The sequence below is a fragment of the Saccopteryx bilineata genome, chromosome 3, assembly GCF_036850765.1.
Source record: "Saccopteryx bilineata isolate mSacBil1 chromosome 3, mSacBil1_pri_phased_curated, whole genome shotgun sequence".
Lineage (NCBI taxonomy): Eukaryota > Metazoa > Chordata > Mammalia > Chiroptera > Emballonuridae > Saccopteryx > Saccopteryx bilineata.
Window position 1 is genome coordinate 297,299,962 of NC_089492.1, and position 243,793 is coordinate 297,543,754.

The following is a 243,793-nucleotide window of genomic DNA, read 5'->3' on the forward strand; positions in this document are numbered from 1 at the left end:
ACCTATATAATGTTATTAACCAATGTCATTCAAATACATTTGATTTTTAAAAACCCAAATGTTTGAAATGTTAAAAATGGGGCAAAATAATCTTTGGACTGGTTTCAGCATTGTGCCTCAAATAACTACAAATATGACAAGGAAACAGAAGTTATGATGACTGGACTTATTGGCTATTTCTCTGAAACTTAGAGATGTATTTTAGAATGAACATCACTATTTAGCTCAGCTGCACCAATAGCAGTGCCCTCATTTATGGGTGTAATTGCTACATTTTCTTTTCTCATAAATGCCCCTTGCCTCTGTCTTCAGTTGGAACAAGGTTTAGGCTCTGAGTCCAAGAAATCTAAATAGCTATACTTACTGATCCCAAATAAATGCTTGTTGCCTTCCCTTTAAAAGACTCTTTTATTTTTAAATTAGCACTATCATTTTATAGATTTGTACATGACTCCTAAATGTTCTCAGTACCAGTCCATTGTCTTTTTTATTTTTTGTTTATTTAAGTGAGAGGATGGGGAGGCAGAGACAGATTCCTGCATGTGCCCCAATGGGGTTTCACCTAGCAAGCCCAATAGGGGGCAATGCTTTGCCCATCTGGGCCCCTTGCTCCATTGTATATGGAGAGATTTTTTAGCACTTGAGATGGAAGCCATGGAGCCATCCTCAGTGCCTGGGGACAACTCTCTCCCATAAAGCCAAAGCTGAAGGAGGAGAAGAGAGAGAGAGAGAGAGACAGAGAGACAGAGAGAGACAGAGAGAGACAGAGAGAGAAGTGAGAGGAGGAGGAGGAGGGTGGAGAAGCAGATGAGCATTTCTCCTGTGTGCCCTGACAGGGAATCGAACCCAAGATATTCACATATAGTGCAGATGCTCAACCACTGATCGAACTAGCTAGGGCCCTGTTGGCTTACTTAGACATTGTAAATATTTTCTCCCAATGTATGGTTTTTAAAAAATCTTTTGCAAGTGTTCATGAGAAACAGGACTTATTAATTTTTTAAAAATTTTATTTAGACAATTAAATTTAACAGGGTGACATTGGTCAACCAGAGTACACAGATTTAGAGAAGACATCTCCACATCTTTTGGACAGTCAATTATGCTGTATACCCATCACCCAAAGTCAAATCATCCTTCATCACCTGATATATTGATTTTCTTTATGAACGTCCCCCAACCCCCTTCCTCTCCTCCCCTTTTAGTGTGATTCCATGTACCATATTTTCACTCAATTTATGATTGTATTTTCATTTGAAGAAACACTTGCCTAATGAGATAGTCTCCTCTGGTTTTTTTGTTTGTTTGTTTGTTTGTTTTGCAAGAGAACAAGAAATTTATTTACTTCTCACATTTTGATCTGTAGCCCCTCTGTCACCAATTACTATAAATGGTGTGACAAAGAACTCATGTCCACCTTGTTCCAAGGACTCATCCAACTGGTACAGCATGATGAGCTCAAAAATCCATGCTCTCCCCACTGCACTGAGAGCACCTATTGTTCTGTTTCCGGTGGCTCTGCATGTATGTTCTGGTCTGGACCCTTCTCTCATTCGATCAGGCATTCCTGCTTTTCAATTTTTCAAATCTCCAAAATTTCCATCTAACCCTGTAATACATAGTCTCATTTCCTCTATATCTCAGGCAAGAAGGATTCACACCACGTTTTTAAGTGGGTTATTCTCACTGTGGTAAAAATAACAAAAGTTGGAACAAGAGAGGAAGTAAAGTATTTTGTTTGAGTGTCCTTTAACCATTCCAGGGGTAGTGCCACAATTTCTATCTAATGTGGGTGTGTCTGTGTGTGCATGTGTGTGTGTTATCAGATCCCCACCTTACTAAATTATGAGATCTGCACTCTCACTGTTTTCCTTAATTCACCCTTCACATATGAGTCTAACTTTCATTTCAAATCTGTCTATATATAGTTGCCAGAATCCTTCCTTGGTTCTCATGGTCTTCAGGGTAAATTTAAACATTTCTTTCTGAACTCAAGGATGTTCATGATCATCCAGGTGGGACCCTACAACCTCAGTTCTCACTACTGCTTCTTATTTTTTTACTTCTGCTTCTTGGAAGCGGACTATAAACACATACACACACACACATGCACACACACAAACTGAGCTATTGATTACATTCATGCTTCCCCATATCTGCTTTTTACAGCCATATAAACTTAGCAAGTCTCCTCCAAATTCCAAAGATAAAAACAAGAAATAGACATAACACAGATTCCTTCTTCTTATTGCTCTTCTCAAATGTGTCTGGGACTGCTAAGGGGTATGTAAAGATTACGTGTGTGACACACAATATTGGGGTCCAACTACTGTTTATATTTAATTTTTATTTTTATGCTCCAATATTGAATTTCTGGAGTCTATTTTTAATGCATGCATCAGATGATCTTTTTTTTCCCCTGAAGTTAGAAGCAGGGAGGCAGAAAGATAAACTACCACATGCGCCAACCAGAATCCACCCTGCATGCCCACCAGGGTGTGATACTCTGCCTATCTGGGGCATTGCTTCATTGCAACTGGAGCCATTGTAGCACCTGACATGGAGGACATGGAGCCATCTTCAGTGCCCATGCCAACTTTGCTCCAATGGAACTTTGGCTGAGGGAGAGGAAGAGAGAGAGATTTGGAAAATTAAATTTAATTGAGTGACATTGATAAATCAGTGTACAGAGGTCTATCCTTGGCTGGATAGCTTAATTGGTTTGAGTATTGTCCTGAAGCTCAGAGGTTGCCAGTTCAATCCCTGGTCAGGGCACATAGAGGAATAGATGGATGTTTCTGTCTCTCTTTCTTCTTCATCTCTTTCTCTATAAAATCAGTAAAACACATATTTTAAAAAAAGGAAAAGAAATAAAAAGAGAGAGAGTACATAGATTTCAGGCAATCTTTATCCATTTAGTCATCCATGAACACCCAGGGTGCTTCCATATGCTGGTTATTGTAAATAACACTATAATAAACATAGAGATGCATAAATACACCTTTTCAAATTAGTGTTTTCATTTTCTTTGGATAAATACTCCAATTAAATAAATTTAAAAACTCATTTCCCCAGCTACATGAGCCAAAACTCAAGTGCTCAGAAGGTACAAGTCACTGCTGATTGCCATGTATCACAGAACAAATGCACAACATTGTCATGCTGGAAGAACAGGAGAGCTGTTCTACATGGATGATCCCCATAAAGATCTCATGGATCTCGGTCTCTAACAGACAATAATCATATTTAACATCAATTATGAGATAGATGGCCATGTCTAGTGCAATGGAGTAACAAACTGAATCTCCCCATGGAATGACTTATCACCTCTTAAATTCATGAAAATTTCTGCCATTCATAGTTTCACCCAAACCCTGAGATCACCACCTCTTGCATGTATATATTTTATTGGGAGGGGTATACACTGTCTTTTTGCGAAAAACCAAACCTCCATTTTCAGCACACAACACACCTGGAAATGTTGGCTTCTGTTAACCTATCTTGACCTTTATATTTTTATTTTTTAATTGAATCACTATCTACACAAACAACCCATAAACTGCTACATAAAATAAACTGTCACTCAGCTCTGACAATTAAAACAGGGTAATTCTACACAGGAAAAATCCCTAGATTTATTGACTATTTCAGTGTAGACAACATTCTATCATTGGCATCTTCATCTCATGGTCTTAGTTACTTCTGTTCCAACAAGGTGAGTGATTTATCTCCACAGCTTGACATGCTGACTTAGAATTGCTGGCTCTGTACTGGTCCATCCTACCTAAACCATGAACTTTATAAAGCAGGAGTATGTATAGTCTCTGATCTTCTATGATTCACCAACACCTCTGCCTGTGACCCCTTCTGGTGTGTCCACTCTGGGGTGTGTGGGAACCAGATGAGAACAATTTTCATCAGGTCATGGTACACCCAGCATATTCCAGCCACAAAGACATGCTGAGTATTTTTCGCTCTCAGGACCATTGCACTCAACTTTACCAATTCAAATATGGAAGTCTCTTAAGAGACCAAACTCCTGTCAAGTCAATGGCCTGTCCATTGTGTAGAAGTTATTAACACATTTAGGATGAGAGTCTTGTGCAAGGGTAGTAAATAATGGCATCTTTCTGTCCATGTTCTATAACCAGAGAGGGGACCCTAGCTAACTCTCACTTCATCAGTAAACTGGAGTGATTGACCTTCCTGGGGAATTACTGTGCTCTGAGCTTTCCTGAATCCTTGCAGTGATTACTTTGGCTCCCCTCTCAGGCTGTTGCAAAGGCACAAAATTAATATCCCTGAGGATCCTAAACCTTGAGGGGAAAGATTAGTGAGCAATGCAAACTCTCCTATTTTCCTGGGGAGTTAAGGAAGGGCTCATGCTCCACTGTGCTGAAATACAAAACAAGCATAATCACTAAGACAATCAATAGAAAGAGGAAGCCACAAATGTCAAGCACAGTCTGGAAGCACATATTTAGGCAAAGCAGTGTTTTCATATCACTTGAAATCAGGCTCCATGGTCCAGTAAACATCATACTCTACTTTAACTGTAGAATTTACTTGAGGCAGAAAGAAACTTCTGAATGGCTCTGATACTGGCACTAATGCCACTTCTGATGTGGTTCTGGTGCGGCATTGCAGGAAGAGCATTTTACTGGAGTCACACTCAGAGAACCTTTGGTTTTTGCAGTAAGATATATTTAGGATTGACATAGAAGATTGCTCACAGGTATTCAACATCTCATTTCCATTTGTCTTGTCAAGGAAAAAAGTCCAGGGTAGTCTTCATTAAGCCCAGTATAAAGGCCAAAGTCAAGATATTGTGTGTCATGGTGTAGCTCATATCAAAGCTCAGTCTAATCCAGATGCTACTCAAAGCCTGTCCTTGGGAGACAGTCCTGGGAACATGGCAGGTGCTTGGAGATCCCATAAGTGAATGAACAAGGTCAGCTTGTTTCCAAACAGGAAAAAGAGACTGGGAAGAACTAGCTTCCCTTAAACTAACCAATCTGTTTCTTTAAAGTGTTGCAGGCTTCTGCTGGTTCCTCCCACTAACCAATCAGATCTTTCTTCTAGTCTAGACTGATAAGCCTCCATGACTGCCCTTCTGGCTTCCACTGTGCAAGCCTTCAAGTAGAAGTGCAGAAGCACCTTCTTCTCAGGCACTGGGACCAGAAGTACCTTGGGAAGATATTCCCCAAATGGCTAGGGATTGAGTCCAAAGGACTGAGGACACAATAGACTCCGAAATGTGTGGTTGAGTCTATGAAGACTTTAGCCTTTTAGTAAATTAAGCTAAATGAGATGCTGAAGCTTCTTACTGAAGCACACTCTCCAAGTGTTATAAAATATAATGTCCAACTCACTTTGTTCTCTTTCCCCATCAACCTTTAGCTGCCTGCTGATGTGACCAAGTCCACACTGAGCACATTTACCAGATGCCTCAAAAGACCGTAGAACAAAAACCATTACAAGAGACCAGGTAGATAAAAGTGAAGTGGTTACCAGGGGGAGAAGGTTTTGGGGGAAGAGGTTGTAGGGGAAGGGAGTAAAGAGAGACAAATACATGGTGATGGAAAATGATTCAAATTGGGCTGATGGGCACACAACACAACCAACAGTTCAAATATTATAAAAATATTTACCTGAAACTTAGGTACTCTTATTGATCAATATCACTCCATTAAGTTTAATTTTTTAAATAAAATGGATGGGGGAGTCCAGGTAGATATGATCATGCCAACAGAAGCATTTTTACTATCAGCTCCCCAGAGACAGAGCCTTGCTTGACCCTCCATCAGCAGTGCTGAGACATGATGGCTACTTTTCTTTGATTTTATTTCACTGTTTTGTTGGTTTATGAGCCTATTTTCTAGAAAAAGTATTTCAGATCAGTAACTTTTAGATGTTGGTGATCTTACCATTCTTTCTTTTTCATATTTTTTGTATTAATACAGTATTTGAACAAACTCAGTGAATGCATCATTTCAGGGAATAACACAGTTTGTATTTGGTGTCTGAACAGAGAGCCCTTAGGTTAGTACCAAACACACCATGACTTGAAAACTCATGAGTTTGGTTGATATACCCTTCATAGCTGTGTGTTATATATTAAACTAGAAAAAGTGTACTTAATTCTGGGACTTGAGTAATTCTATGATCAATGGCAATCTTGAGAAATTACTGTAAGTGACCCTGTGTACTCAAATACCTTGTTTTTTAACAAATGACCTTTTCAGAAGTTACATTTCCCCTTGTAAAGACACAACAGTTTATTCTCTGTGTTCACACAGGAAAACACAGAAAGAGATCTCCACAAACACCTCCAATTTTGTTCTAAAGATAAAACCACAGAAAAATGTAAGTTTGTTTTTTTCCTGCATGTGTATGCAGTACTGGGTGTGAGTGTGGGTGTGGGAGTGTGTGTCTCTGTTTGTGTCTGTGTGTGTGCATCAGTGTATAAGGAAAGCAGAGGGTGGTCTGGGGACAGCATAGAGGATGGTCATGAGAGACCATGGTTCTCTGTCCCTGTGAGCATGCTGCTGGGGAGACCCTGAGTCACTATTTTAGGAACAGAAGCCTGCAAACCTGCCGTTGCTCTGACACAGTGTCACCTCCTTCTCCGGCCCAGGTCCCACCATCCTGGGCTGCAGGGGTGCCAGGGTCCTCAAATGCACCCCTCCAGTGCTTTGCAAACATGGTGGTGGCTGTAGTTGAGATGAGGGAGTCCTGGTTCCTTCTTAGCCTGGTCCCCACAGGAACCGCATGCATCTCAGTTTGTTAAGGGACTGGCTGGTCCTGGAATTTGTGAGATGTCCTACAGAGAGCTATTTTCTCTTCTCTTTCCTGCCTCTTTTCTGCTCAAAGATATATGTGACAACCTCAGTCTATGAGTTAGGACCTTGGAGGCTGGGCAGGTGTCTGGGAGACTGCAGATTGGAAGACATGAGCTTACATCAGTTTTTAAAAATACTTAATGAGCAACACATACATTTAGGCCTATGTAAAGCTTAAGATGCCAAGATTTGGAAAATTATATTTAACAGGGTGACATTGATCAACAAGTGAATAGTTGATTATCTTATTATATATCCATCATCCAAGGTCAAATCATTTTTCGTCACCTTACATTTGTCCTTCTTTACACCCTTCCTCAATGATCCTTTCCCTCCCTAACATCTCCCTCCTCTGGATGAGAGAAAAAAATAAAAGGCATTCAAGTCAGAAAAAAAGAAGGTTTCACTTTTGGCAGATAATATGACTCTGTATATAGAAACCTCAAAGACTCCATAGGAATACTAGTAGAAACAATAAACCAATACAGCAAGGTCACAGGATACAAAATCAATATACAGAAGTCTATTGTTTTTTATATATTCCAACAGTGAAACTTAAAAAAATTAACTCAGAAAAATAATACCTTTTACAGTTGTAATGCAAAAGATAAAATACTTGGAAATAAATTTAACAATGAACATAAAGGATCTATATACTGAAAACTACAAAGCATTATTAAAGAAAATTAAAAAGACACAATGAAATGAAAAATATTCCATGTTCATGGATTTGAAGAATCAACATAGTTAAAATAACCATATTACCCAAAGCTGTACCAGTCTGCATTTTCACCAGCAGTGCACAAAGATTCCATTTTGACATCGTTGCAAACAAACACTTGTTTGTTGATATCCATATGACAGGTATTCCGTGATGTCTCAGGTTCAATTTACATTTCTCTGATAGCTAGTGACATTAAGCATCTTTTCATATGTCTATTGGCCATCTGTATGCTCCACAAGTCCTTTGACAATTTTTAATTGGATTTTTTGTTGTTGAGTTTTATACATTTTTTATCATTTTTGGGTATTAATCCCTTATCAGATATATTGATGAATATGCCCTCCCATTCAGTAGGTTGTCTTCATTTTGTTGATGGTTTTCTTTTCTGTGCAAATTTTTTTTAGTTTGATTGTTATAAAGTATATTACCTTAATTCTGTGGGTTATGTAGAAATACCCAGGCAGGACACAGAAGAAATTTTAGGAGGAGACTTATTAATAAGCTGGCTACATATGACTTACAAGGGGTATAGCTAACCCAAATCGTGCAGCCTTGAATATAGCTCTTGTAAGGTAGGTAGATAATGGGGGAAAGTCACGTGGGGAGCCCAGGCCCTCAAACTTTGGCTAGGACTGCCCACAACCAGGTGCACCAAAAGAAACTTCCTAGGAGTCCTTGGGAAAAAAAGCAACTGACTGTCAGCCAGTTTTGCTACGTCATATTAGCCCAACTTCCCTAAAGGACCACTTTAAATTTACCCATGCGGTCTCTCCATGTGCAATTTTTCTGACCTCCATCTCCCAGGCCAGTGAATCTCATCCAAGAAATGCTCTGCACTGAATAAAGCCTTTGCTATTTCACACCTTGTGGGTCCGGCCCCCTTCCTTCCTTCTCGGCAGGGAAAAATACCTTACATTTTGGTGCCAAAAACCCAGGAGGAGTTAGAAGTCTGCAAGGACTGCTCCTCTCCCCTTTCCTCCGAGAAAGAACCAGGATCTCTGACCTTCCACCCATTTTGGCTCATGGTGTGGTAAGTTCCCCACCTCCAGCCTCCCTCTGCCTCAGTTCTTTCCTCCAAAAATCCATGTCTGAAACCACAGCTGTGTCAGGGACTTCTTTTCCGACCAAGTGTGTGTGCTTGCAGAGACGTCTGGAGCACATCCACTTTACCTTTTCCATCTGTGGCCAGACCTTGAGATTTAGGATGCTAATACTCAAATCTGACCACTCCGAGAACTGAGGGTGACCATGGGGGCAAAGGGATCCAAACCTGACTCTAAAACACCACCAGGGCCTTAAACCAATAATTACCCACCTCTTAAACCAAGGCTTACTCATCCCCACGGACTCTCCCTGCAATACCCCAATCCTTCCTGTTCGAAAACCTTCAGGAGCTTATTGCCTCATAAAAGACTTACACCTAATCAACGAGGCAGTAGTTCCCCTCCATCCAGTAGTCCCTAATCCTTACACATTACTGTCACACATTCTGTCAGACACCACTCAATTCATGGTCCTAGATCTCAAGGATGCCTTCTTTACCATTCCTCTACACCCTGACTCTTACTATCTGTTTGCCTTTACTTGGACTGATCTGGACACTAATGCAGCTCAGCAGCTTATGTGGACTGTCCTGCCCCAGGGGTTCAGAGACAGCCCACACCTGTTTGGACAGGCACTGGCTTGGGATTTAGCTGCATGCGATCTTGAGACTAGTACTCTCTTACAATATGTAGATGACCTACTTCTCTGCAGTCCCTCCCTGTCTGCCTCAAGAAGACACACAGCCACCCTTCTTAACTTTCTTGCCATGAAGGGATATCGTGTCTCCCTTACTAAGGCTCAACTTCACTCTCAGTCTGTAGTCTATCTGGGCATCGCCTTGACTCCCACCACCCGAGATCTCACCCTAGATAGAACTCAGACCATCCGCAGTCTCCAACCACCTACCACCGCTGATCAGACTCTTTTTTTCCTCAGTCTAATAGAAGTTTGCTCTCTTAGCCAAACCCCTCTACGAGGCTGCAAAAGAGACTCCCACAGGACCTCTCACATCCTCCAATGCTGTTAAAAGGGCTTTCTCTACCCTTTGAGGTACCCTCATCTCCTCTCCCCCTCTTGCTTTACCTGACTCCAGATGCCCTTTCCATCTTTTCACTGATGAAAAGCATGGTAATGCTGTTGGCATGTTAACTCAACCTGTGGGGCCCACATACCGCCCCGTGGTATACCTCTCTAAACAACTGGACACCATCATCAAAGGCTGGCAGCCCTGCCTCTGGGCACTGGGCACAGCAGCTGGACTCACCAAGGAGGCTACTGAGCTCACCCTTTCCCAACCCATCACTGTCTTCTCCTTCCACAGGCTCACTGACCTCCTTTCACACAAATCTCTTTCTCTGTTAAGTCCTTCCTGCCTACAAGAATTTCACCTCCTGTTCATTGAAAACCCTTCAGTCACTCTTTTACCCCCTCCCCAACTCAACCCAGCCACTCTACTGCCAGCTACAATGACACTTCTGGAACCCACCCACTCTTGTACGGAGCTAATAGATTTCCTCAACAGACCTTGAGATGGATTATCAGATTCTCCTTTAAAAGATCCAGATCTAATACTCTTTGTAGATAGGAGCTCTGTACAGGGATCTGATGGATAATGATGGGCAGCCTACATGGTGGTCACCACCTCCTCCACCATAGAAGCTCAACAGCTGCCAGAGGGCACCACCTCCCAGAAAGCAGAGCTGATTGCCCTCATGCAGGCACTCTCTCTGGCCCAGGGAAAATGTGTAACTATATATACTGACTCTAAATATGCTTTTCTTATGACCCACAGCCACCCTGCCCTCTGGAAGGAAAGGGGCTTTCTCACTACCAGGGGCTCCCCCATAATCAATGCTACCCTCATTTCTAAACTTTTGCAGATATTACAGCTTCCCGCTGAGGTGGCTGTGGTACATTGTAGGGGCCATCAAACCTCTCAAGACTCAGTGGCCTTGGGAAATGCTCAGGCCAATGCAACAGCTCAAAACCTCACCCTGGGAGCCTCCCACTCTCCTCTCATGTTTCTCTCCACCTCCTTGAAACCTTCCTACACTCCTGAGGAAGAACAGGCCCTCCTCAAAAAGTGTGGAGATGTGTGCAACCAGAAATGGATATTTCTCGGAGATAGAATTGCCTTACCAAAAGGACAGGCTGAAACTCTCCTTTCTGATATCCACCGTTCCTTACACATAGGGCCAAAAGCTCTCTATCAATTCTTACAACCACTCTTTTTCTTCCCAGGCCTCCAGCCTACTATTGAAAAGGTACATGCAGCATGTGCTTGTCTGTTCCAAAGCCTCTACACAAGGGGGACTCCACCCCCGCTTCCCTACTCATCAGCTGAGGGGGCACATGCCAGGCCAGGATTAGCAGATTGATTTCACTCATATGCCCCCTCACAAAAAACTCCGCTATCTCTTAACTTTTGTTGACGCCTTTTCAGGATGGATAGAAGCCCTTCCCACTTCTCGAGAGACAGCAGACACCATTGCCTCCATCCTCATTGAAAACATCATCCTGCAGTTTGGACTGCTGACTACCATCCAGTCAGACAACGGCCTGGCCTTCACTGCCCAAATAGTCCAGCAGGTCACCACCTCTCTCAACATCACCTGGTAACTCCACATTCCCTGTCACCCTCAATTGTTGGGTAAGGTGGAAAGGACCCATGGCATCCTGAAGAGTCAGCTAACTAAACTTTCCATCGAGACCAGGTTCTCCTGGCCAAACCTCCTCCCCCTAGCACTCACCAGAATCAGGGCAACCCCGCGAAACCCCACTGGACTCAGCCCCTTTGATCTGGTTTATGGTAGACCATTCTTAATCAATCACAGCTTACCTGTCAACCCCCCTCCTCTTGCCATGTACCTGCCCTTTCTGTCTTTACTTCGCCATCTTCTCAGGGAACACGTGGACCGGACCCTTCCTCCCATAGGGGGTCCAGATGAAACACAGCCAGCAGTCCCCCTCCAACCAGGAGACAGCGTTCTTCTAAGGGAGCTCCAGCCTGGCTCACTACAGCCCAGATGGATGCAACCCCATACGGTAATACTGACTACTCCTACTGCAGCTAAGCTCCTAGGGCAAACACCTTGGTATCATGTCTCTCGCCTCAAACTTGCTCCCATACAGGATTGTTGGGAGTCAGAACCACTGGGTCTTATTCATCTGCGGCTCATCAAAAAATTGGGCCATGCAGACACTCTTTTTGCTCCTGTCCCTCCCACCAGGAACCTGCCACCAGAGTGAGCTGAAGCAGGGAGCAATGCTGTTCAGTAAGACTGGCCTGATAAAAGAAGCTTCAATCTCAACTGCAAAAAAAAAAAAAAAAAAGATTAAGCAAAAATCTCTCCTTTTATAACCTGCTTAACCCTTAATAGCAGCCACCTGTTCTTACCTGGGCTGCCCCTATCCTACCTAAATCTTCTTCTAATTATCAGCATATAACTCATATTTGCCCCTCTTTTTTAAAAAAAATTCTTACAGAACCGCACCAGTGAAGTTTCTCAACTCATGGCCAAATGGATGTTCCTCCTGACACCCCTCAAAACCACCACCTTCTGATCTCTCCCTCCCCATGATGCCCCTATTCAGCAGGAAGTAGCCAGATGAATAAGCGGTGCCCTTATTAACACAAAAAGATCAGAATGTAAGGTCGGTGGATAATGGGGGATGGTCACGTGGGGAATCCAGGCCCGCAAACTTTGGCTAGGACCGCCCACAACCAGGCGCCCCAAAAGAAACTTCCTAGGAGTTCTTGGGGAAAAAAAGTGACTGACTGTCAGCCAGTTTCACTACCTCATATTAGCCCAACTTCCCTGGAGGACCCCTTTAAATTTACCCACACGGTCTCTCCATGTGCGATTTTCCTGACCTCCACCTCCCAGGCCAATGAATCTCATCCGAGAAATGCTCTGTACTGAATAAAGCCTTTGCTATTTCACACCTTGTGGCTCTGGCCCCCTTCCTTCCTTCTTGGCAGGGAAAAATACCTTACAGCTCTGAGGCTAGTTATATAGACATGATCACATACAGGTTGGGGGACCATGATACAATAGTTAATTACTAACAAGTTTGCAACATTGATCTATAGCAGTGGTCCCCAACCTTTTTTGGGCCATGGACCTGTTTAATGTCAGAAAATATTTTCATAGACCAGCCTTTAGGATGGGATGGATAAATGTATCACATGACCGAGATAAGTGTCAAGAGTGAGTCTTAGACAGATATAACAGGGAATCCATTCATTTTTTTAAAATAAAATATCATTCACTCTTAAATATAAATAAAATGGAAATAATGTAAGTTATTTATTCTTTCTCTGCGGACCGGTACCAAATGGCCCACGGACCAGTACCGGTCCATGGCCCGGGGTTTGGGGACCACTGATCTATAGGATCTATTGTAAGGAAAAAACATTCTACATATTAAAACTTTCAAGGTAACACAATAGCAAAAAATGTCATTTTACATATCAACAGAGTAGCAATAAATGTTATTTTACATATCAAAAGACATTCCCAAATCTTCTAATGACTAACCCCCATCCCTGTTGCCACAGCAAAATGGTTAGCTTAGGATAAGGAGAGAGGCCAAATGAAAATACCCTTGAAAACCTAACAAGCTAGTCCCCGCTTGTTTAGTTTACAAGTTTTTATACATATAAAGGATTTCAAGAGGGATGATTATTAGGAAGCATATAAAATGTTACAGAATGCAGGTTTTTCAAGCAAGGAAGAGTGGTCTTGTGATCCTTTTGTCTAGAGGTACATACATCAATCACAAGATTTCAGGATGAGAGGGGGCTTATATGATGTCAGAGGATAAGCGTTTGTAAATTGCCCATTAAGGAGAAAGAAAGAAGAAAGGAAAGGACCACTCAAATCCCTCTTCCCTCTCCCCCACTCCTGGCTGGCTGTTTACCTTCTTCCTCACAGGCGTGGGTAAGAGAGAGGGTCCATTTTTCCTTCCTCCTTCTATTCAAAACCTACTACAAAAACCTTTCCATTTACAATATAATAGCCCTTCCTAAGCAGGAATGTAATCAGTCATCTTGAGCTGATGTAAATCACACACAAGTATAAAAATCATATTACAAAATCTCTCTGAACACTTGGCCTAAATCATAAAATGCCTTTTAAGCCTTTTAGTTAAAGGAGGTTTCTTATCTCAGTACACAGTGTGTTCTTGTAAGCCAGGAAGCTCCCGCATTCTTCTCCCTCCAATCTCCACAGAAAGGAGGTGGCAAGAAGCTTGATTCTTCCTTCTAAAATACTAAAGTTAATTTTTGCAATTCTTTAGCACCCTATTACAGATGTAGTTTCATTTATTTATCTTTTTTCTGGTTTCCATTCTCCAAGGAGATATATCTGAAAAAATATTGCTATAAAAATGTCTGATATTTTATTATGATTTTTAAAGCAATTGTGAATGGTATTGCTTTCTGGTTTCTCTTTCTGATATATCAGTATGCAACTGATTTTGTTCCATTGGTCTGTCTCTTTTTCTGCTAATAGCATCCTGCTTCTTTATCATCACTCTAGTATAATTTGAAGTCAGGTATTGTAATACCTCCAGCTTTGTTCTTTTTTCTCAGGAGTTCTTTTGCTATTCGAGGTTTTTTTATGATTACATACAAACCTGGTGATTTTTTGTTCCACTTTACAAAGCCCAGCAACAAGCAAACAAGCAATCTAGTTTAAAAATAGGGAGATGATCTGAACAGACACCTCTCCCAAGAAGAAATACAAATGGCCAACAGATATATAAAAAGATGCTCATCTTCACTACCTATTCTAGAAGTGTAAATCAAAACTACAATGAGATACTACCCCACACCTGTTAGATTGATTATTGTCAACAATACAGGTAATAACAAGTGTTGGAGAGGTTGCTGAGAAAAAGGAGCCCATTCATTCACTGCTGGTGGGAATGCAAATTAGTACAACCATTATGGAAGAATGTATAGTGGTTTCTAAAAAATTAAGAATAGAATTACTATATGACCTCTCAATTCCTCTGCTGGATATTTACTCCCAAACCTCAAAAGTATTGATACATAAAGATACATGCATTGTCCATGTTCATTGCAGCATTATTCACAGTAGTCAATACATGGAAACTACCAAAGTGTCCCATGATAGAGGATCGAGTAAAGAATATGCAATATATATATGTAATATATTACAGATGTAATACACACGCACACACACACACACACACACACAATGGAATGCTACTCATCCTTAAGAAATAAGAACATAGTGTCATTTATAACTGCATGGATGGACCTTAAGAACATTATACTGAGTGAAATAAGTAAATCAGAAAAAGCTAAAAACTATATGATTTCACACACAGTTGGGATAGAAAACTGAGACTCATGGACATAGATAAGAGTGCAGTAGTTACCTGAGGTAGGGATATGTAAGGGAGGGAAAGAACATTGGGGAAGGGTGTAAGGAAGGACAAATGTAAGGTGACGAAAAATGATTTGACTTAGGTGATGGATATATAACATAATCAACTGTTCAGATGATAGAGTGATGTTTACCTGAAATCTATGTACATTTGTTGATTAATGTTATCCTGCTAAATTTAATTTTCTAAATTAAAAAATGCCACTGATTTCTGAGCATTTATTTTGTATACTGCTATTTTCCTGAATTTATTTATTAGTTCTAGTAATTTTCTAGTGTAAAATCTTTAAGTTTCACTATATAGAATATCATGTAAATAATGACAATTTTACTTCTTCCTTTCCAACCTCACTGCCTTTTATTTTTTTTCTTGTCTGATTGATGTGGCTAAGATTTCCAGTACTATATTGAATAACAGTGGTGATAATATACATTCTTGTCTTGTTTCTGTTCTTAAGGGAAACATTTGTATTTTTTGCCCATTAACTATGATGTTGTCTGCTGGTTTTTTATATATGGCCTTTATTATTTTAAGGTATGTTCCCTGTATTCCCACTTTGCTGAGAGTTTTTATATAAATGGATGTTGGATTTTATTAAATACATTTTGTGCATCTATTGATATGGTCATGTAATTTTTATCCTTCATTTTGTTTATGTGCTGTATCACACTTATTGATTTGCAGATATTGTACCAATCTTGCATTCCCAAAAAAAACCCACTTGATAATATGATCTTATGACCTTCGGAATGTATTAATGTATTTGGTTTGATAATCTTTTGTTGAGGATTTTTTTTTTACTTTATTTATTCATTTTGGAGAGGAGAGAGAGAGGGACAGAGAGAGAGAGAGGAGAGAGAGACAGGGGGAAGGAGCTGGAAGCATCAACTCCACAAGCCCAGGGTTTTGAACCGGCAACCTCAGCATTTCCAGGTCGACGCTTTATCCACTGCGCCACCACAGGTCAGGCCTGTTGGGGATTTTAACATCTATGTTCATCAGGAATATTGGCTTATAAACTTTTTTGTTTGTTTGTAGTGTTTTTGACTGGTTTTGGAATTAGGTAATGCTGGCCTTATAAAATAAGCTTGGGAGTATTTCCTTCTTTTGAATTAAAATAATAATAAATTGAGAAGGGTAAGTGTTAGCTCTTCTTTGAATAAACTGGGGGACAAAATTTTTGTTGCATCCACAAAAACACTTGCTCTTACCTAATGTGAGTGTGCTGATCTCAAAACTGACAATTGTTTTTCTCTGTAAGCTAGTGTTTTTGGAATTCAAGATTTTATGTTTTCATCTTATTGTAAAATGTTCAACATTTAGTTTAACATAATGAAGTAGAATGTCTTCTTGGGCATCATCTTTATGAAAATATGATAATTTATGGAATGCAGTAAATATACTAATACACTAAAAGATATGATTGCATCAGAATTTGTCTACAATTTCAAAATAAAACATATTAAAACACTTACTTTAATCATAAAATTTGTGCAAAACTTATTTAAATTCTATTCAGGCAAAAATTTGCATTTGTACCTCTTGCATTTGTGTACTTGTTGAGGACAATCTTGTTTGGTGCTTCAGCAGTAGTCTGCTCATCACTAACAGCTCAAAGATTTTCAGGAAACTTATCAAGGTGACTGTTCAGGCAGTGAATCTTTTTTTTTTTTTTTTGTATTTTTCTGAAGCTGGAAACAGGGAAAGACAGTCAGACAGACTCCCACATGCGCCAGACCGGGATCCACCCAGCACGCCCACCAGGGGGCGACGCTCTGCCCACCAGGGGGCGATGCTCTGACCCTCCGGGGCATCGCTCTGTTGCGACCAGAGCCACTCTAGCACCTGGGGCAGAGGCCAAGGAGCCATCCCCAGTGCCCGGGCCATTTTTGCTCCAATGGAGCCTTGCTGCAGGAGGGGAAGAGAGAGACAGAGAGGAAGGAGAGGGGGAGGGGTGGAGAAGCAGATGGGCGCCTCTCCAGTGTGCCCTGGCCTGGAATCAAACCCAGGAGTTCTACATGCCAGGCCGACGCTCTACCTCTGAGCCAACCAGCCAGGGCCCAGGCAGTGAATCTTAATGCTCATGTTACATCCAATGTCATAGAAAGCCAACAGCAAGCATCCTTTGAACCAGAAGTTCATAGTTTTCTGCCTTTTTGTTGCCAAGGAAGTTTCTTGTAACTGCCACAAAAGACTGCCATGCTGCTTTCTCCTCCTTATTCATCTTCCTGGCAAATTCTTCATCATGTATGAGGGTTTGAATTTGAGGTCTATCGAATACACCTGCTTTTATCTTCTCAAAAGACAAGGCAGGAAAAGCAGAGATAATATGTTAAAAGCATTCACTTTCTCTATTCAAAGCCTGAACAAACTGCTTCATTAAGCCAAGTTTGATGTAAAGTGGGGGGAAAATGATCCTGTCTCAATTAACTACAGTTTCATTCACAATATTTTGCATCCCTACTTCCAAAGCTTCCAGTTTCAGCTACTCCTTGTCCAGTGTTTCTCCTGAGCTCTGCTGTCCCACAAACACAAAAAGCAAGGATACTTCATGAAACTTCTCTGTTGTCCTAGCAGGAAATTTACCATTTTAAGATCCATGCAAATGATCCAGTTATGCTCCTCATACTTCAGAAAGTTGAGGACAACTTTTATGTCATTATAATCTTCTCACAGATGAGTTGAATAACCAATTGGAACCACTGCATAAACATTACTGTTGTGTAAGAGAACACATTTCAGAGTCTGTTTAGAGCTGTCAAGAAATAGCCACCATTCTGTTGAACTGTAAGTGGTAACACCTAGCTGGCTGAGAAGACTACTGATATCATGACATTAAACAAAGTGTTTGTCTTCGGAAAAAAAGTCCACAAAAATTTGTTCACGCTTCTTGAAATGGGATACTTTAGCTCACTGGTGAAGTACATTCATTTCTTGAAGTTTGGAGGCTAATAACTCAGTTGCTTCTTTGATAGGCCAAAATCTCTTACTAAGTCATTCAATTTGGGTTGGCTAAACTGCTGAGGGGTTAATGACTGCTTGGCATCAGAAGACCCTTCAGATTCTACAACCATTTCCTCATACATCTTATCAAAATACACTCGATCATCATGTTCACTTTCTTTGTCCTTAGAAGAAATAAAACCATTGAAAACTGGAACCAGGAGTGTCTCAGAGTGTGGGATAGGTCATATTGCTGAAGGTATATTAGGATATGCGATTGTATGCTGTTTTTTCTTGCTGATGCCCTTTGTATCGATCAGATAGAAATAACAGTTACTACTGTGATCCTTAGGTTCATGCCAAACCATGGAACTACCAAATGGCATTCCTTTGCATTTTCCTTTTGTCCAGTCACAAAGCATTTTTTCACAATTATGACACACAATATGAGGAGCCCAATTCTTGTCTTGATTGCAAGGGGAAATTGAAAATAGGCAATATGTGCACATGTCACAAAATATATATGCACATGAAATATTGCGCCTTTGCCATTAAAGTGTGTAACAGCCACATATATAACAGAAGATGTCAGGACTATTCTTACATTTATGCCTAGTCGAAAAAGCCATGATTCAATCTTTCTTTTTTTTTTTTACAGAGACAGAGAGAGAGAGAGTCAGATAGAGGGATAGACAGGGACAGACAGACAGGAATGAAGAGATGAGAAGCATCAATCATTAGTTTTTCATTGTGCATTGCGACACCTTAGCTGTTCGTTGATTGCTTTCTCATATGTGCCTTGACTGCGGGCCTTCAGCAGACTGAGTAACCCCTTGCTCAAGCCAGTGACCTTGGGACCAAGCTGGTGAGCTTTGCTCAAACCCGATGAGCCTGTGCTCAAGCTGGCAACTTCAGGGTCTCAAACCTGGGTCCTCCGCATCCCAGTTCAATGCTCTATCCACTGCACCACCTCTTGGTCAGGCGCCATGATTCAATCTTAAATAAAATAAGAGAATGTTTTTATCAGATAATAATTTTTTATATTTAAAACAACTACAATTATGTAAAAGTGATTTTGTAAAACATTAATTGCCTTGTGGTTATGTTCAATCGTTGCCCTTTAACTCTAATTTAAAAACAAATGCATGCCATTAACTTTAACAAGAAGAAATTAAAATTGCATAAAAGCTAGAGCATGCAACAAAAAATGGATTTCAGATTTGAAATCAGAGATGCAGAAATATATAGAAAAAGCTCTAAAACCACATTCAACAGAAAACGAAAAAAAATTGTTCTCCAGTGATTTGGTAAAGTATACCTGGAAAGCCATCTGACTCAGTACTTCTGTTCTTTGAAATTTTTGTTGTTATTGTTACTGTTTCAATTTCACTGGTTGTAAGTCTGTGTATTCAGATTCTCTGATTCTTCCTGATGGGGTGTTGGAAGATTGTATGTTTCTAGAAACTTATCCATTTCATCTAGATTGTCCACTTTGTTGGCTTAATTGTGCATATATTTTCTTACTCTGCTTTGTATTTGTCTGATGTCAGTTGTTATATCTCCTCTTTCATCTCTGATTTTATTTAATTAGGTCCTCTCTCTTTTTTTCTTGATGAGTCTGATTAAACATTTGTCAGTGTCTTTTATTTTTTCAAAGAACTAACTCTTGACTTCATTGATCTTTTGTATTATTTTATTTTTTAAATCTCTATTTCATCTATTTCTGCTCTAATCTTTGTTATTTCCTTCTGTCTATTCACTTTAGACTTTGTTCTAATTTCCTTTAAGTATAAGGTTGGAGTGTTCATTTGAAATTCTTCTTGTCAGTAGAATTAGCCTGTAATGCTATAAATTTCTTTCTTAGAACTGTTTTGGCTGTGCCCATCAACTTTGGATTCTTGTGTTCTCAATTTATTCAAGGTATTTTTTTATCTGTTTCTTGATCTTATTGTTAGCCCATATTTTGTTTAATAGCATGTTGTTTAGCCTCCATATATTTGTGCACTTTTTCCTTTTTGTTTTTATGATTAATTAGTATTTTCACACCATTCTTTTTTTTTTTTTTACTTTTCCGAAGCTGGAAATGGGGAGAGACAGTCAGACAGACTCCCGCATGCGCCCGACCAGGATCCACTCAGCACGCCCACCAGGGGGCAACACTCTGCCCACCAGGGGGCGATGCTCTGCCCCTCTGGGGCATCGCTCTGTTGCGACCAGACCCACTCCAACGCCTGGGGCAGAGGCCAAGGAGCCATCCCCAGCGCCCGGGCCATCTTTGCTCCAATGGAGCCTTGCTGCAGGAGGGGAAGAGAGAGACAGAGAGGAAGGAGAGGGGGAGGGGTGGAGAAGCAGATGGGCGCTTCTCCTGTGTGCCCTGGCCGGGAATCGAACCCAGGACCCCTTGCACGCCAGGCCGATGCTCTACCACTGAGCCAACCGGCCAGGGCCTATTTTCACACCATTCTGTCCAGAGAAGACTATTTATGTAATTTTAATCTTCTTGACTTTATTAAGATTTGTTTTGTGTCCTAATATGGTCGATCTCAGAAAATGTTTCATGTACACTTGAAAAGATTGTATATTCTATTGTTTTTGGTTAAAATATTTTTTAAAGATTTCAATTAAATCCATCTGCTCTAATGTGTCATTTAAGGATGCCATTTTCTTGTTGATTTTCTGTCTGGATGACCTATCCATTGAAGTTGATGGGGTGTTAAAATACTCTACTATGACTGTATTGCTGTAAATCTCTATCTTTGAGTCCATTAAGATTTGCTGTAGATGTATAGGTGCTTAAAATTTTACAAGAGTTATGCCCTGTTTTTGGTTTGACCCATGTATCATTATGTAGTGTCCTTCCATGTCTCTTACTATAGCCTTTGTTTTAAAGTCTATTTTGTCAGATATAAATATTTCTTTCCAAGTTTTTATTCCTTACCATTTTCATCCCTTTACTTTTAGTCTGTGTGTGCTTTTCATTCTGAACTGGGTCTCCTGTAAAAAGCATATATAATAATTATGTATATTTCAATTACACTTTAAATACAATATTATAGTAGTTTCTGGTGTAAAAGGAGATGGAATTAGAGCACAGGGAATATAGTCAATAATATTCTAGTTTTTTTGAAATGTGCACATTAATATGATTATATATTATCAATACATATATTTTATAGATTTATATTTTAAAGTATTTACATTCACTACAAGTATATTTTAATTTTATATGGAAATTTTATCCACTTGCTGTGTTGAGTACCAAGAACACATTCAACAAAACAAACTAGAGCTTGTTTTACAAGAAATAACAGAACCATATAGTTTATTTTAGGTTCAAGGACACCATCCTATAAAAGTAATGTAGTAATTGAGCTGAAGAAAATAACAAGATAAATTAACTTTGTTGAGGAGTTGAGATTTTTTTCTCTCACACACTTATTACTTTAGTCACAGAAAAGCATGCGTAAGTGGCTGAGGGTGATTCTTTTTTGAATTATCTGAAACAGCATAAAAAGTTGAAATATTTCTGTGTCACAATCTGTGTCCTGTTAAGAAGGATGTAAAACTCTGCTGAGTAGGATAAAGTATAAACCTCAGAAACAAGAATGCTCAAATATACCTGATATTCCCAGGACAGAAAAAGCCAGCCACTCAACTCCCACTTGCTAGAGTAATTACCATTTCAGAGACATTTTCAAAAACTTCACACAGTTGAAGCATTTCATGTTTACATATTAAATATTGAGAAACTGATTCTATAATTTATATATTCTAAAATTTCTGAGGAAAACATAGTGGGCAAGAAGGACTCATGTGATCACATTTCAAATCTTACCATAAGGATCCTATAGTAAAGGGGATTTGGGGATTAACTAAAGGATAGACACATAGATTAATGGAATAAGATACAGATCTGAATTTATCCTGCACAAATACATTCAACTGAGTTTTTTCAATGGTGCAGACAAACCAAGAAAGAAGGGATACTCTTTTTAGCAAATGATGCTGGGGAAATTGGGTATCAATGCTGTTTAAGGATTGCTCATGTTTACGAGATGCCAGTAAGCCCTTTCTAAGAGTGGCCACATCATTTTTACTCCCACCACCCGTGTCTGAGGGTCACTGTAGAATCCACACCTGTGTTAACCCTTGGTGCTTCAACCTTTATTTTTTTAGCCATTCTGAGAATGTGTTGGTACCATGCTGTGGGAGTAATGTCCACTTTCAGGTCAATTATAGAGCAAGTTGCATGTTAAAGTAATTGCTCGTTTTTTTATTACTTTATCTTTATTTAGACAATTAAATTTAACATGGCGACATTGGTCAACTAGAGTACATAGATTTAGATAAAACATCTCTACATCATATGGACAGTCGATTATGTTGTATACCCATCACTTATTGTCTAGTGTCATCTTACAAATTTGAATATATTTTTAAAATGTTTTCAACCCAAGCCTCTTGACCTATTTTGGATTTGCAGATGTCATCTCCCACTGTGTCCCATTGTGTGATATTTTTTTCACCCTTTTGTGCTGTCCATGGGAACAGTTACTGGAATCTGTAGTCCATCTGACACTGATTATTGTTAATGGTGTGAAACAGGCATGAAATATCTTTTGATTCCAGCAACTCACTCAATTGGTCCAGCACCATGTGGTGGAAAGACTATGATCTTTCCACTGTACTGCAGTAGTCTCTGTCATGATTTGGGTGACTCTACAAGAATGGTCTGTGTCTGGATTAATTCTTCCTTCTGCTCCAGTGGATGAGGTATCTCTGCTTTTCAATGATTTAAAGCTCCAACATCTCCATCTAATTCTGAATGGCTGGTATCCTTTCCCCCATGTCTCATGTAGGGTTGAATTCTCAGCACATTGGAAGGGGAGGGTTGTCATCACTATGCTACAAATGAGGGAAGTGTGACCAAGAGAGGAAGTAGGTGCTCAAGTGTCCTTCTACCATTCAGGATGTGGTAGAGCCACCATGATATTTAAAGTGTGTGTGTGTTACAGATTTCTGACAGAAAAACACTCACAAATGTCAATCTTTCTGAATCATGAAGTCACCACAGTTTAAAGAGGGTGATACCCAGATCATGACTGCTCCGAAGGGGCAGAAATGATTCAAATGAGTGACCCCAAGGAAATAGAGAAAGCTCCAGAAGCTCCAGTTTCTCAAAGAAAGAATCAGGTGGAAACTGTGTGAAGTTGAACCTGTGTTCCAGGGCCAGGAGGGAGAGCTGAGTTTTCCTACAGGAGCAGAGTGAATTGCACAGACCTGCCAGACTCGTTTGTCACTCAACCACTTGGATCACTGCCTCTCAGGGCAACTTGTTGTCTGCGGTCAATGTAGACAGTGAAGGGAAGTTGCCCTTCACACACACCATGGCAGCATTCATGTCCATCATTTTTCTGAGTTTTACAGTTCATCCTTCTCATCTGTCTTTCCAATTTCATTGTAGAATCTCTCCATTTCAGCTCAAAATTCTTTCATGGTCCTCACAGTATTCTGGATGAACTACACTCTTCTTTCTGAACTGAAGGCTGTTCATGCTCAAATGGGTGTGACCCTCTAACCTCACTCTCACTTGATTATTTCATTCAATCATACCGGTGCAGTTACACCATGAACACATTTTAACTCACACATTCACACACTCACACCAACTGTTATTGACCATTTTCTTGCCCTTCATATCTGTTTTCCAGAGCTGTATAGAACTAGCAAATTCTTTCCCAAGCCCCCCACTAACAGCAGAGGACTAGAAATATTACTGAGATTCCTTCTCATTTCTCTTCTCCACATGTGTCTCTGACTATTGCTTTGTAGGATGGCGTGATAAGTCTATGTAAGTCATTCATGTACCATTGATGGAAACACAAGAATTGAAGTTTAATTACTGTTGATATAGTATTTTATTGACATAGGTTGTATTTCTCTAGCTCATTTGTAACACATGGCACACATAATTTTCATAACTCAGTCTGACGATAGCAGTTCATTCCTATTCATTCATTTTGCCTTATAAACACAATCCAGCATTCTTACATGATAGAAAGCACTCCATGACAAGGCACCTCTTCACCCTCTCTGCTTCTGTCCAAAGAGCCTCTTAGTGTTTAGGGTTCTCTAGAACATTCTTTCCTCACAAGAATATTTTCACTCTCGTATCTAAGGATTACACCTCCTCAGCCATTCCTTAAACCAGAGTCTACTCATGGCTAAAGATGATTGCATGTTTTCTCTTTCTCCCTTGTAAGTAATGTAATGTAAACATTAAACCTAGAATGTTCATATTCTGCTAAAAACAATTTCCAAAATACAGGAATGGGTTTCCTGGATCACAGGTGCATTTCTGATGTCTGTCACAAATGGGGGGCAAGTAGTAGGTGATCAGGAAATATTTGTCAGAGGACGAGTCAAATACAAAAAGAAAATTTTGTTTGTGTAAGGTTAAGAAAATAAGTATTGAGTCTGATTAAAAGCAGGCCTATGGCGGGTCCAATCAGAATGAGACACTGCGCCCTGTCCTTCCTGATCAGGAGGTCAGACCAGCCAGAATGGCCTGCGGAACATTTCAAAGATAACATGGGAGTCAGAGGAGACCTATATCTGGGCTGAGTGTCTCCAGAGAACCTGAACTCCTTCTGAGCCCTCATCATGAAAAAACCCAGAGAAAGACCAAGAAAGGAGTTGTACCCTTGGTGTGTGTCCACAGCTGTGGGAACCCGGAAGGGTGGCAGCTCCTGACTCACCACATCCTGTGCGACTCTGTCCTTTAGGCCCAGGGGCTTCTCCATCTGCAGAGCGGGAGCACTCCGAGCAGACACCATGCTGTCCCTCCTCTCCGCTTTTCTCAGCCTCGGTCAGTTGTGGACATGGGGAGGGAACAGAAGAATGAGGGGAAAGGGCGGCTCACATTCCTTTTTTCTGAGAAACTTCAGGCTCAAGAAGTTTAAGTTTTTCATTTACTGTTGAAAGAGAATCAACTTCGACTTTTTGGTGCGAATATCTGACAGGGACTCTCTTCCAGGGCTGAGTCTGGGCCAGAGGACCCGCTTGCAGACAGGTGAGTCCTCCCGAGGCTCCGTGTCCCACCTCTTACTTCACCCCCTGGGGCTCAGGAGCACAGGGGTCCTGGGATGAGGTGGTAGAACAGGAGGGTGTTGGGCTGAGCTGGGGAGTGAGGGAGGGAGGGTCTTTGTAATGGAGCCTCTGGTTTCCCTCCAGGGACCCTCCTCAAACCCACCATCTGGGCTGAGCCTGACTCTGTGGTCCCCTGGGGGAGAAATGTGACCATCTGGTGTCAGGGGACCCTGGAGGCCCAGGAGTTTCAATTGTATGCAGAAGACATGAATACGTCCTTGGATAGACAGAAACCAATGGATCCCGGGGACAAGGCCAGATTCTTCATGGAAAACATCTATTCAGAGAGATATTACTGCACCTATTTCAGCCCCACTGGGTGGTCAAAGCGCAGTGACCCCCTGAAAATGGTGGTGACAGGTAAGGAAACACTCAAGAGTCCCAGCCTCAGGTTCTGTCCTCGGGAAGGGGGTCTGCTCTCATGGGGTCTCCCCTCTCACAGCCCAGCCCTGGGAGACATGAGGGAGAGGTGAGCCCCATCTAACATGCTGCCTCCTCCTCTCCTAGGAATCCACAGCAAACCCAGCCTCTCAGCCCTGCCCAGCCCTGTCGTGACCTCAGGTGGGAACGTGACCCTCCAGTGTGGCTCCATACAGGCATTTGATAGTTTTGTTCTGACTAAGGAAGGAGAACACAAACTGTCCTGGACCCTGGACTCACATCGTCATGGCAGTAAGATGTTTCGGGCGCTGTTTCCTGTGGACCTTATGAACCTCAGCCACAACCGGACTTTCAGATGCTACGGATATTTTAACAAAACCCCCCATGAGTGGTCTCACCCCAGTGACCCCCTGGATCTTCTGGTCTCAGGTAAGATGCCCTCAACTCCATCCTTTCTGAGCACTGTCAGCTCAGACTCCTGTCCCCAAGGCACATCAGAAGTTAGGTGAACCTTACCAGGTGGTTGCACAGTGGATAGAGCATTGGACTGGGATGTGCAGGATCCAGGTTCGAGACCCCGAGGTTGCCAGCTTGAGCACAGGTTCATCTGGCTTGAGGAAATAGGTCACCAGCTTGGACCCAAGGTCGCTGGCTCGAGCAAGGGATTACTTGGTCTGCTGAAGGCCCGTGGTCAAGGCACATATGAGAAAGCAATCGATGAACAACTAAGGTGTTGCAACGAAAAACTGATGATTGATGCTTCTTATTTCTTTTTTTTTTTATATATATATATAATTTTATTTTTTTAATGGGGTGACATCAATAAATCAGGATACATATATTCAAAGATAACAAGTCCAGGTTATCTTGTCGTTCAATTATGTTGCATACCCACCACCCAAAGTCAGATTGTCCTCTGTCACCTTCTATCTTGTTTTCTTTGTGCCCCTCCCCACCCCCTATCCCTCTCCCATTCCCCCCTCCCCCCCGTAACCACCACACTCTTATCAATGTCTCTTAGTTTCACTATTATGTCCCAACTACATATGGAATAATACAGTTCCTGGTTTTTTCTGATTTACTTATTTCGCTTCGTATCATGTTATCAAGATCCCACCATTTTGCTGTAAATGTTCCGATGTCATCATTTCTTATGGCTGAGTAGTATTCCATAGTGTATATGTGCCACATCTTCTTTATCCAGTCATCTATTGATGGGCTTTTTGGTTGTTTCTATGTCCTGGCCACTGTGAACAATGCTGCAATAAACATGGGGCTGCATGTGTCTTTACGTATCAATGTTTCTGAGTTTTGGGGATATATACCCAGTAGAGGGATTGCTGGGTCATAAGGTAGTTCTATTTTCAGTTTTTTGAGGAACCACCATACTTTCTTCCATAATGGTTGTACTACTTTACATTCCCACCAACAGTGTATGAGGGTTCCTTTTTCTCCACAGCCTCTCCAACATTTGCTATTACCTGACTTGCTAATAACAGCTAATCGAACAGGTGTGAGGTGGTATCTCATTGCCATTTTGATTTGCATTTCTCTAATAGCTAAAGAAGATGAGATGCTTCTTATTTCTTTCCATTCCTGTCTGTCTGTCCCTGTCTATCCCTCTCTCTGACTCTCTCTATCCCTGAAAAAAAAAAAGGAAGTTAGATGAGAGTCAGGGGGCCCAGAGTCATGGCCTCACAGCAGAGATCTACTCCTCAGATCCATCTATCATTTCTCACCCCTCCCCCTCCCTGGGGTTTTGACAGTGGCAGGTGGAGAGGTAGGTGTCTTCAGGGTGACACAGGGTCAATGTAGTAAAACACTGTAGTGATCTAGGGACTCCAGGGTTACCCCCAGTCTTTCACCATTATTTTACCTTTATTCCCAGGACTGTCTGGAGGCTGCAGCCCCCCACCCACAGGGCCCATCTCTACAGCTGGTGAGTCACTGAGAACTCTGCTCAGAGGGAACACAAACCAGCCCAGGGCAGTTCAGAAGGTCTATCAGGGGATCCAGTGTACCCCAGACACTCAAGGATGGGCTGAGTCCCAGGGGCAGAGAGTCAGGGAGAGATACTGAGATCCACAGGACTCTCAGGGCTCTACAACTGGTAAGATAATTTAGGAAGTGCCCCAAAGAGTTACTCTCACCTTAGTGACCCTTAGAGGTATGGGGTTCAGGTGAGAGGACCTTGACTCTGTTTATTTTGAGCTCAGTCAGCTCACGGTATTGCACACTGGAAGGTCTGGGTTAAGCTAGGGGCGAGGAGTCTCAGAGGGGGGTCAGCCGGAGCAGATCTGCTTCTTAGAGCTCTTCCTACCTGCCTACTCACAGAAACTCACCTGTGTCTGAAAGCTGTCAGGTGCATAGTAGGAAGGTTTGGGGGGCTAAGGAAAGATGCAGAAGAAGAGTTTAAATAAAGTCGGGATTCCAGGGTCAGCTCCACACTTCAACTCCTTTCCTGTCCTCATTTTTAGAACCCACTAAGGCACCACCCTCTAAAGGGCCCATCTACACTCTTGTTAGTCACTGGTGGCTAGGGGTTCAGGGGGAGCACAGACCCTTCCAGGGTAATTCTCTGTCTCTCAGATGACCTCCTGCTCCCAGAGACTCAGCACAGCAATATCTCTCTGAATAGACCATGGGTAGAAGGTGGGACCACAGGGCTCCAGGGCTCTGAGGCTCTCAGGTGGCAGGTAGGATGGTCATGGCAGAGGGAGATGTCGGGGCCCAGTCTTATGGAAGAGCAACAAGACTCATGTAGCAGAATGGCAGCCTCCACATTTCACCCCCATTCTGATCTCCAGGAGGCTCTGATGGTAAGTCACTCGTCCCCAGAGTCAGGCTTGCAAAGGGGTAACTGAGGGTCTCTATGGGAGGTGGTGGGTGTGTCCATGGGGGCCAGGGGCTGCGTCATGTGGACGGTCAGGAACCTGTTGGGATGCTGACATGGACACACCTTCTCCTGTGTGGCCTCTGTCCCCAAGTGTAAAAGGAGATAATTGTGGCCCAGAGCTCATACTTTCTTTCAGTTCTGGCTCTGAGCTCCTGGGAGAGGGGGCCCCAAAGGGAAGCCCCCAGGATGTGATGTTATGGAGAATGTCTCCTCTGTAGCAGTGACGGTGACACTGTATGGGGAGGGACAGATAGGACAGTCCCTTTCCCTCAGCTCAGACTCAGCTCAGAGGAGAGAGGGGACAGGTGTCAGACCTGAGTCAGTTCCCGGCTATTCTGCTCCTGTTTTGAGGCCAGATTATCCCTTCTCTTCTGTGAGTGCCGAGTTCTTGTCTGTTCACCCCTGGTCCCATCCTGCTCACAGGCTGCTGTGAAGTCAGGTGACATAAGGGGTCAGAGAGCTCAGGAGGGCAGCTCTCACACTGTCTTTCAACCGTTCAAAGTGGACATCAGGGCTCTGCAGGGTGGAGACAGATCCCAGGACAGATGCAGAGTTCATCCCAGATTCCTTGTCCCTCCCGTGTCCCTGCTGTGCTAGGGACAGGTCATAACAAACGATCTCAGCTCCTGATAGAACATGGAACGGCCCCTGCAGATGAGGAGCTCAGAGCACGCAGCTGGTGTCCACCTGGGGGCAGCATGAGGACAGCACAGGGAACCCACAGTCCTGGGTTCCAGGCCCAGTCCTGCCCCATCGAGGCTGCGTGACCTGGGGCAGGTGGTGAACCTCTCTGAACCTCAGTGCAATGGGGGGTCAGCAATCCCTGTGCCTGACTGTGGGGATATAGGGAGGGGGAGAGGAGTTGGATGACAGAACCCAGCAAGTGCCTCACACACAGTAGGTGCTCATTAAATGTCACTACTGGCTCATTCATGGCATGACTTGTGTGCAAGGTCTCCCATTGTACCTGGTCGTCCTGATTGGGGTCTCGGTGACTCTCATCCTGCTGCTGTCCCTGCTCCTCTTTTTCCTCTTCCGACATCAGTGTCAGAGCAAAGGCAGGAAGTCAGGTGAGTAGGGGACAGGGTGACTGGGTCACACAGGCGGTCACATAAGGCACCAGGCACAAGGAAACCTAATAGTTGGAGAAGGTCAGCTTAGAAAAGAAATTCTTCAGAATCTCAATTCAGAAAATTTAGAATAAAACCCTCAATGTCAGCACAGATGTACAAGTGTCAGATGATCTGTCTTCATTTTCAACCTCATGAAATAAGAAACATACACACCATGTGTGTTAAGGTTTCTTTTTTTCTGTGAAATCACATTCGGTGGGGGGAATCCTATAATCCCTAGACTGAGATGGTCCCTCCTGACCATCCCAGAGAGAGGCTCATGTCTAACTTACAGGGGCACCAAACCAGGAGCCCCAAAACAGAGGTCTGCTTCTCAGGTAATTCCTGTCTCAATAATGCCCCTGCCTGTGGCCCCACTCTGTCCCCAACATTCCTGTCTCCTCCCCCAGCTCCAGCCCAGCTTCAGAAGTGAGAAAGAGCCCCTCTGACACAGGAGGAGGCAGCGGCCTGGGGGAGGGGAGCATGGGAACTTCAGTCCATGATGGGGGGGTTAGGTGGGAAGAGTGTGGGGATCAGGGGACTGAAGTTCACACTGAGTGATAGGACAACTCCCTCACCCCTGGGTTACTGGCCTATCTGAGAGCTGGTGGAGTCTTCAACCCTGAGATCTTGGGGACCCTGTCAGGAGACACCCCCATTCTGCCCCAGCAGATGCTGCCATGAAGGACCCACAGCCTGAGGAGGGTGTGGAGCTGGACCCTCAGGTGAGACCACTGCTCCTGTCCAGGCCACCAAGGGCCTTCTTGTTGCCCAGTTTAATCCAATGGACACTTCCCTGTCCTCACCTCACCTGGTTCACAGGAGCGTCCCACACTGACCTCTCCTTTTGGGCACCCAGGTCATCCTGTGTGACTCACTTCTTGTAGTTTCTTTGTAACATCATAGCCCCTCCTATAAGGTCCCCTTTGCTGGGTCCTGATCCTCAGTCTGACCCTTTGCAGCCTTAGGTCTCAGGAAGAGGCATGAATCAGTGAATCACCCACAGATTCCAAGGGTCCCCTTCATTCATTCACCAGCAGATGTGAGGGGAGCTCACTATCGGCTCCATTTAGGGGCCACAGTGCAGCCCTGAGCAACACGGTCTCCACACTCCTCCAGCTCACCTGTGGGGGAGGGAGACACTGTGCAAACAAGGGGACAGTGTCCTAGAGAGCAAAGTGCAGTGAGAAATATAAAGCAGGAGCAGGGGCCCTGGCCAGTTGGCTCAGTGGTAGAGTGTCGGCCTGGCATGCAGAAGTCCCGGGTTCAATTCCCGGCCAGGGCACACAGGAGAGGCGCCCATCTGCCTCTCCACCCCTCCCCCTCTCTCCTTCCTCTCTGTCTCTCTCTTCCCCTCCCGTAGCCGAGGCTTCATTGGAGCAAGGATGGCCCGGGCGCTGGGGATGGCTCCTTGGCCTCTGCCCCAGGTGCTAGAGTGGCTCTGGTTGCAACAGAGCGATGCCTCGGAGGGGCAGAGCATCGCCCCCTGGTGGGCATACCAGGTGGATCCCGGTTGGGCACATGCGGGAGTCTGTCTGACTGTCTCTCCCCGTTTCCAGCTTCAGAAAAATACAAAAGAAAAAAAAAAGCAGGAGCAGGGGATACGGTGTGTGGTGTGCGGGGGAAGAGAGAGATGGAGAAAATAGCAGGTGTGAAGGTTCTGAGTTAGGAACTGCTTCTTCAGCAGAATGGGCCCTGTGGGTGGAAACAAACGACCAAGAGACAGCATGTTAGGATAAGAGTCAGGACTGTAGAAGCATCCAGATGCCCTAAGGCCTAGGAAGTCCCTGCAGACTCATTCAGGAGAGTGACCTAATCTGATTTAAAGTTTAACATCATCACTATGACAACAGGTGGATGATTGACTGGAGGGTTTCACCAGTGGAACTAGGGGACACTGTCTCTGTCTCACTGTCTCTGCAGCAGAACAGGCACAATGAAGACCCCCAGGGAGTGACATATGCCCAGGTGACACTCTCAAGATCAAGACTCAGGCAGGGAATGGCCACCTCTGCTGCCCTGTCAGGAGGGTTGGTGGACAGGAAGGACAGACAAGCAGAAGGGGACAGGCAGATGGACAGTCAGGTGAGTCTCATGCTTTCTAAATGCCCAGACTTCTCCAATTCCAACCACATTCCATCCCCCTCATTCTCCCCCTGCTCCAGACTAATGCACCTGATGCCCCCCAGGTTGTGACCTACGTCCAGATGAACCCCAGGCCCCTCAGACAGGAGACAACATCCCCTTCCTTCCCGTCAGAGGAGCCTCCAGATGAGCCCAGTGTGTACGCTGCTCTGGCCGTCCACTAGCCCAGGGAGGACCCAGACCCCACACTCCAGGAAACAGAGCCCAGACAGCATGACCCTCGCTGCCTGGAGACCTGACATTGACCCCTAGCATCTCCTAGGACACTCTGGGGATCACCGGATGCTGTACTCAAAGAAAACAAATATCCCTACACTTTGGAAATAAAGCAACAGACTTCTCAATAATTAACGTGGGACCCAAAACAGACATGAATGTTTTATATTAAATGATAATGTGGGTTGGGGGGTGAGTAAAAAAGGTGAAGGGATTGAGTACAAACTGATAGTTATAGAATAGCCACAGAGATGTAGAGTATAGCACAAGCACTGTGTTAATAATATATACATGGGGCCAGGTTGGTGCTCAAAGCAACAGGGGGACCACTCTGAGAAGTACATGATTTTGTAACCATTTTGCTAAACATCTAAAACTAATACAGAATAATATTGAATGTCAACTGTAATAGAAAAATAAAAGTATATATAAAAATAAAATGATATTGTAAATATTACATGTCAGATATATGAAATGAGTGGATTAAAAACCATGAATGAATGTATTAGAAAATAAAAAGCCATGGCCCTGGCCAGTTAGCTTAGAGATAGAGCATCAGCACAGCCTGTGGATATCCCAGGTTTGATTCCCAGTCAGGGCACACAGAAGTGACCATTGGTTTCTCCACTCCTCCCCCTCATCTTTTCTCTCTTTCTTTCCCCCTTCTGCAGCCACAGCTTGATGGATTAGAGGGATTTGGACCCAGGTGTTAAGGATGGCTCTGTGGCCTGGGCCTCTGGTGCTAAAAATAGCTAGGTTGAGAAGCAGTGGAGTAATGTTGGAGATGGGCAAAGCATTGTCTCATATGAGGCTTGCCAGGTGGATACCAGTTGGGACCCATGTGGGAGTCTGTCACTCTGCCTCCCTGCCTCTCAAATAAATAAATAAAATAAATAAATAAATAAATAAATAGAAAATTAAGAGCCATAAAAAATCAATGGCCTAAGCTGTTATGTCAAAAATTTAGAAAAAAATTGCATTGAATCTTTATATCCACAGATGACCAGACAAGAAAGACCTGGCATGTGTACACAATGGACTACAAATCAGCCATGAAAGGAATGAACGCTGTTAAGCTCATAACTGAGAGTTGATACTCTTTGACCAACCTCTCTCCTTTTCCCACACTCCCTGGGGTTAACCCCCATCCCACTCACTGTTTCTACATATTTCACATTTATAACTTCCACAGGGATGTGAGGTCATTTGGTATTTATCTTTCTCTCTGTGATGTGTCTCCCTTAACAAAATGGACTGAAGATCCATTCATCTTGTCCCAGATGGCAGGATAGTCTTCTTCCTCCTGCTTGAATAATATTTCATTTTATCCATATTCAGACTCTGGAAAATTTTATAAATTATATATTCAATAAAAATGATTATTTTTAGAGTCAGCCCTCCACCTGGCTGTCCCTACAAACACCAAGTGATGACATTTCTGGAGAAATGGCACTCGTGACACCTGATGAAGTCGGGAAGGATCATGAGGTCCAGAGAGAGTAGGGGACATCAGTGTGGATTCCTCCTTCCCAGGCTCATGTCTGATTTTGTCCATCTGTTCAGTTTTTGAGACCAGGTTAAATCTTGTAAACTAAAGAGATGAAGACTCAAATATCTGGTGCTGTAGGGATTAGAAATAAAGAACATTTTATTGCACATGAATGGAAGAGAGCATAAGGTTTTAGATGTAAGGACCCAAACCAGCCATGTGCAATGGACCCTCATGTCACAGGAGTGGGAAGAGAAAGGGGGTCATTACAGACAGTCAAAAAAGATAAAGAGAGAAGATACACAATTAATGGAGGAAGAGTCCCATACAGGGTGCTTTCAGTCACCTTCCTGCACCCAAACCCTGTTTACTCCACTGCACAGTCTCAGAAGACAGTTTCCCCAGAACATGGTCCAGACTTTCTCCCACCACCTCCTGGGTCATCACATGGACTCCAAGGCTCCACCTCCTGAACACTGCATTGTGCCCTCTGTGCTCACGTCCTGGCTGCAACGTGGGTCCTTTTCAGGCTGTGTCGAGCCTGAAATAGCAGCACCCCAAGGGCCACCAAGATCAGTCCAGCCACAGCCATGTGGATGAGGTTCCTAACCATGCAGTCTTGGGGGTGCGAGCCTAGAAAATGTGGGCAAAGGGGTCACCATGTCAGTGCAGGCAAGTGTCACCCCAGGACACTGGTCATCCACCCAGGACACCTTTGTCTTCTTGACAAGAATGTATTTTCTGTAGGAGATTGCAACCTGACAGGGTCCTTGCAGTTTATATTTTTAGGGGACAGAGGTGTGGGGGACTGGCAGTGAGCTGACAGGTGAGTTGGTGTGAGTAGGCAGGTTTAGGAAGAGCTCTAAGGAGCAGATCTGCTCTGGCTGACCCTCCCTCTGAGTATCCTCACCTTCATCTTATCCCAGATCTTTCAGTGTGCAACACCGAGAGCTGGTGGAGCTCAAAATGGAGTCAAGGTCCTCTCACCTGAACCCCATACCTCCAAGGGTCACTAAGGTGAGACTGCTCTTGAGGGGCACTTCCTAAATTATCCTGCCAGTCTCAGAGCCCTGGGGTCTCTGTGGATATTAGTATCTCTGACCAACTCCCAGCTCCCGGGGACACAGCCCATCTTGAGTGTCTGGGGGACACTGAATCCCCTGATAGACCCTCAGAACTTCCCTGGGTGGTCTGTGCTCCCTCTGAGCAGAGTTCTCAGTGACTCACCAGCTGTGGAGATGGGTCTTGTGGGTGGGGGCCTGAGACCTCCATAGGATCCTGAGAATGAGGATAAAAGTGTGGTGAGAGGCTGGGGGTAACCATGGAGTCCCCAAACCACTCAGAGTCTTCTCTTACATCTGACCTTTGTCCACCTGGAGGCACTCCCCCTGCCCACCTGTCACCTTCAAAACCCAGGGGAAGGGAAGGGGAGAAAAGGGATGGGTGGATCATCTGAGGGGTAGGTCTCTGCTGTGAGACCATTACTCAGAGCCCACTGACTTTCATTCAACTTCTTTTTTTTTAATTTTTTTTAAATTTTATTTTTTCATTTTAGAGAGGAGAGAGAAAGGGAGAGAGAGAGAGACAGACAGACAGAGAGGGAGAGAAAGGAGAGAGACAGAGACAGAAGGTAAGGAGGAGCTGGAAGCATCAACTCCCATATGTGCCTTGACCAGGCAAGCCCAGGATTTCGAACCAGCGACCTCAGCATTTCCAGGTCGACACTTTCTCCACTGCGCCACCACAGGTTAGGCTCATTCAACTTCTGACGTGCCCTGGGGACAGGAGCCTGAGCTGATAGTGCTCAGGAAGGATGGGGTCAGGGGCACCTCACTTGAGACCAGAAGATCCAGGGGGTCACTGGGGTGAGACCACTCATGGGGAGTTTTGTTGAAATATCTATAGCATCTGAAAGTCCAGTTTTGGCTGAGGTTCATAAGGTCCACAGGAAACAGCGCCCGAAACATCTTACTGCCATGACGATGTGAGTCCAGGGTCCAGGACAGTTTGTGTTCTCCTTCCTTAGTCAGAACAAAACTGTCAAATGCCTGTACGGAGCCACACTGGAAGGTCACGTTCCCATCTGAGGTCACAAAAGGGCTGGGCAGGGCTGAGAGGCTGGGTTTGCTGTGGATTCCTAGGAGAAGAGGAGGCAGCATGTTAGATGGGCTCACCCCTCCCTCTTGTCTCCCAGGGCTGGTCTGTGAGAGGGGAGATCCCATGAGAGCAGACCCCCTTTCCGAGGGCAGAGTCTGAGGCTGGAAATCCTGAGTATCCCCTCACCTGTCACCACCATCTTCAGGGGGTCACTGTGCTTTGACCACCCAGTGGGGCTGAAATAGGTGCAGTAATATCTCTCTGAATAGATGTTTTCCATGAAGAATCTGGCCTTGTCCCCGGGATCCATTGGTTTCTGTCTGTCCAAGGTTATATTCATGTCTTCTGCATACAATTGAAACTCCTGGGCTTCCAGGGTCCCCTGACACCAGATGTTCACATTACTCCCCCAGGGGACCACAGAGCCAGGCTCAGCCCAGATGGTGGGTTTGGGGAGGGTCCCTGGAAGGAAACCAGAGGCTGCATGACAAAGACCCTCCCTCCCTCACTCCCCAGCTCAGCCCAACACCCTCCTGTTCTATCACCTCATCTCAGGACCCCTGTGCTCCCTCCTGAGCCCCAGGGGGTGAAGTAACAGGTGGGACATGGAGCCTCGGGAGGACTCACCTGCCTGCACGCGGGTCCTCTGGCCCAGACTCAGCCCTGGAAGAGAGTCCCTGTCAGATATTCGCATCAAAAAGTCGAAGTTGATTCTCTTTCAACAGGAAATGAAAAACTTAAACTTCTTGAGCCTGAGTTTTCTCAGGAACAAGGGATGTGAGCCTCCCTTTCCCCTCATTCTTGTGCCCCCTCCCCATGTCCACAACTGACCGAGGCAGAGAAGAGTGGAGAGGAGGAACAGCATGGCGTCTGCTCTGAGTGTTCCCGCTCTGCAGATGGAGAAGCCCCTGGGCCTGAAGGACAGAGACGCACAGGATGTGGTGAGTCAGGGGTTGCCACCTTTCTGGGTTCCCACAGCTGTGGACACAGAGCAAGGGGATGGCCCTACCCTGGGCCTAGCTGTGGGATTCCCCAGGGTGAGGGCTCAGGAGGACTCCAGGATTTCAGGAGTATGGTCAGTAATATGTGAGGTCTCATCTGGTTTCCATGCTCTCGTCTTTCTGTCTGGTGAAATCCTGCTCAGAGAGGGAAGGACCCAGGTTCTCATCCTGACTTGGCCCCTGACAGTCTGACTCTAAGCATCAGAACGGGGTACTAATCATGGTTCCTGAGGGTGCTATTTGGTGAAAAATCTGTTGTGCAGTTTGCTATGGTGACCACTGTATTTCCAAACCTTTCCCTGAGTCTGAGGGTCCTGATGGGGGTCACATCCATGCCAACCCCTGGAGTTTTCTGCCATCTTAATTTTAACCATCCAGTGTGTGTATAGGCACCACCCTATGGTCTACTGTACATTTCTTCAATGATTTATAATGCAATGCACCTCTTAGAAATATTACCATACATTTGCATGTTAATGTACTTTGTTGGTTAAAAATTTTTTCTTGTTTTTCTAGTGTCTGCTCTTATTTTACAGATGTGTACATATTTCTTCAATGATCTCAGTAATAGCCCATTGCCTGGTTTTGGCATCATGAATGCCTTCTCCCATGGAGTCCCACTATATGGTATCCTCTACACTTCCTTGCTCTAGTCTACAAGGAACAGAAGTTCTTAACACTGCTGGATTCCAATATACTAAAGTCATGGTCTTGTGTCTATTTGAAGACAACCTTGTCACCCACAAGCTATTACAGTTCTCTATGGCAGTTTTTTTGCGAAAGAAAAATTAAAAGATTTCATTTTAACATTTAACCACCATCCACAGACAAAGATATTTTCACAGATGTTCTGGGGTGACTTGTGAGGTCCCAGTACCCAGTGGAGCATAAAGTTCAAGAACACTTCTCTTTACCGGCCTCAGCCTTCTCTCAAGCTGACAGAGCTCAGCACAGAGAAACAGCCTCCATTGTGACTTCTCCTGGGTGGGGGGAGGGTGTGAGCCTCTGACCCCCCAAAACCTCTCAGGGCACTGTAGCCCAACTAACTCTGATTATCGCATATGACCTGAGGCAGGTAGGATGTCTACAGTAACTGTAGCAAGCTGTCATGAAGGAGGGTGGTGGTGACTTCCCAAGCTGAACGAGACATTGAACTTCCGACACAGTGGTTGTTGATGTGTTTGTGACAAATGTGTCACACGCTGGCAATGTGGCTGCCTCCAAACATGATCCCCACCTGCCTGACTGGGCTCACTCTGTCCAAGCAAGAGTGACTCCCTGCCTGAGGCAGACACTGGACTCAGGAGAGGAAACACCTGCACAGCGTCATCCAACATGCAACTGAAATTTTTATGTGCGCACCGCAGTTTCCGGTCCCATCTTATTCCCACAGCCTGGGTTGGTGTGGAGGTCACCATGAGGGACCTGGGGGTCATTGCACAGAATGGGATTCAGCTCCATCAGGTAGTGGATTAGGGTCACATAGGTTTTGGGTGAAGACTTAACAGTACTCAGGATGCTGGGTCCCTGCTGGACCCCACTGAGGACTCCTAGATAGACAGTGGTGTGCAGCAGCGGCGGGTGGGCAGGGGGATGTTGAGGGCAGGCTTGTCTGACTCCATTCCCAGATGGAAACTCACTGGACATCTGACCTTAAAAAAAAACAGACACAGCGTCTATTAGACTTGCCATCTTTGACAAGTGGTGGTAAATAATAAATGTAAGAAATGAAAAAAGAATATTTTTTGACATGTAGCACACACCATGCACCAAGGTGAACTCAAGTCGATCAGTATAAACTAATGAGAAACGCAGGACAAAATAGGTCATCTTCATGAGCTTTGACTTCCTTACGTTTCTGGGGGGTGTTTTCTTTTTTCTCCAGCATTTATTTATTTATTTATTTTTAATTTTTTAAATTTTAAATTTTATTTAGAAAATTAACTTGAACACGGTGACCTTGATCAATAAGAGTACACAGGTTTCATGTAAATGTTTCTATTGCATGAGAACTGTTGATTAGAAATGGCACCAAAAGCAAAATAAATTAAAAAATAAATGTGTTTGACTTTATTAAAATAGTAATGAACAAGAGTCAAAGAAAACAATTTCAAGAAAGTGAAAAAATATATACAAAACTGGAGAAAACATTGGCAAATTATGTATCTGATATCTGCTCTCGAATATGTAAAGCACCTATGGAACTCAAACACACACACACACACACACACACAGTTTCTTTTTAAATAGTCAAAGGACTTGAGTAGACATTTCTACCAAACATATATTCTTCAAAGAAGACACGTTTCTACCAACAGACAATGAGCCCAGGGAAAGACACACACCGTCACCAGTCATTAGGCAAACACAAAGGAAGATGACAGTGATGAAGGCCAGCATGATGGTGGTGAGATCAGAAGCCCCAGCTATGCTCACCCACAGAGGCAACCATTTGCAACCATCCACAGACAAAGATACCTTCACAGATGCTCTGGGGTGACGTCATGAGGTCCCAGCATCCAGCGGAGCACAAAGTTCAAGAACACTTCTCTTTACTGGCCTCAGCCTTCCCACAAGCTGGCAGAGCTCAGCACAGAGAGACAGCCTCCACTGTGACTTCTCCTGGGGGGGGCGGGTGTGAGCCTCTGCCCCCCCAAAACCTCTCCAGGCACTGCCTGTGAGGCTGGCCTCCGTCCTGTGAAGGGCTCAGCAGGGCTGGACCCTCTGGGGCAGCTCAAACTAGAGACACAGGGAGGGTTCCCAGGAACGAGCATGTGGGTCTCCGCAACCTGCCTACCATGGACCCTGCAGCTGGCATGGACTTTCCTCACAAAACTGAAAACAGAACTTTCCTGTGACCCCACTCTGTCTTTCTCTGGGTGTCTGTTGAAAGGAAATGAAATCAGAATCTGAGAGAGATGTCTTCCCCCCCGCCCATGCTCACTGCAGGGTTTCTTCACAGCTGCCGAGACATGGACATCGCCAGTGTCCGTCCACAGGTGAACGGATAAAGAAGATGTGGTGCATATTGACACAATGGAATGTCACTCAGCCTTAAAAAGAAGGAAATGCTGCCATGTGGGACAACATGGATGAATGAGCCCGGAGGATATTAGGTGGCAGTGGAATTAGCCAGACACAGTGAGGTAAATACTGCATGACTCACTTACATGGACAAAGCTTTTTTTTTAAAGCTGTACTCGGCCCTGGCCAGTTGACCCAGTGGTAGAGCATCGGCCTGGCGTGCAGGAGTCCTGGGTTTGATTCCCAGCCAGGGCACACAGGAGAAGCGCCCATCTGCTTCTCCACCCCTCCCCCTCTCCTTCCTCTCTGTCTCTCTCTTCCCCTCCTGCAGCCAAGGCTCCATTGGAGCAAAGTTGGCCCAGGCGCTGAGGATGGCTCTGTGGCCTCTGCCTCAGGCACTAATTCTAGTGCAACTCTGGTTGCGACAGAGTGACACCCGAGGTGAGCAGAGCATCGCCCCCTGGTGGGTGTGCCTGGTGGGGGTGCTGGTTGGGCGCATGCGGGAGTCTGTGTGACTGCCTCCCCTTTTCCAACTTCAGAAAAATACAATAAATAAATAAATAAATAAATAAATAAATAAATAAAATAAAGCTGTAATCATACTTTAAAATGGGAAAATAGTGGTTACCAAAAGCTTTGGGGAGGGAAAAGGAGAAGATACGAATCAAAACATAGAAACTTTCAGTTATACCACCAATAAGTTCTGGAGACCTGAGGTACAGAGTGTTGATTCTAGTCACAAATAATGACTCGTTACCTTCAGATTTGCTAAGGGTAGATGTCAAGCGTTCTTACCCCCTGCAAAGAAAAACAGGAAACTATGGGAGTTGACAGAGATGTTAGTTATTTGAGTGGGGTGATCTTTGAAAGACGGACATATATATCAAAGCACCAAGATGTATCTATTAAATGTACACAATTCCTATTTATTATTATACCTCAAGCTGCAGAAGAAGAAACCAAATTTCTGGTTAACTGATTTTTTTTAATGAAAGTAAAGAATCCGCAGCAAATGCAAGAACTAAAATATAAGATTTGGGACACAATAGATCAAGGGTCTGGAACCTTTTTGGCTGAGAGAGCCATGAATGCCACATATTTTAAAACGTAATTCTGTGAGAGCCATACAATATGTTTAACACTAAATACAAGTAAATGTGTGCATTTTATGTAAGACCAACACTTTTACAGTACAATAAGTCTCTGAATTCTTTTTAATAACATTGTTATGCTGTTGCTAACCAATGATGAATAAAGTACTTCTTACCATTAATGAGACTTCTGGTGCTGCATGGTTTTGCTGATGGCTTTGTAGTCTGGTTGATATGTGGTGAAGTTAAGCTTCATGCAGGCATTGAGAATTCCATCCATTAAAATTGATTGTAGGTTGGTCTTAATGTTCTTTAGATGTGAGAAAAACTGCTCACATGCATACGTAGAGCCAAACATTGTCAGTACAGCAATACTCACATGATACAGTGTGTGGTTTGTGACGGGAAGTGCGTTCCAAGTTTTGACAATCAGCTGGTTCATGGATTGAAGTTTTTTAATTTCTTCCCACTTGTGTTTGCTCGCCATCTCTGCTTGCTGTCGTGCAAGTCTTTCCAAATCTTCATTCAGTGACTTGAACTTATTCACCCACATGTCTGAGGCCTTCAGGTCAGCAGCTTGTAGCTCAAAATCTCTGACAGAGACACTGAGGATGTAACTCAGGTCAGCGCTGTCCACTGCACACTCGTGTGGATGGGTGAAGAACTTAAAAAAATGAGTGTGCTCACAAAATTCTCCAAAGCGTGCTTTGATTGACTGCAGGAGATTAGATGTGAAGCCTGCTAGCTTCTGGAGATCAAGATGTTGAGCAGGGTAACTTGCTGTGCATGCATCTTTAAATTCTCCCAGTTTTTCAAAGTGTAGTAAACAACCTGTTTTAATGTCGGTGATGAAGAGTTCCAGCTTGTTTTCAAATGCAAACACTGCTTGTTGAAGGGATAAGACTGTATTTCCAACGCCTTGCATTTTCACATTGAGCTGGTTCAGATGTTCAGTTATGTCCACGAGATAGTAGAACTTCAGGAGCCACTCAGTGTTAGCTAACTCAGGATGCTCGACGTTTTTCATTTCAAGAAAAGTCCGGATTTCACTCAGACAAGCAGTGAAATGGCTGAGCACCTTCCCTCTTGACAACCAGTACACATTGCTGTGCAGAAGCAGACCAAGATAATTATTCCCAACTTCATCCAGCAGTGTTTTAGACTGGCGATCATTTAAAGCTCAGGCAACAATAAAATTGACCACCTGAATGACCAGTGAGATCACCTCACTAAGCTGCTTGCCACACAGGAGCACAAAGTGCCTCCTGATGTAGGATGCAGTGAAAACTTAGGATGGGTCTCTTTTCATGTTCACAAAGAAGTGCTACAAATCCTATGTTTTCCCCCACCATGCACGGAGCACCATCAGCACACATTGAAATAAGTTTATCCATAGATGTTTTTTCATAGGGAATTCAGTGAAAAACTTGAATAAATCCTCCCTTCTTGTTGTCTCTTTCATAGGCAAAACAGCAAGACTTTCCTCATGTAGTGTGTCACTGACAGTGTACCTTGCAATCACGCTAAACTGGGATAAATGGCTTATGTCTGTTGACTCATCCAAAGTGAGAGAAAAGAATGGTGCTGCATTTATGTCCTTCACTTGTGTTGCCTCAATTTGATTTGCCATCATGATGGTATAATCGTGAATAGTTCTTGCCGACAGAGGCATGTCTTTTATTCATTTGATTATCTTGTCTTTATTGGAAAAGTTGTCAAAATGTTCATTGGCAACATCAAGCATAAATGTTTTGGCATACTCCCCATCTGTGAATGGCTTTCTGTTTCTCACAACTGCTAAAACACCAGAAAGCTAGCTGAATTCCAGTCACCTTGTTGGGTCCAAACACAGAGTTGCTGCTGACTAGCTTGCAATCTGCACAGTAAATCTTGACATGCTTTCTTCCTGCTGTCCCCCGCTGGATATTTTGATGCAAATGTAGTATGGCGTGTGTCGAAGTGCTGCTTTATATTTGACTGTTTCATCGATGCAATTTTATCATTGCATATTAGACACACTGCAGAACCTGCTCTTTCCACAAAGGCTAATTCCTCTGTCCATTCCTGCTGAAAAGTACGATACTCCACATCTTTTTTTCATTTAGCCATTTTCTTTGTCAAAAGGGTTTCTGCAATTAGCTAGCTGACTACTTGATTAAAAGGAGGGAAGTTTACTTCCTAACCTCACAACAACCCGTGTATGTTACACAATATCCAATAAAAATTTGATGTTGTCCCGGAGGACAGCTGTGATTGACTCCAGCAACCGGCAAACATGAACATGAGTGGTAGGAAATGAATGGATTGTAATACATGAGAATGTTTTATATTTTTAATGTTATTATTTTTTTATTAAAGATTTGTCTGCAAACCAGATGCAGTCATCAAAAGAGCCACATCTGGCTCATGAGCCATAGGTTCCTGACCCCTGCAATAGATCTTCCTTCTGCCAACCATTTTATGACATTACAATTCCTATACTACCTTGTGAAAGAAATAGTGTATGCTATAAACTCAACAGCAGCTGTGACTTACAAAGGGCAGTGAATAACTTAATACCCTTGCCTGCTTTCAGACTCTAGGGAAACAAAAGTTGATACCTTCAATATCATGCATGTTCACTCACACAGCTCAAGTCAAACCCCCCCAGCACTTGCCGTCCTCATGATGAGAAGAAGCCAGTCATCTTCCTGTGTGACAGGCACCTTGTGAACACTACAGACTGTGCTGAGGCCCCAGCACACCACATCCTGTGAATCTGTCAGTTTTCCTCAGCTCCTGCCTCCTACCCAACAGTACAGTGTCATGTTCCCCAATTTCCTCAGCGTCCTTGGGCTTGGTAAGTCCTGAAAAGGAAGGGAGGGACAGGTCATGGTGGACATCTGGGCTTCCTTGTGGCAAATGACCAGATTCCGTGGATGGGGCGCATGGGAGCATGGATCAACTCTAGACAGATCAATTCTGCTGTGGTTTCCTTCCAGGATTATATCTGATCCCGAGTATCTGGACACATGTAGGTGAGTTCTCCCCATACACTAATTATCATGTAAACAGGATGTCTGGGGGTGAGAGGGGTTGGGGTTTCTGTGGTTGACACTGGAGGGCTCATGATGAGACTTCTGGAAATACAATGAGGGCAGCATGCCCTGGGCTATCCCATTTCTTCCTGGAGAATCTTTCTAGTCTCTTCCTGCAGGCTAAGCCCACGTCGGTATTCACATGAAGGAGGTTGTAAATTTCCAAAGCTATGGTCTTGTTACTGAATAGGGACTGGCTCTGGAGTGCATCAGCCTCTGGCCGGCCAATAGTATGTGGATTCTTGACTTTGTGCAGAAAAGATTTCAGAGCACAAGTCCAGGTGATTTTGAGAGTATGTTTATTACAGCTGGGGACAGTGCAATAACAAAAAGGTTTAAAATACAAAAAGTAGAAGGAAAGAGACTAAGCAGGGATCCTTTGTTTTCTAGAAGCATTATATGAAAGAAGTGAGCCACACTGGGCTGCATGAACTCACCGAGAAGTAGTGAATGAGATGAACTAACAACAAAAAAAAGAGAAAAATGTATATGTAGAGAGCTGGCTGACAACTTTCAGAGGAGGGCTAGGCAAGGGAGGTAAACTGATAGAGTAAAAAAGAACAAAAAAGTCATGAGCATGGACAACAGTGTAGTGATTGATGGACAAGGGGAAGGTGCAGAATGGTACAGGGGAATAAAGGCTTGATGGGAACAGGGGTGGTGAACACACAATTCAGTGTACAGTGATGTGTTATAGATTTTGGCACCTGAAATCTATACTAAAAATAAAATCACAGTGACAAAAATGAGCCATGGTGGGGCTAAATATAGCTCACCAAAAAGTCAGATGGTGACAGGTTCAGTAGATAGTTTGGGACAAGCTGATGCTGCCCACTGATCCCTTGGTTGCGAGTCTCCTGGGGACCTAATAATAAGAAAGAAAGAGTTGGGAATACTGTAAAGCAAATGCACAGCTGGGTTCTTTGTCTTGAGGTTTTTTTATCTTTCTTTATCTGGTGGGAATCCCAGGGGGGACCCCAAAAGAGGGTTTAACAGAACATTCATGAGCTTTCCAGGTGTGTTAATATGTTAATTCATAAAAATGTACACAAAGAGGTGTCAGGCTTATTTTCTGATTATTTTCAGTTTTAAAAAATGTCATTGGGACAAATATACAATAGTGAAAAAAAATTTATTTTCTTTTTTTGTTTGTTTGTTTTTTGGGGTTGTTTTTTGGTTTTTGTCATTCAGTTGAGATTATTTTTGAATTTTATTATTTTTTGAAGTTTTAATATTCTATTATTAATTTTAATGGGGTGAAATTGATAAATCAGGGTACATATGTTCAGAGAAAACATCTCCAGGTTATTTTGACATTTGATTATGTTGCATTCCCATCACCCAAAGTCAAATTGTCTTCCATCACCTTCTAACTGGTTTTTTTGTGCCCCTCCCTTTCCCCAATCGCCCCCGCCATAACCACAACACTCTTGTCCATGTCTCTGAGTCTCATTTATATGTCCCACCTATGTATGGAATCATATAGTTCTTAGTTTTTTTCTGATTTACTTATTTCATTCAGTATAATGTTATCAAGGTCCATCCATGTTATTGTAAATGATCCGATGTCATCATTTCTTAGGACTGAGTAGTATTCCACAGCTTTTAATCCACTGGTCCACTGTAGGACATTTGGGCTGTTTCCAGATCTTCGCTATTGTGAATAATGCTGCCATAAACATGAGGGTGCATTTCTTCTTTTCAAACAGTGCTATGGTGTTCTTGGGGTATATTCCTAAAAGTGGATAGCTAGGTCAAAAGGCAGTTCGATTTTTAATTTTTTGAGAAATCTCCATTTCACAGTGGCTGCACCAGTCTTCATTCTCACCAGCAATGCAGTAGGGTTTCTTTTTCTCCATATCTTCATCAGCACTTACTCTGTTGTTGTTTTGTTGATGAGTGCCATTCTGACTGGTGTGAGGTGATATCTCATTTTGGTTTTAATTTGTATTTCTCTAATGATTAGTGCTGTTGAGCATTTTTTCATATGCCTATTGGTCATCTGTATGTCCTCTTTGGAGAAGTGTCTATTCAGTTCTTTTGCCCATTTTTTTATTGGATTGTTTATCATCCTGGTGTTGTTTTACAAGTTTTTTATAAATTTTGGTTATTAACCCCTTTTCAGATGTATTGTCGAATATGTTCTCCCATTGTGTAGTTTGTCTTTTTATTCTGTTTTTATTGTCTTTAGCTGTGCAAAAGCTTTTTAGTTTGATATAGCCCCATTTGTTTATCCTGTATTTTATTTCACTTGCCCGTGGAGATAAATCGGCAAATATATTGCTGTGAGAGATGTCTGAGAGCTTACTGCCTATGTTTTCTTTTAAGATGCTTATGGTTTAACGGCTTACATTTAAGTCTTTTATCCATTTTGAGTTTATTTTTGTGAATGGTGTAAGTTGGTGGTCTAGTTTCATTTTTTTGCAGGTAGATGTTCAGTTTTCCCAACACCATTTGTTAAAGAGGCTGTCTTTACTTCATTGTATGCTCTTACCTCCTTTGTCAAATATCAGTTGTCTATAAAGGTGTGGGTTTATTTCTGGGTTCTCTGTTCTGTTCCATTGATCTATAAGCCTGTTCTTATGTCAGTACCAGGCTGTTTTAAGTACAATGCCCTTGTAGCATAACTTGATATCAGGAAGTGTGATACCTCCCACTTTATTCTTCCTTTTCAAGATTGTTGAGGCTATTCATGTTCTTTTTTGGTTTCATATAAATTTTTGGAATATGTGTTCTATATCTTTGAAGTATGTCATTGGTATTTTAATTGGTATTGCATTGAATTTGTAAATTCCTTTGGGTAATATAGACATTTTAATGATGTTTATTTTTCCTAACCATGAGCACGGTATACGCCTCCACTTGTTTGTATCTTCCTTGATTTCTTTTATCAATGTTTTATAATTTTCCAAGTACAAGTCTTTAACCTCTTTGGTTAAATTTACTCCTAGGTACTTTATTTTTTTGGTTGCAATAGTGAAAAGGATTGTTTTAATTTCTCTCTCTGACAGTTCATTGTTAGTGTATAAAAATGTCTCTGATTTCTGAGTACTAATTTTATATCCTGCCACCTTGCTGAATTCATTTATCAGGTCCAGTAGTTTTTTGACTGAGACTTTAGGGTTTTCTATATACAATATCATATCATCTGCAAATAATGATAGTTTTACTTTTCTTTTCCAATTTGGATGCCTTTCATTTCTTTTTCTTGTCTGAATGCTGTGGCTAGGACTTCCAGAACTATGTTGAATAAGAGTGGTGAAAGGGGACACCCCTGCCTTTTTCCTGATCTTAAGGAGATTGCTTTCAATTTTTGCCCATTGAGTATGATGTTTGCTGTGGGTTTGTCATAGATGGCCTTTATCATGTTGAGGTATGTTCCCTGTATTCCCACTTTACTGAGAGTTTTGATCATGAATTGTGCTGGATTTTATTAAATGCTTTTTCTGCATCTATTGAAATTATCATATGGTTTTTCTCCTTTTTTGTTGTTTATGTGATGAATCACATTGATTGATTGATTGATTTGCAAATATTGTACCAGCCTTGTGTCCCGAGAATAAATCCCACTTGATCATGAAGTATGATTTTTTTTTCATATATTGCTGGATCTGGTTTGCTAATATTTTGTTGAGGATTTTAGCATCTAAATTCATCAAGAATATTGGCCTATAATTTTCTTTCTTTGTGTTGTCTTTGGGTGGTTTTTGAATCAGAATTATGCATTCCTCATAAAAGGAGCTTGGAAGTGTTCCTTCCTCTTAAATTTTTTGAAATAGCTTGAGAAAGATAGGAGTTAGTTTTTTGAATATTTTGTAGAATTCACTTGTGAAGCCATCAGACCCAGGACTTTTCTTTGTTGCAAATATTTTGATAACTGTTTTTATCTCATTTGTTGCAATTGGTCATTTCAGGTTTTCTGATTCTTCCAGATTAACTTTTGGAAGATTATATGTTTCAAGGAATTTGTCCCTTTCATCTAGGTTGTCTAGTTTTTTTGGCATACAGTACTTCATAGTATTTTTCTTACAATATTTTGTATTTCTGTTGTGTCAGTTGTTATTTCTCCACTCTCATTTCTAATTTTATTCATTGAGTCCTCTCTCTTTTTTTCTGGGTGAGTCTGATTAAAGGTTCATCGATCTTGTTTACCTTTTCAAAATACCAGCTCCTGGTTTCATTGATCTTCTGTAATGTATCTTTAGCCTCTTTGTCATTTATTTCCATTCTGATAGTTACTATTTCCTTCCTTCTACTACCTCTGGGCTTTACTTGTTGTTCTTTTTCTAGTCCTTTTAGATGCAGGGTCAAGTTGTTTATTTGAGCTTTTTCTAGCTTCTTAAGGTATAGCTGTAATGCTATGAACTTCCCTCTCAGAACTTCTTTTGCTGTGTCCCATAAATTTTGAGTTGATGTATGCTCATTATCATTTGTTTCTAGGAATTTTTTATTTCTTCTTTGATCTCAATTGTTAACTCATTCGTTATTTAATAACATGCTATTTTGTTTCCAAGTGTTTGATTATTTTTCAGTTTTTCTGTTGTGGTTGATTTCTAGATTCATACCATTGTGATCAGAGAAAATACTTGATATGATTTCAGTCTTCTTAAATTTGTTGAGACCATTTTTGTGCCCTAACATGTGGTCTATCCTAGAGAATGTACCATGAACACTTGAAAAGAATGTATATTCTGCTGCTTTAGGGTGAAAGGTTCTGAAGATATCTATTAAATTGAGTTGATCTAGTATGTCCTTTAAGTCTGCTGTTTCTTTGTTAATTTTCTTTCTTGGGGATCTATCTAGTGATGTTAGTGGGGTATTGAATCCCCTACTATTATAGTAGTGCCATTGATCTCGCTCTTATGTCTCTCAAAGTCTGCTTTATATATTTAGGTTCTCCTATATTAGGTGCATATATAATATATTTGTAATCGTTATCTCTTCCTGTTGGATTGCTCCCTTTTTCATTAGTGACCTTCTTTATCTCTTACTATAGCCTTTGCTTTAAAGTTCATTCTGTCTGATATAAGTATTGCTACCCAAGCTTTTTTTTTTCATTTTCATTTGCGTGAAATATTTTTTTCCATCCTTTTACCTTCAGTCTATGTGCATCTTTTGTTTTAAGGTGTGTCTCTTGTAGACAGCATATGTATGGGTCCCGTTTTCTTACTCACGCAGTGACCCTATGTCTTTTGATTGGATCATTTAATCCATTTACATTTAAGGTTATTATTGTTATGTAGTTGTTTATTGCCATTTTATTCTTTAAAGCTGTGTTCCTCTTTAGCTATATTTTTTTCCCCTTTTGATCTGTTTACAACAGGCCCCTTAACATTTCTTGCAGCATTGATTTGATTGTAATGAATTCCTTGAGTTTTTTGTTTGTTTGTTTGTTTTTGTCTTGGAAGCTTTTTATTTTTCCTTCAATTTTAAACAATAGCCTTGCTGAATAAAGTAGTCTTGGTTGTAGGCTCTTGTTCTGCATTACTTTGAATATTTCTTGCCATTCCCTTCTGGCCTCAAATGTTTCTGTTGAGAGATCGAATGTCATCCTTATGGGGTTTCCTTTGTAGGTGATAGCCTTTCTTTTTCTAGTAGCTTTTAATATTTTCTCTTTATCACTTATCTTTGGTATTTTAATTATGATGTGTCTTGGTGTAGATTTCTTTGGGTTTCTCTTTAATGGAATTCTCTGTGCTTCTTGAACTTGTATGACTTTTTCCTGCATCAATTTAGGGAAATTTTTAGCTATGATTTGATTGAACAAAGTCTCTATCCCTTGTTCTTACTCTTCTTCTTCAGGAACCCCTATGATGAGGATGTTATTTCTCTTCATGTTGTCACAGAGCTCTCTAAGAGTTTCCTCAGACTTTTTGAGTCTCTTTTGTTTTTGCTGCTCTGCTTCCATGCCTTTGTTTATCTTGTGTTCTATCTTGCTGATTCAATCCTCATCCATCCTGCTTTTAATTTCTTCCATTGTTGTCTCAATACCTCATTCAAGGTGAATTCTCACTGCATTTGTGTGGGTAGGTGGTATCACTGTGCTACAAATGAGGGAAGTGAGATCAAAAGCAGTAGTCTGTCAAGTGACCTCCCACCATTCAGTATATGTTAGTGCCACAATTGATGTCTAATGAGTGTGTGTGTTCATGTGTGTGTGTGTGTATATGATTGCCTTTGAAAAAGACTGTCATAAATGCCACTCATGTATGAGTCCTGAAGAGTCTCCACAGTGTGAAGAGGATAGTGACACCCAACATCATGCTGCTATAAAATGGGAAAAATAACTGCAATAAGTTACCCCCCAAAAATGGAGATTGAGGTAGAAGTGGAGATAGAGGTGATGATGGAGGTGGAGGTGGAGATAAAGATGAAGATGAAGGTGGAAATTGAGATAAAGATGGAGGTGGAGATGGAGGTGAAGGAGAAGGTGGAGGTGAAGATGAAGGGAGAGGTGGAGGTGGAGGTGGAGATCAAGGAGGAGGTGCAGGTGGAGGTGGAGGTAGTGGTGATGATGAAGGTGGATGTAGATGGAGTTGAAGATGAAAATGGAGATAGAGATGGAGGTGTAAATGAAGATGGAGGTGGAGGACAAGGTAGAAGTGAAGATGGAGATGGAGGTAGAGGTAGAAGTGGAGGAGAAAGTGGAGGAAGTGTTGGAGGTGGAGATAAATGATGGAGGTGAACATGGAGGAGAAGGTAGAGGCATAGATGTACATGAAGGAAGAGATGGAGGTGGAGGTGGAGGGGAACCCTGCTGCACACAGAAGCAGAAACAGAAAGTCAGGTGGAAACTGTGTGACAAGTGAAACCTGTATTCCAGGGCCAGGAGGGAGACCTGGGCTCTGCTCTGGAAGCAGAGTGTATAGCACAGTCCTTTTTCCCAGGCTCATTTCTCCCCCCATTCTTGGCTCACTGTCTCTTATGGGACTTTAGTGACTCCAGTTAACTGAAGCAGGAAAGGAAGTCATAACCTTTCACACCCAGCAAGTCAGCATCTACTTCCTTCACCTTTTTAAGGTTTCCGTTCCACCCCTCATGGAACTTACCCTTCTACAGCTTACCCTTCATGTCAGTCTTTCCAACATACATTTCAGAATCTTTTTTCCCCCAAAATCCTACTGTAGTACTCACTGCCTTCAAAGAGAACCCCAGACCCTTCTTTCTGACCTAGGGGCTGGTCATGATCATCCAAGTGTAACCCTCCACCCTCAGCTCTCACTTCAGTTTTGCTCAGTCAGTCTGGGTCAGGTACCCCCTGAATGCACACATACTCACATACCCACACCATCTGTTATTGACCATTTCCTTGCTTTCCATATCTGCTTTCTCAGAGCTCTGTAGAACTAGAAAATTTCTGCCTAAGGCCTCAGCTGACAGCCCTGGCCTAGAAGCAACACTGAGATTTCTTCTTCTCATTTCTCTTCTCTACATGTGTCTCTGAATACAGGATAGCATGATAAATCTTTGGAAGCATTCATGTGACATTGCTTGAAACACAAGGTTAGATTTCAATCACTGTTGATATTATACTTTATTGACATAAGTTGTATTTCTCTAGTTCAATTGTAACACATGGCACATGTGATCTTTATCACTCAGTCTGACTCTAACAGTCTATTCCTATATGTTCCTTTTACCTTACAGACATAATCTAACATCCGTCCATGGTGGGGAGCACACCTCTGACCAGCCACCACCTCTCCTTCTCTTGCTCCTGTTCAGAAAGGCTGTATGTCTCCAGAGTTCTCTAGATGTTCTTTCTTTTCAAGAATAGTCTCATTCCCATCTTTTAGGACTCCACCTGTTCAATCAGTCCCTCCATCACCACAATCTAGTCATGGTCCCAGTTCTCATATTTTCTTTCATTTCTCCTTTGTCAGAAATTAATGGCAAAATTAGCTTAGAAGTCACATATTTTGCTAAGAAGAGTTCTCAAAATACATGAAATGAGTCTCCTGATTGTTGTTGTGAGTCAGGGGCACAAAGAGAGAGATCAGCCAATGAAATCATCAAGGACTAGCAAAGGACCACCACTCGCTCAGGCAAGTGGCCCCGAGTTCATGCTGTGTCTTATTTTTATTCACTAGGCTTCAAAAAGCTTGTTTACTGAGAAATTGGCATAACATCAAGCGTAACTTTTACTTAAAGATACATGGAATACACCTGCATAATAGCTTAATAACAATATAATATCAAAAGGCATTAATTGCTTCTATGGTTTCCACAACATTCCTCTCCTTATCTCAAGGGATAACCTTAGAAGGAACAGAAATCTTATGAGAATGTTTTACTGAGAAAAAAAGCCCAGCAACTGCCTTCAGTCACATAGACCTGTTTCAGTGACCCACCTTCAAGTCACAATTTTCTTGGCAAAACATTCTTTTCTTGTTGGCTGTGTTCCCATCCAAGGCCATGCAATGGGTTATTCCACTACACCTGATCCCAGATGTATTTCTGGTTCTGGCACAAATTTGAAGCAGTAAAGAGGTAATCAGTATATACATTTGGTGATGGATGAATGAAAGATCAAAAATAAATTTCATCTATGAAAGGTGACTATAAATAGTGAATTATATTGAAAGCCAACCACTTATACGGGGGTTGACTCAAGTCAAGAACCTGGGTCCTGTCTCCTCTGAGCAGGAGATCAGATCAGGCAGAGTACTGGGATCAGAGGAGAACACAGGTCTGAGCTAAGTATCTCCAGAGGCCCTAAACTCTGCCTGAACACTCATCATGGAAAACCCAGAGCCAGGCCCATGAGGCGGGAGTGTTCCTTCGGTGTTTGCCCACAGCTGTGGGAATCTGGACAGGCAGCAGCCCCTGAATCAACACATCTTGTGCATCTCTGTCCTTCTGGATCAGAAGCTTTTCCATCTGCAGAGCGGGAGCACTTCGAGTAGATGTCATCCTGTCCCTCATCTGTGCTCTTCTCTGCCTTGATCAATTGTGTACACGGGATGGGACAGAGGGAGAGGGTGGGGTGGCTATACCTTCTTGTTCATGAAGAACTTTAAGCTCAGGCAGATACAGAAGTTGGAGATCTGTTGTGAAGGGAATGATCTCAGACATGTGGATGAAAATCTCTGACAGAAACTCTCTTCCAGGGCTGAGTCTGGGCCAGAGGACTTGCGACAACACAGGTGAGTCCTCCCCAGGTTCTGTGTCCCACCTCTTACTTCACCCCCCAGGGTTCAGGAGGGAGTACAGAGGTCCTGGGATGAGGTGATAGAACAGGAGGGTGTTGGGCTGAGCTGGGGAATGAGAGAGGGGAGGGCATTTGTAATGCAGCCTCTAGTTTTCTTCCAGGGACCCTCCCCAAACCCACCATCTAGAAAGAGCCAGGCCCTGTCATCCCTTGGAAAGCTCTGTGACCATGTGGTGTCAGGGGCTCCTCCTGGGGGCCCAGGAGTTCCATTTGTATAAAGAAAAAAATAATGTGCCCTTTTGCAGAAACAGATCACATAGAAACCAAGGAACAAGAGCTCTTTGTCCATCACATGCATGACAGAGCATGAAGCAGAGAGATATTACTGTAAATATCAAAAGTCCACTAACTGGTCAGAGCACAATGACCCCCTGGAGCAGATGGTGACAGGTGAGGGGATACTCAGGGGTCCCTGCCTCAGGCTTTGCCCTCAGGAAGGGAATCTTCTCTCAGAGGTTCTCCGCTCTCACAGCCCAGCCCTGGGAGACGTGAGAGAGATGAGCCCCATCTAACACGCTGCCTCCTCCTCTCCTAGGATTCTACAGAAAACCCAGCCTCTCAGCTCTTCCCAGCCATGTGGTGACCTCAGGAGGGAAGGTAACCCTCCAGTGTGGCTCTGAGATGGCATTTGACTGATTTATTCTGATTCAGGAAGGAGATCACAATGTCTCCCAGACCCTGAACTCACACAGCCTTACCCCAGTGGAGGATTCCAGGCCCTGTTCCCTGTGGGCCCTGTGACCCCAGCCACAGGTGGACATTCAGATGCTATAGCTGTTACAGGGACAAACATTAGAAATATTCAGAACCCAGTGATGCCCTTGAGCTCCTGGTCTGAAGTGAGTCTATTGTCTTATCTGTGGATTAAGGCACCAGACACTAATCTGTAGTCGCAGACACATTATCAGGGTCTTTGCTGTAAGGGGAGCCCAGTGCAAGTGGGTGGGGTGAGGGAAGCAGAGACACAGAGAAAGACAGTGAGACCTGGACCAGGACAGGAGAAGACATTGTATGGGAGAAACAGCCCCTGTAACTCACATCTGGTCTCCCCAGATGTGTCTCAAAAGCCCTCCCTCCTGACCCAGCAGGGCCCCATCGTGACTCTGGACAGAGCCTAACCCTCCAGTGTCACTCTGATGTCAGCTATAACAACAGATTTCTTTTGTTTAAAGAAGGGAGACATGGCCCTGGCCGCTTGGCTCAGTGATAGAGCGTCGGCCTGGTGTGCGGGGGACCCGGGTTCGATTCCTGGCCAGGGCACACAGGAGAAGCGCCCATTTGCTTCTCCACCCCCACCCCCTCCTTCCTCTCTGTCTCTCTCTTCCCCTCCTGCAGCCAAGGCTCCATTGGAGCAAAGATGGCCTGGGCGCTGGGGATGGCTCCTTGGCCTCTGCCCCAGGCGCTGGAGTGGCTCTGGTCGCAGCAGAGCGACGCCCCCCAGAGGGGCAGAGCATCACCCCCTGGTGGGCAGAGCATTGCCCCTGGTGGGCGTGCCGAGTGAATCCCGGTCGGGCGCATGCGGGAGTCTATCTGACTGTCTCTCCCCGTTTCCAGCTTCAGAAAAATACAAAAAAAAAAAAAAAAAAAAAAAAAAAAAAGAAGGGAGACATGACCTCCCTCAGAACCTTGTCCTGCAGCCCCAGGCTGGGCTCTCTCAGGCCAACTTCTCCGTAAACACTGTGAGCAGCTCCCAAGGGGGCCGGTACAGATGCTGCAGTGGACACAACTTCTCCTCTGAGTGCTCTACCCCCAGTGACCCCGTGCACATCCTGGTAGCAGGTGAGAGGCCAGTGGGTTCAGTCAGGGACCCATACTCTGCACAGGCCCTGCTGGGGGATCGCAGGTGGTGATGGACAGAGTGAACATGCAGGGTCCCAAGGAGAGAGAGAGAGAAAAATGGGATGGGAGGGGAGGAGAGACTCAGGAGCTCCTGGTCTCAGGTGAGGGAACATTGACCCTGTCCTTCCTAAGCTCAGTCTAGGCTTTGTTCCCAGAAGCCATCAGGCTGGATGGGAGAGAGGCAACTGTAGGTTTGTTCACCCAGGAGAGATCAGCCCCTAAGAGATCCTGTCACCCCTCTCCACCTGTTTCCCCTCACCTGGGTCCAGAGTGTGTCAAGGCAGGCAGCAGGAGTGTCTTGAGGAGCTCACAGTGCAGACAGAGGACAGAGTCTGAGTGACTTGTGGAATCCAGGGTCACCGGCAGCTCCTCACCCCCTTCCTGTCCACATTCCCATGGCCCTTTGCAAGTCCCAGCCCCCCACTCCACAGGGCCCATCTCCACAGCTGGTGAGTCACTGAGGACTCTGCTCAGAGGGAGCACAGATCATCCCAGGGCTGTTCTGAGGGTCTATCAGGGGATCCAGTGTCCCCCAGACACTCAAGGATGGGCTGTGTCCCAGAGGCAGGGAGGCAGGCAGAGATGTTGAGATCCACAGGGCTCCCAGGGCCCTGAAGCCTGCATGTGACAGGTGAGGTTGTGGGACCCATCCTTATGGAGGGGCCACTGAGCTCAGCTGAGGAAATGGCAGCCCCCACCCTCCCTGCTTTCCCGGTTCCAGAAGGCTCTGAGAATCTGTCTCTCTTTTCCAGAGTCCAGTCCACAGAAGGGTAAGTGAAGGTCTCTGTGGGAGGTGGTGGCTGTGTCCATGGGAAACAGAGCCTGAGTCATGTGGGGCGTCAGGCACCTGTGGAGACGCTGACATGGACACACCTTTCCCTGTGTGGCCTCAGTGTCCCCAAGTATAAAAGTAGAGAATCGTGGCCCAGAGCTCAGATTTCCTTTCAGTTCAGGCTCTGAGCTCCTGGGAGAGGGGGCTCACAGGGAAGCCCTCAGGGTGTGATGTTATGGAGAGTGTCTCCTCTGCAGCAGTGCTGGTGACACTGTACAGGGAGAGAGAGGCAGGACCGAAGTTCAGGGCATCCAGGTTCTGTCCCTCAGCTCAGACTCAGCTCAGAGAAGAGAGGGGGCAGGAGTCAGTCCTGGGTCAGTTCCCAGCTCTGCTGCTCCTGCTCTGGGCCAGGTTGTCCCTTCTCTTCTCTGAGTGTCAGGTTCTTGTCTGTTCATCCCTGGTCCCGTCCTGCTCACAGGCTGCTGTGAGGTCAGGTAACATACGGGTCCTCACAGAGCTCAGGAGGGCAGGGCCCCCAGTCTAGCCTGACCTTTGCTAGGGGGAGTCAGGTTCTGCAGGGAACCAACAGATCCTGGAAGAGACTTAGTCCACCCTGCATCCCTGTCTCTCTGATGTCCCTGCTGTGCTAAGGACTGGTAATAAGAAAAAACCCTCAGTCTGACCAAGCAGTGGCACAGTGTATATAGAGCATTGGACTGGGACATGGAGGAACCATGTGCAAACCCCAAAGGTCGCTTCCTTGAGCATGGGATTATAAACATGACCCATGGTTGAAGGCTTGAGCCCAAAGTCACTGGCTTAAGTCCAAGGTCTCTGGCTTGAACAAGAGGTCACTCACTCTGCTGTAGCCACCCAGTCAATGCACATATGAGAAAACAATCAATGAACAACTAAGGAGCCTCAACAAAGAATTGATGCTTCTCTCTACCTTCTTGCCTATCTGTTCTTCTCACTGTCTCTCTCTCTGTCTCTGTCAAAAAAAAAAAAAAAGAAATAACTGTTTACTTCAGATGAAATATAGTCAGGCCACTTGAATATTTGAAGCCCAGGGCACGAAGCTGGTGTCTGCCTGGGGGGGCAGCATGAGAACAGCACAGGGACCCCACAGTCCTGGGTTCCAGGCCCAGCCCTGCCCCATCCAAACTGGGTGACCTGGGGCACGTGGTGAACTTCTCTGAGCCTCAGTGTAATGGGGGTGGGGTCAGCAATCCCTGTGAACAACTGTGGGGAGGGGAAGAGGAGGAGAGAGACGAGAGCCCCCAGCACGTGCCTTGCACACAGTAGGTACTCATTACATGACATCGTTGGTTCATTTATGACATCACTTGAGCCTAAGGTCTCAAGTGGTACCTGATCATCCTGATTGGGGTCTCGGTGCTGCTTTTCCTCCTCCTCTTCCTCTTCCTCCGACACCAGCATCAGAGCAAAGGCAGGACATTGGGTGAGTAGTAGACAGGGTAACCTGGGTCACAAAGGACCAAGATCAGAGCACCCAGCACAGAAAATCCAAATAGATGAACAAGGTCAGCTGAGAAAAAAATTTCTCCAGAATCTCAAATGAAAATATATAGAAAGAACACAATGTTAGCACAGATGAACAAATGTGAGATAATCACTTATCATTTTCAATCATGAAATATAAAACGTGCACATGTATATATTCAGGTTTCTTTTTTTCTTGTGGAATCGCTCAGGGATGGGGTCCTACCCTTCCGGGGCTGACACTGTCCCTCTAGACCAGAGAGAGACTCATGTGTACCTCTTCCAATGCTCACAGACACAGAGCCCCAAACAGAGGTCACTGCTGCCCAGGAGACACACAGGCTCCACTGCTCACGGCCCCTCTCTGCCCCTCACAATCTTGTCTCCTCTGCCAGGTGCAACCCAGCTGTGGACACCCAGGAAGAGCCCCTCTATGAGAGGAAGAGAGGGCTGCCCTGCGGGAGGGGGCACAGGGAGTCAGGAGATGACAGGGGAGGGACAGGCAGGGATGGTGAGGGGGTCAGGAATGGGAAGGACTGACATCCTCGCTGAGTGACCTGACACCTCACCTCACCTCACCCTTGGGTTAGTGGCCCATCTGGGAGCAGGTGGGATCTGCAGCCCTGAGATCTCAGGGACCCTGCAACAAGACACCCTCATTCTGCCCCAGAAGGTGCTGCTGTAAAAGACCCACAGCCTGAGGAGGGCATGGAGCTGAACTCTCGGGTGAGACCCCTGCACCTGTATAGGTCACCAAGGACCTTCTTGCTGCCCCGGTTAATTCAATGGACATCAGAGCAGTTAATTCCCTGTTCTCACTTCACCTGATTTACATGGGCATCACACACTGACCCCTCTTTCTGCATACCCAGGTCCTGCTGTGACTCACTCCTCCTGGTTTCTTGTGACATCATAAACCCTCCTCAGTGGTCCCCTTTCTTGGCTCCTGGTCCTCTGTGTGACCCTGTGCTTCCCCAGGTCTCAGGAGGATGTGTGAATCACCCACAGGTCCCCAGGGACCCCTCCATTCATTTACCTGAAGATGTGAGGGGAGCTCACTGTTTACTGGTTCCATTTAGGGGCCACAGTGCAGCCCTGAGCAACACGGTCTCCACACTCCTCCAGCTCACTTGTGGGGGAGGGAGACACTGTGCAAACAAGGAGACAGTGTCCTAGAAAGCAAAGTTCTGTGAAGGAAAATAAAGCAAGAGCAAGGGATAGTGTGGGGAGGGGCAGGTAGAACAGAGAAGATAGCAGGTGCAAAGGACCTGAGAAAAAACATGCATCTTCAGCAAGGTAGGCCTTGTGTCTAGAGCCAAATGAGCAAGAGACAGCATGTTAGGATAATAGTTAGAACCGTAGAAGCACCCAGGTGACTCAAGGCTCAGGGAGTCCCTGCAGGTTCCATCAGGAGAGTGACCTAATCTGATCTAAAGTTTCACATCTTCACTCTGACAACAGGTGGATAACTGACTGGAGGGTGTCACCAGTGGAATCAGGGGACACTGTCGCTGTCTCACTGTCTCTGCAGCAGAACAGGCACAATGAAGTCTCTCAGGGAGTGACTATGCCCAAGTGAATCACAAAAAATCAAGACTCAGGCAGTGACTGGCCACCTCTCCTTCCTCCCTGTCAGGGGGATTGCTGGACACCAAGGACAGAAAAGCAGAAGAGGACAGAAAGATAGACAATCAGGTGGGTCTTATGATCTCTAGGGCACTGGGCTCCCCCCACCACATCCGTGTTCCATCTCCCTCACTCTACCCCTGCTCCAGGCTGCTGCCTCTGATGACCCAAGGATGTGACCTATGCCCTGCTGAACCACATGCCTCTGAGACAGGAGACAACTTCACGCCCTTTCTCAGTGTCAGAGGACCCCCAGATGAGCACAGTGTGTATGCTGCTGTCTGTCCACTAGTCCAGGGAGGACCCAGACCCCACACTCCAGAGAGGAAACTGCAGGGACCATGAAAGGCACAGGAGCTGCCCCATGGGCACTCAGCTAGTGACCCCAGCCACCTTGGAGACCTGATGTGGATCCCCTTCAGCTCCTGTGACCTCTGGGGCTCTCCTGAGTCTACAGTCAATGATAACCCATATTCCTACAATTTGGAAATAAAGCAACAGACTTTTCAATAATAAATGTGTGAACTAAACTAGAAGTGAATGTTTTAAATTAAATGATAATGTAAGTATTATGTATTAAACCTATAAAATGAGAAAGTTAAAAACCATAAATATATTAGAAAACAAAAAGCCTTAAAACATCAATGACTGAAGGTATTATGTTATGAATATAGAATATGTTATGAATATGCTTTTATCTATGTTTATGAGTCGCAGTTTTATATCCAACCTATGTGTGAAATCATACAGTTCTTAGCTTTTTCTGATTTACTTATTGCACTCAGAATAATGTTCTCAAGCTCCATCCATGTTGTCATAAATGTCACTATGTCATCAATTCTTGTGGTTGAATAGTATTACATAGTATATATGTACCACTTCTTCTTTATCCAATCCTCTATCAAGGGACTCTATGGTTGTTTTCATGTCTTGGCCACTGTGAGTAGTGCTGCGATGAACATGAGGGTGCATGTGTCTTTACAAATCAATATTTTAGAGTCTTGGGGGTAGATTCACAGTAGAGGGGTTGCTAGGTCATAGGGTAATTCTATTCTTAGATTTCTGAGGAATCTCCATACTTTCTTCCATAATGATTGTACTAATTTGCATTTCTGCAACCAGTGAATGAGGCTCCTTTTTTTCTACAGCCTCTCTGGTATTTTTACGAACTTCTACACAAAACAGAAACAAACTCCTATAATGGAAGAACAAACTTACGGTTTCTAGAGGGGGTGGGGAGGGGGGATGGGTATAAAGTAGGAGGGAAGAGCATCAATAAGGTGGGGTAACTTTGCAGGGAGCCAGATGGCTACTGGAATTCATGTGGGGAGCACATTATAAGATCCGTAAATATCAAATCACTGCTGTGTATCTGAAAATAATATAATATTTTATGCCAACCACACTTTAATAAAATATTCAATTAAAAAATAATGTCTGCATATTTGACTGTTAAAATGATGTGGAGACCTTTACCTGAAATCTAGGTTCCCTTGTTAATCAGTCACTGTGCTGAACCTAATTCTCTAAAAAAAAGAAAGAAAAAAAAAGAAAATTAAAAACTAAAAGTTTTTAAAAATTTCTTATACCTATAGAATTTTGTTAACCAGTGTCACTCCAATAAATTCAATAAAATATAAAGAATAAGTAAAAGTTAAATAGTAGAAGAATAGCAAATTGTTCTAAATGATGGTAGAAGGTGGAAGATGATAATAACCAAAGAAGTTTCTACTCAGGAAAAACAAAAACAGAGGAATATCAACAAGGTCCAAAACTTGAAGACTGAAAATACTAAGCACACTTATAAGTCTTAGCTTGAAAGCTCCCTTCAAAAATGAGAGAATGCACACGTTTCTGATATAAAGATGAAAGCAGACAGCAGGACACATAGTAGAGGATTTAGAAAGATAGTAGCAGAAAATTGTGAACAATTTGATGAATATGTAGAAAACATTTAGAATGGACAACTTCAAATGTAAGACTTACTGAATGGACATGATAAAAAGAAAATTTGTATCTTTCTATATTTATATTCAATACTTTAAAACTGTCATCAAAAATTATCCCACAACTGAAGTCACATTCAGGAAGAGCTCCATTGGTCTGGAAGACCCTTTTGAAATGCCTTCACACACACAACAAAATTGCACAAACTCTTCCTAAGAAAAGAAAAAGAATAAATCCATCCTAATATATTTTTATCAGGCCAGAAAGTATTGATTCTGTCAGCCAAAGTTCATCACCTCGAATTCCAACAGGACTCCCCACTTTGGGTTGTAGTAAATGGGGACTTGATACCAGGATATTAGTGTCCCCCCAGGAACGTCACCCCCATCTGCACACAGATGAGTAACGCGGCCCTGTGGCCCACTCTCTGTACCCACCACCCAGGCCCACTCCCCACTGGCTTCTGCTTATCTCTGAGTTTCTTTTCTTCTCTATCATGGCAAGTTCTTCAGTTTCTTTGACTGTGAGCCCATGTTTTACACACAATACCCAGCATCTCTGTGTGTTTGGAGGAGAAGTGACTGTGGAGTGTGCCTTCATCAGCCCTTCCTGTGGTGTCTGAGGCCATGGTCATCACAGTGTCCCAACCTGGATGTGTCATCATTGCCCACGACACCTGCCAGACTGCACCCCTCTGTGTCTCAGGGACCATGGCCTCTTCACTGATAGAATCCATGGGAGTTCGAAAAGACCAGAGTAACAGGCTTTAATGAAAGGAAGAAAGGAACTCTGCCGGGCTCCCTGGCAGAATCTTCTCTTGCAACCAGGTACTTGGTGACCTCAGAAGAGAATATGACCCTGCTCTGTCACTCACATGTCTTAATTTCACTTTTATTCTTCACAAGAATAATAACTGAGAACTCTGCACAGTGGAGGGCCTACAGGTGCGACAGCTCCCACAGCACCAACCTCTCCATCCTGTCACAACCCAGTGACCCCGCTTGAAGCACCACCTGATCTCAGGTGAGATGATTGTGACGCTGTTTTTCCTGAGCTCACTCAGCTCGAAGCCCTGTGTCTGCAGAGTGTGAGGCAGTGATAAATGAGGGAGTTCGGGATTTCCCACAGAGGATGACAGTCACCCCTCCTGCATGGCCCCTAGTCAGTCAGCTGCTGAGTAAGTGGGGTCTCTGAACTGTGAAGGAGCGAGTTTACAGGGTCTGCTCTCAGACTGAGCGCTGAGCACAGCAGTCCAGCATCCCTGTGTCATGACCATGTTTGTCACTGTTTCTGAGCTCTGGGCACGGGTCCCTCTGGTCCACAGTGAGTCCGTGCAGGGTCAGCATCAAAGGAAGCTGAGAGGATCCAAAGAGGAGACCAGGGAACCTGGCAGAGGGGAGACAGGGTCACTAGGGGACTGGGCAGAAGTTATGACCTGAGAAGCAGGGCATCTGAGAACACAGAACCAGGGGGAGTTTGTGTGTTTGGAAGTCCTCACTCCCGCCCTCATTTCATGGCTCTCAGAGCACCTGACACCATCAGCCCATCACAAAGCAAGTCAGACCTCAAGAGTGGTGAGAAGGATAAGTCCTCAGTTATGGGGCTGGTCTCACAAGGTCGTGTCCTTTGATGGGAAAGTAGGAGTCCTGGGTGGACATCCAGGGTCCTCTGGTAACTTTGCCCTGCCCTGACCTCTGTGATCTCTTTGTCCACTTCCAATACTACACAGTGGAGAACCTCATTCGCATGGGTGTGGCTGGACTGATCCTGCTGGTCGTCAGAGTGCTGCTATTTCAGGCTTGAAACAGCCTGACAAGGACCCGTTATGCTCCCAGGACGTGAGCACAGAGGGCACAATGCAGTGTTCAGGAGGTGGAGCCTTGGATCTCATGTGATGACCCAGGAGGTGGTGGCAGAAAGTATGGACCATGTTATAGGGAAACTGTCTTCTGAAACTGTGGAGTAAACGGGGTTTGGGTGCAGGAAATGTCTGTGTGCTCCCTGCACAGGACTCTTCCTCCATTAAATGTGTATGTTCTCTCCCTATCTAAGGTTGACTGTCTGTAACAATCCTCCATCATTCCACATGCCTGTGACATGCGGGTCCATTGCACATGGCTGGTTTGGTTCCACACACCTAATACCTCATGGTCTCCTGCGCCTTTTGGTCTACAAATATTCTTTATTTCTAATCACCAAATTCCCAGATGGAGAGAACAGTGTCTTTGTCTTTTTACTTCATTAACTGCATAATTGGACAAAATCAGATCTCAGCCTGGAAGAAATGAACCCAAAATGATGCCTCCCACCCTCTCAAGGACCCACCATCCTTCTGTCTTCCTCAGGTGTCACCTGCACCATTTCCTCAGATGTCATCACTGGTGCTGTAGGGACAGCTTCAGGGAGTGATGCCTCTGGCAATAATATTTTTAAATGATTTGATTTATTAAATTTATCAGATTCTGGATAAACATATAATCAAATGTTATTTAACCATGAGAAAGAAGAAAGAAATATTGGCATTTAGGACAATGTAAATTTACATTGAAGGCAAGTTTTTTTCTATGTGAGATACATCACACAGACAAAAATAAATACTGAATGATCTCACATCTATGTGGAAACTATAAAAGCCAAACTTGTAGAAAAAGGGAGTGGAATTGGGGTAACTGTATGGAGTGCGGGGAAAGGAGAGATGTTGAGCAAAGAGGATAAATTTCCAGTTTTGAGGTTAGCAAGTCCTGAAGGTCTGATGAATAGCATGGTGATCACACTTGAGAATACTGTGTTATATATGTGAAAATTACAAGGAGACTGTAAGTTAAAAATACTCCAACACTTTTATTACCTGTCTTGTGGATAGTAGCCAAGCTAACTGGTGTGGAACTATATCTCATTGTAGTTTTGATTTGCATTTCTCTAGTAACTATTGAAGATGACCATCTTTTCATATATCTGTTGGCCATTTCTATGTCTTCCTGGAAGAAAAGAATGTTCAGGTTCTCTCATTTTTTTTTTTTTTTGGACCTCTCCAATTTTTAAATTGGATTGTTCTCTTGTACATTCTTGAGCTTTTGAGTTCTTTATATATATTGGATATTAGCCCTTTATCAGAGCTGATGTTTGAAGATATCATCTCCCATTTAGTTGGCTTTCTATTTGTTTTGTTATCAGTTTATTTTTCTGAGAAGAAGCTTTTTAGTTTGATATAGTCCCATTCATTTATTTTTAACCTTACTTCCCTTGCCTCTGCAGTCAAATTCATAAATTGTTCTCTACAGCCAAGGTGCATGAAGAAAGAATAGCGGTTCCTCAAAAAACTAATAATAGAACTACCATGTGACCCAGCAGTCCCTCTGCTGGGCATCTCCCTTAAAACTTAAAAGCATCGGTACATAAAGACACATGCACCCCCATATTCATCACAGCATTATTCATGGTGGCCAGGACATGGAAACAATTAAAGTGTCCCTAAGTAGAGGATTGAATAAAGAAGAAGTGGTACATATATACAATGGAGAACTACTCAGCCACAAGAAATGATGACATAGTGACATTTATGACAACATGGATGGAACTTGAGAACAGTATACTGAGTGAAATAAGTAAATCAGAAAAAGCTAAGAATTGTATGATTTCACACATAGGTAGGATATAAAACTGAGTCTCATGGGCATAGATAAGAGTGCAGTGGTAAGCAGGGGAGGGGGACGTAGGTGTGTGGGGGAGGTGGTGGGGAGAAGGATATAAAGAGGGACATATATAAGGTGACAGAAAATGATTTGACTTGGGGTGGTGTGTACACAACATAATCAACAGTTCAAATGCTATAGAAATGTTCACCTGAAACCTACGTACTCTTAGTGATCAATGTCACCCTAATAAAGTTAATTTCCTAAATAAAATTTTAAAAAGGGCGTGAGAATTCTTGTTTCCTCAGGAGCAGGCAGGGAGCAGAAATTCAGAAACACTCAGTGCAGGTTCCGCTCCAATGAGATGAGATGTGTCTGTACTTCCTGAGGCTGAGGGTTTGGGGAACACGGTGCTGCTGTCAGACAGGAGGCAGGAGGGGAACAAGGGAGAGAGATTCACAAGATGGGGTGGGCAGGGTCCTCACACATTAGTACCGTTCACAAAGTGCTGGGCTCAACTGGGGGCTCCTCTGACGGGGAGGAAGGGGGTACAGTTGTCTCCTGTCTCAGAGACACGTGGTTCAGCTGGGCGTAGGTCACATCCTGGGGGGCCTCAGAGGCAGCCACCTGGAGCAGGGGGAGAGTGAGGGAGATGGAACACAGATGGGGTGGGGGGAGCCCAGGGTCCTGGAGAGTGTGAGACCCACCTGAGTGTCCATCGGCCTATCTTGTTCTGCTTGTCTGTCCTTCATGCCCAGCAATACGCCCAACAGGGAGGAAGGAGAGGTGGCCATACCCTGTCTGAGTCTGGATCCTGAGTGGTTCACGTGGGAATACGTCACTTCCTGGGGGACTTCATTGTGCCTGTTCTGCTGCAGAGACAGTGAGACAGAGACAGTGTTCCCTGATTTCACTAGTGACACCCTCAAGTCAATCATCCACCTGTTGTCAGAGTGATGATGTGAAACTTTAGATCAGATCAGGTCACTCTCCTGATGGAACCTGCAAGGACTTCCTAAGCCTTGGGGCATCTGGATGCTTCTACGGTCTTGACTCTTATCCTAACAAACTATCTTTTGCTCATTTGGCTCCAGTCACATGGCTCATCCTGCTAAAGCAGTGTGTCCTGTCTCAGGACCTTTGCACCTCTTTATTTCTCTGTCCTCCCCACCCTGCACTCCTGCTCCATTTTTCCTCACAGCAGTTTGCTCTCTAGAACACTGTCCCCTTGTTTGCACAGCATCTCCCTCCCCCACAGGTGAGCTGGAGGAGTGTGGAGACCGTGTTGCTCAGGGCTGCACTGAGGCCCCTAAATGGAGTCAGTAAACAGTGAGCTCCCCTCACATCTGCTGGTGAATGAATGAAGGGGTCCCTGAGGACCTGTGTGTGATTCACTAATTCATGTGTCCTCCTGAGACCTGGGGCTGAACAAGGTCAGACAGAGGATCAGAGGCCAGCAAAGGGGACCACATAGGAGGGGCTATGATGTAACAAGGAAACCAGGAGAAGTGAGTTATAGCAGGATGACCTGGGTGCCCAGAAGGAGTGGTCAGTGTGGGACACTCCTGTGAACCAGGAGAGGTGAGAACAGGGAAGGCTCCATTGGATTAAACTGGACAACAGGAAGGTCCTTGGTGGCCTGGACAGGAGCAGGGGTCTCACCTGAGGGTTCAGATCCACACCCTCCTCAGGCTGTGGGTCCTTCACCACAGCATCTGCTGGGGTAGAATGGGGGTGTCTCTGGGCAGGGTCCCCAAGATCTCAGGGTTGCAGACCCCGCCTGCTCCCAGATGGGCCACTAACCCAGGGGTGAGGGGAGGTGCCAGGCCCTGCAGTGAGGATTTTCATCCTTCCCACCCCTGACCCCCACATCTCCCCACTTGTCCCTCCCCCGTCATCTCCTGAACCCCTGTGCCCCCTCCCACAGGGCAGCCCTCTCTTCCTCTCACAGAGGGCTCCATCTGGGTGTCCGCAGTGGGGCTGCAGATGGCTTAGGGGGCAGGGGTGTTATGGACAGAGCAGGAACATGGTCAGCAGAGGTCGGGGGTCTTCAGGGCAGGAATCAGCTGACCTGCAGGGCTCTGCGTTTGTGCTCTGTGCCTGTAACTCCTGCATCAGCTTAGACACCAGCCTCCTCCAGGCTGGTGAAGAGGGACAGTCTCTGCCCTGGGAGGGTAGGAGCCCCCTCCCTGTGTTATTACAAAGGAGAGAAGGAAACCTTAACACACTCGTGTGTGTTTCATATTTCATGAGATTGAAAACAATGAAAGATTACCTCACAAGCATGCTTCTGTGCTGACACTGACGGTTTTCTTTCTAGATTTTCTGATTTGAGATTTGGGGGAGATCTTTTTCTCAGCTCACCTTGTTTGTATATTTGGTTTTCCTGTGGCTGCTGCCCTGAATGACCCCTTTGTTGACCAAGGTCACCCTGTCCCTATTCACCTGACATCCAGCCTTTGCTCTGACACTGGTGTCGGAGTAGAAGGAAGAGGAGGAGAGAGAGCAGCAGGATGAGGGCCACCGAGACCCTAATCATGAAGATCAGGTACCACTTGTGATCTTGAATATGAGTGATGTCATGAATGAGCCACAGATCCTGTTTAATGAGCACCTATTGTGTGCAAGGCACATGCTGGGGGCTGTCATCCATCTCCTTTCCCCCTTCCCACAGTCAAGCACAGGGATTGTTGACCCTGCCTCTATTGCACTGAGGCTCAGAGAGGTTCACAATGTGCCCCAGGTCACCCAGCCTGGATGGGGCAGGTGAACTCGGGACTGTGGGCTCCCTGTGCTGCCCTCATGCTGCCCCCCAGGTGGACACCAACTTCATGCTCTGGGCTCCTCATCTGCAGGGGACTGTCCATGTCCCATCTGGAGCTCAGTGTCCTTTCTTATTACCTGCCCCCAGCACAGCAAGGACATCAGAGAAACAAGGGTGTGGGATGGACACTGTGTCTATCCCAGTATCCGACTCTATCCTGTGGGACCCTGAGGCCATTTTGAGAAGGTCAGGCTGAGCTGGGGACCCTGCTCTCCTGAGCTCTGTGAGGACCCATACGTCACCTGATGTCACCGCAGCCTGTGAGCAGGATGGGGCCAGGGATGGACAGACAAGAACCCGACACTCAGAGAAGAGAAGGGACCTTCCAGCCTGAAACAGGGGCCAATAGAACTGGAAACTGTACCAGGTCTGATTCCAGAACTTGTTCCCCCTCTGACTGAGCAGCCTGCAGCTCCAGTCCATGGTCCTGCATGTCCCTCCCTCTACAGTGTCAGCAGCACTGCTACAGAGGGGACACTCTCCATAACATCACACCCTGGGGTCTCCCCTGAGAGCCCCCTCTCCCAGGAGCTGAGAGCCAGAACTAACAGGAAATCTGAGCTCTGGCCACGATTCTCTCCTTTTACACTTGGGGACACTGAGGCCACACAGGGGAAGGTGTGTCCATGTCAGTTTCTCCACAGGTGCCTGAACCCCTATGGATGACCCCGTCACTACACTTCATGGACCCAACTACCACCTCCTGACAGAGACTCTCACTTATCGCTCCCTGTGCCTGACTCTGTGGGGACGGGCAGTGATCTTCAGAGCCTCCATGGGATCATGATGGCCTTTGGGGGGGGTTGATTCCATCTCACACATGAGCCTGGAAGAGGCTCCCCAAGCCGGGCCCCAACATCTCCCTCCGCCATGCCCACCCCACCTGTCACCTGCCAATCTCAGAGCCCTGAGAGCCCTGTCGTTCCCAGCATCTCTGCCTGACTCTGCATCCCTGTGACAAAAACTCATCCTTGAGAATCTGGGAGACATCAGATTTCCTCATAGATTCTCAGAACAGCCCTGGGGTGCACTGAACTTTCTCTGAGCACAGTTGAGGGGTTCACCAGCTGTGGAGATGGGCCCCATAGGGAGGAGGGCTGGGACCTCAGAGGGTTCTGAGAACAAGTGTACAAGGCTAGTGAGAGGCTGGGGGTCACCCGGGAGTCTGCAGATCACTTGGACTTTTCTCCTACATCTGCTCTGTGCCCACCCCAAAACCTTACTCCCCAGGTCACCTACCCCGTTCCGCTCCAAGGTGAGGGGAAGGAGCACATGGGTGGGAGGGACTGTGAGGGGCAGATCTCTGCTGGGAGACCATGACTCAGAGCCCCCTCCTTCTCACCCAACATCAGATGTGTCCTGGGGACAGGACCTGAACTGACTGATGAAAAAGGACGCAGTCAGGGCGCTCACCTGAGTCCAGCAGATCCAGGGGCTCACTGGGGTGTGACCACACATGGGGCTTTATCTTAAAAAAGGCATAGCATCTGAATGTATGCTTGTGGTTGGGGGTCAAAGCGCCTGCAGGAAACAGGGCCTAGAACTTTCCAATGAGATGTTGACGTGAGTCCTGGGTCCAGCAGAGCCCGTGTTCTCCTTCCTGAGTCAGAACAAACCGGTCAAATCCCTGGCCTGAGCCACACTGGAGGGTCACGTTCTCTCCTGAGGTCACGACAGGGCTGGGCAGGGCTGAGAGGCTGGGTTTGCTGTAGAGTCCTAGGAGAGGAGAAGGCAGCATGTTAGATGGGCTCACACCTCCCTCCTGTCCGCCAGGGCTGGGCTGTGAGAAGGGAGACCCCCTTCCTGAGGGCAGAGCCGGAGGCTGGGACCCCTGAGTGTCCACTCACCTGTCACCACCAGCTCCAGGGGGTCACTGTGCATTGACCAGTCAGTGGGGCCGTAAGAGTCACAGTGATATCTCCCTGCGTCATGCTCTGTCACGTTTGTGATGGAGAATTTGCACTTGTTGATGGGCTTCCCCGGCATGTGTGTGTTCCAAAGCATGTGTTTTTCTTCTTTATACAATTGAAACACCATGCTCTCTGCTGTCCCCTGACACCATATGGTCACAGAGCTCCCCAAGGGGATCAGAGACCCTGGCTCAGACAGGAGTGTGGGCATGGGGACTGTCCCTGGGGGGAAAAGCACAAAGGCTGCATTAGGAACACCTTCCCCACCTCTCATCTCCCGACTCAGCCCAATTCTTCCTGTTTCACCCTCTCATATCAGGGCCTCTGGGCCCCCATGAGCCCCGGGGCCTGAAACACAAGGTGAGGACAGGAAGCCTGGAGAGGACTCACCTGTCTGCACACAGGTCCTCTGGCCCAGACTCAGCCCTGCAAGAGAGTCCCTGTCAGAGGTTTGTATCTGGACATCAGAGCTGAATTCTTTCTCAACAGGACCCAACCTTGAAAGCTGCCTGAGTCTAAGGTTCCCCAAGAACAGGGATGTGTAGCCTCCCTAACCCATTGTGCTGCCCTCTCCCTGTGTCCACAACTGACTGAGGCAAAGAAGAGCGGAGAGGAGGGACAGCATGGCGTCTGCTTCGAGTGCTCCCACTCTGCAGATGGAGGAGCCCCTGGTTCTGAAGGACAGAGACACACAGGATGTGGTGAGTCAGGGGCTGCTGTCCCTCCGGGTTCCCACAGCTGTGGACACACTGCAAGGGTACAGCCCCGCCCTGGACCTGACTCTGGGTTTTTCTATGATGAAGAGAAAAGGGAGAGATCAGGAGGACTCCATGGTCTCAGGAGACACGTCAGGTCTCTCCTAATTTCCAGTTTCTCATCTTTCTGCCTGATCTGAAATCCTGCTCAGAGAGTGTGAGACACAGGGTCTTGTTCTGACTCGGCCCCTGACAGTCTGGCTCTATACAGCACAACGGGGCGCCGACCATGGTCCCTGAGGATGCTCACTTGTGGAAGATTCTGCTCAGCAACTCTCCTAGAGTGGACATCACATTTCCAATCCTTTCCCTGTGTCTGAGGGTCCTGGCAGGGTCACATCCATGCCAACCCTTAGCGTTTTCTGCCCTCTTTATTTTAACATTCATCGTGTCTATTGTCACCATCCTGTGGTTTAATGTACATTTCTTCAAGCATTTACAAAGCTCAGTGCCAATTAAAATATTAGTGTGCATTTGCATGTCAATGTAATTAACTTACTAAAGTTTTTTCTTCCTTCTCTGGTATCTGCTGTCACATTATAGATGTCTACATATTCCTTAAATGATCTCAGTACCAGCCTATTGTCTGATTTTGGCATCACATATACCTTCCCCCGCTGAGTCTCATTGTGCGGTTTCCTCTTCGCTCCCTGCTGGTGTCTGCGAGGAACAGAAGTTTGTAACATTACCAGATTCTTCTGTACCCATCTTTCCACTAAGTTCATGGTTTTGTGTCCAGTTGAAGAGAACTTTGTGTCGCACAAGCTAGCAAAGTATTTCCCTATGTTATTATTTGCAAAAGGAAAAGAAATTGATTTGCTTTTCACGTTTTCATCTGTAGCCCATCTGACCTCCATTACCGTACGAGGTGTGAGGTAGATGTGAACGTTCACCTTGTTCCACAGACTCACCCATCTGGTCAGCACTACATGATGGAAACATCATGACCTCCCACTACACTGCATGGTCTCTGTCACAATGCAGGTGACTACATGAGTGGTTTCAGTCTCAATTCTTTCCCTTGATCTACTAGATGTGGTTTCTGCTCATCAATTTTTCAGATCTCCAAAACACCCATCTGGCTTTGAATGGCTGGTCTGCTCTCCCCTGTATCTCAGGTGGGGTGAATTGTCACCCCATTTGTAGAGGCAGGGTTGGTATCAGGCTGCTGCTACAAGTGAGGGAAATGAGATCAAGAGATGAAATACCTGCAGAAGTGTTGTTCAACCATTCAGATGGTAGTGCCACATCAATATATAATTGTGTGTGTGTGTGTGTGTGTGTATTTCCGGCATTCTAACGGAACTCTCATGGATGTGCCTCTTAGCTAAATTTTCAAGACTGCACGGTGTGAAAAGGACCATGACATCCAGCATCAAGCTGTTCTGTAGAAGCAGAAAGAAGTCAAATAATTTACTCTAAGGAGAGAGACATGAAGATAGATATCCTGCTGCTCAGAGAAACAGGAACAGAAAGTCAGGTGGACACCATGAGAAGCGGAACCTGTGTCCCAGGGACAGGAGGGAGAGCTGGGCTCTCCTGTGGGAGCAGAGGGTATGACCAGACCCTCCCCTTCCTCAGGCCTCTCTCTCCCATCCCTTATCTCACTGCCTCTGAGGGCACCTTTCTGTCTCCAGTCAAGGCAGGGAGGGAAGGTCACCATACACACCCACCCAAGGCAGTGGTCATTTCCATAACCTTCTTGGGGTCTGAGCTCCAAGCCCCCACTCCCTTCTCCAGTTCACTCTTCACATCAGTCTCTCCAAATCTCTGTCAGAATCTGTCCATTTCTGTTTCAAATCCCTCATGGGCTTCCCTGTTCTTAGAGTAATCCAGACTCTTTGTTCTTAATTATCCAGATAGGACCCCCCTCCAACCTCAGCTCCCACTTCTGCATTTTCTCAAGCAGACAGGTGCAGTTACTTCGTGAACACACACACACACATGCACACGCGCGCACACACACACACACACACACACACTGAACAATTGATTACTTCCTTGCTTCCTCATATCTCTTTTTAAGAACAATTTATACCCAGCAAATCCATTCCCATGCCCTGAGCTAAAACCACAAGACTTGAAGTATCACCAAGTTGTTTTTCTTCTCATTTATCTTTTTTAATGTGTTTGGGACTGCCACAGAATATGTGAAGACAGCATGCTCAATCTAATCCGTGTAAGCCATTCACATACATTGTTTGAACACAATATTGAGGTTTAATTACTGTTGTTATTTTATTGGGTCTATATAAATATTGCGTCTATATAAATATTGCATTTGCCTGATCCATTTGTTATGCCTGTCACATATGATCTTCATAAACAGTCTGATTATAGCAGTCCATTTTTATGTATTTCTTTTGTCTTTAAGACATAATCCCGGACATCAGAGAAATGGCACTGTGAGGGGTGCTTCCGATACCTCTCCCTGAAGTTTCAACAAGTTCAACAACTAGAGACAGAAAAACAATCCCAGGAGCATCTGAAATACACATACATCAAACAAATATATGACTGGGCAAAAAGGTGGCTGAATATATAATCCACTCTGAAGGAAATAAGATGGAGAATGGAGTATTCCGCTTTCCTCACTGATCTGAGGAAGGGCTGCTTTCACTTGGAACTGAGAAGAAGGGTGGGCAAGGGAAGAGAGAAGAAGCTGGCTAGGGCAGAGATGTTCAAGCCAAGGAGAGAGTGTGCCCACGGCTCTGCTTGAGTTCGCCAATGTGGAGCTAATGCCAGCAGCAAACCCCAATAGAGGTGGGGGAGGGGGTTGCTTGCAGAGACTCATACCAGAGCGGCTTTGGGCTTTGTTTACTCCTGGTCTCCCAGTCAGCGAGCACAGGCAGTGTGCAAGTGGAACCACCTGGTGCTTCCGGCATGGGCGCCCGAGTTCCCGGAGGGATGGAGGGGCTGGGTCAAGGACTGTCAGCAGTGGTCCCCTGTGTGGGCTATGCCCAGAGTTTCTGTATAATCCCAGCTTCCCAAACAACAGTACAAGAAGTGTCCAGAGCTGGCTTCCCTACACCCGGACCTGTCCAGGTGGGGCATCTCCGCCAGCCTTACAGACTAACAAAGTAAACCCCCATGGAGGAGAACTTCGGAAGTGGTGGAGGGAAGAGAACGCAGACAGCCTGTAAGCAGCTGCTAGAAAACAGACCTGCAGATGGCTGAAAGGAGCCTAACCCACAGTCTGCTTACTGCCAAACTGGCTTATGCTGGTGGCTCTGGCTAACAAAGCCTAATTTCCAGGCCTGTGACTTAAGTGAAAAAGTACATTCCCATGGAACAGACCTCAGAGAGCACTGTGGAAGTAGGGTGGACGGGACTGTAGGCTTCCCATAAAGGAGAAACCTGTGGAGAGCACACCCATGGAGGTCTACAGAGCACTGAGGCAAACTTTAACTAGACATACCTGGGGAACCTTAGGAAGGAGCCTGACCAGAAGTCAGCTCAATCCCCTGCCTGCCTAAGCTGGTGGCTCTGGTTGGTAAAGCTGTCATACCCAAGGCTATGCTTTGAACAGATCTGGAGGAGGGACTTGTCAGCTTTTAGGGCTTCTTGCTCTGCAGGAAGTGACTGGGGCATCTTCCTGCCAGCTGATACAGGTTATAAAGTGCAAACACCCTGGGCAGACTAGACCCGCAGAATGCTGAGACATTCTAGACATGCCCGAAGGCTCATAGAAAGACACCAGAAAGTCAATTGGCTCCCAGCTTTGCCTGATTATACTGGTGGCCCTGGCTGGCAAATCCCTCCCCAGAACCCAGCTTTGAGCAGGGGTAGAGGGCAGATTTGGCAGCTCTTAGAACCTCTTGCTCTCCAGGCAGTGGCTGGGGCAACTTCACAGCTGTGTCCCCAGGCTGTGGTTCAGGAAGGAGAGATTTGAGGAGAGGCTCAGGAGAAACGAACTCTCCCATTGTCAGAGCCTGCAAACACTAACAAGCCTCGTCTACCAATGGGATGGAGGCCTAGTTTATGTAATCAGCATAGCGACACATCAACTGCAAATCTCTGCCTGAGTGCCTCAGGGGCAGAACCTGAGATACAGCACTACTGGCCAAAAAGAGAGAGAAGAAATAAAAAGAAAGAAGATAACCTCCCAAATTCAGAAAAAATCCACAGTCTTTATAACTTTTTTCATTTTTTTTTATTTTTTATGTTTTTCTTCCACCTTAGACATTTTATCCTTTTCCCGTTTTATTATTCTCTTTTCATTTTGAACTTCATTACCCACAGGTGTTACATTTTCTATTCCTTTTTTTTTTCTTTTATCTCTTTTTCCTCTCTCTTTTTTTTTTTGTTTCTTCTTTTCTCTTTCAATATTTCTCTCATTTGATCCTCACTCACAAATTATTTTATTATGAATTCAAATTTTTTCTTGTGGCATTTTGTGTGCTTTTTACTTCACTTTTTACCTCATTAGCATTTCCCCCAATGCTGGCCTTTCATTCTATGTGGTTTTTGTTCCACTTAATATAATAGAATTTTCATTTATCACTTATTTTTTCTCTTTTTCTTTTTTCTTCTTTTCTCTTTCACTATTTCTTTCAGTCAACTGTATTTACAAACAAATTATTTTATTCTTAATCCAAATTTTTTCCTTGTAGCATTTTGTGGGTTCTTACCGAATTTTTTTTGCCTCTTTGTCACTTCCCCCCAACTCAGGCCCTCTGTTTTATATATTTTTTGTTCCACTTAGAACCATAGAGTTTTCAGTTTTTCACTGTATTTTCTCAAAAAAAATTTGATATCAACTCTTATTAGTGCAACTAAGAATACCACTCTCAAATGCCATCAAGAAAAAAAGAGGCCCTGGCCGGTGGCTCAGTGGTAGAGCATCGGCCTGGTGTGCGGAAGCCCCAGGTTTGATTCCCGGCCAGGGCACACAGGAGAGGCGCCCATCTGCTTCTCCACCCCTCCCCCTCTCCTTCCTCTCTGTCTCTCTCTTCCTCTCCCGCAGCTGAGGCTCCATTGGAGCAAAAATGGCCCGGGCACTGAGGATGGCTCCATGGCCTCTGCCCCAGGCGCTAGAGTGGATCTGGTCACAACAGAGCGACCCCCCGATGGGCAGAGCATCGCCCCCTGGTGGGCATGCCGGGTGGATCCCAGTGGGGCACATGCAGGAGTCTGTCTGACTGCCTCCCCATTTCCAGCTTCAGAAAAATACAAAAAAAAAAAAAGAAATCAAATATCATGGATATAAAAGACAGAGATGTAGCTCAGATAGGAAAAGAAACTTCAATAGCTTGGAAATCTTGGAGTTCAATGACATAGAATTTAAAACTGTAGTACTAAAAATAATCAGGGATATACAAGAAAGTACAGAAAGGCAATTTAGGAAGCTCAAGAAACCATGAAACAATTCAACAAATAGAAAGAATACATCACCAAGGAAATTAAAACTATGAAAACAAATCAGAGATGAAAAACTCAATTCATAAACTGAAAACTGAGGTAACAAGCTTAGCTAATAAAACAGGGAAGATGGAGAATAAAATTGGTGACAGAATACAGGCAACTAGAGACACTACAGAGAGAAAAGGAGAGAGACTCATAAATTTAAAAAAATGAGAAAGCCCTACAGGAATTGTCGGACTCCATCAGAAAGACCAACATAAGAATAATGGATATATCAGAAGGAGAAGAGAGAAAAAATGGAATGGAGAACATATTCAAACAAATAATAGATGAGAGCTTTCCAAGGCTGTGGAAAGAACTAAAGCCAGGAATTCAAGAAACAACCAGAATACCGAGTTATCTTAACCTAACAAACATACTCCAAGGCACTTCATAATGAAATTGGCAGAAGCCAATGACAAAGAAAACATTCTCAAGGCAGCCAGGGAAAAGAAGAACATATAAAGAAAGGCCCATTAGATTATCATAAGATTTCTCAGAAGAAACTCTACAAGCTAGAAGACAGTGGACCCAAATATTTAAAGTTCTGAAAGAGGAACTTCAGCCAAGAATACTATACCCATCAAAGCTATCCTTCAAATACAAAGGAGAAATAAAAATATTTACAAATACAGAAAAGAAGAGGGAATTTATCACCAGAAAACCTCCATTCCAGGAAATACTAAAGGAAGTTTTCTGACCAGACACAAAGAACAAAACAAAACTACAAGTTAAAGCTCCATCAAGATCACAATAAAAATAAGATTAATCTGTGACAACAAAAACAAAAAAGATGAGAGGACAAAGATTAACAATAGTAAAGGAGGATGGAATTCAGAAGCACTCATGAGATAGTATACTATAATGAACATGATATGTAACCTTTCCATTACTTAATGGTAACCACCCCTGAAAAAACCACCACAGAAGCTCATGACTTGAAAAAAGAAGCAACAGAGGAAATAAGTATGGATTACAATCAAACAAATAAAAATGATAGAGAAACAAGAGAAGAACCAAACAAGATACAAAACTATCAGAAAGCAATATATAAAATGGCAATAGAAAAACCTCCTCAAGTGTCAATAATTACACTAAATGTAGATGAATTGAACTCACCAATAAAAAGACACAGAGTAGCAGAATGAATTAAAAAAGAAAATTCAACTCTATGCTGCCTACAAGAAACAAATCTAAGCTACAAGGATAAAAACAAATTCAAAGTGAAAGGTTGGAAAAAAATACTTCAAGTAAATAACATCCAAAAAAAGAAGGTATAGCAATACTCATATCTAACACTGCTGACTACAAGACAACAAAGGTAATCAGAGACAAAAATGGTCATTTCATGATAATAAAGGGACATTAAACCAAGAAGACATAACACTTCTTAATATATATGCAACAAACCAAGGAGCACAAAAATATATAAGGCAGCTACTGACTGACATAAAAACAAAAACCGACAAAAATACAATCATACTTGGAGACATCAATACACCACTGATGGCTCTAGATCAGGGGTCCCCAAACTTTATACACAGGGGGCCAGTTTACTGTCCCTCAGACCGTTGGAGGGCCAGACTATAAAAAATATATGAACAAATACCTATGCACACTGCACATATCTTATTTTAAAGTAAAAAAACAAAATGAGAACAAATACAATATTTAAAATAAAGAACAAGTAAATTTAAATCAACAAACTGACCAGTATTTCAATGGGAACTATGGGCCTGCTTTTGGCTAATAAAATGATCAATGTCCGGTTACATATTTGTCACTGCTAGCTGTAACAAGTGATGCAACTGTGCAGCACTGCCACATACAGTACTCCAGGAGCACAGGAGCACTAGCATCTTGTGCTCCTCTCACTGACCACCAGTGAAAGAGGTGCCCCTTCCAGAAGTGTGGTGGGGGCCAGATAAATGGCCTCAGGGGGACGCATGCAGCCCAAGGGCTGTAGTTTGGGGACCCCTGATCTAGATCATTCATCCAAACAGAAAATCGATAAATAAATATTGGCCTTAAACAAAACACTAGAACAATTGGATATGATAGACATCTACAGGACATTTCATCCCAATGTGAGAGTATACATTTTTCTCTAGTGTACATGGAACATTCTCAAGAATTGGCCATATGTTGGGCCACAAAAATAACATCAACAAATTCAGAATGACTAAAATTATACCCAGCATATTTTCTGATCCTAAAGCCTTCAAACTAGAATTCAACTGCAAAAAAGAGGTAAACAAACCCACAAAAATGTGGAAACTAAACAACATACTTTTAAAAAATGAGTGGGTCAAAAAACAAAAGCAAAGATCAAGAGATACATACAGATAAATGAAGATAACAATACGACATATCAGAATCGCTGGGATGCAGCAAAAGCAGTAATAAGTAGGAAGTTCATATCCTTATAGGCCTATATGAACAAACAAGAGAAATCCCAAGTAAACCACTTAACTTCACATCTTAAGGAACTAGAAGAAGAAGAAAAAAGGCAACCCAAAACACACAGAAGAAAGGAAATAATAAAAATCAGAGCAGAAATAAATGAAATAGAGAACAGAAAAACTATAAAAAAAATTTAATAAAACAAGGAGCTGGTTCTTCAAAAAGATCAACAAAATTGACTAACCCTTGGCAAGACTCACTAAGGAAAATAGAGAAAGGACTCATATAAACAAAATCCAAAACAAAAGAGGAGAAATCACCACAGATATCATAGATATACAAAGAATTATTGTAGAATACTATGAAAAACTATATGCCACCAAATTTAACAATCTAGAAGAAATGGATAAATTCCTAGAACACTACAATCTTCCTAGACTGAGTCATGAAGAAGTAGAAAGTATAAACAGACCCATAAGTAGAGAGAAAATAGAAACAACTATCAAAAACCTCCCCAAAAATAAAAGTCCAGAGTCAGATGGCTATACTAGTGAATTCTATCAAACATTCAAAGAAGACTTGGTTCCTATTCTTCCAAAAAATTGAAGAAGAAGCAATACTTCCAAATACATTTTATGAGGCCAACATAACCTTCATACTGAAACCTTGCAAGGACAACACAAAAAAAGAAAACTACAGACCAATATCTCTAATAAATACAGATGCTAAAATACTAAACAAAATGCTAGCAAATCAAATACAACAATACATTAAAAAATAATTCATCCTGATCAAGTGGGATTCATCCAAAATTCACAAGGATGTTTCAACATATGTAAAATGGTTAATGTAATACACCATATCAACAAAACAAAGAACAAAAAACATATGATCCTATCTATAGATGCAGAAAAGGCATTCGATAAACTACACCATTTTATGTTTAAAATACTCAACAAAATGGGTATAGAAGGAACATATCTCAACATAATAAATGACACATGATAAACCATCAGCTAACAACATGTTAAATGGCATAAAACTGAGGACTTTTCCCCTAAAATCAGGAACAAGACAAGGTGACCCCTCTCTCTACTCTTATTCAATGTAGTGCTGGAAGTTCTAGTCACAGTGATCAGACAAGAGAAAGATATAAAAGGCATTCAATTGGGAAAGAAGAAGCAAAGGTTTCACTTTTTGCAGATGATATGATCCTACACATCGAAAACCCCAAAGATCCACAAAAAGATTTCTAGAAACAATAAACCAATACAATAAGGTCGCAGGACACAAAATTAATATACAAAAGTCCATTGCCTTTCTATATGCCAACAATGAAACATCAGAAAACCAACTCAAAATAATAATCCCCTTATAGTTGCAACAACAAAAAAATAAAATAGCTAGAAATAAACAACAAAAAATGTAAAGGGCTTATATAATAAAAACTACAAAGCATTGTTAAGGGAAATCAAAAAAGATACAATGAAATTAAAAAATATTCCTTGTTCTTGGATAGAAAGAATAAATATAGTAAAAATGACTATATTACCAAAAGCAATATGCAAATTTAATGCAATTCCTTTCCAAACTCCAATGTCTTTTTTAAAGAAATGAAACAAAAAATCATCAGGTTTATTTGGAATTATAAAAACCCCAAATAGACAAAGCAATTTTAAGGAAAAAGAACGAAGCTGGGGGCATTACAATACCTGACTTAAAATTATATTATAGGGCCACGATAATCAAAACAACATGGTATCGGCAGAAAAATAAACACTCAGACCAATGGAACAGAATAGAAAGCCCAGAAATAAAACCTCATACATATGGTCAAATAATTTTTGATAAAGGGGCCAACAACACACAATGGAGAAAAGAAAGTCTCTTCAACAAATGATGCTGGAAAGCCACATGTAAAAGAATGTCCTCTTGTGCTAAAATTAATTCAAAATGGATCAAAGACCTAAATATAAGACCTGAAACAATAAATTACATAGAAGAAAACATAGGTACTAAACTCAGGAACCTTGGTTATAAAAAGCACTTTATGAATTTGACCCCAAAGGCAAGGGAAGTGAAGGCAAAGATAAATGAATGAGACCACATCAGACTAAGAAGCTTTTGCACAGCAAAAGAAACTGACAACAAAACAAACAGACAGTCAATTAAATGAGATGATATTTTCAAACAACAGAACAGATAAGGGCCTAATATCCAAAATATACAAAGAACTCATAAAACTCAACAACAAACAAACAAACAAATAATCCAATAAAAAAATGGGAAGAGGACATGAAAACAGACACTTTTTCCACGAAGAAATATAAATGGCAAACAGATATATGAAAAGATGCTCATCTTCATTAGCTATTAGAGAAATGCAAATCAAAACTACAATGAGATACCACCTCACACCTGTTAGATTAGCTATTATCAACAAGACAGATAATAGCAAATGTTGGAGAGGCTGTGAAGAAAAGGCACACTCATCTACTGTTGGTGGGAATGTAAAGTAGTGCAACCATTATGGAAGAAAGTATGGTGGTTCCTCAAAAAAACTAAATATAGAACTACCACATGACCCAGCAATCCCTCTACTGAGTATATACCCTCAAGACTCAGAAACATTGGTATGTAAAGACACATGCAGCCCCATGTTCATTGCAACATTGTTCACAGTGGCCAAGACATGGAAACAACCAAAAAGCTCTTTAATAGATGATTGAATAAAGAAGATGTGGTACATATATATTACAGAATACTACTCAGCCATAAGAAATGATGATATCGGATAATTTACAACATAGATGGACCTTGATAACATATGGAGTGAAATAAGTAAATCAGAAAAAACTAAGAACTATATTCCATACATAGGTGGGACATAAAAATGATTCTCAGGGACATGGACAAGAGTGTGTGGTTACGGGGTGGAGGGAGGAGAGGGAGGGAGTTTGGAGTAGGGAAGGGCACAAAGAAAACCAGATAGAAGGTGACAGAAGACAATTTGAGTTTGGGTAGTGAGTATGCAACATAATCAAATGTCAAAATAACCTAGAGATGTTTTCTCTGAACCTATGTATCCTGATTGATTTATGTCACCCCACTAAAATTAATAATAAAAAACTCAAACTGATAAAGTAATAGATAGAAAAAATTTCAGTAATAAAATATTATATTAATGCAATTCACCATATATTAATATGAGTTAATGAATGAAATCTGAATAAATGTTATGGGATATTTGTTCCATATTATATAAAATGTCATAAATATTTTAACTATTCTTTTAAAAGTGTTAGATTATCAGGTAATAAATTTTATGGTTTTAGATATTCACATTATTGTTAGCTTTTATTACTGAAAAGCTTTATGAAGATTTAAATCAAATAAAAGTATCAAGAAAAAAATAAAGACATAATCCCACATCCTTGAATGACAGACCAGCCAACACCTTGTCCACTTTTACTTACCTTTCATATAATCTTTACATCTGCAGGTTTCTTTAGAATGTTCTTTTTATCTGTAAGACATTCTCACTCTCATCTTTTGCATCTCCACTGCTTCATAAAACCAGTCCCTCAACAGCAGTCTACTGGTGGGTCCCACTTGGTCTCATATTTTCTCATTTTTCTCATTGGTAAGTAAATTAATTGCAACGTTAGACTTTGAATGGTTGTATTTTGCTAAACTGAAGTCTCTCTTTTTTTCTTTTTTTTACAGATACAGAGAGGGATAGATAGGAACAGACAGACAGGAACAGAGAGAGATGAGAAGCATCAATCATCAGTTTTTTGTTGTGACATGTTAGTTTTTCATTGATTGCTTTCTCATATGTGCCTTGCTGAGGGCCTTGAGCAGATGGAGTAACCCCTTGCTTGAGCCAGCGACCTTTGGTACATGCTGGTGAGCTTTGCTCAAAAGATATGAGCCCACGCTCAAGTTGGTGACTTCCGAGACTTGAACCTGGATCCTCCTCATCCCAGTCCGACACTCTATCCACCATGCCACCGCCTGGTCAGGCTAAACTGAAGTCTCAAAACACATGAAATGGGTTCTTCTCAATCATGATGAAGTTCTGGTCTGGCACAAGTACCCAACTGTTAGCATTTTATCAGTAAATATTTGCTTATGGACTGGCTGAAGGCAGAGGTGAAATCCCACATGTGGAGATCTGACCATTTAACCATTCAGGATGTGGTAGTGCCACACTTTATATTTACACTCTGTGTGCTTTTGAACAGGAACAATCCCTAACCCCTTCATACAACATATGTAAATTATATACTCATATTTATATTTTATTTTTATATAAAATTCAAGGAACATTGAATAAGGTAAATATCTGGGTTTGAATAAGATGGGGTGAAGGTGTCCATGCACAAGTGCTGAATTCACGCTCATCCTTTCAGGATTCACATACAAAGTGACAGGTGTTAGGGGAGATGGTGGATGATGTCTCATAGAGACACGTGCATGTTTTTGAGTAAAGAGCAGGCCAAGCCTGACCTGTGGTGGCGCAGTGGATAAAGTGTCAACCTGGAAATGCTGAGGTTGCTGGTTCAAAATCCTGGGCTTGCCTGGTCAAGGCACATATGGGAGTTGATGCTTCCTGCTCCTCCCTCTTCTCTCTCTCTCTCTCCCCTCTCTATAATGAATAAATAAAATCCTTTAAAAAAGAATGATTTAAAAAAAAAAAGAGCAGGCCAATTGAGTATCAGCACAACTTCCTGAAACTAGGGAGCTGTCATGATTTCCTTGTGGATTCTCTGGTGACAATTTTAAATTCACTTTGCTGGTTGGTGCTGTTCATATAGCAGAAAAAGTGCCCAACTCCCAGAGGAAGTTATTACAGCAGAACTCTTAATTATTTTTCTTCAGTTGTTAAAGAAAAGCTCAAGATGCAATATTATCTATATGGAGGAGAGTATGTAAGTGAACAACAAGAATGCTCATAGCAACATTGTGGAAGAAATCCCAAAATAGGACAATAAATGGGTTTAAAAATATATAAAACTCAAGGCTAATTAACAGTTTAAAAAAAATAAGCCAAGTCCAGGCAGACCATATGGTCAACATCAACAAATGCTTAAGAAAACCCGGGCTCGGGATTAACAACAAAAGCATGTTCATTTTTTTTAAAGGACTGAACCGTCTTTGTCTCTGCTTCACACACTTCAGTTCCTCTTCTAAGTGCCTTCAATGAGATAACCAAATAAATCAATGCATAAGACATGATATATTAAAGGGAAACAAATACAAACTTTTTTCTTTAAATAATTAATTAGTGAGATTCTTCTATTTTAATTTTTTATTTTTATTTAGAAAATTAAATTTAACAGGGTGACATTGATCAATAAGAGTATATAGATTTTAGATAAACACCTCTGTAGCATTTGAATGGTTGTTTGTGTTGTGTACCCATCACCCACACAGATTCTTCTTGATTGAAAAAAAAGAAACACACCAAGCAGAAGTCAACAGCACTTTGTGTTGCCTCAATATAAGACCGCTGGCCTCACCTATGGTGGCGCAGTGGATAAAGCGTCGACCTGGAAATGCTGAGGTCACCGGTTCGAAACCCTGGGCTTGCCTGGTCAAGGCACATATGGGAGTTGATGCTTCCAGCTCCTCCCCCTTCTCTCTCTCTCTCTCTCCCTCTCCTCTCTAAAAATGAATAAATAAATTAAAAAATTAAAAAAAAATATAAGACCGCTGATTATGAGTCACTTGAGAGACATCCCCAAACCATTGTAGGTGCTGAATCAGCCATCTCTGTAAAGTGTTCACAGCCTTTTTTGAGATATAAATATCTTCAATTACAATATTACTCTGCAAACTTTACTTAAAAGCATTTTAATATCATATTTATACATTATTTCTACCATAAAGCATTCAAAGTGTTTCACACCCCGTGTTCTCTTGGTGTCAGTATCCTTCATCCTTCCCCATCCACCTTCATCTCCACCACAGCTAGGTGGATGCACCTGCTACATCCTGGAGAGTGACACTTTTTTTCTCCTTGAAACAATGATTTCAGCCCAGGCCAGTTGGCTTATTGGTAGAGCATCAGCCAGGTGTGTAGATGTCCTGGGTTTGATTCCCGGTCAGGGCACACAGGAGAAGGGCCCATCTGCTTCTTCACTTCTCTCTTTTCTCCCTCTCTCCTCTCTTTCTCTCTCTCTCTCTCTCCCTCTCTCTTCTCTTCCCTCAGTCATGGCTTGGTTGGAGCAAGTTGGCCCAAGGCACTGAGGATGGCTCCATGGTCTTGCCTCAGGTGCTAAAATGGCTCGGTTGCAGAGCAACAGAGCAATGGGCCCAGGTGGGCAGAGCATCACCAGGTAGGGGGCTTGCTAAGTGGATCCTGGTCAGGGCACATGCAGGAGTCTGTCTCTCTATGTCCCAGCTTCTAGCCTAAGAGGTAAAAAACACAGTGATTTCATTTCCCTCAGATATATACACATATAAAGAAATGCAAGGTTAAATGGTAGTTTAATCATTAATTTTTACAGTAACCTCCACAATCTTTTTTCACAGTGGCTGAACCAATTTACATTCTCACCAATCAACAGAGCAAAGAGTCTCTTTTTTTCACATCTTTAACACTTATTATCTCTAGTCTCTTTGAGAACAGCCATTCTCAGGGGTGTGAGGGGATATCTCATGGTGGCTTTTGTTTTCATTTGCCTGAAGATTATGGGAGTGAAACTTCAGGACATTTCCTTCAAAGCAGGTAGAGTGCATAAATACTGCAACACCAACTCAGATCCAATGAGATGCCAACATTTACCTCTATTTACTGAGACTGAAAAATTGGGGGAACACGGTGATTCTCTCAAAGGAAGGCAGGCACAAAGCAGAGTTGAATATTTCATAGGATGTGGTCAGCAGAGGACTCATACCACATGTACTGGTCACAACATGCTCGTCTCACAGGAAGAGGCACAGTGTCTTTTCACCTTTAAAACAGCAGGTGCTCAGGGTCTGACTTAAACCACATAAAAGAACAGACCTCAGTCCTACATGCTCACATTTACTTGTCCTAAACTAAAATATAATATAAAAATTTTAACATAGATGGTTGCCATTGGAAATTCAAGACTGTCATTCAGATTATAATATTCACTATTCCCTGGTGAAGCTAATATATAAACATAATTAATAATATGAAACTTTTCAAAAGAAATACAAAACTTGTTGCACACCTAATATTTATTAGGTCTAGTACCACTTGAATAATTTTTACTCTCCTAACAAAGAGAAAGCAGTTAACTGGACTGTCAATTTTACATTTCTAGAGGTGAAGACACCTGCAAAATCTTGTTTCAGCTGAATTGTCTCTTGTGTATGAGTCAAAATTTAGTGTCTTCCTTCTCTAAAGAGAGAGAGAACTTGATATAGCTGTAATAACTAATTACAACTAAGCAGGTAGCTTAAGAAAACAAAATTTTATTTTAGTGTTTGAGGCCTGGAGACCAAAGAGATGATTGACAGATGAAGATAGATGATAGATAATAGAGAAAGGACAGAGAGAAAGAAAGAGAGCGAAAACTCACACACACATACATCAACACAGAGATGTAGATAAATGGATACATAGGTAGATTGATTCACACATTCTTCAACATTTGCTGTCATCAGACTACATCACATATCCTGCACGAGATAAGTTTTCTTACATCAGGACTAGAGCTTTATTGAGATATAATTGACATGTAACACTGTGTAAGTGTAAGGTATACAATGTGTTGACCTAATACATTTATATATTGCAATATAATATTGCCTTGGCTTTAGCTAACAAGTCCATCAAGAGGTCACAAAATTGTCACTTTTTTATTGATTTTAACTTATTGTGTTTACATAGATTCTAGTTTCTCCCCGAATGCATCCCCCTGTATTAATTGTCACTTATTTTTTATGGTGAGAATATTTAAGATACACTCTCTTAATAACTTTCAAGTATGCAATACATTACTGTTAAGTATAATCACCACGGTGTACATTAGACCTTCAAGAACTGTTGATCTTGTACCTGAAAGCTGACAGTCTTTGACCAACATCTCCCTTTACCCCCACACTCCCTGCAGTAACCACCATTCCGCTGTCTGTTCCTACAATTTGGCTTTTATAGATCCCACATAGAGGGGAGATCATTCGGTATTGATCTTTCTGAGTGTGATTTGTCTCACTTTAAAAAATTTTCTCAAGATAAATTTATGTTATTTCAAAAGACTGGCATTCCTTCTTTATAATGGTGGAATAATATTTCATTCACTTATATTCAGATTCTGGGAAATTCCACAAATCATATCATTCTTATAATTAATTTATTACACTGGGGAACAAAATTTTTGTTGCATCCACAAAAACACTTGTTCTTAACTAACTTGAGTGTGCTGATCTCAAATCTGACATTAGTTTTTCTCTGTAAGCTACAGTTTTTTGCAATTCAAGATTTTAGGTTTTCATCTTATTGTAAAATTTTCAACATTTAATTTAACATAATGAAGTAGAATGTCTTCTTGGGCATCACCTTTGTGAAAATATAATAATTTATATAATGAAATAAATACACTAATACACTAAAAGATATGACTGCATCAGAATTTGTCTACAATTTCAAAATAGAACATATTAAAACACTTATTTTAATCATAAAATTTGCACAAAACCTATTTAAATTCTATTCAGGTAAAAATTTGCGTTTGTATATCTGTTGAGGACAATCTCATTTGATACTCCAGCAGTAGTCTGCCATCACAAACAGCTCCAAGATTTTTGGGAAACTTATCAAGGTGACTGTTCAGGAAGTGAATCTTAATGCTCATGTTACATCCAATGTTGCGGAAAGCCAACAGCATCATTAGAACCAGAAGTTCATAGTTTTCTGCTTTTTAGTTGCCAAGGAAGTTCTTTGTAACTGCCATGCTGCTTTCTCCTCCTTATTCATCTTCCTGGCAAATTCTTCATCACATATGAGGGTTCGAATTTGATGTCCATGGAATATGCCTGCTTTTATCTTCTCGAAAGACAAGGCATGAAAAGCAGAAATAATATGTGGAAAGCATTCACTTTCTCTATTCAAAGCCTGAAAAAACTGTTTCATTAAGCCAAGCTTGATGTGAAGTGGGGGGAAAATGATTCTGTTTCAATTAACTACAGTTTCATTCACAATATTTTGCATCCCTACTTCCAGAGCTTCATGTTTTGGCCACTCCTTCTGTGTCCAATGTTTCGCCTAAGCTCAGCTGTCTAAAAAACACAGAAAGCAAGGTTACCTCATGAAACCTTTCTGTTGTCTTAGCAGGAAATTTACCATTTTAAGATCCACACAAATGATCCAGTTATGCTCCTAATACTTCAGTAAGTCGAGGATAATTTTTATGTCATTATACTCTTCTCGCAGATGAGTTGAATAACCAATTGGAACCACTGCATAAACATTACCATTGTGTAAGAGAACACATTTCAGACTCCATTTAGAGCTGTCAAGAAATAGCCGCCATTCTGTTGGGCTGTAAGTGGTAACACCTAGCTGACTGAGAAGACTACTGATATCATGATAGTAAACAAAGTGTTTCTCTTCAGAAAAAAGTCCACAAAAATTTGTTCATGCTTCCTGAAATGGGATACTTTAGCTGACCAGTGAAGTACATTCTTTTCTTGAAGCCTGGAGGCTAATAATTCAGCTGCTTTCTTTGATATGCCCAAATCTCTTACTATGTCATGCAATTTGGGTTGGCTAAACTGCTGAGGGGTTAATGACTGCTTGGCATCAGAAGACCCTTCAGATTCCACAACCATTTCCTCATGTATCTTAGCAAAATACGCTTGATCGCCATGTTCACTTTCTTCATACTTAGAAGAAATAAAACCCTGACCTGTGGTGGCGCAGTGGGATAAAGCGTCGACCTGGAACACCGAGGTCGCCGGTTCGAAACCTTGGGCTTGCCTGGTCAAAGCACATATGGGAGTTGATGCTTCCTGCTCCTCCCCCTTCTCTCTCTCTCTCTGTCTCTCTCTCTCACTCCTCTCTCTCTAAAAAAAATCAATAAATAAAATATAATAAAACCAATGAAAACTGGAACTGGGAGTGTCTCAGAGTGTGGGATAGGTCGTATTGCTTAAAAAATATTAAGATATGTGATCATATGCCATTATTCTTGCCGATGCCCTTTGTATGGATCAGACAGAAATAATTCACTGCTGTGGTCATTAGGTTCACGTCAAACCATGGGAATACCAAAGGGCATTCCTTTGCGTTTTTCTTTTGTCCCGTCACAAAGCATTTCTTCACAATTATGACATACAATATGAGAAGCCCAATTCTTGTCTTGATTGCCAAGGGGAACTTGGAAATAGGCAATATGTGCACGTGTCACAAATGATGAAATATTGCGGCTTTGACGTTGAAGTGTGTAATAGTCACTTATCTAACAGAAGATATCAGAACTATTCTTACATTTACACCTACTCAAAGCCATGATTCAATCTTGAAACAAAATAAGAGGGTGTCTTTATCAGATAATAATTTTTTACATTTAAAAACAACTATAATTATGTAAAAGTGATGTTTATAAATATTAATTGCCTCATGATTATGTTCAATCCAAGGGTCGTTGCCCTTTAACTCCAATTTAAAAACCAATGTATGCTATTAACTCTAACAAAAAAATTAAAATTGCATAAAAACTAGAGCATGCACCAAAAAAAGGATTTCATATTTGGAATCAGCGATACAGAAATATATAGAATCAGTTCAAAAACCTTATGGAACAGAAAATGAAAAAAATTGTTCCCCAGTGTATTGATAAAAAGAGATCATAACACAGAAATGGTTGCCTGCTGTGTTCTGGGCTCAGTCTGAGATGCAAACCCCATGAGCTTGTTTCCCTGAAGTTCAGAGATCCCACTCATTCAACAGGTTTAGGTCCCAGCATCCATTAATGAGTGGCAGGTCTCAGGGGCTCCTGAATGTCCTTCTCTGCGGCGCCCCCTAAACTCCATCATTTATTACCAGCTCAGATTCTGCAGAGACAGGGCCCTGGGCTGAGTGAGATCAGAAAGGTCAAGGTCAGTGTCCCCTCACTTGAAACCAGGGCTCCAGGGGGTCAGTGGAATGTGACCAGAAGTAGAGTTTGGTGCTCTCTGAGCTGCAGCACCTGTAGGTGCTCCAATGGGCTGAGGTCATGGGACTCATAGAAAATTGCTCCCAATTCAACCCAGCTCAATCACTTCAATTTAAGACTCAGGGAGACAGGGATGGCTGACTCCTTTTTGGACAGGAGGAAAGTGTCCCTAGGGCTCTGTGACTGACACAGCAGGGTCACATTCTCTCCTGAAGTCACCAAGTTCATGGCTGCACTGAGAGAGGAGCCATCCTAGAGAGGAGGAAGTTGTGTGGGACTAAGGGTTTTACCTTCCTGAGCTCTGTGAGGCCCCTAATGTCACCTGACCTCACAGCAGCCTGTGAGCAGGATGGGACCAGGAATGGACAGACAAGAACCCGACACTCAGAGGAGGGAAGGGTCAGCTTGGCCCCACAGCAGGAGCAGCAGAGCCAGGAACTGACCCAGGTCTGACTCCTGCACCCTCCAATCTCTGAGCTGAGCCTGAGCTGAGAGAATGGACCAGTCTGTTTCTCCCAGTACAGTGTCACCATCACCGCAACTGAGGGGACAGTCCTCATGATATCATGTCCTTCAGGGCTTCCCTGTGAGTCCCCCTCTTCCAAGAGGACAGAGACAGACTGAAAGAGATTCTAGGCTTTGAGCCACAATTCTCTCCTTTTACACATGGGGACACTGAGGTGCACACAAAGGAAAGGTGCCCAAATCAATGTCCCCAGAGCTGCCTGAACCCCGCACGACTCTGCCTTATAGGTGCACCCACCACCTCCCCACAGAGACCATCACTTGCCCCTCTGCAGCCCTGACTACACAGGCAGGAGGACCCGATCCTCAGAGGGTTGGGGGCTGCCTTCTCCCCACTTAATCCTGGCTTCTTTTTCTCCAGCCTGGACCCCAATGTCCTCCACTGCCAGGACCACCCCACGTGTTACCTGCCAGCCTCATAGGCTTAGAGCCCCGTGGTTCCACCTTCTACCATCATCTACTCAGAACTTCCAGCTCCTCTGGGAGACAGGGCTGTGCTGAGTCCCTGGGGGACAATAGATCGCCTGAGACACTGAGAACCACCCTGGGGTGCTCTGGGATCCCTCTGAGCACAGAGGCCCCTGTGACTAAGAAGAGCACAGATGGGCCCTGTGGGGAGGAGTGGGTGCCCCCAGAAGGTTCTGGAAATGAGGGTGAGAAGGAGGAGAAAATCTGGAGCTGACCTGGAGTCCTGACCTTATTCAAACTCTTCCCCCACGTCTGTCCTATGGCCCCTCAGAAACTTCCTGCTGCTCAGCTGGCATCGTGTGGACCCAGAGGAGTGTGTGTGGGAAGGAAGCGATGGGGGGACCCTCTACCTCGCAAATCTCCTCTGGCTGGCCCTCCCTTTCTGAGCCCCCTGGACGCCACCTTAGCCCCGCCCCCTCCGGGACAATGCTCTAAGCCAGTGGTTCTCAAACTTTTTGAAGTCAGGGTACATTTAAAATCCTTCAAATAACTGTAGGTGCACAATATACAAATTTCTGAGAAATATGTTATAATAAGTAAGTCAAATATTAAAGAAAAAATATAAAGTCCAAGTGTGCTTTTATGGTAATTAAATGAAATAAATATAAAAAAATTAAATTTATTCTGACATTAAAAACATTTTTATGTCACATTTTTTTAGTTATGCTTCTTAGAATTCGTAAAAAAGAGGGGTTAAATATAGAAAAATGACAAAAATGTTATCTTTTTATATATATACATTCTTAGTAAGATTTAGTAAATTCAGCAGGTTCCCGCATGAATGTGTTAAGTTTTTTCATTCCTGCATTTATGAGAAACATGAGCCAGATGTGTCCTAGTGATTTCTTCAATGTTTGGGCATATATTTGAAAAACAAACTCTCATTTCCTCATCAATACATTGAAGAATTCCTCTCTTTTTACTCTTAATTGTGTTGAGTGCAGGAAACCCCCACCATACATATCATCTTAAGTTTACACCAAACAGAGGATAGAAGAAACTTGCCTCCAGTCTTTATGGGGAACATGGGGAGGGGGGTATAAATAATCCAGAATCACAGCTTTTTTTTTTTTTTTTTTTTGCTTTTTTTACAGACATAGAGAAAGAGTCAGAAAGTGGGATACACAGGGGCAGAAGACAGGAACAGAGAGAGATGAGAAACATCAATCATCAGTTTTTTGTTGTGACACATTAGTTGTTCATTGATTGCTTTCTCATATGTGCCTTGACCATGGGCCTTCAGCAGACCGCGTAACCTCTTGCTCGAGCCAGCAACATTAGGTCCAAGCTGGTGAGCTTTGCTCAAGCCAAATGAGCCCACACTCAAGCTGGCAACCTTGGGGTCTCAAACCTGGGTTATCCATATCCCAGTCCGATGCTCTATCCACTGAGAAACCACCTGGTCAGGCCCAGCACCACAGCTTAAGAGCCTTTTGCAACCTAATCAGGCAAGTGAGGTGGGGGGTTGGGCAGACTTGTCAGCTTACAGCCAATTCCCCATACCTCTGTCCCCCAAAAATCTAAACTCCAAAACCCCTGTTGGTTTTTTGGTCCCCAACAGGCACATATTTTTCTGAAATACAATAGGGCACACCTGCAAATCTTCTAGGGTGTACCAGTGCACCCTGGTGCACACTTTGAGAACCACTGCCCTAAACTGACGGCGCTCAAAATAGACCGAGTCAAGGGCCACTCACCTGAAACCAGCAGAACTGCGGGGTCACTAGGGTGAGAGCACTCCCGTGGATACCTTGTAAAGTAGCCATGGCATGGGAAAGTCCACCTGAGGCTGGGGTCCATCCACCTGGAATGTCCACTGTGGTGCGGTGGTGAGTCTATGGCATGCGAGAGCCTGTGTTCTCCTGCCTTAGCCAGGTTGAACCTGTCAGCTGCCAGCTCTGGGACACCCTGGGGAGACACACACATATGGAGAGGCTATAACACTGTCCACAGACTCACAGAAAGCAGCAAAACCTTCCCCCTGGCCTGCTCACTCTCCCCCTAACACTTCCCTTTAGTAACATCCTTGTTCCATAAATAGCACCCTCTTTCTCTTTGTAGCTTCTCTCAAAACATCTGAGTCCTCTCTCCCTCCTCACTGCCCCTTCCTCTCTTGGGCAGGACCCTGCTTCTCTCACTGAATTCTGTCTGCAAAAGCTAGGCCAGAGGAAATTCAGAGTGTAATGGAAAGGAGAGCTGTAACATCTGTGGACTGTCAGCCCTGAGCAGGAATTGTGCTTTCTGGGTCTCCTTCACCTCCCTGCAGGGAAGTGACAATGACATCTCTGCTCAGCCTTGTTGTGAGGAGGCCTTTGTCTCTGAGACACACAGGGGTGTAGTTTGGCAGGTGTCCTGGGCAATGATGACACATGCAGGTGGGGACACTGTGATGACCATAACCTCAGACACCACAGGAAGGGCTGATGAAAGCATACTCAACTGTCACATCTCATCCAAACACACAGAGACTGGGTATTGTGTGTAAAACACGGGGTCACAGTCAAACAAATGGGAGAACTGACCATGACAGAGAAGCAGGGAAACTCAGATAATAAGAAACCAGTGGGGAGCGGGCCTGGGTGGTGTGTACAGAGAGTGGGCCACAGGGCCGCGTTACTAATCTGTGTGTAGATGGGGGTGACGTTCCCGGAGAGACACTGGTGTCCTGGTTTGAAGTCACCATTTTACTGCATCCCCAATTCACCAGTCCTGTTGGCATTGAATTGATGGTGACAACCTTTGGTTGGCATTGTCAATATTATCCTGGCCTGATAATATATATATATAAATGTATTTCTTCTCTTCCTTTTTCTAGGAAAAGCTTGTGTAATTTTGGTGTATGTGCACATGTGTTTCAGAGTGTTTGGAAGAAATCACCAATGGAGCTCCCTGAACAGGACCTTGATTGTAGGGTCATTTTTTTTTTCTTCATCCAGTCCTTTATTTTTTTTTACAGTGATTAAAGCCTTTAAGCAAACTCTTGGCCAATACAGCAAGAATCCCTAAAAGAGTACTGTCCTTAACGTGTTCACCAAGTCCAAGTTGGCCCCATCACCATGCCAAATCTCTGAAAAATGCAACCCAACCACAGTTCAGTCTGTTAGGAGCTGTCACAGGGAGCAGGAGTTCAGGAAAGTTCCCCACAGGAAAAGTCCACATGGCACTGGAATTGTTGTCACCATTCTATACTTTGCAGCTCATGTCCAAGTCTCAATGACCGCTGCTTCTAGCTGGTAATGATTCAGGTAGACTGGAAAAAGCCATTTGCAGAATGCATGGATATGGAGCTTCTGTTCTCCTCTGCCTGGAGAGTTGAGACCAGGTTGCTTTTCCCTGGATCTCTGTGACTATGGCCTGGTAAAGAGAACCTTGGGATACCCTAAGCTGGGTGGCAAAGGTAAATTCATAATATAAGATGGCAAAAGGAAGAAAGAGAGCTCTAAATTAGGAGTAGGTCCCTGCCTGAAGTATGAGTGGGGCATTGAGGTAGGAGGGATAAAGGAAACTCTATATATTAAGCAAAGCAGCAGAAAATAGGACTATCAACACCCACAACACAGATCTTTGAGGGAAGAATAAAAAACCTGACTATTCAGGCAAAACATAGTTAAGTGGCCCTTGTGGGAATGAAATCAGTTTACCTGCTTCTTGGAAGAAATACCCTAGGCTCGTCCACAGTGTCGTAGATGGGGCCGATGGCCCTGGGCACCTTCAGCCTTCAGTGGCAAACTCCAGCTTTCTGGGCTAGGTTACGTCATAGGTGACTGGAGCAGGGCTGGAAGAGACTGAACCCTCCCTTAGAGGAGCGAGGGGGAAGCCCACCTTCCAGTGTCCCCGTTTCCTCACAGCAGAGGTATGTAAGCCTGGCAGGCTTTAGCTCAATGACCTTCCTTTTTACTATTGAAGCAGGACCCAGATGGCATCCTATGAGATCCCTTTGGGGCGTTGGAGCCTTTAAGGGTGTATCCTAAAAGCTGGTAGTTCCCCTGATCTCTATTGGGCTTTTTCTGCCTTTAGGTATCTTAAAAGCCATTCTCAGAAGATCTCGCTGAGGGGTTTGAGGATCCCCATCCGCCTATATAAATCTTTACCATATATCTGGAGCTATTTGGAAAAAAGACAGAACAGTGTTATTAGCTAGATCTAATAAAGAAGGTAGTAGTTTGCAGCCGAAAAAGATTTCGTGTCTCCTGTTCATCAGCATTCAAAAGAAATGTAAATTTTTTTTTAAGTAAAAAGCATGATATGGTAGACCCGTCGGAGTCATTGGCCTGGTGTGCAGGATTCCCAGGTTCGATTCCCGGCCAGAGCACACAGGAGATACGCCCATCTACCTCTCCACCCCTCCCCCTCTCCTTCCTCTTTGTCTCTCTCCTCCCGCCCGCAGCCAAGGCTCCACCTAAGCAAAGCCACCCTGGGCACTAAGGATGGCCCCATGGCTTCCACCCCAGTCACTAGAATGGCTCCGGTTGTAACAGAGGAACACCCCAGATGGGCAGAGCATTCCCCCCTGGTAGGCATGCCAGGTGGATCTCAGGCAGGCGCATGCAGGAGTCCGTCTGACTGCCTCCCCATCCCTATCCCCAGAAAAATACAAAAAAATAACTAAATAATAAAAATACTAAAAAAAAAGGGGGGGGGCATTCCCTTGTGCTAAAGCTCCAGGGAGCGTGGAGTGAGCTTGAGTATGTCCTATGAAACATGGAGCTCTATGTTGACATATAAGTCTTTGAAGAAGGAGGAACTGCTGAAATAGTTTATTGGCATCTGTCTCTAAGACAGCAGTCTTTATAGTGGGAACACCATATGTAAATATTTGCTGTCTGTCTATAGATAAAGGGGGTAATATGGCAAATGCTGAAAAGCCATGATCTTTGTGCCCCTCCCCTCCCCCAACCCCCTCCCTCTCCTCCCCCCACCCTGTAACCCCAACACTGTTGTTCATGTCTCTGAGTCTCATCTTTATGTCCCACCTATGTATGAAAACATATAGTTCTTATTTTTTCTGATTTACTTCTTTCACTCAGTATAATGTTATCAAGGCCCATCCATGTTGTTGTAAAAGATCCTATGTCATCATTTCTTATGGCTGAGTAGTATTCCATAGTATATATATACCAAAGTTTTTTAATCCACTCATCCTCTGATGGACACTTGGGCTGTTTCCAAATCTTTGCTATTGTGAACAATGCTGCCATAAACATAGGGGTGCATTTCTTCTTTTCAAACAGTGCTATGGTGTTCTTGGGGTATATTCCTAACAGTGGGATAGCTGGGTCAAAAGGCAGTTTGATTTTTAATTTCTTGAGGAATCTCCATACTGTTTCCCACAGTGGCTGCACCAGTCTGCATTCCCACCAGCAGTGCAGGAGGGTTCCCTTTTCTCCACATCCTCGCCAGCACTTATTCTGTGTTGTTTTACTGATGAGTGCCATTCTGACTGGTGTGAGGTGATATCTCATTGTGGTTTTAATTTGCATTTCTCTAATCATTAGTGATGTTGAACATTTTTTCATATGGCTGTTGGCCATCTGTGTGTCCTCTTTGGAGAAGTGTCTATTCAATTCTTTTGCCCATTTTTGGATTGGATTGTTTGTCGTCCTGGTATTGAGTTTTACAAGTTCTTTACAAATTTTGGTTATTAACCCCTTATCAAATGCTATGTCAAATATATTCTCCCATTGTTTGTGTAGTTTGTCTTTTTATTTTGTTCTTGTTGTCTTTAGCTGTGCAGAAGCTTTTTAGTTTGATAAAGTCCCATTTGTTGATCCTGTCTTTTATTTCACTTGCCTGCGGAGACAAATCAGCAAATATATTGCTGCGAGAGATGTCAGAGAGCTTACTGCCTATGTTTCTTCTAAGATGCTTATGGTTTCACGGCTTACATTCAAGTCTTTTATCCATTTTGAGTTTATTTTTGTGAGTGGTGTAAGTTGGTGGTCTAGTTTCATTTTTTTGCAGGTAGCTGTCCAGTTTTCCCAACACCATTTGTTGAAGAGGCTGTCTTTGCTCCATTGTATTGTCTTACCTCCTTTGTCAAATATCAGTTGTCCATAGAGCTGTGGGTTTATTTCTGAGTTCTCTGTTCTGTTCCATTGATCTATGTGCCTGTTCTTATGCCAGTATCATGCTGTTTTGAGTACAATGGCCTTATAATATAACTTGATATCTGGAAGTGTGATACCTCCCGCTTTATTCTTCCTTTTCAGGATTGCTGAGGCTATTCGTGTTCTTTTTTGGTTCCATATAAATTTTTGGAATATGTGTTCTATGTCTTTGAAGTAAGTCATTGGTATTTTAATTGGTATTGCATTGAATTTATAAATTGCTTTGGGTAATATAGACATTTTAATGATGTTTATTCTTCCTAACCATGAGCACGGTATATGCCTCCATTTATTCGTATCTTCCCTGATTTATTTTATCAATGTTTTATAATTTTCTGAGTACAAGTCTTTAATCTCCTTGGTTATATTTATTCCTAGGTACTTTATTTTTTTGGTTGCAATGGTAACGGGGATTGATTCCCTGATTTCTCTTTCTGACAGTTTATTATTAGTGTATAAAAATGCCTCTGATTTCTGAGTATTGATTTTATATCCTGCCACCTTGCCAAATTCATTTATCAGGTCTAGTAGTTTTTTGACTGAGACTTTAGGGTTTTCTATATACAATATCATGTCATCTGCAAATAATGATAGTTTTACTTCTTCTTTTCCAATTTGGATGCCTTTTATTTCTTTTTCTTGTCTGATTGCTGTGGCTAGGACTTCCAGAACTATGTTGAATAAGAGTGGTGAAAGGGGGCACCCCTGCCTTGATCCTGATCTTAAGGGGATTGCTTGTAATTTTTGCCCATTGAGTATGATGTTGGCTGTGGGCTTGTCATAGATGGCCTTTATCATGTTAAGGTATGTTCCCTGTATTCCCACTTTGCTGAGAGTTTTGATCATGAATAGGTGCTGGACTTTATCAAATGCCTTTTCTGCATCTATTGAAATGATCATGTGGTTTTTCTCCTTTCTTTTGTTTATATGATGAATCACATTGATTGATTTGCGAATATTGTACCAGCCTTGCCGCCCAAGAATAAATCCTACTTGATCATGGTGTATGATTTTTTTCATATATTGCTGGATCCGGTTTGCTAATATTTGTTGAGATTTTTTGCATCTAAATTCATCAGGGATATTGGCCTATAATTTTTTTTTTTTGTGTTGTCTTTGCCTGGTATTGGAATCAGAATTATGCTCGCCTCATAAAAGGAGTTTGGAAGTCTTCCTTCCTCTTGAATATTTTGAAATAGCTTGAGAAGGATAGGAGTTAGTTCTTCTTTGAATATTTGGTAGAATTCACTTGTGAAGCCATCAGGCCCAGGACTTTTCTTTTTTGGGAGTTTTTTGATAGCTGTTTCAATCTCATTTGTTGTAATTGGTCTGTTTAGGTTTTCTGATTCTTCCACATTGATTTTTGGAAGATTATATGATTCAAGGAATTTGTCCATTTCATCTAGGTTGTCTAGTTTTTTGGCGTACAGTTCTTCATAGTATTTTCTTACAATATTTTTTATTTCTGTTGTGTCAGTTGTTATTTCTCCACTCTCATTTCTAATTTTATTTATTTGAGTCCTCTCTCTTTTTTTCTTGGTGAGTCTTGTTAAAGGTTCATCGATCTTGTTTACCTTTTCAAAGAACCAACTCCTGGTTTCATTGATCCTCTCTATTGTTTCTATAGCCTCTATGTCATTTATTTCTACTCTGATCTTTATTATTTCCTTCCTTCTACTAGCTCTGGGCTTTACTTGCTGTTCTTTTTCTAGTTCTTTTAGATGTAGGGTTAAGTTGTTTATTTGAGCTTTTTCTAGCTTCTTGAGGTATGCCTGTAATGCTATAAACTTCCCTCTCAGGACTGCTTTTGCTGTGTCCCATAAATTTTGAGTTGATGTATGCTCATTATCATTTGTTTCTAGGATTTTTTTAATTTCTTCTTTGATCTCAATGTTAACCCATTCATTGTTTAATAACGTGCTATTTAGTTTCCAAGTGTTTGAATGTTTTTCAATTTTTCTATTGTGGTTAATTTCTAGTTTAATGCCATTGTGATCAGAGAAAGTGCTCGATATGATTTCAATCTTCTTAAATTTGTTGAGACCACTTTTGTGCCCTAACATGTGGTCTATTCTAGAGAATGTACCATGAGTGCTTGAAAAGAATGTATATTCTGCTGTTTTAGGGTGAAAGGTTCTGAAGATATCTATTAAATCGAGTTGATCTAATATGTTCTTTAAGTCTGCTGTTTATTTGTTGATTTTCTTTCTTGAGGATCTATCTAATGATGTTAATGGGGTATTGAAATACCCTACTATTATAGTATTGCTGTTGATCTCGCCCTTTAAGTTCATCAAAGTCTGCTTTATATATTTAGGTGCTCCTATATTAGGTGTGTAGATATTTATAATGGTTATATCTTCCTTTTGGATTGCTCCCTTTATCATTATGTAGTGACCTTCTTTATCTCTAACTATGGTCTTTGTTTTAAAGTCCATTTTGTCTGATATAAGTATTGCTACCCCAACATTTTTTTTTCATTTCCATTTGCGTGAAATATTTTTTTCCATCCTTTTATCTTCAGTCTGTGTGCATCTTTTGATTTAAGGTGTGTCTCTTGTAGACAGCATATGTATGGGTCCTGTTTTCTTATCCACGCAGCTACCCTATGTCTCTTGATCGGATCATTTATTCCATTAACATTTAAGGTTATTACTGATATGTAATTGTTTATTGCCATTTTTTTTCTTTAAAACTGTTTTTCTCTTTTGCTATATTCTTTTTTTCCTTTGATCTGTTTACAACAGGTCCCTTAGCATTTCTTGCAGCCTTGGTTTGGTTGCAGTGAAATCCTTGAGTTGTTTTTTTTTTGTCTGTAAAGCTTTTTATTTCTCTTTCAATTTTAAATGATAGCCTTGCTGGATAAAGTAGTCTTGGTTGTAGGTTCTTGTTCTGCATTACTTTGAATATTTCTTGCCATTCCCTTCTGGCCTCAAGTGTTTCTGTTGAGAAGTCAGAAGTCATCCTTATGGGGGCTCCTTTGTAGATGATAGTCTTTTTTTCTCTAGCAGCTTTTAATATTTTCTCTTTATCATTTAGCTTTGGTAATTTAATTATGATGTGTCTTGGTGTTGGTTTCTTTGGGTTTCTCCTTAATGGAGTTCTCTGTGCTTCCTGAACATGTGAAATGTTTTCCTGCCTTAATTGGGGGAAGTTTTCCGCTATAATATGTTTGAACAAAGTCTCTATCCCTTGTTCTTTCTCTTCTTCTTCAGGAACCCCTATGATGTGGATGTTATTTCTCTTCATGTTGTCACAGAGCTCTCTTAGAGTTTCCTCAGACTTTTTGAGTCTCTTTTCTTTTTTCTGCTCTGCTTCTGTGCCTTTATTTATTGTGTCCTCTAACTCACTGATTCGATTCTCTGCTTCATCCATCCTGCTTTTAATTCCTTCCATTGTATTCTTTATTTCAGATATTGTGTTTGTCATTTCTGTCTGATTCTTTTTTATTATTTCAATGTCCTTTTTTATATTTGTTATCTCTTTATTTAGGTTTTCATAATGGCCATCTATGGTTGTTCTAATATCTTTGAGCATCCTAACAATCGTTATTTTAAACTCTGCATCTGGTAATTTGGTTATATCTGATTCACTTAGGTCCATTTCTGGGGATTTCTCTTGGTTTATTTGTGTTGTATTTCTCTGCCTCCGCATTTTCTCTTCACGGGAGTGGCTGTGATCACATGCTCGGGTGCACAAGGGTTGGTGGCCTTGGCCTTTGCCCCGCCCCTGTGTGTGACGTTATGCTCAGTCCTGAGGGCACTGGCGAGCACCTTTGCTCAGCTGTGGGTCTCTGCCTGTTTCTGAGCTTTTGCCCTGCCTTTGCAGGATGATCCCACTCAAGGAACAGCTGCTAGCCTTGGCAGTACCGCCCGGCAGGGCTGCGTTCCCAAGCTCAGCTCTGTAGCGGAACTCCGCCTCTTCTGGGCTTTTGGCTCCACCCTCACGGGAGGAGCCGGCTACCAAGTCAGACCGCAAGCCTGGGTTGCATGGGCGTGGCAGGGCTGTGCTCCTCTGCCCTTGTTCTGGGGCTGGTCTCCACCCTTTCCGGGGTTCCCGCCCTTCTCCCAAAGGCTGGATTACAGGCTGCCGGCAGCTGAGCTTGACCGCTTTTGCACGCCCCCGTCTCCCCAGCCGGGCAAGATTGAGCTCACACCTGAGCCCAGTGGTGGCCAGCCGGCTTCCGCCCCTCCCAGCAGAACAGCGCTTTTGTTTCCTGCTGCCGCCGCTCTCTGGTGCACCCTCAACCACGTGGGTGGGGGCGTTGCAGCTCGGACCCTAAGACTCACTACTGTAGACCCGAAAGCTCCCTCCTTCTATGCGACTCTGCTCTGAATGCTGTGGGGGAGCTTGTTTGGCTGCTCTCCTGCTTCCCTTTGCTGGTATTGCTGTTTCCGGGGGAAATATTCACTTCAGTTTTGGGGAGTGACTCGTCCCAGGGGTTAGGGTGGCTATCTCCCAAAATATTTCTCCCTATGCCTCCTAGATTACACTCTCTTCCTGTTACTGTGGTTTTCTCCTCTCTCCCCCCGTCCTCAGGATCCCCAGGTGATTGTTTTTGAGAGAGATGTTCTGCACGGACCCTTTAAGAAGGATCCTGGGTCTGAGTAATCAGACTCTCTCACAAACAGTATCCTGACTTGTTTCCAGCTAAATACTGTCCTTACACCTCTTCTGAGGTCTGGGGCTGCAGGCTGGGGCTTTGTTCCTGGGGCTCAGGACCCTTTCCCCTCTGCTAAACTCACTTCCCGCCACGCGAGTCTCTCCCTGCTGCCGTTCGCTCCGAGGAGCTAGGCAGCCCTCTCTGCATTTCCGCGTTTCCGCTTTTTCTACCAGTCTCTGTGTGGCTTCTTCAGCATTCCTTGGTTGAAGAGTCCTTTTAGTTTGTAGGGTCATTTTTGATGACATAATCAACGTATTTAATCTGTATATACTGTGGTGCAGTTTTGTTTATTTTTATCATGTCATACACTATCTCTTGCTCATGTGGCTCAACCCACATGGCTGATATTAGTGGGAAAAAAGCATGTCTTGCCTCAGGACCTTTGCACCTGCTGTTTTCTCTGCCCCCCTTCAAACTCCATGCACTCTATTTCAGTGTTTTTCAACTGCCAGTCTGCAGACTGCTGCCAGTTCACCAGATATTTTGTGCTGGTCCATGAGAGGTAACCACCCTGATGTTGTATGAACATTACAGACCCAACGATCTTAATCAAATTTGCTGATGTATGCTCAGGGTGATTGCCACATATTAGTCTGTATCATCGATGAAAATACTAATGAGGTTGTTTTAGTTCTATCTTTGGAAATTGTAGCCTCATTTGAACAACCTTTTGGTCCCTGGATGATTGGTTCAGTAGTGTAGTATTAGCCCGGAGTGTGAATGTCCCAGGTTCAATTCCCGGTCAGAGCACACAGGAGAAGCACCGATCTGCTTTTTCACCCCTCCCTCCTTTCTTCTCTCTTTTCTCCTCCCCTCCTGCAGCCATGGCTTGATTGGAGTGAGTTGGCCCCAGACCCTGAGTATGTATGGCTCCACAACCTCCACCTCAGATGCTAAGAAGAGCTCAGAATGGAGCAATGGCCCAGATGGGCAAACCATCACCCTTTCATGGGCATGCTGGGTGGATCTTGGTCAGGGCTCATGTGAGAGTCTGTCCCTGCCTCCCTCCCTCTCACTAAATAAAAAATAAATTAAATAAATAAGCTTTTGCACTGTGCAAACCATTTACAAATCATGTGCAGTAGACAAAATGTATTTGGACAAACTTATGTAATATTGACTGTATTGTACATATGGAGTTCGGGAATCAAACAGCACTTTGAACCATGTTATACCATTATGCACAGTAAGATGAAACTGTTTTTGTTGTGTGTTTCCTTTCTGGCCAGCTAGGTTGTGCACAGGCTCTCACTCCACCCCTCTCTCTATAGGTCATTTTGTCCATGCTTGCACATACGGCTTATGGACAAACTTATGTAATGACCAATGCATAGTACATGTGGCATTCAAAAACCAAGTACAAGTTTGCACCATGATGTACTACCACACACAGCACGATAAAACTTTATCTGTTGTCTGTTTCTGTTCCCGCCTCCTCCATCTCGGTAGCACAATTTTTTCATGTTTGGGCAAGTAGTCATGCATACACTCACAATATGGACACTCAGAGCGCATCCATACTGCTTGCAAATAAATGATGGTGCTTATTGTCATTGTGCTGTAAATTTTAAACCCTACAAAATAGAAAGAAAAAAACAACAAAACATCTTAACTTCCTTCAAAAGTAAAAACACTTGTCAAAAATAAAATAGTGATGATACCAAAAGTAAACAAAGTACTACTGCTTTAAGTTTAGAAGAACCAGTGGAAAAAAAATGTGTTGATAGTTTGGAAAGCACAACAGAAGCCAAAAATAAAAAAAAGAAACATTGTTAGGCAGTACAATAGGAGTATTTAAAACTTGGTTTCACTGACTGCCTGCCAGTGAATTACTGCCATGATCCTCAAGTGTAGTATGTTCTGAAATTCTGTCAAATAGTGCAATAAAATCTTCCAAACATACTCATCATTTGCATTTTTTTAAGTGAGAGGAGAAGAGATAATGAGACAGATTCCTGCATGTACCTTGACCAACTGGGATCCACCCATCAACCTCTGTCTGGGGCCGATGCTCAAATCAACTGAGCTATCTTTAGTGCCTGGGGCCAGCTGTTCCAACCAATTGAGCCACTTGCTGCGGGAGGAGAAAAGTGAAAGAAAAGGGAGAGGGAGGGGGAGAGAACAGATGGTTGCTTCTCTTATGTGCCCTGACAGGGAATCAAACTCAGGATGTCCATACACCAGGCTGACACTCTATTCACTGAGCAAACCAGCCAGGGCCATAATTAGCATTCAAAGCATAGCAGTCTTAATGAAAAACCAGTGAAAAAAATTATACAACCCAATAAAAAAGTCAGAAAGTTCAAATGAAGACAATAGTTATGATGCAGAAGAACTTCACAAAGGATCAAGGTTTTGTCTCAATTATTTTCACTAAGTAGAACAATCCCCACTCTCCCATGAATATTTTTATTTATGAAAATTGTATTTTAATTCAACTTCACTCATGAAAAAATTATGAAATAAGAAAACATTAAAATATTTATACCAGAAAGATGGCATTGGGGTACACAATATTTTCAAAGCAAGAAATTGCAGGTGCAAACAGAATTTATGCAGGGGAACATAATTAGATGCCATGAGTCTGATGGGAGGCCATGATGATTCTGGCCAAGAAAAGTCATGGCAGATTAGCCATAAAGGCGCTGGGGAGAAGTTCAGTAGATGGATTCTGGACGGACTCAGAGGTAGACTCAATAGTTAAGATCCTGCAGAATGTAGGTCTCGTATTTCTCAGCTGAGGGACCTTGGGCAGATTTGTCTCTGCAGTCCCTGCAGCACCAGGTGGAAACTCATACTTGGCTGTCAGAGAAAGTAAGAGCTGGGCAGGGAGCCCAGTGTGGGAGAATGGTAGAGTCCTTCAAAGACAAAAGACTGAGTCAGATTTGGGGGCTCTACCAACAGCTCTTCTACTTTCAGTGACTAAAATTTCTCAGCTGCAATGTTAGGCTTATAATTCTCTCTGTATGATTTCACTGAGGATAAGATGGGTTTAGTAATGTGAAAGTTTCATGATATCAGAAAGGCCCAGGCAAAGAGAAGGTGCTTGTTATTTGATATATCAATATGATTCCCTTCGTTCTCTCCATGGGAACCCTTGTTCATTTTGGGGAGGGGTATCAACATTCTTCAGAGCAAGTTCAACACTGAGAACCTTGGAATAGAGACATGACCTATTCCAGCCTCAGGCCCCTCCATCTCAGTTCTGAGCATGTGCAGCTGTGGTGAGGTGAGGAGGGAGCAGAGGAAAGGGTACTCAGGCGTGGCTGACACAGGAGGATTCTTGTATGAAATGCATAATGTCTCATCGAGGGGCTAGCGGGAAAAAAGTACACTGGAGCCTGGCAGACCTAGGATCAGACCTCTGCTTATCTATACTGCCTCTTTGACTGGGACCACTGTTATCATTTCTCATTCAATTTTTTCTTTTGACATATTGGAACGTGAAGAAAGTAGATGATCAGGTTTAAGGAGATTGAAACAGTTCAACAGAAGGTACGTCATGCATCCAGTGCCTATTGGCAAAAATAGAAAAGTGTTAAGTGTAAGTCCCTTAATTTGCTTATTGACAGGGACTCTTCATCCTCAAGAAAACTCCAGGAAGCTGTACATTCTCACTGGACTCTCCATAGCCTTCCTCTCCACTGTCATTTTCATCATTACTCTTGTTTGTTACTGGTGTTCTATCAAAAATTGTAAGTCTTAAGGAGGGAGACAGTGTCCCCTCAGTGGGGAGGGGATGTGTGATTGGAGCCTTTATGTCCCCATGTACCGTGTCAGGATGTGGAAGGGTCCTCCCAAGAGACGTGACTCGCTTTTCCTCTCACAGGTGCTGGTTTTATGGAACAAGAGCTCAAGGAAGGCCGCATGATGGAGGGCAAGGTGAGTTCTCCCAGCCCAAACCCTCTGCACATCTTCAGTTCCCTGGATCTCTTTCTGGGAAGAGATGCTCTGAGATCACTCATCCTCTTTCTCAAACTCAGTTGACATGTCTAGGTGACAATAATACGCTATAGTAGGACTATTTGAACTATCCCTTCATTCCTAGAGAAGTTGTGTCCTCACCTGTACACTCTGTACATCTGATCATTATTATCCATTCTCTCTTTTTAAAAAATGTATTTAGAGAATTAAATGTAATGGGGTGACATTGATCGGTAAGACATTATTATCCTTTCGTTATAAAATTCTACTAAAGCAAATGTTATAAAGCCTGATGTGTGTATTCTCCTAGTTACTTTTTCTAATTCTTCAATAACATTTATGAGAGAAAATATATTTTATATCTCTTGTTTCCAGTATGGCAGCACTATAAATTTATGGCTACTTAAACTAAAATCAGAATAGATCAAATAATAGTTAACATATTTTTATTTAGTTTTTGAATGTCACCCTATTAAATTAAATTTCAAAAAAATATTTTTAACTATTTAAATGTGATTTTTAATCTTTTAATTAAATTTATGGAAGTGACATTGGTTAAGATAATTATATAAGTTTCTGCTGTCAGATTCTACAACAGGCTGACAGCTGGGAGTGGTGGTGGGGCTGTTCGGTGAGAGAAGTAGAGAGATAGAGCAAGAAAGGACCAAGAAGAAAGAAAACCCATCATTCAGTGAGACAACTGTGTGGTAATTGAGGGGGTGAGGGGAAGGAGGGTGCAGAGGGATAAATGGTGATAGATAAAGACTGGGTGGGGTGAACATACCATATGGTGCACAGAAATTTGTTTATTTATATATTTGGGACAATCATTCATTGGTCGTATTAGTTTTATTAGCGTTGGCAGGAATCTTGATATTAATGGGGAGAGTACAAAGGGAATTGGACAGTCTATTTATTAAAACCTAGAAAGCCTGCTTCAATAAACAGTTTTAACATGCTAGTTAATTTGCTAAAAGGCTAAAGTATTTATAGGCCTGACAGCACGTTTTAGGAATCTATTGTGTCCTCCAAGTCCACTGTGCCTCAGCCCTCTGGGCTCAAGATTTGGGAGGAATCCCCCTCAAAGGTAGAGCCGACCACATGCTGTGGTGGGCAAGTGTTACTGTGGCTGCACTTTAAGCATGTGCAGTGGAAGCCAGAACAGTCAAAACTTGTTCTTCTCTTCAGACGAGTCATATTCCATTGTGTACATGTACCACACCTTGTTATCCATTTGTCCATTGATGAACACCTGGGTTGCTTCCATATATTTGTTACTATAAATAATGCTGCAGTGAACATAGGGATGAATATGTTATTTTGAGTTAGTGTTTTCATTTTTTTAATTAAATACTTAGATTAAATAAATGTATAAACTCAGTTCCCCAGCTACACTAGTCAAACTCACGTGCTCAGAAGTAACATGTCACTGTTGATTGCCATGAACCACAGAGCACTTGCATGACATTTTCATCTTGGCAGAACATAAGAGCTGTTTTATTTATTTATTTATTTATTTATTTATTTATTTATTTATTTTACCCTAACCCTAAGAGCTGTTCTAGATCGATGATGCCGAAAAAGAAAGAGTTCCCATTCCCATGGACCTTGGTCTCGTGCAGGAATTTTACAGGAAATTGTCATATTTAACATGAATTATGAGATGACCATATCTAGTGAAATGTGAGTAACAAGCTGAGTCTCCCCATGGAATATCTTATCACTTCCTAAATTTTTTTTAAAAATTCTGCCATATATAGTTTCACACGAACCCTGAGACCCTCACCTCCTGTGTGTATATTCTGTCGGTACCCACTGTCCTCTGGAGAGAAACCAGACATCCGTTCTTAGCACACAGTACAACCGAGGACGTTGGTTCAGTTGACCTCTCCTTCTTACCCTCTATTCTTTTACTTTCTAATTGAATCACTATCTGTGCCAACAACGCACAGACTGCCACATAAAATAAACTGTCACTTGGCTCTTGGAATTGGAATTTGTTATTCTTCCAACACACCCATTTCTAGCTTTCTTGAGCATTGCAGCATGAGTACCATTTTGATGCCAGTGTCACTGTCTCACAGCCTTAGTTACTCTGCTCCCCAAGGGTTGTGCACCCTGCCCACGTGCCCCACGTGCCGACTTACAGTTGCTGGCTCTGCACCGGCCCATCGTGCCTGGACCGTGAACTGTGTGAAGCAGGAGAATGATAACTCTCAGGTACCCTGTGTTTCAGGGGCTCCACTACCTGTGACCCCTTCTGGTGGGTCCACTCTGGGGTGTGTGGGATCCAGGTGAAAACAAATGCTCATGGTCATGGTGCGTCCCACATGCTCCAGCCACAGAGACACACCAAGCATTTCCCTCTCTGAAAAGCATTTCTCTCCCAACCAGCCAATCAAAATCTCAAGGTCTTTGAAGTGAACCAGGCTCCCATCAGGGCAGTGGCTTGTCCATTGAGAAGAACTTCTTAAAAACACCTGAAATAGAATTATGTGCGTGGGTTGACACTGATAAAATCTCTGGGTCCATGTTTTCTCACTAGGGACAGGACCCCAGCTAACTCTCCTCTCATTGGAACACCAAAGTGATCGCCCTCCCCAAGTTCTCTCCTTCCTGGGGAGTTACTGTGCTCTGAGCTTTGCTGAATCCCTGCACTGATCACCTTGGCTCCCCCACAGGCTGCTGCCAAGGCACAAAATTACTATCCGTGCAGAGCATAAACCCTGAGGGAGCAATTAGTGAGCAATGCACCCTTTCCCATTTCCCTGGAATGTGGGTAAGGGCTCACGGTCCACTGTGCTAAAATACAAAACAAACGTGTTCACTGAAGACATTTAATAGAAAGAACAAGCTGCAAATATGGAGCACAGTCTGGAAGCACATATTTAGGCAAAGCAGTGTTATTGTCTTTTATAATTTGAAGTTAGGCTCCCTGGTCCAGTAAAATTCTGACTCACCTTTCGGTTGTAGAACGGACTTGGAACAAAGAGGAAGTTCTGAGACACACCACCCAGACAAGGTTTATGAGATATCCCAAGATCTGGACTATGAAACCCTGATGAAATTGTCCATGTGGATCTGAACAAGCTGACAAGAGCATTTATTATCATGTATCCAGACAGTGTGGCTTGTCCCCCACTCAGCAATGCTAAGTCATGACGGCTGTTTGACATTCTTTCATTCAATTTCATCCTTTTGTTAGTTTATGTGCATATTTTCCAGAAAAAGTATTTGAGACGTATAACTGTATTTAGAAGCTAACAGTAATTTTAACCTCCTTCCTTTCCTCATTCTCTGTCTTAAGAGTATTTTAATGAACCAGCCATTGCATCTTATGCAGGAGTGACACAGCCCCTAGTTGGGGCCTGTCCAGAGCCCTGAGCTCACTCCGGAGCACGTCCTGCCCTGGAAACGCATTGCTGTTGGGCTGAGGTGACTCGCAGTGCCCTGTGTTATACTAAACATGAGAAAAGTGCACCCAGTTCTGGGGTTGAGTAATCTTATTATCAAAGGGCTGTGGAAAGTTACTGTAAATGAGAGCGTGCATGTAAATTTTTTGTCTCTGATGAGTGACCTTTTCAGAAACTGCATTGTCCCTTATAAGGACACAATTTATTCGTGTGTGTTCATACAGGAAAGGCCACAGAGAGAGTTCTCCACAAACACCTCTATTTTTATTCTAAAGTTGAAACCACAGAAAAAAAACAAACTTGTTTTGGGACTGGATATGTGACTGTGTGTCTGTCTCCGTGTGCATGAGTATATGAGTAACGCAGAGGGTGAGTCTGGGACAGCCTAGGGGACAGTCATGGAGACCTTGGGTCTCTGTCTCTGTGAGTACGCTGCTGGGGAGCCCCTGAGTCACTGCTTTAGGTACAGAAACCTGCAAACCTGCCGTTGCTGTGACACAGTGTCACCTTCTCTGCCCCAGGTCCCACAATCCTGGGCCACAGGGGTGTGTTGGACTTTGAATGCACCCTTCAGTGCCTTGCACACATGGTGGTGGCTGGAGTAGAGATGGGGGAGCCCAGGTTCCTCCTCAGCCTGGTCCCCACAGGAACCCCCTGAAGCTTTATTTATTCAAAGGACAGGCTGGTCCTGGAATGTGTGAGATGTCCTACAGAGAGACATTTCCCCTTCTCTTACCTGCCTCCTATCTGCTCCCAGATATCTGGTACTGGAACCCAGGCAGGTGTCTGGCAGGCTGCAAACATATTGGAAGGTGTGAGCTTAAATCAGTTTCAAAATACTAAGTGGGCAACACATACATTTAGGTCTAAGAGCACATGCCAGCATTTGGAGGCAAAAGAGACAGAAAAATATGAGGCAGGGATGCAGTTCACTGTGTCACATAAACTCTCCCAACTGGTCCAGCACCACTGATAAAAAAAAGTCCATGATCTCCCCACTGCACTGCAGGGGTCTCTGTCATGATTCAGGTGACTCTATATGAGGGTCTGAGCCTGAATGTTTTCTTCACTAGATAAGTAATTTCTGCTTTTTTGTTGCTCACATCTCCCAAATCTCCACCTGATTTGAATGACAGGTTTACTGCATCCATATCTCAGTCAAGGTAAATTCTCATCACATTTGTGGGGGTGAGTGGCATCACTGTGTTACAAATGACAGTAGTGAGATCAAAAGCAGAATAGTCTGTTGAGTGACCTCTCACCATTCAGTATATGTTCGTGCCACAATTTGATATCTGACCAGCGTGTGTGCATGTGTGTTTGTGTGTGTGATTGCCTTTGATCAAGACTTGTGAATGTCACTGTTGTCTGAATCCTGAAGAGTCCCCATGGTGTGAAGAACAGAGTGACACCAGCATCAAGACTGCTCTGAAGAGAAATAATGCAAATGATTTACCCAAGGAGAGGGAGGAGGAGGAGGTGGAGGAGAAGGAGAGAGACCCTGCTGCTCACAGAAACATAAAATCAGGTGGAAACTGAGTAGAACCTGCATTCCAGGGCCAGGAGGGACAGCTGGGCTCTCCTGTGGGGGCAGAGTGTATGACACAGTCCCTCCCACAACCTCATCCCCCTCTTCTTGGCTCACTGTCATTGGGGTGCCCTTGGTGACTCCAGTCAATGGAATCAGGGAGGGAAGGTCATCTCCATGTCAGCCTTTTCAACTAACATTAGGAATCTGTCCATGTGCTCAAAATCCTTCCGTGGTCCTCATGGTCTTAAAGGTAAATTCCAGACTCTTCTTTCTAAACTAAAGGCTGTTCACGATCACCCAGATGTGACCCTCCAACCTCAGCCCTCACACCTGTTTTCTCTATTACACTGGAGCATTCACCCAGTGAACACAGACACACGCACACACATACACACTCTTGCACACATCACACATACACACACACACACACACACCATTTTCTGTTGACCAATTCCTTGCTCTCCATATCTGCTCCCACAGAGCTCTGTACAACTAGCATATTCCTGCCTAAGCCCCCAGCTGACAGCACAGGACTAGAACCAACACTGAGATTCCTTCTTCTCATTTCTCTTTTCTACATGTGTCTGTGACTGCTGAGGGCTATGCAGGATGGCGTGATGTGTATATGTAAGCACTCATGTGACAATGCTGGAAACACAAGAACTAGAATTCAATTACACTTGATACTATATTTTATTGACATAGGTTGCATTTCTCTAGTTCAATTGTAACACAGGGCACATGTGATCATCATTAAGTCTGACCCCATCAGTCCTTTCCTACACATTCCTTTTGTCTTGTAGAGGTAACCCAACATCCTTGCATGGTGAAGAGCACACCTGTGACCCGCCACAACCTAACCCACTCCTGCTCCTGTCAAAAGTACCTCTATGTTCTAGGATTCTCTAGAATGTTCTTCCTTCTCAAGAAGTCTCACTCCCACTCTTCAGAAGTTTGCCTCTTCAAACAGCCATTCCCTCCACCATTCCAGTGATGGTCCCAGTTGTTCTCATATTTTCTCTCATTTCTCTTTTCTCAGTAAAGTAATTGCAACAATAGCTTTAGAAGCCCCATATTCAACTAAGAAAAGTTCTCAAAACACAGTAAATGGGTGTCTTGGGTCACAGCTGTATTTCTGGTTCTGGCACAAGTACTCAGTAGAAAGTAGGTGATCAGTAATTATTTGTTTGTGGATGAGTCAAAGACCAGAAATACATTTAGTTTGTGGAAGGCTGAGAAAATAATTAATAAGTTCAATATAGTGGCAGTCACAGTTGGGGGTCAGCTCAGCACAAGAATTTGGGCCCTCCTGGCCAGTTGGCTCAGCAGTAGAGCGTCGGCCTGGCGTGCGGGAGACCCGGGTTCGATTCCCAGCCAGGGCACATAGGAGAAGCGCCCATTTGCTTCTCCACCGCCCCCCTCCTTCCTCTCTGTCTCTCTCTTCCCCTCCCGAAGCCAAGGCTCCATTGGAGCAAAGATGGCCCTGGCGCTGGGGATGGCTCCTTGGCCTCTGCCCCGGGCGCTAGAGTGGATCTGTTCGTGGCAGAGCGATGCCCCGGAGGGGCAGAGCGTCGCCCCTGGTGGACGTGCGGGGTGGATCCCGGTCGGGCGCATGCGGGAGTTTATCTGACTGTCTCTCCCTGTTTCCAGCTTCAGAAAAAAAAAAAAAAAAAAAAAAAAAGAAGAAGAAGAATTTGGGCCCTGTCTCCTGTGAGCCGGAGATCAGACCAGGCAGAATGCTGAGATCAGAGGAGACCCCATGTCTGTGCTGAGTGTCTCCACAGATCCTGGACCCTGCCTAAACTCTCATCATGGAAAAACCAGAGCCAAGCACATGTGGGGAGGGGTGTCCCCTTGCTGTGTGTCCACAGCTGTGGGAACCCGGAAGGACAGCAGCCCCTGACTCACCACATCCTGTGCATCTCTGTCCTTCAGGCCCAGGGGCTCCTCCATCTGCAGAGTGGGAGCACTCTGAGCAGACGCCATGCTGTCCCTCCTCTCCACTCTTCTCTGCCTCGGTCAGTTGTGGACACGGGGAGGGGGTTAATAGTAAGGGATGAGGTGGTTACACCCTCTTGTTCATGGGGAACCTCAGGACTCAGTCAACCCCAAGGTGACAGGGCCCTGATGGGAAGGGAATCAGCTCAGACGTCCAGGTGCAAGTCTCTGACAGGGACTGTCTTCCAGGGTTGAGTCTGGGCCACCATACCCGCATACAGACAGGTGAGTCCTCCCCAGGCTCCATGTCTCACCTCTTACTTCACCCCCTGGGGCTCAGGAGGGAGCACAGATCCTGGGATGAGGTGATAGAACAGGAGGGTGTTGGGCTGAGCTGGGAATGAGGAAGGGGAGAGTCTTTGTAATGCAATCACTGGTTTCCTTCCAGGGACCCTACCCAAACCCAAACCCACCATCTGGGCTGAGCCACCCTCTGTCATCCCCTGGGGGACTTCTGTGACAATCAGGTGTCAGGGGACCCTGGAGTCCCAGGAGTTCCATCTGTACAGAAAAGAAAAACATGTCCTTTGGAACTCACAGTCCCCATGGAAGCTTATGAAAAAGGGTGCTTTTCCATCACACACATGACAGAGCATGACGCAGGGAGATATCACTGTAACTATCTCAGCCCCACTGGCTGGTCTGAGCTCAGTGACCCCCTGGAGCTGGTGGTGACAGGTGAGAGGACACTCAGGGTCCCAGCCTCAGGCTCTGTCCTTAGGAAGGAGGTCTGCTCTCAGGGGGTCTCCCTTCTCAGAGCCCAGCCCTGGGGGACAAGAGGGAGGGGTGAGTCCCATCTAACATGCTGCCTCCTCCTCTCCTAGGATCCTACAGAAAACCCAACCACTCAGCCCTGCCCAGCCCTGTTGTGACCTCAGGAGGGAACGTGACCCTCCAGTGTGGCTCAGTACAGGCATTTGACACGTTCATTCTGACTAAGGAAGGAGAACACAGGCTCTCCTGGACCCTGGACTCACAGTCACACTTCAGGGGGCAATACCGGGCCCTGTTCCCTGTGGGCCCCGTGACCCCCTGCCACAGGTGGGTGTTCAGATGTTACGGCTGTCACAGGGACAGACCCCAGGTGTGGTCACAGCCCAGTGATGTCCTGGAGCTCCTGGTCTCAGGTGAGTCTCACTCTTTATCCATGGATTCTTTGCCATAAAGGGAGCCCCATTAGAGAGGTTGGGAAGGGGAGCACAGGGGCTACTGGCCAGAGACACAGAGAGAGACAGTGAGACCTGGGACAGCACAGGAGAAGGCATTGTATGGGAGGAGCAGCCCCTGTAACTCACGTCTGGTCTCTCCAGGTGTGTCTCAGAAGCCCTCCCTCTTGACCCAGCAGGGCCTCATTATGGTCTCTGGACAGAGCCTGACCCTCCAGTGTCACTCTGATGTCAGATATGACAGATTCCTTCTGTTTAAAGAGGGAGGACTAGACCTCCCTCAGAGCCTTGTCCTGCAGCCCCAGGCTGGGCTCTCTCAGGCCAACTTCTCCCTGGACACTGTGAGCAGCTCCCACGGGGGCCAGTACTGGTGCTACGGTGGACATAACCTCTCCTCTGAGCTGTCAGCCCCCAGTGACCCCGTGGACATCCTGGTGGCAGGTGAGGGGCCTGTGGGTTCAGTCAGGGACCCAGACTCTGCACAGGCCCTGCTGGGGGATCTCAGGTGGTGATGGGCAGAGTGAACGTGCAGGGTCCCAGGGAGGGGGACAGAGAGAGACAGGGGAAGGGAGGGGAGAGGAGACTCAGAGAAACAAAGGCAGACAGAGAGGAGGGTCCTCAGAGAGAGGCTTGCTGACTCTCAGGTCAGAAAAAGGTGACAGGTAACCCCTCACCCACCCCCCTCTCTCTAGGACAGCTCCCTGACAGACCCTCCCTCTCGGTGCAGCCGGGCCCCATGGTGGCCTCAGGAGAGAACGTGACCCTGCTGTGTCAGTCACAGAGCCCGACGGACACGTTCCTTCTGTCCGAGGAGGGGACAGCCAATCCCCCTCTGCGTCTTAGATCAGAGCTCCAAGCTCAGCAGTACCAGGCAGAGTTCTCCATGAGTCTTGAGATCTCAGCCCACGGGGGTACCTACAGGTGCTACAGCTCAAACAGCACTAACATCTACCTGCTGTCACACCCCAGTGAGCCCCTGGTGCTCCTGGTCTCAGGTGAGGGGACAGTGACCTTGTTCTTTCTGAGTTCAGTCTAAGGGCCTTGTCCCCAGGAAAGGTCCGGCTGGGATGGCAGAGAGGAGGATTTAGTGGTGGTCACCCAGGGAGTCTCTACCCCTTAGAGGCCCTGTCACCCCTCTCCACTTGTTTTCCCCCACCTGGGTCCAGAATGTGTCAGGCAGGCAGCAGGAGGGTCTTGAGGAGCTCACAGTGCAGACAGAGGACAGAGTCTGAGTGCCTTGTGGAATCCAGGGTCACGAGCAGGTCCTCACCCCCTTCCTGTCCACATTCTCATGGCCTTTTGCAGGTCCCAGCCCCCCCACCAGGGCCCGTCTCCACAGCTGGTGAGTCACTGAGAACTCTGCTCAGAGGGAACACAGACCACCCAGGGCAGTTCTGAGGGTCTATCAGGGGATCCAGTGTCCCCCAGACACTCAAGGATGGTCTGTGTCCCAGGGAGCAGGGAGGCAGGCAGAGATGCTGAGATCCACAGGTCTCCCAGAGCCCTGAGGCCAGCAGGTGACAGGTGGGTGGTCATGGCAGAGGGAGATTCTGGAACCCAGCCTACCTAAGGGACATCAGAGCTCATGTAGGGAGACAGCAGACCTCACACCTTGGCCACCATCCTGATTTCCAGGAGGCTCTGAGGATTCCTCCCTCACCCCCACGGCATGAGGCCTGCGGAGGGGTAAGTGAGCGATCCACAGGGATCTCAGGGCTCTGAGGCGGGTGATGACATATGAGTGGTCATGGTAGTGAGATCTTTTGGAATTCAAGCTTTCCAGAAAACATCTGGGTTCAAGTGATAAGATGGCAGCCCTCACTAATCACCTTTATCCTGATCCCCAGGAGGACCAGTGGATGCCCCCACTGTCCCCAGAAAGTCCGGCCGGAAGAGCTGTAAGTGGGGGAGTCTCTGTGGAAAGTTGGTGGGTTCATCCATGGGCACAAGAATAGAGTCATATACAGGCTCAGGCACCTGTGGAGACACTGACATAGACACACACCCCTGTGTGGCCTCAGTGACCCTGACGGTAAAAGGAGAGAATCGTGGCCCAGAGCTCAGATTTCCTTTCAGTTCTGATCTGAGCTCCTGGTAGAGGGGGCCTCACAGGGAAGCTCTTGGGATGTGCTATTCTGAGGACTCTCTCATTTTTTAGCAGTAAAAGTGATGGTGTCAGGGAGGAACAGACAGGACAGAGATCCAGGGCATCCTTTTTCTGTCCCTCAGCTCTGACTCACCTCACAGAGAGGGGACAGGTGTCAGACCTGGCTCAGTTCCCAGCTCTGCTGCTCCTGCTGTGGGGCCAGACTGTCCCTTCTCTCCTCTGAGTGTCAGGTTCTCGTCTGTTCATCCCAGGTTCCATCCTACTCACAGGCTGCTGTGAGGTCAGGTGACATAAGGGCCCTCACAGAGCTCAGGAAGGCAGGGTACCAGCCCAGCCTGACATCCCTCTCTCTAAGATGGCTCCCTGGCAGAATCTTCTCTTGCAACCAGGTACTTGGTGACCTCAGAAGAGAATGTGACCCTGCCGTGTCACTCACATGTCTTAAGGTCACTTTTATTCTTCACAAGAATAATTCAATTCACCCGCACCCATGTTACTCTTTATTAGATCACACTATTTAGTTGGGTCCAACTAGACCCAGTTCTCCATGAGTCCTGAGAACTCTGCACAGTGGAGGCCTACAGGTGGGATAGCTCACTCAGCTCGAAGCCCTGTGTCTGCAGAGTCTGAGGCAATAATAAATGAGGGAGTTCAGGGGCCCCACAGAGGATGACAGTCACCCTCCTGCCTGGCCTCTGGTCCATCAGCTGCTGAGTAAGTGGGATCTCTGACCATTGAAGGAGCTAGTTGACAGGGTCTACTCTCAGACTGAACGCTGAGCACAGCAGTCAAGCATCCCTGTGTCATGACCATGTTATCACTGTTCCTGAGCTCTGGGCACAGGTCCCTCTGGTCCACAGTGAGTCCGTGCAGGGTCAGCGTCACAGGAGGCTGAGAGGATCCAAGGGAGCCTGGCAGAGGGGAGACAGGGTCACTAAGGGACTGGGCAGAAGTTATGACTTGAGAAGCGGGGTGTCTGAGAGCACAGAACCAGGGGGAGGTCGTGTGTTTGTAAGTCCTCACTCCTGCCCTCATTTCATGGCTCTCAGAGCACCTGACACTATCAGCCCGTCACAAAGCAAGTCAGACCTCAAGAGTGGTGAGAAGGAGAAGTCCTCAGTCATGGGTCTGGACTCACAAGGTCATTTCTCTGATGGGAAAGTAGGAGTCCTGGGTGGACATCCAGGGTCCTGGGGTGACTTTGGCCTGCCCTGACCTCTGTGATCTCTTTGTCCACTTCTAAGACTACACAGTGGAGAACCTCATTCGCATGAGTGTGGCTGGACTGATCCTGCTGGTCCTCGGAGTGCTGCTATTTCAGGCTTGAAACAGCCAGAGAAGGACCCGTTACGCTCCCAGGATGTGAGCAGAGAAGGCACAATGCAGTGTTCAGGAGGTGGAGCCTTGGAGCTCATGTGATGACCCAGGAGGTGGTGGGAGAAAGTGTGGACCATGTTTTAGGGAAACTGTCTTCTGAGACTGTGCAGTGGAGTAAACAGGGTTTGGGTGCAGGAAATGTCTGCGTGCTCCCTGCACGGACTCTTCCTCCATTAAATGTGTATGTTCTCTCCCTATCTAAGGTTGACTGTCTGTAACAATCCTCCATCATTCCACATGCCTGTGACATGCGGGTCCATTGCACATGGCCGGTTTGGGTCCACACACCTAATACCTCATGGTCTCCTGTGCCTGTTGGTCTACAAATATTCTTTATTTCTAATCACCGAATGCCCAGATGGAGAGAACTGTGTATTTGTCTTTTTATTTCATTAACTGCATTATTGGACAAAATCAGATCTCAGCCTGGAAGAAATGAACCCAAAATGATGCCTCCCACCCTCTCAAGTACCTGCCATCCTTCTGTCTTCCTCAGGTGTCACCTGCACCATTTCCCCAGATGTCATCACTGATGCTGTAGGGACAGCTTCATGGAGTGATGCCTCTGAAGGCAATAATATTTTCAAATGATTTGATTTGTTAAATTTTCCAGAGTCTGGACTGACCAGGTGGTGGCGCAGTGGATAGAGCGTCGGACTGGGATGCGGAAGGACCCAGGTTCGAGACCCTGAGGTCGCCAGCTTGAGCGCGGGCTCATCTGGCTTGAGCAAAGAGCTCACCAGCTTAGACCCAAGGTCGCTGGCTCCAGCAGGGGGTTACTTGGTCTGCTGAAGGCCCGCGGTCAAGGCACATGTGAGAAAGCAATCAATGAACAACTAAGAAGTCGCAACACGCAACGAGAAACTGATGATTGATGCTTCTCATCTCTCTCCGTTCCTGTCTGTCTGTCCCTGTCTATCTCTGCCTCTGTAAAAAAAAAAAAAATTTTCCAGAGCCTGGATAAAAATATACTCAAATGCTATTCAACCATGAGAAGGAAGGAAGAAATATTGGCATTTGGGACAATGTAAATTTACATTGAAGGCAAGTGTTTTTATATGTGAGATATATCACACAGACAAAAATAAATACTGAATGATCTCATGTCTATGTGGAAACTATAAAAGCCAAACTTGTAGAAAAAGGGAGTGGAATTGGAGTTACTGTGCAGAGTGTGGGGAAAGGAGAGATGTTGGTCAAAGAGGATAAACTTCCAGATATGAGGTTAGCAAGTCCTGAAGGTCTGATGAATAGCATGGTGATTACACTTGACAATACTGTGTTATAGATGTGAAAATTACAGGGAGACTGTAAGTTAAAAATGCTCCAACACTTTTATTACCTGTCTTGTTGATAGTAGCCAAGCTAACTGTTTGGAACTATATCTCATTGTAGTTTTTATTTGCATATCTCTAGTAACTAGTGAAGATGAGCATCTTTTCATATATCTGTTGGCCATTTGTATGTCATCCTGGAAGAAAAGAATGTTCAGGTTCTCTCTCTTTTTTCTTTTTTTTTTGGACCGCTCCAATTTTTTAATTGGATTGTTCTCTTGTTCATTCCTGAGCTTTTTGAGTTCTTTATATATTTTGGATATTAACTCCTTACAAGAGCTGATGTTTGCAGATATCATCCCCCATTTAGTGGGCTTTCTATTTGTTTTGTTATCAGTTTGTTTTTCTGAGCAGAAGCTTTTAAGTTTATATAGTCCTGCTCATTTATTTTTAACCTTATTTCCCTTGCCTCTGCAGTCAAATTCATAAATTGTTCTCTATGACCAAGGTGCATGAAGAAAGAATAGTGGTTCCTCAAAAAACTAATAATAGAACTACCATGTGACCCAGCAGTCCCTCTGCTTAGCATCTCCCTCAAAACTCAAAAGCATTGGTACATAAAGACACATGCACCCCCATATTCATCACAGCATTATTCATGGTGGCGAGGACATGGAAACAAAGTGACCCTAAATAGAGGATTGAATAAAGAAGAAGTGGTACATATATACAATGGAATACTACTAAGCCACTAGAAATGATGACATAGTGACATTTATGACAACATGGATGGACCTTGAGAACAGTATACTGAGTGAAATAAGTAAATCAGAAAAAGCTAAGAACTGCATGATTTCACACATAGGTGAGATATAAAACTGAGACTCATGGGCATAGAAAAGAGTGAAGTGGTAAGCAGAGGGGGGAATGTACGTATGTGAGGGAGGTGGTGGGGAGAAGGGTATAAAGAGGGACATATATAAGGTGACAGAAAATGATTTGACTTTGGGTGGTGTGTACACAACATAATCAACAGTTCAAATGCTCTAGAAATGTTGACCTGAAACCTACGTACTCTTAGTGATCAATGTCACCCTATTAAAGTTAATTTTCTAAATAAAATTGAATATGTTTTTAAATTCTTGAAGTCAGCGACACTGATCATCCATCTCCTTCCCCACCCCATGGGTGCACTTCCTACAACCCCGGGTGTGAGAATTCTCGTTTCCTCAGGAGCAGTCGGGGAGCAGAAATTCAGAAACAGTGCAGGTTCCACTCCAATGAGATGAGATGTGTCTGTACTTCCTGAGGCTGAGGGTTTGGGGAACACGGTGCTGCTGTCGGACAGGAGGCAGGAGGGGAACAAAGGAGAGAGATTCACAAGATGGGCTGGGCAGGGTCCTCACACATTAGTACTGTTCACATATGCTGGGCTCAACTGGGGGCTCCTCTGACGGGGAGGAAGGGGGTGCAGTTGTCTCCTGTCTCAGAGACACGTAGTTCAGCTGGGCGAAGATCACATCCTTGGGGGAGTCAGAGGCAGCCACCTGGAGCAGGGCAAGTATGAGGGAAATGGAACATGTATGGGGTTGGGGAGGCCAGGGTTCTGGAGAGTGTGAGACCCACCTGAGTGTCCATCGGCCTATCTTCTTCTGCTTGTCTGTCCTTCATGTCCAGCAATTCCCCCCAACATGGAGGAAGGAGAGGTGGCCATACCCTGTCTGAGTCTGGATCCTGAGTGGTTCACATGGGAATATGTCACTCCCTGGGGGACTTCATCATGCCTGATCTGCTGCAGAGACAGTGAGACAGAGACAGTGTTCCCTCATTCCACTGGTGACACCCTCCAGTCAATCATCCACTTGTTGTCAGAGTGATGATGTGAAACTCTATATCAGATTAGGTCACTCTCCTGATGGAACCTACAAGGACTTCCTAAGCGTTAGGGCATCAGGATGCTTCTATGGTCCCGACTCTAATCCTAACACACTGTCTCTTGCTCATTTGGCTCCAGTCACATGGCCCATCCTGCTAAAGAAGTGTGTCCTGTCTCAGGACCTTTGCCCCTCTTTATTTCTCTGTCCTCTCCATCCCCCCACTCCTGCTCCATTTTTTCTCACAGCACTTTGCTCTCTAGGACACTGTCCCCTTGTTTGAACAGCGTCTCCCTCCTCCACAGGTGAGCTGGAGGAGTGTGGAGACCGTGTTGCTCAGGGCTGCACTGCAGCCCCTACATGGAGCCGGTAAACAGTGAGCTCCCCTCACATCTGCTGGTGAATGAATGAAGGGGGCCATGGGAACCTGTGTGTGATTCACTGATTCATGCCTCCTCCTGAGACACTGGGCTGCACAGGGTCAAACAGAGGATCAGAGGCCAGCAAAGGGGAACACATAGGAGGGTCCATGATGTCACAAGGAAATGAGGAGAAGTGAGTCACAGCAGGAAAACCTGGGTGTCCAGAAGGAGAGGTCAGTGTAGGACGCTCCTGTGAACAGAAATAGGTGAGAACGAGGAAGTGTCCATTGGATTAACTGGGCTACAGGAAGGTCCTTGGTGGTCTGGACAGGAGCAAGGGTCTCACCTGAAAGTCCAGCTCTATGCCCTCCTCAGGCTGTGGGTCCTTCAGGGCAGCATCTGCTGGGGCAGAATAGGGGTGTGTCTCCTGGCAAAGTCCCTGAGATCTCAGGGCTGTAAACCCTGCCTACTTCCAGATGGGCCACTAACCCAAGGGTAAGAGGAGGTGCCAGGCCCTGCAGTGAGGATATTCATCCTTCTCACCCCTGACCCCCACATCTCCCCACTTGTCCCTCCCCCTTCATCTCCTGAACCCCTGTGCCCCCTCCCACAGGGAAGCCCTCTCTTCCTCTCACAGAGGGCTCCATCTGGGTGTCTGCAGCGGGGCTCCAGATAGCTTAGGGGGCAGGGGTGTTACGGACAGAGCAGAAACATGGTCAGCAGAGGTCGGGGGTCTTCAGGGCAGGAATCAGCTGACCTGCAGGGCTCTGCGTTTGTGCTCTGTGCCTGTAACTCCTGCATCAGCTTAGACACCAGCCTCCTCCAGGCTGGTGAAGAGGGACAGTCTCTGCCCTGGGAGGGTAGGAGCCCCCTCCCTGTGTTATTACAAAGCAAAGAAGGAAACCTTAACACACTCGTGTGTGTGTTTCATATTTCATGAGATTGAAAACAATGAAAGATTACCTCACAAGAGTGCTTCTATGCTGACACTGACGGTTTTCTTTCTAGATTTTCTGATTCAAGATTTTGGGGAGATCTTTTTCTCACTGACCTTGTCCATCTATTTGGTTTTCCTGTGGCTGCTGCCCCAAATGACCCCTTTGTTGACCAAGGTCACCCTGTCCCTATTCACCTGACATCCAGCCTTTGCTCTGACACTGGTGTCAGAGTAGAAGAAAGAGGAGGAGGGAGAGCAGCAGGATGAGGGCCACCGAGACCCCAATCACAACGTTAGGTACCACTTGTGACCTTGAACATGAGTAATGTCATGAATGAGCCAGAGATCCCGTTTAATGAGCACCTACTGTGTGCGAGGCACATGATGGGGGCTGTCATCCACCTCCTTTCCCCCTTCCCACAGTCAAGCACAGGGATTGCTGACCTCACCCCTATTGCAATGAGGCTCAGAGAGGTTCACCACATGCCCCAGGTCACCCAGCTTGGATGGGCCCGGGCTGGACCTGAACCCAGGACTGTGGGCTCCCTGTGCTGTCCTCATGCTGCCCCCCAGGTGGACACCAGCTTTGTGCTCTGGGTTCCTCATCTGTAGGGGTTTGTCCATGTCCCATCTGGAGCTGAGTGTCCTTTCTTATTACCTGACCCAGCACAGCAAGGACATTGGAGAAACAAGGGTGTGGCATGGACACTGTGTCTATCCCAGTATCCGACTCTATCCTGTGGGACCCTGAGACCATTTTAAGAAGGTCAGGCTGAGCTGGGGACTCTGCTCTCCTGAGCTCTGTGAGGACCCTTATGTCACCTGATGTCACCGCAGCCTGTGAGCAGGATGGGGCCAGGGATGGACAGACAAGAACCTGACACTCAGAGAAGAGAAGGGACTTTCCAGTCCGAAACATGGGCCAATAGAACTAGAAACTGTACCAGGTCTGATTCCAAAACTTGTTCCCCCTCTGACTAAGCAGCCTGCAGCTCCAGTCCATGGTCCTGCCTGTTCCTCCCTCTACAGTGTCATCAGCATTGCTACAGAGGGGACACTCTCCATAACATCACACTCTGGGGGCTCCCCTGAAAGCCCCCTCTCCCAGGAGCTCAGAGCCTGAACAGAAAAGAAATCTGAGCTCTGGGCCATGATTCTCTTTTTACACTTGGGGACACTGAAGCCACACAGGGGAAGGTGTGTCCATGTCAGTGTGTCCACAGGTGCCTCAACTCCTCTAAATGACTCCGACCCTACACCTCATGGACCCAACTACCACCTCCTGACAGAGACTCACGTACTGCCCCCTGTGCCTGACTCTGTGGGGAAGGGCAGTGATCTTCAGAGCCTCCATGGGATCATGATGGCATTTGGGGGGGGGGGGTTGATTCCATCTCACACATGAGCCTGGAAGAGGCTCCCCAAGCCTGGCCCCAACATCTCCCTCTGCCATGGCCACCCCACCTGTCACCTGCCAATCTCAGAGCCCTGAGAGCCCTGTCGTTCCCAGCATCTCTGCCTGACTCTGCATCCCTGTGACAAAAACTCATCCTTGAGAATCTGGGAGACATCAGATTTCCTCATAGATTCTCAGAACAGCCTTGGGGTGCACTGAGCTTTCTCTGAGCACAGTTGAGGGGTTCACCAGCTGTGGAGAGGGGCCCCATAAGGAGGGGCAATGGGACCTCAGAGGGTTCTGGGAACAAGGATACAAGGCTGGTGAGAGGCTGGGGGTCACCCGGGAGTCTGCAGATCACTTGGACTTTTCTCCTACATCTGCTCTGCGCCCAACCCAAAAACTTATTCCCCAGATCACCTACCCCGTTCCGCTCCACGGTGCAGGGAAGGAGCACATGGGTGGGAGGGACTGTGAGGGGCAGATCTCTGCTGGGAGACCATGACTCAGAGCCCCCTCCTTCCAACCAACATCAGATGTGTCCTGGGGACAGGACCTGAACTGACTGCTGGATAAGGACGCAGTCAGGTCACTCACCTGAGTCCAGTAGATCCAGGGGCTCACTGGGGTGTGACCACACATGGAGTTTTATCTTTAAAAAGCCATGGGATCTGAATGTATGCTTGTGGTTGGGGGTCACAGCGCCCACAGGAAACAGGGCTTGGAACTTTCCAATGAGATGTTGATGTGAATCCTGGGTCCAGCAGAGCCCATGTTCTCCTTCCTGAGTCAGAACAAACCGGTCAAATCCCTGCCCTGAGCCACACTGGAGGGTCACGTTCTCTCCTGAGATCACGACAGGACTGGGCAGGGCTGAGAGTGCCATGGACCAGCGCAGATCCTAATAACGGTGCGGAATTAAGGAAACACATTTATCAAAACAAAAATGATGGGACTTGGAGGACTCTTCAACATGCTTGGCAGTATCTGAGTGCCCCATAGCCCCAGTTTGCTTTATTATATAGCCATATGCAAACCAAGGACCTTGATACAAAGTTGCACATCCAAGGCTAAGACAGGAACTCTCCCAAGGCAAAAACAGGATACATTAGTGAAATCTACCAACATCTGAAACAAACAGAAAGTCAGAGGAAGGGCATGTATATTGCTTCCAGCAACCCAAGGAAGCAAGTAGAGTGGGTGCAAATACTCAGCATCATAGCCAAATATGGAGATGGAGGGGGGAGAACTTAGCCTTTTCCTAAGCCTCAAATCTAAAATGGCTTTTTGCCATTTATGGGCCACAACATATCCCCCTTTTCTTTTTTACTTTTAATTTGTGTGCTGAGATTTGCACTCATCTGATTTCCTAGTTTCCCAGATTATAATTTAGAAGCAGACTGAAAAAATACAGAACAAACACAGAATTAGTATAGCCAATACTAACAAGATACCCAAATATTCTAAAACATTACAGTGATTAAAGCCTTTAAGCAAACTCTTGGCCAATACAACAAGAATCCATAAAAAAGTAGTGTCTTTAATATGTTCACCAAGCCCAAGTTGGCACCAACATCTTTCCAAATTTCCGCAAATTCAACCCAACCCCAGTTCAGTCCATCAAAAGCTGCACAGAAGCAGGAGTCCAGGAAACACATCCAGGAGAAGTCCACATGGCACTGGAATTGCTGTCACACTTCCACACTCTGCAGCTAGCATCAAAGTTCCAAAGACCGCTGCTTCTAGCTGGTAATGACCCAGGTAGACTGGAAAATCCATCCACAGCACGCATGAAGATGGAGCTTCCTTTTTCTTTAAACTGGAAAGATGAACCCAGGGGGCCTTATACTGGAGCTTTACAGCCATGGGGTGGTGAGGAGAACCTTGGGATACACTAAGCTGGGTGGCAAAGGTAAATTTGTAAGTTGGCAAAAAAGAAAAAAAGGACCTCTAAATTAGGAGTAGGTCCTAGCCTAAAATATGAGTAGGGCATTGAGGCAGGAGGAATAAAGGAAACACTATATATTAAACAAAGCATCAGAAAATAGGACTATCAACAGCCACAACAGAGATCTTCGAGGGAAGAATAAAAAACCTGAATATTCAGGCAAGACATAGTTAAGTGGCCTTTGTGTAAATGAGATAAGTTTACCTGCTACTTGGAAGAAATACCCTAGGCTCGTCCACAGTATCGTAGATGGGGCTGATGGAACTAGGCACCTTCAGCCTTCAGTGGCAAACCCCAGCATTCTGGGCAAGGTTAGGTCACAGGTGGCTGGAACAGGGCTGGAAGAGACTGAACCCTCCCTTAGAAAAGCGAGGGGGAATCATACCTTCCAGTGTTTCTTCTTTCTCACAGCAAAGGCATGTAAGCCTGGCAGGCTTTGGTTCAATGACCTTCCTTTCCACTATTGAAGCAGGGCCCTGATGGAGTCCTATGAGGCCCTGTTGGGGCATTGGAGCCTTTGAGGTTGTATGCCATGTGCTAGTATTTTACCTAATCTCTTTTGGGCTTTTTCTGCCTCTTAGTACCTTAAAAGCCATGATCAGAAGATCTTGCTGAGGGGTTTGCGGATCCCCATCTGCCTATATCAACCTTTTCTGTATATCTGGAATTATTTGGAAAAAGACAGAACAGTGTTATTAGCTGGAACAAATAAAAGAGGGTAGAAGTTTGCAGGAGAAAAGGATTTGGCGTCTCCTGTTTATCAACATTCAAAAGAAAATTTTTAAAAGATAAGGAATCTTCCTTTAACAGATTTTCAGGAATTCCAGGATATGACTCCCCCTTTTATATTTTTAAAATTGACCTAAAATATTTGCTGGGTGCACTTTAATAATACCTTGACTTTAAAGATTGTAAGAAATACCCGTAATTTGAAAGGTTTGACAAAATACAGTAAATGCTTTTGCTACATATGCAGGAGCATTATCAGCTTTAATCACATCAAGAAGTCCAATAATAGAAAATGCATACAGACAATAAGCTATAACATGCTTAACAGCCTCTCCTGACCTAGCAGAGGTTGCCATAAATCCAGAATAAGTAACCACTGAAACGTGGACATAGGACTGTTTGCCAAATGAAGGTATATTAGTAACATCCATTTGCCAAGGTTGTCCTGATAGGGGTCTTTGAGGGTTAACTCCAAATGAAGGGACAGATTGTAGTATAGGACCCCTTGGACAGGATTTACCAATCTGTCATGCTGCTTCCCGAGAAAGTTGAAATTGTTTATGTAGGGCTGCAGCATTCTGGTGATGAATAGTATGAGACTGAATTGATCGATCTGTCAGGGTTGCCCCACATAATTTTCTATTGGGTAGCTTGATCAACAAGGGTATTCCCTTGTGCTAAAGCTCCAGGGAGCATGGAGTGAGCTCAAATATGTCCTATAAAATGTGGAGCTCTATGTTGACGTACAACTCTTTGAAAAAGGAGAAACTGCTGAAATAGATCATCAGCAGTTGTCCCTAAGACAGCAGTCTCTATAGTGGAAATATTTGCTGTCTGTATATAGATTAAAGGAGGAATATGGCAAATGCTGAAAAGCCATGATAACGGCATGTAATTCTAGTCTTTAAGTTGATTTCAAGGCAAATTATTTTAGTATAAATTTGTCCATTGATTGTTAAGCCTGCTATTCCTGAGCTGTATCCATCAGTAAAGATTGTAGGTGCTTCAGGAATGGGATCATTAACAATTGTCTGAGGAAAGACAAATGTAGTAATTAATTGAACTATTTTATCAGCTGGGTAGTGAGAATCAATTTGGCCTCTAAAATTTGTAAAAGCGATTTGCTATTTAGTGGAAGTTTCCCAGAGCCATTGTTGTTGATCCTTTGAAAAAGGGACAACAATAATTTGAGGCTTAAAACCTATAAGCTGTGAGAGTCACCTACACCCCTTGATAATCAAGGAGGCGACAAAATCAAAATACAAAGATAAAACTTTTTTAAAAGTAACAACCAAATTAATTCATTCAGTAGGACCTGAAGCTTGCCACAATAGTCCCATTGGAGTGTAACTCGAGGGACAAATTAGTAAGGCAATTGATTCTTCAGGATTTATGTGTTTTAATTGTGCTTGCTCCAAGGCCTTTTCTACAAGCTTTAAAGCTTGTTGTCCCACAGCTGTAAGTAACCGAGGAGAAGCTGGTTCAGCCAAGCCTCTAAGACTATCAAAAAGTGGTTTCAGTTCCCTGGTAGTTAATTTCAAGGAAGGTCTAAGCCAATTAATGTCTCCTAACAGTTCTGGAAATCATTTAAAGTTTGCAAATGATCTGTCCTGATTTCTATTTTCTGTGGACGAATTTGTTGTCCCTCAATAATTTGTCCTAAATAAGAAAAAGGTAAAGATTGCTGTACTTTTTCAGGAGCTATATAAAGTCCTGATTCTTTCAAAGAATATTCTAGTTGTTGCAAAATGGTCAACAGTGTTTTTATCTGGATGAGCAATAAGAATATCATCCATATAATGAATTATGTATGCCTTAGGGTGCTGCAAAATGTTTGCAATTATGTGGACTTAAAGGAATAGTAAAAAAGCAATCCTTCAAGTAATGACAAATACAGGCATATTCCATGGACTATTAGATGGTTCATTGTGCCCAAGCTGTAGCTGCTCTTGTACCAATTGAGCAGCTGCCCTAAATTTCTCCTGAGAAAGGGTCCATTGGTCTACCCATACAGGATTATCTGATTTCCAAGTAATTGGGTCTGCACAATGCATTATAGGGGTAGCAGGAACTACCAAGGCCCCTATGCTAAATTTTGATATTCTAATCCACACTTTCTGGTATTGGGTGCCACTTCTATGGGGGTGAGAATTCCCCACTGTTCTTTTAAAAATTCCTGATTAAGCACTTGAGTATTGACTAAATTATTAGGACTGACAAGTAATGCTCCCGTATTTTTCAAAACATCTCTACCCCACAAATTAGCTGGCAATCCAGAAAGCACATAAGGCTGAAAAAAATCCAGAATGGCCTTCTTTATCTTTCCATTGTCATGAGTGGCCCAGGAAGGAGGCCAATGTAGCTTATCAATAACAGATACATCAGCCCCAGTATCAGTCCTTTAAATTTATACCTTTTTATTGTTAGTTCCATTTCAGGGCATTCCTGACCTATTTATTTAATCCAATTGGCAAAATCAGAGGAGCCAAGTCACCAATTTCCTTGGGGCCCTTTTGCAGGACGTGGCCTGAGAAGCAGAATTAGCACCCTTATACTATTCTTCTAACTGCCTGAATTAGCCGTGAGACAAATTCCTGAAATGACTTATTAGGGCTCTGCTTAATTTTGCTCAATTCCTTTGTTTTGCCGGAGTATAACCTTACACATAACAAGACAATTTACACACAAAAAACACAACTTTGACTAATTCTAATATTTAAATTGCTATTTGGCTCCTAAATCTGAACACACCTCACAATGCACTAACCAAATCAGTAAGTCTTAAGGATCTACATTTTATTCCATTTAAATTTAAATGAGTGCTCCTTACAAGTTCTAAAATCATTTTATTTTTTCTAAATATTAGAGCCAGCATTTCCATTTTTTGCATGCAAAAAAACCTTAATTCAGGCCTTAAAAACAGACACATTTTGACAACATTAAACAAAGACTAAACAGAAACAAGAATTAGACGAACCAGACAAACCAGAGAGACACCTGGGACTTCAGAGCACATCCAGATTAGAAAGATGCCTACCTGATATTAGTCAGGGCATTTTCTGACAGAGGGACTGAAGGATGTGACTAAACAAAATCTCCCTGAGAAAATTTGCTCTCGGCAGCTGCTGGGATATTTTCTATAGTCAGATCCAACACAGGTCCCTGCCTCAATTTCCAGGCAAAAAATAAGAAAGAAACAAAATGATACTTCAGAAGATTGTAGTTAAAACATTAAAGAAAATCAGACCATGAAAAGAAAAGCTGTAATTTTCCTAATACCTGAGTCTTTTATCTATTCTCAAATTCTATAGTCACTGTAACTGGTGGCTCAGGTTGACTATGCTGAGATTTTTCTCCTACCTCAACAGTCCCTTCATGAAAGTCCAACTTCCACAGCAAATAATCACCCTCGGAGAAACAAGCACAAGCAATCACTTTCCAGTCATTTGGTGGAAGAGCCTTTGCCCTAATAGTATCTAATAAACCAAGTGGAAAAGGGGCAGTAGGCCCATACTGAACACAAACAAGTTTAAGCTCTTTCAGAGCTCTAAAAGGTACAGGTTCATGATCTTGCACTAGTCTGTATCATCCTGTCTTTCTACAACAGGAAAATGGGTAAAGCCATCATATATTGCTTCCCCCACATTTCAAGCCTGGTCTATAGATTGTTGGAGAGGGGATTTCCCAGATTTTGAGCTACAGACTCCGCAATCAGTCCGATAAGAAAACTGAGGAGCAGAGGGTTGAACATAGGAAGGAGCTGAGGGCAGCAGAGGCCCCGTGGCTAAGGCAGCCATAGCCACAGATTCTTCATCCTCCCTGTCATCCTCAGACTCCAAGTTATCCTCGTTTTCACATCCTTCTGTATCCAGCTCACCCTGATACTCTTGAGACAATGATTTGTCTTCATACGGAAACATTTCTACATAAAGGTCCCTTAATTTCGACCCTATCTGTCCCATAATCTTTTACTCCCAACTACACTTACCCAAAAACTTTCTTTACTCACTGTGTGCACTTCACTTTGGGGAGTTCCATCACCTTCCTTCGGTTTTAGTTTCATCGTACTCAAGTCGTCTGGGCGCTACTTGCCACGGACCAGCGCGGCTACTAATAACGGTGTGGAATTAAGGAAACACACTTATCAAAACAAAAACGATGGGACCTGGAGGACTCTTCAACATGCCAGACAGTATCCAAGTGCCTCATAGTTCCAGTTTGCTTTATTATATAGCCATATGCAAATCAAGGACCTTGATACAAAGTTGTACATCCAAGGCTAAGACAGGAACTCTTCCAAGGCAAAAACAGGATACATTAGTGAAATCTACCAAATTCTGAAACAAACAAAAAGTCAGACGAAGGGCATGTATGTTGCTTTCAGCAACCCAAGGAAGCAAGTAGAGTGGATGCAAATACTCAGCAGCACAGACAAATATGGAGGTGGAGGGGAGAGAACTTAGCCTTTGCTAAGCCTCAAATCTACAGTGGCTTTTTGCCATTTATGGTCCACAACATGAGAGGCTGGGTTTGCTGTCCATTCCTAGGAGAGGTGGAGGCAACATGTTAAATGGGCTCACATCTCCCTCCTGTCCCCCAGGGCTGGGCTGTGAGAGGGGAGATCACCTGAGAGTAGATCCCCTTCCTGAGGGCAAAGCCTGAGGTTCCGACCGCTGAGTGTCCCCTCACCTGTCACCATCAGGTCCAGGGGGTCACTGTACTCAGACCAGCCAGTGGGGCAGATGTAATAACAGTGATATCACCCTGCGTCATGCTCTGTCATGTTTGTGATGGAGAATTTGCACTTGTTGGTGGGCTTCCACGGCATGTGCATTCCAAATTGAATGTTTTTCTTCTTTATACAGCTCGAACTCCTTGCCTCCTGCTGTACCCTGACACCATATGGTCACAGAGCTTCCCAAGGGGATTAGAGACTCTGGCTCAGACAGGATTGTGGGTATGGGGACAGTCCCTGGGGGGAAAAATACAGAGGTTGCATTAGAAACACCTTTCCCACCTCTGATCTCCGAACTCAGCCCAATTCTTCCTGTTTCACCCCCTCATATCAGGGCATCTGGGCACCCCCATGAGTCCCGGGGCCTGAAACACAAGGAGGGGAAGGGAAGCTTGGAGAGGACTCACCTGTCTGCACACAGGTCCTTTGGCCCAGACTCAGCCCTGCAGAGAGTCCCTGTCACAGGTTTGTACCTGGATATTGGAGCTGAATCCTTTCTCTAGAGGAACCCAACCTCAAAAGCTGCCTGAGCCTAAGGTTCCCATGAACAAAGGGGTGTAGCCTCCCTAACTGACTGTGCTGCCCCCTCCCCATGTCCACAACTGACCAAGGTAGAGAAGAGTAGAGAGGAGGTACAGCATGGTGTCTGCTCGGAGTGCTCCCGCTCTGCAGATGGAGGAGCCCCTGGGCCTGAAGGACAGAGACGCAGAGGATGTGGTGAGTCAGGGTCTGCTGCCCTTCCGGGTTCCCACAGCTGTGGACACACAGCAAGGGTACAGCCCCGCCCTGGGCCTGGCTCTGGGTTTTTCTATGATGAAGAGAAAAGGGAGCGATCAGGAGGACTCCATGGTCTCAAAAGACATATCAGGTCTTTCCTAATTTCCAGGTTTTCCTCTTTCTGCCTGATCTGAACTCCTGCTCAGAGAGTGCGGGAACCAGGGTCTTGTTCTGACTCGGCCTCTGACAGTCTGACTCTATACAGCACAACGGAACGCCAACCATGGTCCTTGAGGGTGCTCACTTGTGAAAGATTCTGCTCAGCAACTCTCGCAGAGTGGATATCACATTTCCAATCCTTTCCCTGTGTCTGAGGGTCCTGACAGGGTCACATCCATGCCAACCCTTAGCATTTTCTGCCCTCTTTATTTTAGCCATTCATCGTGTGTATTGTCACCATCCTGTGGTTTATTGTACATTTCTTCAAACATTTACAAAGTTCAGTGCCAATTAAAATATTACTGTATATTTGCATGTCAATGTAATTCACTTATTAAAGTTCTTGCTTCCTTTTCTGGTATCTGCTGTCACATTATAGATGTCTACATATTCCTTAAATGACCTCAGTACAAGCCCACTGTCTGATTTTGGCATCACACATACCTTCTCCCACTGAGTCCCATTGTGTGGTTTCCTCTTCGCTCCCTGCTGGTGTCTGTGAGGAACAGAAGTTCATAACGTTATCAGATTCCGCTGTACCCATCTTTCCACTAAGTTCATAGATTTGTGTCCAGTTGAAGAGAACTTTGTATTGCACAAGCTAGCAATGTATTTTCCTGTTTTTATTTGCAAAAGGAAAAGAAATTTATTTGCTTTTCACATTTTCATCTGTAGCCCATCTGACCTCTATTACCGTACGAGGTGTGAAGCAGATGTGAACGTGCACCTTGTTCCACAGACTAACCCATCTGGTCAGCACCACGTGATGGAAACATCATGACCTCCAACTGCACTTCACGGTCTCTGTCACGATGCAGGTGACTACATGAGTGGTTTGAGTCTCAATTTTTTCTCTTGCTCTACTAGATGTGGTGTCTCTGCTTGTCAATTTCTCAGATCTCCAAAACACCCATCTGGCTTTGAATGGCTGGTCTCCTCTCCCCTGTATCTCAGGTGGGGTGAATTGTCACCCCATTTGTAGGGGAGGGGTTGGTATCAGGCTGCTGCTACAAGTGAGGGAAAGGAGATCAAGAGATGAAATACCTGCAGAAGTGTTGTTCAACCATTCAGGTGGTAGTGCCACATCAATATATAATTGTGTGTGTGTATGTGTTTGTATTTCCAGTCATCTAACAGAAATCTCATGGATGTGCCTCTTAGCTAAATCCTCAAGACTGCACAGTTTGAAAAGGACCATGACACGCAGCATCAATCTTCTCTGTAGAAGCAGAAATAAGTCAAATGATTTAACCCGAGGAGAGGGACACAAAGATGGATATCCTCCTGCTCAAAGAAACAGGAACAGGAAGTCAGGTGAACACCATGAGAGGCAGGACCTGTGTCCCAGGGTCAGGAGGGAGAGATGGGCTCTCCTGTGGGAACAGAAGGGATGACCAGACCCTACCCTTCCCCAGACCTCTTTCTCCCATCCCTTATCTCACTGCCTCTGAGGGCACCTTTCTGTCTCCAGTCAAGGCAGGGAGGGAAGGTCACCATACACACCCTCCCAGGACAGTGGTCATTTCTATAACCTCCTTGGGTTCTGAGCTCCAAACCCCTACTCCCTTCTCCAGTTCACTCTTCACATCAGTCTTTCCAAATCTCTGTCAGTATTTGTCCATTTCTGTTTCAAATCTCTCATGGACTTCACTGTTCTTAGAGTAAATCCAGACTCTTTGTTCTGAATCATCCAGATGGAATCCCCTCCATCCTCAGCTCCCCCTTCTGTGTTTTCTCAAGCAGACAGGTGCAGTTAGTTCATGAACGCACATGCACACACATGCACACACACACACTGAATGATTGATTACTTCCTTGCTTCCTCATATCTCCTTTTTAAGAACCATTTATACCCAGCCAATCCATTCCCATGCCCTGAGCTAAAACCACAAAACTTGAAGTATCACCAAGTTGTTTTTTTTTCTCATTTGTCTTTTTTTAATGTGTTTGGGACTGCCACAGAATATGTAAAGACAGCATGCTGAATCCAATCCATGTAAGCCATTCACATACATTGTTTGAACACAATACTGAGGTTTAATTACTGTTGTTATTTTATTGTGTCTATATAAATATTGCATTTCCCTAATCCATTTGTTATGCACATCACATATGATCTTCATAAACAGTCTGATTATAGCAGTCCATTTTTATGTATTTCTTTTGTCTTTAAGACATAATCCCGGACGTCAGAGAAATGGTACTGTGAGGGGTGCTCCCGATACCTCTCCCTGAAATTTCAACAATTTCAACAACTAGAGACAGAAAAACAATCCCAGGAGCATCTGAAATACACATACATCAAACAAAAGTACGACTGGGCAAAAAGGTGGCTGAATATATAATCCACTCTGAAGGAAATAAGATGAAGAACAGAGTATTCCACTTTTCTCACTGATCTGAGGAAGAGCTGCTTTCACTTGGAACTGAGAAGAAAGGTGGGTGAGGGAAGAGAATAAGCTGGCTAAGGCAGAGATGTTCAAGCCAAGGAGAGAGTGTGCCTGCGGCTCTGCTTGAATTCACCAATGTGGAGCTAATGCCAGGAGCAAACCCCAATAGAGGTGGGGGAGGGGGTTTCTTGCAGAGACTCATACCAGAGCGGCTTTGGGCTTTGTTTACTCCTGGTCTCCCAGTCAGCGAGCACGGGCAGTGTGCAAGTGGATCCCCCTGGTGCTTCCGGCATGGGCGTCTGTGTTCCCAGAGGCATGGAGGGGCTGGGTCAGAGACTGTCAGCAGTTGTCCCCTGTGTGGGCTGTGGCTAGAGTTTCTGTATAATCCTAGCTTCCCAAACAACAGTGCAGGAAGTGCCCAGAGCCGGCTTCCCTACGCCCAGACCTGTCCAGGTGGGGCATCTCCGCCAGCCATACAGACTAACAAAGCAAACTCCCATGGAGGAGAACTTCGGAAGTGGTGGAGGGAAGAGCACGCAGACAGCCTGTAAGCAGCTGCTGGAGAGCAGACCTGCAGATCGCTGACAGGAGCCTCACCCACAGTCTGCTCACTGTCCAGCTGGCTTACGCTGGTGGCTCTGGCTAACAAAACCTTCTTTCCAGGCCTGCAACATAAGCAAAAAAGTACAGACCCATGGAACAGACCTCAGAGAACACTCTGGAAGTAGGGTGGGCTGGGCTGCAGGCTTCCAAACAAAGGAGAAGCCTGTGGAGGGCAGACCCAAGAGTCCTACAGAGCACTGAGGCAAATTTTAACTAGACATACCTGGAGAACCTTAGAAAGGAGCCTGACCAGAAGTCAGCTCACTCCCCTGCCTGCCTAAGCTGGTGGCTCTGGTTGGTAAAGCTGTCATAACCAGGGATATGCTATGAATGGACCTGGAGGAGGGACTTGTCAGATTTTAGGGCTTCTTGCTCTGCAGGCAGTGACTGGGACATCTTTCTGCCAGCTGATACAGGTTATAAAGTGCAAACACCCTGGGGAGACTAGACCCATGGAGCGCTGAGGCATTCTAGACATGCCTGAAGGCTCATAGAAAGACACCAGAAAGTCCATCAGCTCCCAGCTCTGCCTGATTACGCTTGTGGCTCTGGCTGGCAAAGCCCTCCCCAGAACCCAGATTTGAGCAGGGATAGAGGAGAGATTTGGCAGCTCTTAGAGCCTCTTGCTCTCCAGGCAGTGGCTGGAGCAACTTCAAAGCTGTGTCCCCAGGCTGTGGTTCAGGAAGGAGATATTTGGGGAGAGGCTCAGGAAAAACGAACTCTCCCATTGTCTGAGCCTGCAAAAACTAACAAGCCTCGTCTACCAACGGTATGGAGGCCTAGTTTATGTAATCACCATAGCGATACATCAACTGCAAATATCTGCCTGAGTGCCACAAGGGCAGAAACTGAGATACAGCACTACTGGCCAAAAAGAGGGGGAAGAAATAAAAAGAAAGAAGATAACCTCCCAAATTCAGAAAAAAAATCCAGTCTTTATAACTTTTTTCATTTTTTTCTTTTATTTTTTATCTTTTTTTCTTCCACCTTAGACATTTTATCCTTTTCCCATTTTATTATTCTCTTTTCATTTTGACCTTCATTACCCAAAAGTGTTACATTTTCCATTCTTTTTCTTTTTTTCTTTTATCTCTTTTTCCTCTCTTTTTTTGTTTCTTCTTTTCTCTTTCAATTTTTCTCTCATTTGATCCTCATTCACAAACAAATTATTTTATTATGAAATCAAATTTTTTGTGGCATTTTGTGTGCTTTATACCTCACTTTTTACCTCATTAGCATTCACCCCAATGCTGGCCTTTTATTATATGTAGTTTTTGTTCCACTTAATATAATAGAATTTTCATTTTTCACTTACTTTTTCTCTTTTTCTTCTTTTCTTCTGTTCTCTTTCACTATTTCTCTCATTCAACTGTCATTTACAAACAAATTATTTTAATCTTAATCCAAATTTTTCCTTGTACCATTTTGTGGGTTCTTACATCATTTTTTTTTTGCCTCTTTGTCACTTCCCCCCAACTCAGGCCCTCTGTTTTATGTATTTTTTGTTCCACTTAGAACCATAGAATTTTCAGTTTTTCACTGTATTTTCTCAAAAAAAATTTTATATCAACTCTTATTAGTTCAATTAAGAATATCACTCTAAATGCCATTAAGAAAAAAAGAAATCAAATATCATAGATAAAAAAGATAGAGATGTAGCTCAGATAGGGAAAAAAAACCTTTAATAGCTTGGAAATCTTGGAGTTAAATGACAGAGAATTTAAAACTGGAGTACTAAAAATAATCAGGAATATACAAGAAAGCACACAAAAAGGCAATTTAGGAAGCTCAAAAAACAATTCAATGAATAAAAAGAACACATCACCAAGGAAATTAAAATTATGAAAACAAATCAGAGATGAAAAACTCAATTCATAAACTGAAAACTGAAGTAAGGAGCTTAGCTAATAAAACAGGCCAGATAGAGAAGAGAGTTAGTGACATAGAAGACAGGCAACTAGAAACATTACACAGAGAAGAGGAGAGAGACCCATAAATTTTTAAAAAAATGAGAAAGCCCTATAGGAATTGTCGGACTCCATCAGAAAGACCAACATAAGAATAATGGTTATGTCAGAAGGAGAAGAGAGAGAAAATGGAATGGAGAACATATTCAAACAAATAATAGATGAGAGCTTCCCAAGCCTGTGGAAAGAACTAAAACCAGGAATTCAAGAAACAAACAGAATACTGAGTTATCTTAACCTAACAAACCTACTCGAGGGTACTTCATAATGAAATTGGCAGAAGCCAATGACAAAGAAAACATTCTCAAGGCAGCCAGGGAAAAGAAAAACACATAAAGAAAGGCCCATTAGATTATCATAATATTTCTCAAAAGAAACTCTACAAGCTAGAAGACAGTGGACCCAAATATTTAAAGTTCTGAAAGAGGAACTTCCAGCCAAGAATACTATACCTATCAAAGTTATCCTTCAAATACAAAGGAGAAATAAAAACATTTACAGATACAGAAAAGATGAGGAAATTTATCACCAGAAAACCCCCACTTCAGGGAATACTAAAGGAGATTTTTCGACCAGATACAAAGAACAAAACAAAAGTACAAGTAAAAGCTCCAACAAGATCACAATAAAAATAAGATTAATCTGTGACAACAAAAACAAAAAAGGGGAGAGGACAAAGATTAACAATAGCAAAAAAGGATGGAGTTCAGAAGCACTGATGAGATAATATACTATAATGAACATGATATGTATCCTTTCCATTACTTAATGGTAACCACCCCCTGAAAAAACACCACAAAAGCTCATGACTTGAAAAAAGAAGCAACAGAAGAAATAAGTATGGATTACAATCAAACAAATACAAATGATAGAGAAAAAAAAGAGAAGAACCAAACAAGATACAAAACTATCAGAAAGCAATATATAAAATGGCAATAGAAAAACCTCAAGTGTCAATAATTATAATAAATGTAAATGAATTGAACTCAACAATAAAAAGACACAGAGTAGCAGGATGGATTAAAAAAGAAAATCCAACTCTATGCTGCCTACAACAAACACATCTAAGCTACAAGGATAAAAACAAATTCAAAGTGAAAGATGGAAAACAATATTCCAAGCAAATAACATCCAAAAAAAAGAAGGTGTAGCAATACTCACATCTAACAATGCTGACTACAAGACAACAAAGGTAATCAGAGACAAAAACGGTCATTTCATAATAATAAAGGGACATTAAACCAAGAAGATATAACACTTCTTAATATAAATGCACCAAACCAAGGAGCACAAAAATATGTAAGGCAGCTACTGACTGACATAAAAACAAAAACTGACAAAAATACAATTATACTTGGAGACCTCAATACACTGCTGATGGCTCTAGATCAGGGGTCCCCAAACTTTTTACACAGGTGACAGTTCACTATCCCTCAGACCATTGGAGGGCCAGACTATAAAAAAACTATGAACAAATCCCTATGCACACTGCACATATCTTATTTTAAAGTAAAAAAACAAAATGGGAACAAATATAATATTTAAAATAAAGGACAAGTAACTTTAAATCAACAAACTGACCAGTATTTCAATGGGAACTATGGGCCTGCTTTTGGCTAATGAGATGGTCAGTGTCCAGTTCCATATTTGTCACTGCTAGCCATAACAAGTGATGCAAGTGTGCGGTTTTGCCACATACAGTACTAGAAAAGCACAGGAGCACTCACATTTTGTGCTCCTCTCACTGACCACCAATGAAAGAGATGCCTCTTCCGGAAGTGTGGCTGGGGCCAGATAAATGGCCTCAGGGGGATTCATGCGGCCCATGGACGGTAGTTTGGGGACCCATGCTCTAGATCATTCATCCAAACAGAAAATCAATAAAGAAATATTGGCCTTAAATGAAACACTAGGACAATTAGATATGATAGACATCTACAGGACATTTCATCCCAATGTGAGAGTATACATTTTTCTCTAGTGTACATGGAACATTCTCAAGAATTGGCCATATGTTGGGCCACAAAAATAACATCAACAAATTCAGAATGACTAAAATTATACCGAGCATATTTTCTGATCCTAAAGACTTTAAACTAGAATTCAGCTGCAAAAAAGAGGTAAACAAACCCACAAAAATGTGGAAACTAAAAAACACATTTTTAAAAATGAGTGGGTCAAAAAACAAAAGCAAAGATCAAAAGATACATACAAACAAATGAAGATAATACGACATATCAGAATCACTGGGATGCAGCAAAAGCAGTAACAAGAGGGAAGTTTATATATCTACAGTCCTATATGAACAAACAAGAGAAATCCCAAGTAAAACACTTAACTTCACATCTTAAGGAATTAGAAAAAGAAGAACAAAGGCAACCCAAAACCAGCAAAAGAAAGGAAATAATAAAAATAAGAGCAGAAATAAATGAAATAGAGAACAGAAAAACTATAGAAAAAATTAATAAAACAAGGAGCTGGTTCTTCGAAAAGATCAACTAAATTGACTAACCCTTGGCAAGACTCACTAAGGAAAATAGAGAAAGGACTCATATAAACAAAATCCAAAACAAAAGAGGAGAAATCACCACAGATATCATAGATATACAAAGAATTATTGTAGAATACTATGAAAAACTATATGCCACCAAATTTAACAATCTAGAAGTAATGGATAAATTCCTAGAACAGTAAAATCTTCCTAGACTGAGTCATGAAGAAGTAGAAAGCCTAAACAGACACATAAGTAGAGAGGAAATAGAAACAACTATCAAAAACCTCCCCAAAAATAAAAGTCCAGAGTCAGATGGCTATACTAGTGAATTCTATCAAACATTCAAAGAAGACTGGGTTCCTATTCTTCCAAAAAATTGAAGAAGAAGCAATACTTCCAAATACATTTTATGAGGCCAACATAACCCTCATACCAAAACTAGGCAAGGACTGCACAAAAAAAGAAAACTACAGACCAATATCTCTAATGAATACAGATGCTAAAATACTAAACAAAATACTAGCAAATCAAATACAATAATATATTAAAAAAATAATTCATCCTGATCAACTGGAATTCATCCAAGAATCACAAGGATGTTTCAACATACGTAAAATGGTTAATGTAATACACCATATCAACAAACAAAAAACATATGATCCTATCTATAGATGCAGAAAAGGCATTTGATAAAATACACCATTTTATGTTTAAAACACTCAACAAAATGGGTATAGAAGAAAGATATCTCAACATAATAAAGGACATTTATGATAAACCATCAGCTAACAACATATTAAATGGCATAAAACTGAGGACTTTTCCCCTAAAATCAGGAACAAGACAAGGTGGTCCCTCTCTCCACTCTTATTCAACGTAGTACTGGAAGTTCTAGTCACAGTGATCAGACAAAAGAAAGAAATAAAAGGCATTCAATTGGGATAAAAGAAGTAAAGGTTTCACTTTTTTCAGATGATATGATCCTATACATCAAAAACCCCAAAGATCCACAAAAAGATTTCTAGAAACAATAAACAAATACAATAAGGTCGCAGGACACAAAATTAATATACAAAAGTCCATTGCCTTTCTATATGCCAACAATGAAACATCAGAAAACCAACTCAAAATAATAATCCCCTTCATGGTTGCAACAACAAAAAAATAAAATAGCTAGAAATAAACATAATAAAGAATGTAAAGGGTCTCTATATGATAAAAACTACAAAGCATTGTTAAGAGAAATCAAAAAAGATACAATGAAATAAAAAAATATTTCTTGTTCTTGGATAGAAAGAATAAATATAGTCAAAATGACTATATTACCAAAAGCAATATGCAAATTTAATGCAATTCCCTTCAAAATTCCAATGTCTTTTTATTATTTTTTTTTTATTTTTTATTTTTCCTATGTCTTTTTTAAAGAAATGGAACAAAAAATCATCAGGTTTATTTGGAATTATAAAACCCCAAATAGCCAAAGCAATTCTAAGGAAAAAGAACGAAGCTGGGGGCATTACAATACCTAACTTTAAATTATATTATTATAGAGCCACGATAATCAAAACAACATGGTATTGGCAGAAAAATAGACACTCAGACCAATGGAACAAAATAGAAAACCCAGAAATAAAACCACATACATATGGTCAAATAATTTTTGATAAAGGGGCCAACAATGCACAATGGAGAAAAGAAAGTCTCTTCAACAAATGGTGCTGGAAAGCCACATTTAAAAAAATGAAACTTGACTGTTTGTCGCTTGTGCTAAAATTAATTCAAAATGGATCAAAGACCTAAATATAAAACCTGAAACAAATTACATAGAAGAAAACATAGGTACTAAACTCAGGGACCTTGGTTATAAAGACCACTTTATGAATTTGACCCCAAAGGCAAGGGAAGTGAAGGCAAAGATAAATGAATGGGACCACATCAGACTAAGAAGCTTGTGCACAGCAAAAGAAACTGACAACAAAACAAACAGACAACCAATTAAATGAGAGATTATATTTTCAAACAACAGCACAGATAAGGGCCTAATATCCAAAATATACAAAGAACTCATAAAACTCAAAAACAAACAAACAAATAATCCAATAAAAAAATGGGAAGAGGACATGAACAGACACTTTTCCCACGAAGAAATATAAATGGCCAACAGATATATGAAAAGATGCTCATCTTCACTAGCTATTAGAGAAATGCAAATCAAAACTATAATGAGATACCACCTCACACCTGTTACATTAGCTATTATCAACAAGACAGGTAATAGCAAATGTTGAAGAGGCTATGAAAAAAAGGAACATTCATCCACTGTTGGTGGGAATGTAAAGTAGTACAACCATTATGGAAGAAAGTATGATGGTTCCTCAAAAAAACTGAAAATATAACTACCATATGACCCAGCAATCCCTCTACTGTGTATATACCCCCAAGATTCAGAAACATTGGTACGTAAAGACACATGCAGCCCCATGTTCATTGCAGCATTGTTTACAGTGGCCAAGACATGGAAACAACCAAAAAGCTCTTCAATAGATGATTGGATAAGGAAGATGTGGTACATATACACTATGGAATACTACTCAGCCATAAGAAATGATGATATTGGATAATTTACAACATAGATGGACCTTGATAACATTATATGGAGTGAAATAAGTAAATCAGAAAAAACTAAGAACTATATTCCATACATAGATGAAACACAAAAATGATTCTGAGGGACATGGACAAAAGTGTGTGGTTACGGGGTGGAAGGAGGAGAGGGAGAGGGTTTGGAATGGGTAAGGGCACAAAGAAAACCAGATAGAAGGTGACAGAATACAATTTGACTTTGGGTGATGAGTATGCAACATAATCAAATGTCAAAATAACCTGGAAATGTTTTCTCTTAACCTATGTACCCTGATTGATCAATGTCACCCCATTAAAATTAATCATAAAAAAACTCAAACTGATAAAGTAATAGATAGAAAATTTTTCAGTAATAAAATATTATATTAATGCAATTCACCATATATTAATATGAGTTAATGAATGAAATCTGAATAAATGTTATGGGATATTTGTTCCATATTATATAAAATGTCATAAATATTTTAACTATTCTTTTAAAAGTGTTAGATTATCACCAGGTAATAAATTTTATGGTTTTAGATATTCACATTATTGTTAGCTTTTATTATGGAAAAGCTTTATGGAGATTTAAATCAAATAAAATATCAAGAAAAAAATAAAGACATAATCCCACATCCTTGAATGACAGACCAGCCAACACCTTGTCCACTTTTACTCCCTTTCATATAGTCTTTACATCTCCAGGTTTCTCTAGAATGTTCTATTTATCTGTAAGACATTCTCACTCTCATCTTTTGCATCCCACTGCCTCATAAAACCAGTCCCTCAACAGCAGTCTACTGGTGGGTCCCACTTGGTTTCATATTTTCTCATTTTTCTAATTGGTAAGTAAATTAATTACAACGTTAGACTTTGAATGATTGTATTTTGCTAAACTGAAGTCTCTCTTTTTTTTCTTTTTTTTACAGATACAGAGAGAGAGTCAGAGAGAGGAATAGATAGGGACAGACAGGAACAGAGAGAGATGAGAAGCATCAAATCATCAGTTTTTTGTTATGACATGTTAGTTGTTCATTGATTGCTTTCTCATATGTGCCTTGACTGAGGGCCTTGAGCAGATGGAGTAACCCCTTGCTCGAGCCAGCAACCTTGGGTCCAAGCTGGTGAGCCTTGCTCAAACCAGATGAGACCACATTCAAGCTGGCGACCTCGGGTTCTCGAACCTGGGTCCTCCGCATCCCAGTCCGACACTCTATCCACTGTGCCACCGCCTGGTCAGGCTAAACTGAAGTCTCAAAACACATGAAATGGGTTCTTCTCAATCATGATGAACGTCTGGTCTGGCACAAGTACCCAAATGTTAGCATTTTATCAGTAAATATTTGCTTATGAATTGGCTGAAGGCAGAGGTGAAATCCCACATGTGGAGATCTGATCATTTAACCATTCAGGATGCGGTAGTTCCACACTTTATATTTACACTCTGTGTGCTTTTGAACAGGAACAATCCCTAACCTTAACTATACCCCTAACCCCTTCATACAACAAATGTAAATTATATACTCATATTTATATTTTATTTTTATATAAAATTTAAGGAACACTGAATAAGGTAAATATCTGGGTTCCAATAAGATGGGGTGAAGCTGTCCATGCACAAGTGCTGAATTCACGCTCATCCTCTCAGGATTCACATACAAAGTGACAGGTTGTTAGGGGAGATGGTGGAGATCAATGGTCTTATAGAGACACGTGCATGTTTTTGGTAAAGAGCAGGCCAAGCCTAACCTGTGGTGGCGCAGTGGATAAAGCATCAACCTGGAAACGCTGAGGTTGCTGGTTCAAAACCCTGGGCTTGCCTGGTCAAGGCACATATGGGAGTTGATGCTTCCTGCTCATCCCCCCTTCTCTCTCTCTATAATGAATAAATAAAATCTTTAAAAAAAGAATGATTTTTTTTTAAAAAAAGAGAGCAGGCCAATTGAGAACCAGCATGAATTCCTTAAACTAGGGAGCTTGTCCTGATTTCCTTGTGGATTCTCTGGCGACAATTTTAAATTCACTTGCTGGTTGGTGCTGTTCATATAGCAGGAAAAGTGCCCAACTCCCAGAGGAAGTTATTACAGCAGAACTCTTAATTATTTTTCTTCAGTTGTTAAAGGAAAGCTCAAGATGCAATATTATCTATATGGAGGAGAGTATGTAAGCGAACAAGAATGTTCATAGCAACATTGTGGAAGAAATCCCAAAATAGGAGAATAAATGGGTTTAAAAATATATAAAGCTCATGGCCAATTAACAGTTTAAAAAAAATAAGCCAAGTCCAGGCAGACCGTATGCTCAACATCAACAGATGCTTAAGAAAACCCCGGGCTCAGGATTAGCAACAAAATCTAAGATCATTTTTTTTAAAGGACTGAACCGTCTTTGTCTCTGCACCACACACGTCAGTTCCTCTTCTAAGTTCCTTCAAGGAGATCACCAAATAAACCAATGCATGAAACATGATATATTAAAGGGAAACAAATACAATCTATTTGATTTAAATAATTAATTAGTGAGATTGTTCTATTTTAATTTTTTATTTTTATTTAGAAAATTAAATTTAACACGGTGACATTGATCAATAAGAGTATATAGATCTTAGGTAAACACCTCTATAGCATTTGAATGATTGTTTGTGTTGTGTACCCACCACCCACAGAGATTCTTCTCGATTGAAAAAAAAGAAACACACCAAGTAGAAGTCAACAGCACTTTGTGTTGCCTCAATATAAGACCCCTGATCATGAGTCACTTGAGAGACATCCCCAAACTGTTGTAAATGCTGAATCACCCATCTCTGTAAAGTGTTTACAGCTTTTTTTTGAGATATAAATATCTTCAATTACAATATTACTCTGCAAACTTTACTTCAAAGCATTTTAGTATCATATTTATACATTATTTCTACCATAAAACATTCAAAGTGTTTCACACCCCATGTTCTCTTGTTGTCAGTATTCTTCATCCTTCCCCATCCACCTTCATCTCCACCACAGCCAGATGGGTGCAACTCCTACATCCTGGAGAGTGACTTTTTTTTCTCCTTGAAACAATGATTTCAGCCCTGGCCAGTTGGCTTATTGGTAGAGCATCAGCCAGGTGTGTAGATGTCCTGGGTTTGATTCCCGGTCAGGGCACAGAGAAGAAGGGCCCATCTGCTTCTCCACTTCTCTCTCCTCTCTCTCTCTCTCTCTCTTTCTCTCTCTCTCTCTCACTCTCTTCTCCTCCTTCCTCCTCCTCCTCCTCCTCCTCCTCCTCCTCCTCCTCCTCCCGCAGTCATGGCTTGGTTGGAGCAAGTTGGCCCCAGGCACTGAGGATGGCTCCATGGTCTTGCTTCAGGTGCTAAAATGGCTCAGTTGCAGAGCAACAGAGCAATGGGCCCAGATGGGCAGAGCATCACCAGGTAGGGGGCTTGGTAAGTGGATCCTGGTCAGGGCACATGCAGGAGTCTCTCTCTCTACCTCCCAGCTTCTAGCCTAAGAGGAAAAAAACACAGTGATTTCATTTCCCTCAGATATATACACATATAAAGAAATGCAAGGTTAAATGGTAGTTTAATCATTAATTTTTACAGTAACCTCCACAATCTTTTTTCACAGTGGCTGAACCAATTTACATTCTCACCACTCAACAGAGCAAAGAGTTCCTTTTTTTCACATCTTTAACATTTATTATTTCATGTCTCTTTGAGAACAGCCATTCTCACGGGGGTGAGGGAATATTTCATTGTGGTTTTTGTTTTCATTTGCCTGAAGATTATGAAAGTGACACTTCAGGTCATTTTCTTCAAAGCAGGTAGAGTGCATAAATTCTGCAACACCAACTCAGCTCCAATGAGATGCCAAAATTTACCAGTATTTACTGAGACTAAAAAATTTGGGGAACATGTTGATTCTCTCAAAGGGAAGGCAGGCACAAAGCAGAGTTGAATATTTCACAGGATGTGGTCAGCAGAGGACTCACACCACATGTACCGGTCACAAGATGCTCATCTCACAGGAAAAGGCCCAGTGTCTTCTCACCTTAAACACAACAGGTGCTGAGGGTCTGACTTAAACCACATAAAAGAACAGACCTCAGTCCTACATGCTCACATTTACTTTTCCTAAACTAAAATATAATATAAGGATTTTAACATAGATGGTTGCTATTGGAAAATCAAGACTGTCATTCAGATTATAATATTCACTATTCCCTGGACAAGCTAATATATAAACATAATTAATAATATGAAACTATTTTCAAAAGGAATACAAAACTTGTCGCACACCTAATATTTATTAGGTCTAGTACCACTTGAATAATTTTTACTCTCCTAACAAAGAGAAAGCAGTTAACTGGACTATCAATTTTGCATTTCTAGAAGTGAAGACACCTGCAAAATCTTGTTTTAGCTGAAATTGTTTCTTGTGTGTGAGTCAAAATTTAGTTTCTTCTTTCTCTAAAGAGAGAGAGAGAGAGAGGACTTGATATAGCTTTAATAACTAATTACAACTAAGCAGGTAGCTTAAGAAAACAGAAATTTATTTTAGTGTTTGAGGCCTGGAGACCAAAGAGATGATTGATAGATGAAGATAGATGATAGATAGATAATAGATAGAGAAAGAAAGACAGAGAGTGAAAACTCACACACACATACATCAACACAGAGATGTAGATAAATGGATACATAGGTAGATTGATTCACACATTTTTCGACATTTGCTGTCATCAGACTACATCACATTTCCTACATGAGGTAAGTTTTCTTACATCAGGAGTAGAGCTTTACTGAGATATCATTGACATGTAACACTGTGTAAGTGTAAGGTATACACTGTGTTGATCTGATACATTTATATATTGCAATATAATACCACCTTGGCTTTAGCTAACAAGTCCATCAAGAGATCAAATAATTGTCACTTTTTTATTGATTTTAATTTATTGTGTTTACATAGATTCTAGTTTCACCCTGAATGCATCCCCCCGGTATTAACTGTCACTTATTTTTTATGGTGAGAATATTTAAGATACACTCTCTTAACAACTTTCAAGTATGCAATACATTACTGTTAAGTATAATCACCACGCTGTACATTAGACCTTCAGAAACTGTTGATCTTGTTCCTGAAAGCTGACATTCTTTGACCAACATCTCCCTTTACCCCCACACTCCCTGCAGTAACCACCATTCCGCTCTCTGTTCCTACAATTTGGCTTTTATGATTCCACATAGAGGTGAGATCATTCGGTATTTATCTTTCTGGGTGTGATTTGCCTCACTTAAAAAAATTTCCTCAAGATAAATTTATGTTATTTCAAAAAACTGGCATTCTTGTTTCTAGTGGTGCAATAATATTTCATTTCACTTTATTCAGATTCTGGGAAATTCCACAAATCATATCATTCTTATAATTAATTTATTACACTGGAAAACAAAATTTTTGTTACATTCACAAAAACACTTGTTCTTAACTAATTTGAGTGTGCTGATCTCAAATCTGACATTAGTTTTTGTCTGTAAGCTACAGTTTTTTTGCAATTCAAGATTTTAGGTTTTCATCTTATTGTAAAATTTTCAACATTTAGTTTAACATAATGAAGTAGAATGTTTTCTTGGGCATCACCTTTGTGAAAATATAATAATTTATATAATGAAATAAATACACTAATACACTAAAAGATATGATTGCACCAGAATTAGTCTACAATTTCAAAATAGAACATATTAAAACACATATTTTAATCATAAAATTTGTGCAAAACTTATTTAAATTATATTCAGGCAAAAATTTGCATTTGTACCTCTTGTGTTTGTGTACTTGTTGAGGACAATCTCATTTGATGCTCCAGCAGTAGTCTGCCATCATGAACACCTCCAAGATTTTTGGGAAACTTCTTAAGGTGACTGTTCAGGAAGTGAATCTTAACGCTCATGTTACATCCAATGTTGCAGAAAACCAACAGCATCCTTTGAACCATAATTTCATAGTTTTCTGCTTTTTAGTTGCCAAGGAAGTTCTTTGTAACTGCCATAAAAGACTGCCATGCTGCTTTCTCCTCCTTATTCATCTATCTGGCAAATTCTTCATCACGTATGAGGGTTTGAATTTGAGGACCATCAAATATGCCTGCTTTTATCTTCTTGAAAGACAAGGCAGGAAAAGCAGAAATAATATGTTGAAAGCATTCACTTTCTCTATTCAAAACCTAAACAAACTGCTTCATTAAGCCAAGTTTGATGTGAAGTCAGGGGGGGGATGATTCTGTCTCGATTAACTACAGTTTCATTCACAATATTTTGCATCTCTACTTCTAGAGTTTCACGTTTTGACCACTCCTTCTGTGTCCAGTGTTTCTCCTGAGCTCGGCTGTCTCAAAAACACAGAAAGCAAGGATACTTCATGAAACCTTTCTGTTGTCTTAGCAGGAAATTTACCATTTTAAGATCCACACAAATGATCCAGTTATGCTCCTCATACTTCAGTAAGTCAAGGACAATTTTTATGTCATTATAATCTCCTCGCAGATGAGTTGAATAACCAATTGGAACCGCTGCATAAACATTACCGTTGTGTAAGAGAACACATTTCAGATTCCATTTAGCGCTGTCAAGAAATAGCCGCCATTCTGTTGGACTGTAAGTGGTAACACTTAGCTGGCTGAGAAGACTACTGATATCATGACAGTAAACAAAGTATTTGTCTTCAGAAAAAAAGTCCACAAAAATTTGTTCACTCTTCCTGAAATGGGATACTTTAGCTGACCAGTGAAGTACATTCTTTTTTTGAAGCCTGGAGGCTAATAACTCAGCAGCTTTCTTTGATAGGCCCAAATCTCTTACTAAATCATTCAATTTGGGTTGGCTAAACTGCTGAGGGGTTAATGACTGCTTGGCATCAGAAGAAGACCCTTCAGATTCTACAACCATTTCCTCATGCATCTTATCAAAATACACTCGATCACCATGTTCACTTTCTTTATCCTTAGAAGAAATAAAACCATTGAAAACGAACTGGGAGTGTCTCAGAGTGGGGGATAGGTCGTATTGCTGAAGGTATATTAGGATATGTGATCATATGCTGTTTTTTCTTGCCGATGCCCTTTGTATGGATGATACAGAAATAAGTCACTGCTGTGGTCCTTAGGTTCACGCCAAACCATGGGAATACCAAAAGGCATTCCTATGCGTTTTCCTTTTGTCCAGTCACAAAGCATTTCCTAACAATTATGACATACAATATGAGGAGCCCAATTCTTGTCTTGATTGCCAAGGAACACCTGAAAATAGGCAATATATGCATATTTCACAAATGATGAAATATTGCGCCTTTGACATTGAAATGTGTAACAGTCACATATCTAACAGAAAATGTCAGGACTATTCTTACATTTACACCTACTCAAAGAAGCCATGATTCAATCTTAAAACAAAATAAAAGGGTGTCTTTATCAGATAATAATTTTTTACATTTAAAAACAACTATAATTATGTAAAAGTGATGTTTGTAAACTTTAATTGCCTTGTGATTATGGTCAATCCAAGAGTCGTTGCCCTTTAACTTCAATTTAAAAACCAGTATATGCCATTAACTGTAAAGAAAAAGAAATTAAAATTGCATAAAAACTAAAGCATGCACCAAAAAAAGAATTACAGATTTGGAATCAGTGATGCAGCAACATATAGAATCAGTTCAAAAACCCTATGCAACAGAAAATGAAAAAAAATTGTTCCCCAGTGTATTGATAAAAAGAGATCATAACACAGAAATGGTTAACTGCTGTGTTCTGGGCTCAGTCTGAGATGCAGACCCCATGAGCAGAGATGGAGTACAGTACATCCCTACAGTACAGAGATCCCATTCATTCAACAGGTTGAGGACCCAGCATTCATTAATGACGGACAGGTCTCAGGGGCTCCTAAATGTCCTTCTCGGCGGAGTCCCCTAAACTCCATCATTTATCACCAGCTCAGACTCTGCAGAGACAGGCCCTGGGCTGACTGAGATAAGAAAGGCCAGGGTCTGTGTCCCCTCACCTTAAAGCAGGGCCCCATGGGGTCAATGGAATGTCACCACAAGTAGAGGTTGGTGCTGTCTGAGCTGCAGCACCTGTAGGTGCTCCCATAGGCTGAGGTCATGGGACTCATGAAGAATTGCTCCTAGTTTGACCCAGCTCAATCACTTCAATTTAAGACTCAGGGAGGCAGGGTTGGCTGACTCCTTCTTGGACAGGAGGAAAGTGTCCCTAGGGCTCTGTGACTGACACAGCAGGATCACATTCTCTCCTGAAGTCACCAAGTTCCTGGCTGTACTGAGAGAGGGGTCTGCAAGGGAGCCTTTCTAGAGAGGAGGAAGTTGTGTGGGACTAAAGGTTTTGCCTTCCTGAGCTCTGTGAGGCCCCTAAGGTCACCTGACCTCCCAGCAGCCTGTGAGCAGGATGGGACCAGGGATGAACAGAGAAGAACCAGACACTCAGAGAAGAGAAGGGACAGCCTGGCCCCACGGCAGGAGCAGCAGAGCCAAGAACTGACCCAGGTCTGTGTCCTGCACCCTCCAATCTCTGAGCTGAGCCTGAGCTGAGGGAATGAACTAGCCTGTTTCTCCCAGTACAGTGTCACCATCACCGCTACTGAGGAGACAGTCCTCATGATATCATGTCCTTCAGGGCTTCCCTGTGAGTGCCCTTTTACCAAGAGGACAGAGACATACTGAAAGAGATGATAAGCTATGAGCCACAATTCTCTTTTTTACACATGGGGACACTGAGGTGCACACAAAGGAAAGGTGCCCAAATCAATGTCCCCAGAGCTGCCTGAACCCCGCATGACTCTGCCTTATAGGTGCACCCACCACCTCCCCACAGAGACTCTCACTTCCGCTCTGCAGCCCTGACTCCACGGGCAGGAGGACCCGATCCTCAGAGGGTCGGGGGCTGCCTTCTCCCCACTGAAGCCTGGCTTCTTTTCCTCCAGCCTGGACCCCAATGTCCTTCACTGCCAAGACCACTCCATATGTCATCTGCCAGCCTCAGAGCCCTGGAGCCCGTGGTCCTGCCTTCTACCATCATCTACTCAGAAATTCCAGCTCCTCTGGGAGACAGGGCTGTGCTGAGTCCCTGGGGGAAAGTAGATCCCCTGAGACACTGAGAACCACCCTGGGGTGCTCTGGGGTCCCTCTGAGCACAGAGGCCCCTGAGACTAAGGAAAGCACAGATCGGTGGGCCCTGTGGGGAGGAGTGGGTGCCCCTAGAAGGTTTTGGAAACGAGTATGAGAAGGAGGAGAAAATCTGGAGCTGACCTAGAGTCCAGACCTTATTCAAACTCTTCCCCCGCGTCTGTCCTGTGGCCCCTCAGAAACTTCTTGCTGCTCACCTGGCACCGTGTGGACCCAGAGGAGTGTGTGTGGGAAGGAAGCAATGGGGGACCCTCTACCTTGCAAATCTCCTCTGGCTGGCCCTCCCTTTCTGAGCCCCCTGGACTCCACCTCAGCCCCGCCCCCTCCAAGACAATGCTCTAAGCCAGTGGTTCTCAAACTTTTTGAAGTCAGGGAGCATTTAAAATCCTTCAAATAACTGTAGGCACACTATATACAAATTTCTGAGAAATATGTTATAATAATAGTCAAATATTAAAGAAAAAATATAAAGTCAAGTGTGCTTTTATGGTAATTAAATAAAATAAATATGAAAAAATTAAATTTATTCTAACATTAAAAACATTTTTATGCTTCTTAGAATTCATTAAAAAGAGGGGTTAAAAATAGAAAAATGACAAAAATGTTATCTTTTTATATATATAAATGTATACATTCTTAGTAAGATTTAGTAAATTCAGCAGGTCCGGCATGAATATGTTACGTTCGTTCTTACATTTATGAGAAACATGAGCCTGATGTGTCCTAGCGATTTCTTCAATGTTTGGGAATATATTTGAAAAGCAAACTCTCATTTCCTCATCAATACATTGAAGAATTCCTCTCTTTTTACTCTTAATTGTTTTGAGTGCAGAAAACCTCCACCATACATATCATCTTAAGTTTACACCAAACAGAGGATAGAAGAAACTTGCCTCCAGTCTTTATGGGGAACATGGCGGGGGGGGGGTGTAAATAATCCAGCACCACAGCTTTTTTTGTTTTGTTTTGTTTTGTTTTGTTATAGATATAGAGAAGGAATCAGAGAGTGGGATAGACAGGGACAGAAAAATAAAAACAGAGAGAGATGAGAAGCATCAATCATCAGTTTTTTGTTGTGACACATTAGTTGTTCATTGATTGCTTTCTCATATGTGCCTTGACCGTGGGCCTTCAGCAGACCGAGTAATCTCTTGCTCGAGCCAGCGACATTGGGTCCAAGCTGGTGAGCTTTGCTCAAGCCAAATGAGCCCACGCTCAAGCTCGCAACCTCGGAGTCTCGAACCTGGGTCCTCCATATTCCAGTCCGATGCTCTATCCACTGCGCCACAACCTGGTCAGGCCAAGCACCACAGCTTAATAGCCTTTTGCAACCTAATCAGGCAAATGAGGTGGGGGGTTGGGCAGACTTGTCAGCTTACAGCCAATTCCCCACACCTCTGTCCCCAAAAAATCTAAACTTCAAAAACCTTGTTGGCTTTTTGGTCCCCAACAGGCACATATTTCTCTGAAATACCATAGGGCACACCTGGAAATCTTCTAGGGTGCACCAGTGCACCCTGGTGCACACTTTGAGAACCACTGCCCAAAACTGACTGCGCTCAAAATAGACCGAGTCAAGGGCCACTCACCTGAAACCAGCAGAACCGCGGGGTCACTGGGATGAGAGCACTCCCATGGGCACTTCATAAAGTAGCCATGGCATATGAAAGTCCACCTGTGGCTGGACGTCCATCAACCTGGAATGTCCACTGTGGTGCGGTGGTGAGTCTAAGGCACGGGAAAGCCTGTGTTGTCCTGCCTTAGCCAGGTTGAACCTGTCAGCTGCCAGCTCTGGGACGCCCTGGGGAGACACACACATGTAGAGAGGCTATAACACTGTCCACAGACTCACAGAAAGCAGCAAAACCTTCCCCCTGGCCTGCTCTATTTCTCCCTAACACTTCCCTTTAGTAACGTCCTTGTTCTATAAATAGTACCCTCTTTCTCTTCATGGCTTCTCTCAAAATATCTGAGTCATCTCTCCCACCTCACTGCCCCTTCCTCTCTTGGGCAGGACCCTGCTTCTCTCACTGAATTCTGTCTGCAAACACTGGGTCAGAGGAAATTCAGAGTGTAATGGAAGGAGAGCTGTAACATGTGTGGACTGTCAGCCCTGAGCAGAAATTGTGCCTTTCTGGGTCTCCTTCCCTCCCTGCAAAGAGTTGACAATGACATCTCTGCTCAGCCTTGTTGTGAGGAGGCCATGGTCCCTGAGACACACAGGGGTGCAGTCTGGCAGGTGTCCTGTGCAATGATGACAGATCCTGGTGGGGACAATGTGATGACCATGGCCTCAGACACCACAGGAACGGCTGATGAAGGCACACTCCACAGTCACGTCTCCTCCAAACACACAGAGATGCTGGGTATTGTGTGTAAAACACGGGGTCACAGTCAAACAAATGGGAAAACTGACCGTGACAGAGAAGCAGGGAAACTCAGAGATAATAAGAAGCCAGTGGGGAGCGGGCCTGGGCATTGGGTACAGAGAGTGGGCCACAGGGCTGCATCACTAATCTGTGTGCAGATGGGGATGACGATCCCGGAGGGACACTGGTGTCCTGGTTTGAAGTCGCCATTTTACTGCACCCCCAATTCACCAGTCCAGTTGGCATTGAATTGATGGTGACAACCTTTGGTTGGCATTGTCAGTATTATCCTGGCCTGATAAAAAAAAAAAAAAAAAAATATATATATATATATATATATATGTTTAAATGTACTTCTTCTTTTGCTTTTCCCAGGAAAAGCTTGTGCAATTTTGGTGTATGTGCACATGTGTTTCAGAGTGTTTGGAAGAAATCACCAATGGAGCTCCCTGAACAGGACCTTGATTGTAGGGTCATTTTTGATGACAGAATCAATGTATTTAATCTGTATATACTTTGGTGCTGTTTTGTTTATTTTTATCATGTCATACACTATCTCTTGCTCATGTGGCTCAACCCTCATGGCCGATATTGCTGGAAAAAAAAAACATGTCTTGCTTCAGGACCTTTGCACCTGCTGTTTTCTCTGCCCCTTCTCCAAACTCCATGCACTCTATTTCAGTGTTTTTCTGCAGACTGGTGCCAATTCACCCAATATTTTGTGCTGATCTATGAGACAGTTAACCACCCTGATGTTGTATGAACATTACAGACCCAACAATCTTAATCAAATTTGCTGATGTATGCTCAGGGTGATTGCCACATATTAGTCTGTATCATTGATGAAAATATGATACTATTGAGGTTGTTTTAGATCTATCTTTGGGAATTGTAGCCTCATTTAAACAACCTTTTGGGCTCTGGCTGATTGGCTCAGTTGTGTAGGGTTGGACCGGAGTGTGAATGTCCCAGGTTCAATTCCTGGTCAGAGCACACAGGAGAAGCACCCATCTGCTTCTTCACCCCTCCGCCCTTGTTTCTCTCTTTTCTCCTCCCCTCCTCCAGCCATGGTTTGATTGGAACAAGTTGGACCCAGTCTCTGAGTATTTATGGCTCCACGACCTCCACCTCAGATGCTAAGAAGAGCTCAGAACAGAGCAATGGCCAGATGGGAAAAGCATCACCCTTTCATTGGCATGCTGGGTGGATCTTGGTCAGGGCTCATGTGAGAGTCTGTCTCTGCCTCCCATCCTCTCACTAAATAAAAAATAAATTAAATAAATAAGCTTTTGCACTGTGCAAAGCATTTATAAATCATGTGCAATAAACAAAAATGTATTTGGACAAACTTATGTAGTATTGACTGTATTGTACATGTGGAATTCGGGAATCAAGCACCAGTTTGAACCATGTTGTACTGTTATGCACAGTGAGATGAAACTATTTTTCTTGTGTGTTTCCTTTCCGACCAGCTAGGTTGTGCACAGGCTCTCAATTCCACCCCTCTCTATAGGTCATTTCGTCCATGCTTGCACATATGGTATATTGACAAACTTATGTAGTGTTCAATGCATAGTACATGTGGCGTTCAGAAACCAAGTACCAGCTTGCACCACGATGCACTACCACACACAGCATGATAAAACTTTATCTGTTGTCTATTTCTGTTCCCAGCCCCCTCCCTCTCGGTAGCATAATTTTTTTCATGCTTGGACAAATAGTCGTACATACACTCACAATATAGACACTCAGAGCACATCCATACTGTTTGCAAATAAATGATGGTGCTTATTGTCATTGTGCTGTAATTTTAAACCCTACAAAATAGAAAGAAAAAAATAACAAAACATCTTAACTTTCTTCAAAAGTGAAAACACTTGTCAAAAATAAAATAGTGATAGTACCAAAAGTAAACAAAGTACTAGTGCTTTAAGTTTAAAAGAACCAGTGGTAAAAAAAATGTGTTGATAATTTGGAAAGCACAACAGAAGCCAAAAAGAAAAAAAAGAAATATTGTTAGGCAGTACAATAAGGAGTATTTAAAACTTGGTTTCACTGACTGCCTGCCAGTGAATTACTGCCATGATTCTCATGTGTAGTATGTTCTGAAATTCTGTCAAATAATGCAATAAAATCTTCCACACATACTCATCATTTGCATTCTTTTTTTTAAGTGAGAGAAGAGATAGTGAGACAGATTCCTGCATGTACCTTGACCAACAGGGATCCACCCATCAACCTCTGTCTGGAGCCAATGCTCAAATCAACTGAGCTATCTTTAGTGCCTGGGGCCAGCCATTCGAACCAATTGAGCCACTTGCTGCAGGAGGAGAAAAGGGAAAGAAAGGGGAGAGGAAGGAAAAGAGAACAGATGGTTGCTTCTCTTATGTGTCCTGACAGGGAATCAAACTCGGGATGTCCATACACCAGGCTGACACTCTATTCACTGAGCAAACCAGCCAGAACCATAATTAGCATTCAAAACATAGCAGTCTTATTGAAAAAAAACAGTGAAAAAATTTATACAACCAAATAAAAAAGTCAGAAAATTCAGCCTGACCAGGCGGTGGCGCAGTGGATACAGCGTTGGACTGGGATGCAGAGCACCCAGGTTCAAGACACCGAGGTCGCCAGCTTGAGCTCATCTGGTTTGAGCAAAAGCCCACCAACTTGAATCCAAAGTCGCTGGCTCCAGCAAGGGGTTACTCAGTCTGCTGAAGGCCCACAGTCAAGGCACATATGAGAAAGCAATCAATGAACAACTAAGGTGTTGCAACGCGCAATGAAAAACTAATGATTGATGCTTCTCATCTCTCTCTGTTCCTGTCTGTCTGTCCCTATCTATCCCTCTCTCTGACTCACTCTCTGTCTCTGTAAAAAATAAATAAATAAAAAGTCAGAAAATTCAAATGAAGACAATAGTTATGATGCAGAAGAACTTCACAAAGGATCACGGTTCTGTCTCACTGATTTTCACTAAGTAGAACAATCCCCACTCTCCCATGAATATTTTTATTTATGAAAATTGTATTTTAATTCAAACTCACTCAAGAAAAAAATTCTGAAATAAGAAAACATTAAAATATTTATACCAGAAAGATGGCATCGGGGTGCACAATATTTTCAAAGCAAGAAATTGCAGGCGCAAAGAGAATTTATGCAGGAGAACATAATTAGACACCATGAGTCTGATGGAAGGCCATGATGGTCCCAGCCGAGAAAAGTCATGGCAGATTAGCCATAACGGTGCAGGGGAGAAGTTGAGTAGGTGGAATCTGGATGGACTCAGAGGTAGACTCAATAGGTAAGATCCTGCAGAATGTAGGTCTCGTATTTCTCAGCTGAGGGACTTTGGGCAGATTTGTCTCGGCGGTTCCTGCAGCACCAGGGGGAAAATCATACTTGGGCTCTCAGAGAAAGTAAGAGCTGGGCAGGGAGCCCAGTGTGGGAGAATGGTAGAGTCCTTCAAAGACAAAAGACTGAGTCAGATTCGGAGGCTCTACCAACAGCTCTTCTACTTTCAGTGACTAAATTTTCCCAGCTGGAACGTTAGGCTTCTAATTCTCTCTGTATGACTTCACTGAGGATAAGACGGGTTTAGTAATGTGAAAGTTTCATGATATCAGAAAGGCCCAGGCATAGAGAAGGTGCTGGTTATTTGATATATCAATATGATTCCCTTCCTTGTCTCCATGGGAACCGTTGTTCATTTTCAGGAGGGGTATCATCATTCTTCAGAGCAAGATAAACACTGAGAACCTTGGAATAGAGACATGACCTATTCCAGCCTCAGGCCCATCCGTCTCAGTTCTGAGCATGTGCAGCTGTGGTGAGGTGAGGAGGGACCAGAGGAATAGGTAGTCAGGCGTGGCTGACACAGGGGGATCCTTGTATGAAATGCATAATGTCTCATTGAGGGGCTAGCGGGAAAAAAGTACACTGGAGCCTGGTAGACCTCGGAGCAGACCTGTGCTTGTCTATACTGCCTCTTTGACTGGGACCTCTGTTATCATTTCTCATTCAATTTTTTCTTTTGACATATTGGAACGTGAAGAAAGTAGATGATCAGGTTTAAGGAGGTTGAAACAGTTCAACAGAAGGTACGTCATGCATCCAGTGCCTATTGGCAAGAAGAGAAAACCGGTAAGTGTAAGTCCTTTAATTTGCTTATTGACAGGGGCTCTTCATCCTCAAGAAAACTCCAGCAAGCTCTACATTCTCACTGGACTCTCCATAGCCTTCCTCTCCACTGTCATTTTCATCATTACTCTTGTTTGTTACTGGTGTTCTATCAAAAATTTTAAGTCTTAAGGAGGGAGACAGTGTCCACTCAGTGGGGAAGAGATGTGTGATTGGAGCCTTTATGTCCCCATGTACCGTGTGAGGATGTGGAAGACTCCTCCCAAAAGATGTGACTCGCTCCTCCACTCACAGGGGCTGCTTTTATGGAACAAGAGCTCAAGGAAGGCCGCATGATGGAGGGCAAGGTGAGTTCTCCCGGACCAAACCCCCTCCACATCTTCAGTTCCCACATGTGTCTCATGATTCTGCTTCAGCCAATTGTTCTCATCTTTCTTCTCTCAGGACCCTGCAGGGGAAGACACACAGGATGTGATATATGCCCAGTTGAACCTCTGGGCTCTCCCACAGAGAGAATCTACTCCTCTTTCACTGAGTCGTACATACCTTTTTTCTGAACCCAGTATTCACATGGAACTCAAGTAAACCAGCTTATGCTGAGGACAGACCTGGCCCCGGGATTCTGAGAATGCAGAGTTTAGACAAGCAAGGACCTGGATCTCTTTATGGGGAGAGATGCTCTGAGATCCCTCATCCTCTTTCTCAAACTCGGCTGACATCTCTAGGTGACAACAATACTCTATAGTAGGACTATTTGAACTATCCCTTCGTTCCCAGAGAAGTTGTGTCCTCACCTGTACACACTGTACATCTGATCATTATTATCCATTCTCTCTTTTTAAAAAATGTATTTAGGAAATTAAATGAAATGTGGTGACATTGATCGATAAGACAATATTATCCTTTCTTTATAAAATTCTACTAAAGCAAATGATAAAAGCCTGATGTATGCATTCTCCTAGTTAATTCTTCTAATTCTTCAATAACATTTATGAGAGAAAATAGATTTTATATCTCTGGTTTCCAGTTTGGCAGCACTATAAATTTATAACTACTTAAACTAAAATCAGAATTGATCAAATAATTGTTAACATAGTTTTATTTAGTTTTTGAATTTCACCCCATTAAATTAAATTTCTAAAAAAATTTTTTTAACTTTTTAAATGTGATTTTTAATTTTTTAATTGAATTTATAGAAGTGACACTGGTTAACATAATTATACAGGTTTCTGCTGTCGGATTCCACAACAGGCTGACAGCTGGGAGTGGTGGTAGGGCTTTTGGGTGAGGGAAGTAAAGGGATAGAGCAAGAAAGGACCAAGAAGAAAGAAAACCCATCATGCAATGAGACAACTGTGTGGTAATTGCAGGGAGTGAGGGGAAGGAGGGTGCAGAGGGATAAATGGTGATTGAGAAAGACTGGGTGGGGTGAACATACCATATGCTGTACAGAAATTTATTTTTTATTTATATATTTGGGACAGTCTTTCATTGGTCATATTAGTTTTATTAGCCTAGGCAGGAATCTCGATATTAATGGGGAAAGTACAAAGGGAATTGGACAGTCTATTTATTAAACCTGGAAAGCCTGCTTCAATAAACAGTTTTAACATCTTAGTTAATTTGCTAAAATGCTAAAGCATTTATTGGCCTGACAGCATGTTTTGGGAATCTATTGTGTCCTCCAAGTCCACTGTGCCTCAGCCCTCTGGGAGGATTTGGGCGGAACCCCCCAAAGGTAGTGCCGACCACAAGCTGTGGTGGACAGGTGTTACTGTGGCTGCACTTCAAGCATGTTCTGTGGAAGCCAGAACAGTCAAAATTTATTCTTCTCTTTGGATGAGTCATATTCCATTGTGTACATGTACCACACCTTGTTATCCATTTGTCTATTGATGAATACCTGGGTTGCTTCCATATATTTGTTACTATAAATAATACTGCAGTGAACATAGGGATGAATATGTTATTTTGAGTTAGTGTTTTCATTTTTTAATTAAATACTCAGATTAAATAAATGTATAAACTCAGTTCCCCAGCTACACTAGTCAAACTCAGGTGCTCAGAAGCGATATGTCAATGTTGATTGCCATGAACTACAGAGCACTTACATGACATTTTCATCTTGGCAGAACATAAGAGTTCTTTTATTTTTTTTATTTCTATTTTATTTACCCTTACCCTAACCCTAAGAGCTGTTTTAGATTGATGATGCCGAAAAAGAAAGAGTTCTCATTCCCATGGATCTTGGTCTCATGCAGGAATTTTACAAGAAATGGTCATATTTAATATTAATTATGAAATGACCATGTCTAGTGAAATGTGAGTAACAAGCTGAATCTCCCCATGGAATATCTTATCACTTCCTAAATTTTTTTTAAAAATTCTGCCATATATAGTTTCACACAAACCCTGAGACCCTCACCTCCTGTGTGTATATTCTGTCAGTACCCACTGTCCTCTAGAGAGAAACCAGACATCCGTTTTTAGCACACAGTACAACTGGGGACCTAGGTTCTGTTGACCTGTCCATCTTACCCTCTACTCTTTTACTTTCTAATTGAATCACAGTCCGTGCCAACAATGCACAAACTGCCACATAAAATAAACTGTCACTTGGCTCTTGGAATTGGAATTTGTTATTCTTCCAACACACCCATTTCTAGCTTTCTTGAGCATTGCAGCATGAGTGCCATTTTGATGTCAGTGTCACTGTCTCACAGCCATAGTTACTCTGCTCCCCAAGGGTTTGTGCACCCTGCCCACATGCCCCATGTGCCGACTTACAGTTGCTGGCTCTACACCGGCCCATCGTGCCTGGACCGTGAACTGTGTGAAGCAGGAGAATGATAACTCTGGGACCCTGTGTTTCAGGGGCTGCTCTACCTGTGACCCCTTCTGGTGGGTCCACGCTGGGGTGTGTGGGATCCAGGCAAGAACAAATGCTCATGGTCATGGTGCGTCCCACATGCTCCAGCCACAGAGACACACCAAGCATTTCCCTCTCTGAAAAGCATTTCTCTCCCCAACCCACCAATCAAAATCTCAAGGTCTTTGAAGTGAACCAGGCTCCAATCAGGGCAGTGGCTTTTCCACTGAGCAGAACTTCTTAAAAACACCTGAAATATAATTATGTGCATGGGTTGACACTGATCAAATTTCTGGGTCCATGTTTTCTCACCAGGCACAGGACCCCAGCTAACTCTCCTGTCATTGGGACACCAAAGTGATTGCTCTCCCCAAGTCCTCTCCTTCCTGGGGAGTTACTGTGCTCTGAGCTTTACTGAATCCCAGCACTGATCACCTTGGCTCCTCCACAGGCTGCTACCAAGGAACAAAATTACTATCCGTGCAGAGCATAAACCCTGAGGGAGCAATTAGTAGGCAGTGCAAACTCTCCCATTTCCCTGGAATGTGGGTAAGGACTCACTGTCCACCGTGCTGAAATACAAAACAGACGTGTTCACTGAAGACATTTAATAGAAAGAACAAGCTGCAAATATGGAGCACAGTCTGGAAGCACATATTTAGGCAAAGCAGTGTTATTGTTTTTTATAATTTGAAGTCTGGCTCCCTGGTCCAGTAAACTTCAGACTCACCTTTCAGTTGTAGAACGAACTTGGATCAAAGAGGAAGTTCTGAGAGATACCACCCAGACAAGGTTTATGAGATGCCCCAAGATCTGGACGACAAAACCCCATTGAAATTGTCCATGTGGATCTGAAAAAGCTGAGAAGAGCATTTTATTATCATGTATCCAGACAGTGTGGCTTGTCCCCCACTCAGCAATGCTAAGTCATGAAGGCTGTTTGACATTACTTTCATTCAATTTCATCCTTTTGTTAGTTTATGAGCATATTTTCTAGAAAAGTATTTGAGACCCATAACTGTACTTAGAAGCTAACAGTAATTTTAACCTCCTTCCTTTCCCCATTCTCTGTCTTAAGAGAGTATTTTAATGAATCAGCAATTGCATCTTATGCAGGAGTGACACAGCCCATAGTTGGGGCCTGTCCAGAGCCCTGAGCTCACTCCCGAGCACGTCCTGACCTGGAAACGCATAGCTGTTGGGCTGAGGTGCCTCGTAGTGCCCTGTGTTATACTGAACATGAGAAAAGTGCACCCAGTTCTGGGGCTTGAGTAATCTTATTATCAAAGGGCTGTGGAAAGTTACTGTAAATGAGAGCGTGCATGTAAATTCTTTGTTTCCGATGAGTGACCTTTTCAGAAACTGCATTGACCCTTACAAGGACACAAAAATTTATTCGTGGAGATGATGTCAGAGTAATAGTGGGGTAGGAAGCGATACCAATAAATCTCCCCCAACTCAACAAGATCTTCAACCAGAAACAGAAAAACCTATCCTTGGAGCCTCCAGATGTTTTGCAATACACCCGAAGTTATGGTCGAGTGAAAAATTCGCTAAACATATAACCAAACCCCAAAAGAAATAGTGAGTAAGAAATGCTCCGCCTTTCTCACTAACCTAAACCGGGCAGCTTTCACTGGGAACTGAGAATATAGAAACTAATGCAGGCAAAAGGGGTGAATAGATCCAGGCCATGGCACAAATGGCCGAACCAGGCTGTGGCATGGAGATCCAAGCTGAGGAAAAAATGTTCCTGTGGCAACCCAGGCAATACAAGCTAACACTCGTGCCACACCCAGACAAAGAAAGACAAGTGGGGCAGCCATTTTCCCCAAGCCCCTGGTCAGTGTGCAGATAGTGGGCGAGAGATTCCTTCCAAATCCTCGGGAGTGGGCGCCCGTGTTATCCCACAGAGAGGCAGAGTCAGAGGCCTTTGTGTGGGATGAAAGTGGAATTTCCAGATCACCCCAGAGCCCTGGGAAAACCACGCACAGGGAGGGAGTGAGAACTAATTCCAACGCTGGAACTTTTCCGTGTGGGTGGGGGTTTCACTCAGAGGGTGAGGCGGCCGGCCTGATATCCTGGTCTGCGGGCACAGATAGTGAGCAAGAGATTCCTCCGAGTGCCTCAGCAGTGTGCACCCATGTTATCCCACAGAGGGGCAGAGCCAGGGGCCTTTGTCTGGGCCAAAAGTGGAATCTCGGTCCACCCTAGCGCCTTGAAAAAGCCGCGCACGGGGACAGAGCGAGAGCCAATTTCAACGCTGGAACTTTTCTGTGCGGGTGGGGGTTTCGCTCAGAGGGTGAGACTTCTAGCCTGATATCCTGGTCTGTGCGCAGATAGTGAGTGAGAGTTTCCTCCAAGCACCCTGGGAGTGGGCACCCGCCCATGTTACCAGACAGAGTGGCAGAGCCAGAGGTCTTTGAGTGGGCAGAAGCCCCGCCTAATTATGTTAGCAGCTTTGACTGGCTGATCCTTACCCAGAGCCCTGTGCTGAGTGGGAATACAGTCGGGAGTTGCCAGCTCTTTGAGCCTCTTACTATCCAGGCAGAGGCAGGAGCAACCCCATAGCTGGATTATCAATCTACTAATTGAAGAAGGAAAGACTAGGAGAGAGGCTCCAGGAACACGGACTCTCTCACTGGCAGAGCCTAAAACTGCTAATGAGCCTCAACTGCCAATGAGACTAAAGCACAATACATGAAATTGCCATAGAGACTTGTCAACTGCAAACCTCTACCTGAGCATGCCAAAGGGGCAGAACCCGGGGAACAAAGTCATCAACCAGGAAGAGGGAGAGAAAAGAAAAAGTAAGAAGATAACCTCTCAAAATCAAGAATAATCTGCAGACTTTATAACCTATCCCATTTTATTATATTTGTTCGTTTGTTTCTCTTATCTTCATTCTTAATATTTTTTATTCCTCCTCTGATTTGGTCGTTTAACTCTCTGCAGGTCTTACTCTCTCCTCTCCTTGAACTCAACTACCCATAAGTGTTACATCTCCCATTATCTTTTCTTTTTTCTTCTTTTAGTGGTTCCCTATTTTTTTTTCTCTCTCTCTCTCTCTCTTTCTTTTCTCCCTCTATATTAGTTTCTTCCTTTCTCCTTTATGTCTCCTCTCATTCAAACCTCAATAATGAACAAATTATCTTATCTGGGATTCAAACTTATGTTTGTGGCATTTTGTGTCACCTTTTTAACTCACTAGCAGTGCTCCCATCCCTGGCTCTCCATTTTATCTAGTTCTTGTTCCACTAAATACAATAGTAATTTTTTAATTTGTCCCCCCATTTTCCTGTTTCCCTCTTATTCCTCTCATCATAACTCTTAGACAACCAACACCTAAAAGCAAATCATTTTATTCTTGACCCAAATTTTTTCCTTATTTGCTTTTTGTGAGTCCATATCCCCCCTTTTTTTCTTTCTTTTTTTTTTTTGCCTCTTTATTACTTTTCCCCAATTCAGGCCCTCTATTACAGGCATTGTTTGTTCTATTTAATAAAATATAATTGACAGTTCACCATAAGATTTTCTCAAAAAAGAGGGGGGAGGAGAGGAGAAAAAAAAAGAAGGGGGGAAATAATTTCTTTTTTTTAATTTTCATTTTATTTTATTTTTCTTTATTTCATCATTAACTTTTTAAAAAAAAAACAACTTTTTTGATTTTTTATTTTTTTAACTTTTTACTCTTTATTAAATCTCAATACTATCAACAAAACCACCCTCAGATGCCATTAAGAAAGAGAAAATTGAATATCATGGATACAAAAGAAAGAGAGGTAACACAGCTAGATGAGAAAAAATCTAAGGAAAAAAATTTAATATATTAGAAACCTTGAAGCTAAATGACAGACAATTCGAGATAAAAATCCTAAAACTCCTCTGAGATATACAAGAAAACACAGAAAGGCAATTTAGGGAGCTCAGAAAACAACTCAATGAACACAAAGAATATATGTCCAAGGAAATTGAAACTATAAAAACAAATCAAACAGAGATGAAAAACTCAATTCACGAGCTGAAAAATGAGGTAACAAGCTTAGCTAATAGAACAGGCCAGATAGAGGAGAGGATTAGTAAAATAGAAGACAAGCAACTTGAGGCACAACAGAGAGAAGAAGAAAGAGACTCAAAAATTTAAAAAAATGAGATAGCCCTACAAGAATTATCTGACTCCATCAAAAAGAATAACATAAGAATAATAGGTATATCAGAGGGAGAAGAGAGAGAAAATGGAATAGAGAACATACTCAAACAAATAAGAGATGAGAACTTCTCAAGCCTGTGGAAAGAACTAAAGCCTCAAATTCAAGAAGCAAACAGAATTCCGAGTTTTCTTAACACCAACAAACCTACTCCACAGCACATCATAATGAAATTGGCACAAACCAACGGCAAAGAAAAAATTCTCAAGGCAGCCAGGGAAAAGAAGAATACAACATATAAAGGAAAGCCCATTAGATTATCATCAGATTTCTCAGCAGAAACTCTACAAGCTAGAAGAGAGTGGACCCCAATATTTAAAGTCCTGAAAGAGAGGAACTTTCAGCCACAAATACTATACCCATCAAAGCTATCCTTCAAATATGAAGGAAAAATAAAAACATTCACAGATACAGAAAAGATGAGAGAATTTATCATCAGAAAACCCCCACTCCAGAAATTACTAAAGGGGGTTCTCCAATCAGATACAAAGAACAAAAAAAAAAAAAAAAAAAAAAACAAAGCCACAAGTAAAAGCTCCAAGAAGAACACAATAAAACCAAATTTAAACAGTGACAACAACAAAAAAGGGGGGGGGGACAGGATGGAGATTAACAGTAGCAAAGGACGAAGAAGTGCAAAAGTACTCACAAAATAGTGCACTACAATGAACAGGGTAGGAACCCTTTTCATTACTTAAAGGTAACCACCATTGAAAAAACCACCACAGAAGCACATGAGATAAAAAGATAACAACAGAGGAAAAATGTATGGAATACAACCAAATAAAAACAAGAGATAAAAAAACGAAAGAGAAGGATCAAACAAGACACAAAACTAACAGAAAGCCATATATAAAATGGCAATAGGGAACTCACAAGTGTCAATAATTACACTAAATGTAAACGGATTAAACTCACCAATAAAAAGGCACAGAGTAGCGGAATGGATTAAAAAAGAAAATCCAACTGTATGCTGCCTACAGGAAACTCATCTAAGTAACAAGGATAAAATCAAATTCAAAGAGAAAGGCTGGAAAACAATACTCCAAGCAAATAACATCCAAAAAAAAAGCAGGCGTAGCAATACTCATATCTGATAATGCTGACTACAAGACAGCAAAAGTACTCAGAGACAAAAATGGCCATTTCATAATGGCTAAGGGGACACTGAATCAAGAAGACATAACAATTCTTAATATATATGCACCAAACCAAGGAGCACCAAAATATATAAGACAGCTACCTATTGACATTAAAACAAAAACTGACAAAAATACAATCATACTTGGAGACCTCAATACGCTGCTGACGGCTCTAGATTGGTCATCCAAACAGAGAATCAACAAAGATATAGTGACCTTAAACAAAACACTAGAGCACCTGGATATGATAGACATCTACAGGACATTTCATCCCAAAGTGACTGAGTATACATTTTTCTCCAGTGTACATGGATCATTCTCAAGAATTGACCATATGTTGGGCCACAAAAACAACATCAGCAAATTCAGAAAAATCGAAGTTGTACCAAGCATATTTTCTGATCATAAAGCCTTGAAACTAGAATTCAACTGCAAAAAAGAGGAAAAAAATCCCACAAAAATGTGGAAACTAAACAACATACTTTTAAAAAATGAATGGGTCAAAGAAGGAATAAGTGCAGAGATCAAAAGATGTATATATAGACTAATGAAAATGACAATACGACATATCAGAATCTATGGGATGCAGCAAAAGCAGTGATAAGAGGGAAGTTCATATCACTTCAGGCATATATGAACAAACAAGAGAGAGCCCAAGTGAACCACTTAACTGCACACCTTAAGGAACTAGGAAAAGAAGAACAAAGACAACCCAAAACCAGCCGAAGAAAGGAGATAATAAAAATCAGAGCAGAAATAAATGAATTAGAGAACAGAAAAACTATAGAAAAAATTAATAGAACAAGGAGCTGGTTCTTTGAAAAGATCAACAAAATTGACAAACCCTTGGCAAGACTTACCAAGGAAAAAAAAGAAAGAACTCATATAAACAAAACCCAAAATGAAAGAGGAGAAATCACCACGGACACCATAGATATACAAAGAATTATTGTAGAATACTATGAAAAACTTTATGCCACTAAATTCAACAACCGAGAAGAAATGGATAAATTCCTAGAACAATACTACCTTCCTAGACTGAGTCAAGAAGAAGCAGAAAGCCGAAACAGAACTATTAGTAAAGAAGACATAAAAAAAAATGTTAAAAACCTCCCCAAAAGTAAAAGTCCAGAGATGGCAGCAGAGTAGGCGGATGCACAGACACCCAGCTCTCAACACCAAACTGGAATACAAATCAATTTAGAAAAAATCAGCATGAAAAACCAACACTGAACTGCAAGAACAGCTCTCAAAAACCAAGGAGCAAAGAGGAAGCCACAATAATCCTGGTAAGGAGTGCCTGAATCTCCTCTGCTTACAGGAAGGGAAGGAGGGGGGTGAGGCTGAGAGCCCAGAGAGGATTTCACAGAGGAAAAAGAGCAGAAACTACTGCTCACAGCCACTTACCTGGCGACCAGGGAGCAAGGTGGGTTGAAAAGACCAGCTTATCTCCCAAGTGGAAAAGACAGGGAGAGGGACAGACTGTGAGGGGCTAAGGTATGCAAGAAACAAAATAAAAAAGCTGACTCATTCGTGCTGGAGGCGGCCATAGCTGGGGGAGGGACTGAACCTTTCACAAAACAGAGCTGAAGTGCTTCCGGATCAGAGATCTCCAAACATCTATCCAGCTCCAATCAGCACAACAAGACACAGCTGAAAACAAGAAGTGGGGAGGAGGGGCAGTAACTCAGGTCTCCATGGAGATCTGAGATACACCTCCCCCTACTGAAGCTGAGAGAAAAATCCCTGCCCCCAGTGAGATTAGTTGGAGGAAGAGACCTTCAGCGTCTCAGGTTACACCCACAGCATTCCTGGATACAGTTTCAAGGAAGCCCCCTGCTGAGATCAGTTAACAAGACTATCACCTGTTAAGAAAACAAACAAATCAAGACTTCAAAGCTGCCCAAATCCGAAAGTGGATTACAAATAATAGCTGATACCAACCCACGAAGACCTAAAAATAACACAACTGAAAACTGGAGGCAGACAACATCAAGCCTAGACTCAATCAACTCTACAAATAAAAAAAAAAAAAAAGAAGAGGAAGATGAGAAAACAAAGGAGTGCAATCCAAATGAAACCACAAGAGACACTTTCGAGAGATGAACTGAGTGATATGGAAATAATCAAACTTCCAGATGCGGAGTTCAAAATAATGATTGTAAGGATGCTTAGGGATCTTAGAACAACAATGGAGGGGGAGTTTGAAAACCTAAATAAAGAAATAGCAAGTATAAAAAAGAATCAGTTGGAGACGACAAATACAATATCAGAAATAAAGACCACAATGGAAGGAATTAAAAACAGGATAGATAGAGCAGAGGATCGAATCAGCGAGTTAGAAGACAACTGGAATGAAGGCATGAAAGCAGAGAAGAAAAGAGAAAAAAGACTCAAAAAGTCAAAGGAAACTCTTAGAGAGCTCTGTGACAACATGAAGAGAAATAACATCCGCATCATAGGGGTTCCTGAAGAAGAAGAAAAAGAACAAGGGATAGAGACTTTGTTCAATCATATCATAGCTGAAAACTTCCCTAAATTAATGCAAGAGAAACTCTCACAAATCCAAGAAGCACAGAGGACTCCATTAAAGAGAAACCCAAAGAAACCTACACCAAGGCACATCATAATTAAAATACCAAAGCTAAGCGATAAAGAGAAAATATTAAAAGCTGCAAGAGAAAAAAAAGTTATCACCTACAAAGGAGCCCCCATAAGGATGACATCTGACTTCTCAACAGAAACACTTGAGGCCAGAAGGAATGGCAAGAAATATTCAAAGTAATGCAGAACAAGAACCTACAACCAAGACTACTTTATCCAGCAAGGCTATCGTTTAAAATTGAAGGAGAAATAAAAAGCTTCCCAGACAAAAAACAACTCCAGGAATTCATTACAACCAAACCAATGCTGCAGGAAATATTAAGGGGCCTGGTGTAAACAGATAAAGTGGGAAAAGAATACAGAAAAAAAAAAAAGAAAAAGGAATACACCTTTAAAGAAGAAAATGGCAATAAACAACTACATATCAATAATAACCTTAAATGTAAATGGATTAAATGATCCAATCAAAAGACATAGGGTAGCTGCGTGGATAAGAAAACAGGACCCATACATATGTTGTCTACAAGAGACACACCTTAGAACAAAAGACACACACAGATTGAAGGTAAAAGGATGGAAAAAAAATGTTTCATGCAAATGGAAATGAAAAAAAAGCTGGGGTAGCAATACTTATATCAGACAAATTGGACTTTAAAACAAAGGATATAGTAAGAGATAAAGAAGGCCACTACATAATGATAAAGGGAGTAATCCAACAGGAAGATATAACTATTATAAATATCTATGCACCTAATATAGGAGCACCCAAATATATAAAACAGACTTTGATGGATTTAAAGGGCGAGATCAACAGCAATACTATAATAGTAGGGGATTTCAATACCCCACTAACATCACTAGATAGATCCTCAAGAAAGAAAATTAACAAAGAAACAGCAGACTTATTGGAAACACTACATCAACTCGATTTAATAGATATCTTCAGAACCTTTCACCCTAAAGCAGCAGAATATACATTCTTTTCAAGTGCTCATGGTACATTCTCTAGGATAGACCACATGTTAGGACACAAAAGTGCTCTCAACAAATTTAAGAAGACTGAAATCATATCAAGCACTTTCTCCGATCACAACGGCATGAAACTAGAAATGAATCACAGCAGAAAAGCTCAAAAATTTTCAAACACATGAAAACTAAATAGCAGGGTGTTAAATAATGAATGGATTAAGAATGAGATCAAAGAAGAAATAAAGAAATTCCTAGAAATGAATGACAATGAACATACAACAACTCAAAATTTATGGGACACAGCAAAAGCAGTGCTGAGAAGGAAGTTCATAGCACTACAGGCACACTTTCAGAAGCTAGAAAAAGCTCAAATAAACAACTTAACCCTGCATCTAAAAGAATTAGAAAAAGAACAGCAAGTAAAGCCCAAATGTAGTACAAGGAAGGAAATAATAAAGATCAGAGCAGAAATAAATGACATAGAGGCTAAAGAAACAATACAGAGGATCAATGAAACTAGGAGCTGGTTCTTTGAAAAGGTAAACAAGATTGATGCACCTTTAAGTAGACTCACCAAGAAAAAGAGAGAGAGGACTCAAATAAATAAAATTAGAAATGAGAGAGGAGAAATAACAACTGACACAACAGAAATACAAAATATTGTAAGAAAATACTATGAAGAAATGTATGCCAAAAAACTAGACAACCTAGATGAAATGGACAAATTCCTTGAAACGTACAATCTTCCAAAAATCAATCTGGAAGAATCAGAAAACCTAAACAGACCGATTACACCAAATGAGATCAAAACATTTATCAAAAAACTCCCAACAAAGAAAAGTCCGGGGCCCGATGGCTTCACAACGGAATTCTACCAAATATTCAAAGAAGAACTAACTCCTATCCTTCTCAAACTATTTCAAAAAATTCAAGAGGAAGGAAGACTTCCAAACTCCTTTTATGAGGCGAGCATAATTCTGATTCCAAAACCAGGCAAAGACCACACAAAGAAAGAAAATTATAGGCCAATATCTCTGATGAATATAGATGCTAAAATCCTCAACAAAATATTAGCAAACCGGATCCAACAATATATGGAAAAAATCATACACCATGATCAAGTGGGATTTATTCTGGGGAGGCAAGGCTGGTACAATATTCGTAAATCAATCAATGTGATTCATCACATAAAGAAAAAGAAGGAGAAAAACCATATGATAATTTCAATAGATGCAGAAAAAGCATTTGATAAAATCCAGCACCCATTCATGATCAAAACTCTCAGCAAAGTGGGAATACAGGGAACATACCTCAACATGATAAAAAGCCATCTATGAGAAACTCACAGCCAACATCATACTCAATGGGCAAAAATTAAAAGCAATACCCTTAAGATCAGGAACAAGGCAGGGGTGCCCCCTTTCACCACTCTTATTTAACATAGTCCTGGAAGTCCTAGCCACAGCAATCAGACAAGAAGAAGAAATAAAAGGCATTCAAGTTGGAAAAGAAGTAAAACTATCATTATTTGCAGATGATATGATATTGTATATAGAAAACCCTAAAGTCTCAGTCAAAAAACTACTGGACCTGATAAATAAATTCAGCAAAGTGGCAGGATATAAAATCAATACTCAGAAATCAGAAGCATTTTTATACACCAACAATGAACAGTCAGAAAGAGAAATTAAGGAAACAATCCCCTTCACAATTACAACCAAAAAAATAAAGTACCTAGGAATAAACTTAACCAAGGAGACTAAAGACTTGTACTCGGAAAATTACAAAACATTGATAAAAGAAATCAAGGAAGATACTAACAAGTGGAAGCATATACCGTGCTCATGGTTAGGAAGAATAAACATCATTAAAATGTCTATATTACCCAAAGCAATTTATAAATTCAATGCAATACCAATTAAAATACCAATGACATACTTCAAAGATATAGAACACATATTCCAAAAATTTATATGGAAACAAAAAAGGACACGAATAGCCTCAGCAATCTTAAAAAAGAAGAATAAAGTGGGAGGTATCACACTTCCTGATATCAAGTTATACTACAAGGCCATTGTACTCAAAACAGCCTGGTACTGGCATAAGAACAGGCATATAGATCAATGGAATAGAACAGAGAACCCAGAAATAAACCCACAGTTCTATGGACAACTGATATTTGACAAAGGAGGTAAGGAAATACAATGGAGTAAAGACAGCCTCTTTAACAAATGGTGTTGGGAAAATTGGACAGCTACCTGCAAAAAAATGAAACTAGATCACCAGCTTACACCACTCACAAAAATAAACTCAAAATGGATAAAAGACTTGAATGTAGGCCGTGAAACCATAAGCATCTTAGAAGAAAACATAGGCAGTAAGCTCTCCGACATCTCTCGCAGCAATATATTTGCTGATTTATCTCCACGGGGAAGTGAAATAAAAGACAGGATAAACAAATGGGACTATATCAAACTAAAAAGCTTTTGCACAGCTAAAGACAACAAGAACAGAATAAAAAGACAAACTACACAATGGGAGAACATATTTGACAATACGTCTGATAAGGGGTTAATAACCAAAATTTATAAAGAACTTGTAAAACTCAACACCAGGAAGACAAACAACCCAATCCAAAAATGGGCAAAAGAGATGAATAGACACTTCTCCAAAGAGGACATACAGATGGCCAATAGGCATATGAAAAAATGCTCAACATCACTAATCATTAGAGAGATGCAAATTAAAACCACAATGAGATATCACCTTACACCAGTCAGAATGGCGCTTATCAACAAAACAACACAGAATAAGTGCTGGCGAGGATGTGGAGAAAAGGGGACCCTCCTTCACTGCTGGTGGGAATGCAGACTGGTGCAGCCACTGTGGAAAACAGTATGGAGATTCCTCAAAAAACTGAAAATCGAACCGCCTTTTGACCCAGCTATCCCACTTTTAGGAATATACCCCAAGGACACCATAGAACGGCTCGAAAAGGAGAAATGCACCCGCATGTTTGTGGCAGCATTGTTCACAATAGCGAAGATCTGGAAACAGCCCAAGTGTCCGTCAGAGGACGAGTGGATTAAAAAACTTTGGTACATATATACTATGGAATACTACTCAGCCATAAGAAATGATGACATCGGATCATTTACAATAACATGGATGGACCTTGATAACATTATACGGAGTGAAATAAGTAAATCAGAAAAAAAAAAACTGAGATGAATCCATACATAGAAGGGACATAAAAACGAGACTCAGAGACATGAACAAGAATGTGATGGCAACAGGGGCGGGGGGGGGGTTGGGGGAGGGGGGAGGGGGTGAAGAAGGAGAGAGGGGTTAGGGGAGGGGAGGGGCACAAAGAAAACCAGATAGAAGGTGACAGAAGACAATTTAACTTTGCGGGAGGGGTATACAGCACAATCAAATGGCAAAATAATCTAGAGATATTTTCTCTCAACATATGTACCCTGATTTATCAATGTCACTGCATTAAATTTAATAAAAAAAAAAAAGAAAAAGAAAACACCTGACATACTGTATTTCCCCATGTATAAGACACTCCCATGTATAAGACTTGGTTTTAAAAGAGAGAAGTACCATATTTCCCCATATATAAGATGCTCCCATGTATAAAATACACCTTAATTCTGGGGCCCAATTTTGAAAAAAATTGTATTATAAAAAAAAAAAAAAAAAAGTAAAAGTCCAGGCCCTGACGGCTATACCAGCTAATTTTATCAAACATTCAAAGAAGACTTGGTTCCTATTCTACTCAAAGTCTTCAAAAAAATTGAAGAAGAAGCAATACTTCCAAACACATTTTATGAGGCCAACACAACCCTCATACCAAAACCAGGCAAGGATGGCACAAAAAAAGAAAACTACAGACCAATCTCTCTAATGAATACAGATGCTAAAATAGTAAACAAAATACTAGCAAATCGAATACAACAACATATTAAAAAGATAATACATCATGATCAAGGGGGATTCATCCCAGAATCTCAAGGATGGTTCTTCAACATACGTAAAACGGTTAATGTAATACACCATATCAACAAAACAAAGAACAAAAACCACATGATCTTATCAATAGACACAGAAAAGGCTTTCAATAAAATACAACACAATTTTATGTTTAAGACTCTCAACAAAATGGGTATAGGAAGAAAATTATCTCAACATGATAAAGGCCATATATGATAAACCATCAGCTAACATCATATTAAATGGCACTAAACTGAAGGCTTTTCCCCTTAAATCAGGAAAAAGAAAGGGTTGTCCACTCTTATTTAATGTGGTACTAGCCAGAGCAATCAGACAAGACAAAGAAATAAAAGGCATCCATATCAAAAAAGAAGAAGTAAAGGTATTACTTTTTGCAGATGATATGATCCTATACATTCAAAATCCCAAAGAATCCACAAAAAGACTACTAGAAACAATACGCCAATACAGTAAGGTCGCAGGATACAAAATTAACATACAGAAGTCAATACCCTTTCTATATACCGACAATGAAACATTTGAGAACAAACTCAAAAGAATAATCCCCTTCACGATTGCAACAAAAAAAATAAAATACGTAAAAATAAACATAACAAAGAATGTAAAGGACTTATATAATGAAAACTATAAACCATTGTTAAGAGAAATCGAAAAAGATATAATGAGATGGAAGAATATACCTTGTTCTTGGTTAGGAAGAATAAATATAATCAAGATGGCCATATTACCCAAAGCAATATACAAATTTAGTGCAATTTCCATCAAAATTCCAGTGACATTTTTAAAGAAATAGAGCAAAAAATCATCAGATTTATATGGAACTATAAAAAACCTCGAATAGCCAAAGCAATTTTAAAGAAAAAGAATGAAGCTGGGGGCATTACAATACCTGACTTCAAACTATATTATAGGGCCACGACAATCAAAACAGCATGGTATTGGCAGAAAAATAGACACTCAGACCAATGGAACAGAATAAAATGTCTAGAAATAAAACCACATATATATAGTCAAATAATTTTTGATAAAGGGGCCAACAACACACAATGGAGAAAAGAAAGCCTCTTCAATAAATGGTGCTGGGAAAACTGGAAAGCCACATGCAAAAGAATGAAACTGGACTACAGTCTGTCCCCCTGTACTAAAATTAACTCAAAATGGATCAAAGATCTAAACATAAGACCTGAAACAATTAAGTGCATAGAAGAAGACATAGGTACTCAACTCATGGACCTGGGTTTTAAAGAGCATTTTATGAATTTGACTCCAAAGGCAAGAGAAGTGAAGGCAAAAATTAATGAATGGGACTACATCAGACTAAGAAGTTTTTGCTGAGCAAGAGAAACTGATAACAAAATAAACAGAAAGCCAACTAAATGGGAAATGATATTTTCAAACAACAGCTCAGATAAGGGCCTAATATCCAAAATATACAAAGAACTCATAAAACTCAACAACAAACAAACAAACAATCCAATAAAAAATGGGAAGAGGACATGAACAGACACTTCTCTCAGGAAGAAATACAAATGGCCAACAGATATATGAAAAGATGCTCATCTAGTTAGTTATTAGAGAAATGCAAATCAAAACTGCAATGAGATATCACCTCACACCTGTTAGATTAGCTATTATTAACAAGACAGGTAATAGCAAATGTTGGAGAGGCTGTGGAGAAAAAGGAACCCTCATCCACTGTTGGTGGGAATGTAAAGTAGTACAACCATTATGGAAAAAAGTGTGGTGGTTCCTCAAAAAACTGCAAATAGAACTATCTTATGACCCAGCAATCCCTCTACTGGGTATATACCCCCAAAACTCAGAAACACTGATACGTAAAGACACATGCAGCCCCATGTTCATTGTAGCATTGTTCACAGTGGCCAGGACATGGAAACAACCGAAAAGCCCGTCAATAGATGACTGGATAAAGAAGATGTGGCACATATACACTATGGAATACTACTCAGCCATAAGAAATGATGACATCGGATCATTTACAGCAAAATGTTGGGATCTTGATAACATTATACGAAGTGAAATAAGTAAATCAGAAAAAAACAGGAACTGCATTATTCCATACGTAGGTGGGACATAAAAGTGAGACTAAGAGACATTGATAAGAGTGTGGTGGTTATGGGGGGAGGGGGGAAAGGGAGAGGGAAAGGGGGAGAGGGAGGGGCACAAAGAAAACTAGATAGAAGGTGACAGAGGACAATCTGACTTTGGGTGATGGGTATGCAACATAATTGAATGACAAGATAACCTGGACTTGTTATCTTTGAATATATGTATCCTGATTTTTGATGTTGCCCCATTAAAAAAATAAAATTATTTTAAAAAAATTTATTTGTTTGTGTTCATACAGGAAAGACCACACAGAGAGCTCTCCACAAACACCGCTATTTTTATTCTAAAGTTAAAACTACAGAAAAAAACAAACTTGTTTTGGGGCTGGATGTGTGTGTGTGCTTCTGTCTCCGTGTGCATGAGTGTATGAGTAACACAGAGGGTGAGTCTGGGACAGCCTAGGGAATGGTCATGGGAGAGAGACCATGGCTCTCTGTCCCTGTGAGCACACTGCTGGGGAGACCCTGAGTCGCTGCTTTAGGAACAGAAGCCTGCAAACCTGCTGTTGTTGTGACACAGTGTCACCTTCTCTGCCCCAGGTCCCACAATCCTGGGTTGCACAGGCTGTGTTGGACTTTGAATGCACCCTCCAGTGCCTTGCACACATGGTGGAGGCTGGAGTAGAGATGAGGGAGCCCTGATTCCTCCTCAGCCTGGTCCCCACAGGAACCCACTGCAGGTTTATTTATTAAAAGGACAGGCTGGTCCTGGAATGTGTGAGATGTCCTACAGAGAGACATTTCCCCTTCTCTTACCTGCCTCTTATCTGCCCCCAGATTTCTGATACTGGAACCCCGGCAGGTGTCTGGCAGGCTGCAAACACATTGGAAGGTGTGAGCTTAAATCAGTTTCAAAATACTAAGTGGGCAACACATACATTTAGGTCTAAGAGCAACATGCCAGCATTTGGAGGCAAAAGAGACAGGGATGCAGTTCACTGTGTCCCATAAACTCTCCCAACTGGTCCAGCACCACAGATAAAAAAGTCCATGATCTCCCCACTGCTCTGCAGGGGTCTCTGTCATGATTCAGGTGACTCTATACGAGGGTCTGAGTCTGAATGTTTTCTTCACTAGATAAGTAATTTCTTCTTTTCAATTTCTCACACCTCTCAAATCTCCACCTGGTTCAAATGACAGGTTTACTGCCTCCATATCTCAGTCAAGGTAAATTCTCATCACATTTGTGGGGGCGAGTGGCATCACTGTGTGACAAATGACAATAGTAATATCAAAAGCAGAATAGTCTGTTGAGTGACCTCCCATCACTCAGTATATGTTGGTGCCAAAATTTGATATCTGACCAGCGTGTGTGCATGTGTGTTTGTGTGTGTGATTGCCTTTGATCAAGACTCTTGTGGATGTCACTGTTGTCTGAATCCTGAAGAGTCCCCATGGTGTGAAGAACAGAGTAACACCAGCATCAAGACTGCTCTGAAGAGAAATAATGTAAATGATTTACCGCAGGGAGAGGGAGGAGGAGGAGGTGGAGGAGGAGGAGGAGGTGGGGAGGAGGAGAGAGACCCTGCTGCTCACAGAAACAGAAACAGAAAGTCAGGAGGAAACTGTGAGAAGAACCTGCATTCCAGGGCCAGGAGGGACAGCTGGGCTCTCCTGTGGGGGCAGAGTGTATGACACAGTCCCTCCCACAACCTCATCCCCTCCCCTTGGCTCACTGTCTCAGGGGGGGCCCTCGTGACTCCAGTCAATGGAAGCAGGGAGGGATGGTCATCTCCATGTCAGTCTTTCCAGCTAACATTTGGAATCTGTCCATGTTGCTCAAAATCCTTCCATGGTCCTCATGGTCTTAAAGGTAAATTCCAGACTCTTCTTTCTAAACTAAAGGCTGTTCACGATCACCCAGATGTGACCCTCCAACCTCAGCCCTCACACCTGTTTTCTCTATTACACTGGAGCATTCACCCAGTGAACACAGACACACGCACACACATACACACTCTTGCACACATCACACACACACTCACACACACACACACCATCTGCTGTTGACCAATTCCTTGCTCTCCATATCTGCTCCCACAGAGCTCTGTACAACTAGAAAATTCCTGCCTAAGCCCTCAGCTGACAGCACAGGACTAGAACCAACACTGAGATTCCTTCTTCTCATTTCTCTTTTCTACATGTGTCTGTGACTGCTGAGGGCTATGCAGGATGGCGTGATGTGTATATGTAAGCACTCATGTGACAATGCTGGAAACACAAGAACTAGAATTCAATTACACTTGATACTATATTTTATTGACATAGGTTGCATTTCTCTAGTTCAATTGTAACACATGGCACATGTGATCATCATTAAGTCTGACCCCATCAGTCCATTCCTACACATTCCTTTTGTCTTGTAGATGTAACCCAACATCCTTGCATGGTGCAGAGGACACCTGTGACCCGCCACAACCTAACCCACTCCTGCTCTTGTCAAAAGAACATCTATGTTCTAGGATTCTCTAGAATGTTCTTCCTTCTCAAGAAGTCTCACTCCCACTCTTCAGAAGTTTGCCTCTTCAAACAGCCATTCCCTCCGCCATTCCAGGGTTGGTCCCAGTTGTTCTCATATTTTCTCTCATTACTCTTTTCTCAGTAAAGTAATTGCTACAACAGCTTTAGAAGTCCCATATTCAACTAAGAAAAGTTCTTAAAACACAGGAAATGGGTCTCTTGGGTCACAGCTGTATTTCTGGTTCTGGCACAAGTATCAGCAGAGAGTAGGTGATCAGTAATTATTTGTTTGTGGATGAGTCAAAGACCAGAAATAAATTTAGTTTGTGGGAGGCTGAGAAAATAATTAATAAGTTCAATATAGTGCCAGTCACAGTTGGGGGTCAGCTCAGCACAAGAACTTGGGCCCTGTCTCCTCTGAGCAGGAGATCAGACCAGGCAGAGTGCTGGGATCAGAGGAGACCACAGGTCTGGGCTGAGTGTCTCCACAGACCCTGGACCCTGCCTGAACTCACATCATGGAAAAACCAGAGCCAAGCACATGGGGGTAGGGGTGTCCCCTTGCTGTGTGTCCCGGAAGGACAGCAGCCCCTGACTCACCACATCCTGTGCATCTCTGTTCTTCAGGCCCAGGGGCTCCTCCATCTGCAGAGCGGGAGAACTCCAAGCAGACGCCATGCTGTCCCTCCTCTCCACTCTTCTCTGCCTCGGTATGTTGTGGACACAGGGAGGGGGTTAACAGGAGGAGATGAGCTGGCTACACTCTCTTGTTCATGGGGAACCTAAGGACTCAGTCAATCCCAAGTGGACGGGGCCCTAATGGGAAGGGAACCAGCCAGACGTCCAGGTGCAAGTCTCTGACAGGGACTCTCTTCCAGGGTTGAGTCTGGGCCAGAGGACCCACGTGCAGACAGGTGAGTCCTCCCCAGGCTCCATATCCCACCTCTTACTTCACCCCCTGGGGCTCAGGAGGGAGCACAGATCCTGGCAGGAGGTGATAGAACAGGAGGGTGTTGGGCTGAGCTGGGAATGAGGGAGGGAGAGTCTTTGTAATGCAATCTCTGGTTTCCTTCCAGGGACCCTACCCAAACCCACCATCTGGGCTCAGCCAGGCTCTGTCATCCCCTGGGGGACTTCTGTGACAATCCGGTGTCAGGGGACCCTGGAGGCCCAGGAGTTCCATCTGTACAAAAAAGGAAAACAGGTCCTTTGGAACTCACAGTCCCCATGGAAGCTTATGAAAAAGGGTGCTTTCTCCATCACACGCATGACAGAGGATGAAGCAGGGAGATATCACTGTAACTATCTCAGCCCCACTGGCTGGTCTGAGCTCAGTGACCCCCTGGAGCTGGTGGTGACAGGTAAGAGGACACTCAGGGTCCCAGCCTCAGGCTCTGTCCTCAGCAAAGGGGGTTTGCTCTCAGTGGGTCTCCCCTCTCACAGCCCAGCCCTGGGGGACATGAGAGAGGGGTGAGCCCATCTAACATGATACCTCCTCCCCTCCTAGGAGCCTACAGAAAACCCAGTCTCTCAGCCCTGCCCAGCCCTGTTGTGACCTCAGGAGGGAACGTGACCCTCCAGTGTAGCTCAGTACAGGCATTTGACAGGTTCATTCTGACTAAGGAAGGAGAACACAGGCTCTCCTGGACCCTGGACTCACAGTCACACTTCAGGGGGACATACCGGGCCCTGTTCCCTGTGGGCCCCATGACCGCCAGCCACAGGTGGGCATTCAGATGCTACGGCTGTCACAGGGACAGACCCCAGGTGTGGTCACAGCCCAGTGATGCCCTGGAGCTCCTGGTCTCAGGTGAGTCTCACTCTTTATCCATGGATTCGTTGCCATAAAGGAAGCCCAATTAGAGAGGGTGGGAGGGGAGCACAGGGGCTACTGGCCAGAGACACAGAGAGAGACAGTGAGACCTGGGACAGCACAGGAGAAGACATTGTATGGGAGGAGCAGCCCCTGTAACTCACATCTGGTCTCTCCAGGTATGTCTCAAAAGCCCTCCCTACTGACCCAGCAGGGCCCCATCGTGGTCTCTGGACAGAGCCTGACCCTCCAGTGTCACTCTGATGTCGGCTATGACAGATTTATTCTGTCCAAGGAGGGGGGACATGACCTCCCCCAGAGCCTTGTCCTGCAGCCCCAGGCTGGGCTCTCTCAGGTCAACTTCTCCCTGGAAACTGTGAGCAGCTCCCACGGTGGCCGGTACAGATGCTACGGTGGACACAGCCTCTCCTCCGAGTGGTCGGCGCCCAGTGACCCTGTGGACATCCTGGTGGCAGGTGAGGGGCCTGTGGGTTACTCGGGGACCCAGACTCTGCCCAGGCCCTGCTGGGGGATCTCAGGTGGTGATAGGCAGAGTGAATGTGCAGGGTCCCAGGGAGGGAGACAGAGAGACAGGGGATGGGAGGGGAGGGGAGACTCAGAGAAACAAAGACAGACAGAGAGGAGGGTCCTCAGAGAGAGGGCTGCTGACTCTCAGGTCAGAACAAGGTGACGGGTAGCCCCTCACCCACCCCCTCTCTCTAGGACGGCTCCCTGACAGACCCTCCCTCTCGGTGCAACTGGGCCCGATGGTGGCTTCAAGAGAGAACGTGACCCTGCTGTGTCAGTCACAGAGCCCGACAGACACTTTCCTTCTGTCAAAGGAGGGGACAGCCAATCCCCCCCCGCGTCTTAGATCAGAGCTCCGAGCTCAGCAGTACCAGGCAGAGTTCTCCATGCGTCCTGTGACCTCAGCCCACGGGGGGACCTACAGGTGCTACAGCTCAAACAGCACCAATATCTACCTGCTGTCACACCCCAGTGAGCCCATGGTGCTCCTAGTATCAGGTGAGGGGACAGTGCCCTTGTCCTTTCTGAGCTCAGTCTAAAAGCCTTGTCCCCAGGAAAGGTCCAGCTGGGCTGGCAGAGAGGGGGATATAGTGGTGGTCACCCAGGGGGTCTCTACCCCTTAGAGGCCCAGCCACCCCTCTCCACTTGTTTCCCACACCTGGGTCCAGAGTGTGTCAGGCAGGCAGCAGGAGGGTCTTGAGGAGCTCACAGTGCAGACAGAGGACAGAGTCTGAGTGACTTGTGGAATCCAGGGTCACCAGCAGCTCCTCACGCCCTTCCTGTCCACATTCTCGTGGCCCTTTGCAGGTCCCAGCCCACCCCCAGGGCCCATCTCCACAGCTGGTGAGTCACTGAGAACTCTGCTCAGAGGGAGCACAGACCACCCAGGGCATTCCTGAGAGTCTATCAGGGGATCCAGTGTCCCCCAGGCACTCAAGGATGGGCTGTGTCCCAGGGGGCAAGGAGGCAGGCAGAGATGCTGAGATCCACAGGGCTTCCAGGGCCCTGAGGCCCCAGCAGGTAACAGAAGGTGGTCATGGCAGAGGGAGATTCTGGAACCCAGTCTACCTAAGGGACATCAGAGCTCATGTAGGGAGACAGCAAACTTCACACCTTGGCCACCATCTTGATTTCCAGGAGGCTCTGAGGATTCCTCCCTCACCCCCACGGCATTAGGCCTGCAGAGGGGTAAGTGAGCGATCCACAGGGATCTCAGGGCTCTGAGGCGGGCGATGACATATGAGTAGTCATGGTAGTGAGATATTTTGGAATTCAAGCTGCCCAGGAAACATCTGGGTTCAAGTGATAAGATGGTAGCCCTCACTAATCACCTTCATCCTGATCCCCAGGAGGCCCAGTGGATGCCCCCACTGCCCCCAGAGAGTCTGGCCGGAAGAACCGTAAGTGGGGGTCTCTGTGGAAAGTTGGTGGGTTCATCCATGGGGCACAAGAATAGAGTCATATACAGGTTCAGGCACCTGTGGAGACACTGACACAGACACACCTTCCCCTGTGTGGCCTCAGTGTCCCCAAGTGTAAAAGGAGAGAATCATGGCCCAGAGCTCAGATTTCCTTTCAGTTCTGGCTCTGAGCTCCTGGGAGAGGGGGCTCACAGGGAAGCTCTCGGGATGTGCTATTCTGAGGACTCTCTCATTTTTTAGCAGTAAAAGTGATGGTGTCAGGGAGGAACAGATAGTACAGGGATCCAGGGCATCCTTTTTCTGTCCCTCAGCTCTGACTCAGCTCACAGAGAGGGGACGGTGTCAGACTTGGCTCAGTTCCCAGCTCTGCTGCCACTGCTGTGGGGCCAGACTGTCCCTTCTCTCCTCTGAGTGTCAGGTTCTCGTCTGCTCATTCCTGGTCCCATCCTGCTCACAGACTGCTGTGAGGTCAGGTGACATAAGGGTCCTCACAGAGCTCAGGAAGTCAGGGTCCCAGCCCAGCCTGACATCCCTCTCTCTAGGATGGCTCCCTGGCAGAATCTTCTCTTGCAGTCAGGTACTTGGTGGCCTCAGAAGAGAATATGACCCTGCTGTGTCACTCACATGTCTTAAGGTCACTTTTATTCTTCAAAAGAATAATTCAGTTCACCCACACCCCCGTTACTGTTTATTAGATCACACTATTTAGCTGGGTCCAGCTAGACCCAGTTCTCTATGAGTCCTGAGAACTCAGCACAGTGGAGGGCCTACAGGTGCGACAGCTCCCACAGCACCAACCTCTCCGTCCTGTCACAACCCAGTGACCCCGCTTGAGGCACCACCTGATCTCAGGTGAGGTGATTGTGACGGTGTTTTTCCTGAGCTCACTCAGCTCGAAGCCCTGTATCTGCAGAGTCTGAGGCAGTGATAAATGAGGGAGTTCAGGGGCTCCCACAGAGGATGACAGTCACCCTCCTGCCTGGCCCCTGGTCAGTCAGCTGCTGAGTAAGTGGGGTCTCTGAACACTGAAGGAGCGAGTTTACAGAGACTGCTCTCAGACTGAGCGCTGAGCACAGCAGTCCAGCATCCCTGTGTCATGACCATGTTTATCACTGTTCCTGAGCTCTGGGGCACAGGTCCCTCTAGTCCACAGTGAGTCCATGCAGGGTCAGCATCACAGGAGGCTGAGAGGATCCAAGGGAGCCTGGCAGATGGGAGACAGGGTCACTAGGGGACTGGGCAGAAGTTATGACCTGAGAAACAGGGCATCTGAGAGCATAGAACCAGGGGGAGGTTGTGTGTTCGTAAATCCTCACTCCCGCCCTCATTTCATGGCTCTCAGAGCACCTGACACCATCAGCCCATCACAAAGCAAGTCAGACCTCAAGAGTGGTGAGAAGGAGAAGTCCTCAGTTATGGGGCTGGTCTCACAAAGTTGTGTCCTGTGATGGGAAAGTAGGAGTCCTGGGTGGACATCCAGGGTCCTGGGGTGACTTTGCCCTGCCCTGACCTCTGTGATCTCTTTGTCTACTTCCAAGACTACACAGTGGGGAACCTCATTCGCATGGGTGTGGCTGGACTGATCCTGCTGGTCCTCGGAGTGCTGCTATTTCAGGCTTGAAACAGCCAGAGAAGGACCCCTTATGCTCCCAGGACATGAGCACAGAGGGCACAATGCAGTGTTCAGGAGGTGGAGCCTTGGAGCTCATGTGATGACCCAGGAGGTGGTGGGAGAAAGTGTGGACCTTGTTTTAGGGAAACTGTCTTCTGAGACTGTGCATTGGAGTAAACAGGGTTTGGGTGCAGGAAATGTCTGTGTGCTCCCTGCCCAGGACTCTTCCTCCATTAAATGTGTATGTTCTCTCCCTATCTAAGGTTGACTGTCTGTAACAATCCTCCATCATTCCACATGCCTGTGACATGCGGGTCCATTGCACATGGCTGGTTTGGGTCCACACACCTAATACCTCGTGGTCTCCTGCTCCCTTTGGTCTAGAAATATGCTTTATTTCTAATCTCCGAATTCCCAGATGGACAGAACAGTGTCTTTGTCTTTTTAATTCATTAACTGCATAATTGGACTAATCAGATCTCAGCCTGGAAGAAATGAACCCAAAATGATGCCTCCCACCCTCTCAAGGACCTGCCATCCTTCTGTCTTCCTCAGGTGTCACCTGCACCATTTCCCCAGATGTCATCACTGATGCTATAGGGACAGCTTCATGGAATGATGCCTCTGAAGGCAATAATATTTTCAAATGATTTTATTTGTTAAATTTTCCAGAGTCTGGATAAAAATATACTCAAATGCTATTCAACCATGAGAAGGAAGGAAGAAATATTGGCATTTGGGACAATGTAAATTTACATTGAAGGCAAATTTTTTTATATGTGAGATATATCACACAGACAAAAATAAATACTGAATGATCTCATGTCTATGTGGAAACTATAAAAGCCAAACTTGTAGAAAAAGGGAGTGGAATTGGAGTTACTGTGCAGAGTGCGGGGAAAGGAGAGATGTTGGTCAAAGAGGATAAACTTCAAGATATGAGGTTAGCAAGTCCTGAAGGTCTGATGAATAGCATGGTGATCACACTTGAGAATACTGTGTTATATATGTGAAAATTACAAGGAGACTGTAAGTTAAAAATGCTCCAACACTTTTATTACCTGTCTTGTTGATAGTAGCCAAGCTAACTGTGTGGAACTATATGTCATTGTAGTTTTGATTTGCATTTCTCTAGTAACTAGTGAAGATGAGCATCTTTTCATATATCTGTTGGCCATTTGTATGTCCTCCTAGAAGAAAAGAATGTTCAGGTTCTCTCTCATTTTTTTTTTTGGACCTCTCCAATATTTTAATTGGTTTGTTCTCTTGTTCATTCCTGAGCTTTTTGAGTTCTTTATATATTTTGGATATTAACCCCTTATCAGAGCCGATGTTTGCAGATATCATCCCCCATTTAGTGGGCTTTCTATTTGTTTTGTTATCAGTTTATTTTTCTGAGAAGAAGCTTTTTATTTTGATATAGTCCTGTTCATTTATTTTTTTTTCTTTTCATTTTTCTGAAGCTGGAAACGGGGAGAGACAGTCAGACAGACTCCCGCATGCGCCCGACCAGGATCCACCCGGCACGCCCACCAGGGGCGACGCTCTGCCCACCAGGGGGCGATGCTCTGCCCATCCTGGGCGTTGCCATGTTGTGACCAGAGCCACTCTAGCGCCTGAGGTAGAGGCCACAGAGCCATCCCCAGCGCCCGGGCCATCTTTGCTCCAATGGAGCCTTGGCTGCGGGAGGGGAAGAGAGAGACAGGAAAGCGCGGCGGAGGGGTGGAGAAGCAAATGGGCGCTTCTCCTGTGTGCCCTGGCTGTTCATTTATTTTTAATCTTACTTTCCTTGCCTTTGCAGTCAAATTCATAAATTGTTCTCTACAGCCAAGGTGCATGAAGAAAGAATAGTGGTTCCTCAAAAAACTAATAATAGAACTACCATGTGACCCAGCAGTCCCTCTGCTGAGCATCTCCCACAAAACTCAAAAGCATTGGTACATAAAGACACATGCACCCCCATATTCATCACAGCATTATTCATGGTGGTGAGGACATGGAAACAATTAAAGTGTCCCTAAATAGAGGATTGAATAAAAAAGAAGTGGTACATAAATATACAATGGAATACTACTAAGCTACTAGAAATGATGACATAGTGACATTTATGACAACATGGATGGACCTTGAGAACAGTATACTGAGTGAAATAAGTAAATCAGAAATAGCTAAGAACTGCATGATTTCACACATAGGTGGGATATAAAACTGAGACTCATGGGCATAGAAAAGAGTGAAGTGGTAAGCAGGGGTGGGGAATGCACGTACGTGAGGGAGGTGGTGGGGAGAAGGGTATAAAGAGGGACATATATAAGGTGACAGAAAATGATTTGACTTGGGGTGGTGTGTACACAACATAATCAACAGTTCAAATGCTATAGAAATGTTGATCTGAAACCTACGTACTTTTATTGATCAATGTCACCCTATTAAAGTTAATTTTCTAAATAAAATTGAAAATGTTTTTAAATTCTTGAAGTCAGTGACACTGATCATCCATCTCCTTCCACACCCCATGAGTGCACTTCCTACAACCCAGGCGTGAGAATTCTCGTTTCCTCAGGAGAAGATGGGGAGCAGAAATTCAGAAACACTCAGTGCAGGTTCCGCTCCAATGAGATGAGATGTGTCTGTATTTCCTGAGGCTGAGGGTTTGGGGAACACGGTGCTGCTGTCGGACAGGAGGCAGGAGGGGAACAAGGGAGAGAGATTCACAAGATGGGGTGGGCAGGGTCCTCACACATTAGTACTGTTCACATAGTGCTGGGCTCAACTGGGGGCTCCTCTGACGGGGAGGAAGGGGGTACAGTTGTCTCCTGTCTCAGAGACACGTGGTTCAGCTGGGCATAGGTCACATCCTGGGGGGCATCAGTGGCAGCCACCTGGAGCAGAGGGAGAATGAGGGAGATGGAACATGTATGGGGTGGGGGGAGTCCAGGGTCCTGGAGAGTGTGAGACCCACCTGAGTGTCCATCAGCCTATCTTCTTCTGCTTGTCTGTCCTTCATGTCCAGCAATTCCCCGCAACAGGGAGGAAGGAGAGGTGGCCATTTCCTGTCTGAGTCTGGATCCTGAGTGGTTCACGTGGGAATATGTCACTCCCTGGGGGACTTCATCATGCCTGATCTGCTGCAGAGACAGTGAGACAGAGACAGTGTTCCCTCATTCCACTGGTGACACCCTCCAGTCAATCATCCACCTGTTGTCAGAGTGATGATGTGAAACTTTAGATCAGATTAGGTCACTCTCCTGATGGAGTCAACAGGGGCTTCCAAAGCCTTAGGGCATCAGGATGCTTCTATGGTCCCGACTCTTATCCTAACACACTGTCTCTTGCTCATTTGGCTCCAGTCACATGGCCCATCCTGCTAAAGAAGTGTGTCCTGTCTCAGGACCTTTGCACCTCTTTATTACTTTGTCCTCTCCATCCCCCCCACTCCTGCTCCATTTTTCCTCACAGCACTTTGCTCTCTAGGACACTGTCCCCTTGTTTGCACAGCGTCTCCCTCCCACACAGGTGAGCTGGAGGAGTGTGGAGACCGTGTTGCTCAGGGCTGCACTGTGGCCCCTAAATGGAGCCGGTAAACAGTGAGCTCCCCTCACATCTGCTGGTGAATGAATGAAGGGGGCCATGGGAACCTGTGTGTGATTCACTGATTCATGCCTCCTCCTGAGACACTGGGCTGCACGGGGTCAAACAGAGGATCAGAGGCCAGCAAAGGGGAACACATAGGAGGGTCCGTGATGTCACAAGGAAATGAGGAGAAGTGAGTCACAGCAGGAAAACCTGGGTGTCCATTAGGAGAGGTCAGTGTGGGACGCTCCTGTGAACAGAAAGAGGTGAGAACGAGGAAGTGTCCATTGGATTAAACTGGGCAACAGGAAGGTCCTTGGTGGCCTGGACAGGAACAGGGGTCTCACCTGAAAGTCCAGCTCTATGCCCTCCTCAGGCTGTGGGTCCTTCACGGCAGCATCTGCAGGGGCAGAACGGGAGTGTCTCTGGGCAGGTCCCCGAGATCTCAGGGCTGCAGACCCCGCCTGCTCCCAGATGGGCCACTAACCCAGGGGTGAGGGGAGGTGCCAGGCCCTTCAGCAAGGATTTTCGTCCTTCCCACCCCTGACCCTCACATCTCACCACTTGTTCCTCATCCATCATCTCCTGAACCCCTGTGCCCCCTCCCACAGGGAAGCCCTCTCTTCCTCTCACAGAGGGCTCCATCTGGGTGTCTGCAGTGGGGCTGCAGATGGCTTAGGGGGCAGGGGTGTTATGGACAGAGCAGGAACATGGTCAGCAGAGGTCGGGAGTCTTCAGGGCAGGAATCAACTGACCTGTAGGGCTCTGCGTTTGTGCTCTGTGCCTGTAACTCCTGCATCAGCTTAGACACCGGCCTACTCCAGGCTGGTGAAGAGGGACAGTCTCTGCCCTGGGAGGGTAGGAGGCCCCTCCCTGTGTTATTACAAAGAAGAGAAGGAAACCTTAACACACTCGTGTGTGTGTTTCATATTTCATGAGATTGAAAACAATGAAAGATTACCTCACAAGCATGCTTCTGTGCTGACACTGACGGTTTTCTTTCTAGATTTTCTGATTCGAGATTTGGGGGAGATCTTTTTCTCAGCTCACCTTGTTTGTATATTTGGTTTTCTTGTGGCTGCTGCCCCGAATGACCCCTTTGTTGACCAAGGTCACCCTGTCCCTATTCACCTGACATCCAGCCTTTGCTCTGACACTGGTGTCGGAGTAGAAGGAAGAGGAGGAGAGAGAGCAGCAGGATGAGGGCCATCGAGACCCTAATCACGACGTTAGGTACCACTTGTGACTTTGAACATGAGTGATGTCATGAATGAGCCAGAGATCCCATTTAATGAGCACCTACTGTGTGCAAGGCATATGCTGGGGGCTGTCATCCATCTCCTTTCCCCCTCCTCACAGTCAAGCACAGGGATTGCTGACCTCACCCCTATTGCAATGAGGCTGAGAGAGGTTCACCACGTGCCCCAGGTCACCCAGCCTGGACGGGCCTGGGCTAGGCCTGGAACCCAGGACTGTGGGCCCCTGTGCTGTCCTCATGCTGCCCCCCAGGTGGACATCAGCTTTGTGCTCTGGGTTCCTCATCTGCAGGGCACTTGTCTATGTCCCATCTGGAGCTGAGTGTCCTTTCTTATTATCTGACCCCAGCACAGCAAGGACATTGGAGAAACAAGTGTGTGGGATGGACACTGTGTCTACCCACTATCCGACTCTATCCTGTGGGACCCTGAGACCATTTTGAGAAGGTCAGGCTGAGCTGGGGACCCTGCTCTCCTGAGTTCTGTGAGGACCCTTATGTCACCTGATGTCACCGTAGCCTGTGAGCAGGATGGGACCAGGGATGAACAGACAAGAACCCGACACTCAGAGAAGAGAAGGGACTTTCCAGCCCAAAACAGGGGCCAATAGAACTAGAAACTGTACCAGGTCTGATTCCAGAACTTGTTCCCCCTCTGACTGAGCAGCCTGCAGCTCCAGTCCATGGTCCTGCCTGTCCCTCCCTCTACAGTGTCATCAGCACTGCTACAGAGGGCACACTCTCCATAACATAACACCCTGGGGGCTTCCCAGAGAGCCCCCTCTCCCAGGAGCTCAGAGCCTGAACTGAAAGGAAATCTGAGCTCTGGGCCATGATTCTCTCCTTTTACACTTGGGGACACTGAGGACACACAGAGGAAGGTGTGTCCATGTCAGTGTCTCCACAGGTGCCTCAACCCCTCTAAATGACTCCAACCCTACACCTCATGAACCCAACTACCACCTCCTGACAGAGACTCTCACTTATCGCCCCCTGTGCCTGACTCTGTGGGGAAAGGCAGTGATCTTCAGAGCCTCCATGGGATCATGATGGCCTTTGGAAGGGGGGTGATTCCATCTCCACACATGAGCCTGGAAGGGGTTCCCCAAGCCAGGCCCCAACATGTCCCTCTGCCATGCCCACCCCACCTGTCACCTGCCAATCTCAGAGCCCTGAGAGCCCTGTCGTTCCCAGCATCTCTGCCTGACTCTGCATCCCTGTGACAAAAATTCATCCTTGAGAATCTGGGAGACGTTAGATTTCCTCATAGATTCTCAGAACAGCCCTGGGGTGCACTGAGCTTTCTCTGAGCACAGTTGAGGAGTTCACCAGCTGTGGAGATGGGCCCCATAGGGAGGGGGTCTGGGACCTCAGAGGGTTCTGGGAACAAGGATACAAGGCTGGTGAGAGGCTGGGGGTCACCCGGGAGTCTGCAGATCACTTGGACTCTTCTCCTACATCTGCTCTGCGCCCACCCCAAAGAGTTACTCCCAAGGTCACCTACACCGTTCCACTCCATGGTGAGGGGAAGGAGCACATGGGTGGGAGGGACTGTGAGGGGCAGATCTCTGCTGGGAGACCATGACTCAGAGCCCCTCCTTCCAACCAACATCAGATGTGTCCTGGGGACAGGACCTGAACTGACTGCTGAAAAAGGACGCAGTCAGGGCGCTCACCTGAGTTCAGTAGATCCAGGGGCTCACTGGGGTGTGACCACACATGGGGTTTTATCTTTAAAAAGCCATGGCATCTGAATGTATGCTTGTGGTTGGGGGTCACAGCGCCCACAGGAAACAGGGCTCGGAACTTTCCAATGAGATGTTGATGTGAATCCTGGGTCCAGCAGAGCCCGTGTTCTCCTTCCTTAGTCAGAACAAACCGGTCAAATCCCTGCCCTGAGCCACACTGGAGGGTCACGTTCTCTCCTGAGATCACGACAGGGCTGGACAGGGCTGAGAGTGCCATGGACCAGCGCAGATCCTAATAACGGTGCGGAATTAAGGAAACACATTTATAAAAACAAAAATGATGGGACTTGGAGGACTCTTCAACATGCCTGGCAGTATCCGAGTGCCCCATAGCCCCAGTTTGCTTTATTATATAGCCATATGCAAACCAAAGACCCTGATACAAAGTTGCACATCCAAGGCTAAGACAGGAACTCTCCCAAGGCAAAAACAGGATTCATTAGTGAAATCTACCAACATCTGAAACAAACAAAGATTCAGAGGAAGGGCATGTATATTGCTTCCAGCAACCCAAGGAAGCAAGTAGAGTGGGTGCAAATACTCAGCATCATAGCCAAATATGGAGATGGAGGGGGGAGAACTTAGCCTTTTGCTAAGCCTCAAATCTAAAATGGCTTTTTGCCATTTATGGGCCACAACATATCCCCCTTTTCTTTTTTAATTTTAATTTGTGTGCTGAGATTTGCACTCATTTGATTTCCTATTTTCCCAGATTATAATTTGGAGGCAGACTGAGAAAATACAGAAGAAACACAGAATTAGTATAGCCAATACTAACAAGATACCCAAATATTCTAAAACATTACAGTGATTAAAGCCTTTAAGCAAACTCTTGGCCAATACAACAAGAATCCATAAAAGAGTAGTGTCCTTAACATGTTCACCAAGCCCAAGTTGGCACCAACACCATTCCAAATTTCCGCAAATTCAACCCAACCCCAGTTCAGTCCATCAAAAGCTGCACAGGAGCAGGAGTCCAGGAAACACATCCAGGAGAAGTCCACATGGCACTGGAATTGCTGTCCCACTTCCACACTCTGCAGCTAGCATCAAAGTCCCAATGACCGCTGCTTCTAGCTGGTAATGACCCAGGTAGGCTGGAAAATCCATCCACAGCACGCATGAAGATGGAGCTTCCTTTTTCTTTAAACTGGAAAGATGAACCCAGGGGCCTTATACTGGAGCTTTACAGCCATGGGGTGGTGAGGAGAACCTTGGGATACACTAAGCTGGGTGGCAGAGGTAAATTTGTAAGTTGGCAAAAAAGAAAAAAAGGACCTCTAAATTAGGAGTAGGTCCTAGCCTAAAATATGAGTAGGGCATTGAGGCAGGAGGAATAAAGGAAACACTATATATTAAACAAAGCAGCAGAAAATAGGACTATCAAAGACTATACTTTCAGGGATCATTTCTATAGTTTGAAAATAGGACTATCAACACCCACAACAGAGATCTTTGAGGGAAGAATAAAAAACCTGAATATTCAGGCAAGACATAGTTAAGTGGCCCTTGTGTAAATGAGATCAGTTTACCTGCTACTTGGAAGAAATACCCTAGGCTCGTCCACAGTATCGTAGATGGGGCTGATGGCCCTGGGCACCTTCAGCTTTCAGTGGCAAACCCCAGCATTCTGGGCAAGGTTAGGTCACAGGTGGCTGGAGCAGGGCTGGAAGAGACTGAACCCTCCCTTAGAAAAGCGAGGGGGAAGCATACCTTCCAGTGTCCCTTTTTCCTCACAGCAAAGGCATGTAAGCCTGGCAGGCTTTGGTTCAATGACCTTCCTTTCCACTATTGAAGCAGGGCCCCGATGGAGTCCTATGAGGCCCTGTTGGGGCATTGGAGCCTTTGAGGTTGTATGCCATGTGCTAGTATTTTACCTAATCTCTTTTGGGCTTTTTCTGCCTCTTGGTACCTTAAAAGCCATGCTCAGAAGATCTTGCTGAGGGGTTTGAGGATCCCCATCTGCCTATATCAACCTTTTCCATATATCTGGAACTATTTGGAAAAAGACAAAACAGTGTTATTAGCTGGAACAAATAAAAGAGGGTAGAAGTTTGCAGGAGAAAAGGATTTGGCATCTCCTGTTTATCAACATTCAAAAGAAAATTTTTTAAAAGATAAGGAATCTTCCTTTAAAAGATTTGCAGGAATTCCAAGATATGACTCCCCCTTTTATATTTTTTAAATTGACCTTAAATATTTGCTGGGTGCACTTTAATAATACCTTGACTTTAAAGATTGTAAGAAATACCCGTAATTTGAAAGGTTTGACAAAATACAGTAAATGCTTTTGCTACATATGCAGGAACATTATCAGCTTTAATCACATCAAGAAGTCCAATAATAGAAAAAGCATACAGACAATAAGCTATAACATGCTTAACAGCCTCTCCTGTCCTAGCAGAGGCTACCATAAATCCAGAATAAGTAACAACTATAACGTGGACATAGGACTGTTTGCCAAATGAAGGTATATGAGTAACATCCATTTGCCAAGGTTGTCCTGATAGGGGTCCTTGAGGGATAACTCCAAATGAAGGGGCAGATTGTAGTATAGGACCCCTTGGACAGGATTTACCAATCTGCTGTGCTGCTTCCCGAGAAAGTTGAAATTGTTTATGTAGGGCTGCAGCGTTCTGGTGATGAATAGTATGAGACTGAATTGATCGATCTGTCATGGTTGCTCCAAATAATTTTCTTTTGGGTAGCTTGATCAACAAGGGTATTCCCTTGTGCTAAAGCTCCAGGGAGCATGGAGTGAGCTCAAATATGTCCTATAAAACGTGGAGCTCTATGTTGACATACAACTCTTTGAAGAAGGAGAAACTGCTGAAATAGATCATCAGCAGTTGTCCCTAAGACAGCAGTCTCTATACTGGAAATATTTGCTGTCTGTATATAGATTAAAGGAGGAATATGGCAAATGCTGAAAAGCCATGATAATGGCATGTAATTCTGGTCTTTAAGTTGATTTCAAGGCGAATTATTTTAGTATAAATTTGTCCATTGATTGTTAAGCCTGCTAATCCTGAGCTGGATCCATCAGTAAAGATTGTAGGTGCTTCAGGAATGGGATCATTAACAATTGTCTGAAGAAAGACAAATGTAGGAATTAATTAAACTATTTTATCAGCTGGGTAGTGAGAATCAATTTGGCCTCTAAAATTTGTAAAAGCGATTTGCCATTTAGTGGAAGTTTCCCAGAGCCATTGTTGTTGATCCTTTGAAAAAGGGACAACAATAATTTGAGGCTCAAAAACTATAAGCTGTGAAAGTCGCCTACACCCCTCAATAATCAAGGAGGCGACAAAATCAAAATACGAAGATAAAACTTTTTTAAAAGTAACAACCAAATTAATCCATTCAGTAGGACCTGAAGCTTGCCACAATAGTCCCATTGGAGTGTAACTCGAGAGACAAATTAGTAAGGCAATTGATTCTTCAGGATTTATGTGTTTTAATTGTGCTTGCTCCAAGGCCTTTTCTACAAGCTTTAAAGCTTGTTGTCCCACAGCTGTAAGTAGCCGAGGAGAAGCTGGTTCAGCCAAGCCTCTAAGACTATCAAAAAGTGGTTTCAGTTCCCTGGTAGTTTATTTCAAGGAAGGTAAGCCAATTAATGTCTCCTAACAAGTTTCTGGAAATCATTTAACGTTTGCAAATGATCTGTCCTGATTTCTATTTTCTGTGGACGAATTTGTTGTCCCTCAATAATTTGTCCTAAATAAAAAAAAAGGTAAAGATTGCTCTACTTTTTCAGGAGCTATATAAAGTCCTGATTCTTTCAAAGAATATTCTAGTTGTTGCAAAATGGTCAACAGTGCTTTTATCTGGATGAGCAATAAGAATATCATCCATATAATGAATTATGTATGCCTTGGGGTGCTGCAAAATGCTTGCAATGATGCGGACTTAAAGGAATAGTAAAAATGCAATCCTTCAAGTAATGACAAATACAGGCATATTCCATGGACTATTAGATGGTTCAATGTGCCCAAGCTGTAGCTGCTCTTGTACCAATTGAGCAGCTGTCCTAAATTTCTCCTGAGAAAGGGTCCATTGGTCTACCCATACAGAATTATTTGATTTCCAAATAATTGGGTCTGCACAATGCATTATTGGGGTAGCAGGAACTACCAAGGCCCCTATGCTAAATTTTGATATCCTAATCCACACCTTCTGGTATTGGGTGCCACTTCTATGGGGGTGAGAATTCCCCACTGTTCTTTTAAAAATTCCTGATTAAGCACTTGAGTATTGACTAAATTATTAGGACTGACAAGTAATGCTCCCGTATTTTTCAAAACATCTCTACCCCACAATTAGCTGGCAATCCAGGGAGCACATAAGGCTGAAAAAATCCAGAATGGCCTTCTTTATCTTCCCATTGTCATGAGTGGGCCTGGGAGGAGGCCAATGTAGCTTATCAATAACAGATACATCAGCCCCAGTATCAGTCCTTTAAATTTATACCCTTGTATTGTTAGTTCCATTTCAGGGCATTCCTGACCTATTTTTTTAATCCAATTGGCAAAATCAGAGGAGCCAAATCACCAATTTTCTTGGGGCCCTTTTTGCAGGATGTGGCCTGAGAAGCAGAATTAGCACCCTTATACTATTCTTCTAACTGCCTGAATTAGCCGTGAGACAAATTCCTGAAATGACTTATTAGGGCTCTGCTTAATTTTGCTCAATTCCTTTGTTTTGCCGGAGTATAACCTTACACATAACAAGAAAATTTACACACAAAAAACACAACTTTGACTAATCCTAATATTTAAATTGCTATTTGGCTCCTAACTCTGAACACACCTCAAAATGGACTAACCAAATCAGTAAGTCTTAAGGATCTACATTCTATTCCATTTAAATTTAAATGAGTGCTCCTTACAAGTTCTAAAATCATTTTATTTTTTCTAAATATTAGAGCCAGCATTTCCATTTTTTGCATGCAAAAAAACCTTAATTCGGGCCTTAAAAACAGACACATTTTGACAACATTAAACAAAGACTAAACAGAAACAAGAATTAGACGAACCAGACAAACCAGAGAGAAACCCGGGACTTCAGAGCACATCCAGATTAGAAAGATGCCTACCTGATATTAGTCAGGGCATTTTCTGACAGAGGGACTGAAGGATGTGACTAAACAAAATCTCCCCAAGAAAATTTGCTCTCGGCAGCTGCTGGATATTTTCTATAGTCAGATCCAACACAGGTCCCCTGCCTCAATTTCCAGGCAATGAATAAGAAAGAAACAAAATGATAGTTCAGAAGATTGTAGTTAAAACATTAAAGAAAATCAGACCATGAAAAGAAAAGCTGTAATTTTCCTAATACCTGAGTCTTTTATCTATTCTCAAATTCTATAGTCACTGTAACTGGTGGCTCAGGTTGACTATGCTGAGATTTTTCTCCTACCTCAACAGCCCCTTCATGAAAGTTCAACTTCCACAGCAAATAATCACCCCCAGAGAGACAAGCACAAGCAATTGCCTTCCAGTCATTTGGTGGAAGAGCCTTTGCCCTAATAGTATCTAATAAACCAAGTGGAAAAGGGGCAGTAGGCCCATACTGAACACAAGCATGTTTAAGCTCTTTCAGAGCTCTAAAAGGTACAGGTTCATGTTCTCGCACTAGTCTCCCTGTATCATCCTGTCTTTCTACAACAGGAAAATGGGTAAAGCCATCATATATTGCTTCCCCCACATTTCAAGCCTGGTCTATAGATTGTTGGAGAGGGGATTTCCCAGATTTTGAGCTACAGACTCCGCAATCAGTCCGATAAGAAAACTGAGAAGCAGAGGGTTGAACGTAGGAAGGAGTTGAGGGCAGCAGAGGTCCCGCGGCTAAGGCAGCCATAGCCACAGATTCCTCATCCCCCCTGTCATCCTCAGACTGCAGGTTATCCTCGTTTTCACATCCCTCTGTTTCCAGCTCACCCTGATACTCTTCAGACAATGATTTGTCTTCATATGGAAACATTTCTATATAAAGGTCACTTAATTTTGACCCTATCTGTCCCATAATCTTTTACTCCCAACTACACTTTCCCCAAAAACTTTCTTTACTCACTGTGTGCACTTCACTTTGGGGAGTTCTGTCACCTTCCTTCGGTTTTAGTTTCATCGTACTCAAGTCATCTGGGCGCTACTTGCCGCGGACCAGCGCGGCTACTAATAACGGTGCAGAATTAAGAAAACACACTTATCAAAACACAAACGATGGGACCGGGAGGACTCTTCAACATACCTGGCAGTATCCGAGTGCCCCATAGCCCTAGTTTGCTTTATTATATAGCCATATGCAAATCAAGGACCTTGATACAAAGTTGTACATCCAAGGCTAAGACAGGAACTTTCCCAAGGCAAAAACAGGATACATTAGTGAAATCTACCAACTTCTGAAACAAACAAAAAGTCAGAGGAAGGGCATGTATATTGCTTCCAGAAACCTAAGAAAGCAAGTGGAGTGGGTGCAAATACTCAGCATCACAGCCAAATATGGAGGTGGAGGGGGGAGAACTTAGCCTTTTGCTAAGCCTCGAATCTACAATGGCTTTTGCCATTTACAGGCCACAACATGAGAGGCTGGGTTTGCTGTCGATTCCTAGGAGAGGTGGAGGCAACGTGTTAGATGGGCTCACACCTCCTTCCTGTCCCCCAGGGCTGGGCTGTGAGAGGGGAGATCCCCTGAGAGTTGACCCCCTTCCTGAGGGCAGAGCCTGAGGCTCCGACCCCTGAATGTCCCCTCACCTGTCACCATCAGCTCCAGGGGGTCACTGTACTCAGACCAGCCAGTGAGGCAGATGTAATAACAGTGATATCACCCTGCGTCATGCTCTGTCATGTTTGTGATGGAGAATTTGCACTTGTTGGTGGGCTTCCACAGCATGTGCGTTCCAAATTGAATGTTTTTCTTCTTTATACAGCTTGAACTCCTTGCTCTCTGCTGTACCCTGACATCATATGGTCACAGAGCTTCCCAAGGGGATCAGAGACTCTGGCTTAGACAGGATTGTGGGTATGGGGATGGTCCCTGGGGGAAAAAACACAGAGGTTGCATTAGAAACACCTTTCCCACCTCTAATCTCCCAACTCAACCCAATTCTTCCTGTTTCACCCCCTCATATCAGGGCATCTGGGCACCCCCATGAGTCCCAGGGCCTGAAACACAAGGTGAGGAAGGGAAGCTTGGAGAGGACTCACCTGTCTGCACACAGGTCCTCTGGCCCAGACTCAGCCCTGCAAGAGAGTCCCTGTCAGAGGTTTGTACCTGGACGTTGGAGCTGAATCCTTTCTCAACAGGACCCCAACCTCAAAAGCTGCCTGAGCCTAAGGTTCCCATGAACTAAGGGGTGTAGCCTCCCTAACCGACTGTGCTGCCCCATTCCCATGTCCACAACTGACCAAGGCAGAGAAGAGCGGAGAGGAGGGACAGCATGGCGTCTGCTCGGAATGCTCCCGCTCTGCAGATGGAGGAGCCCCTGGGCCTGAAGTACAGAGACGCACAGGATGTGGTGAGTCAGGGGCTGCTGTCCCTCTGGGTTCCCACAGCTGTGGACACACAGCAAGGGTACAGCCCCGCCCTGGACCTGGCTCTGGGTTTTTCTATGATGAAGAGAAAAGGGAGCGATCAGGAGGACTCCATGGTCTCAGGAGACATATCAGGTCTCTCCTAATTTCCAAGTTTTCATCTTTCTGCCTGATCTGCACTCCTGCTCAGAGAGTGTGGGACACAGGGTTTTGTTCTCACTCAGCCCCTGACAGTCTGGCTCTATACAGCACAACAGGATGCCAACCATGGTCCCTGAGGATGCTCACTTGTGAAAGATTCTGCTCAGCAACTCTCCCAGAGTGGACATCACATTTCCAATCCTTTCCCTGTGTCTGCGGGTCCTGGCAGGGTCACATCCATGCCAACCCTTAGCTTTTTCTGCCCTCTATTTTAGCCATTCATCGTGTGTATTGTCACCATCCTGTGGTTTAATGTACATTTCTTCAAGCATTTACAAAGTTCAGTGCCAATTACAATATTGCTGTACATTTGCATGTCAATGTAATTCACTACTTAAAGTTCTTGCTTCCTTTTCTGGTATCTGCTGTCACATTATAGATGTCTACATATTACTTAAATGATCTCAGTACAAGCCCACTGTCTGATTTTGGTATCACACATACCTTCTCCTGCTGAGTCTCATTGTGTGGTTTCCTCTTCGCTCCCTGCTGGTGTCTGCGAGGAACAGAAGTTCATAACGTTACCAGATTCCGCCGTACCCATCTTTCCACTAAGTTCATGGATTTGTGTCCAGTTGAAGAGAACTTTGTATTGCACAAGCTAGCAATGTATTTTCCTGTTTTTATTTGCAAAAGGAAAAGAAATTTATTTGCTTTTCACATTTTCATCTGTAGTCCATCTGACCTCCATTACCGTACGAGGTGTGAAGTAGATGTGAATGTTCACCTTGTTCCACAGATTCAGCCATCTGGTCAGCACCACGTGATGGAAACATCATGACCTCCCACTGCACTGCACGGTCTCTGTCACGATGCAGGTGACTACGTGAGTGGTTTGAGTCTCAATTCTTTCCCTTACTCTACTAGATGTGGTGTCTCTGCTTGTCAATTTTCCAGATCTCCAAAACACCCATCTGGCTTTGAATGGTTGGTCTCCTCTCCCCTGTATCTCAGATGGGGTGAATTGTCACCCATTTCAAGGAGAGGGGTTGGTATCAGGCTGCTGCTACAAGTGAGGGAAAGGAGATCAAGAGATGAAATACCTGCAGAAGTGTTGTTCAACCATTCAGGTGGTAGTGCCACATCTATATATAATTGTGCTGTGTGTGTGTTTCCAGTCTTCGAACAGAACTGTCATGTATGTGCCCTAAGCTAAATTCTCAAGACTGCACAGTTTGAAAAGGACCATGACAGCCAGCATCAAGCTGCTCTTTAGAAGCAGAAAGAAGTCAAATGATTTACTCTGAGGTGAGGGACCCGGAAATGGATATCCTGCTGCTCACAGAAACAGGAACAGGAAGTCAGGTGGACACCATAAGAGGCAGAACCTGTGTCCCAGGGCCAGGAGGGAGAGATGGGCTCTCCTGTGGGAGCAGGGGGTGTGACCAGATCCTCCCCTTTCCCAGGCCTCTCTCTCCCATCCCTTATCTCACTGCCTCTGAGGGCACCTTTCTGTCTCCTGTCAAGGCAGGAAGGGAAGGTCACCGTACAAACCCATCTAAGGCAGTGGTCATATCTATAACCTCCTTGGGTTCTGAGCTCCAAGCCCCCACTCCCTTCTCCAGTTCACTCTTCACATCAGTCTCTCCAAATCTCTGACAGAATCTGTCCATTTCTGTTTCAAATCCCTCATGGGCTTCACTGTTCTTAGAGTAAATCCAGACTCTTTGTTCTGAATCATCCAGATAAGACCCCCTCCAAACTCAGCACCCACTTCTGCATTTTCTCAAGCAGACAGGTGCAGTTACTTTGTGAACACACATGCACACACATGCACACACACACATGCACACACACACACATACACTGAACACTTGATTACTTCCTTGCTTCCTCATATTTGCTTTTTCTTTTTCTTTTTTTTTTTTTTTTTTGTATTTTTCTGAAGCTGGAAATGGGGAGAGACAGTCAGACAGACTCCCGCATGCGCCCGACCGGGATCCACCCGGCACGCCCACCAGGGGCGACGCTCTGCCCACCAGGGGGCAATGCTCTGCCCCTCCGGGGCGTCGCTCTGCAGCAACCAGAGCCACTCTAGCGCCTGGGGTGGAGGCCAAGGAGTAATCCCCAGTGCCCGGGCCATCTTTGCTCCAATGGAGCCTTGGCTGCGGGAGGGGAAGAAAGAGACAGAGAGGAAGGAAGGGGGGTGGAGAAGCAAATGGGCGCTTCTCCTATGTGCCCTGGCCAGGAATCGAACCTGGGTCCCCCGCATGCCAGGCTGACATTCTACCGCTGAGCCAACCAGCCAGGGCCCTCATATCTGCTTTTTAAGAACCATTTATACCCAGCCAATCCATTCCCATGCCCTGAGCTAAAACCACAAGACTTGAAGTATCACCAAGTTGTTTTTTCTTCTCATTTGTCTTTTTTAATGTGTTTGGGACTGCCAGAGAATATGTGAAGACAGCATGCTCAATAAATCCATGTAAGCCATTCACATACATTGTTTGAACACAATATTGAGGTTTAATTACTGTTGTTATTTTATTGTGTCTATATAAATATTGCATTTCCATAATCCATTTGTTATGCGTGTCACATATGATCTTCATAAACAGTCTGATCATAGCAGTCCATTTTTATGTATTTCTTTTGTCTTTAAGACATAGTCCCAGATGTCAGAGAAATGGCACTGTGAGGGGTGCTCCCGATACCTCTCACTGAAATTTCAACAAGTTCAACAACTAGAGACAGAAAAACAATCCCAGGAGCATCTGAAATACACATACATCAAACAAAGGTACAACTGGGCAAAAAGGTAGCTGAATATATACTCCACTTTGAAGGAAATAAGATGAGGAACAGAGTATTCTGCTTTCCTCACTGATCTGAGGAAGAGCTGTTTTCATTTGAAACTGAGAAGAAGGGTGGGCGAGGGAAGAGAGAAGAAGCCTGCTAGGGCAGAGGTGTTCAAGCCAAAAAGAGAGTGTGCCCATGGCTCTGCTTGAGTTTGCCAATGTGGAACTAATGCCAGCAGCAAACCCCAATAGAGGTGGGGGAGGGGGTTGCTTGCAGAGACTCATACCAGAGTACCTTTGGGCTTTGTTTACTCCTGGTCTCCCAGTCAGCGAGCATGGGCAGTGTGCAAGTGGATCCACCTGGTGCCTCTGGCATGGGCTCCCTCATTCCCGGAGGGATGGAGGGGCGGGGTCAGAGACTGTCAGCAGTGGTCCCCTGTGTGGGTTATGGCCAGAGTTTCTATATAATCCTGGCTTCCCAAACAACAGTACAGGAAGTGACCAGAGCCAGCTTCCCTACACCTGGACCTGTCCAGGTGGGACATCTCCACCAGACTTATAGACTAACAAAGTAAACCTCCATGGAGGAGAACTTTGGAAGTGGGGGGGGGGGGGAAGAGCACGCAGACAGCCTGTAAGCAGCTGCTGGAAAGCAGACCTGAAGATCACTGAAAGGAGACTAACCCGCAGTCTGCTTACTACCCAGCTGGCTTAAGCTGGTGGCTCTGGCTAACAAAGCCTTCTTTCACAGGTCTTTGACTTAAGCAAAAAAGTACAGTCCCATGGAACAGACCTCAGAGAACACTGTGGAAGTTGGGCGGGCTGGGCTGTAGGCTTCCAAACAAAGGAGAAGCCTGTGGAGGCAGACCCATGGAGGCCTGCAGAGCACTGAGGCAAACTTTAACTAGACATACCTGGGGAACTTTAGGAAGGAGCCTGACCAGAAGTCAGCTCACTCCCCTGCCTGCCTAAGCTGGTGGCTCTGGTTGGTAAAGCTGTCATACGCAAGACTATGCTTTGAACAGACCTGGAGGAGAGACTTGTCAGCTTTTAGGGCTTCTTGCTCTGCAGGCAGTGACTGGGGCATCTTCCTGCCAGCTGATACAGGTTATAAAGTGCAAAAAACCTGGGGAGACTAGACCCGCAGAGCGCTGAGGCATTCTAGACATGCCTGAAGGTTCATAGAAAGACACCAGAAAGTCAATCGGCTCCCAGCTTTGCCTGATTATACTGGTGACTCTGGCTGGCAAAGCCCTCCCCAGAACCCAGCATTGAGCAGGGATAGAGGGGAGATTTGGCAGCTCTTAGAGCCTCTTGCTCTCCAGGCAGTGGCTGGAGCAACTTCACAGCTGTGTCCCCAGGCTGTGGTTCAGGAAGGAGAGATTTGGGGAGAGGCTCAGGAAAAATGAACTCTCCCATTGTCAGAGCCTGCAAACACTAACAAGCCTCGTCTACCAATGGGATGGAGGCCTAGTTTATGTAATCACCATAACGACACATCAACTGCAAATCTCTGCCTAAGTGCCACAGGGGCAGAACCTGAGATATAGCACTACTGGCCAAAAAGAGAGAGAAGAAATAAAAAGAAAGAAGATAACCTCCCAAATTAAGAAAAAATCCTGTCTTTATAACTTTTTTAATTTGTTTCATCATTTTTTATCTTTTTTTCTTCCACCTTAGACATTCTATTCTTTTCCCATTTTATTATTCTCTTTTCATTTGAACTTCATTACCCACAGGTGTTACATTTTCCATTCCTTTTCTTTTTTTCTTTTATTTTTTTCTCTTTTTTTGTTTCTTCTTTTCTCTTCACTTTTTCTCTCATTTGATCCTCACTCACAAACAAATTATTTTATTATGAATTAAAATATTTTCTTGTGGTATTTTGTGTGCTTTTTACTTCACTTTTTACCTCATTAGCATTTCTGCCAATGCTGGCCTTTCATTCTATGTAGTTTTTGTTCCACTTAATATAATAGAATTTTCATTTTTCACTTATTTTTTCTCTTTTTTTCTTTTCTTCTTTTTTCTTTCACTATTTCTTTCATTCAACTGTCATTTACAAACAAATTATTTTATTCTTAATCTAAATTTTTTTCTTGTAGCATTTTGTGGGTTCTTACCTCATTTTTTTGCCTCTTTGTTACTTCCCCCAACTAAAGCCCTCTGTTTTATGTATTTTTTGTTCCACTTATAACCATGGCACTCTCAAATGCCATTAAGAAAAAAAGAAATCAAATATCATGGATAAAAAAGACAGAGATGTAGCTCACATAGGAAAAGAAACTTCAATAGCTTGGAAATCTTGGAGTTAAATGACAGAGAAGTTAAAATTGGAGTACTAAAAATAATCAGGGATATACAAAAAAGCACAGAAAGGTAATTTAGGAAGCTCAAGAAACAATTCAACAAATAGAAAGAATACATCACCAAGGAAATTAAAACTATGAAAACAAATCAGAGATGAAAAACTCAATTCATAAACTGAAAACTGAGTTAACAAGCTTAGCTAATAAAACTGGCCAGATAGAGAAGAGAATTGGTGACATATAATACAGGCAACTAGAGACACTACAGAGAGAAGAGGAGAGAGACTCATAAATTTTAAAAAAATGAGAAAGCCCTACAGGAATTATCGGACTCCATCAGAAAGACCAACATAAGAATAATGGGTATATCAGAAGGAGAAGAGAGAGAAAATGGAATGAAGATTATATTCAAACAAATAATAGATGAGAGCTTCCCAAGCCTGTGGAAAGAACTAAAGCCTAGAATTCAAGAAACAAACAGAATACCGAGTTATCTTAACCTAACAAACCTACTCCAAGGCACTTCATAATGAAATTGGCAGAAGCCAATGACAAAGAAAATATTCTCAAGGCAGCTAGGGAAAAGAAGAATACAACATATAAAGAAAGGCCCATTAGATTATCATAAGATTTCTCAGCAGAAACTCTACAAGCTAGAAGACAGTGGACCCAAATATTTAAATTTCTGAAGGAGGAACTTCCAGCCAAGAATACTATACCCATCAAAGCTATCCTTAAAATACAAAAGAGAAATAAAAACATTTACAGATACAGAAAAGATGAGAAAATTTATCACCAGAAAACCCCCACTACAGGGAATACTAAAGGAGGTTTTCCGACCAGATACAAAGAACAAAACAAAACCACAAGTAAAAACTCCATCAAGATCACAATAAAAATAAGATTAATCTGTGACAACAAAAACAAAAAAGATGAGAGGACAAAGATTAACAATAGCAAAGGAGGATGGAGTTCAGAAGCACTCATGAGATAACGTACTATAACGAACATGATATGTATCCTTTCCATTACTTAATGGTAACCACCCCTGAAAAAACCACCACAGAAGCTCATAACTTGAAAAAAGAAGCAACAGAGGAAATAAGTATGGATTACAATCAAACAAATACAAATGATAGAGAAACAAAAGAGAAAAGCCAAACAAGATACAAAACTCTCAGAAAGCAATATATAAAATGGCAATAGAAAAACCTCAAGTGTCAATAATTACACTAAATGTAAATGAATTGAACTCACCAATAAAAAGACACAGAGTAGCAGAATAGATTAAAAAAGAAAATCCAACTCTATGCTGCCTACAAGAAATATACCTAAGCTACAAGGATAAAAACAAATTCAAAGTGAAAGGTTGTAAAGCAATACTCCAAGCAAAAAACATCCAAAAAAAAGAAGGTATAGCAATACTCACATCTAACAATGCTAACTACAAGACAAAAAAGGTAATCAGAGACAAAAACAGTCATTTCATAATAATAAAGGGGATATTAAACCAAGAAGACATAACACTTCTTAATATATATGCACCAAACCAAGGAGCACAAAAATATATAAGGCAGCTACTGACTGACATAAAAACAAAAACCGACAAAAATACAATCATACTTGGAGACCTCAATACACCGCTGATGGCTCTAGATCAGGGGTCCCCAAAATTTTACACAGGGGACAGTTCCCTGACTCTCAGATCATTGGAGGGCCAGACTATAAAAAAACGATGAACAAATCCCTATGCATACTGCACATATCTTATTTTAAAGTAAAACAAAAAAAAAGGAACAAATACAATATTTAAAATAAAGAACAAGTAAGTTTAAATCAACAAACTGACCAGTATTTCAATGAGAACTATGCGCCTGCTTTTGGCTCATGAGATGGTCAATGTCCGGTTTCATATTTGTCACTGCTAACCGTAACAAGTGATGCAAGTGTGCGGCACCACCACATACAGTACTCCAGGAGCACAAGAGCACTCGCATCCTGTGCTCCTCTCACTGACCACCAATGATAGAGATGCCACTTCCAGAAGTGTGGTGGGGGCCAGATAAATGGCCTCAGGGGACCACATGCGGCCCATGGGCCATAGTTTGGGGACCTCTGCTCTAGATCATTCATCCAAAAAGAATATCAATAAAGAAATATTGGCCTTAAACAAAACACTAGAACAATTGGATATGATAGACATCTACAGGACATTTCATCCCACTGTGAGAGTATACATTTTTCTCCAGTGTACATGGCACATTCTCAAGAATTGGCCATATGTTGGGCCACAAAAATAACATCAACAAATTCAGAATGACTAAAATTATACCCAGCGTATTTTCTGATCCTAAAGCCTTGAAACTAGATTTCAACTGCAAAACAGATGTAAACAAACCAAAAAAATGTGGAAACTAAACAACATACTTTTAAAAAATGAGTGGGTCAAAAACAAAAGCAAAGATCAAAAGATACATACAGACAAATGAAGATAACAATATGACATGTCAGAATCGCTGGGATGCAGCAAAAGCAGTAATAAGAGGGAAGTTCATATTCCTACAGGCCTATATGAACAAACAAGAGAAAGCCCAAGTAAACCACTTAATTTCACATCTTAAGGAACTATAAAAAGCAGAAAAAGGCAACCCAAAACCAGCAGAAGAAGGAAATAATAAAAATCAGAGCAGAAATAAATGAAATAGAGAACAGAAAAACTATAGAAAAAATTGAATAAAAACAAGGAGCTGGTTCTTCGAAAAGATCAACTAAATTGACTAACCCTTGGCAAGACTCACTAAGGAAAATAGAGAAAGGACTCATATGAACAAAATCCAAAACAAAAGAGGAGAAATCACCACAGATACCATAGATATACAAAGAATTATTGTAGAATATTATGAAAAACTATATGCCACCAAATTTAACAATCTAGAAGAAGTGTATAAATTCCTAGAACAGTACAATCTTCCTAGACTGAGTCATGAATAAGTAGAAAGCATAAACAGACCCAGACCCATAAGTAGAGAGGAAATAGAAACAACTATCAAAAACCTCCCCAAAAATAAAAGTCCAGAGTCAGATGGCTATACTAGTGAATTCTATCAAACATTCAAAGAAGACTGGGTTCCTATTCTTCCAAAAAATTGAAGAAGAAGCAATACTTCCAAATACATTTTATGAGGCCAACATAACCCTCCTACTGAAACCTGGCAAGGACAACACAAAAAAGGAAAACTACAGACCCAATATCTCTAATAAATACAGATGCTAAAATACTAAACAAAATACTAGCAAACCGAATACAATACATTAAAAAAAATAATTCATCCTGATCAAGTGTGATTCATCCAAGAATCACAAGGATGTTTCAACATATGTAAAATGGTTAATGTAATACACCATATCAACAAAACAAAGAACAAAAAACATATGATCTTATCTATAGATGCAGAAAAGGCATTCGATAAAATACACCATTTTATGTTTAAAACACTCAACAAAATGGGTATAAGAGGAACATATCTCAACATAATAAAGGACACTTATGATAAACCATCAACTAACAACATATTAAATGGCATAAAACTGAGGACTTTTCCCCTAAAATCAGGAACAAGACAAGGTTACCCCTCTCTCCAATCTTATTCAATGTAGTGCTGGAAGTTCTAGCCAGAGTGATCAGACAAAAGAAAGAAATAAAAGGCATTCAATTGGGAAAGAAGAAGTAAAGGTTTCACTTTTTTCAGATGATATGATCCTAGACATCGAAAACCCCTAAGATCCACAAAAAGATTTCTAGAAACAATAAACCAATACAATAAGGTCGCAGGACACAAAATTAATATACAAAATTCCATTGCCTTTCTGTACGCCAAAAATGAAACTTCAGAAAACCAACTCAAAATAATAATCCCCTTCATGGTTGCAACAACAAAAACAAAAAATAGCTAGAAATAAACAACAAACAATGTAAAGGGCCTATATAATAAAAACTACAAAGCATTGTTAAGGGAAATCAAAAAAGATACAATGAAATTAAAAAATATTCCTAAAGTATAAATATAGTCAAAATGACTATATTACCCAAAGCAATATGCAAATTTAATGCAATTCCCTTTAAAATTTCAATGTCTTTTTTAAAGAAATGGAACAAAAAATCATCAGGTTTATTTGGAATTATAAAAACCCCAAATAGCCAAAGCAATTCTAAGGAAAAAGATCGAAGCTGGGGGCATTACAATACCTGACTTCAAATTATATTATAGAGCTACGATAATCAAAACAACATGGTACTGGCAGAAAAATAGACACTCAGACCAATGGAACAGAATAGGAAGCCCAGAAATAAAACCACATACATATGGTCAAATAATTTTTGATAAAGGGACCAACAACACACAATGGAGAAAAGAAAGTCTCTTCAACAAATGGTGCTGGAAAGCCACATGTAAAAGAATGAAACTTGACTGTTTGTCCTCTTGTGCTAAAATTAATTCAAAATGGATCAAAGACCTAAATATAAGACCTGAAACAACAAATTACATAGAAGAAAACATAGGTACTAAACTCAGGGACCTTGGTTATAAAGAGCACTTTATGCATTTGACCCCAAAGGCAAGGGAAGTGAAGGCAAAGATAAATGAATGGGACCAGATCAGACTAAGAAGCTTTTGCACAGCAAAAGAAACTTACAACAAAACAAACAGACAGCCAATTAAATGAGAGATGATATTTTCAAACAACAGCACAGATAAAGGCCTAATATCCAAAATATACAAAGAACTCATAAAACTCAACAACAAACAAACAGATAATCCGATAAAAAAAAAATGGGAAGAGGACATGAACAGACACTTTTCCCAAAAAGAAATATAAATGGCCAACAGATATATGAAAAGATGCTCATCTTCACTAGCTATTAGAGAAATGCAAATCAAAACTACAATGAGATAGACCTACAATAATCTAACCTCACACCTGTTAGATTAGCTATTATCAACAAGACAGGTAATAACAAGTGTTGGAGAGGCTGTAGAGAAAAAGGAACACTCATCCACTGTTGGTGGGAACGTAAAGTATTGAATAGTACAACCACTATGGAAGAAAGTATGGTGGTTCCTCAAAAAAACTAAATATAGAACTACCATATGACCCAGCAATCCTCTACTGGGTATATACCCCCAAGACTCAGAAACAGTTACGTAAAGACACATGCAGCCCCATGTTCATTGCAGCATTTTCACAGTGGCCAAGACATGGAAATAACCAAAAAGATCTTCAATAGATGATTGGATAAAGAAGATGTGGTACATATATACTATGGAATACTACTCAGCCATAAGAAATGATGATATCGGATAATTTACAACATGGATGGACCTTGATAACATTATATGAAGTGAAATAAGTAAATCAGAAAAAATTAAGAACTATATTCCATTCATAGGTAGGACATAAAAATGATTCTCAGGGACATGGACAAGAGTGTGTGGTTACGGGGTGGGGGGAGGAGAGGAAGAGGGTTTGGGGTGGGGAAGGGCACAAAGAAAACCAGATAGAAGGTGACAGAAGACAAACTGACTTTGGGTGATGGGTATGCAACATAATCAAATCTCAAAATAACCTGGAGATGTTTTCTCTGAACCTATGTACCCTGATTGATCTATGTCACTCCATTAAAATTAATCATAAAAAAACTCAAACTGATAAAGTAATAGAAAATTTTTCAGTAATAAAATATTATATTAATGCAATTCACCATATATTAATATGAGTTAATGAATGAAATCTGAATAAATGTTATGGGATATTTGTTCCATATTATATAAAATGTCATAAATATTTTAACTATTCTTTTAAAAGTGTTAGATTATCACCAGGTAATAAATTTTATGGTTTTAGATATTCACATTATTGTTAGTTTTTATTACTGAAAAGCTTTATGAAGATTTAAATCAAGTAAAAGTATCAAGGAAAAAATAAAGACATAATCCCACATCCTTGAATGACAGACCAGCCAACACCTTGTCCACTTTTACTCCCTTTCATATAGTCTTTACATCTCCAGGTTTCTCTAGAATGTTCTTTCTATCTGTAAGACATTCTCACTCTCATCTTTTGCATCCCACTGCCTCATAAAACCAGTCCCTCAACAGCAGTCTACTGGTGGGTCCCACTTGGTCTCATATTTTCTCATTTTCCTCATTGGTAAGTAAATTAATTGCAATGTTAGACTTTGAATGATTGTATTTTGCTAAACTGAAGTCTCTCTTTTTTTCTTTTTCTTACAGATACAGAGAGAGGGTCAGAGAGAGGGATAGATAGGGACAGACAGACAGGAACAGAGAGAGATGAGAAGCATCAATCATCAGTTTTTTGTTGTGACATGTTAGTTGTTCATTGATTGCTTTCTCATATTTGGCTTGATTGAGGGCCTTCAGCAGATGGAGTAACCCCTTACTCGAGCCAGCGACCTTGGGTCCAAGCTGGTGAGCTTTGCTCAAACCAGATGAGCCCACGCTCAAGTTGGTGAATTCAGGGAATTGAACCTGGGTCCTCCGCATCCCAGTCCGACACTCTGTCCACTTTGCCACCGCCTGGTCAGGCTAAACTCAAGTCTCAAAACACATGAAATGGGCTCTTCTCAATCATGATGAACTTCTGGTCTGGCACAAGTACCCAACTGTTAGCATTTTATCAGTAAATATTTGCTTATGGACTGGCTGAAGGCAGAGGTGAAATCCCACATGTGGAGATCTGATCATTTAACCATTCAGGATGCAGTAGTGCCACACTTTATATTTATACTCTGTGTGCCTTTGAACAGGAACAATCCCTAATCTAAACTGTGCCACTAACCCTCTCATACAACATATGTAAGTTATATACTCATATTTATATTTCATTTTTATATAAAATTCAAGGAACACTGGATAAGGTAAATATTTGCGTTCCAATAAGATGGGGTGAAGCTGTCCATGCACTAGTGCTGAATTCACATTCACCCTCCCAGGATTCACATACAAAGTGACAGGTTGTTAGAGGAGATGGTGGATGTCCATGGTCTTACAGAGACACATGCATGTTTTGGGGTAAGGATCAAGCCAACTGAGTATCAGCACGACTTCCTGAAACTAGGGAGCTGTCCTGATTCCCTTGTGGATTCTCTGGTGACAATTTTAAATTCACTTTGCTAGTTGGTGCTGTTCATATAGCAGAAAAAGTGCCCAACTCCCAGAGGAAGTTATTACAACAGAACTCTTAATTATTTTTCTTCAGTTGTTAAAGGAAAGCTCAAGATGCAATATTATCTATATGGAGGAGATTATGTAAGTGAACAACAGGAATGCTCATAGCAACATTGTGGAAGAAATCCCAAAATAGGAGAATAAATGGGTTTAAAAATATATAAAGCTCATGGCCAATTAACAGTAAAAAAAAAAAAGGCTAAGTCCAGGCAGACCGTATGCTCAACATCAACAGATGCTTAAGAAAACCCTGGGCTTGGGATTAACAACAAAAGCATGTTCATTTTTTTTTAAAGGACTGAACCATCTTTGCCTCTGGTCCACACACGTCAGTTCCTCTTCTAAGTTCCTTCAAGGAGATAACTGAATAAACCAATGCATAAAACATGATATATTAAAGGGAAACAAATACAAACTTTTTTATTTAAATAATTAATTAGTGAGATTCTTTATTTTAATTTTTTATTTTTATTTAGAAAATTAAATTTAACGGGGTGACATTGATCAATAAGAGTATGCAGATTTTAGGTAAACACCTCTGTAGCATTTGAATGGTTGTTTGTGTTCTGTACCCATCACCCACACAGATTCTTCTCAATTGAAAAAAAAAAAACACACCAAGCAAAAGTCAACAGCACTTTGTGTTGCCTCAATATAAGACCGCTGATTATGAGTCACTTGAGAGACATCCCCAAATTGTTGTAGGTGTTGAATCAGCCATCTCTGTAAAGTGTTTACAGCCTTTTTTGAGATATAAATATCTTCAATTACAATATTACTCTGCAAACTTTACTTAAAATCATTTTAATATCATATTTATACATTATTTCTATAATAAAGCATTCAAAGTGTTTCACACCTCGTGTTCTCTTGGTGTCAGTATCCTTCATCCTTCCCCATCCACCTTCATCTCCACCACAGCCAGGTGGGTGCAACTCCTACATCCTGGAGAGTGACACTTTTTTTCTCCTTGAAACAATGATTTCAGCCCTGGCCAGTTGGCTTATTGGTAGAGCATCAGCCAGGCTTGTGGATGTCCCGGGTTTGATTCCCGGTTAGGGCACACAGGAGAAGGGCCCATCTGCTTCTCCATTTCTCTCTTTTCTCTCTCTCTCTCATTCTTCTCCTCCTGCAGTCATGGCTTGGTTGAAGCAAGTTGGCCCAAGGCACTGAGGATGGCTCCATCGTCTTGCCTCAGGTGCTAAAATGGCCCGGTTGCAGAGCAACAGAGCAATGGGCCCAGATGGGCAGAGCATTACCAGGTAGTGGGCTTGCTAAGTGGACCCTGGTCAGGGCATATGCAGGAGTCTGTCTCTCTACCTCCCAGCTTCTAGCCTAAGAGGAAAAAAACACAGTGATTTCATTTTCCTCAGATATATACACATATAAAGAAATGCAAGGTTAAATGGTAGTTTAATCGTTAATTTTTACAGTAACCTCCACAATCTTTTTTCACAGTGGCTGAACCAATTTACATTCTCACCAATCAACAGAGCAAAGAGTCTCTTTTTTTCACATCTTTAACACTTATTATCTTTTGACTCCTTTTTTATCTTATTTTTATTAATTTTAATGCAGTGACATTGATAAATCAGGGTACATATGTTCCGAGAAAACATCTCCAGATTACTTTGACCTTTGATTATGCTGCATACCCCTCACTCAAAGTCAAATCATCCTCCATGACCTTCTATCTGGTTTTCTTTGTGCCCTTACCCTCCCCCCACTCCTTCCCTCTCCTTCCTCGCCCTCTCCCCACCCCTCCACCCCACTCCCTGTTACCATCACAATCTTGTCCATGTCTCTGAGTCTCATTTTTATGTCCCATCTATGCATGGGTTTGAGAACAGTCATTTTCATGGATGTGAGGGGATATCTCATGGTGGTTTTTGTTTTCATTTGCCTGAAGATTATGGGAGTGAAACTTCAGGTCATTTTCTTCAGAGCAGGTAGAGTGCATAAATTCTGCTACACCAACTCAGCTCCAATGAGATGCCAACATTTACCTGTATTTACTGAGACTGAAAATTTTGGGGAACACGGTGATTCTCTCAAAGGAAGGCAGACACAAAGCAGAGTTGAATATTTCACAGGATGTGGTCAGCAGAGGACTCACACCACATGTACTGGTCACAAGATGCTTGTCTCACAGGAAGAGGCCCAGTGTCTTCTCACCTTAAAAACAACAGGTGCTGAGGGTCTGACTTAACCCACATAAAAGAACAGACCTCAGTCCTACATGCTCACATTTACTTGTTCTAAACTAAAATATAATATAAGGATTTTAACATAGATGGTTGCCATTTGAAAGTTAAGACTGTCATTCAGATTATAATATTCACTATTTCCTGGACAAGCTAATATATAAACATAATTAATAATATGAAACTATTTTCAAAAGGAATACAAAACTTGTCGCACACCTAATATTTATTAGGTCTAGTACCACTTGAATAATTTTTACTCTCCTAACAAAGAGAAAGCAGTTAACTGGACTGTCAATTTTGCATTTCTAAAAGTGAAGACACCTGCAAAATCTTGTTTCAGCTGAAATTGTTTCTTGTGTGTGAGTCAAAATTTAGTTTCTTCTTTCTCTAAAGAGAGAGAAAGAGAGAGAGAACTTGATATAGCTGTAATAACTAATTACAACTAAGCAGGTAGCTTAAGAAAACAAAATTTTATTTTAGTGTTTGAGGCCTGGAGACCAAAGAGATGATTGACAGATGAAGATAGATGATAGATAATAGATAGAGAAAGAATGACAGAGAGAAAGAAAGAGAGCGAAAACTCACACACACATACATCAACACAGAGATGTAGATAAATGGATACATAGGTAGATTGGTTCACACATTCTTCAACATTTGCTGTCATCAGACTACATCACATTTCCTGCATGAGGTAAGTTTTCTTACATCAGGACTAGAGCTTTATTGAGATATAATTGACATGTAACACTGTGTAAGTGTAAGGTATACACTGTGTTGATCTGATACATTTATATATTGCAATATAATACCGCCTCAGCTTTAGCTAACAAGTCCATCAAGAGGTCACATAATTGTCACTTTTTTATTGATTTTAATTTATTGTGTTTACATAGATTCTACTTCGCCCTGAATGCATCCCCCCCTGTATTAATTGTCACTTATTTTTTTATGGTGAGAATATTTAAGATACACTCTCTTAACAACTTTCAAGTATGTAATACATTACTGTTAAGTATAATCACCACGCTGTACATTTGACCTTCAGGAACTGCTGATCTTGTTCCTGAAAGCTGACAGTCTTTGACCAACATCTCCCTTTACCCCCACACTCCCTGCAGTACCACCATTCCGCTCTCTGTTCCTACAATTTAGCTTTTTTGATTCCACATAGAGGTGAGATCATTCAGTATTGATCTTTCTGGGTGTAATTTGTCTCACTTAAAAAAATTTCCTCGCCCTGGCCGGTTGGCTCAGCGGTAGAGCGTCGGCCTAGCGTGCGGAGGACCCGGGTTCGATTCCCGGCCAGGGCACACAGGAGAAGCGCCCATTTGCTTCTCCACCCCTCCGCCGCGCTTTCCTCTCTGTCTCTCTCGTCCCCTCCCGCAGCCAAGGCTCCATTGGAGCAAAGATGGCCCGGGCGCTGGGGATGGCTCTGTGGCCTCTGCCCCAGGCGCTAGAGTGGCTCTGGTCGCAACATGGCGACGCCCAGGATGGGCAGATTATCGCCCCCTGGTGGGCAGAGCGTCGCCCCTGGTGGGCGTGCCGGGTGGATCCCGGTCGGGCGCATGCGGGAGTCTGTCTGACTGTCTCTCCCCATTTCCAGCTTCAGAAAAAATGAAAAAAATAAAAATAAAAAAAAATAAAAAATAAAAAAAAATGTCCTCAAGATAAATTTATATTATTTCAAAAGACTGGCATTCTTGTTTCTAGTGGTGGAATAATATTTCATTTCACTTATATTCAGATTCTGGGAAATTCCACAAATCATATCACTCATAAATAATTTATTACACTGGGGAACAAAATTTTTGTTGCATCCACAAAAACACTTGTTCTTAACTAATTGGAGTGTGCTGATCTCAAATCTGACATTAGTTTTTCTCTGTAAGCTATAGGTTTTTTGCAATTCAAGATTTTAGGTTTTTATCTTATTGTAAAATTTTCAACATTTAGTTTAACATAATTAAGTAGAATGTCTTCTTGGGCATCACCTTTGTGAAAATATAATAATTTATATAATGAAGTAAATACACTAAAAGATATAATTGCACCAGAACTTGTCTACAGTTTTGAAATAGAACATATTAAAACACTTACTTTAATCATAAAATTTGCGCAAAACTTATTTAAATTATATTCAGGCAAAAATTTGCATTTGTAATTCTTGTGTTTGTGTACTTGTTGAGGACAATCTCATTTGATGCTCCATCAGTCATCTGCCATCATGAACAGCTCCAAGATTTTCGGGAAACTTATCAAGGTGACTGTTCAGGAAGTGAATCTTAATGCTCATGTTACATCCAATGTCACGGAAAGCCAACAGCATCCTTTCAACCAGAAGTTCATAGTTTTCTGCTTTTTAGTTGCCAAGGAAGTTCTTTGTAACTGCCACTAAAGACTGCCATTCTGCTTTCTCCTCCTTATTCATCTTTCTGGCAAATTCTTCATCATGTATGAGGGTTCGAATCTGAGGTCCATCGAATATGCCTGCTTTTATCTTCTCGAAAGACAAGGCAGGAAAAGCAGAAATAATATGTTGAAAGCATTCACTTTCTCTATTCAAAGCCTGAACAAACTGCTTCATTAAGCCAAGCTTGATGTGAAGTGGGGGGAAAAGTGATCCTGTCTTGATTAACTACAGGTTCATTCACAATATTTTGCATCCCTACTTCCAGAGCTTCATGTTTTGGCCACTCCTTCTGTATCCACTATTTCTCCCGAGCTCGGCTGTCTCAAAAACACAGAAAGCAAGGATACTTCGTGAAACCTTTCTGTTGTCTTAGCAGGAAACTTACCATTTTAAGATCCACACAAATGATCCAGTTATGCTCCTCATACTTCAGTAAGTCGAGGACAATTTTTATGTCATTATAATCTTCTTGCAGATTGGTTGAATAACCAATTGGAACCGCTGCATAAACATTACCGTTGTGTAAGAGAACACATTTCAGACTCCATTTAGAGCTGTCAAGAAATAACCACCATTCTGTTGGACTGTAAGTGGTAACACTTAGCTGGCTGAGAAGACTACTGATATCATGACAGTAAACAAAGTGTTTGTCTTCGGAAAAAAAGTCCACAAAAATTTGTTCATGCTTCCTGAAATGGGATACTTTAGCTGACCAGTGAAGTACATTCTTTTCTTGAAGCCTGGAGACTAATAACTCAGTTGCTCTCCTTGATAGGCCCAAATCTCTTACTAAATCATTCAATTTTGGTTGGCTAAACTGCTGAGCGATTAATGACTGCTTGGCATCAGAAGAAGATCCTTCAGATTCTACAACCATTTCCTCATGCATCTTATCAAAATACACTTGATCACCATGTTCACTTTCTTCGCCCTTAAAAAAAATAAAACCATTGAAACCTGGAACTGGGAATGTCTTGGAGTGTGGGATAGGTCGTATTGCTGAAGGAATATTAAGATATGTGATCGTATGCCGTTTTTTCTTGCCAATGCCCTTTGTATGGATCAGACAGAAATAACAGTCACTGCTGTGGTCCTTAGGTTCACGTCAAATCATGGGCATACCAAAGGCATTCCTTTGCATTTTCCTTTTGTACAGTCACAAAACATTTCTTCACAATTATGACATACAATATGAGAAGCCCAATTCTTGTCTTGATTTCCCAGGGAAACTTGAAAATAGGCAATATATGCACATTTCACAAATGATGAAATATTGTGCCTTTGACGTTGAAGTGTGTAACAGCCACATATCTAACAGAAGGTGTCAGGACTATTCTTACATTTACTCCTACTCAAAGAAGCCATGATTCAATCTTAAAACAAAATAAGAGGTGTCTTTATCAGATAATAATTTTTTACATTTAAAAACAACTACAATTATGGAAAAGTGATGTTTGTAAAACATTATTTGCCTTGTGATTATGGTCAATCCAAGTGTCATTGCCCTTTAACTCCAATTTAAAAACGAGTGTATGCCATTAACTGTAACAAAAAGAAATTAAAATTGCATAAAAACTAGAGCATGCACCAAAGAAAGGATTTCACATTTGGAATCAGCGATGCTGAATATATAGAATCAATTCAAAAACCTTATGCAACAGAAAATGAAAAAAAATTGTTCCCCAGTGTATTGATAAAAAGAGATCATAACACAGAAATGGTTGAGTGCTGTGTTCTGGGCTCAGTCTAAGGTGCAGACCCCATGAGCTTGTTTCCCTGCAATTCATAGATCCCACTCATTCAACAGGTTGAGGACACAGCATCCATTAATGAGGGGCAGGTCTCAGGGGCTCCTGAATGTCCTCCTCTGCGGAGCCCCCTTAACTCCATCATTTGTTACCAGCTCAGACTCTGCAGAGACAGGGCCCTCGGCTGAGTGAGATCAGAAAGGCCAGGGTCAGTGTCCCCTCACCTGAAACCAGGGCTCCAGGGGGTCAATGGAATGTGACTACAAGTAGAGGTTGGTGCTGTCTGAGCTGCAGCACCTGCAGGTGCTCCCATGGGCTGAGGTCTTGGGACTCATGGAGAATTGCTCCTAGTTCGACCCAGGTCAATCACTTTGATTTAAGACTCAGGGAGCCAGGGATGGCTGACTCCTTCTTGGACTGGAGGAAAGTGTCCCTAGGGCTGACTCCACGGGCGGGAGGACCCAATCCTCAGAGGGTTAGGGGCTGCCTTCTCCCCACTTAAGCCTGGCTTCTTTTCCTCTGGCCTGGACCCCAATGTCCTTCACTTCCAGGACCACCCCATATGTCACCTGCCAGCCTCACAGCCCTGGTGCCCCATGGTCCTACCTTCTACCATCATCTACTCAGAACTTCCACTCCTCTGGGAGACAGGGCTGTGCTGAGTCTCTGGGGGACAGTAGATCCCCTGAGACACTGAGAACCACCCTGGGGTGCTCTGGGATCCCTCTGAGCACAGAGGCCCCAGTGACTACGGAGAGCACAGATGGGCCCTGTAGGGAGGAGTGGGTGTCCCCAGAAGGTTCTGGAAATGAGGATGAGAAGGAGGAGAAAATCTGGGCTGACCTAGAGTCCTGACCTTATTCAAACTCTTCCCCCATGTCTGTCCTGTGGCCCCTCAGAAACTTCCTGCTGCTCACCTGGCACCGTTTGGACCCAGAGGAGTGTGTGTGGGAAGGAAGCAATGGGGGACCCTCTACCTTGCAAATCTCCTCTGGCTGGCCCTCCCTTTCTGAGCCCCCTGGACTCCACCTGAGCCCCGCCCCCTCCGGGACAATGCTCTAAGCCAGTGGTTCTCAAGCTTTTTGAAGTCAGGGCACAAAATAAATAAAATCCTTCAAATAACTGTAGGCACACTATATACAAATTTCTGAGAAATATGTTATAATAAGTCAAATATTAAAGAAAAAATATAAAGTCCAAATGTGCTTTTATAGTAATTAAATGAAATAAATATAAAAAATAAATTTATTCTGACATTAAAAAACATTTTTATATTATATTTTTTGAGTTATGCTTTTTAGAATTTGTAAAAAAAGAGGGTTAAAAATAGAATGTTATCTTTTTATACATATAAATACATTCTTAGTAAGATTTAGTAAATTCAGCATATCCCAGCCTGAATGTGTTAAATTTTTTCATTCTTGTATTTATGAGAAACAAGAGCCTGATATGTCCTAGCGATTTCTTCAATGTTTGGGCATATATTTGAAAGGCAAACTCTCATTTCCTCTTTAATACATGGAAGAATTCCTCTCTTTTTACTCTTAATTGTGTTGAGTGCAGAAAATCCTCACCATACATATCATCTTAACTTTACACCAAACAGGATAGAAGAAACTTGCCTCAGTCTTTCCAGAGAACATGGGGGGAGGGGTAGTGTAAACAATCCAACACCACAGCTTTGTTTTTGTTTTGGGTTTTTTTTTACAGAGACAGAGAAAGGGTCAAAGAGAGGGATAGACTGGGACAGAGAGACAGGAACAGAGAGAGATGAGAAGCATCAATCATCAGTTTTTCGTTGTGACACATTAGTTGTTCATTGATTGCTTTCTCATATGTGCCTTGACTGTGGGCCTTCAGCAGACCGAGTAACCCCTTGCTCGAGCCAGCAACCTTGGATCCAAGCTGGTGAGCTTTTGTTCAAGCCAGATGAGCCCGCCCTCAAGCTGGCAAACTTGGGATCTCGAACCTGGGTCCTCTGACTTCCAGGCCAATGCTCTATCCACTGCACCACCACCTGCTCAGGCCCAGCACCACAGCTTAAGAGCCTTTTGCAACCTAATCAGGCAAGTGAGGTAGGGGATTGGGCATACTGTCAGCTTACAGCCAATTCCCCATAACTCTGTCCCCCAAAAATCTAAACTCCAAAAACCCTGTTGGTTTTTTGGTCCCCAACAGGCACATACTTCTCTGAAATACCATAAGGCACACCTGCAAATCTTCTAGGGTGCACCAGTGTGCCCTAGTGCACACTTTGAGAACCACTGCCCTAAACTGACTGCACTCAAAATAGACTGAGTCAAGGGCCACTCACCTGAAACCAGCAGAACCGCGGGGTCACTGGGGTGAGAGCACTCCCGTGGGTACCTTGTAAAGTAGCCATGGCATGTGAAAGTCCACCTGAGGCTGGGGGTCTGTCCACCTGGAATGTCCACTGTGGCGTGGTGGTGAGTCTATGGCACGGGAAAGCCTGTGTTGTCCTGCCTTAGCCAGTATGAACCTGTTAGCTGCCAGCTCTGGGACACCCTGGGGAGACACACACATGTGGAGAGGCTATAACACTGTCCACAGACTCACAGAAAGCAGCAAAACCTTCCCCCTGGCCTGCTCTCTCTCCCCCTAACACTTCCCTTTAGTAACGTCCTTGTTCCATAAATAGCACCCTCTTTCTCATCAGGGCTTCACTCAAAACATCTGAGTCATCTCTCCCTCCTCACTGCCCCTTCCTCTCTTGGGCAGGACCCAGCTTCTCTCACTGAATTCTGTCTGCAAACACTGGGCCAGAGGAAATTCAGAGTGTAATAGAAAGGAGAGCTGTAACATGTGTGGACTGTCAGCCCTGAGCAGGAATTGTGCCTTTCTGGGTCTCCTTTCCTCCTTATAGAGAGGTGACAATGACGTTTCCGCTCAGCCTTATTATGAGGAGGCCATGGTCCCTGAGACATACAGGAGTGCAGTCTGGCAGATGTTCTGGGCAATGATGACACATGCAGGTGGGGACACTGTGATGACCATGGCCTCAGACACCACAGGAACGGCTGATGAAGGCACACTCCACAGTCACGTCTCCTCCAAACACACAGAGACTGGGTATTGTGTGTAAAACACGGTGTCACAGTCAAACAAATGGGAGAACTGACCGTGACAGAGAAGCAGGGAAACTCAGCAATAATAAGAAGCCAGTGGGGAGCGGGCCTGGGTGGTGGGTACAGAGAGTGGGCCACAGGGCTGCGTTACTAATCTCTGTGTAGATGGGGGTGACGTCCCCGGGGGGACACTGGTGTCCTGGTTTGAAGTCGCCATTTTACTGCACCTCCAATTCATCAGTCCTGTTGGCATTAAATTGATGGTGACAACCTTTGGTTGACATTGTCAGTATTATCCTGGCCTGATAATATATATATATATTAAAATGTACTTCTTCTCTTCCTTTTCCTAGGAAAAGCTTGTGCAATTTTGGTGTATGTGCACATGTGTTTCACAGTGTTTGGATGAAATCACCAATGGTGCTCCTTGAACAGGACCTTGATAGTAGGGTCATTTTTGATGACAGAATCACTGTATTTAATCTGTATATACTGTGGTGCAGTTTTGTTTATTTTTATCATGTCATACACTATCTCTTGCTCATGTGGCTCAACCCATATGGCCGATATTGCTGAAAAAAAGGCATGTCTTGCCTCAGGATCTTTGCACCTGCTGTTTTCTCTGCCCCCCTCCAAACTCCATGCACTCTATTTCAGTGTTTTTCTGCAGACTGGTGCCAGTTCACCAGATATTTTGTGCTGGTCTATGACAGAGTTAACCACCCTGATGTTGTATGAACATTACAGACCCAACGATCTTAATCCAATTTGCTGATGTATGCTCAGGGTGATTGCCACATATTAGTCTGTATCATCGATGAAAATACTATTGAGGTTGTTTTAGATCTATCTTTGGAAATTGTAGCCTTATTTAAACAACCTTTTGGGCCCAGGCTGATTGGCTCAGTGGTGTAGTATTGGCCCAGAGTGTGAATGTCAGGATCAATTCCCAGTCAGAACACACAGGAGAAGCACCCAACTGCTTCTTTACCCCTCCCTCCTTGCTTCTCTCTTTTCTCCTCCCCTCCTGCAGCCATGGCTTGATTGGAGCGAGTTGGCCCCAGCCCCTGATTATGTATGGCTCCACAACCTCCACCTCAGATGCTAAGAAGAGCTCAGAATGGAGCTATGGCCCAGATGGGCAAAGCATCACCCTTTCATGGGCATGCTGGGTGGATCTTGGTCAGGGCTCATGTAAGAGTCTGTCTCTGCCTACCTTCTTCTCACTAAATCAAAAATAAATTAAATAAATAAGCTTTGGCACTATGCAAAGCATTTACAAATCATGTGCAATAGACAAAAATGTATTTGGACAAACTTATGTAATATTGACTGTATTGTACATGTGGAGTTCAGGAATCAAGCACCAGTTTGAACCATGTTGTACTGTTATGCACAGTAAGATGAAACTATTTTTGTTGTGTGTTTCCTTTCCAGCCAGCTAGGTTGTGCACAGGCTCTCACTCCACCCCCTCTCTCTGTAGGTCATTTTGTCCATTCTTGCACATATGGCATATGGACAAACTTATGTAGTGTTCAATGCATAGTACATGTGGCGTTCAGAAACCAAGTACCAGCTTGCACCACAATGCACTACCACACACAGCACGATACAACTTTATCTGTTATCTGTTTCTGTTCCCAGCCCCCTCCCTCTCGGTAGTACAATTTTTTTCATGCTTGGGGAAGTAACCGTGCATAAACTCACAATATGGACACTCAGAGCGCGTCCATACTGTTTGCAAATAAATGATGGTGCTTATTGTCATTGTGCTGTAAATTTTAAACCCTACAAAATGGAAAGAAAAAAACAACAAAACATCTTAACTTTCTTCAAAAGTGAAAACACTTGTCAAAAATAAAATAGTGATGACACCAAAAGTAAACAAAGTACTAGTGCTTTAAGTTTAAAAGAACCAGTGGAAAAAAAATGTGTTGATAATTTGGAAAGCACAACAGATGCCAAAAATAAAAAAAGAAACATTGTTAGGCAGTACAATACGGAGTATTTAAAACTTGGTTTCGCTGAGCGTCTGGCAGTGAACTACTGCCATGATCCTCAAGTGTAGTATGTTCTGAAATTCTGTCAAATAATGCAATAAAATCTTCCACACATACTCATCATTTGCATTCTTTTTTTTTTTTTTTTTTTTTTTTTAGTAAGAGGTGAAGAGATAGTGAGATAGACTCCTGCATGTACCTTGACCAACCTGGATCCACCCATCAACTTCTGTCTGGGGCCAATGCTCAAATCAACCAAGCTATCATTAGTGCCTGGGGCCAGCCATTCCAACCAATTGAGCCACTTGCTTCTGGAGGAGAAAAGGGAGAGAAAGGGGAGAGGGAGGGAGAGAACAGATGGTTGCTTCTCTTATGTGCCCTAACAGGGACTCAAACTCAGGATGTCCATACACCAGGCTGACACTCTATTCACTGAGCAAACCAGCCAGGGCCATAATTAGCACACAAAGCATAGCAGTCTTATTGAAAAGCTATGTGAAATGATTATAAAACCAAATGCAAAAGTCAGAAAATTCAAATGAAGACGATAGTTATGATGCAGAAGAACTTCACAAAGGATCAAGGTTCTGTCTCACTTATTTTCACTAAGTAGAACAATCCCCACTCTCTCATGAATATTTTTATTTATGAAAATTGTATTTTAATTCAACCTCACTCGAGAAAAAAATTCTGAAATAAGAAAACATTAAAATATTTATACCAGAAAGGTGGCATTGGGGTACACAATATTTTCAAAGCAAGAAATTGCAGGAGCAAACAGAATTTATGCAGGGGAACATAACTAGACGCCATGAGTCTGATTGGAGGACATGATGGTCCCGGCCGAGAAAAGTCATGGCAGATTAGCCATGAAGGTGCTGGGGAGAAGTTGAGTAGGTGGAATCTGGACGGACTCAGAAGTAGACTCAATAGGCAAGATCCTGTAGAATGTAGGTCTCGTATTTCTCAGCTGGGGGACCTTGGGCAGATTTGTCTCTGCAGTCCCTGTAGCACCAGGTGGAAACTCACACTTGGCTGTCAGAGGAAGTAAGATCTGGGCAGGGAGCCCAGTGTGGGAGAATGGTAGAGTCCTTCAAAGACAAAAGACTAAGTCAGATTTGGGGGCTCTACCAACAACTCTTCTACTTTCAGTGACTAAATTTTCTCAGGTGAAACGTTAGGTTTATCATTTTCTCTGTATGACTTCTCTGAGAATAAGATGGGTTCAGTAATGTGAAAGTTTCATGGTATCAGAAGGGCCCAGGCACAGAGAAGGTGCTGGTTATTTGATATATGAATATGATTCTCTTCTTTGTCCCCATGGGAACCCTTGTTCATTTTGAGGAGGGGTATCAACATTCTTCAGAGCAAGTTCAACACTGAGAACCTTGGAATAGAGACATGACCTATTCCAGCCTCAGGCCCATCCATCTCAGTTCTGAGCATGTGCAGCTGTGGTGAGGTGAGGAGGGACCAGAGGAATGGGTAGTCAGGCGTGGCTGACACAGGGGGATCCTGGTATGAAATGCATAATGTCTCATCTAGGGGCTAGCAGGGAAAAAGTACATTGGAGCCTGGCTGACCTAGGATCAGACCTCTGCTTGTCTATACTGCCTCTTTGACTGGGACCATTGTTATCATTTCTCATTCAATTTTTTCTTTTGACATATTGGAACATGAAGAAAGTAGGTATAGGGAGGTTGAAACAGTTCAACAGAAGATACGTCATGCATCCAGTGCCTATTGGCAAGAACAGAAAACTGGTAAGTGTAAGTCCTTTAATTTGCTTATTGACAGGGGCTCTTCATCCTCAAGAAAACTCCAGCAAGCTGTACATTCTCACTGGACTCTCCATAGCCTTCCTCTCCACTGTAATTTTCCTCATTACTCTTGTTTGCTACTCGTGTTCTATCAAAAATTGTAAGTCTTAAGGAGGGAGAGAGTGTCCCCTCAGTGGGGAGGGGATGTGTGATTGGAGCCTTTATGTCCCCATGTACCGTGTGAGGATGTGGAAGAGTCCTTCCAAGAGATGTGACTCACTCTTCCACTCACAGGTGCTGCATTTATGGAACAAGAGCTCAAGGAAGGCCGCATGATGGAGGGCAAGGTGAGTTCTCCCGGCCCAAAACCTCTGCACATCTTCAGTTCCCACATGTGTCTCATGATTCTGCTTCAGCCCATTGTTCTCATCTTTCTTCTCTCAGGACCCTGCAGGGGAAGACACACAGGATGTGATATATGCCCAGTTGAATCTCTGGGCTCTCAAACAGAGAGAATCTACTCCTCTTCTGCTGAGTCCTATGAACCTTTCCTCTGAACCCAGTATCCACATGGAACTCAAGTAAACCAGCTTATGCTGAGGACAGCCCTGGCCCAGGATTCTGAGAATGCAGAGTTTAGACAAGCAAGGACCTGCATCTTTTTCTGGGGAGAAATGCTCTGAGATCTCTCATCCTCTTTCTCAAACTCAAGTGACATCTCTAGGTGACAACAATATTCTATAGTGGGACTATTTGAACTATCCCTTCATTCCTAGAGAAGTTGTGTCCTCACCTGTACACACTGTACATCTGACTATTATTCTCATTTCTCTCTTTTTTTAAAATGTATTTAGAAAATTAAATGTAATGGGGTGACATTGATCGATAAGACATTATTATTCTTTCTTTATAAAATTCTACTAAAGCAAATGTTAGAAAGCCTGATGTATGTATTCTCCTACTTAATTCTTCTAATTCTTCAATAACATTTATGAGAGAAAATACATTTTATATCTCTGGTTTCCAGTATGGCAGCACTATAAATTTATGGCTACCTAAACTAAAATCAGAATTGATCAAATAATAGTTAACATATTTTTATTTAGTTTTTGAATGTCACCCCATTAAATTAAATTTCTAAAAAAATTTTTTTTAACTTTTTAAATGTGATTTTTAATCTTTTAATTGAATTTATGGAAGTGACACTGGTTAACATAATTATCCAGGTTTCTGCTGTCGGATTCCACAACAGGCTGACAGCTGGGAGTGCTGGTGGGGCTGTTGGGTGAGGGAAGTAGAGGGATAGAGCAAGAAAGGACCAAGAAGAAAGAAAACCCATCATTCAGTGAGACAACTGTGTGGTAATTGAGGGGGTGAGGGGAAGGAGGCTGCAGCGGGATAAATGGTGATAGATAAAGACTGCGTGATGTGAACATACCATATGGTGTACAGAAATTTATTTTTTATTTATATATTTGGGACAGTCTTTCATTGGTCATATTAGTTTTATTAGCCTAGGAAGCAATCTTGATATTAATGGGGAGAGTACAAAGGGAATTGGACAGTCTATTTATTAAAACCTGGAAAGCCTGCTTCAATAAACAGTTTTAACATCCTAGTTAATTTGCTAAAAGGTTAAAGCATTTATTGGCCTGACAGCACGTTTTGGGAATCTATTGTGTCCTCCAAGTCCACTGAGCCTCAGCCCTCTGGGCTCAAGATTTGGGAGGAGTCCCCCCAAAAGTAGTGCCAACCACATGCTGTGGAGGGCAGGTGTTACTGTGGCTGCACTTTAAGCGTGTGCAGTGGAAGCCAGAACAGTCAAAACTTGTTCTTCTCTTTGGACAAGTCATTTTCCATTGTGTACATGGACCACACCTTGTTATCCACTTGTCCATTGATGAACACCTGGGTTGCTTTCATATATTTGTTACTATAAATAATGCTGCAGTGACCATAGGGATGAATATGTTATTTTGAGTTAGTGTTTTCATTTTTTTAATTAAATACTCAGATTAAATAAATGTATAAACTCAGTTCCCCAGCTACACTAGTCAAACTCAGGTGCTCAGAAACGACATGTCACTGTTTATTGCCATGAACCACAGAGCACTTCCAGGACATTTTCATCTTGGCAGAACATAAGAGCTGTTTTATTTATTTATTTATTTATTTATTTATTTATTTATTTATTTATTTATTTTTACACTAACCCTAACCCTAAGAGCTGTTTTAGATCGATGATGCCGAAAAAGAAAGAGTTCTCATTCCCATGGATCTTGGTCTCATGCAGAAATTTTACAAGAAATGGTTATATTTAACATTAATTATGAAATGGCCATGTCTAGTGAAATGTGAGTAACAACCTGAATCTCCCCATGGAATATCTTATCACTTCCTAAATTCTTTAAAAAAATTCTGCCATATATAGTTTCACACAAACCCTGAGACCCTCACCTCCTGTGTGTATATTCTGTCGGTACCCACTGTCCTCTGGAGAGAAACCAGACATCCGTTCTTAGCACACAGTACAACCAGGGACGTTGGTTCTGTTGACCTCTCCATCTTACCCTCTATTCTTTTACTTTCTAATTGAATCACTGTATGTGCCAACAACACACAAGCTGCCACATAAAATAAACTGTCACTTAGCTCTTGGAATTGGAATTTGTTATTCTTCCAACACACCCATTTCTAGCTTTCTTGAGCATTCCAGCATGAGTACCATTTTGATGCCAGCGTCACTGTCTCACAGCCTTAGTTACTCTGCTCCCCAAGGGTTTGTGAACCATGCCCACGTGCCCCACGTGCCGACTTACAATTGCTGGCTCTGCACCGGCCCATCGTGCATGGACCGTGAACTGTGTGAAGCAGGAGAATGATAACTCTGGGACCCTGTGTTTCAGGGGCTCCACTACCTGTGACCCCTTCTGGTGGGTCCACTCTGGGGTGTGTGGGATCCAGGTGAAAACAAATGCTCATGTTCATGGTGCGTCCCGCATGCTCCAGCCACAGAGACACACCAAGCATTTTCCTCTCTGTTAAGCATTTCTCTCCCAACCTGCCAATCAAAATCTCAAGGTCTTTGAAGTGACCAGGCTCCCATCAGGGCAGTAGCTTGTCCATTGAGCAGAACTCCTTAACACACCTGAAATAAAATTATGTGCATGGGTTGACATTGATCAAATTTCTGGGTCCATGTTTTCTCACCAGGGCCAGGACCACAGCTAACTCTCCCGTCAGTGGGACACCGGAGTGATCGCCCTCCCCAAGTCCTCTCCTTCCTGGGGAGTTATTGTGCTCTGAGCTTTGCTGAATCCCAGCACTGATCACCTTGGCTCCCACACAGGCTGCTGCCAAGGCACAAAATTACTATCCCTGCAGAGCATAAACCCTGAGGGAGCAATTAGTGAGCAGTGCAAACTCTCCCATTGCCCTGAAATGTGGGTAAGGGCTCACGGTCCACCGTGCTAAAATACAAAACAAACGTGATCCCTGAAGACATTTAATAGAACGAACAAGCTGCAAATATGGAACACAGTCTGGAAGCACATATTTAGGCAAAGCAGTGTTATTGTTTTTTATAATTTGAAGTCTGGCTCACTGGTCCAGTAAACTTCGGACTCACCTTTCAGTTGTAGAACAAACTTAGAACAAAGAGGAAGTTCTGAGACACACCACCCAGACAAGGTTTATGAGATGCCCCAAGATCTGGAGTACGAAACCCCGATGAAATTGTCCATGTGGATCTGAACAAGCTGACAAGAGCATTTTATTATCATGTATCCAGACAGCGTGGCTTGTCCCCCACTCAGCAATGCTAAGTCATGACAGCTGTTTGACATTCTTTCATTCAATTTCATCCTTTTATTAGTTTATGAGCGTATTTTCTAGAAAAAGTATTTGAGACCCATAACTGTATTTAGAAGCTAATAGTAATTTTAACCTCCTTCCTTTCCCCATTCTCTATCTTAAGAGAGTATTTTAATGAACCAGCCATTGCATCTTATGCAGGAGTGACACAGCCCGTAGTTGGGGCCTGTCCAGAGCCCTGAGCTCACTCCTGAGCATGTCCTGCCCTGGAAACGCATTGCTGTTGGGCTGAGCTGCCTCGCAGTGCCCTGTGTTATACTAAACATGAGAAAAGTGCACCCAGTTCTGGGGCTTGAGTAATCTTATTATCAAAGGGCTGTGGAAAGTTACTGTAAATGAGAGCGTGCATGTAAATTCTTTGACTCTGATGAGTGACCTTTTCAGAAACTGCAATGTCCCTTATAAGGACACAATTTATTCGTGTGTGTTCATACAGGAAAGGCTACAGAGAGAGTTCTCACAAACACCTCTATTTTTATTCTAAAGTTAAAACCACAGAAAAAACAAACTTGTTTTTGGGCTGGATGTGTGTGTGTGTGACTGTCTCCATGTGCATGAGTGTATGAGGAAGGCAGAGGGTGAGTCTGGGGACAGTCTGGTCATGGGAGGCCATGGCTCTCTGTCCCTGTGAGCACGCTGCTGGGGAGACCCTGAGTCACTGCTTTTGGAACAGAAGCCTGCAAACCTGCCATTGCTGTGACACAGTGTCACCTTCTCTGCCCCAGGTCCCACCATCCTGGGTTGCACAGGGTATGTTGGACTTCGAATGCACCCTTCAGTGCCTTGGAAACATGCTGGTAGCTGGAGTGAAGATGAGGGAGCCCTGGTTCCTCCTCAGCCTGGTCCCCACAGGAACCCCCTGCAGCTTTATTTATTCAAAGGACAGGCTGGTCCTGGAATGTGTGGGATGTCCTACAGAGAGACATTTCCCCTTCTCTTACCTGCCTCTTATCTGCTCCCAGATATCTAGTCCTGGAACCCAGGCAGGTGTCTGGCAGGCTGCAAACACATTGGAAGGCGTGAGCTTAAATCAGTTTTCAAAATACTAAGTGGGCAACACATACATTTAGGTCTAAGAGCAACATGCCAGCATTTGGAGGCAAAAGAGACAGGGATGCAGTTCACTGTGTCCCATAAACTCTCCCAACTGGTCCAGCACCACAGATAAAAAAGTCCATGATCTCCTCACTGCACTGCAGGGGTCTCTGTCATGATTCAGGTGACTCTATACAAGGGTCTGAGTCTGAATGTTTTCTTCACTAGATAAGTAATTTCTGCTTTTCAATTTCTCACACCTCCCAATTTTCCACCTGGTTCAAATGACAGGTTTACTGCCTCCATATCTCAGTCAAGGTAAATTCTCATCACATTTGTGGGGGTGAGTGGCATCACTGTGTGACAAATGACAGTAGTGAGATCAAAAGCAGAATAGTCTGTTGAGTGACCTCCCACCATTCAGTATATGTTGGTGCCACAATTTGATATCTGACCAGTGTGTGTGCGTGTGTGTGTGTGTGTGTGTGATTGCCTTTGATCAAGACTCTTGTGGATGTCACTGTTGTCTGAATCCTGAAGAGTCCACACGGTGTGAAGAAGAGGCTGACACCAGCATCAAGACTGCTCTGAAGAGAAATAATGCAAATGATTTACCACAGGGAGAGGGAGGAGGAGGAGGTGGAGGGGGAGAGAGACCCTGCTGCTCACAGAAACAGAAACAGAAAGTCAGGAGGAAACTGTGAGAAGAACCTGCATTCCAGGGCCAGGAGGGACAGCTGGGCTCTCCTGTGGGGGCAGAGTGTATGACACAGTCCCTGCCCCAACCTCATCTCCCCTCTTCTTGGCTCACTGTCTCGGGGGGGCCCTCGTGACTCCAGTCAATGGAAGCAGGGAGGGAAAGTCATTTCTATGTCAGTCTTTCTAGCTAACATTTTGGAATCTGTCCATGTTGCTGAAAACCCTTCCGTGGTCCTCATGGTCTTAAAGGTAAATTCCAGACTCTTCTTTCTAAACTAAAGGCTGTTCACGATCACCCAGATGTGACCCTCCAACCTCAGCTCTCACATCTGTTTTCTCTATTTCACTGGAGCAGTCACCCTGTGAACACAGATACACACACACACATATACACTCTTGCACACTTCACACATACACTCACACACACACTCACACACACACATATACACTCTTGCACACACACACACACACACACCATCTGCTCTTGACCATTTCCTTGCTCTCCATATCTGCTCCCACAGAGCTCTGTACAACTAGCAAATTCCTGCCCAAGCCCCCAGCTGACAGCACAGGACTAGAACCAACACTGAGATTCCTTCTCTCATTTCTCTTCTCTACATGTGTCTGTGACTGCTGAGGGCTATGCAGGATGGCGTGATGTGTATATGTAAGCACTCATGTGACAATGCTGGAAACACAAGAACTAGAATTCAATTACACTTGATACTATATTTTATCTGACTTAAGTTGCATTTCTCTAGTTCAATTGTAACACAGGGCACATGTGATCATCATTAAGTCTGACCCCATCAGTCCTTTCCTACACATTCCTTTTGTCTTGTAGATGTAACCCAACATACTTGCGTGGTGCAGAGCACACCTGTGACCCGCCACAACCTAACCCACTTGTGCTCCTGTCAAAAGAACCTCTATGTTCTAGGATTCTCTAGAATGTTCTTTCTTCTCAAGAAATCTCACTCTCACTTTTTAGAAGTTTGCCTCTTCAAACAGCCATTCCCTCCACCATGTCTAGTGATGGTCCCAGATGTTCTCATATTTTCTCTGATTTCTCTTTTCTCAGTAAAGTAATTGCAACAATAGCTTTAGAAGTCCCATATTCAACTAAGAAAAGTTCTCAATATACAGGAAACGGGTCTCTTGGGTCACAGCTGTATTTCTGGTTCTGGCACAAGTATCAGCAGAGAGTAGGTGATCAGTAATTATTTGTTTGTGGATGAGTCAAAGACCAGAAATAAATTTAGTTTGTGGGAGGCTGAGAAAATAATTAATAAGTTCAATTTAGTGCCAGTCCCAGTTGGGGGTCAGCTCAGCACAAGAACTTGGGCCCTGTCTCCTCTGAGCAGGAGATCAGACCAGGCAGAGTGCTGGGATCAGAGGAGACACCAGGTCTGGGCTGAGTGTCTCCACAGACCCTGGACCCTGCCTGAACTCTCATCAGGGAAAAACCAGAGCAAGGCACATGGGGGGGGGAGGGGTGTCCCCTTGTTCTGTGTCCACAGCTGTGGGAACCCGGAAGGACAGCAGCCCCTGACTCACCACATCCTGTGCGTCTCTGTCCTTCAGGCCCAGGGGCTCCTCCATCTGCAGAGCGGGAGCACTCCGAGCAGACACCATGCTGTCCCTCCTCTCCACTCTTCTCTGCCTCGGTCAGTTGTGGACACGGGAAGGGGGTTAATAGGAAGGGATGAGGTGGTTACACCTTCTTGTTCATGGGGAACCTCAGGACTCAGTCAATCCCAAGTGAACAGGGCCCTAATGGGAAGGGAATCAGCTCAGACATCCAGGTGCAAGTCTCTGACAGGGACTCTCTTCCAGGGTTGAGTCTGGGCCAGAACACCAGCATGCAGACAGGTGAGTCCTCCCCAGGCTCCATGTCCCACCTCTTACTTCACCCCCTGGGGCTCAGGAGGGAGCACAGATCCTGGGATGAGGTGATAGAACAGAGGGGGTGTTGGGCTGAGCTGGGAATGAGGGAGGGAGAGTCTTTGTAATGCAATCTCTGGTTTCCTTCCAGGGACCCTCCCCAAACCCACCATCTGGGCTGAGCCAGGCTCTGTCATCCCCTGGGGGACTTCTGTGACAATCCGGTGTCAGGGGACCCTGGAGTCCCAGGAGTTCCATCTGTACAGAAAAAAAAAACATGTCCTTTGGAACACACAGTCCCCGTGGAAGCTTATGAAAAAGGGTGCTTTCTCCATCACACACATGACAGAGCATGACACAGGGAGATATCACTGTAACTATCTCAGCCCCACTGGCTGGTCTGAGCTCAGTGACCCCCTGGAGCTGGTGGTGACAGGTGAGAGGACACTCAGGGTCCCAGCCTCAGGCTTTGCCCTTAGAAAGGGGGTCTGCTCTCAGGGGGTCTCCCCTATCACCACGCAGGCCTGAGGGACATGAGGGAGGGGTGATCCCCATCTAACACGCTGCCTCCTCCTCTCCTAGGATCCTACAGAAAACCCAGCCTCTCAGCCCTGCCCAGCCCTGTGGTGACCTCAAGAGGGAACGTGACCCTCCAGTGTGGCTCAGTACAGGCATTTGACATGTTCATTTTGACTAAGGAAGGAGAACACAGGCTCTCCTGGACCCTGGACTCACAGTCACACTTCAGGGGGACATACCGGGCCCTGTTCACTGTGGGCCCCGTGACCGCCTGCCACAAGTGGGCGTTCAGATGCTACGGCTGTCACAGGGACAGACCCCAGGTGTGGTCACAGCCCAGTGATGCCTTGGAGCTCCTGGTCTCAGGTGAGTCTCACTCTTTATCCATGGATTCGTTGCCGTAAAGGGAGCCCCATTAGAGAGAGTGGGGGAGGGGAGCACAGGGGCTACTGGCCAGAGACACAGAGACAGTGAGACCTGGGCCAGGACAGGAGAAGACATTGTATGGGAGGGGCAGCCCCTGTAACTCACATCTGGTCTCCCCAGGTGTGTCTCAGAAGCCCTCCCTCCTGACCCAGCAGGGCCCCATCGTGGTCTCTGGACAGAGCCTGATCCTCCAGTGTCATTCTGATGTCGGCTATGACAGATTCCTTCTGTTTAAAGAGGGAGGACTTGACCTTCCTCTGAGCCTTGTCCTGCAGCCCCAGGCTGGGCTCTCTCAGGCCAACTTCTCCCTGGACACTGTGAGCAGCTCCCACGGGGGCCGATACAGATGCTACGGTGGACACGTCTCCTCTGAGCTGTCGGCCTCCAGTGACCCTGTGGACATCCTGGTGGCAGGTGAGGGGCCTCTGGGTTACTCAGGGACCCAGACTCTGCACAGGCCCTGCTGGGGGATCTCAGGTGGTGATGGGCAGAGTGAACATGCAGGGTCCCAGGGAGGGAGACAGAGAGAGACAGGGGATGGGAGGGGAGGGGAGACTCAGAGAAACAGAGACAGAGAGGAGGAGGGTCCTCAGAGAGAGGGCTGCTGACTCTCAGGTCAGAACAAGGTGGCGGGCAGCCCTCACCCACCCTCCCTCTCTCTAGGACGGCTCACTGACAGACCCTCCCTCTTGGTGCAGCCGGGCCCCACGGTGGCCTCAGGAGAGAACGTGACCCTGCTGTGTCAGTCACAGAACCTGACGGACACTTTCCTTCTGTCCAAGGAGGGGACAGCTGATCCCCCCCTGCGTCTTAGATCAGAGCTCCGAGCTCAGCAGTACCAGGCAGAGTTCTCCATGCGTCCTGTGACCTCAGCCCATGGGGGGACCTACAGGTGTTACAGCTCAAACAGCACCAACCCTTACCTGCTGTCACACCCCAGTGAGCCCTTAGTGCTCCTGGTCTCAGGTGAGGGGACACTGACCCTGTCCTTTCTGAGCTCTCAGTCTAAGAGCCTTGTCCCCAGGAAAGGTCCAGCTGGGGATGACAGAGAGGGGGATTTAGTGGTGGTCACCCAGGGGGTCTCTACCCCTTAGTGGCCCAGCCACCCCTCTGCACTTGTTTCCCCCCACCTGAGTCCAGAATGGGTCAGGCAGGCAGAAGGAGGGTCCTGGGGTGGCTACAGCCCAGATATCAGAAAGAGTCTGAGTGGGAGGGTGAGTCAGCTTCTCACCCTCTTCCTCATTCCCATGACCCTCTGGGACCCCAGCCCCCCACCCACAGGGCCCATCTCCACAGCTGGTGAGTCACTGAGAACTCTGCTCAGAGGGAGCACAGACAAGCCCAGGGCAGTTCTGAGGGTCTACCAGGGGATCCAGTGTCCCCCAGACACTCAAGGATGGGCTGTGTCCCAGGGGGCTGGGAGGCAGGCAGAGATGCTGAGATCTGCAGGGTTCCCAGGGCTCTGAAGCAGGCAGGTGACGGGTAGGTGGTCCTGACCCAGAGAAAATTTGGAACCCTTCCTCGTGGAGGGGGCACCAGGCTCAAGTCAAAAGATGGCAACCCTCACCCCTCAATCTCCCTACCTTGATTCTCAGCAGGCTCTGAGAATCCACATGTCACCCCCACGGAATCAAGCCTGTGGAGGAGGAGTAAGTGAAGTTCTCTGTGGGATGTGGTGGGTGTGTCCATGGGGGACAGGGGCTGCATCATGTGGGGTTCAGGCACCTGTGGGGACACTGACATGGACACACCTTCCCCTGTGTGGCCTCAGTGTCCCCAAGTGTAAAATGAGAGAATCGTGGCCCAGAGCTCTGATTTCCTTTCAGTTCTGGCTCTGAGCTCCTGGGAGAGGGGGCTCTCAGGGAAGCCTCCAGGGTGCGATGTTATGGAGAATGTGCCCCTCTATAGTAGTGCTGGTGACACCACTCTTCAGGGAGGAATAGGCAGGACATGGATCCAAGACTTCAGTCCCTTTCCCTCAGCTCAGGCTCAGCTCAGAGGAGAGAGGGGACAGGACTCAGACCTGGGTCAGCTCCCGGCTCTGCTGCTCCTACTGTGGGGCCAGGCTGACCCTTCTCTCCTCTGAGTGTCAGGTTCTTGTCTGTTCATCCCTGGTCCCATCCTGCTCACAGGCTGCTGTGAGGTCAGGTGACATAGGGGTCCTCACTAAGCTCAGGAGGGCAACTCTTACACTGCAATTCAACCATCTCAAAGTGGGTGTCAGGGCTCTGCAGGGTGAAAAGAGGTCTCGGGATAGACAGTGTCCATTCCACACCCCCGCCCCTCCCGTGTCCCTGCTGTGCTGGGGGCAGGTCATAACAAAGGACCCTCAGCTCCAGATGGGACTTGGACAAGCACCCTGCAAATGAGGAACTCAGAGCATGAAGCAGGTGTCCACCTGGGGGGCAGCATGAGGACAGCACAGGGAGCCCACAGTCCCGGGTTCCAGGCCCAGCCCTGCCCCATCCTAGCTGGGTGACCTGGGACAGGTGGTGAACCTCTCTGAGCCTCAGTGGAATGGGGGTGGGGTCAGCAATCCCTGTGCTTGACTGTGGGGAGGGAGAGAGGAGATGGATGACAGCCCCCAGCACGTGGCTTGCACATAGTAGGTGCTCATTAAATGGCATCAGTGGCTCATTCATGAGATCACTTATGTCCAAGGTCTTCCATTAAACCTGAATGTCGTGATTGGGGTCTTGGTGGCCCTCGTCTTGCTGCTGTCCCTCTCCCTCTTCCTCCTTCTCCTCCGACACAGGCGTCACAGCAAAGGCAGGATGTCGGGTGAGTACTGGATGGGGTGACCTTGGTCACTAAAGGGGTCATTCAGGGCAGCAGCCACAGGAAAACCAAATAGATGGACAAGGTCAGCTGAGAATAAGATTTCTCTAGAATCTCAAATCAGAAAATCTGAATGTCAGCGCAGATTCAAATGTGAGGTAATCTTTTATTATGTTCAATCTTGTGAAATACTCAAACATACACACAAGTGTGTGTCAAGGTTTCCTTCTTTCCTGTGGAATCTCATGGGGAAGGGGGATCCTACCCTCCCAGGGCTGAGACTGTCCCTCTTGACCAGCCTAGAAAGAGGCTCATGTGCAAACTCCTACAGGGGCCACGGACCTAAAGCCCAAAACAGATGTTATGGATTAGCTTATTCTTGCCTGGAAGTCACCAGACTCCACTACCCTTTGTCCCCTCTCTGCCCCTAACACTCCTGTCTTCTCTCCTGGCTCCAGGCCAGCTATGGACTCCTGGGAAGACCCTCTCTGTGAAAGGAAGAGTGGGCTGCCCTGTGGGGGCAGGAAATCACAGGATTTCAGTAGATGATGGGAGAGGGATAGGAGGGGAGGGTGTGGGGTCAGGGATGGGAAGGACTGAAATCCTCACTGCGGGACCTGGCACCTCCCCTGACCCTTGGGTTAGTGGCCCATCTGGGAGCAGGTGAGGTCTGTAACCCTGAGATTACACCGACTCTTCCAGGACACACCCCCATTTCGCCCCAGCAGATGCTGTCGTGAAGGACTCACAGCCTGAGGAGGGCGTGAAGCTGGACCTTTGGGTGAGACCCCAGCTCCTGTCCAGGCCACCAAGGACCTTTCTGTTGCCCAGTTTAATCCAATGGACACTTCCCTGTCCTAACCTAACCTGATTCACAGGAGCATCCCACACTAACCTCTCCTTCTGGGCACCCAGGTCACCTTGCTGTGACTCACTCCTCCTGGTTTCTTGTGACATCATAGCCCCTCTTCTGCGGTCCCCTTTGGTGGCTCCTGGTCCTCTGTCTGACCTTGTGCAGCTCCAGGTCGCAGAAGGATGCGTAAATCAGTGAGTCATCCACAGGTCCCCAGGGCCCCCTTCATTCATTCACCAGCAGATGTGAGGGGAGCCCACTATTTACCAGCTCCATTTAGGGGCCACAGTGCAGCCCTGAGCAACATGGTCTCCACACTCCTCTAGTTCACCTGTGGGGGAAGGAGACGCTGTTTAAACAAGGGGACAGTGTTCTAAAGAGCAAAAGTGCTGTGAGGAAAATGGAGCAAGAGCAGGGAATAGAGTGTGTGGTGTGCGGGGAAGAGAGAGATGGAGAAATAGCAGGTGCAAAGGTCCTGAAACAGGACACTTTTTCAGCAAGGTAAGCCATGTGACTGGAGCCAAATGAGCAAGAGATAGTCTGTTATAATGAGAGTAAGCCCTGGACAAATGGCTTGGTTGGTTAGAGCATTGTTATGATACACAAAAAGTTGTGGGTTCAATCCCCATTCAGGACACCTACTGAAAGAAACTGATGTTCCTGTCTCTCTCTCCCTCTGTCCCTTTCTCTCTCTAAAATCAATGAATAAAAATTAAAAATATATATATTTATTTTTTTTAAAAGAGTCAGAACTGTAGAAGCATCCAGATGCCCTAAGGCCTAGGAAGTCCTTGCAGGTTCCATCAGGAGAGTGACCTAATCTAATTTAAAGTTTAACATCATCAGTCTGACAACAGGTGGATGATTGACTGGAGGGTGTCACCAGTGGAACCAGGGGACACTGTCTCTGTCTCATTGTCTCTTCAGCAGAACAAGCATGATGAAGACCCCCAGGGAATGATATGCACCCAGGTGACCCTCTCAGGATCAAAACTCAGAATGGCCACTTCTCCTCCCTCCCTGTTGCAGGGATTGCTGGACAAGAAGGACAGACAATCAGAATGGAACAGACAGATGGATAGTCAGGTGGGTCCCCTCCTTTCTAGGCCTCCAAACTCCCCCCACCCCAACCATGTCCAATCCCCTCACTCTCCCCCTGCTCCAGGCTGCTGCACCTGACACCGCCCCAAATGCGACCTACGCCCTGCTGAACCACGTGCCCTGCAGACAGGAGACAACTGCACCCTCTTCCTCCCCATCAGAGGAGCCCCCAGATGTGTCCATTGTGTGTTCTGCTCTGGCCGTCCGCTAGCCCAGGGAGAACCCAGACCCCACAATACAGGGAGGGGGCCTGCAGGGATGGCAGAAGGCATGGGAGATGCTCCCATGGACACTCAGCTAGTGACATCAGCAGCCTGGACACCTGATATGAACCCCTAGCAGCTTCTGGGATGCTCTGGGAGTAACCTGATTCTGCAATTGAAGATCATTAATGTTCCTACATTTTGGAACCAAAGCAACAGACTTCTCAATTAATGTGTGAACCAAAACAGATGTGAATGTTTTAGATTAAATGATAATGTAAATATTACACATCAAACCTACAAAATGAAAAGATGAAAAACCACGAATGAATATATTAGAAAAGAAAAAGCCTTACCAGATCAATGGCCTATTATATTATTAACCTAAAAAAAAAGATTACATTATATTTTTAGATCCACAGATGACTGGACAAGAAAGATGTGGCATGTGTGCACAATGGACTGTAAATCAGTCACAAAAGGAATGGGATCCTGCCGATTGTGACAACATGGATGGACCCAGAGGAGCTTCTGCTGAGTGAAATAATTCAGACAGAGAATGATTTCACTTATATCTCTTATTTTTAAGATTGTCAAATCAAACAAACAAGACCTATAGAAATGAAGAGCAGGCCCTGGCTGGTTAGCTCAGTCAGGTAAGATTGTGTCCTGAAGCAACAAGGTTGCAGGTTCAACCCATTGTCTGGGCACACACGGGAAGCAACCAAAAAATACATGACTGAGTGGAACAACAAATACTTCCCTTCCTCTTCCCCTCTCTCCCTTCTTCTCTCTGTCTCTCTAAGAATCAATCAATAGTCAAAATTTAAACCCTGGCCCGATAGCTCGGTTGGGTTGGGCATCGTCCTGGAGTGCAGAGGTTGCTGGTATAATTCCTCGGTCAGGGCACATACAAGAGCAGCTCAATGTTCCTGTCTTTTACTCCCTGCTTCTCCGTCTCTCTAAAAAGAAAATAGAAAGAATGAAGGAAAGGAAGAAGTAAAGAAGGAAAGAAGGAAGGAAGGAAGGAAGGAAGGAAGGAAGGAAGGAAGGAAGGAAGGAAGGAAGGAAGGAAGGAAGGAGGAAGGGAGAAAGAGAGAGAAAGAAAGAAGAAAGAAAGAAAGAAAGAAAGAAAGAAAGAAAGAAAGAAAGAAAGAAAGAGAGAAAGGAAGAAGGAAAGAAAGAAAAAAGAAAGAAAGAAAGAAAGAAAGAAAGAAAGAAAGAAAGAAAGAAAGAAAGAAAGAAAAGAAAAACAAACTAATGGTTGCCAGAGTAGAGGAGAGGGTAAGAATGGTGAAAAAGGGGAGGGAATATGGTCTATGACGTGTGTTAAGTCCACAACACCGATGATTACTGGACTCACTGTGAGGAGCGCATAGTAAGATACATAAATATCAAATCAGTGCTGTTCACCTGAAACTAATATAATATTGTATGTCAACTAGACTTTAATAAAAATAAAAAATATCCTGTTAAAAGTGATTTGTAAAAGAATAAACTTTCTTCATTCTTTTTAATTTTTTTTTCTGCTTATTGGGTATGTTTACTACCTTGTCTTCCAATCGCTGATACAACCTAATGTTTATTTCTTCTAGTATATTCTTTTATTTTATTTTTTAGCAAGGAGACAGACAGACAGGAAGGGAGAGAGATGAGAAGCATCAACTCATAGTTGTGGCACCTTAGTTGTTCATTGATTGCTTTCTCATATGTGCCTGGACTGGGGGAGGGAGGCTCCCACTGAGCCAGTGACCCTTTGCTCAAGCCAACAACCTTGGGCTTCAAGCCAGTGAATTTGGGCTCAAGCCAGTGACCATGGTGTCATGTCTATGATCCCACGCTCAAGCCAGATGAGCCCGCACTCAAGATGGCAACCTCAGGGTTTTGAACCTGGGTCTTCAGCATCCCAGGTCAATGCCCTGTCCACTACACCACTGCCTGGTCAGACTTTTCCAGTATATTCTTGATGTTGGATATTGTATTCTTCTTTCTGACTTGTTCCTTTTCATGGTTTCTGTGTGCTTTTTTATGATTTTTGTGGAAGTTCTCGCTTTGTTCTCTGAGCCTCCCTCTAACTTTGAACACTGTATCTGATAAACTGCTAATCTCCTCCATACCAGGTAACTCTCTTTCTGGAGATCTCTCCCATGCTGTCATTTGGGGCCTGTTTCTTTTTTCTTCTTATTTTGGCTGCCTCTTTGTGTTTGCTTCTATGTACTGGATAGATGTGCTGTGATTCCCAGTCTTGGTGGGGTGGCCTTCTGTAGTAGGTGTTCTGTTGGGCCCAGTGGTGCAGTCTCCTGATCACCTGGGCTGGGTGCTCCGGGAATGCCCCCTGTGTGGGTTATGTGGACCCTCCCACTGTAGTTGAGTCTGATTGCCATTGGCCCACTGTGCACGGGATCCACCCCCAGGCTGACTGTGAGGCTCTCCCCTGACCAAAGCGCAGGAGCCGCTGTGCAGGTGCTGACCACAGGAAATAGAGTTCCCCTCAGCTGGGTTTGGTGCCTGACCAGCTCTCCCTTTGGATATGCTGCTTGTGGAGCTGCTTTGCCTGAGGCTGGACGTCTTACTCCACTGGATCCTGCTCTGATGCTGTGTGAATCTCTCCACTGCGTGGAATGGTCCTGGGTCACTTGGGAAGGGACCTGATGCCACCAGTATGAGATGCTGCCTGTGACTGGCTCTGTGTAACCTGAGCTATAAGCGGTCCCCACTTTCTGGCTGCCTCTGCTGGGCTGAGCTGCACAGAGAAAGGCTCACACTGCACACCGAGGTCGCAGGTCAGCAAAGGACCCCAGGCACCCCTACATCTGCCTCCAGCAGCCTTCTCTAGCTGCTGCCTGTCAGACTCAGTCACCAAAAGAGCCTCTGGTGGAGTTGGGAGGATGGAGCATGTCGCTTCCCCCCAGGGGCAGGTGCCTGTCAGGCTTTAAGGAACGTGCTGCGTATGGTCCCCACTCCAGAGACTCTGGTCTCAGTCTGTTCCTTTGCAACCAGTTGGTTGGTTCAACTGAATCTTCTATAACGAGGGTAAGAGACAGTCAGATTTAAAATAAAGTGAGGGTAGTATCACCTCGCCTTACTGTGGGATAAGTGAGTCACTGTCACCCGCTGAGTCTGTGTAGACCTCTACTCTCTGGCCCAGGCTGCTGACTCCTCAGCAGGGCATAATCTCAGCAGGGTAGGGTGAGAGGGGGTCCAAAGGGTGGGACAATTGGTTTCCTCTGGGGCAATGCCATTTGGAGGGGACTGCTCCATTCAAGAAAGTTGGTGACCACGGAATTGGAGAATAGCTCATTGCAGGAACCCCAGAAGCTGTCCTCACCCCATCTTTCCTCAGAGCCATGTTCGCCAGAGTCTTCTATGCACTCCTAATTAATTGGCTTTTTTTTTCAAACCCTAGCTCTGCCCCATTCTCTTGTCTCCCTGCACGTGACAAACTCAGCCACAGAGAACTCAGCTGCACTGGTGGGCTGAGTGTCCCTCCACGTGGCACAGTAGGAGGGTGCTGGCTGTAGGCGTGCGCTGTGCAGGAGGTGCAGTTCAGAGAGGCAATTACTCATGGATAGATTTTTGGGAGGAAATTTATTATGATTAATAACAATAATAAAAATAGTCAAGGCAAAATCAAAGAGGGTTTGCACTTATGTAACCCTGAAAAAAGACTAAAGAGAAAAGCGTAGTACAATATAATCAACACAACAATAAGCTACACAGCATCAGCAGATGGAGAAACATCGGCCTGGGCTCTAGAGTAACAGCTAGTTAAAGCAATAGACTAAGAAAAAGAGAATTATGAGTATGTACAAATCTCACCAAATTGGCAGAACAAACATGTCACCAGATCAGGAAGCCTCAGCCTGGACTCCAAAGTCAGCCACCCACCATGCACATTGGTGAGGAAGAGCTCTGTAGAGCTTCAGGGGCGGTCTGGGACCCTATCCATTATAAGGAAAACTTTTGGCTAGAGGCCATTACAGGAGGGCCCTGAATGCACAGCCTCTAGGAAGAAAGAACCGTCACCACATCCTGGCACCGTGAACAGTGACCTAGGCCCCAGTCACTCTGGTAGTAAGAACACCCAGCCCCTACCTCTCTGCCTTCACAGGAAACCACACACCTGAGCAGCCTCGGGCAAAGCAGGACTACTCCACTCGGAGTAAATGACTCAGTCCTCCTTGTAATCACCCCGTGACTCTTATTGTTCACATTCAGTTGAGTTCAAGTTCATTTTCCTTTCAGGTACTATTTCTCCACAATGCCTAATCTCTCAATACGGGGAGATAGGTCTTTTTTCCAAAATGTTCCCGCCCAGTCACTATCTCCCCACACACTTGTCACCCACAAGGCTCCCCCAGGAGACAGTGACCCCCAAACTCACTGTTGGTTGCCGCCTGAAGATCCCACTGCAGGGCCAAGCAGGGTGGAGTAGCCACTCCAGGAGTGGGGGAGGGGAGCGCACACCCCATGCTTTTTCTGTAACAATAGGGAACACGCCCCTGTGTAGGTGATGTCTGGGTGACTCAGGCCCACTCAGTCTTCTCTGATTTTCACCCCCAATTGCTTTGCAGGCTCCTGTTTTAACCTCCACCTCTCTGGGCTAGGGATCGCTGCTTCAGGTGGGACCCACTCCAACCGCCACCCACGACCGCCACCCACTACTCCAGAGAGGGAGGGAGTCCCGCTGCTGCCGCCACCACACCTGTCAGTGGGCTGCTCTGTCTGCATCTCCGAGCTCCTTACCAATCTTAGCGTGGCTTCTGCAAATCCTGGGTTACACAGTAATATCTCAGTTTCGTGATCCTTCAGTCGCTTATTCAGGTTAGTCTCACCAGACTCGGATTAAGATTGGTGGAGGCCCCAGGCGCAGAAGAAAATATTGAGCCCCTTCCAATAGAAAAAAAAAGTGTGAAGTTGGGGTTTTGCAGGGCCCTTCAGAAGTCGGAGCCCACCGTTAAATCCGCCTCTGGGTCTCACTGTAATTGAGCTGGAAATTAAGTTTGGGGCCAGGGATCGGCAGTTGTGTCTTTCACTTACTCTGCAGTTACCTTGGGAATTCAAAGCTACATTTTTTTTTCTTTCTTTCTTTTTCTTTTTTTTTTTTAGTGAGAGGAGGGAAGGCAGAGGCAGACTCCCGCATGCGCCCCAGCCGGATCCACCCCCATGCCCACTAGGCCGCGATGCTCTGCCCATCTGGGGTGCTTGCTCCCTTGCTACCAGAGCCATTCTAGCACCTGAGGTGGAGGCCATGGAACCATCCTCAGTGTCCCAGGCCAACTTGCTCCAGTGGAGCCATGGCTGCAGGAGGGGGGAAGAAAGGGAAGAGAGAGAGAGAGAGAAGTGAGAGGAGGAGGGGTGGAAAAGCAGATGGGCTCTTCTGTGTGCTCTGACCAGGAATCAAACCAGGACATCCACACGTGGAGCTGATGCTCTACCATGGAGCCAACAACCAGCCAGGGCCTAAAGCTACATTTTAATTTTTATTTTATTTTATTTTATTTATTTATTTATTTATTTATTTATTTTTGTATTTTTCTGAAGCTGGAAACGGGGAGGCAGTCAGACAGACTCCCGCATGTGCCCGACCGGGATCCACCCGGCACGTCCACCAGGGGGCGATGCTCTGCCCATCCTGGGCATCTCTCTGTCGCGACCAGAGCCACTCTAGAGCCTGGGGCAGAGGCCAAGGAGTCATCCCCAGCACCTGGGCCATCTTTTGCTCCAATGGAGCCTTGGCTGCGGGAGGGGAAGAGAGAGACAGAGAGGAAGGAGAGGGGGAGGGGTGGAGAAGCAGATGGGCACCGTTCCTGTGTGCCCTGGCTGGGAATCAAACCCGGGACTTCCACACGCCAGGCCGATGCTCTGCCACTGAGCCAACCGGCCAGGGCCTAAAGCTACATTTTTAACTGAAGCATTAACGTGTTCTAAAAGCCAAGAAGCAGGGTGGTTACACACAGGTTCTGGCAGCTAAATTCCAGAGTAATTTGGAACGGCTGGTAATTCAAAGAATAAGTTAGAAAAATCTAAGATTGAATTCTCTCAATTTTGTTATATTTCATAAAAATATAGTGTAGCAGACCACATGAACAAACTACCGTTGCCACACACTTCCTGTTAAAAGATGAATAAATTCTGGGAAGCTAGTGCACAGAATGGTGATTATGATGAACAATAATGTAATATATACTTCAAAGTTGTTGAGGATAGATCTTTGTTGTTGTCATGAAAGTAACCATAATGATGCGATGTCGTGGAAATAGAAAAAGCGTCCATTTCATTCTCTCCCAGGTGAGACTGTTCCCAGATCGTATATTCTTGACACCTTGTCAAATGTTAGCTGTGTGTTTGTGGGTGTGTTTCTGGGCTTTTTATTTCGTTCTATTGGTCTCTATGTCTTTTTTGGCCACTACCACTCTGTTTTAATTAATATTGCTCTGTAGTACAATTTGGTATCAACCAATGTGATGCCTCTAGCTTTGTTCTTCTCTCTCTTTTTGAGAGAGAGAGAGAGAGAGAGAGAGAGAGAGAAGGACAGACAGGAAGGGAGAGAGAGAAACATCAACTTGTAGCTGTGGCACTTTCGTGGTGAGAGGAGGCTGGAAGGTATGTCCTTAAGTATCACTCATTCTCTCTGGAACTGCGAGTTCATTTCAAAGAACTGATAACATGCAGGGAACACAGCTGTGGTTTGTTACTTTTCAAACTTTTCTGTCTGCCCTTGCTCCCTCAATTATAAATACTGAGATCACTGGCTGGAGCGTAAGATCCCAGACATTGCAGGCCCCCCCTGTTATGCATTCTTCTGATTTCTTCTTCCTCAGTGTGAGTGTTTCGGCTTACGCCATTAGCGTCATACTTATGGACTACATGGGCAAACTACTATAGTTGCGCACAATGGAAGATTACACAGTATACTTTTTCTTTGGCCGAGTTGTGTTTTTATGTTCTAGATCAGTGGTCCCCAACCCCTGGGCTGCGGACCAGTACTGGTCCGTGGGCTATTTGGTACCAGTCTGCAGAGAAAGAATAAATAACTTACATTATTTCTGTTTCATTTATATTTAAGTCTGAATGATGTTTTATTTTTAAAAAATGACCAGGTTCCCTCTGTTACATCCATCTAAGACTCTTGACGCTTGTCTCAGTCATGTGATACATTTATCCATCCCACCGTAAAGGCCAGTCCATGAAAATATTTTCTGACATTAAACTGGTCCGTGGCCCAAAAAAGGTTGGGGACCACTGTTCTAGTTATGATTTTACAACTGGGTTAGGCAGAGGCGAATTTAACCGCGGTGCACTGGGCGAGCACCCTGGGCCCTGATTTCTGAAGGGCCCTGAAAAACCCTAACTTTACACTTTTTTTGAATGACACCAAGTTTTTAAGGGGCCCAATATTTTCTTCTGTGCCCTGGACCTCAGCTGACCTTAATCTGCCTCTGGTGTTAGGATAGGTAAGTGACTTAGGCTAGGGTGTGTTTTAACTTACACCAAAATTTCGGTTTCGTCACTCTCATAAAAACAAAACTGTATCATAACCAGAGGACCCCCTGTACATAGTTATAGACTATATTTCACATGACTGTTCTGTAGGAACCAATTTGAACTTCTTTATCTGTTTGCTAGTATTTTGTTAAGAAGCTTTATCTCTATTTTCAACAAGGCTCTTGGCCTCTATTTTTCTTTTCTTTTTTTTTAATAATTTTATTTTTTTAATGGGGTGACATCAATAAATCAGGATACATATATTCAAAGATAACAAGTCCAGGTTATCTTGTCATTCAATTATGTTGCATACCCATCACCCAAAGTTAGATTGTCCTCTGTCACCTTCTATCTAGTTTTCTTTGTGCCCCTCCCCCTTTCCCTCTCCCTCTCCCCCCTCCCCCCGTAACCACCACATTCTTATCAATGTCTCTTAGTCTCACTTTTATGTCCCACCTATGTATGGAATAATGCAGTTCCTGGTTTTTTCTGATTTACTTATTTCACTTCGTATAATGTTATCAAGACCCCACCATTTTGCTGTAAATGATCCGATGTCATCATTTCTTATGGCTGAGTAGTATTCCATAGTGTATATGTGCCACATCTTCTTTATCCAGTCATCTATTGACGGACTTTTTGGTTGTTTTCATGTCCTGTTGGCCTCTATTTTTCTTTTCTGATTTATTCTTCTGTTGTTGCCTCCTATTGCATTATTTCTTTCATTCATTGAATTTCTTAACCTTAGAATTTGTGGTTTTTAAAAATTATTTCTATCTGTGTTAAATTTGCCACTTGGTCCATGTCAGGTTTTCCTCATTACATTGAATTGTCTTTCAGTTGTTTACTTGTCAATCGTGACATTTCTTTTGAATTACCTATTGGGTAAATTCCATATCTCTGTATCTTTGGGTTCAGTTATGGGGGGGTATTATAATCTTTGGTGATGTCATAGTTTTAGATTCTTAACATTCTTTTGAGTTCTGTGTTCCTGTTTTGTATGTGAAGTAGGAGTCACCTCCTCCCATCCTGACCAGCCTCATCAGGTGACAGGTCCTTTCTGCTGGTCCTGTTTATGTTCTGGGACTTCTCTGACCTTGTGTGGATACACCTGCTCCGTGTTTCTTGCTCCCCCTAGTGGAAGGATAATTAAGTTGCATGTCTTCTCTTGGTCATACAATGATGGTGAGAGGGACTTCCCATCTAAGGTGCTGGGAGATTTCCAGAGAATTCCAGAAAGAGACAAGGGCATGTGGAAGAAGCCCTCACACTCCACCTGGAAATTCCATTCAGTGTTCTTCTTCCATAAGTGTCTGTTCTCTGCATTTCTCTGGAAACTGGTTATGACATCTTTCAGGTTACCTCATCAATAATAATTGAAGCAAAAATATTATCTCACGCTTATTTTACATCTGCATAATGGAAACATTGTTACCTTAAAGGTTATTCTATACCAAAATATATTTAAGAAAAAGACGTGTTGCTCTTAAGTTGTGCATGTGTGT

The 243,793-nt window shown here is 43.6% G+C and overlaps 3 protein-coding genes, 1 long non-coding RNA gene and 6 pseudogenes across 4 annotated transcripts; 4 read left to right on the forward strand and 6 right to left on the reverse strand.

Moving 5' to 3' along the window:
* The window catches only part of LOC136330131 (leukocyte immunoglobulin-like receptor subfamily A member 6), a 49,390-nt pseudogene extending 13,067 nt beyond the window's left edge, over positions 1-36,323 (reverse strand).
* A 14,015-nt stretch (positions 36,324-50,338) lies between these two features.
* On the forward strand, positions 50,339-54,069 carry LOC136330132 (leukocyte immunoglobulin-like receptor subfamily A member 6; annotated as a pseudogene).
* Positions 54,070-64,679: 10,610 nt separating this feature from the next.
* On the reverse strand, positions 64,680-67,438 carry LOC136330133 (leukocyte immunoglobulin-like receptor subfamily B member 5). The gene is made up of 5 exons (XM_066266644.1): positions 67,370-67,438; positions 66,627-66,795; positions 65,844-65,896; positions 64,889-65,053; positions 64,680-64,808 (listed from the first exon to the last, which is right to left on the reverse strand). The coding sequence occupies exons 1-5, from the start codon at positions 67,436-67,438 to the stop codon at positions 64,680-64,682; spliced, it is 585 nt and encodes a 194-aa protein (XP_066122741.1).
* Positions 67,439-67,448: 10 nt separating this feature from the next.
* On the reverse strand, positions 67,449-69,540 carry LOC136330134 (leukocyte immunoglobulin-like receptor subfamily A member 5; annotated as a pseudogene).
* Positions 69,541-111,226: 41,686 nt separating this feature from the next.
* Positions 111,227-234,371, forward strand: LOC136331900 (leukocyte immunoglobulin-like receptor subfamily A member 6; annotated as a pseudogene).
* On the reverse strand, positions 118,574-149,168 carry LOC136328822 (leukocyte immunoglobulin-like receptor subfamily B member 4; annotated as a pseudogene).
* LOC136331901 (leukocyte immunoglobulin-like receptor subfamily A member 6) lies at positions 176,908-183,917 on the forward strand. Its single transcript, XM_066271072.1, has 9 exons — positions 176,908-176,944; positions 177,113-177,148; positions 177,311-177,595; positions 177,742-178,044; positions 178,227-178,523; positions 178,771-179,073; positions 179,383-179,418; positions 179,925-179,975; positions 181,535-183,917. The coding sequence occupies exons 1-9, from the start codon at positions 176,911-176,913 to the stop codon at positions 181,615-181,617; spliced, it is 1,428 nt and encodes a 475-aa protein (XP_066127169.1). The 5' UTR covers positions 176,908-176,910; the 3' UTR covers positions 181,618-183,917.
* LOC136328824 (leukocyte immunoglobulin-like receptor subfamily B member 4) lies at positions 184,260-195,669 on the reverse strand (annotated as a pseudogene).
* Positions 208,713-217,180, reverse strand: LOC136331914 (uncharacterized). Its single transcript, XR_010730557.1, has 3 exons — positions 216,897-217,180; positions 210,221-210,389; positions 208,713-209,549 (listed from the first exon to the last, which is right to left on the reverse strand). It is a non-coding gene; the product is annotated as an uncharacterized lncRNA (long non-coding RNA).
* LOC136328825 (leukocyte immunoglobulin-like receptor subfamily A member 6) lies at positions 226,979-230,959 on the forward strand. The gene is made up of 7 exons (XM_066264815.1): positions 226,979-227,037; positions 228,621-228,703; positions 228,873-228,908; positions 229,072-229,356; positions 229,503-229,805; positions 229,986-230,279; positions 230,529-230,959. The coding sequence occupies exons 2-7, from the start codon at positions 228,670-228,672 to the stop codon at positions 230,957-230,959; spliced, it is 1,383 nt and encodes a 460-aa protein (XP_066120912.1). The 5' UTR covers positions 226,979-227,037; positions 228,621-228,669.
* Positions 234,372-243,793: the final 9,422 nt, after the last annotated feature.

Bases quoted from the DNA above. Each gene is read 5' to 3' on its own strand.
- LOC136330133 (XM_066266644.1), bottom strand. From the start codon at position 67,438: ATGCAGGACCATGGACTGGAGCTGCAGGCTGCTCAGTCAGAGGGGGAA. The intron at 66,796-67,369 runs GTACAGTTTCCA...TGCACACAATAG, and splicing joins AAGTTCTGGAATCAGACCTG to GTGCTCATTAAACAGGATCT. The intron at 65,897-66,626 runs GTGAATAGGGAC...CTACCCCAGCAG, and splicing joins GAGCAAAGGCTGGATGTCAG to ATGCTGTGGTGAAGGACCCA.
- LOC136331901 (XM_066271072.1), top strand. From the start codon at position 176,911: ATGCTGTCCCTCCTCTCCACTCTTCTCTGCCTCG. The intron at 176,945-177,112 runs GTATGTTGTGGA...ACTCTCTTCCAG, and splicing joins CTCCACTCTTCTCTGCCTCG to GGTTGAGTCTGGGCCAGAGG. The intron at 179,976-181,534 runs GTAAGTGGGGGT...TCTACTTCCAAG, and splicing joins AGAGTCTGGCCGGAAGAACC to ACTACACAGTGGGGAACCTC.
- LOC136328825 (XM_066264815.1), top strand. From the start codon at position 228,670: ATGCTGTCCCTCCTCTCCACTCTTCTCTGCCTCG. The intron at 228,909-229,071 runs GTGAGTCCTCCC...GTTTCCTTCCAG, and splicing joins GAACACCAGCATGCAGACAG to GGACCCTCCCCAAACCCACC. The intron at 229,357-229,502 runs GTGAGAGGACAC...CTCCTCTCCTAG, and splicing joins CCTGGAGCTGGTGGTGACAG to GATCCTACAGAAAACCCAGC.